Genomic DNA, 288358 nt, shown 5'->3' with positions numbered 1-288358 from the left:
AACGGGGTAAAATCTGATATTTGTGTATCATCGATATTAATCAGCGATTTGTGCATCGCAGACTGAATTCTTTTGATTAATCTGTATTCGGACGACAGCGTGTATCGGCCTTCTTGTTTGTTCTGAATCAATGTTTCAAAATCCATTGTAATTTTGTCGGCGTATAAATCATCCGATAAAGGAATTTCTTTGATTCGAAGTACCTCAATAGATTTGATTATTTCATTAATATTTTCTTGGTTCATATTTATATTAGCTTAATTCTAAATGTGCGAAAAAAAATAATTATTTCAGATAATATAAATATCTTTATTCGTCTGAATCAAATACATACGATCTTTATTCAGAATCTAATATCAGAGGAAAATAACTGAATTTGATCCAATATCCAAATTTATACGAGAACGTTGATTTGTCTCTCCCTGTTGCGACGTGCTGTACTGATGAGGGTTGAATACCAAAATACCTACCAGCGGAGGCCATTGATTTAAAATATAATTACTCGCCGGTCTCCACGTTGATTGATTTGACCGCCCTGGCAATTTTATTGTATTTACCTGTATTACCTTTCAGTAACTTTTCACGTTGTGTTATCGCCTGAAGGTTTTCTATGGTATTGTTGAGCTTATTTCCGTCGATATGGTCAATTACCAGACCATGTTTGATTGGTCTGTGAAACATTCATACACAAATCGATGATTAGAATAATTATCTTTTTTACCATCGCATTGCGGAGTAAATATAAGATAACCAGCCTTACTAACGTTACCAACCGGTTTTTTCAATCTGCAATTTCTGACTGTTCCATCGCGTGATGCCTCATACTTATCATAGATTGGATGCTTCCTGAATATGGGATTCATTGTACAATATTCATTTGTCTAAATCAAAGTTTGTCTGAAAACCTATTTAGATAATCTTCCTCGCGCGTGATGGCGAGATCACTATCGGAAGAATTTTTATCATAATATCGCTTGAGCTCTCTGTATTTTTTCCCGCCACAGCCTGAACAAATACGCGTTCCTCCTCGAATTCCAACGTTACATCTGATACATCTTGTTGGACCAACTCCACCTCGCTTCATATAAGCTAAATGTATTCCGCAGTATTCTTTTCTACATGACCTGTTGCAGTAATTTAACGAACCAACCATTAGCCATTTGCATTGATACATTTTATTTATTAAACATTTGTCTAAAATATAATGATGAAAATATTCGACCAAGATGATACTGAATATGTTGTTCCTGAGGTAGATCTCGCCAAGAAAGAATTTTACGATGATGGAGCGCCTCGTGTATGGTCCACATGGAGAACAAACCACATAGACAATACAATGAACGATACACGAGCTAAAAAATTAATTGATTTACTCGGTGATGACAAATACATACTCAGAATCAAATTCATTGTATATAACGATAATGACGTATGGATTACTCGAGACAAGCGCGATCCCGTAATTAGCGGGAAAAAATCTGTAACGGTGAGTAAAAAATCTAAACCAGGATTATTGACCGGCATAGACAAACCGTATTATGTGCGAGCTTATCCTGTCACAGCGGTTGTTTATGGCGTATATAAATTAAATAAACCCACCGTCGAGAATCTTGCTAAGATGAAGATATCCACGAAGATAAATTGCGTAGCTGAGCGAATAATAGAGCATTGTACAAATGCAAAACGCGGGAATGGGTTAACAGATCTGCGGCGAGAAAAAATTAATACTTGGTCAGAATCTGTTGCTGAAGGTGCATCAATTGACGATGTTGCTGTGTTATCGGCAAAATTAAAATTTCCCATCACGGTAAAAACAATATCAGGCGAGATTTTATACTCATCTGCGTATAAATCAAGAGGAGAACCCATAGAAATAATTGATCGAAATTCACATGCATGGAGCAGCGCGGTAACAATTTTTCCTCGAGAGCGCATTGTTAAATTTTACAGCGGATATATTTTTGATTTTATTCATGAAATAAGTAAATCTGACCCTGTATCCGTGTGGTTATTCTCTAGTGATCAGAAATACGATCAGTTCGTACGACCTAACGGAGAATTATATCGAAGTGAATCTTTGCATGATTCGATGACAGCAATGGCAAAAAGATATTCTGCAGATGAAAATTTGTTGGTTAATTGTTTCACGATTCCATCTATTGTTGCTCACGCAGCGAGAGAGAAAAATTCATGGAAGCCAACTTGACGTGAGTTTCTTGAAGATATTCAGCAGAGCTGTATCGAATACGGTCATGGTGGATTATGGAATACTGAGTATAATCCTATGAATATGATTTCATTTGACATGATAGCGTGTTATCCTGGTAGTTTTCTCGGAATGGGTGAGTGCAGAAAATATTTTACTCAATTTGGCCATCCCCGCGATGAGATGACCAGAATATCTATTAATGGATCATTGCCAGATTTTCCCCTGACAGGATTTGCTCGTGTTGTATCGTTTAAATTTAATGATGGTTTGCAGAAAATCTGTTACGTTTGGTTTGGTAAACATTTTTCAGAACAAAAATGGGTTCCAATTGTTTTATTGAGATATATGCTAGATTCTGCGATGTTGACATCGTTGACGGTCAGCGAGGCTATTGTATCATACAAAAAACAAAATGACGTTTGGCTACCAACTGAACATGACGACGCGAAAGATTTAGGCAGAAAAATAATCGGAAAATTTACTCAGGGTGGTTCGTGTGATCATCAGCGACATAATTGTAGATTGATTATGGATGAAGCTGAATTAGATTTTATAATCGCTGATACTGCTGAGAGAGGTATATTTTGCAACAGAGAGAGTGTTTATTTATCAAACGGAACAAAATTAGGTACTGTAGTTAGCTATCTCGAGGGAGAGTCACCGCAGTATACTCATTTAAGATCGTCAATGTTGGCGTACGCGAGTATAAATTTATTATCGATGATAAATAAATTCCCTAATGACGCTGTTAGGGTAGCTACTGATTCATTTTATATCGATAAAAAATACCTGCTAGAGCTGAAAAAATTTACCCGCGATGGATCATGTGGTACATGGCGAGTAAAAGACGAACATATTTTATGGTACTGCGAAAACGCCGATGTACCTGTTGAGGATAATTATTATTCTGATAGTGTATCAGAAATTTCGACAGCACCATCTGTGTATGATCCCGCATCAAGATATAAGACAGTCTACGTGAATGGACCGGGTGGATCAGGTAAAACGACCAGAATCATAGAATTATTTAAGAATTCTGATGTAATCGTGTTGACGCCGACACATAGATTAGCGCGAGAAATGAGACAGCGCGGCCTCAACTCATGTACGTATCATAGTTTTTTCAAGTATAATGGTGGTACATGGAATCCTTCGCGAATGGGAGAGAAATACGTGAACAGAGTAATTATATGGGATGAAATTTGTACTATATTCGTTAAAACGTTAAAAATGTTTTTGGATTGGTTGCAAACAAAAAATACTGCTATAATCATGTGCGGATATCACGGTCAACCTAATCCTATTGGTGGAGAATCACCTCATGAATGGCTAAAGAATTTTGTTGATTATTATGAGGAGGTCAACACCGACTACAGATCTATTGATGGTCGGTTGAGCGAATTTAAGAGATTAATTCGATTACAACCAAATAAAATTCAATGCAGTGTGATGCGAGAAATAATTCCAAAAACATCCATGGAAGATTTCTTATCAACATGGACTCCAAATGATTTGATTGTGGCTAGCAGAAAAATAACACGCGACGTGCTTCAGCAGAGATTATTTAAATTACATGAAGAAAAATTTCTGCTGATGGCAGTACCGTTATGTTACAGACCAGCCGATACCAGATTGCAGAATATTGACGTTGATATACCAGGACAAGGAAAGCAGAATCTTGTATTGAATGATATTGTCACTGTTGATATTGATTTTGTCAATGATATGTTGAGTGCAGAAAAATCTCCGTGGACGTTAGGATATGTTATGACAATTCATTCTTCGCAGGGATTAACCATAACCGATATTCGAGTTTGGATTGTTGACGATCACATAGAATGGTCTAATTTGGTGTATTTAGCCGTATCTAGAGTCAGAAAAATAAATCAATTAGGACGGATTGTTTTAGATAGAATAAATATTAACGATGAAACTGACGAGTATGTGATTAAAAAAAATTGATCAGCTATAAACAACCCGATAAAAAAATAATCGTGAATTCCATTTAGATGTCGAATTTATTTTATCGCTGAAAGAGAAACAAAAAAATCATTGTGCCGGTTGTAATTGCATAATGACGTGGAGTTATCAAAAAAATGATTCCAGACAATTTACCGTAGACAGAAAAAAAAATAATTTAGGTCACAATCGCGATAATGTTATTCTGACGTGTTTAGAGTGTAATCGGCGTGGAGTTGATTATCTAAGTGACTGAGGTGGTAATTGAGTATCAGCTGGTATTACTTGTAATTGCTTGCGAGTAAATCCTCGTTGAGGCGCTAACGAATCGAGCATGTATATTGCTGGTCTACCTGATGATCTCGTCACTGAAACTATATTGTGTGTTGTCGTGCTCCAGATTGGATCTGTTGCTCTTTTTCTGCCACCCTCAGCCTCACCTGGTTTGTATAAATATCTAACGATGACATCACCGAGAACGGGTCGAGCTGAAAAATCGCGTCGCTTATATAGCTCTCGTTGTCTCATTATTTATCGCAGAAATGACACCGGGTAGCCTAACAACCCAATCATTAGATCGTTTATCCTGAATAAATTCCATCGCGTATTGATAACCAAATAACCGCTCAGCTAATGTTTTGTTGAATCTCTCCACAATTGCCTGGTCATTGTGAATATTAACCTTGCCTCGTCTTATCTTTGTATTTTTTTGTTTCATTAATGAGGTCACCGCGCCGAGGAATTCCCGTCCAGGATCAACTTGAAGCAAAATCGGATATGTTAGTGGTCCTCGCTGATATATTTTTCCAAATGCATCAGCTACCTCAGCGGATGTTTTCTTGGTTAATGGCTCAGCTTCTTTGTATCTTCTAGCGATATCTACTACGGTTAGGACGTATTTGTAGATTTTACCGTCAACAGTATCGTGTGGCAGAAACCTTATATCAGCCTGATGAACCTCATTTGGCACACTAACATCAAAATGCGCATGTTCGATTCGTTTTGGTGCTAGTAGATAAATTTGCAATATAGCCTGTTTAGGTAACCAAGCAGCAGCCGTTGACGGTTTTACTCGAGCAGCCTTTGCAAGTTTCTTGATAGCTGGTTTACCCCGCCAAAATCCAGCAGGAGAATAATAAATCGCTTCCATATTAATTACTGGCACCAAAAACTAATTTGCCCTTCATCGCGTTTTTAATTAACCATGAATCTAATCTCTCCCTGATAGATTTATTTTTTTATAGAATTTATTGCGTGAATTAAATTTATATCAGCAAGATGTCGTTGTTGAATATTTTTATTTCGATATGCTATGTCATGAACTAAACATTCTTGATCAATCGCATTAATCGGTTCTCACCTGAATTAGGTTGATCCTGATTATTTAATCTGATGTCGAGTCGGGTGCCTGGTCCGCATTAGCTGTATCCTGGTAGGTGTTTTTCTCCTGAGTATTTAGCCCAAGGGAATCCTGGTAACGATGATAACTTTGAGGTGATGTCACCTCGGTGGAATCATTTTTTTTGTTGATGAGGTAAATCTAAACTTTTTTGTGCCGCATTTTTCACATTTACCGGTGACTGCTGATCTCTTGTTGCGAGTAACAACCGTAGTTAGCTCTACCGTTGGTGTGCGTGTTTTACATCTGACACAATATAAATCCATAATATTTATTATACCATGAATGTAATTGATTTTTCAGCTACAAAAAAATCCATTCCTGTCAAGCATCATGCTGCATTGCCCAATTCAATTAGAATGATAATAATAGGTCCATCTGGTAGTGGAAAAACTCAATTATTGTTGAATCTGATAATGAGATGGCTAAAATGGGATAAATTGTATTTGGTTGCACCATCTGTGGATGATCAACGTTGCTATCAGGTATTGAAAGAATGTAATGACAACGCAGCGTTGCTAAATGACGGTAACGGTATTATTGATTTTATAACAGATATTGAAGAAGCTCCTTCAGTTGATGATCTGGATGGATCGATTAATAATTTAGTTGTCTACGACGACGTGATGTTGGATAAACAAACTAATCCAGCCAGAATATTTCCCGTGGTAGACACAAAAATACAGATGTCATTTATGTAACTCAGAGATATACTCAGATACCTAAAGTGATCAGAGATAATTGTAATGTTTTGGTTATTTTTAACGGCGTTGATGCTCATACATAGAAATATTCATCAGACTTGGTGCGGTGGCGACATGGATATAAATAAATTCAAAAATTTCTTCTCACGAGCTCAAGCTACACCTCATGGATTTGTGACGGTAAATCTATGTGATCCCAGGTCAAGATATCGGATAGGTTTAGATAAAATCTTTTAGCGCTGATTGGTATAATTCTATGCAATTAGACAATAGCAGCAGGGAGGGCTCTACCTATGGTCGGTCGTATGGCAATAAACAAAAAAAATTAAAATTAACGTAGAATACTTTATTTTCAGCTAAATTCTTCAGACTAAGGTTTTATTGATGGAACAGGGTTCAATAACGAATAAAATTCTGCAGGAAGCCTTTATTCGGTAAATAAAACCTTTCTACGAGAGAGTTTTCTGTGAAAGGTTTATTCTTTGTCGGGAACCCTAGGTCTGTCTGCCCTCCCTGCTGCTGATATAAATATATCTTAGGATCAAAGCTTTAAAGTATTTTTTATTCACTACGATTGTGATTGTGATGTCAATGGGTGATAAAATTGTTGATAATATATCATTGTGCGAATGTTTTCAGGTAGTTACTGGCAAAGATAAGATGAACGCCCCATTATCAGTGATATGCAAACATCACATCTTTGGATATGATTCAATTCCACTGATGCGTATTAGATGGACTGATACGCATCCTGCATTGTTTGCATGGTAATTGCATATAACATATTATGATCATGTTTAAATTAACCGGCTTAACCTTATTCATAAATGACATTTTCCCTATAAACGCAGCTTTTGTATAAACATGATTCTTGAAGGATTTTATAAAATATCCTGTTTTGTAATAAAGGCCACCTGTACTGAGATTGTATAAAAGCAAATCCATTCGTTCTTATTTGGTGAATCACATCTTTAGCATTTGTACAACAAATGTATTTTCGATGGACCTTAGGTCATGATATCGTATTACTAGTTTCTGCATCAGTTCCTTCCAGATAAGTATCTAAAGCAAACGGTGAAGGATCTAAGTCGCAAATATTTGATAAACATCTACTGTATACACTCGCTTACAATTCGAATCAACAGCAAACATAAAATGACCCTGATCTACAAACGCATAATATTGCTGCAGTTCATGTCCATGTTGTTTGCTGTACTGATTACCTCTAACAAACTAAAGAGACCCAGCTCTACAAGGGCACATTATCTTTGTCAATGCAGTTTACATTTGAGCTCGACTCATCGGTGAGTATGTACAGTTGGTTGGATCTTGATATATCGATTAGGGTAAATGTGGCTGGGTTGCCAAGGCACTCTCTGGACGTGTTTTTTGACTAAGGTGGCGCTATACAGTTTCGCATTTTGCATAGGTTAGGATTTTAAAGAAAAAGAATGTCCCCGGCTTTCCTCACTGGTTATACTGGCTATTTAAAAAAAGACCTTGTATATCTTAGGTATAATGCAAAGAACCTTTAATTCCCTTTATTTTGGTGTATGATTGATGGGTGTGCTATGGATTATAGAGTATACAGCTTGGCCTTACTTCAAATGCGCACCTTTCAAAAAAGTGCTAGCTCTACTTGGTCATTTTCACTTCCTGAACTTCAGAGGTAAATTGTATAAAAAAGAGCCGATAACTTTTTTTACATTTTATATATTTGGTAATTCATTCATTGCACTTTCAGAAGCTGGTATTGTCTGGTCTGGCAAAATTCATTTTCCCTATTTTAATAGCTGCTATGTATAGTGTACTTTAGACTAATTCAGACTGATTTTTTAACACAAGGGAGCAGTCATTTTAGTTAGCAGTGTGCTTAAATCATGTAAAATTTCCAAAAGTACAATATCCAAAAGAAATATCATCCACATTACATTAATGTATCATAGAGGTATGCAAACATTCTCTCCACTGTGCATGTTTTAAATGCGAACTACTTCACCTTACATACGTCACTCTCTCAAAAGTACATTTTATCTGGTGAGCGCCACCTAAATATGAGATTAAATCTGTACTTGAGTTGCATAAGAGAAAAACCATTTGCACAAACAAGAAGCAGAGAATTTACACCAGCATCGAGCAGCGAGTTTATACAAATATCAAGCATAACATTTGCACCAGCAGTAAACAAGATATCAATTTGCAAACACTAAAGGAAAATATGCCTTTGCAACACAAATCTACATATAAATGTAAAATTTACAACAAGGTTACTGACGATATTCAACACAGGTTGACATAGACGACAAAGCTACATGTTCAAAGCAAGTGAACATATACGACAATGATACTGTCGATATTCGGTACCCGTGAACATAGATAATACGGTTACTGACATTATTCAGCACAAGTTGACATAAACAACAGGTATACTGTCAATATTCAGCAAACGTGAACATAGACAACACGATTACTGGCGATATGTAGCTCACGTTGACATGGACGACACGATTACTGACAATATTCAGCACAAGTAGACATAGACAACAGGTTTACTGTCAATATTCAGCAAATGTGAACACAGACAACACAGTTACTGGCGATATGTAACACACGTCGACATGGACGACACGATTACTGACAATATTCAGCACAAGTAGACATAGACAACAATGTTACATTACTCTTTTTCAGAGTATTTCAGGACCCACCCAAATAGACATCTAAAAATATATATAAATATAAGCAATTGTCGTACAAGATTAATTTGGTCTAATATCAAATCGGTCATAGAGATACCCAACAATGCATCTTGGTTTATATGTGTATGCAATATGATGCGTATAAAAAAAAATAAAAGCAGAAATATATATGACTACTGTCATCTTCTCATTTTAATAAAGCGTGGCAATCACGGTTCTAAAGAAACTAAGTTTGGGAGGATGTTGAAATTAAATCCATAAACAAGATACTATATGTATATTGAAGACTTTATGTCTTTATTTCGAAATAAAAAGGTATGCGTGTGTGTGTGTGTGTTGGCCACACATTTTCTTTATAAGACGCTCACATTAATACGCATCCGTGATCCATTTTTATCATATCACTATTAACAGGCCTAGAATAAAGTGGATACATACGCGGGATGATTCCGCATTCTGAATCCATTAGGTAAAGATTATGTGTGATTATGTGTGTGTAAATTTACATACATACTGATAAATACTCTAATTGAAAACAACAAAATCACACTCAGTTTTAATGACACAGTATGCAACACTTTGGGAAATGCTATCCTAATGTGAAAATTGTGATCCACGGGGTCGACTTTTCTATTGACACTAGTGCTTACTGAATGATTATTGTTATTAAAATTCTGGACGAAAACTGGGGTCGGAAGTCTGTATGATAAATATTGCTGTGACCTTTCAGTAGCATGCCTATAATTTAAATGTTCATGTCGTATAGAGAGAGCATTGAAAGTTAGGGTTTTGCATAGACTTTAAATAAATTATGCTTTAAAACATTGTGTACGGCAGGTAGGTTGCACACTAATACAAATGTACAGGGCAAACAACGAAGTCTACTTTTTTTTTTTTTTTTTTGCTTAGGCATGTCGAAACAAATATCCAATAGAGATGAGGTCATCTATTCAACTTTGATCTAGAATATTGATTTATTATTCTTAACTAACCCAGAAAATATGAATTTGAAAACGTAACGATTACAACAACGGCTTTTTCGACTCAAAATGTGCCCACGAATGATATGCATGTATCGAGGTCGTTAAACAAGCGTAATTTCATATGAATGATCTGTATTGTTAACGGATGTTGTTTCAATCGATTGAAAAGACGCTTGTTGAAGAATAATTCTATATACTTATTCATCTTAAAAGCATTTCTTCGTTGGATCCGACCACAAATATCTACATTGATACATATTAGCGACATATGTTTTCTGTAGATATTTTTCATAGTTCTATATTAAACATCGCGCCCAACGTCAGTGTTAAATGAGAACCATATTCGTGAAAAAGTAGTAAAATGTCTTCAAAAACAGCTTGACTCAGCTGGCAATATTATACTTTGTATTGGATGGTAAGTATCCTTTGATATAAAGTTCGATAAATATTGGAATTTAGATCTGTTAATAAATCTATGAAAATGTCATGGAAGTTGTTCGATTAGCAAAAGGGAATAGCTGTCTTGTGTAAATGTCTCTAATTTAAACCTTTGATACATGTATCCCTTTCAGGTCAAGGCCATCGTGGAAAACCCAATAGTGAAAACTTAGCAGTAAAGTGATTTCACATTAATCAATTAATTTTGTTTGCCACAGCCACAAACACTTCTTTCGCAAAAGGTCAATAGTTTAAAGCAATGGTTTGTTCGCTACATGTGCCTAAAATTCGATGCGAAACGAAGATGTTCGATGACCCTTCATCACCGTAAAACTGATTATTGTTTTTGATGTGTTTCTGTCATTCTAAAGTCCAGGCCATGTCAAGGCTGATACTGTCTGAAGAGATTACTCCAAGGAGCAGCATGATACAGTTGCTACAATTTTAAATTAACTTCAATTATACTTATAAGGAATATAACACTTTATTTTAAGACCAAAGCAGTATTGTGACTCCTAACAATTCTTGTTTTAACTCTCACTGTACATGACAATACCTGTGCAAAAACAAGAAGACTGTTTTACTCAGCGGAAAAACATTGATTTTTAAGTAATATTACTTTTTTCCAAGACTACGATCATTCCTTTCAATCCAAGTTATTATAAGCAGGGAATAAGTAACTCTGAGCTCTGATGCAGAATTACAAAAAGATAACAATATACTTTTCCACGTTTCTTTTATTCATTCTTATACCAGATAGTCTTTAAACTCTATCTAACCGAACTCGGATCCCCTCTGTTCAATATGTCGCTAGTGCGGATTTGATACCAAAGCCACACTAGATTGAAGAATCTCGATATAAACCATACACAAGGATTTATTCCTATATCAAACAAGAGAAAACATGTTAACATGAAATAGCTACATAGAAATATTCATTATATACATGAAATATGTCAGACAGTGTCTCCAAATGGGAACATAACTTAGAACACAAGTCACACGTTATGAACTCATCTCTCTCTCTCTCTCTCTCTTTAATGTGATAAATCTGAGACTGGTGTAAATATGACGAGTTCATATTACTGGTGACACGGTGAGTCACTTTCCATAATGTGCACCAAACCTTCCTATTCTTGAGAATACTTGCTGACGTTCTGGTAAATAATATATAATAACTGATAATGTATGCACGTAATCTTCACCGCCCCAGTGGTACAGTTGTTAAATTCAATTCGCTAGAGGACCGTAAATATTTCATTTGAAGTTGTCAGGTCGACCAGACAGTCTAGGTGTTGTGTGTAAATTAAATTTTATCTATTACCTCAAAAAAGCGGATGTATTCTTAGATTAAAGATGTGGCTCTGTTAACTGGGTATATCCAGAACCGTGTTTGCCTTTGAAAAAATGGGTCATATGGACTTTACCACTCATTCAAAGACGGTCCTTATGTGAGGGATCCAATCAAGTTTCTCTGTTTAAATTACCTATTGTACATATGTTCCTCCTTAAAAAGGCTATATCACGAAAAGATAATTGTCGCATATCTTTTCGATTGCTGTCATCCATGACAATCTTCAGACGCACATTAAAATCCCTTTATTTCGGTGCAGATAATAATTGCGTACTTTGATCAAAACTAGATAACGTAAGGTAAAAGGTAAAATTTCAAATAACATCTGTGTAGCGAAATGTTAAATAACCCAACGTCTTTACAAAAGTAGAATATATAAGAGCCTTAGTGAAACGGGCCATTAAACGCCAGGCTTCATAAATTAGTCTTATCAGGACACATCACACCAGATCATTTACACCTAAAAAATTTAAGTTCACCTTTCATAGGTGAATGTTGGTACTCAGTCACTTTCTGAGCTTTTAAACACATATTTAACATCGTATATAATATTAAAGTATAAATTTTTAATATCAACAAACGTTACTTCGCGCTTACTCTTAAAATGTATTTTATACTCAAAATACTACACTAAGCACCTTCGCTATGCTGATATTGAAGAAATTTATTGGAATTTCTGGGCAATTATTAGGAATAGAGAACCACTTGTTGTTTTTCACGTATGTTCCGTCTTCTCGTGAATATAAAAGTTAAAGTTGAATAAATTAAATCGTTGCTTGTTTCATTCTGTCTTGCCATAAGGTTAAACCTCCCGTACCAAATGATATAACTCAATATCACTGGTTGCTAATTCTCTACACGTAATTTGTACTTGTATATTTTGCTCACGCATCAGAATCAAGAGTTCATGGAAGATATAAGAACCCATCGACACTGAGGTTATATCATGTTCTGTGTTGACACGTCACCTTCTAAGGGGTCATATCGTCTCACTTGTTTAAGCAGGTCAGATTGGTTCAGAAATAGATCAGGTTCTTGCGAAGCCTGATCTAATGACAAGCCTGTAATTATTTTTCATTAAACATGCCGGTTGCGTGTCAGGAAGATGATTCTGACCATATTATTTAAGGAATGTTAACTATGTAACAGTGATGACGACTGAAACAGATCATGAAAGTGACCATCCTCTGCATATGCCCACAGTCAACAGAGATACACGTATAACACATGATAAGAGAGGGACAGATATACAGACAGACAGACAAGCAGACAAAAATAGAAACAGAGACAGATACACAGACAGGGAGACATGGGGCAGACAGAGAGAGACACATACAGGGAGATTGTGAGGAGCGATTGAGCTATCAATAAAACTACTTTTGTCTCTATTTTCTGTAGTTCTGGTTAGCTGATTTTCTTTCTATTTATTTTTCCTGCATTCATTGTTCTTTAAGGTTGATACTTTTATTTCTCTTCTTTTCTATTGTTTTATATGTTTATTAATTTAAAATGGAGACTCCATGAAATAGCTTATCACGTTGACATTACTGTATATTACCACTCATTTAAAATATAAATTACATTAAAATGACAAACCAAGACAGATGTTTACTGTCTATTTTTAAAAAAAAATATCAGCATGTAATGTATTACATACGACATGCACTTTTGAAGATACTACTACTACTACTACTAACACAAATAATAATAATAATAAAGGTAATCTGCGTCTTAAAATGAAGTTTATAAAAGATTCGATGAAGTACGGTCTTGTGTAGTGTTATATCTGAACACGTTTTGGTCCGATTTCACAGCTATGCGAATTGATCTAAAATGGATTCTGTTGAAATTAAACTAAACCTGCCTCCATCATAGTACAATCTCATTGCTTGTTACAGGAAAAAAGAAAACATCAACTTTTTCGATTTATATATTTTATTTTCGTAACATTTCATATGCTTTAATTCCTATTCCCAGATTCATCAACCTTACATGTGTAGCAAAATTAACAACTAATGTGAGAGTTGTCCTTGAAGATTAGCGTCCGAAAAAAAGTTTTTTTTTTTTTTTTTTTTCGCAAACAAAACGCATAAAATGAGCCAAACGCAAAATGACTTTTAGATTGATAGCTTTTATATATTTTCTGTGAACCTTTATCGGTCAATCCTCAAAATCCAGACTTCTCGTTAGTGGGTATACTTAAATGTTTTCCGCTTAATGATATGCATCATTGGGTACGAACTATAATATATTTAAACAAATATCTTCAGCAGAAACGAGTACGTCAAGAAAGAATATCTTTAGAGGCTTTGAAATATCTCCATTTTGGGAACGTTATTGGACAGGGTAAAGCCAGGCTATATGAATGTCATCATTAAAACTACATTAAGCGTACGATGATGAAAATGTGAAAATATAAGAGCAACTTGGTATGTGTCAGTAATTAACAGTTAGTTGTATCCCGCGCAATACTCTAATGCCCCATTCACTGGCTGGGCTGATTCAAAATACTTTAAAATTGACGGTCAAGTCAAAGGTTTATGTTTTTGCGGACCATGTGTCAGACGGATTCAGTAGATTTGTGGAATATTCAAGAAATGGAAGACCTGGTTTATTTAGTAGATGGTATTGTCTACGCATGCTTAATAACATAATGTGAATGGTTGAAAATTAGCTCTTAAAGGTCCGTCAGATAATTATTAGCAAATGCCTAACAGTAATCACAACAGAATTGATATGAGCTATCGAATTGAGATAATTTAACCAAAAGTAACATTAAGTTGTATAAACAAAGAAAAATAAAGTTAATAATTAATAAATCTGGCCAGGATCAACACTGTCAAACAGTTATCCATATAAAATGATCCAACGTATTTAATGATTTCTCATGCAAAGCAAAACTTTCTTCGCATTATGTTTTCAAAAATAGTGTTTACTTATTGATGACTGTTTTAGTCATCAATAAGTAAGCACTATTTTTGAAAATATAATGCGAAGAAAGTTTAATTTGCATGAGAAATCATTAAATACGTTGGATCAATTTATATTAACATACAATACTTTAAACAAATTTATTAAACTATAGTTCATCTTATGAGGTCCACACAATTAAGAGAATATAGACCCATGATATTAACACGTGATATTGCATGCAACCAAATCATAACTTTAACACGACCCCACCTTTCATGTCATAATATACATGTTTTATTTTCTGAATTAGTATATAGTAAATACACAGAATAATGATAAATTCTACATAAATTTAATAATGGCATTGACACATCCAGATCAGTATATGTACAATAATAACATTATAACAAAAACATTAATATGGCACAAACATGCACGCACACACACTCACACTCACACGCACACACACTCACACGCACACACTGCTTGAAAGTAAGATTCGTAAAAGATATTTTATCTTTATGCAAAGGTAAACACCAACAGTTTTTTTAAGTAATCATTTACTTTATTTTGCTTATTACTAGGTCCATAAGGTTGTTAGAATCTAAATGTATGATTTTTTATTAAATTAAATTATAAAATTGTCAGGACACAAGTTTCATATTTATATATATATATATATATATATATATATATATATATATATATATATATATATATATATATGTGTGTGTGTGTGTGTGTGTGTGTGTGTGTGTTATTTAGTAAGTATGGTTCATAGTGCAAAATACAGAATAAAGTTGAATTCTAAATAACATAGGTATTGCCATAATCAGACTTACATATAAAGATAAGCAAATGTTACTGCATGAGACCCAACTTCATGACTGTTGCCAGTGTCAGTAATTGTTTTTTTGCTTCTCAACAAAATAAACTATTTAAATTTTGAACAAAATTAAATGAGCAGCTACAAAAATATTTCAATACTAAATTGCCGATGCAAGATTAAAAATGTCTTACGTCATTTCATTTCATTACATATAATAAGTCGTGAATGATGCTTACAATAGGGCTTTTGTTTCCTTAAATGCTTATTAGAACTGGTCAACGTACCTGGGAAATAATGAAAAATATCATATTTTGAAAAAATATAAATGAGTAGTTAAGGAGTGAGGGTTTTGCTTTATTTTATTTTTTTGGTGTCCCATTTTGGGCCCTGCCTTCTCTCATAGCCTCTACACTTCATAACTTCATTCGCCTATAAACTACAAGTGCATACTTAGCAATTGTAACTTTCGACACACGTGATCCAGTTATGGGGGTAGTATGTTCGATTCATATCAGTGCCCCAAGGGATTTCAAAAAAAAGGGCAAAACACCAGTTTGATGCTACTCCAGAATGTGGTGTTACTCGGTGTTACTTTTTCTGGTCACGTGAGTGGAAATTAAAATCGATGGGTCGCTTATAGGCTCAGTAAATCATGGAGTAATGGGGAAAAGCTATAACGGGTGTCAGGAACACAAAGGGGACAAAAAAGGCAAACCACCCAATTTCATAATACTTAATGTTTAATTAAATCTCGAATGAAACATAATGTTTCATATGGTCAATCTTTAATAAAATTAATGTAGCATAATTTGAGAAAAGCACAACCCTTTGCGATAGGAAACAACCAAGAACGCTCGAGTTCTCGCCAGTGGATGGTGCTCTTGAAATGTTCATGATTTAAACATACCTATAACTCTGTAAATCATCTGTCTTATGATTGAACTAACTATTTATTCAATGTTGTTCAATACATAATCAAAATAGAATATGTATTACGCATTTTAATTTAATGCCTCGCACAACCCACACCCGATCTACGTTTGTCAGATCGTTAACGTGTCTCTGAAAGGCAAGCATAAGTGAAATAAATTTTCATCCAACTCTAAATTATTTTTAACAATAGCACCAAATGTTTTTTACTTAATCTAAACTTGATAAACCTGATAAATCATCATTATGTCATTGTGAAGAGCACTTGAAATTTCATCATAATATTTACATTAGTGTACACAATATAGATCAATGACGGTACAGTTGATATTACTAAAAACAATGAATATACTGTATACATTCAATTTGATGCTTGTCTGCTTAGAATAAACATTATTTTGTTTCGAATTAAATCCTCTGTGTTTTTATTTAAATACACCACATTAGTATGCATATACCGTTATTTATATGACGATTTATATTCACATAATAAAGTGTGGCAAAACATTTTGCGATATTAGGTAGAGATTTCAGGTTAAACGTGTTTTTGTGAGTCCTTAATGTAAACCCTTTTGCATGCATCATATAAATATTTCCTAAGATTCCGATTCGTGAATGTTCTAACAAATTGTTGCCCTAATACAGCTCTTGTAGAAGAGTGAAACGCTTTGTCATTGCATTAGGAATTCGTTTGTCCTAACTGGCAGCATAATTAGCAAATAAGTATGGCTACAAGCACACTTGGTTTATCAAACAAATCCAACTTCCTACTTTGTAGATAATCTCAGATATACCTATTTGAATGAGTGGATACGATATTTCACAAGACGATTCAACTTTGTCTGCTTCTCAAATAATTATAGGGATGGCAGCAATCTTTGTATATAAAACATGTCGGGCAGTGCAGTCACATGACTGACGTCTGTTATTTGACTTTGAAGGAATGTTCAGTAATGTACATGATGATCTAATAAAGCGGTATTGCTCTGAAAAGACAATTGATTTTATCTGCATGTTGAGCAGCTAACTGGTCTGTCCTCTAGAAGTGGACAATATATCAATATGGTGGCATAAGTGATCAACTAAGGACGAATCGAAAATTCAGATTTTTTTTAGAGGTAAACTGATTTTCGCATGACACGCATTCTGCATCCATTGTGACAGTACCACTGGTCTGGTGGCAGGAGAACTAACAATAACATGGCAAACGGATTCAAATGCACATTCTGCTTACCGTCACTATTAAGCGGAACCGACGGTAACATCTCCGAAACAAAACGTAGCGACATAGATTAATATGAAAGAAAAATGTCCAGATACCTATGTTTCGTTCAAGATACTTATCGTCCTTTTAACCGATTTCGACGTTCCATGCTTGCATTGCAGTCAACTGAAACATATGCCAATTGAAATTGAAAGCACGTCCATTTGCTGGTGTGAGAATTTTAGTTTACGTGAAGAAAAAAAAAACGATAGAGTAAGTAAGGTCTGACTAAAATAGTATAACTAATTTGTAGAAAAGCTACCATATGGGCTGCCCAGTGTTTGAGATATTTCTGAAAATTTGACTATCAGGCAGTGTCGTACTAAAGGAAACTGGCGCCCGGGGCGACGATGAAGTACAAAAGGTGTTTTGGCGCCTCAAAACACCTAGCGCACTGGCCAACTGCCCTTTTTATGCCCCCCCCCCCCCCCAGTTTGTACACTACTAACATCAGGTTCGATGTCCTACATTGTAGGACTAAAACCAATGTATGTAGTCACACAATATTAGCCATAGCTTCAAATTCCGATTAGTTTACCCATAATTAAAATATATCTAATTAAAATATATCAAGTTGATAAAATAGCAAATGTTTCAGATTTATTTAACAAAACAGGATTAAATTAAACTTCGTCTTGTGGGGCAAATGTATACGAATTTATTCTGAGTTGGGAATTCTTAATTTCCTGGTGTCGCTAATTAACGCTCATCTTTAAGTCCTTTCGTTCATAGGAGTCTCAATTTATTCATTTTGAACAAAGTTATCATATACGTGCAGATTGTATTATTTTTGTATGGAAACTTTTTTCAGTATGAATAAACAGACTCCTAATGATCTTTTGCGCCTTGGAAAACATATAATGACATCTTCAGTTCGCGCCTAATGTGTTTGGTATAACAGTTTGCCACAGCGACATAATTTGGTGTAAATATATAATACTAGACGCAAGATTACAGACGGATACCCGTCAGTATTATTTTTAGAATGGTTGCTTTAACTGCCAATGGGTGTGTACGTATGTATGAAGTGCATATAGCCTAATGAAGGACTCACGGTACTAATTCCACTCCAATGGTAAACATATGGAAACACTGTCATATTCAAAACTCAATAACTTAAAATTTATGGGTGCTGATAATGACACCTACAATTTTTCGTGCACATCTAACCTTGGTGCAAGCTTATGTGTGGAGAACACCATATGACCCGCGGCAATTTGTTTACATACGTGTGCATGAAACACGTGTTATTGATTCTGCACCAAATGAATCAGGTGCTACTTTCAGTATTGAGTACTCCTGAGTCAAGCCTGTAAAAATGCTAAAATTGCATCAGTAGAAATTTGTCAATATTTTTTTTACATTACATATAGGATAAGCTCTCAAAAGATATTTTTCCTAAAATTTTAATTTTCATTATTAACCAATTATGGACCACCAAACCTGTAAATACTCTATTATTTCTTCACCCATTTCTAGACTGGTTCACAGTTCTTCAGTATAATTAGTACCGTGTGTCCTGAAGACTGCGGATCAATGCTTTTCACACTATGATGCTAACTGAAGTAGACAATACAAATGTGAACTGAATTGCAAAACATGTTTCATATGTTCTGAGATGGAAAACCAGATGATGCACGTTAGTGACAGACCATTCAAATGTGAACTTTGTGGGAAATTATTTCGACAGCAACATAACTTGTCTATACACTTGAGGGTACACACTGGAGACAAGCCATACAAATGTGAAATATGTGGGACATTATTTACCCAGAATTCTCACTTGTACATTCATAGGAGGATACACACAAAGGACAAGCCGTACAAATGTGAATTTTGTGGGAAATTATTTGCACAGAAATCTCACTTGGCCGCACACTTGAAGATACACACTAGTGACAAACGAAACAAACCATACAAATGTAACGTATGTGATAAACGGTTTACAGAGAAATCAGGAGTAAACAGTCACATGAAAATACATACTGGTGACACACCATTCGAGTGTAAAATTTGTGGTAAATCGTTTACCATGAACTCCTCTCTGACCATACATACTAGGATACATACCGATGATAAACCATACTCCTGTAAAGTATGTGGCAAAATGTTTCGCCAGAGCTCTGCCTTGTCTACACATATGTTGGTGCACACCGGTGACAAACCATACAAGTGTAAAATGTGCAGTAAATCATTTAGATTCAATACAAGATTGCAAAATCACATGAGGATGCATACTGGTGACAAACCATTCAAGTGTGAAATTTGTGGTAAATTGTTTGGCGTGAGATCCTATTTGACGTTACACACTAGGATACATACTAATAACAAATCACATGTTTGTAAAGTATGTGGCAGATCGTATAGCCAGGCCTCTTCTTTGTCAAATCATGTGATGAGACACAAAGGTGACAAACCGCACATATGTAAAATTTGTGGTAAAGCGTTTGCCATGGACAATATGTTACAGGACCACATGAATTTGCATTCTGGTGACAAACCATATATATGTGGAATATGTGGAAAAGCGTTTAGCCAGAGCTTTTATTTGTCATGTCACTTGAAGATACACACAGGTGACAAAATGATATAAATATGAATTTTATGGCCAGTTGTTTAACACCAGCTCAGTGTTGAAAAATCATGAATATACATACTGATGACAAACCATTCAAATGTGAACTGTATGTTTGTGTGTGATTTTGATTTTTAACGTAGCTTTAACAATTTTTCAGTCATATCACAAGAATATCTGCAGTGTAGCAGTTTATAGTGTCTAGCATTGGGTCGTCATGCCACAGACTTGTAGCATGATGTCCCACCCAGTGACATTATCCTGACACCAGGCCGACCAGTCCTAACACTAACCTCTTAATGCTGAGTGTCTAGCAAGGCAGCAGTTAGTGCCATTTTTGTAAGTCTTTGGTATGACTTGGCTGGGGTTTGAACCTATGACCTCCCACATTTGAGGCAGGCATTTCTAACGACTAGGCCACTCAAGCAGTCTATGAACTATATGGAAAATTGTTCCTAGCTCTAACATGAGAAGACACTACATAACAAGTATAGGTGAGAACTGGAAAGATACCATTTTTTTATTCATGTGTTATTTTTTTGAATAAATGTTTGGAAGGAAGTTGTTTTAGGGATTAGAAACTTTATGACACATTCTGGTGATAGTTACCATTAAATATATGAAATATGTAGCAACTGTTTACCAAGAACACAAATTTTGTTAAACATATGAAGATACATATCAATACAAGCATGAAATATGGTATTAAATAGTTTACCATAAACAGGGAGTTGACAGTGCACAGTGCACATGAAATATGCATGTAGGTTTAACCGTTACATGCCATGAAAATTGGTAATAAATGGGAAATTGTACAAAGAAGTGGAATGCTTCATTTGGTACAGTGAATAACTCAACATTATTTGCCTGGCAACTTCATGTATACTGATTACATTAAATACAAGGCATTTAACACTTCAGGACATTTTTAAAGGATACTGTACAACTCTATATTCAGCAGTTCAAGATATGGTCCTAAAATTGACTGACATTCAGAATGTGTTCAGTTTTTACCTCAGGTTAAGGAGGTATCACCCCCAACGCCCTGGATGATACAACTGTCATATATTAGCCATAAAACTAAGTCAGATAATATACCATATGTGGATCGTATTTCAAACACAGGTTTTGGCAGGCACTTAAGGGAAGGACATATGCAGTAAGTTCTATACTTGTTAGGGTTTGTTTTTTATGTGATAAGTCCATATACAATAAGTAATACTGGTACCTTTTAATAGGCTCTCAGAGTTCCATTGATCTACCGGTATATCCAGTCAAAAAATGAGAGGTGGTGAACCAGACTGTGTATGGCAGGCCAGGTGTACTTCATTGTGACATCATGCTTAATATTAAGATTGCTGCCATGTGCTATCAGTGTAAAGTATGTGGAAAATTATTTGGCATGTCACATTTTCACTGTGACGTCCCCCACCCATCCCATTTCATAATTTTGTTGTTGTTGTTGTTGTAGGGATTAACGCCATTTTTCAGCACACGATAGGCTATACATGGCGGCCAGTATTAATGGTGGAGGAAGAACCCGAGAATACCCCGGAAAGAACCACCGACCCTCGAGAAGTCATAATTTTGTAGCAACATGCCAAACTTACATAAAGAAAATGGGAGTAATAACAGTTAATCCTTGTGCTATAATAATCATAATAAAACTGTTTTTGGAGTATATGTGATTTTTATAGGACACCACAGTATCAGTAGAAACTTTATGAAATAGCCCAGAAAAGTATATTTTATAAATGAGTCTGCAGAATCTATTTCCCCTTTTTTTGAAAATGGACTTCTGATGTAAATGACACTGATGCCAACAAAAGTAAACATTAATAGGTAAAAATTCCATTTGACTGTTGAATGTACCATGATTAATTCGTCTTTTCTATACAGCCTACATTGTATTCCACCTTTCCTTATCGACAACTCGTAAGGTATTTAGCACTGTTTAGTAATTAACATTTGTATTTGGTTAGTTGCTTGCAATCAGTGGTCCATCACTGCAACTACTGGTAATTCTGGACATTTACTCCTGTATACCAGGCAAAATCTTAACATTCTCCACTAAAGCTAAGTAAATTATAGGTGTTACTTACAACTTTAGACGTGCAGTTTTTGTTTTTACTACCTTTCATGCCTACTCAGAAGATAAATGAAATTAAGAAATCCAATTTGATGTGTGGTAAATAATACAATCGACTTTACTGAAAACACGTTTCTGAGTAGAACTGTGTAACTTTCTATACTATGCCCAGAGAGATTTCAGCACAAAAGATCTATGTTAAGTTTTTAACTTCCAGAATGTTACAGCTCAATATTTCTAAGGGGGGAGGTAGCTTATCGGCTAGAGATACTTTTTGGGGTGATTTGCATGATTCTGTTGGTATTTATTCATTTATATTTATGATTTCCAAGTATTGCAATCTATCAGGTAGAGGTTATATGGAAAGAAAAGATGGCAAAAAATGTAGAATTCTCTAACAGTTCTGTATTAGGAGTCATTTGAGTTCCAAGTTGCAAGTTCATGAATATTGTTCAGATTTTTATGTCACTGATGAGGGTTGATAATTATTATTATTATTATTACTATTATTATTGTGTCAGTGTATTGAGTCAGAGTAATACAGTACCTTATTTCCTAGGGTAGAAGAATACACAACTGCCAATGATGTCAACTCACATGTGTTGGCGTATTCTTTGATGCTGAAGGTCTGTGCAGTTGAATTCAAATCGACCTAATAATAAAACAGGACAGATCCTGAAATTCATTAGTTTATATTTGTCACTGCTGAGGGTTGATACATATTATTTTTATTATTATTGTTTTCAATATTGTGTCAGAGTAATGCTGTACCTTTTTTCTCAGGGTATTAGAATACACAACCGTCAATGATGTTAACTTGCATCCATCAGCATATTCTTCATTAATGCAGGTCTGTGCAGTAGAATTTGAATTGTACCAATAATACAACAGGAGAGATCCTTGAATGCATTATTGATCAGCTTAGTAGTATGAATAGATTATATCCATGAAGTACAGTATTAAAGTATGAAGTTATAAATATGACTTTCTCCATTATTTTTGAGAGGGTTATGGCAGTTGGCTGAGGGTTGGGTATCTGAAAATATCACTAATACACAGTGGGCGATTGGTATACATGTATATGAATGAATATCAATGGAGCATGGGAAATAAACTGTCAGTGTGATGAACAGTAAAGTATAGAAAGTCTTAAAACTCTTGCCGCTGACATTTCCTTTGGTTTGATTTCTGCATCATTACCATGCATAATGAGATCATATCCTGCCTCCTTGCTAAATCTGCATAATTATGCAATGTTTTGTAAGTGTAAGTGGGAGGTCCATATTGTAAATAGATTTGTTTTAAATAGTCAAGATGAAACATGAGCAAGTTGACAAACTACAATGTATTTATTGAACTGCATTCATAACTAATATACATTACACTATTCATTGGAATTTGGACTGCATACATATCTTCTGCACATTACACTGTATTTATTGGACTGCATGCATACTGTCTACACATTACATTGTATTTATTGGACTGCATGCATACTGTCTACACATTACACTGTATTTATTGGACTGCATACATATCTTCTGCACATTACACTGTATTTATTGGACTGCATGCGTACTGTCTACACATTACACTGTATTTATTGGACTGCATGCATACTGTCTACACATTACACTATTTATTGGACTGCATGCATACTGTCTACACATTACACTATTGGACTGCATGCATACTGTCTGCACATTACATGGATTTTATTGGACTGCATGCATACTGTCTACACATTACACTGTATTTATTGCACTGAATGCATACTGTCTACACATTACACTGTATTTATTGGACTGCATGCATACTGTCTACACATTACACTATTTATTGGACTGCATGCATACTGTCTGCACATTACATGGATTTTATTGGACTGCATGCATACTGTCTACACATTACACTGTATTTATTGCACTGAATGCATACTGTCTACACATTACACTGTATTTATTGGACTGCATGCATACTGTCTACACATTACACTGTATTTATTGGACTGCATGCATACTGTCTACACATTACATGGATTTTATTGGACTGCATATGTTCGTTGCTAAAGACTGGCAGGTAGATGTTTCCGATATTAGGATTAGACAATCAGATATTTCAGGTGCTAAGGCCTGGCAGGTAAACTTGTCTTGTTCTAGATTCTGGTAAGAAGGTACTTCATATGGCTTTAATTTTTAGATTGTAAGGACTAACGAGCTTATGGCATGGTCCTGGGTCACGTTTTTGCCATGCATCAATATTTGTTATTTTGAACTTCTCAAAAACAGCTGTACCTAATGAAGCAAATTTCCTGGCAAGAATACCAATTAAGCTAACATCAATAGTGTCAATATGCCATGTAATATGACAACTGTTAAATTAGTAAAATCACCTATATAGTTTGGATTTTACATGACTGTTTATCAGTTGTTATGCATTTAGTGATGTTCTGGTTATAACCACTCAGTTCAGCTGTCTGATTTCCTTCGGGACCAATTTGCTGATTTACTTCTTGCTGTGCATGAACTTTTGGTTAAGGCGGTACTCTTAATTAACTACTCTAGCTTGTACCTTCAAGTGGAACAACAGTTCGGAGAGTTGTTGTTGTTGTTGTTGTTGTGGGGTTTAACGCCATTTTTCAGCACGCGATAGGCTATACATGGCGGCCAGTATTAATGGTGGAGGAAGAACCCGGGAAAACGCCGGAAAGAACCACCGACCCACGAGAAGCTACTGGCAAGCTTTCTCACATACCCACATTGGCTGAATCCTAGACTCGAACCGCCGCAGACAGAGGTGAGATGGCAGTGATCCGTAACGAAGAGCGCTTTAGACCACTCGGCCACTCGGGGCCCCCAGTTCGGAGAGTAGTTATTATTAAATTTTAAGAAACTTTTATTTTTTATGCCCGGAAACTCTATTTATAAACTTATTCAAATAAATCAGAGAGCTTGGTAACTAAATTGAAAGAGGTTTCTGATTTATTTGAAGACTTATTTAATTTATTTTTAGATTTCTGATCCAGTCCCAAAGGAGTGATTATCTATTTCGATTATATAACTCTTGAATTTTAATGCATGATCTCTTGTAGCAGCAGGGGGGGGGGGCGAATCCGACATTTTGTCCAATCGTTATTTTGCTTAATTAATACTTTCTGCACTCAGCGGATCCGGTGTCATCAGCGCCCGGTAAAAAAAAAACGACGACGGTCCATCCTACACAACGGTGACGTCATCTGGTTTAATACACTTTCTGCGCGTCGATCCCAGCGTCGTCAGCGTCCGGTAAACACAGCGACGACCGCGTCGATGTCATTTCCCCCCCCCCCCCCGCTGCTAAGAAGTTATTTACAATGATCTTACAAACAGAGTGATCACTAACTCCTCCTCTTGTAGATCAATTAGGTTATTTGACTGATCGGTAAGTCTAAAATTAATTCTCGTTAAAAACCGATTATGGCATCGCATATAGACCGGATTAATTGGGCTCTCAACGATTAAGAATCCGGGAGGGGCTGTTGGTGAAAATGAATAAAGGATATACCCCTGTTGAGCTTGATTTGATTGCTTGGTATCTACCTAGTAACTCCCTTCGATAACATCACACACTAGATTGATTGCTATCACCGATGCGATATTTACGTTGTATGGAGCAATATGCCTACCACCATCTCCGTTATCGTGTCTGAGAATAGTTGATGGACCGAGAAAATCATTAAGAGACTTTCTTAGTTCTGGCGCGTTGTATCCTGGAAACTTGAAATCGGGTAAATCGGCTTCTGTGATATTATACTCGGTTAGGAATTTTTGTTTATTATCATCGCTGTTAGCGGATATTTTAACGATTCGTTCATTGATATATTCCATGTCTGATATGAGTTGATTTAACACCTCAACGTGTTTTCGTGCTTTTGTTTTCCGTAGTTGTTCTAGTTGAAATTGGTAATCATGATTAATCTCGATAAAAGCACTAGCGATATCATTTAAATTAATTGTTAATATGGCGTGCGATTCAGGAGTTTCCTTATACTGAAAATACCACTGCATGGCATTCCTGTCTTGAAATATAAACCAACTGGGTAATAACGTGCTTTTTATAATAGACAAATCATCTTGATAACTGGTAATAATTTCATGATACGATTGCTCATTTGTGTGCAAGTCCGCGGGGATTTCATGAGGTGGATTCTCAGGCCAACCTAGTATGGTTCTTATTGAACTGTTATAAATATCAACCATATACCCCGGTGTGCTTATTTCAATCGTCGACGATAACGTCGGTTCATGGACCGTAATAGCGATTTTTGATTCTTTTCCTGTGATCGATTTTATCCAGCGTTGAAATTCTTTATTGATTTGTTCTACTTGGTATGACCCAGTTGGTATTGTAACCTCATTCCAGTCTGGGGTCCCATCGGGTTTATTTGTCCATGCAAAAACCAGCGAGTTATTGGGTTGTTGTCCGTTAAATGCTTCCGCTCGGATATTAGGCCAACTGTGATATATTCGCAATTTTGCCAGCGCTATTTCCTTCACTGGAATCGGAGAAGGGAAGTTTATACTGAATTCTGGCTTCGTTGATGTTATCGATATCATACTTGTTTGTACCGGAGTGGTGTTCTCCGCGATCCGTTGAAGTAATTGCAACCCTTCGGGGTTCAGCGACATTATTATTATTCGTCGTTTCTAGTGTTTAATTTCAACACCGAATATTAACAACCTGCTTGTTTTCAGGAGGATGTTTTAAGCCCATTGAAGTGGTTTCAGCGACGTGGTTTCCAGCTTCCAGTTGAAAATCCTCGATTTTTGACATCGCGGAGTCATACAACTGGACCATCGTGGAGAATTCAACATCGGATATAAACGAATTATCTATCGCCAACGAGATCAACCCGGATAATTTCGAGTACGCGTCGGATACTATTTGATGTTTTACTGTATACTCGTTGAGTTTTTTCTGAGAACACGATGATATCTTTCTAGTGATTGCGTTGGCGACTCCAGCAATTGTTGTCGCCGCGCAGATAGCGATTGGAACAGCGATCGGGGCCATCATGGTCACCGTGGATAAAATAACACCGGTACCGGCTACTATACCTGACACCGAGTACACGACCGCGTCGATGGTGGTTATTTTTCGACGGTATTTTTTTATTTTTACACGGTATTGTTCGGAAAGCGTTTTCAAATTCGTGGAGAATTCTTTTACGGTATTGAATCGATATTGATGTGACGTCGGTGATACCTCTGATTCAATTACCTTGGTGGTCATTTTTATTTTAAAAGAGCTAGTGTTTTTAATTACTTAGATCCGCTACAAATTCCACATACCATGTAATGTCTGCCCTGGTTAAAGTTCTATCAACGGCTTTAATTGTAAACGGTTCAGTTGCGTCCTTGTCTATAATTGTTGATATTGTATTGTTAAACCCGGATGAACTTGACGATGATATATTAAACTGCATCATTGAAACCAGTGTAAATCGATAAATACCCTTAACAGTTGCGGTGATATTTATTATATTCTGTGTAGGAGTCCAAGTTAATATTCCATGCCGAGTCGTGTATACTGTGTTGATGGTGTTCTCATGAGGGATTTTTATTTTTGTCACATCCAATAGTCTGTTGTTAATCGCTGCAACATCAGTTTTGATTGTTCCTATTTCCTGTATATGCACGTATAACCCCGCTTTGATCGTTTCAACATCAGTTTTGATTTTTTCTGTTTCCTGTCCATATGTCTATACATTCCCTTTGATCGATTCAACGTTAATTTTGATTGTTTCTATTTCCCATTTATGCGTGTCTATACTCATTTCGTTCGTTACAACATCAGTTTTGATTATTTCTATTTCCCGTTTATGCGCGTCTACACCCCTTTTGTTCGCTTCAACATTAGTTTTGATTATTTCTATTTCCCGTTTATGCGCGTCTACACCCCTTTTGTTCGCTTCAACATTAGTTTTGATTATTTCTATTTCCTGTGTCGCGTCTACACCCCTTTTGTTCGCTTCAACATCAGTTTTGATTATTTCTATTTCCCGTTTATGCGCGTCTACACTCCTTTTGTTCGCTTCAACATCAGTTTTGATTGTTTCTATTTCCTGTCTATACGCAGTGATATCATTTATAGTTATTGTAATTTCATCCGGTTTGGTATTTTTTTTACCAAAGAATTTATCAATGGTGTTATCAGCCCTGTTAAAATTTTTTCGTAACGTGTAAAATTGGCCCGACAGCGTTGTAAACTCCGAAATAGTACTTTTTATCCCCACAAGATTCGGTTCGGTTACCGTCGGGGTTCCAAAAAAACTAGCAGTAGTGAGTTGTATATCGGTGACAGACTTTTGTATCCCCTCGAACTGATTTGCTTGCGCGTCAAATTTATCATACAAATTTTTTAACGAATCCGACACGGATATATAATTGTCGCCCAGTTTATTTATTTTTCCATTTATCGTCAAGATGGATTCACCTGATTTAAGTCGTCCGTCATCGGTATACAACGCGATATTGTTCTCGGCGGCATCAGGCTGTCGTATTAAAACGTCATTCAGCGACACATTACTGGATTTCAGTTTACCCTGGCGGTCTTGAAATACAACTATTTCGCCCGGGTCAACACTGGTTAAATTTAACGTATCAGCGATTTCATCCTCGATTAGTTTTTTTATGTCATCGGTGGCGAGCGTTTACGTGGATTCTTTCAGCGCCGAAACCGGTCGTCCCCAGATATCAATCATTATTATTGTAAAAAAAAACTGTGTTTTTAATTAACCCGCCGGGCCTCTACGACCCCACTAGTGTATTCGTTTACAACCACATGAGGTGGTTTCCGCGATGATGAAATCGCCGCGAGTACGTTCAATACCTCACGGCCGCATATCGGTGGGTCACTTAATTGTTGTGTTGGCAGCGTGGAATAAAAAACCGGGGCTGAACACGCCCGGATATACCGCATGAACTCGTTTGGCGGGGCTAACCCGTATGAATCAAAATAGACGATCGCACGCGGTTCAATTGCGTATGCAACCCAATGAGTCCCCGCTCCGGAGGATTTATCGAGGTTAATTATACCGGTTTCAATATTCCTTGGTTTTGTCGGTAATTGATCCCTCATAAAAACACCTCTGAAGTTTTTTATCGCTAACGCGTTTGCGGCATCTATTAAATCAAAATTAGACATAGGAGTCATTAAACGGTTCCCGGTAGTCTTAGACCCTTCCCCGAGTACCATGAATACGGGGTTCCCGGTAGTCTTAGACCCTTTCCGGCTACGGGTCGTTTTTTTTTATAGCCTTTCCCGGTTGCCTTCTTCAATGCCATTCCCGCCGCGGTACCAACGGCTCCTAACGCCGCCGCCTTCGTCACTTCTGGGGCCGCCGCGGCAATCAACGCTAGAATCGCAGCTAACAACGGAAATATCCCACCGGTCTTTTCCATGTTTTTAATCGCTGCGGCTGAAAAATCTATTTGAACACCCTTTTTATTCTTCATCGCATCATTGAAATGTTTTATTTAACGCGCCGTCAACGATATCTTATGATTACCACCTGCCATCTGTGACGGCTTTAACGTTATTGTGGTTCCACATTGTTTAGCCGACTTTGATCGTAATTTCTTGACTTGACCATCGGTCAACTCTACACCGACAACATTATACGACATTTTTATTGTAAACGCGTTTATGTTTTCAATTACATGTTTTCCACTGGTGCATCAACGATTCTCATTCGTTCACCAACACCTTCCAACAGCATTGATTTATCGCTGAGAATGACAGCAACCGCTCTATAATTAACACCACCCGGGGCTATACGAGCTCGGAAGTGTATATCAACGACGGACTATCTCGTTAAATCAAGATGTTCCAACGAAAAGTAATAAATCGGATACAGGTTTTTAAAATCAAGTTGTGATATTTGCAAACCGGTGTCAACGTTTTGATCACGACCCATATATGACAGCAATCGATGGTACACACGTGCGACATGGTTGTCGCCGTAATTAAGCTGTATATCCTCGGATGGTTCCTGTTGTCCGTTTATTCTCAGCGAAACCTCCCTGACTCCTAATTGATCAAATATCATATGACTGCGTTCTTGATTACCCAATCGTTCCCTATTCTGTAGCGCTATAAATATATGACGCGGGGCTGAAACACCCTGTTTGGATGCCAGGTGCCATGTAAATGTATCGCCGACATTATCCTCTTTAGCATCAGTTGTTACCGCTAGCCAACTCAACAACGATTTCCCCCCCGTTCCATAAATGATAACAATCGTGCTTCCGTGGTAACTGATGGAGTTAACACCGGCATCCACAATGCTATTTTAGTTAAAACAACTTTACCGGCAGCGACACCAGCAGCACGCCATATTGCATTGTTATCATCACCCCTTCGCGTTAGAGCAATTGTATGTTTAGCCCCATAGATAACTTTTCTGACATTTCTGCAGAATCCGAATATGTGATGAAGTGGAATCGCGCATGAAAACTGTCGGCGTTGTCCTTGTAATGTTGCTACTCGTGTTGCAAACCCGAGATTAAAATCATCGTTAGTACTTTTTATAACAGTGAAATTAGCGAGTGGTTTTACTCTGCGGTCTGGGTTAGCTGCTTCAGCTTGATTATCAACTGCGGTATCTCCCACCGTCAGCACATTAATGTACTGAATATGATCAGCGTTATTAGTGGTATCCTTCGCGAACATCATAGATGGACCCGCCGATCTTGTATAATCATCTGAGTATCTCGCTAGCCCGATTATCGTTGTTGCAACATCACCCTCGCGTTCTATTGATTCAATTTCTCGTCCGTCAATAAGATATCTGGCACTCTCAAATAACGCCATGATACCGTTGTTGACAAAACCAACTCGAACACGAGGGTCATTTGCGTATGGTGCATCATCGGCAACATTTGTTACAAGTTCTCCCTCAATTTCGATAAACGCTTCACACGGCAAAAAGTATTTACTGGTATCTTGGACTTGAAGTTCAATTCGCGATCGTAGGTCGGCTTGTGGTGGTTGATAGGAATAAAATTGATAATCACGGACAGAATCATCCCTGCGCACTGGGGCGTCCATATCAAACGCGGGATCAGCGGTTTGCGCAAACATTTTATTATTTATCATGTTGATGTTTAATTCATCAACGTCGTTTTCGTCGTAGGCCACTTCCCGCTATCGCGTTCATGAGCGCATTGGTTGTTGCATCGGTGGATGGCTTTGCCAGAGCCGCCAACGACTCTAGTTTTTCTTCCACGGCGTTATTTATTACTTTACTGACATTTGCAGGCATCACTGTCGTTGATGGCATCACCGGTGGTTTCTGTTTTCTTTTTCTCACCAACGACATTAGTTTATCTCGTGCGGCAGAAAATGCCTTTCCGGCAACATCTCCAATAGCACTAATTCCCCTATCACGAATAACATCAATAGCCTTCATTCCTAATTGTTTAGCTAACGGCGCCACTTTTGGAGCCATTCTTGTAAATAACCCCGCAATGGTGCTACCGAGACCGTCTCCGTACCACTCGCGGTGTACAGGCAATCGTGAGTTTACCACGTAGACGCTGACTGGTTTATCATGGTTGTAGTGTATAATCATCTTTATTATAAAAAACACCAGTGTTTTCCAATTAGTGATTGATCACCAGTGATTGATCACCAGTGATTGATCAATCGCTGTAATGACCGTGGTCCACGAGTTCGTCTATGAGCGTTCGATATACATTTATGTCCATGATACCACCGGCAAATAACCGCCTGCAAATATCAGCGGCCTCATTGATTATTTCCGGAGAGTTATTTCCGGCTCGTTTTCCTCCGATTAGTACTTCCAGCCGTGATATATCACTGAGAACACTACCAGGACAAGTAACGTCTTTACCAACAGAGTATCCTTTTCCGTGCTTTGGTCTTTCACTTTTTACTTTATTGTGGAATATTATATAATTATTATCACGCGGTGGTAATTCATTTTTATATTTATTTGCCAAATACACTATTCTTGTCCAGTCCTTTAACGACCTTATATTTTTCTCGTAGCCGCTATTGATATGCTCATCACGTGCGCCCTTAGCAAAATTTGTAACAGTAAAATCAACTAATTCTTCGTAGCCGAGATTTCTAATTTTATCTATTGTGCTCTTTTTAAGTACATTACGGGGTATATTCCCCTCTTTCTCTATTTCTTCCGGTATTTCTTCCGGTATTTCTTCTTCTGGTTCTCTTGCGGTGGCGCCTAGTTCTTCTTCATCGGCTATTGTAACATAAGGTTCTTGTGGGTCCGTTATAGCGAGTGGTGGCGGCCTCTCCCTCCGTTGGTGTGTTGTAGCAACCGCTATTTTCGCAGGAAGTGTTTTTAGAGACTCTTTTGTTTGCTCGGTCTGAGCCGCTATCTTTTCAAGCGCACCGAGGACGGGCACAGTTGCACTCTTTATCGGAGCAAAGAGCTGTTCACTTCCAACAGCAAAATCAGTTTGTAGTTGTTGCCGCGTTTGAAGTTGTTTTCAGACCCTGTCTCGTAACGGTATGAACTTTTTAAGCGCCGCTAGCCGCTCTCTGGCTAGCCGAGTAGTAAGTGATTCGCCTACCATTATTGCAATTGCTCCGTAATTTCTAATTTCCCGCCGAGTATGGCGGGGGGGTATGTCCCATCGGGGGCTCCACGGAGTTTTCGTCTATAATCCTTCTAATGTTTTTGATCTTACTAGAAATCTCCCGGCGTCGTTCAAAAGCCTGTCCGAGTTTTTTTCGTACTGTCTCAACGGCAGTAAATAGTCCAATAAATGCATTTACGTCATTGCCATACAAGTTTTCATTTATCGTATATTGTAATCGCTTTATAAAAGAATACTCGCGTGGCAAGGTATATCGACCTTTCTTTGATTGCTCGTTAATAATTTCATAATCGGACAATATTTTTTGGTTATCAAGCTTATCAGATAATACAATTCCTTGATTTTTTAATATTAAAATCTCGGTTAATATATTATTGATGTCTTCGATATTCATATTCTTATAAAACATCTTATTTCTAAATAAAAAAAAATTATTTTACAAAATGAACCCTGCGTATCAATCCCGAGGTGTGTTATCTAGTATGAAGTATTTCGTCATGGCGACTTCGTCACGGTGACAAGGATTTATTTATATACGAAAATCGAATTCTGTGACCCGTCTTTTTTGAGATCGCTGTTTTAGTTATATTCTCTGCAACAAATCGAACTGATTTACTACAAATATCGAAGTATCTACCAGCCGCATTCATAGAGTGAAATATTTTTTCTTCGTGCGTTATTGTATCAAACGATTTGACACCCCTTGCTTTTTTTGCGTGTTTACCAGTTCCGCCTTTTTTTACTATTTTCACTCTGAGAGATAGCTTGCAAGTTTATAAGAGAATTATTTTGAGGACATCCATCAATATGATCAATAACGAGACCGTCCTCGATTGGCCCCTTAAACGTTTCATATACCACCCTGTGAACAAGATAAATTTTCTTTCCGGCACTAAACATCAAATACCCCCGATTATTTACGGTACCAACCGGCTTCTTCAGTCTACAATTTCTAACAACGCCGTCGCGAGATGCCTCGTAATTAACGAGCACAGGATGCGGCTGAAATTCTTGGTCCATTTGTATAATAATACTACTTGTCTAATTCATTATTTGGTTTAATTATAAACCTTTCAATGTAGTCCTGAGGAGTTTTAATGATTTTGTCCTTGACTGAGTCGGCGGTGGGGTCAATGACGGCGTTTTTAATTCGCTTGTCGTAATAACGTTCTAACTCCCTGTATCGCTTTCCGCCACAATTGATACACAACTGCGATTTTCCTCTTACACCAACGTGACAAACCAAGCACGGGAGGGGGCCAAGAGAACCATTACGAACGCTTTGTAAATGATACCCGCAGAATTCACCTCTACATGATTTATTGCACGGGGTTGTCGACCCAATCATCAACCATTTGCAGTGATTCATTATACTATATTCTTTCATTTAAATACTTGTTTTAATTATATGGAGGAGTTCGAGAGATTAGCAGCAATTAAGCCCTGGAAAAATATTAAGTTTAATCTCGATAGAGTCCTCAAGGACGCACCAAAAGCGTTAATAAACGATAGAACCCTGTTGAATAAAATACGCGATTGTATCAATGAATTCAAGCGTGATGGTGCATCTCATAGTTGGTCAACATTTCGAATTGATGGTGTTGTTGATGCTACCATGAACGACAACCGCGCAGCAACGATAATATCACACCTTGACGGTAAAAAGTATTTCTTCAGAGTAAAATTCATTGTCCGGGTGGAATCAGGTAATTGGATCATACGTGATAAATTTGAACCGGTTCTCAGCGACAAGAAAACAGTTATTGTTAGCCGCGACTCCAAGCCAGGGCTGTTAACCGGAATTGACAGACCATACTATGAACGAGCGTATCCTGAAACAGCAGTTGTCTATGGAATATACCCGTTAAATAAGAAACCTGATATCGGAAAACTAGCGCCGATGAAACAGTCAACGGGGATAAATTGTGTAGCAGAACGAGTAATAGAGCATTTTACAAATGCGTGTCGAGGAAATAAACTGACCGATTTACGACGTAGCAAAATAAACCAATGGGAGGAGACAGTGCGCGAGCGAGGAGCAACCATCAGCGACATAGCGAAATTAGAAACGTCGCTGAGATTTCCAATAACCGTTACAACGATAACCGGTGAAGTATTATATGAATCAAAGTATAAATCAAATGGAGCCCCAATCAAAATTATTGATCATAACGAACACGCGTGGACGCCCGCGGTCACAATATTTCCACGGGATAGAACAGTAAAGTATATCCCGGGGGAATTCCTGGGAGAGGATGGTTTTCTCGCGGAGAGGAAACTATTTGATGCTATTGCTTGTTTGTGTAAAAACGACCCTGTGTCAGTGTGGTTACTTCGCAGCACTGAAAACGACATGGATACCTTTGATCAGTTTGTAAGACCAAACGGTGAATTATATCGCACTGAAGCGTTTCACAACAAGATGAAAAAAACCGCCATGGAATTTGAAGAGCATGATGAACAACTGCTAACAAATTGTTTTACGATTCCATCGGTTGAGGCTCATGTTGCAGCAAGGAAAAATGCGTGGAGACCAACGCGCAAGGAATTTCTACCGGATGTACAATCCAGTTGTTTGGAATACTATCACGGTGGACTATGGAACACTGAATACAACCGCGACGCCATGATTTCCGTTGATATGGTTGCCTGTTATCCAGCGAGTTTTCTTGGGTATGGACCCGCCGCTGGGTACTTTAAACGATTTGGACACCCCAGACATGAAATGACTCGTGTTGCTATTAATGGACCACTGCCTGATTTTGATTTAACCGGATTCGCTCGCATAGTATCATTTGAATTCGCAGCAGGACTTCATCGCTGTTGTTATATTTGGATCGGTAGACACATGGCTGAAAAGAGATGGCTTCCAATAGCGCTGCTACGGTATATGATTGATTGTAGCATGCTAGTTTCGTTAATTGTCAGTGACGCGATTATATCATACCGGGCGCAGACTGAAGTCTGGTTACCAGAACCGGAACGTCTTGATAGTATAATTGACGAATCCAGAGCACAGATTGATGCCGACGAGGAATATATCATCGAATGGTCCAAAAAGATATTCAACCAACGAAACCGCGAGGGAAAAGATCTCGGTAGAAGAATAATTGGTAAGTTCACACAAGGTGGAAAAAACTGCGACTACAAACGATATTGCTCACGGCTGATTATAGATGACGCAGAATATGATTTCGTAATCAAGGACGCAGTGGCAAAAAATAGATACGTGAACTGCAAAACAGCTTTCTTGTCCAATGGAACAAGGTTGGGTACAGTTGTTACCTACAGCGATGGAGACAGCCCGGCATATCCACATTTGAGGGCGTCTATGCTGGGTTACGCCGCTATCAATTTATTCTCGATGATAAATAGATTCCCCGACACCGCGGTTAGAGTAGCCGTTGATTCATTTTATATAGACGTAAAGTACAAGGGAAACTTAGCCGAGTTTACTAGTCCGGACGAGAGTTGGGGTATATGGAGAATTAAAAATGAAATACGACGCGATTATTCCCCGTCAGCAGATGTCACCGTTGAAAATAGTTACTTACGCGGTGATAAATTGTCAGAATGGTCTAATGCACCACCGTGTTCTGATCCAATTTGTAGATATAAAAGTTTATTTAAGCGGCTGTGGCGGGTCAGGAAAGACGACTCGGGCAATTGAATTATTTCGAACGCGGGCAAGTATAATCGTGCTTACACCGACCCATAGACTAGCGCGAGAGATAAAACAACGAAATGTTGACGCCGTTACTTATCACAGCTTTTTTCGATACAGCGGCGGTGAGTGGACTCCTGATCGAATGGGGGAAAAATTTATTCCTGAGGTTATCATCTGGGATGAGATATGTACTGTTTCGTTAGATACTTTACAAATATTTCTTGAGTGGTTGCTGCGCGCGAATACAGCGGTAATCATGTGTGGCGACCATGGCCAACCACCACCATTTGTCGGCGAGGGTCCACATGATTGGTTAAGGGGTTTTGTGGACTATTATGAAGAAACCGATACTGATTACCGAACACTTGATGAACAACTGCGCGAGGTTAAAAAATTAATCAGATTACAGCCGGATAGAGTTCAATGTGAAATAATCCGCGAGGTGATTCCGGAAACGCCGTTAAATGAATTCTGGGAAACATGGAGACCAAACGATTTGATTGTAGCGAGTAGAAAGATAGTCAGAGACACACTTCAGCGGAAGTTGTTTGCGTTGCATAAGGAAAAGTTTCCAACGCGTCCAGTGCCGTTGTGTTATAGACCCGCGGACACACGGCGGCAGAACATTGAAGCTGAAATCCCGGGCCCGACAGCGTCAGGGACAAAAAAACAAATTCTCGTGCTGAATGATATTGTGCTCGTTGATATCAGCGTCGTCGAGGACGCGCTACGTGCTGATAAATCCCCGTGGACGCTAGGATACGCAACGACAATACATTCCTCGCAAGGATTGACTATGACGGATACAATTGTTTGGATAGTTGATAATCGCATCGAATGGTCAAATCTAGTCTATCTTGCAGTGTCCAGAGTACGGAGAATGAATCAGCTTCGAAGAATTGTTATTGACGAAGCCAGTGACAAAGTCACCGACAACGATGACATTATTGATGCTAGCGTCATTGATAGAAAACTCTCGGGTTACCGCCAACAGGACAAAAAAAAAAACAGCGGCGTTTTGATATTGATGCCGAATTAATAATTGCGTTACGACAACAACAGAATAATCACTGCGCGAGTTGCAATTGTGTAATGCGCTGGCGTTATTCGGATAAAGACGCTCGCCAATTTACCGTGGACAGGATCGATAACAGTCTCGGTCATGTCAAAAACAATGTGAGGTTAACTTGTCTTGAGTGCAATAGACGCAACGGCGCTAGTTAAGGCCACGTGGGGACAATTGAGTATCGTCAGGTATCACTTGTAGTTACTCGCGAGTAAACCCCCGCTGTGGGGCAGTTGAATCCAGTCTATAGATCGGTGGTCTACCAGTTGATCGTGTTATCGTTGATATGTTATGTGTGGTAACACTCCAAATAGGATCAGTAGCTCTTTTTTTACCGCCTTCAAGCTCTCCTGGTTCATACAGATATCTAACAGTGACATCGCCGAGAATCGGCTTGGAAACGCTATCTATTTTTGATCTTCCGGGTATATACTTTTTTTTTAATCGCGTCGCTGGGCTTCATGTTGATTGCTCGGGTAATCTCGTTATTTAACGCTGAAATTACGCCTGGCAACCTTTTGACCCATTCACGAGATCGTTTTTCTTGGATGAATTCCTTCGCGTATTGATACCCAAATAACCGTTCAGCAAGAGTCCGATTGAATCGTTCAACAATTGCCTGATCACGATGTAGCGCAGTATGACCTCGTCGTATCGCGACGCTATGATGTTTCAGCGTTGATAAAACAGCGCCGCGAAATTCACTACCAAGATCAACTTGTAATAGATTTGGCCAGCGCAGAGGACCCCTTCGGTAAATCCGCTCAAACGCATCGGTTACTTCAGTTACTGACTTTGTTTTTAACGGCTCCGCTTGTTTGTATCGACTCGCAACATCAACTACGGTTAGCGCGTATTTGTAACCGTTGTCATGCGGCAGAAATAGTATATCAGCCTGATGAACTTCATTGGGTACGCTGACATCAAAGTGTGAGAAGTTGATTTGTTTAGGTGGTGGTAGATAGATTTGCCATATAGCCTGTTTGGATAACCAATTAGCCGCAACGGCCTTTGTTACCTTTGCAGCGCTTGCGAGTTTACCAATTGCGGCCTTCCCCTTCCAGTATCCTCTCGGAGAATAATAGATGGATTCCATGTTGTTATTATAAACGCTAGCGTTTTCAATTACCAGCGCGAGAAGCTCCGCTTCCAATCATTAATTTACCTTTCATAGCCGATTTTACCAACCATGAAGCCAATTTTTCTTTGAATGATTTATCAGGAATAGCATTTAACGCGTGAATTAATTTTACATCCGCGATATGACGCTGTTGCAGATCGCTACTTTTGTAGTAAGCAACATCATGAGCATGACACGCCTTATCGATAGCGTTTATTGGATACTCACCGGGTTTGGGCTGATTTTGATCATCGAGTCTGATATCTAATCGTGTTCCGGGGCCACAGTAGCTATATCCTGGGAGGTGCTTTTCTCCTGGATACTTTGCCCACGGTGTTCCGGGGAGTTTTGATAACTTGGCTGCAATATCACCTCCTCGCTTTTTTTTAAAACATCCCCGGGTCTAGCAGAAATAAATCTAAATTTCTTTGTACCGCATTGTACACACTTACCAGTAAGTGCCGATCTGTTATTTCTTGTTGTAACGGTTGTCATATCATTTGTGCCAGTACGCACTCTACACTTCACACAATATAGATCCATAATTTATGTATAGAGATATGAATATAATTGATTTTTCGACGACTAAAACGAGAGAACCAGTTAAGCATGTTGCAGCGTTACCAAACTCGATCCGGATGATTATCATCGGACCATCTGGATCCGGCAAGACGCAATTGTTACTCAATTTAATAATGAGATGGATGAAGTGGGATAAGTTGTATTTAATCGCCCCTAGCGTAGATGATCAACGATGCTACGAGGTGTTGAAAGATTTTAACGAGAATGCATCAGCGATCGCTGAAAAAAATGTTATTGAGTTTATTACAGATATCAGTGATGCACCAGGCATTGATGATATTGATGGCGACGTTAACAATCTAGTCGTGTACGATGATGTTATGTTAGACAATCAAAAAAACCCAGCTAGGATATTTTCCAGAGGCAGACATAAAAACACCGACGTGATATATGTCACTCAACGATACACTCAGATTCCAAAAGTAATCAGAGACAACTGTAATATTCTTGCTGTATTCAACGGCGTTGATACACACACGCTACGAAATATTTGGCAGACATGGTGCGGCGGTGACATGGACTTTAATGGTTTTCGAAACTTTTTTAGTCATGCTCAGTCGACCCCACATGGATTTGTAACGATAAATTTACATGATCCTCGGACACGATATCGTATCGGACTTGACCAAATATTCGGTTAGTTGTAAATAATTTTCATTGTAAATAGCCCCTTAGCAGCGGGGGGGGGGGGGGGTAATGACATCGACATCGACGCGGTCGTCGCTGTGTTTACCGGACGCTGACAAAACTGGGATCGGCGCGCAGAAAGTGTATTAAACCAGATGACGTCACCGTCGTGTAGGATGGACCGTCGTCGTTTTTTTTTTTACCGGCGCTGACGATACCGGATCCGCTGAGTGCAGAAAGTATTAATTAAGCAAAATAACGATTGGACAAAATGTCGGATTCGCCCCCCCCCCCCTGCTCTTGTTCATTTTAGTGGTCTCCAATTGAATTAGAGGTCAGCAATTCTTGTTAATCAACAAATAGTAATTGAGGTTTATAATTGATTTATAGACTTCTTTAACTGATCTGCATTGATCTTTGAAACTAGAGAGCTTTGAATTTAATAGCCTTTATGTAAATACATCTACCCGTATATGAAATAAATATTTTCATGATAAAAAAATAACAATGAGAATAAATTTAAAAAGGATATATATATATATATATATATATATATATATATATATATATATATATATATATATATATATATATATATATAGTATGAAAGGGGCCCCGAGTTGTCTAAAGCGCTCACCGTTACTGATCACTGCCATCTCACCTCTGGCTGCGTGAGTTCGAGTCTCGGATTCGGCAAATGAGGTTATGCGAGAAAGCTTGCCAGTAGCTTCTTGTGGGTCGGTGGTTCTTTCCGGGGGTTTCTCGGGTTCTTCCTCCACCATTTATACTGGCCGCCATGTATAGCCTATCTTGTACTGAAAAATGGCGTTAAACCCTACAACAACAATAACAACATAGTATGAAAAGAATTTATATCTGGAAAAGGGGATAAAATAATGTTTTACACTTATACGTAAATTCTCACAATTTCTTTTGTCCTTTAGACAAGTATATTGAGATCATATAATCTGCTTTGTATTGATGTTTATTTATTGCACAAATAATTCTTACTCTTTCTCGCAGTGGTGAGTCTTTAGACTGGCTGTCCCCTTATTTTCCCCAGTGAAAATAATACAATTTCAAGGGATAATGAGCATAAAATTTCCCGTATTCAAAATAAAATCAAAGTCTTACGAAGATTCTGTCTAGTTGCTTTCTTACCATCTCACTTAGAAGTAGATATTTACAATATATATTTTTTATATGTAAATCGCTTTGGCTTCTTTTCCCCAACATATATCATTTCAGCAACTTATGATTTGTCATGACGTTCAAGCAAGTGCCTTGCTATTGTAAACCGGTGCATTCTAAACTCACCACTTACTTATATTTAACTGTATATTATTATCACTAGTACAATTAACTATTATTAACTACACCATGGTTGATCAATTCTTCAACTGAAAGAGATGTGAAAATCAGAAAATCAAAACTGTAGAAATCAGTCTCAATAGTTTATGTACGACACAATCCACAGTTAACCAAATTACATTACTATGAATACAACGATATATGAATGTAAGACTGGTCTTATATTAACTATATCGGAATGTAGAATCACATTACTATGAATAAAACGATCTCGCGTAAAGCATGTGACTAGTTTCATGTACTTCTGGAATTCTATATCCGTTATTTATAATTGGCGTATGGAATGTCTACTTTAAAATAAATAATTTCTTTTGAAAAGTAACATTGAATTGTTTGCGTCAACCTTCATTATAATTGATATACATCAAACTTTTATTAGTTAACACTGGTCAATCTACTGATCAACGATCAGAGTACTTAATAATATGGTCTAACGTATGTCATCCATCCGTCTGTATGCCATTGCTACTCCTCAAAACTACTTGGGAAGGATTGTCTTTTTTGGAGTCAACATCTTCTGTATTTGTATGACTTTAACAAAGAGACACTTAGGCCTAGACAATACTTAACGTGGCTAGTTTACAACTTTATAACATGTAGACCCCAACAGCTCCGGTGACTTAGTGGTTAGAGCGTCCGCCTCTGATGCGGAAGGTCGCGGGTTCGAATCCCGATCGAGTCATACCAAAGACTTATAAAAATGATACTAATAGCTGCCTCGCTAGGTACTCAGCATTAAGAGGTTAGTGTTATGTCTGGTCGGCCTGGTGTCAGGACAATGTGAATGGGTGGGACATGATGTTTCATGTCTGCGGCATGATTCCTCAGTGCTAGACATCACTATGAACTGCCACACTGTATATACATCGGAGTGATATGACTGCGATTTTTTTTTAAAGCTACGTTAAAAATCCAAATCACACACACTTAAATGATATGTATAATGTCCAACGAAGGGAACATATGGCGGTTTTAAGAGTGAGTGGCCCTTAATTATGCATAATGTGAACACGAGTTGAAATCTTGAACTAGTTCTTTATTTATACACACTTTGTATTAATACTGAAGTGCGTTCTAGGGTATGATGGACTCTGTATAAAACCTCGAATATGACCTATTGCATGGACTGATACAGATGTGATAATGACGAGTCAGTTTATTTTAAGGTGATACATTTGGTTTTTGCTTTAATAATATGGAATAGGTGAAATGTGATTGCCCAGTAATTTTTTTTTGGGTACAGTTGCAGCTGTGGAATTAAGTCATTATTTTTTAACCGCTCCGGTAGCCTTGTGGTTAGAGCGTCCGCCTCGAATGCGACAGGTCATGGGTTCGATCCCTGGCCGAGTCATACCAAAGAGCTGGTACTAACAGCTGCCTCGCTTGGCGCTCAGAACTAAAGAGCTTAGTGTTAGGACTGGTCGGTCTGTTGTCAGGATAATGTGACTGGGTGGGACATCATGCTACATGTCTGTGGCATGATTCCCCAGTGCTAGACATCACTATAAACTGCCACACTGCAGACATTGTAGCGATATGACTGAAAAATTATTAAAGCTACGTTAAAAATCCAAATCACACACACACTCTCTTTTTTAAATTGTTGCTAATAGTTTCTATATTTGTATCAGTATGAAGCGACGTGCACACAATAACCTTCGTAATATTAGAAGAAATTTCCTGGGGAGAGAGACAGGGACAGAAACAGAGAGAGGGCTAAGATTCTGCAATATATTAAAATTCTACAATAAACGAAATTTATAATGTGCTCTCTTGCATTTTAATTATTCATATTTTAGAATTAAATATTTACTATAGTGAGAAACGTTACAGTTTTCATGAGCAAAGTATGATCAGGTTTTAGTTTATATCAATATAGAATTTGTTTTTAAAATATCATTGTCTTTTAATAATGATGCATGCCAAAAGATAAAGGCCATGTATAGTTAACTAAAGAGAACAAGTGTTTCATATCACTGCACTATGGGAACATCACTCTTTCCAAAACAGAGTTCAAAAGACACTACAAGAATCAAATTTGTTATAGTATACTGACACTAAATATCATAGGAACAATTTGTAAAAGTAAATCATTGTATAGATATGAATTTGAACCAATACATTTTAAGTGCATGGAATATGTAACGCTTGGCTCATGAGACAGATATGCGTATTAAACAATGGTAAGTAGGCGGTATTTTTCACATCTTGTTGCAATTCACAGATGCTATACGGAATATTTCTTTTTAAACGGACTTTTCCAAAATGACTAAAAAATAAGGGTAAACATACCCCAAACAATGTGTCATCAACAATTATACAAAACACTAATCAACGTCAAGTGATTATAAGGGTGGTGGTGGTGGTAATAATACTAAGAAGAGTATTTTAATTTTTAAAGAACTTTTTTTTTTATAAATGATAATAATAAAGAGAGAATGCACTAAACAGCCTTACTAAGAATTATACAATTTCAAGCATCAGAGAATTCCACAAAATCATAAACAAGGTTAGGCACTGAAGTGGAAGAGCTTTGTCAATTATGATGTTCACGAATGACCATCGTCTTACAATGCAGTCTACAATCATGACAAAAGACATCTATGAAAACATTCCTACCACTACTATCAATCAAGGGCAAAATCAAGCACACAATTTAAATTAAATATACATTACACCTTTATAGATTTATTCATTGATAATACAATGGCATCATATTTCTGCAACCAGTGATTCACTTTAACATTGATTACAACAAAACTTTGTATAAATTATAATCGTTCAAAACTATGCAAGATTATTATATTCCTGCATATCTTTTTTTTCTCATTACTTTCTTACCTTACCTGTAGGTCCTGTTTTCTATACGTGGTCAGATTGCAGTTGATAGTTTGCATTAGCTTAACCTTGTATATGACTACAATGATGTGTTATTCTCTTTAAATTTATAGTTTGGAGCTACAGTTTTAATGACTTTTTTAAATTTGACTAATCTCATAAAATTATTTAATAATATATATATATATATATATATATATATATATATATATATATATATATATATATATATATATATATATATATATATACGGTCAGTTTTCATTTTTTGTATTGAGATGTTAATATTTTTATTAGTGTATTAATTTGTATTGAAAATGTCAAGCAAATCATTTGATGGAATAAACATTCTTCCCTATACTTTGTTATTTTTATCTTCATAAGGTATACTATTCCATGGACGTTATAGAATGCCTGTCCAAAAACACACAATATATCAAGGTCATGACAATTAACACTCATAAGGAAAACGCTTCCATAAACATCATAGAACATTTGTTCAGAAACACACAATTAATCTATCAAGGTCATGAAAATTGACACACATAAGAATAAATAAATTCTTATCATCGCACTATTATATATTGATATTATCAGACTGTTTGATATTGAAGCTATCACACTATTATATATTGATATTATCAGACTGTTTGATATTGAAGCTATCACACTATTATATATTGATATTATCAGACTGTTTGATATTGAAGCTATCACACTATTTGATACTGATATTATGACACTAATTATATTGATATTATCACACTATTTAGGTTTGGAACTTTTACATGGTATCAGTACTGGCGCCACAACTAGTCAACTAGTCATGTGGTTTTCTGCCGGATAGCCACGCAAATTTGTAATATTATGGTTATGATAATAATAATAAAAAAATATTTGCAGATTACTTTGCTCTCAAAGATTTCGTATGTCTTATTTCATAGTTTAGTTTGACTTTTGATACTGTGAATCACATTCTTTTGAAAGCAACACGTCTTGCAGTTTGAGATAGATTGGAGTGAAACTTGGTTATAATATGGTCATAGCATGAAAATATCGAGAATCTTTTATGAGTGCCCGTCATCAATTACCGTTAAAGAAAAGGGTTGGATAATTTCTCTCTCTTGCGAGCATGGTCGAAATAAGCACAAATATGATCCAATTTGTCGTGAAACAGTCCAGTCTGTATTTGACCATACTAATTAATAGTGAATTGAAATGACTGAAACAATCGGATACACTGTTCGTTCCGCCTTTCTTTTCCATGATGGTATAGTTTGTTACATACAGGAATAATGATGTGGGTAAACAACACACCAGTCAACTTATCGACAACATTTATTAATCTAACATAGATAACAATTATTTTAATAAGATCTGTCGTTGTCATTGTGTCAGTTCGATTTTACGATTCCACAGAAAGACACACATAGGCAAAGAAAAATATGTGTGGATTCACTCAGAACAGTAAAGATTTCAAAAATTCAACTTAGAATAATGTTTTCCACATTTGAAGTGTTCACGATTTGTAACATGGGATACAGCTCATATTCACATGCAATGGAGCTGTGTGAAATGCACCAGTGAAGCTGTAAACGACTAAAATGTGAAAAACTCAAATATTCGCATAAAACAACGTTTTTTAAAATAAAATTTCGTAACTTTTCACCCATAATGCATTTGGCGCAAGAATATCACTGACAATAAAGAATGAAAGACATCTGAGAAAGTTAATTTGTTTTGTGTCATTTGGATAGGGACGCCATCCACTCACCCATGTCTTAATATGGGTTGGTTTAGTTTTGCCTTTGTGGTATCTAACTCCAATTTGCAGCTGATGATGGGCTGTACATGACGGTCAGCATTTTTGGTGCAGGAAAAGCACGGAAAGAAACACTGACCCTCTGGAAGCTACTGTCAAGCTTTCCCACATACACTAATTGGCTGAGCATAAACTAGAAATCATACAGAGGTGAGATGTGTCATGTATATGGGTGGGACATCGTGTTACATGTCTGTAGCATGACGCCCCAGAGACAGACATGACTATAAACTGCCACACTGCAGATATCGTAGCAGTATGACTGAAAACATGTTAAAAGCTGTATTCAAAATCCAACACACACACACACACTTAATAAGGCTAGATATTTCAGCCAGGTAGCATTTCGCTTGTCGCCGACTTGACAATTTGGCAGACGAAACTAGAACCTTTAAAAATATTATATTTCTGCATTGTCACCAGGGCCTGCATTCTATATTTTCTCTCACGTGATTCTATGTAATTTTTTTTCCCCAGAGGATAATTAGGATACTGGTCGACGAAGAGTGGAATACTCGTCCTGGGAGAACTCGCCTCATGGAGAATTCGCCCTGGAAGAACTCGCCCCATGGAGATCTCGCCCTGGAAGACCTCATCCCAGGTGTCAGGAGAAGTCGCCCCATGGTGGTCGGAGAAGTCGCCCAAATGCGCCTTGAGAAGTTGCCCAAGGATCATAGGTAATAAATCTGAGATGTCGCCACATGGTGGTTGCCGCATTATTTATTGCTGTTTCTCTTCAACCTAATAACTTATTAAATCTATAAAATGTACAGCTTTTCAACTTTTCCATTTGATCAACTCCGCTTCTGTACTTAACGAAATAAAAGTATCTGCCGCTTTTTGTTCTGCTCTTCAAATCATTAGATGCATCTTATTTAGAAAAAATAGAGCGGATGTAAGCATGATGTGACGTTTGAAGTTTTATATAAGAAAGGGTTCCAACCTAATAACCAAAGCAATCCTGAGATGACTTTATTCCATGGACCTCTATAACCCGAAATCGACTGAATTGGTGCTGACCGGAAGCCAATAAGCCAAAGGGTTATAGCACCATCACTATAATTGAGCAAATTAATCTGATATTTCATGGAGATTTGCCTTTTTGAGGTGGGGGGATCTCCCTGTCTGATCTTTTCAGACCATCGAAGTGAGTAAACCCCCCCCCACTGTAATATTACCCGAAGGCTCAGTACGTTTGCTGTACCAAAGGTGCTAGTGTATGCTGTATTCTTTGCGACTTATGATTTTTGTATTATTTAATGATTTAATTACAATATTTATATTTTGTATATTTGTGTGGATGTGTAATTGATTGGTATAAAGTTTGTCCTTGCGGATTTTTTTTTATAGTTTGTCCTTGCGGATCTTTTTTTTCCTCCTAATTATTTTCATTTTATTACAATTTCAGATAAAAGGTCCAACTCTCGACTGTCGTATTCTGTTTTTTTTTTTTTTTCTTTCTTTCTAATACCTCGTCGTACGTAAGATTATAGTAATCTTTCTTCCTTTTCCTTTCACTTTTTTCTTCAGATGTTTTTGATTGATCTTCTTTTTGATTTTCATGATTTAAGGACCTTCTTGCCTTTTGTTCATTTTCTTTGTTGTTGTTGTTGTTCCTTTCCCTGTTCTACAGCCCATGTCGTTGAAGCTTTTTAAGTATTTTGTATTGCATTTGCTGTGTTTCCTACTTGTGTTGTTTTCCTCATCTCGCTGGATTTTGTGATGTCAGCTCTTCTTTTTTTTATTTTATTTTTTTTCCCGTGTGTTTGGGGCTCTTCACTATTGTAATGCTGGGTTTGTTCCGATTTTTGCTGTTGACTTGTTTCGTGACTGTGTTGTTTTTCTTGTTGTCGGTTCTGCTTCTGTTTTCCCGTGTTTTGTTAGTCGCCGGTCGGCTTATTTTACTTGTGGTTGTTTATTAGCTGTCTGTTTGTGATAAATTGTTAATCTGCTTATGTGGGTTGCCCCTTCTGCTCTTAGTTGTAATGTTGGGCATTTCTTTTGTGAGTGTCCCGCTTTCCCACCGTTTTTTTTTACACTTCCTATGGTAGATGCAACCTTTACGACGAATCCATGTAAGAAAAAGACTTTCCTCAAACTGGGAAATCCGGGGTGGGTGTCCAGTCTTGCCTTCTCGACCTTGATTTGAAAATTCCTTTTGAATATTTCCGCTATTGTTTCTAGAGGAATTTCTAGGAGTATGTCTCTTATATGTAGTTCCCTTGTTCTTTTATTATTTTTTTTTTACATTTTCGCAGAATTCGTGATGGTTATTTAATATTGACAATCTGCCCTCCTGTTTCCATATTCCCATAGGGTACTATCGATGAGTTCCCATTTGGTCTTAGAATGTAGGCCCTATCTTTCTATTGAGCGCTTTGGCTTGTTTATTGAAATCTGGGTTACTTATTCCTCAAGCAACCAAAACCGTTGTCATTGATGGTCTCTTTTCTACAGGGTATCCTTTATGTCAATTTTTGTTTTCCTTTTTGTAACAATGATTTTTTAAATGCTCCATCTTCTGTCTCAATTCTCTTTGTGTCTAAATATTTCTCCAATTCCGAGAGTTCTCTGATATGTGCCATTCCTGATTTTCTCGTGCAGCATGTGAGTATAGTTCACATTTTTCCATGTTCTTGTAGACTTATAATTTTTGATTCTATATTTATGAGTAATTTTATATTCGTTAATCACAGTATTTGCACAAAGTTAAAACAAACTTGTAATTTGTTATTCCAGTCCTGTGTTAAAATCCTGTGAACTTTCGGGCTGTTTGTTTCGTGTGTACCATTGCAGATGACTTTACTTTTCAAAACTGAGTATCAGACATGTTATGGAGATTTGCTAACCACTGACGAATGTTAACTGAACTCAGTAAAAAGCATCACTGACGCCTACTCAGGAAATACGGTCGCTACTCAGATAAACATCATGTCTTATGCGCAGAATTCGGACGGTTTCTGAAAGCTCGGTTGTACTACTCCCGTCATTAATTTTATTTGTGCTTGTTTGTCAATGTTCGTAATTTAATTATTTCTCAATAAAATAAAATGTTTAAAGTTTGCACAAAGTTGAACGAGAAGTTTGAAAAAAAGTAGTTTTACTAAATTTCACATGCAAAATAAACATGATTACGTTATTTCATTATATATAACAACCGCATTATCACGCGTACTAACGAGACTTTGTTGCCTTTAATGCATATTTGAACTGCTCGACGTACTTGGGACATAATGAGAAAACATCTCTAAAAACAAATTTAAATCTCACATTTAAATCCTGGACTAAACTGAATAATATTTCACACGGTCCGAATCAGCTTGAACGTTGTGCCGAATCAGTCAGTAATTTGTACAGGATCAGCCTGGTCCGAGTTTGAGAGTAAATACCACATTAATGAATAATGTTTATTAAAATAGATATATCAAACAAGAAAGTTAATAGTAACTTGTGTTTAAAAGCTTTTCTCGTGGTTTTCCGGTATGTGTTGTTATAAGAAATATAACCCGTTTATGCGACCACACAGACTTTTAATTATAAGTGATATGTTTTTGTGTTATCGACATTACACTAACGTATGAATGCCAAATGGGAAGGAATGGTTTACTATACAGCGAGTGGAAATCAGTCTTAAACATAAGTGTGGACGAAAACTGCATATTCATCCGATGGAGTTGCATACAAAATCAAAGGTGCACAATAAATTGATGTTGGATACATTGAATAACATAGCGTAAATATATATTTATTGTTGTTTCATTTAGTAGATAAATTTTACTTATTAAAGTTGGAGAAAAAGAATTTTAAAAATGAGGATTTTTCCAGTACCCATGTTGATATAATGGTAGAATATAAATATCACAGTTAAACAACGATATAAAGTAAGGATTTCAAAACGAATACTTTTTTGCTACGAATATTGAAACAGTTTTGCCATATAACTGTCAGATATGAGCAACGATGGAAAACAACGGCAGTAGTTCCCATATTGTTTAGCACCAAGCGTAGGATCGTCTAAGAGAATGGAGAAGAAAAAAAAAACAACTTATTGGGATATGCGGTTAACAGCTTCAATCAAGGAAAATGTATTCAACGATCTATTTGACAATCTGAATCATCTACTTACTCAAAAATTACCGTGACCCTATATAGTACGTTTGATAAAATAATTACATTCAGGGTCGTAGAGAGCGATCACGAGCCCTGGGGTAAGAAACACCCGGCCTCTCCTAGTTCTTGTACAAGCTAAGTTTGTCTTTTATAAAATTAAAAAGAGTTGTACGGCCCAGGCCCCCTTATGGGCTGTTATAATATATCCCCCGTTGCCCCACCCCCGTTGTAGGTCCTGATTACATTTATTTGAACATTGATGAATTTAAATCAGTTGCGCACGGGACTTAGATTTTGTCAAAATTGGTGAAGAACAAAACTGTTATATCAGATGCAAAACAACGATGACTCAGGCTTTTTTTATGCAATCAAATCAATTCTAAATAATGCCGTAGGCCTAATTGAACCCCTGATACCAACAATCTTAATTTTGAAACAAGTGCTCATGTTCTTTTCGTAGAAGTCCGATGAAACAATAAAATAATCTGTTATATGATGTAACAGACAGTGAGGATCCGTTGCTGAATCGATTGAAATTTGTTTAATATCATACCTCACTAGAAGGCGTATCCATTGCTGTGCAATGCACAAACGAATATGTAACTGTTGATCACCATACAAATATGAATTGAATTGTACAACATTTTCGCGTACGCTGAAATGGAACCCCAGATGATACGCATTAGTGACAGGCCATTCAAATGTGAACTTTGTGGGAAATTGTTTAGAAAGCGGCCTAACTTAACCAAACACTTGAGGATACACACTGGTCAAAAACCATACAAATGTAACGTATGTGATAAACGGTTTACAGAGAAATCGGGGGTGAACAGTCACATGAAAATACATACTGGTGACAAACCATTCGAGTGTGAATTATGTGGCAAATCGTTTGGCATGAACTCTTCTTTGACTATACACATTAGAACACATACTGATGACAAACCATACACATGTAAAGTATGTGGCAAAATGTTTCGCCATAGTTCTGCCTTGTCTACACATTTATGGATACACTCTGGTGACAAGCCATACAAATGCGAAGTGTGTGGTAAAACGTTTAGCGTCAACTTGAGATTGAAAAATCACATGCGGATGCATACTGGTGACAAACCATTCAAGTGTGAAATCTGTGGTAAATCGTTTGGCGTCAATTCCTATTTGACTCGACACTCTAAGACACATACTGGTAATAAGCCATACACATGTAAAATTTGTGGCAAAGCTTATACACAGAACGCTAATTTGTCTAAGCATTCGAAGAAACACCCCGGCGATAAAACAACACAAATATAGCATTTGGGGTAAATCATTTAACAAGAACTATATATTGCAGAATCTCACGAATGAAAATGCTGGTGACAAGCCGTATATATCTGGAATATGTGGAAATTTCTTTAGCCACAGCATGGATATGCCAAGGTTATTGATGATACACACCTGTGACAAAAACATAAAGATGTGAAATGTGTGGTTATCTTTTTTTACATCAACACATTATTGACAAATTATATGAAAATATAACAGTATACAAACCGTTCAATTGCGAACTATATAGAAAATAGTTGAGGACTGGCAATAAACCATTCGAATTTGATTTTTATGGATAGCTGTTTGGCAACAACTATAAATTATTGATAATCCACTTTAAGATAAATTATTGTGATAGTTACTATTAAAAATGGGGAATATATAAAAGCCTGTTTAGCCTGAACCTAAAGTTTGTGACTAAACATGTGGATATACATATTGATACAAACATAGAATTCAAAGCAAATAGTTATTCATTGTTGTTGTTGTTGTTATGGGGTTTAACGCCATTTCTCAGCACATGATAGGCTATACATGGCGGCCAGTATTAATGGTGGAGGAAGAACCCGGGAAAACCCCAGAAAGAACCACCGACCCACGAAAAGCTACTGGCAAGCTTTCTCACATACCCACATTGGCTGAATCCGAGACTCGAACCCACGCAGACAGAGGTGTGATGGCAGTGATCCGTAACGGAGAGCGCTTTAGAGCCACTCGCGGCCCCAATAGTTATTCATAAACTGAAAGTTAAAAATACACAAAAATATGTATGCAGATTACAAACCATGTAAATGAAAAATAAATGGGAAATTGCATAAGCATGTGGAATGCTTCATTTTTGGTACAGTGAATGAATGTATTATTCACTGTACACATTTTAATCATTCAGATTACATTAAATACAATCTTTTAATATGTCAGTACATGTTTAAACGATGAAATACAATTATTCATGCAAGATATGACAATATATTTGACATAAAGAATGTAGACAGTTTTCACCTCAATTGAAGGAGGTGTCACCCCCCAAAGTCCTGGATGATAAAACTATCATATGTTGGCCATAAGACGTAAAATCAGGTAATATGCCATAATCTGATATTTCAAACACAGCTTTTGGGGGTAAAAAATGGACGCCATCGAAGGAAGGACATCTGTTACAAGGATACAAATCTTTAATTGTTATGGTTTGTTTTTGAATTCTGAGTTTATTTACTATGGTACAATATATATTTTTGCTGACTTTGAATATGATGGATATACAAAATTCACAATAGTCTTGTGTATACTGCCCTTCAGAAGTTGTCTTTAAGTCTAGCTTTTCGTTTATATAAACTTTTCATTATTTAAATCCAAGTTATGGCAGTCCGTTTTAACAAATCAGAATACTAATATATTCCTTAATTTAAGAGAGTCATGGTAAAGAAATAATCCTTTCAGACAGAATAAAATATCTAGTGAAGTCATTAAAATGCTTTGAAAGAGATAATCCATAATCCATCTTTAATTAAATTTAGAAAGTTACAGCTCTGAAGAAATTTATGGTACATGTATAGCATTCCAAATATAAATATATAGAGGGGTGCCATGCCGTGTCCTAAAATGCCTGCCACTCTGTCCTCATCTGAATGTCTGTTTCTTCATTTTTTCATGAAAATTCAAAACATGCATCAGCTTCTTTAAAACACCATAAAGTTGTGTTCCATATGACACACTGCTTAACAAAGATTTCATTTATATTTTTTTATAACTTGGATCACTTAGTTTTAATGGAAACCACATTTGCATTTATTAGCGCAAGTGGCAGTGCCGCTCTCACTCGAGTTCAAATCAGTTTAGCATCTATCTTATTTAAGTTCACTAATTCTAAATACATTACACTTCTTTTGGAAATATTAAATAGTATGCATCAGAGCTAAAATATTTTCAAGCATATTTAAGATTTTTCATGAAAACTCAAATTCAACTTCAAACCATATCATAGCAAAATGATAGTTCAAGAAACGAATGCTTATCTCACTTAGAAAGTCAAAGTTGCAAATAATTACCTTTACACTTAGCTTCTTTTAGCTAAAAGAGGTTTTCATTATTTAAGTTGTTATGTATATTTAATTTGTATTTTTCTTGGCTTTTTTGAATGATTATATGTTTTGTATATCTGTAGTTTGTACTTGACCTTTGTCCAAAAACATTTTAATATAGTATCTGATCAGTGACATTTACTTTGTAAACAAAATAATACATAGGTGATATATTTTCATGATTGTGGATTAAATATTCAGATCATTATTAAATGTAAACATGTTTTTACTTGCATTTTGGTCGAAAATACAGTCTTAGATCAGTCCAGAATGGAAACTTTCCATTATGTTGATTAGAGTATTTCCAGAAAATGGTAAATGTGACCATGGTCAACTACAGTTGTATATAATCTTGTTTACCAGAGAATTTTCCATTCATGATGTAACATCCAAATCATAGTCTTATTGTTGTGGTCAGTTTTCCATTTGGATTGGTTTATTTATTTAGGTTAGTGCAAACTGGAATTACAAAATGCTCAATGATATTCTTGGATTATAATGTTAATTTGGAACTAAAGTTAATTCAGACGAATACATTTTGGATTATAGTGATACATCAAAATACTTAACAGGTTACCATTTTCCAGGCCATTGACATAGTAGCAAATTGGAGACTGCAGGATAATCAACACATTCAGTGTTCAAAATTATTTAGAACAGTACTGGAATTCAATTGGAACTTCATACATTTTGGATTTGTGATGGAAATTTAGGACTATTTGGGATTTAGTTCGCAATATTGTACATTTAAATACACAATTTTATGTTTATATTCTTGGGAAATAAATTGCTTGTTGAATGTTTACAAAACTTGTTGGTTTTAGATCTTTTATTTTATTTAGTTTAAAACAATGCAATCATAACAGAAGATCAGGCTTTTCAGGATATGAATTTCTCCAAAATATTCTAGAAAAAGTTTTTGTTTTTGAGATTTAAATTCACTTTGTTTTTTATATTTTTTCAAGTCCCAGGTTTAATTTCACATATTTGAGAAATCTAAAGTGAAATAAATAAGCTTTCACAATGTCATCTAAAGTGGAGAACTTTTAAATCTTACATAGGAAGGCTTAGTGTCCTGGAAAAAAATGAATTGGTCCAGCTTGCCAGACAATATGGTCTTCTTGAGGTGAAGGCTTCTTTAACGAAGGAAGACTGCAAAACATATTGGTCCAGTATTCGGTTTAAAAGAATTATCTGAATAAAAGTGCTTTCAAAATGCAATTGCAGAAGAAGAACGAGAAATGCAATTACACATAAACGTAAGAGAACTGCAGTGGCAGGAAGAAGAAAGAGAGGTAAATACAGATTCCAGTGAAATAAGAAGAGATGGACATGCCATGTACACTAAAAAAGATTAGAAATGCCAAGTGGAAAGCACCCCCTCACTTTACGGCAAGTTCGGGTTTTGATATTATTAGAAATATTAGCTCAGTAGCCCCTTTTAAATAAACAAGACAAGTATTTTCCTTATTCTGAGAAAACCACTGCTGACATTTTGAAATGGCCAAGAGAACTATGTTATTACAAAGTGTACTTATTGGTAAAGATCGGGAAGTATACACTGCACTGTCTGTACAAGACAGTGCCGCTTATGATGTGGTTACGGAATTTATATTGAATGGTTATGAAATGTTACCTGAGGCAAATCGACAGAGGTTTAGGCACTGTAAAAAAGGAAACTGGGCACACCCATGTCAAATTTGCAAGAGAAAAAGAAAAATTATTTGATTGGTGGTTCTCAGCCAAGAAGGTTGGTCATGAATACAATATCTTCAGCCAGCTCATTAGCTGAGAAGTTCAAACATGGCGTCTATAGTAACGTTAAGACCTATCTTCATGAGCACAAGGTGGAAACTTTAGAAAGTTCTGCTTGATTATTACCTGACTCAAAAAGTTTCTCTTGTCAATAAGTCTTCATCTCAACAGGTTTTCTTCATACGAACACTCAAAAATCTCAGTCCAGACCAACGTTTAGAATCAAGTTCTTGATAAAACTGATGAGAAATGCATATCTCTTCCTATGTGCACATATTGCTAAAAGAGAGGGCACCTCACTTCTGATTGCTACATAATGAAATATAGCAAAAGAATGAAGACGGTTATTCGAAATGCTCTTATGTCTAAAAGGTCATGGGCATGGGCATGTATTGAATAGAATTCATTCGTTGGTTCACACAAACCCCAGTCAGATTTTATCATGGAGAGTTATGAACCATTCTTGTCAAAAGATTATATATCAAATATTGGTGAATCTGCCAAGTCTATCACTATTAAAGTTGTAAGGGACACATGAGCTTCTCTGAGTTTTTTTTTATTTGGTAATTTGACATTTCATCAGAAGTCTTCTATTGAAAAATTTCTTATTCAGGGAGCAGAATGCGACTTTGTTGATGGTCCCGTACATTGTGAAAATTTGTTATCAGACTTAGTCTCAGGGCACATGACTGTTGGAATAGAACGTCTTGTTCCATCGAGGGTTTTCATTTATTACTAGACAGTGAATTAGCTGTATGGTTGTGGTTAATCCAATTGTAACTGACATGACTTACTTCGATCAGAAAGTGGATTTGATTGAAAAATAAATCCCGGACTTATATTCAGCGTGTGCAGTTACAATAGCTAGGTGAAAACGACCTCGTGAGAATGACGTTGATCAGAAAATTATTCCTTTATCTGTCACATTTATTGGTCATGATTTTGCGCCTCGTATTAATCATTCAGGAGGCATTAATCACAGTAATCGTACTTGTTACTACTAATAGTAGGTTGACAAAAGACAAATCACTCATTGCGATCAGGAACAAGATCCTGGTATCTCTTTTTGTTTCAGAGGGAATTTAGTAAAACTGAAGACATACAACTACCTATATGTTATGTTGTTAAAAATGGAGACCTTATGAGAACACATAGATCGCATGGGGTACCTGCTGATGATAGGTGGTCAGTAAGGTTCAAAGTGTCTTTAAATCGTGTGTGTGGTTTAGATTTTTATCATAGCTTTTAACACTTTTTCAGTCATATCGCTACGATGTCTGCAGTTTGACAGTTTATAATGATGTCTACGACTGGGGCATCATGCCGCAGGCATGTAGCATGATGTCCCAACCAGTCACATTATCCTGACACTAGGCCGAACAGTCATAATACTAACCTATTAATGCTGAGTGCCAGGCGAGGAAGTTGTTAGGATAATTTTTTGAAGTCTGGTATGACTCGCCCGGGTTTTCGTACCCGCGACGTCCCGCATCCGAGGCGGACGCTCTAACCACTAAACCACCGGAGCGGTCCCATAAATCTTATAGACAGGAAATGATTAATCTAGCCCATGAAACTTCTTTGGTTGGTCTGTTAGGGGTCAGTCAGACTTATCACATAATCTTGAATCATTTTTATTAGCCAAATATTTAAAGTGATGCTTGTAGTTATTGTTGAGCTTGTCAATTTTTTAAAAATGGTTTGAAAACCCAATCAGAAGACAAACAAAGCTCAACGGCAACTTATTCCTATACTTGACCAATCACCTAGTCTCAGGACCCGTGACTGTGCTAATTCTGCTCACAGAAAAGACCGAAGAAATTTCAGTATTCGTAACCACAAATGGACTTTATCAATATAGGGTGATGCCGTTTGTCATGAAAGGCTCGTTTTAGTATTTCCTTTGTTTAACGAACATGGGTACTTTATGTCTAGATAATTAAGACTCTTACATCGATGTCATTTGCAGTGAAGTTTGAAAAAAATCGCTTGGAAATCATTCATAAATTATTTGATAGACTCAGTGATGCAAATTTGACAATTTTTTTCAAAAATAAGTTTTGTCGTGCTTGTGTTACATTTTAGAACATATCTAGGGACACGGTCGATTAAATTAAAGAAGTTACGGTCAAAGCTATTCTCTGAATTATCTGTGCCTATTTGTAAAAAGGAATTGAAGCGAATTTTAGGTTTGGCTGTATATTATCGGCAGTTTTGCTCCAATCTTTCCCTAAGTGATATTGGGCTTGGAGTATTGATCAAAAATAATAATAATAAATGGTGTAGGTCATCCAATTTGATATTTTCCTAAAATATTAAGCAAGCACCAGATAAATTATTCCACAATCAAAAAAGAATGTCTGGCTTTGATTTTGGCTTCGTAACAGTTCGAATTGTGTATTATTTCACTCCTCTCCGATGATTTCATTTAGTGGCTACAACCCCGTTGATTAGTAAGATGAATACAAAGGCAAAGATTATTAGGATGGAGTTGTACGTTGCTGGAATACAATATTGATATCAGGCACATGAATGGACAAGATAATATTATTACAAATTAATTTTCACGTGTATAGAATTATTACAATGCTTCATTTTGTCATTCATAATGCGTCATCTTAATATAATTTGTAATCAAATATATTTAATTAATTGAAAGAAAGCTAACTCTATAAATCTATCTTTCTCTTTATGAGACGAGGTTTGGTTATATTTAATTTGCGTTGTTTGTTGGCTTTTTCAATGATTGAGTCATTTATATGTTTTTTTGCACTTGAACTTTGTCAGAAAGAAAATTAATGGTATACCTGACCAGTGATATTTATTTTGTAAACAACATAGCTTTTATCTCCAATATCGTGGATACATATTCAGATCCTGATTACTTCAATTTGAGTTAAAGATTCAGTCTTGATTCGGACCTTATAAACTTTCAGAATGAAAATTTTGCAATAATTTGACATTATTTCCAGAAGATGTAATTGCTATAAAGATCAAGTAGAGGGGTCTATAATCTTGTTTAGACAGTTAGTTAGTTAGTTAGTTAAGACCGCAAGCAGAGCTCGCCACCGTGGTCTGCCTAATGCACGTCTATCCAGATGTTCTCAGGTCCACTTTTGTTCCTTCATTCCTTCTCTATTGCCCTTCTCCAGGTCTCTTTGTGTCTGTCTCACTTTCGTCGGCCGGCTGAGTCCAGCTGAGGGAGACTATGTCGGGATATGGGAGGAATTCGGCGCACCTCCATCTGCACATGTGGACTTCTTGGGCAATGGGTTTGCTTTCATTTCGTATATCCAGTTAGGTGCTTGAGATGGTGTGGGGCCAAAAGATGTTAAGAATCCTACACATACATCTTTTCTGGAACACTTATAACTCGTGGCTTATGGCTTTGGGAATTTTACAAGATTCCGCTCCATATAGTAGGGTTCTCAGACAATTCCTTTTGAAAATCTTGATCTAAGTTTTCGTGTGGATACTCCTGGCTTTCCAAGTACTCCCGAGTGCTGCAAATCCTTTGCTGGTCAGGGAAATGTATGCACGTTTTTCTTTTTCTGCATCTCCTCTGGTTGTCATTGTGGAGCCTAAATACCTGAAGTTTACTACCTTTTCAACCTCCTCTTCATTCAGCCTGAGGTGCTCTATTATTTTGTTATTCATCCTTGTGTGCCTGGTCTTCCTGGAGCTGATATGCAGTCCAAGTATGCTTGCTACGTGTGACAAGTCTGCGTTCTTGATTTGCCTGTTCTGGTGTCTTTGTGAGAACAGCACAATGTCATCAGCAAAGTCCAGATCCTCCAGGAGGCGGGTAAGGGTTGAATGAATGTTTCTTTGCTCCTGACGGACCACATCCTTTATGGTCCAATAGATCTCAAGTATGAGCAAACGGGAGACATGATGCATACTTGTTTCACTCTGTCGCCACCTCAAAGACCTCAGTTTATTATTGCAGAGTACTTGTCATGAGAACTCGCTTTTTTGTTTACAATTTTCCGTGGAACTCATTGATGTTGTAATATTTTCCACAAGGATTTCTGAAATAGGATGTTCAAAGATTTTTCCAAGTCAATAAAATTGGCATCTAAAGGTGCATTCCATTACTGGTTTTATTCTAAGATCTGTCTCCTGTCTCAGTACAGATATATGGTATGAGCATGAGTGTCCAGGTCGAAAGTCAACCTGTTCTTGCCAGATGTACTTGTCCAGTGCGTCTGGCATTCTTCTGTGGCTGATCTTGTTGAAGACCTTCCTGGTGGGAGAACGCCGAGTGATGTCTCACCAGTCTGTTTTTAGTTCGACAAATCTTCATTATTGGGTAGTTAAATAACAAGCCCAGTTTTCAGTGCGCTTGAGCTGGTTCATTCTCCCGTATGTCCTTGAACATTTTTGTCAGCAATCGAGGTTGTTCTTTCTCATCGGCTATTAGCATTTATGCGGTCACCTCATCGAAACCTGGTGACTTGCTACTCTGCATTGCTTGGACTGCTGTTTTGACTTCTTCTGGTGTTGGTGGCCCTGCAGAGATATCAAAGTCTTCTCATGCTGGTATCTCTGCTACACCAGAGTGTTCTGATCTATTTAGGTTCATCTGAAAATGTTCTTTCCATTGTGCTATCTAGACACTTAATTAGATATGATGTTTCCCTCCTTGACTTTCATGGGCACAACACAGTTGCTGAACCAACCATTGAGCATCTTAATGATTATGTACAATGTCATCATGTCTTGTCTACCACGTGGATGTTATGCCTCTTTTGCTAGTCTTTCTATATAGGCATTACTGTCTGTTTTTGTCACCTCTCTGTTCAGTTTGTTTTTTGGTATCCTCCTTCCAGTTGATGGCTGAGTGGTCTAAAGCGTTCTCCGTTGTGGATCACTGTCATCTCACCTCTGTCCGCATGGGGTCAAGTGTCCGATTCGGCTAATGTGGGTATGTGAGAAAGCTTGCCAGTAGCTTCTTGTGGGTCGGTGGTTCTTTCCGGGATTTCCCCGGGTTCTTCCACCACCATTAATACTGGCCGCCATGTATAGCCTATCGTGTGCTGAAAAATGGCGTTAAACCCTATGACAACTACAACAACCTTCCAGTTGATCTTCGATTCTCTGTGACCTGGTTATGCTGGTATTCGGTTTAATCTCTTTCCTTTCAGGTATATTCTGTCGTAATCCACTCTTTTTTCTTCTCTTTATTCTAAATATAAGAACTGTCCCACCAGCTTCTCGTAAGGTCTGATTGCTTTTGTCACTGTATATCTACTGCTCTTCACCAACTGTCTGGAAGCGGGTACAGAGTTCTTGCCTGAAGGACAGACTCATTGCTTCGTCTTTTTATCTAGTAGGGTTGGTCTGTGTTCCCTTCTCCTGATCTTATACAGTTTCAGGTTGATGCATCTTATCAACATGTTATGATTACTTTCTTCATCAGCGCCTCTGTATACACTGACATTCTATAGATTGTTTCGCCGTAATCATGTTCACCATATAATTATTCATTCTTGCCGTAACATCCGTAAAAGAGTCAGTGCTATTATTCTGTTCTATTTTTAATTTAGGTTGATTTTTATTCTCAAAGTAATGTTCACGGGAATTACAAAGTGCTCAATAATATTCATGTACTAAAACAGTAATATTCTTGTAGCCAATTAATCAATTCAGAAAAGGACATTATGGATTATATTATTGAGATGCATAAAAAGACTGTTAGTACACATCACTACATTCCATGGCATTGGCAAAACTACAGGTACATCAACATATTCAGTGTTTGAATTTATTAGGTACACCACTGGAATTTCAAACATTTAGACTTGTGGTGGAACTTTTAGGATTCTTTGGGATTTAGTTAACAATACTCTTAAGATCTATTAAACCTTTCGCTCTGAATTATAGGGAAATAAATTATTTGTTGAAGTTTAAAAAACTTGGTGGGTTTCGATTTTGTCTGTTACCTAGTTTAAACCCATAGAGTCGTAACTGTTATTTTCATTATTGTAACAGTGTTTCCCTGTACACATATATGAGCGTCACAGATGCACGCCTCTATAAATGTCATGCACACTTTTGTTGTAATGTGTATTTTTGATGCAAAGGATTCACAGACTGTGATGTGTTCAATCTCCAATGCAGAGGACAATGGGTGACATTGTGTCTGCTTCGAGTGTGGGTATTGTTATGACTGTGTAGCTTATCCTAATCTCGTGTTTCAAGTTTAGGCCTTGTTATGATGTGGTAGATTCCCCTAATCTCACTAGATTTTACTCGATTCCTCCAGGCTTAGCAAGATGTCGTCCAGACAAACGACCTCGATACTTTTCTATTAGGGTGATTTAGTCTTGAAAGTTTGAAGGAAAATGAAGTCAAGAATTTAAATGAACGTGCTCGAATACAAAATAAGATAAACACTGCTTAAAGTACAAAATTCACGAACTTAGATAAGCATAAACATACGGATAAGTCTGTGATCTTGTCTGTCAATTAACGTTTTGATTGCTGAATCATTTTAATAAGGAAATCATCTTGGTGCCACTTGCAATTTACCTAGCAAGCAAACAAAACAACAAAAAACAAAGGAAAGAAACCTGCTGCAAAATGTGATTTTCAAAGTTGGTTGCCCACAGACAATCATGAATTTTCAAATTTGTTCTGTTACCTAACAAAATATATGTTGAACTAGTAACTAGCATAAATACTACAATTAATGTTTAAAAGTGAAGAGCCTATTTATATTTTTTCACTTGGTATCTGCAGCCTTGGTACCATTCACTACACACAATATAAATTTATGTCATGTACTATCCTTGGTGCTAAATTGTTAGAGATGAAGTTATTATTGGCATTACAGTTTGACATAGCAAGTGAATGTTTCTCCAGTTATCTTCACATGTGAATATACATCATGTGTATAGTACCGACACAATATCATCTTTCATGATGTGCAGAAGGCATTTCAATATCTACACTGTAATGTGTAGAAGGTATGTATGTAGGTCAATAAATACACAGTAATGTGTACAAGGTATCTATGCAGGTCAATAAATACACTGTAATGTGTAGAAAGTATGTATGTAGGTCAATAAATACACAGTAATGTGTACAAGATATGTATGCAGGTCAATAAATACACTGCAATGTGTAGAAAGTATGTATGTTAGTCAATAAATACACTGTAATGTGTAGCAAGTATGTATGTAGGTCAATAAATACAATGTAATGTGTAGAAGGTATGTATGTTGGTCAATAAATACACTGCAATGTGTAGAAAGTATGTATGCAGGTCAATAAATACACTGCAATGTGTAGAAAGTATGTTTGCAGGTCAATAAATACACTGCAATGTGTAGAAAGTATGTATGTAGGTCAATAAATACAATGTAATGTGTAGAAGGTATGTATGTAGGTCAATACATACACAGTAATGTGTACAAGGTATCTATGCAGGTCAATAAATACACTGTAATGTGTAGAAAGTATGTATGTAGGTCAATAAATACACAGTAATGTGTACAAGATATGTATGCAGGTCAATAAATACACTGCAATGTGTAGAAAGTATGTATGTTAGTTAATAAATACACTGTAATGTGTAGCAAGTATGTATGTAGGTCAATAAATACAATGTAATGTGTAGAAGGTATGTATGTTGGTCAATAAATACACTGCAATGTGTAGAAAGTATGTATGCAGGTCAATAAATACACTGCAATGTGTAGAAAGTATGTTTGCAGGTCAATAAATACACTGCAATGTGTAGAAAGTATGTATGTAGGTCAATAAATACAATGTAATGTGTACAACGTATGTATGTAGGTCAATACATACACAGCAATGTGTACAAGGTATGTATGCAGGTCAATAAATACACTGCAGTGTGTAGAAAGTATGTATGTAGGTCAATAAATACACTGTAATGTGTACAAGATATGTATGCAGGTCAATAAATACACTGCAATGTGTAGAAAGTATGTATGTTAGTCAATAAATACAGTATAATATGTAGAAGGTATGTATGTAGGTCACAAAATACACTTTAATGTGTAGAAGGTATGTATGCAGTGCAGAAAATACAATGTAATGTGTATAAGGTATGTATGTAGGTCAATAAATACACTGTAATGTGTAGAAGGTATGTATCCAGTGCATTAAATATGCTGTATTGTGTGGAAGGTATGTATGCAGGTCAGTAAATACAATGTAATGTGTATAAGACATGTATGCATGGCAATAAATACACTGTAATGTGTAGAAGATATGTATGCAGGTCAATAAATACACCGTAATGTGTAGAAGACTTGTATGCAGGGCAATAAATACACTGTAATGTGTACAAGGTATGTATGCAGTGCAATAAATATGCTGTAATGTGTAGAAGACATGTATGCAGGTCAATAAATACACCGTAATGTGTAGAAGACATGTATGCAGGTCACTACATACACTGAAATGTGTACAAGGTACGCATGCAGTGCAATAAATATGATGTAATGTGTAGAAGGTATGTATGCAGGTCAATAAATAGAATGTAATGTGTAGAATGCATGTAGGTCAATAAATACATGGCAATGTGTACAAGGTATGTATGCAGTGCAATACATATGCTGTAATGTGTAGAAGGTATGTATGCAGGTCAATAAATACACTAATGTGTAGAAGACATGTATGCAGGTCAATACATACACTGAAATGTGTAGAGTGTATGCATGCAGTGCAATAAACAAAGAAAATATATTCACATTACAGATCTGTCACTTACAAAAAATACTGTATAAATTATGCATACTTGACAAAGTTTATGAAGAATCTGCTCTCATTTTTGTCCAATATATTGATGCAGAAGTGCAATCAATGTAAGTGTGTCAATAAAAAGGTTTTCAAATTTTTCTAAACTTAGCAGCTCATCAAATGGATTCATGTTTACTTCCATATTTTTTTAATGATATCCTTCAAGATGTGTATTAATCAATCACTTTCTGTTGGCAACATTTTCAGCTACCAAATTCCACTTTGTGACTCATTCATTTGCCATATTTATTTGGAACAATATTTTAGAAAATTGTAATAATACATTTCCTGGTGTTACAACTCTTTGATCGTAAACTATATAACAAAAGGAAGCAAGACCAACAAGTTATGTTAAATTTAAAAAATAATCTATCAAAGGTATAAATGAAAATGGGAGAGGAACTTGAAATATTATGAAGTGAATCCAAAATAATCATAAAATGTTCTATTCAAGTCGAGAAGACATGAACGTTCCAAATTAATTTCAACTCCTCGAATGAAGGTAACACAATGGAATTGTCCAGAACTCATGTGAATAACTCACAATAGTTCCAGAATAATGCTCTAATACAATGAGTGCCTTGTGATTCCAATGAATAATCCTAACAAATGTCTCCTCTGAAATTATCTCAACATTAAATACAACTTTAGACTGAACATATGAAAAAAGAATCCCAGAAAGGAATGAATTTTAATAGTAATAAATCTGATTGCTAGGTTCTCTCCTTATATACATCTTCAAGAGTCAATTGCAATCACACACACACACACACACACACACACACACATATATATATATATATATATATATATATATATATATATATATATATATATATATACCGTACATGACAGATCTCACTACTCTAGCTGATACTTCGAAATACCTATTCATGTGACCTACCCCATCCAATGAGAAATAACTCAATTCATCTAAGAATCTACATTACCTAAGCCTTCCAGTGGGAAATGACCCCACACTAGTAAACATGACTTTATTGATATTATTACTAACGGTCGTAAAAACACCTATGTCAATAACCTTTTTTATATCCTATGCAATCTATCCCATAATATCTTAAGAAAGGAGTGTATATGTTACTAGGCAAGCTCAAAGTCAAATGCGCAGACCAGTGGCAACACATAATACGCCAACAAATGCGAGTTGAAATTCTTGGCAGTTGTGTATTCTATGCCCCTGGGAATAAGGTACTGTAAACCGTTTACCAAACAGTTCACATTTTTACAGCTTAAGCTGTGTGTATCCTCCAGTGTATGTACAAGTAAGCACACTGTCTAAATGATTGGCCACATAGCTCACATTTGAATGATCTGATATTATGTGTATCATATGCTTTTCCATTTTAGAGTGTTACAAGACTATGCTCTTAAAATAAGTAATAGAAACGAGTGAAGACAGCAAGCTTTGTAAAATTGAAGAAATAATTTATTTCCCCAGAATACTGAGTAAAAAATGAGAGAAAGGAACTTATGGTATTGCGAATTGAATCCAAAAATAATCCAAGAATTAAAGACACAAGTCCTAGTAAAAAAAAGTCCTGAATGAAACTCAGTTTAAGTCCCGAAGAGATCCAAAATTGAAGGTAATGATGTTTCTGTTATATCCTATGAAGTACTGATGTGTCAACAATCTTTTGTTGAATCATAGAAATATTATTCTAGGTTTCAATTCAGTATAAATTCCAATGAATGTCTTTATCCAAGACTTTTATCAGAACACTTTTGTATTTCCAGAGAAAATAATCACTTGAGTTCAATAATTTGAAGAAAATAAAATTTAATATAATACATAACACAACTTGAAAGGTTAGATGTAAATCCTCAAAGTCACAAGATAATATAGTTATCGGCTTGACCTCTGGGTCGCAATTAGCATTGTCTAAAAACAACCATTACTTAATGGAAAATAACCTTCTAGGATGATCTAATAAGCCTTGTTTATTTACAATACCACAGCCTAAAAAACTCACTTAGGAATCTACAAACCCTGATCTTGATCAACATATTTACTCCTTTGTTTACCTGAATAAAAATCATGATAATAAGCTCATACACATACAGAATAATGAAGATATTATTAGTTATTTACATAAATGAAATTAAAAAAAGTCAATCAGATCAAGCAGAAATGAACTCAAGTTTGGAAAAGGCCAAGTCCAGCATGCAATGTTACATTACAATAACATGTAATAAAATAATAATTTTTTTTTTAAACTAACAAACAAAGAATTAAATTAAACAGACATAACAAGAGCAAGTAAAAAACTGTAAAATTCAGTTCACTTCTGTATGTTACAGTTCATGAATGCTGTGTGAAAACCAATGATAAGGAGTCTTCACCGAGTGCATTGCACAGCTATAGACCATTCTTAGAATGTATTCATATATTCATGTGACCCTGGGTCAGCGAATCCGAAACGAGGCTAATATAGGCACCAGTTTCATTTTACCTCGCAACCATGGCTGCTACAGTTGATACCGGCAACAGAAAAAATCGTGACAATTATTGTTGTGTTCCGTTGTGCAATGGGAATGCTAGAATTCACATAGATTTAAGCTTCCACCATATCCCATCAGTGAAGAAGATGGAGATTCGTAGAAAATGGATTGTTGCAATACGTCGTGATGAGAGGCTGAATTTTAAGGTAAGAAACTGGATGATTGTTGGTGTGTTTATATTTTCTTGGAACTGAATGATGTAAGAATAAGAATTCCAAACGCAAAATAGATTCTGTCGATGAAGTAAATGATTGTATGTATGTGTGTTTTATAATGACAGGTTTCTAAAAATGTTACCCCTAGTCCCATTCCACATAACGGGGTCATCGAAAACTGGGCGTACCTCCAAGCAGCGCATTTTTATAAGAAATTATGAATTTTGCGTAGGAGTAGTAAGTACAGAAAAGGTAAAGTTATTACCTCGTTAAAAAAACAAGTAGAATGTAAATGACCACGATAGAGAAGAGAGATAGCACCAGTACAATGAAAATGATGAGAGTACAAGTTGAATGAAATTACGAGAGAGAGAGAGAGAGTGGATAAGAATTAATGAAGCTGTTGATAAAACATCACTGCATAATTTCTCTTATTTACTCTGAAAAGACCTGATTTATGTGGGGCTTATTTTGCTTACTGTTCTCCTCCAGATGGCACTGATATTTAATCAAACCATAGTTATGTAACTTTTGTTTTACACTTTTATTTCATAGTGTGTGCATGGTGTGTGTGTGCATGACACAGTGTGTTTATGTGTATGAGAGAGAGAGAGAGAGAGAGAGAGAGAGAGAGCAGACAATCAGTGGAAAGCAGCCTCTGTTAAAACTCTTGTATAATTTTAAATTATAGTGAAGCTGGTAACTTTGCTAGTTATATTTTTTTGTCTCCATTATAGTTAACAAATGTTGATGAAAAGCTACATTATTATTTTACCTTCTTCAGATCCTGCGAGTTGCATATAGCATGCAAAAGTAAAATTACAGAGCTGGAGAAGAGACTGAGGAAAGCAGTAACAGAATTGGAAGAGAAGGAAAGGCAACTGCAAGATTTGAATAAAAAAATAAACATGGAGAAGCTTGGGTTGAACAGATTTACAGATGATGATGAAATGATAGAATTTTACACTGGTTTTCCCACATATGAGGTTTTTATAACCTTCTTCAATAGCATCAAACCGACTGCAATTAGAATGAAGAGCTTATAATACAGCACAGGGAATGACATCAACATCAGGGGACGGCAAAAGGCAATGGACCCAGTGGATGAACTTTTCATGTTTTTGTGTAGATTGAGATGTGGATTTCCGATTGAAGATATGTCTGTTCGATTTAATATTCACAGGTATTCTGTAAGTCGGATAATAATCATGTGGACAAATTATTTGTATTTTTTACCAAGTCGTGAGCAGGTTCAAGCAAATATGCCTCTCGATTTTCAACTGTCCTACCCAGGAACTAGAATTATTATTGACTGCACAGAAATATTTACAGAAAGACCCTCATCTCTAGTGCTTGCATCAAAGACTTATTCAAACTACAAAACTCACAACACCTGAAAAGGTTTGGTAGGGATAGCCCCACACGGTGCAATCACGTGTGTCTTCCTTGTACTCGGGATGCATGAGTGATGTGGAGATCACAAAGCTGTCAGGGCTTATAGATTTGTTAGAACCAGGGGACCAAATCATGGCAGATAAAGGTTTTGTTTTACATAAAGTTTTAGAAGGTACTGGTGTTTCCATTGCAACACCACACTTTCGGTGTAGTGATGGGCAGTTCACAGCTTCCCAGGTGGAAACCAATCAAAAAATTGCAAGCCTGAGGATACATGTGTAAAGATACATGAAGAGGGTGAAAGAATACAAAGTTATTACAGTCTGTGGTGCCTTTGACAATTTCTGGATCAATAAATCAGTTGTGGACAGTAGCAAATGTACTGACTTTGTTCAAATGACCACTAATTAAACAAAAGAAATAGCATTTTGTGACATGGAAGTATCATGTAGAACTTGTGAATGAAAACAAAGATACTGAGACATTATGAAAGTACCACATAAGGTTCATTTTATTGACATTTCAGTAGTTTATTTTTAGACCTTAAAATCATGCCACATTTCATTGGCATCTTGTCATGCAAATACCTTTTAGATGTGTGAATCTTGTTCATTTTATGAACATTTCAGTAATATACAAGTTTTTTTAAAACACCTTTAGTAACATCGTGTAATATTTCAATGACATCTTGAATTTCATGCAAATACCTTTGGTAAGATGTGTGTATGTCGATATATATATATATATATATATATATATATATATATATATATATATATATATATATACACAATTACTCAAAGGGTTCATGTGAAAATGATACACAGTTCTACAATGCATCTATGTGTGACTGTTCCGGCCTATATACATATATAGTAAGAAAAACCAGCTACGCTGAATTTAAAATTGACAATTTATGTAAGTAGATTTTAAAAGCAGTGCAACAAAGTCCACATTGGCAACTGACTTGCAGCCATTTTGCTTGGAGTTGTCAGAATGATTTAACAATGTAAAGGCATAGAAAATTCATTTTAATATATCTTACAAAACATTCATATGCATATATACAAACAGGAGAACGTACTAGTTGAGGTAGAATCTATAACAGAAGAGATCAAGCTTGTCCTTGACAGCTTGGCAAAATTCCCTGTCAAACAGAATAGTCTCAACATGAAAGTCATTTTCCAACCACACACAAAAATCACACCATTCCAGTCCTGTAACTGCCAAATGCATTTGAACTTGGTAGTAGTAGTTGTGGTTTGTCTTCAATTTCAAGGCATCATTAGAGACCGCAAGGTACTTCAGAGATAGTAAAGTGTCTGCAACTGGACATTTAATCTCCAACAAACCATAAGGGGGGGGGGGGGGGGTCCTGTTGGGGTTGTAGACTTTACGATCAGGAGTTGCAGCAAGCCAATGACAAAATGGGCTCACAATTATGCCACTTGGGTACAGATTGACATTGTCATTCATTCTCTAGAAGAAAAAAGTTATTTTTTTTATATAAAAACAAACCAAAATCATAAATTGCAATAATTTAAAAGGTGGTTTTGTTTCTTATTCAAATAAAATGTTCCTGCACACTGGGGTGTCATTTATCCAATACAAATTATTTTCCTTGATTTCTTAAGCAGGTTTTACAAATTTTTGTTGTTGAAATTTCTTTTAAAAAGGATACAAATCGGATAATTTTCTTTTCTTCTTTTCTTTACAGCATACTCAATTTGTATTCCAAAAGCAATCCTAATTTAGGAAAATAGACAGCCCTGGAAAGTTTATTTGAAGAAATATGATATGGCCAAACTGTATCGTAGACAGCATTTATGCAAGATCTGAATTTCAATAATATTTTAAGTGTTGAAATATTAAAAATATTTGTGCATGTTGAATATAATTTTAATAATTTATAATATAAATATGAATGAAAATGACCTCAACAACATGTGGTGACTCGTTCTTCTTTTGTGATCTAAAACACCGTCCCTTGACAAGGCATTCATTTCCATCTCTATAAACTGAAAATAAAAGAGAAACTCAGTTTAATAAACAGATTAACATAATATCCCATACATAAAATGACAAATGTTATATTGTTTAGACACGATTATTCCCTATTATGTTTACTTGATCTAATGTGTGCAGTTACATACTGGGTGTTAAAATTCATCCATCTACCAACACCACAAAACTAATAATAATTATGATCAATGAACAATGAAGAAGTTCACATAAATAAGGGACCAATTTGTGTGTTTGGGGGCAGGGTGCTCTTTGATAATATATATATATATATATATATATATATATATATATATATATATATATATATATATATATATATATATGAATGGATATAAAACAGCTTTGAACAAATAATCCTGCTGTTTTGTGGGTAAATATACAAATGTCAGGTTGTGTACTTTTGATACATATTAAAATGCAAGGTATGTACCCAAAACTATTTAAAGCGCACCACAAAGTCTCTACTGGTGAGGAAGGGGGCGTGGTTGGTTAAAAGGGCAGTTTGTGTCACTATGCACGTTTTGTAAATGTTTTATTTTGACCGCGTGTTTTGACCACAGTACTGACTGACAGCTGTACATTTAAATCAGACCTACTCAGAAAAACAAATTATGCTTTAAATAGTTTCATTTCTATATCGTTAACTTGTGTTTTGTGTGCAGTAGAGAAAAAGTACACTCAAGATAGGACGTAAATCAACTAACCTTTAAGAGAATGGACATATCCGTCACTGTAATACTTGAATCCTTTTGTCATCTGTTCATTCCCTGAACTGCTGGAGACACCCGTGATGAAATTCTCAACGAATGTAAAAGAAATATCTGGCAAACAGCTCAGATCGTTACTCGATGTACAGTAAGACGCCATATTTTTTTCTCAGTCTGCCTACCGTAGCCTCGTTTTCGCGATACATTAATATTCATGAGGATCTCGTTAAGAATGGTCTATAGACACCCCCCTTGCTTGATGAAACAAACCATGCAGAAAATAATATTAATTGATAACCTTCAGTGTAAGGTATTAAATATAAACCAAATAATGTCACAGTAGCAAACGTTTATTCGAAAAACATTAAGCGTGTATTGAACATGCACTTTTATTTTTAAAGATGACATAAAAATTATACAGGAGTCTCGATTTGTTCATATGTAACAAAGGTACTATATAAAGCTAATACAATCTACATAACATTTCTGTATGAACAACAATTAGGGCATCAGGATTCCCAACTCAATATATATTCATATAAACTTGGTGTACAATGGGTAATTTGACTGAAAGACCCAATGCCAAAGTTATGTGCAAAAAACTGTATATGCCAAATCATCTAATAATACTGAATCTTGAGAGATATTGGTCCTAAACACTGTCCTAAACATTGATAGGTTCCATTAAAATGAGACAATAACTACATTTCATCACAATATGAGCTTCGTAATTTTCCCCTTGAACCGAGAGACCCACCCATTTTTCACACATGTACAAATACATCCGAAGTTGATCGGCTACATCAGTGGGTCAGTTGATTTCAACCGAAAGCTGGAAAACAAGATTTGATGATGTCACTTTTGTATGTTTGAGATGAAGAAGAACCAGAAAAAAACCTGGTAAGAACCTCTGACCAGAGTAAGCAACCGGCAGCTTTCTCACATACCCACACTGGCCAAGCCTGATACTGGAATCTATGCAGACAAGGGGAAGATGGCAGTGATCTATTAGATGTGAGCAGTTTAGACCACCTGGGGCTCCATTCCACACAAGCAATCATAGAATCGCTCATATATATATATATATATATATATATATATATATATATATATATATATATATATATATATATATATATATATATATATTCCTAAGTCAAATGACAACCTTTGGCCTACAACAATCTCCTGAAAAGCATATCCCATCAATATTTGTTGGAGAAAAAAACAATAATATGAATACTGAAATTTGAAAAAATATTAAAAAATTACCAAGTATAGAACAAGGATGGAGAATCCCTTAACCTTGTGTATGGCTGTATTTGTTTTCTTCTTCTATAGGAAGTACCAGTCCAGAAATGGCACTATATTTTATTGTTGCTTTATCTCCACCAAAAATACATTATTTTCTGATCTTGTATACACTTAAGTAAGTGGAGGATGAAAATTGTAATTAATTTTAAAGAAATACAAAAAAGACCCTGTTGTCGGATATTCATCTCCTGATACATAGATGATTAAACATGTATTTACCTGTTTGTATCAAAACATATCACTGATCGAAATTCCATCTCTTTAACAGAATAGAACTTTTAAATGAAGAGGGAGATGACACATGATACAGGCTACTTTTAAATAAATTAAGTGGGGAGATAACACACAAAGATACTGGCTACTTTCTGTGAGACTGCTAAGAAAATGGCAAAACCAGAGTTTGATAAAGGAAAAATAATTCTCAACAAAGTTACTTCTAAGCTTAGACAAAAAATATACCAAAGGTAGTTAAGCATATCTCTAAATGACAAAAAAGTGAACTTATTTCACTGAAAATGAAACAAGAAAATGGCTTCATGATTTACCAGGGCTAATTGAGGAATACATACATACTCATTGTAGATCAATGTACATGACTCCATTTGATGCAAGCAAGGAAGACAACTGATAAAGAGCAGGAATAAATCTGAAAGCTGGCACATTTGAACACTTACATTTTAAATCAGTGCAACCATTAGAGCTTTGAAAAACAAAACATCATTTGCAATAGACTGTATCCATAATATCACAAAGTAAACATTTAAAATAAGGCGTGCAATTTTTAGATGACCCTACTCTAGATAGCAAATGAGAAGAGCTGAAAGAAGAGGACACAGAATGCATGTTTCTAGAAAGTAGAACAGGAATTATCTAAATACAAATACAAATTATACAAAATTGTTGTTGTTGTTGTTGTAGAGTTTAACACCATTTTTCAGCACAAGATAGACTATACATGGGGGTCAATATAATTGGTGGAGGAAAAACCCTGGGAAGAACCACCAACCCATGAGGAGCTACTGGCAGCCTTTCTCACATACCCACATCAGCCGAGCCTGTGACTCGAACTCACTCAGAGGTGAGATGGCAGTGATCCATAACGGTGACCGCTTTAGACCACTCAGCCACTCAGGGCCCCTACAAAATTGTAAAGACCTTGAAAAGAAAATGAAAAGTAAAAACCACTTTTGTGCCTAAATCTATAGTTCTTGAAGAAACAGTTTCTCGGAAGTTTCATTTGAAATCTTGCAATAATTAAAATTTAACCACTGAAAAAAAACATGACTCTGGAGTAGAGAGCTTCCAAAGGTACAATAAGCATAGTTATAAGATGTTACAAATGTAACGGAGAAAAATTAATACAGCAAACTGAAAAATGAAATATAAAATACCAGAGGTCAAAAGTTAATCTAGAGAAAAGGAAGATTAGACAATCAAGACAGAATTTGATGTTAATGTGGAAAAAGTATGCACAATAGATGTATTTGCATAAGTAATCCCAATTTCACCCATGAAGTTTATGTAAACACTGCTAAACTTCATACCTTCTTTATTAAAATAATAGATCAGCAGTAGAATTTACTGTAGCAGGGATCGTCCTGGGCTTCGCCAATGTCGCAAATTGCGATTTTTTTCCTTATTGGTGACAAAAATATCCCATCTGGCGATTTTTTTGGCGATAGACTTTTAGGTTATTTAATTTGTACATACAATTATGGATTTGGACTGGATAAATTAAAAGGAAGAACAAAAGGAAGCCACACACTTGACTAAGCAATGCATTGGAATCAATCTGTTACTCAAACGATCCTTAATCATCCTTTGTTCGTATTGACAACCCCATCTTTACAGTGCATTGTTACATCATAATCTGCTTATGCTGACATCTGGGCTGAGTACTGTATGCTGTGATACAGTCAATCATGCTACCGAATTATACCTACAACTGACCGACTTCTGAAGACGTGAATAGAACAGATAGAATTAATTGAATGGCTAATCCTTCTGGGTTTTTTTACATATACCAATACAGTAGTTTTGCTGAACCTTCATAGAAAACTGATAACCTCTGAAGTACAGACTACTGTGTATAAATACAAAGCAAATGGAAAAAATCTCAATCACAATTATATCTGTCGCCAGTGCAGCATTTTACTCATTGATCTTTTCCTTTTGCCATCAATCCGTGTTATGGCTGCAGAGACTTAAACTCCACAACAAGAAACAGCAAAAAAAGACCAGTTTTGCATAACGAATAATAATTATTTATTTCTCAAAATACAGGAGTGAAACAATCCCTAAATTAGGTGTGAATTTATGCTTATATATACGGTCCAATATTGCCAGGTGTTGACTCGTGTAAGTTTCATTCGTGGGAATGGAGATCCTATTTTGCTTATCGAGAAAATTTATACAGCATTCAGTGATCATTCTTGGTATTTAGGAAGCAATTCACTACAAGCTTTATGAAGCTAGCCATAAAGGGGGGGGGGGGGGCTGCTGAGAGACTGGTGTCACCTTTCAGCACTGTAGACTGTGAACGTGGATTCAGTAACATGAACCTCATAAAAACTGACATCAGAAATAAACTCTGCATCTCATCTCTCGAGAATTTAATGAGAATCAGCATGTACAGATGTGAAAAATTAGACTTTGAAACTGCATTCAAAAAGGAGGCAGCCCTAAAATCACGATGGATCTTCATGTAACACTTTGTAAAATTTTGTTAATGCTTGTTGTAATTAAAGTATTAACTAACCCATCTTTTGTAATTTTCATTGCCTGTTACATTAATAGACTAAATTAACACTTGGAAAAATGTACACTACTTGTTCTGGCGACACTTTTTGAAAATTGGCAACAAGATATTGAGGTTGGCGATTATTTTGGCGACAGCTTTTTAAAAGCCAGGACCATCCCTGCTGTAGCCAAAGAGACTTAACATTATTCTTGTAGCAAGCATCCTTCCTTCAAGGGTCTCCAGTTTTTATCCAAAATCTGTTATAAATATAATGAAGTCTTTTTTTATTACCTAACCATAGCTGCCAACCTTCCAGGCTCACAATTAGTGAAAATAGGGATAAAAAGTCGTGAATTTGGACACAAATTCGTGAAAAAATACCATGACAATAACTCCATCCACTCTGACTACTCCGACCATCAATACTACGCTATATCAAGTTCGCAAAATAAAAATAAAACACTACATATATGCAGAAATATTTATTTATTAAGACATGATACTGTGGCAGACTTTAACTTCCTCAACTGCTTGATCGTAAATTTGTTTTCTAAACAGTTCCGACTTCTTGCCTGCTGGTAGATCTTGGGGACTAAAATTGTTGACAAATGTTCTGCTGCTAAGGAGGTCCTAAAGTCTGTCTTGTTTTTTTCCTCACTAAAGAAAATAATCTTTCGCTATCACTGTTGCTGTGAGGAATGCACAGGAGCTGCAGCATTTTTGGTTCTTCCACAGGAAAATTTGGAAGCGATTTTCGAGTCCGGGAACATATGTCAGAACAAATGTTTAGCATGGTCTCCAGCTGATAAAGGTAGATTGTGTTCGACACAAGAAAACTCACAAATAATGCTTAAGCGTTGGTAGCCTGCGGGTCTTCCGCCAATGGTTTAAAATATTCCAGAGATGAAATCTGCGAATTCTTAATTTCCCCAACTTCTACGTGTTTTTTGCAACCGACATTCTTCCTCACATCGTCTCTGCGATGGCACACTGAGTGCAAAAAGCATGAATGAATATCAATGTTTAATGGCAGAATGCACGGCCAATTTTTGATATATTCCAAATTAAACTTCACTTTTTGAGTGATACATTTCTTTTTCCATGGTGGTGAAGACATTTTCAAAATCTTACATGCGATGCTAACGGTAACTCGAATCAGTGTTTTGACGCATGCGCGGAGCGAATTTCCGGTTAGGCCCTAGTTTCTCTCAAAAGCACTTGTAAAACTACTCTTATACATACAGATTAAAATAGGCTAAAATTCTTGCGACCTGGCCAACTGTACTAATCGGCTGTAGATCTACTAATATCGTGACCAGCGGTACCGGACCGTTTCGGCAACTGCGAATATCACGACTAGCGCTTAACGGAAAATCGGTTATTTTATTAAAGATTTAAAATAATTGAGGATCGGAAAATTCGTGAATTTTTGTCTTACGGCGTGAATCCGTGAATCGCTAAAAAAGTCGTGAAATTCACACCAAATTCGTGAGGGTTGGCAGCTATGCCTTTCTCTTAGTCTTATATATGACAGTTTTAGTCAAATTTTAGTCTTCGTTAAACATGTTACTATGGGTAGTTGACATCATGATCGAACATATTCGTGGTATGCTGGCAGATTTACTGTTTAGTTTATTTGGTGTGTGGAAGTTGAAATAAATTCACTGAATCTCAAGATACTGTTACATAACATACATAAACAAAATGCAAATCAGGCTTTCTGTTAGTATCTATATTTGTAAGTTATAATTTAATTTTCCTTCATTGTGCCTTGTTGAAAATGGCTAAATTTGGTGGTTGTATACAGGAGAAACTACCAGGTTGCACATCATCCAGGTAAAATGGGCAGAATATCATCTGCTAGCGATGTATCAGGAAGGATCTAATTATTACACATTTTGAAAGAAATTGCTCACCAGAATGTGTCCTAAAAAAAGCATATTAGTAGTAAACAAATTTGATAGCCCGACATCCTAGGCCCCTCTAATTTAAGTTACGGCATGTTCTTTACTCTAAGTGAGCTGCCCCACCAGCTTATCAAAATTTCTTTTAATTTGCCTGAGGAAACTTTGATCGAACTGATGAAATGTTTAACTGTATTTTCAAGATGTTGACATAGCTGCCATAACATGGCACAATCTAAATCAGATCACCAGTGTCCTATGTGAAATTGAGATATGATTTTAATCCAGGTGAAGCATGGCATGTCATGCTAAAAAATACAATTTTGTAACCGACAACCCCGTGACATGGTTGTGTTTATAGAAAATACAAATTTCGGTAATCTTTCCCCCAAAAAACCAAAAGTAAAAAACACCACCACTTTCAGTATATCTCCATCACATGTAGCATGTATAAATGGTTAACTAATTGGAGCGAATGTAAAACTCTCCCCTGGGCAGTTTAAATAGCAGTAATTAAAGATAATGAGGTCAGGTATAATCAACCATTTCACATATTTCTTAACTGGCTGACAACAGCTAGTGACATGTGTTTTAATGCTGCAGTGGGTGAGCCCATTGTGCTAATTTGCATAGGTAGGGAAAGAAAGTGAAACAACCCTTTATAAGTAACAAAAGTGATGCTAGATGTGTGTGCATGAACAAAATTTATTACATTGCCTTGAATGAGAATGTTTAGGCTATACGTATTTAATTTTGACAAGTATGTGAACATCAACAATATTTCTCTGAAGTCAGATTTTACTGCATACATGTATGCAGAATGGAAAGCAAGAGCAGTTCTGTTGTCGGAAGAGTGTTCAAGTGTAATTCATTTCTGAAGCCGATTTAGGGTGCAATTAGCTATCAGCAAAGACAAAAAAAAATAATTCATAACTCTTGGTTGATAAGAGTTTACTTTTTGAACACGCAAGTGGAAAAAGAAAAGAAAAGATATTGGGGGGCTATTAATTCTTTGCACATACTGCAAACAACACATCAACAGATATAAACTCAGTTCTGACCAGAATTCACTCAAAGAGTCCGGCATAAAAGTTTGAACGCTGAGGACCATACAGTCCCTAGTGAGGGTAGTGATGAACATGAATTACACTTGGATTACCTTCAAACCTCTTTGAACTTATTTCTGCATGGTAACCATTGCAATGCTGTGTGACAATACTGAAAAAGGGGAACTTTTAGGTGCGTGGAAATTGTAGTCTAGGCATGAGGAATTTCAATCAGGGCTTGTGAATTTATTTAAGTCACCAGCCCTGGGCATGCGACAAACATAAATTTTCTTTGAGCACTGCATTTAATCAATAACTGACTGTTATTGCCATACTATTGTCTACATAACTCACATTTCAATGCCTTTTCCCTGTTCCTTCATTCTGTACCTTATATGCTTCCTTAACAAGCAAATAACATATATTTAATAGTTTAAGACTGAATCAATAATATGAAGTTTATTCTCTAGTTATTGCTAGCTAGAAATAATTTTTCACATAGTTTTGCATGGTTTGTCACCAGTATTTACAATCATGAATTTTGATAACGATTTACATATGACCATGGGGGCCCAGAGTGGCAGAGTGGTCTAAAGTGCTCTTTGTTACAGATCACTGCCATCTCACCTCTGTCTGTGTGGGTTCGAGTCTCGGATTTGGCTAATGTGGATATGTGAGAAAGCTTGCCAGTAGCTTCTCGTGGGTCGGAGGTTCCTTCCAGGATTTTCACAGGTTCTTCCTCCACCATTAATATTGGCTGCCATGTATAGCCTATCATGTACTGAAAAATGGTATTAAACCCTACAACAACAACAACATATGACCATAATTATCACATTTGTATGGTTTTGTCACAACCGTGTCTCTTCATGTGCTTGGACAAATAAACCATCTGGCTAAACAATTTTCCACATATTCCACATATATATGGTTGGTCACCGCTGTGTACATTCGTGTGATCCTGCAATATGTATTCCATTTCAAACGATTTGCCACAAATTTTGCATTTGCATGGTTTGTCACTGGTGTGTCTCTTTAAATGCCTTGACAACGAAGCATTTTGGGTATACGATTTACCACATATTCCACATTCGTACGGTTTGTTTTCAGTATGTATCCTTGTGTGTCTCGTCAAATAGGCTTTCACCCCAAATGGTTTACCACAGATTTCACACTCAAATGGTCTCTCACCAGTATGCATCCACATGTGATTTTTCAATCTCGGGCTAACGCTAAACGATTTACCACACAGTTCACATTTGTATGGTTTGCAACCAGTATGTGTCCTAGTGTGTCTCTTCAAGGAAGAGTTCATACCAAACGATTTACCACAGATTTCGCACTCGAATGGTTTGTCACCGGTGTGTGTCTTCATGTGACTTTTGATTCCAGATTTATCTCTAAACCGTTTTCCACACACGTTACATTTGTTTGGCTTGTCACCAGTGTGTATCCTCCAATGTACGAATAAGCTGGAACTCTGGCTAAATAATTTCCCACAAACTTCACACTTGTATGGCTTTTCCTTCGTGTGTACTCTCAGGTGTTTCGACCAGTCATTACGCTGTCTAAATGATTTCCCACATAGTTCACAGTTGAATGGTCTGACATTAATGTGGATCACCTGGTTTTCCATTTCAGAAATGTTTGCAGTTCTTTTGTACCGTATTCGTTGTATGAAAAGCGTTAATCACTGCTCTTCGTGTCCTGCATTGAACACATACCTATACGCCCTTTGGATAAAAATCCATGATGAAGATAATTAATTGACGCACATGCGTCAGTGAACAAGCGGCAAGTATAAATTTTATACCAAATTATGTCGCGGAAGCAAACTTTTATTCCCCCCAAAATTAAGCGTGAATTCGAAAAGAAATTTAAATTTTAGGGTTTTCAAAGATGACATAAAAATGGTAGAAGTCTACATTTTTATTTAACAAAGTTGCCATACAAAAATAATACAGAAAAAGAAAGATTTAAATGTGTTTTTTTTTTTTTTTATAAAAAAAAAAAAAAAAAACAATTTTTATAGATGAGCAACAAATTGACACAACATGACCTCCCTCGATATAGAAGACACACTTGCATCTATCTACACATTCATTCCGGATTCCTATGCAACACCAACTGAGTATCATCATTTTCTGGTGACGTGTGCTTAGTCGTGATGGAATACGGGCCGGTGTGTGCAGGGAAGGCGATGGGTGCCATTTACCAGCGGAACCGGTTCCAATCTCCGTAGAGTACGAATTTAACATTCTCTAACCTGTATGATAGTATTATTTGTATTAAATAATAATTCTGCCTACTGTTATCAAGCATTTTCCCATATAATCCAGGGATAGCACTTTTCGTTCTGCATGGTGCATATTTATAATTATCTATCTCCCTCTCTCTCTCATATATATATATATATATATATATATATATATATATATATATACCTCTCAGTTCGTTTGTACCCTCTTCCGATTTCAATCACGGAAACCGTTAATGTGATAAAATGTGCACATAACTTAGTCTATTCACCCATTATAATTTCTAACTTGACTGTGACCAGAGTGTCTCTAACACACACATCATCTGCACCTTTCATGCTTAATGGACTTTCAATACTAACACTGTGCGATATTGCGTACACTATGGCCAAGTCTATTTTTCTCAAACAATAAAGCGACATCGTTCACCCTATTCAGTAACTACCGGATAATTCCATAAATTACCGCAATGTTAAGAGTTAGATTTATATTCCTTTGCACACATGCTCATAGGAATTACACAGACTGTTAAATCCACGTGAAAGGCAAAGTTGCGGTTGTCATTCATTTTGCTTGCTTGATTCGACATTGTAAATATCGGAAGCAGACGGCGTAGTCTTTTCCTTCTATGTACATTTTTGTTGTTGAGTTTAATTATAGTAGCGTTCGCACAATTGTGCATGTGCCACTTTTTTCTGACTGCACTGCAGCCTGCTAGTTGTTCCTGGGGAAGGGGATGGTGCCACCTCCCCCAGGCTTTTATGGATTCAAGGAACCCTGATAGTTTGGCCTCAATCTGTGGGTCCATAAAGGTCCCTACAGTTGAATGGTTGGCTGTCATTAGTGGGAAGGAGAGCTCGGGAACGGTCTTGTTTGCTTTACATCGCTGGTTTCTTGTTGCATTTGCCTGGTATTTTTTTTTTTTTTTTTTTTTGGGAAATTTTTTTTTTCTTTTTTTTTCTTCAAAATGTTCTAAAAGGATGGGGGATGTTCTATGCTGTTTATAGAGGTTCTTAGTAGATATCATGTATGAAGAGAGATTTTCAAGGTTATTATAGGATTACTAGTCGAGGTGTTTAGCGTGTGTTTCCTACGTTATGTTATTTATAAGTTTTTAGATATTACCTCTTTAAGTTATTTATTAATTGATGTTTTTAGAGATTGAATGTTATTTATACTTTATTTAGCAAGAGACCGGAGTCCTAGCCGATTACACGGTTCGTTAAGGACATCTAGGACATCCGATTTTGCGGTTTCCTTAGTTTTTTATAGGTGCTTCGTAAGTGAATTATTTATTAATACTTTTATAAAATTTAATGATATGTTATGGTTTTTATGTGGTTCCGTCTAAATTTATTTAGCTAGTTACTGGGTCTTTTGGTTTTGTGGGGATAGTAATTATATTTTGTTCCTAAGTCCTGCTGAGTCTATGAATTGATTTATATTTTTATGTGCTGATTGTTTATTTTTATTAGAGTCCATAAGTAACTCTGGGTATGTGTGTGGTGATCCAATCTATTTTTGGTTTTTGATAAATATTTTCCGAGCGGGTTGATATTTTGGGCATATATTGAATACGGGGTGTAGATCTTCGGTGGTGTGGCAGTTAAAGCAGTTAATGGTTGCTGGTTTGGGTCCTATAAACCTTCCAAAACTGCTTGCTAGTTTAGTTTTTCCAGTTATTATCCTGTTTATGGTTTTCTGTTCTAAATAGGTACCCTTAGGTAGCTGTATGTTCCTATCTACGTTTTTTGGGGTTTCATGGTGCTTTTTACCTTTTGTGGAGGAGTTCCAAAAATCTTGCCATGTCTGGTCTATATATGTTTGTGCGAAGCTTATTGCTTCTGTAGAGCTATAGTTAAGCTTGATAGAGTTTTGATCTCCTAGTTTGGTTTTTGCAACTTTGTCTGCTGTTTCGTTGCCAGAGATTCCAATGTGCGACGGTATCCACATGAGCTCGACTAATTGATGTGCTGTGGTGATATCGTCGATTAATTGGCATGCTCTGTCGAGGAATTGTTCCCTAGAGTGTGTATTGCGATTTTGGATCGATTTGATAACGCTTAGGGAATCGCTTATAATGACTGCTTTAGGTATTTGGTTGTCTTTGATCGATTGTAGTGATTCAAGTATAGCCCAGAATTCAGTGGTGTAAATGGAGCAATTGTCAAGTAATCTGGATCCCGTTTGTATATTGAATTCAGGGATGACTATTGCTGCTGTTCTTGGTGGGTTGCTTGTTTTTGATCCATCGGTATATATTTTAACATAGTCCGGGTATTTTTGGTTGATTTCGTTTGCCAGTACAGGTTTTAGTAAGTTTTTTTGTCCTTCTTTATTGCCTAATTTGGTAGCTTCAATGTTAATCCTTGGTGGTTTTTGTAACCATGGTGATTTGTTCTGGTCCGTATTGTTTGTTACCTGTTTTTTTTAGTAGAGGTATCTTTTCTCTTAGTTCAAAGATTACTTTGCCACTTGGTGTGATAGGTATGATTTTGGGTTTGAAGACAACTTTACACTTATTTATAGCTATTTTGGTGGGATGGTTGTCTGGGTGGGTATCTAATCGAATGGAGTATCGGAGGAGCAGTTCTTGCCTACGTAATTTTAAGGGTAGTTCTCCTGTTAGTGTTTGTAGTTCTTCTAATGATGTTGAGGGGAGTGTTCCTGTGCATAATAGCAAGGCTTTTCTCTGGATAGTGTCAAGTTTTTGTAGTACAGGCTGCTTAGCCGAGTTATATGCTTGGCAACCGTAATCCAGTTTTGATCTAATTAGGCTTTTATATATCGTGAGGAGGGTTTCCTGGTTGGATTCTATGTACATACTTATGCAATAGTGCATTTCTTCGTCAAAACTGGACATGTTCACCACCTGGAAATTACTGGCGAACAGGGTCGTATTTTACATTTTACTTCTGTTTCGAATGAAACGCGCAGACGATAACGGAGTTAAGGCTCTCCCGGGAATAATCAGGTTTGAACGTTTAAATCAATAAATGGACTAAGTTATGTGCATCTTTTGCCTCATTTCTGCTTTTCACTTTTTATTTCGGTAGGTGGGGGTACAAACAAACGGGGATTCAGACCACACGCATGCATACCTGTACCACGGTACCACCGACACTACACTGTCTGGTGATGTGCCAAGGTCGTGATGGTATATGAGTCGGTGCTTACAGGCAAGACGATGGATGCCTCTAACCCGTGAACCTGGGTTCGAATCTTCTTGGAGTACGAGTTACAATTTATATAGCCTGCATGATAACGCTCTTTGTATCGTATTTATCAGAACTCTTTTAGTATTATCAATTTTTTGTGTGCAGAATCCAGACATTAATTCCAAAAAAATACAGACCTTACTACTACATTATTTTTACTTAAATTTGATAACATTGAAATTTACATCTTCAGGACAATCCAGGAAAAACGTATACTATAAAAGTGTATACACAGACAAAACAATCTGCTTCGTTTTAAAATGCTAATGCGTTTTGCATTGGTCATATACGAATTTACCTGATATTGTTGCTGTTATTGTTATTATTATTATTATACGCCTTTCAATATCAAATTTATGGTGTATGCTGAGTATGCATACAAATATAGTCTATAATACACATAATCTTACACATTTCGTTATGACATTATGAGTTATAATATGTAACAGAAAAGAAGTGAAACAAACATTGATTAAAATCAGCATCATACATATCCTATCACAATTACAATAATACAAAAGGTTCCAAATCAATTCCAAGTTGTGAATGTCCTGATATACAAATATACTAATAGTCTTGAACGTTTCTATATGCCAATAACGTCCCTATTTGTCAATAACGTCCCTATATGCCCAAAACGTCCCTATATGCCAAATTCGTAATCCAAAATAATGTGTTCACCCCTAAGTCAATGAGCACTTTAGTAATTCCATTGAATATGTCAAACAAACAGTTTATGTCGATTTGTATCTGATTAAAACAAGACAACTGTAAACTCTTATCAATAAATGGATTCCTAGAGACTGGAGGAAAGGTACAATAAATTATTTTTTATCAACTCCATATTTATACCAATTTTTAGTTGGCCTACGACGTAACATGAAGTTCAACATTCAAACGGAGAAACCTAATCAAGCTGTAAACAATAATGGCCTTAGCTAAACTGCTAGCAAAAACTCTTGCTTACAACTTACAATCATAGGAAAAGGTTAGCTATATAAACACTCAATTTATAAATTAGAATCATTGACGAAACATTAAGCACAAAATATAAATTATATCTATATTACACCCATCCTCATTAAAGAAAATGAAAGATATATAAAATAAAGTTTTCTTTGGATATTGGTCAAATTCGCATAGTATGCCCTAATGATAAGAATTCTTTGGGAGATGTTTTACGAATGACAAAAAATATACACAAAATAAAGCAATACTTTACTCTACACGTGATAATGTATCTGCAATCACATTATATTTTCCCTGATCCGTCTAGTATCTACGTTGCACTATCCCAACATATCGTTTGAGTTCTACAAGGAGTGACACCCTGATAAGAAGAGAGAGAGAGAAGGAATAGTATAAAGAGGATCACTGTAATCAATGCATATGATTAATCAATACCAGAAGCAAAGGTGACCTCATCAAAGACTGCGCAATTTATGTGTCAGCTAAATAACTAATTCCCTGATATACATCATTGTGAACTTATTGATTCAAATTAGGCTTTTCAGTTATAGTGAGTTAAGAAGGACCTTATTTTTAGCAAAGTTATTGCTTGGTTGTAAATCATTACTTTCTATTGTTAAGAAAGCACTGTCCCATCAGTCACGGGTCCAGAAACTCATTCTGACCCCAAATTAACACAATGGAGAGGAACATTGAAAAAGCTGCACTCTACTCCTTGAATAAAAACACTTTCACTAGAAGAGGACCTCACAGACAAAAGCAAAGTATCTGATAACAAGAGACAATGTCAAGCTCCTGTGTCTATTAATATTTTAACAGGGATCTGTTTGGCAGTGTAAGGAATAAGTGATGTAAAACCTTCGGATATAATTGGTTCGAATATCTCGAAAACAGAATCAGACTTGTTTATCACGTTGCTCACATGGTGCTCAAAATGTTCGGCAACTTTGATTACTCCTGATCATTACAACCGCATGTCTGTAGTTGTCTATAACATTTACCCAACATATAATGCACCCACGACAGTGTTGTTTGTAAACGCGGCTGAAATTAGCCATCGTATCGCGACTATTGAACCATCATGCACAATCATCTCCCACATTTTGTTCAACAAATTCCTGTATCATTGCCATATTCTCGTGAGTTGGAAATTTCATATTCTTTTCAGCAGTGAATAGTTTAGATACCATTGCCACATTTGCCCATGTTCAGTAAAGTAAGCAATGACAGCAGTTTGAACAGCCAGTTATCTACATTCATTCTGTAAACAGTGATTGCATTATAAACATACTTGGCTATCCAGTCATCTTGTATGCAGAGACGGCGTATGAAGGACCATATGTCTCCACAATCATTCTGTCAGCAGTTAATTTGGTTCGAACAGTCATAGTTACAGAGATTTTGTAAGGAGTGACGGTATTATGCACATTCATAACTGTTACCATTTATTATGTAAGCAGTAGAAACATCCATAGATCTCCACATTCATTCTGTGCGTAGTGACGGCAGTATGAACAGCCAGCTAAAGAAAAAAAAAACTATTTAAGATAGGAAAGCGCAGGTTGAGAGTTAAAATTAAACATATGTCTTATAGCTGTTAAGAAAAAGGACATTCCTCTTCAGAGTGTGCAAAGAAAATGGATAAAGATATAAATGGGGAGTACTCAGAAGGCATATGAAGCAGGAGGAAAAATACTCAAATCTAGCAAATAAATACAAAGCAAAAAACGCAGAACAAAATAGGTGAATCACCCATTTTAATAAACTAATTATGAAAGGACAATGCAATGATGTGATTATACTATTTGATTTAATTTATATATAATTTGATTGTTTGTTTGTTCGATTTTTAAAAAAAAACAATCTTCAGTTATATGCTATTGTTATGTTATTTTATTTACTGGATTTGACATTTCCCAGAAATTCGGATTGTCATAACTTTTTTCTTTTATAAACACCTAATAATAGAAACTTCGTATATAATGCTGACCTAGTTCCTGCCCTTGATTCAGAAAGTAGTATAGAGTTCTTGTAAAAAAAGAATGTTTTTATTTTTTTTAAATTCTTTCCCAGAGTAAAAATCATTGGTTTTAGTCAAGGCCATACTAGGACTACGTGATGTTGGGCATGTCAAAAGCTTCTATACTATTCTAGAAAATGATCACGTGACCCTCATACGTCCTAAATTAGCGTATATCTGTTTCATACAGAGACTTTGGGCAGTCTGGCTTTAAATCATTGACACATAAAGTTGTTTTGTTGTGACCAGTTTAAGTTGAACTTTTTAAAAAAAATCCTCAAATTGTTTGGATTCTTAGAGATTTGTTTCACTGGAAATGATTGTGTTCTAAATGAATTCTTGGACAAAGACAGTTATCGAAATTTACAGATAATTCAAACAATGAAGTAGTATTTTATGTGATTCAACAAAGAACTGTTTACACACCAGGACGACGCTGACCACAACATACATCATCGCCTTCCATTTTGGATTTCATCGAAATTCGAACTCAGTTTCCTTAGGACCTCTAATGTTTTTAATTCTTGGATTATTCAGGATTCTTTTAGGATTTGATTCGTAAACCGTAAGTTTTTTCTTCTTTTTTATCTTGGTTTTCTGGGGAAAAGATTATTGTTAAATTTTACAAAGCTTGTTCTCTTCACATTTTTCTTGTTATTGTTTAACAGACCCTTAAAACGTAACAATACGCTTATAAATTTAGTTGTGATTTTTATTATGAGGATATGTCCAAACACAGAGTGAACCCATTTGTTTTGGTACCGGTAAAATATTTACCCAAACACAGTTTTGTGATGGAATTGTTTCCTTTGTATTGGCAATAGATTGTAGCATCATTCTCCAAAGAGATCTGGTTGGCGTGAAAAGAAAGACTGGGTTTTTAGTTTTGAATAAAATCTTATTGGAGTTTATAACACCAGTTATAATTGACTCTTCCGTGTCCTGTTGTTTCATGGAATGGAGTCCGTGCCTGCTGTCGCTGCTGGCATTTCGGTGGTGGTTGTTGATGTACTTTTTAAAGAGTTATAAGTCTTGGATTGTGAAAGTCTCTGTATAGTAGGCTTTATTTCCTCAAACTGTAACAACCATAATTTTGTCAGCACGTCCTTCTTCGTCTGTTCACTTCTGGAAGGTTTCATCTCATCTTCGCATTCTCTTTTCCTCGTCATTTTAGTTTTGAACAAGTGTCTTCCCTTGAAAATATTCTCGAACTCTTCATTCTGTTTCTTCTGAAATTCATAATACGTTGGTTGTGACTGAAAAGGATGGGAGTGGTACTGGCATAGATTCTTAGGAGGACAAGAAACTGTAAAATTCATGACATTTTCCTCTGGAATAACTGGCGTGACTGTCACACTAGTCATATTATCACCTCATCAATAAGAATCGTATACAGCAGGCAGATCCCCAAAACGCGTGTACATTACACATTACAGCCATGCTATACTGTAGTGGCACTACTATGCACTTGTAAGTGTAGAATCGCTCATGTCATGGACACACACACACACACACACACATGAAAATCTAATTGTCACGATAATGATTTGGTGAACAGGTTATCATATGAATTAGAAAACTGGCACTGGTTCTTCAAACAATAGAAAAGTTACCAATCCAGTCATATAAACGAATACGATATATTTATTCCTTTCCCAGATTTAGACAAAACTTGACTAACAATGGCTTATAGTTGCCTGCAAATTTATGGGGACACAGTTGATTGCAATTAATATGTTTATTTGAACAACCTTATGCAGAAATCCATGTCATGTCGATAAATGTTGAAGAAAACAATGTTAAGAATATAAATATTGAAAAACACATGCATACATGAGTAGGTCTATAAGGAGCTGATAGCTGCTTAACCTAGGTCGTTCTTATACGACTTTCTTGTTGAACAGTCCCGAGATTACATTACTTTGTTGGATTAACCTAGGTCGTTCTTATACGACTTTCTTGTTGAACAGTCCCGAGATTACACTACTTTGTTGGATTAACCTAGGTCGTTCTTATACGACTTTCTTGTTGAACAGTCCCGAGATTACACTACTTTGTTGGATTAACCTAGGTCGTTCTTATACGACTTTCTTGTTGAACAGTCCCGAGATTACACTACTTTGTTGGATTATCCTCAATATGAAGCACTATCGCTCCGATCTTAAGAAAAGTGAGTAACTCTTTACTATCAATCATTTAGATGATGGATACAGACCTGCCACCCCTAATCGGACTTTCTCAGCAAGGCAGTCGTTTGTTTATCTGTAAGTTGTACCACTTTTTTTTATATAAAATATAAACAAAATATGCATTGCTAATGTGAAACTGGAAAACATGCAAACGTCATGAAATGAGATCAAGACTGTTACAGCATACTTTGTGTTCAACAAGAAAATTTGTATATTTTACTTCAACCGTAACTACCTATTGAAGTTTCACTGACTGAAGTTGCAAATCACACGTAGCTCAATGACTTCTTGATACCCCTCAACTTGGCGTAATCCTTTAAAACAATAAAATTTTACTAGGGCCGTGCTGATGGTAATTATACCGCCATTTCATACAGAAATAAACATATGATGCCCACGAAACGCAATTGTTGCCCTTCCTCCTAATTCCACCAAAGATCTGAATATACCCTTTTTAATTCTTCTCTACTGTTCAAACTGTGTCGATGTTTCCTCTTGATCTGTCATAATTGGAATCTATTTGGAATCAGGTCACAATTAGTACTTCCAGTTCAGTACCACGAATGTAGTTCTAGTCTATTTTCAAAACATTTTTTTTTCTCTCTTATTTTCGAGGTGATAGAAGAGGTATTTTTATGCATTTTTGGTAGGGATTTAAAGATAATTGTTTATTCTTGAGAATATGAGCTCAGGGTTTGGTTGGTCATGGATATTTCGGCGACAGTGCACAGTGAGTATGTCATGTCATGTTATGTTATTTTAGTTTAGGATTTTTGTTTCATTTATTTTGCTTTATAATTTTTTTATTTGTCACCTCATATTCAGAGAAAACTGTTTCGACCTCTCCATAGGTCTGATCGGTGGTAGTAAGTAAAACAGCTGCACATAACATGCGACGTGTTACCTACGGATTTCCCCACTACAGTTTTTCCTTTTGTACCATGTGTTCTTCTGGGTGTCTTTGAGCACTGTCATTTAGCACACGGAATTAAGATAATCTTTTCTATCTGCAGTGTCCATTGGCTCCTGCTAAACCTGTGCATAGGAGTGATCGCCCTTGGTGTCTAGGAGTCCTTTACAGTAGTCAGACTTCTAACTGCCTTGCTGAGTCATGTACCTCAGATGGGCCTGTATCGTATTTCTTCATCTTGCTAGAACACGTTGCCTGGTTTGTGGATGCTTTTGATACAACTGATAGCAAGTGCAGTCTTTACCCATTGTCTCCAGTGATCTCAGAGTTGTTGTTGAACGTTTACCTCCTAAGTGTGTCACGTTTGTTTTCAGTGATGATACCAGGCTGTTATTGAGTCTGTGTATTGTTGAATGCACTCTTGCCTCAACGTTTCTGGAATAGTTCACACTTTTAGGTAATGGAACACTGATTGATCTGTTCACATCCTCACATTTCTGTATGTTTGCATTCAGTCACAGTCTTTCTACAACATCACAAGACAGTTTCATTTTCAGAACTTCTAGAAGGATAATTTTATCATCTTCTGTCATGTAAGATGAGTCACTTGATGAGGGCCCAGGTATGCTGATCGCATCCACCAGCCATTAGTACTTCCTACCCCACTGACCTTTGAATAATGCTGGCATTCTGATCAGTCCCCTGAGTAACAGCGCAGAGTGGCATCCAGTACTTGGAGAAGTTGACATTTAATTTTTGTAACATCATCACTATTGTCCTGCATGAGTAGCTTGAAGATAAAACCGCAGCGTGCTTTAATGTTCTCTTTGAGCCTTTTTCCTTCTCATGTTCGTATTCCTGGAAACATGTTGTCACTAAATATTGCAGAATTACACCGTTTGAACTGTAAACGACCCAAATGGACGGAGTCTGACAGTCTTTCTACTTCCGATATTGGATACGGAGTGTTATAAGCATCTTGGAAGAAAGCAGCAGCCAATGCATCTCCATCTGTTGTTGCATGTCTAATGAGAATCTCTTGCAGCATAAATGTTTTTCCCATTTCTCTTGCCATTTCATACTCTGAATGTGGTGCAAATGGTGACATATTTGCTCTGCAGTCAATATGTCCTCCTGAATATTGCACATCAAAACCGTTCCCCTTCAGCCATGTTTCAGTCCAACACAGCTTGTTTTCTACTGTAGTCCACACAATGTATTGCTTTTCTGTAACATTTTCGTTGGTAATTCCAACAGCTTGCGATGAACTTTGACCAGGTTTCTCTTCGTGTCCATAGCTAATGGCATATATCTTGCATCACAATCAACATTTATTTGCTCAGAATGCTGGACACCACACGTGACATTAACGTGTCTGACTAGTTTCAGCTTGTCTGTCCTATCCATTTCATTGAGCTCCACAGTTGCTTTGCCTACTACGTTGGAGGCCCTTTGCATAGATGTTCTGCTAGGTGGCGGAATGTCAGTGGCAAGTATCTAGCCTTGGTGTTGCCTATTGGTGTATCTTGTATTCCAGCTTGAAACATATTTACAGAAGCAGGATTTGGCCCAGGTTTATTTGTTTTTATCTATTCGTACAACTTGTACTCTGCTGATTTAAAGCTGCAATTTTACACATAATAGCATGCGTCCAAGTAAGTCCCTATTTTCTTTAATTAGCAAGTTGGAACTCTGGTCTGCCACATGTTGACTTGATTACCATGGCGATGAATGATATCATTCCACATCTCAACATTTATTCATACAGATCACACGTGTCCCATTATGTTTATCCAATTATGTCTCTTTCAGGTCCAGTTTTGCTTTTATGCAGACCCAGGTGTGCCATTAGTCTAGTGCCTAAATTGACTGGACACCCCCCCCCCCCATTTGTCAGCTTTGTCACTGCTATCAGAGAAAACACGTCTGCATCCATTCTTTTGGTCACTGAAACAGATGCAGCACTGGAACTTGATAGAGTATCATCAGTCTGATATCTGACTCCTTTCTTACGTGGAATATTTCCAGGTTTAAAAATGTTGTCTTCCTCTTCTTGTACCCTGTCATGGTTTCAGTTGCAATAACTGCATGTAAAGTATAAGAAGTATCCTTTCTCTTACCTATATAACTAGGAAAAGGCATGCTAGCATGGTTACAGAGAACGACACAAACTATTCAATACTATTGGAAGCCTAACATCTGAGGACTCCTCCCATTCGTGGGTAGAAATTATGTTGTGTACTTGGCCAGTGCCACTAGCTAGTGTATTTAGATGCTTGTTGTTGTTGTAGGGTTTAACGCCATTTTTCAGCACACGATAGGTTATACATGGCGGTCAATATTAATGGTGGACGAAAACCCTGGGATATCCCAGAATAGAACCACAGAACCTCGAGAAGCTACTGACAAGCGTTCTCACATACCCACATTGGCCGAATCCGAGACTCGGACCTACGCAGACGGGGGTGAGATGGCAGTGATCAGTAACGGAGAGCGCTTTAGATCACTGGGCCACTCGGGGCCCCGTATTTAGATGCTACCAGATTTCATGTGGTACCTTTGATTGACAGGATCAGGTTTAATTGTTTCACACCTGATAAGGAAAACCAGTGATGTTCAGGTTTTAAATTTTCATTAAAAATTAAGTTAAACTGGAATTTTCATATAAAAATATGTATCATTTTTAAAAATTGAATTTTCTAGGAAAGTTGAACAGTCAAGTTTAATTTCTAGTATTTTCCAGATTGGTGATGGGACTAAAAACTAATCAGTTTATTTGAAGTGTTTATCTTGATTTGGAAAATCACAATTAAACTTTAAGTTTGTGCATTTTTGACATTCGGCCATTTGGAATTGGCTTGTGCTGGTGTTAAACTGGTGTCAGCTAACACTCTGTAACTGTCCTATTCATTGATGAAATTCCTAAAAACTTTGCAGCAGTATTTAAGAGACATTGATTTGATCATTAATGGAACATTTTTTCCTGTCTTAATTTGGTGGTGATAGAAGAGTTATGTTTATGCATTTGTGGTAGGGATTTAAAGGTAATTGTTTATTCTTGAGAATATGAGCTCAGGGTGTGGTTGTCCATGTGTATTTTGGCAACAGTGCACAGTAAGTAATAAGGCCTTGGTGATGAGCTGGAAGTGAAATCTGTGTTCTGTTTACATGCTGCTCTGTTTACAGTCCAGCATCTCAAAGAAATGCAGATCAGCCTTAGACAAGAACTTCACCATGAAGTCCATGACGGTATTTTAGATCAACATATGATTTGTATTGATTGTCACACAGTGGAAAGGCCAGTATTGAAAAACAAATGTAGAGAACATTAGTAAAATTAATTGTGTTCTATGTCCATTTAAGAAACAATGATCACTATCTTGATCATTCAGACGTTTCGCATCATGAAATACGTGCAGTTTAAAATAATTGGCTAAATGGGCAAAATTCATGTGGATTCGAACCAGAATACAAATGATGACAAATTGTTTATATTCAATGTTCACTTTATCTAGTCTACAATACATCTAATTGTCATAGCCCACGTCATCTGTCATAGACCACATGTCATCTAATTGTCATAGTCCACAAATTCTGCAGTGAGCTCAATCAGTGGGCTGCATAACATCAATTTTTCATTCCAAATTTGTAAAAAGGTGTTGATTTGTTGTTTCCCTGTTCGAACATGTTTTGAAGTTTAAAAAGACTCACCAACTCAAAGAAATTTTATCCACATGTCAAACAATAAAAATATGCTTTATTGTACATCTGGCAAGTACAGACTGGACTGCTAACTAACTTCTCTATCAATATAATGAATCTGCGAGGCAAACTTTAAAGTTAAATAAATCAGTCTGTTTTCTCGGAAATGGGTCATGTACAGTTGCTATAGATAGAAAGTAGGAAAGTACATGTAGGTCTATAATGGGCAAAGTAACACTTGCGCTATGCATACTCAGGAGTCTTTCTTTTCAGAATATCCTTAAAGAGATGATAATGAAAATGATGAATGCAACGTCTCATCATTTTGTCTGCATTTTACTTTTTAATGTACTGGAAAAGCCTAATCCCTCTACAGGTGAGCAGCCACAGTGTATGGTAATGAAAGGCATTATAAATGAATGAAACTTATTCTAAGTTAAATGGTTCATTGAAACATCTTACAGACTGTTTACATTATCAAAATATCTCCACCACAGGCAAAACTTACAATAACTTAAATTGAAAAAATTCATTCACTTTTATTTAAAGACATTAATTTTTAAATTGAAATTCCTGTCCAAATTTTCCTGATGAATGCATTTTTCTCTGTCAGATGTTATTGTTAGTTGGTAACAGGTTAACTAGGAAAAATTATGTGAAAATGCTACCATTTTATTTACAAACATTACCAAGATATTTTATTCACTCTTATTTAATCTTGAATCCAACTTTAAAATGCCATTTTTAAGTTCAATAGCAGGTCTGTGTGACCTTTCAAGGAAACTTCTGATCTGTAGTATAAATCCATTATGAAGACTGGAGACAGGTTTTCGTTCATGGACTGTGTTCAATATTTATTCTTTAGCTAAGTCATATATATCTGGCAAAAGTGGCTGGGATAATCAATTCTTTGTAAATGAAGCATAAGGCTAGAATAGCTTAGAATATCTGTATTACCAGAACTGCTTCCATAATGTAAAAAAGAGGACCAATTATTACACCATACATAAGTATTTTAAAAAAAGTACTATGATAAAGTTTTAAAAGTGGCAGTAAGTTGTATAATTTTCACTCATAATCAAAACAATTGTTATTACTTTTTTGTTTACTGTATGAAAAAAAGAAACTAGCTAGCTAGCTAGATAGATATTAGTTGTTATTTTCATGGCATGATACATACATTAATAGTCAAAATTTATTGTAACTCACATTTTATAATCCTTATATTTTTAACTGAACCATCTCCTTCAAAAAGTTATAATAATGAAATAACAAATGATTTGAATGGGAAAACTAAATTTGATATATTAACTGTGATTTGAATGATTATGAAGAGTGATTGTCTCTACAATTTCACAAAAGGTAATCATGTTTAAAATATATAAATAAATGGGAAAATTGATTCAGACTGTTGTCATAGAAACTATATTGAGGACATTTACTGATCACTATGGCATTAAACTGCTGGTTTTTAAGCATTTGATTACAATTATCATGAAATATTCAAGATGGCACCAATACCATATGTTTCGCAAAGTTGAACGGCTCAAGAGTTTCTTACATTTAGAGCAAATTCTGGCACACTAAAGTTTCTTGGCAACTGACATTTTAAATTAAAAATGAAATTAAAGATGAGAATATGCAGGCTCGAATGGTATGTGAAAAATATTTATAAACTATGAGGATCACGTACAATTGATACTTGAATTTGCTTCAAAATATCATCAGCATGGGTCGTGATGTTTTAATTCTTCAAATTCCACATTAATCATCATTCCATTTTCTTTTAACCCAGTCAAATAATTTTCCCAATGGACCACACATTTCACACTAGTCACTGAAAAACTGATTTTCTACATGAATTGTACATTACCAATAATTCACTTTTCAACCTGCAATAAAGTGTAAATCCAAATAAATAACACTAACAAGTAATACATATCTAGAAAGACAATTTATTCACTTTTATTTCATAAGTACTTTATGGCAATCATTAATAAAGAAAGTTAGCAACACATGGAACAAGTACAGTGGCTATGTAAAACTGGGACCATTCCAAAAACCAGAAAAAGAACCACTTTAAACATCAAATAAAAACAATAATATGGTGACTATAGTTCAATTATCTAGGTAAATCAGAATCCAGCCAAAGAAATGTACATGACATCATTGAAAACTATGGAGGTAATTTTTACTATGTTTCAAAATAGCTGAAAGAGAAAGACAATGTACATGACTACACAATACTTAATAAACAAAGCATTATTCTGAACAAAATATTTTACCATGACATCGGTTGAATTTGGCAAATTTACACCATCTGGATGAAGAAGTAACAGCTTGAGCATACTGGTATATATCTTGAAAAAATAGTTGTCAGAGATGTTTCATTTCAAATCTCGCAGTAGTTGAAATTTAATACTGAACTAAATGGTTGTTGTTGTTGTTGTGGGGTTTAACGCCATTTTTCAGCACATGATAGGCTATATATGGTGGCCAGTATTAATGGTGGAGGAAGAACAGTTGACTTTGGAGTTGACAAATTCCATGGAAACAATAACCATATTTATAAAATGTTGGAAATGAAACAAATTCAGCAAATAAAAAAATGAGACATAGAATGTCCTGAACTAATGTCAACTGCACCAAACAACTCCTTATATATGTAAAGTTTCCGATTTACTTCCCATCTGCATGGTTTGTAATCTACATGCATATGTGGTTACATTGTAAAATTTCCAGCTGATGGTAATGCATCTACTTACCTTGAATTTCATTTCTGTTCCAGTAGGTGACTTCAAGTGTTTAGTTGTTGTTGTTGTTGTGGTTGTTGGGTTTAACGCCATTTTTCAGCACATGATAGTCTTTACATGGCGGCCAGTATTAATGGTGGAGGAAGAACCCGGGAAAACCCTGGAAAGAACCACTGACCCTCTAGAAGCTACTGGCATGCTTCCTCACATACCCACATTGGCTGAATCCGAGACTGAAACCCAAGCAGAAGTGAGATGGCAATGATCCGTAACGGAGAGCGCTTTAGACCACTCGGCCACCCACCCAAGTGTGTAGTTAAATTTAAATAGGCAACTACATATTTCACAGTTTTAATGGTAACTATCATGGTCTATAATTATCAAACTACAGTTCTTGCCAAACAGTCACTAAAATTTAAATGGTTTGTTCCCAGTTCTCACATTATGTTCTTTGTCAACTACAAAAGTATTTTCAGTAACCAGTGTTCTGCTCAAACTTCTGAGAGCAAGGCAATCAGGCTCTCTCTAATTTCAGATCAGGCCCATCCTGTAATCTAAGATAGATGCCTGTCAGGCATGTCGAAATAAAATAGTTTAATTTGCCAAAGAAAACTTTGATCAAACTGATGAAATGTGGAAATTTTCAAGATGTTGACATACCTGTCAAAACAAAGCAAAATCTGACTAAAATCTGTATCAGCACTGTCCTACATGAAAGGCAGATATGACTTTAATCAAATTGTAGCAAGACGTGTCAAGTTAAGCATACAATTTTGCATTCCCAAAACAACTGACACAGTCATGTTTTGAGAAAAAACAATTTTCAGTAATTTTTTGCAGCAGAAAAAAAACACCACTTTCAGCATATGCCCGTTACATGTAGCGCATTTAGCTGGTAAACAGATATGATTGGAGCTGATGGGAAGCTATCAGTTGGACAGTTTAAACAGTGGCAATTAAAGGCAAAATGGTCAGGTATAATCCTCTTTTTCACTTATTATTTAATTGGCTGACAACAGGAAGAGAGATAAATTTGAAGACTGCAGTGGGTGAGCTCATTGTGACAATTTTCATAGGTATGATCAGGATGTGGAAAAACTCAACCCAGGTAAATGCAGATTCAGCTAATGTGGGTATGTGAGAAAGCTTGCCAGCAGCTTCTCATGGATCGGTGGTTCTTTCCGGGGGTTTTCCGGGTCCTTCCTCCACCATTTTTTGCCTATCATGTGCTGAAAAATGGCGTTAAACCCAACAACAATTTAGGTAAATAAAAGAGATGCTAGATTTGTGTATGAGAATACTAGTTATTACATATCATTCCTATGAATAAGAATGTTTAAGCCATATTTAATATAGATCTTTGAATCGTTTGTGAACGTCAACATTTGTCTGTAGTTGGATTTTACTGCATATATAAAATGCAAATCATGATCATTTTATCTGTTAGAACAGTGTTCAAGTGTGATTCATTTTGAAGCTGATTTAGGCAGCAATTAGCTATCAGCAAAGCCCAACAAAATAGGTTACAGTACCTTGCGAAGCCTGAAAGCAAAAAAAAGGGGTGGGTGGGGTTAATTTTGTGAAAATACTGCAAAGCAATCAACATATGTCAACTTGATTCTGACCATGATTCACTCTAACAATCCAGCATAGATGTTTGAACACCAGTACCATCAAGTCTATAGTGAGGTCAAGTATGAACACTATTGAATTTATATTTAAACTGTAGCAGCTGCAATGTTGTGTGACAAATAGTATTAAAAATGGGGAAAGTTTTGGGCCTATGGAAACTGAAGTCCAGGCTTGTGGGAATTTCAGTCAAGGCTTGTAATTTTTTTTAAGACTCCAGGCAGGGCCTGTGTCTAAAAATATTTGTATTTGAGCATTGATGTAGATAATATTTGATTTGTAAACACGCAGTGTGTGTATCAAGATTTTCTCATGTTTGAGTTAGCTCCAAATAATTTTCAGATGTCCTGAATAGTTTGTATATTCATGATTTCTTTTTTAATGGAGCTTCTAATAAACTATTGAAATTTCACGTTTGCATGGTTTTGTTAACAATGTGTATTTTCAAGTGCTTTGATAAACAGATGCTCTGGCTAAACAATTTTCCACATATTCCACATATAAATTCCTCCTCACCAGTATGTACATTCATGTGATTCTGCAATATACAATCCATGTCAAATGATTCACCACATACTTCACATTTGCATGGTTTATCCCCAGTGTGTTTCTTCAAATGCTTTGTCAAATTAGCATTCTGTGTATACGATTTGCCACATATTTCACACTCATATGGTTTATCACCAGTATGTGTCTTAGCGTGTCGGGTTAAATAGGACTTCACGCCAAACGATTTTCCACAGATTTCACACTTGAATGGTTTGTCACCATTATGCATCCGCATGTGATTTTTCAATCTCGAGTTGACGCTAAACGTTTTACCACACACTTCACATTTGCATGGTTCGTTATCAGTGTGTGTCCAAGTGTGTCTCTTCAAGGAGTTCTTCATGCTAAACGATTTACCACAGATTTCGCACTCGAATGGTTTGTCACCAGTATGTATTTTCATATGACTTTTGATCCCAGATTTGTCTGTAAACCGTTTACCACATACGTTACAATCGTATGGTTTGTCACCAGTGTGTGTTTTCATGTGACTTTTGATTCCAGATTTATCTGTAAACCGTTTACCACATATGTTACAACCGTATGGTTTGTCACCTGTGTGCATCCTCATGTGTGCAGCTAGCCTGGCAGCGTTGCCAAATAATTTCCCACATAGTTCACATCTGAAGGGATTGTCATTAATGCGAATCATCTGGTTTTCCATTTTAGAGCTTGCGAAAAATCTTATACAATTCACATCGGTACGTATATTTCAAAAAATATCGCAGTGTGAAAAGTGATGATCAGCGGTCTTCATTTTGTACTACACACGTACGGACACGCCCTCTGGCACACATAACCAAATGCGCTAAAATAATATTGACGGATATCCGTCAGTGAATGCAGTATAAAAATTATACCAAACTATGTAGCGGGAGCAAACGCTTATTCCGGAAATAGTTAGCGTGAATTGAATATTTAAGAACTATAGGAGTCTCAATTTATTCAAATTGAACAAAGTCACCATACAAACATAATACAAGCTACTAAAGATTTATAGATGAGCAAATATTGACCTTACGCGAGATAAATAGATCGCTCCGAATACCAAACAACGTGACATGACGACCTATTAACTTCCAACAAACAGTAAATATTTGGCAAATAAACTTGTTTCAGTTTAAGTGATATTTAAAAAAAATTTTTGGCATTATTCCTGAAAATGTAAATTTGTGTAAGTGGCACACATTTTACTGCAGCATTTAATATGTATTTTAGCAGTTCAATTTCGTGTAGTAATTATCTACGTTGTAAACGATACAAATCAAGTTTCAACATACATTCACCAAAGTCAAAAATGGAAGGCAGTTTTCTAAACAGTTTCCGAAGTTTCGTACTGTTATCATTTTGCGGGCTGTTAGAATTTAGTCGAATACAAATAAACTGGTAGTAAAAACAATTAAAAAATATTGTAAATGTTTTAAAAAGGTTTTAAATCACACCAGATTGTTGTTGTAGGGTTTAACGCCATTTTCAGCACACGATAGGCTATACAAGGCGGCCAGTATTAATGGTGGAGGAAGAACCCGGGAAAACCCCAGAAAGAACCACCGACCCACGAGAAGCTACTGACAAGCTTTCTCACATACCCACACTGGCTGAATCCGAGACTCGAACCCACGCAGCAGAGGTGAGATGGCAGTGATCCGTAATGGAGAGCGCGTTAGACCACCCGGCCACTCGGGGCCCCAAATCACACCAGAATTGAAATAATTAATCCAAGACATTTCATTGCTTGTTTCTCAGATTCGTAGAAATTATATGTCTTTTTAATCTGAACGCAAACTAGTGAATTATTACAAGAAATATAACTGCCATTGCTAAATAATTTTAAACTTATTTTAACTGACCATTGGTCAATAGCATAGTAAAGTACTACACGTTTATCTATATATCCTTGCGCCGAGGTAATATTGTTTACACAAGTGGTTTTCAAGATGGGTTTGATATATGGTGTGGCTAAAAAATCACATGCACGTGAAATATGTATGTAATAGTTTGATCTTTTGTCAGAGTGTAGTATTTATACTGCGAGAAAATAAACAATGGAGAATGTTATAATATTAAGACCGCCCCCCCCCCCCTCCTTTTTGAAATACAATCGTAAATTGACAAATTAACTCTGTGTTACTTTTGTGTAATACAATATCCATACTATGTCAAGTAACATACATGTTTATGAAAAATCCATGAATATAGGTCTCATGTTAGAATATTCATGCATCTGTCACATCCTTTAAAACATATATATATATATATATATATATATATATATATATATATATATATATATATATATATATATATATATTAGTCCTCGCCTGATCTATATCCCATTGTCAACAAACACGTATAAATAAACAGTTCACTATAGCATTCGTTGTCGCCATTAGTATATGGCTTTCCAACTGTTGTTTACATGCTTCATGTACTTAAATTTTGGTCTGGCTGATGCAACAAAGGTAATAATCTTCCTAAGGTAACCAGTGGGATGACCTGGGTATGTAAAAGGTAAATCGCTCCAAAATATGATCATGTATTAAGTATACGTTCTTTTTATTTTAACTGACTTTTGTTTATTCTGCTTTTTAAGTAACGGAAATAAAATATAAAACAAAATCGTAGTCGTTAATGTTTAGAGGAATGCTGATGTACATAATAACTGTAAAGCTCTGCCATGTTAATGAGATGGCATTTTGATTAGTGTTAAATGTTGATGTAAGCAGGAATCCACATGTTTAATATATCGGAAAATAAACATCTGAAACAATTGTTTTTCATTTTGTTAGTATGAGTTACAATTTTGTTTCTCTACCTCTCCTTTAGGTGAAGGACAGAAAATAGTTACGCTGTGTCTCAAAGACTGCGACGATGCTGCATTACTTTTGAGACAAACACACGTTGAATTGTAAATTTTGAATTTAAAATGAGGTAATATAGGGTTCCATCCCAGTTAGAGAAGAAAAAACTCAACAAAACGAAAGTTAAGGGATTTCAACTCAGATTCTAGACACGATCATGTTTACAAATAGTTTTAATTTCTATTTTTCTTCAAGTCAAGGACATGCTATTGAACATACATTTGTGCAAACATATCACGTGGTAATAGCCACCAATTGTGCCCATGCTCAGCACCGTGAGTGATTCTGCTTACTATCACAAGCCCTTATTCTTCCATGTTTCGTCTAGGCATTGCGAATGGAATAGATCCAACTCTTCTATTTAAACGATCTGAATACGGTCTCTAAGAATTACAATTGACTCGATGTCAATATATATCGATCGAAAAAATGAGGAACTATTGCAAACCTTATAAATATTTATCATAATTCACTATTGCGACAATCAGCTGCTCGATGGAAAACGGCAGACGTAAGAGACGCCACGAGGTCTGTGTAATGTACGTTCGCTGATTCATCTATCGCTCCACTTGACTGACTAGTGGCGATAGGTCAATTAGCGGCAGCAGAAAATTCAGAATCTCGAAATCAAGATATTGATATACATTTTTGCCGCCAGATAAATTTTAATTTCAGACTATTTTGATATATAAATCTAAAAAATCTTGATATTTGATCATTTTATGTATTTTCGTCATGGGCAAACATGTGAACAAAACGAAGTTTGAGGCTACAGCTAATATTGTTTAGTAACATAAATGTATTTAGGATTCACATATTCATTTGCTTCATCAGAAACAAGACAGTATCTATATCTCAAACTGACGTAAACATGTTTGCCATTAATAATTTCTTTTAAAATGCATATCCCACAATTATAGACAAATAATATTTATACTATGTTGTTTATAAAATAAATGCCAATACTCAGATAAATCTATTAGCTATACATGAGGTGTAAGCAGATTATTCGTTCTCCAACACACATGATCACTTGCAGACGGTTCGAAATATATTTCTTCTAGGTCAATAATTTGAGTGGGAAGAATTATTGTACGATGGGAGGTAACTCAAATTATTATGTTAATTGAATTCAGTGCAGAAGAACTCTTATGTACATTGTAAAAAGCAGTCATTGTGTTGGAGATAACCGTGTGTCGAAGAATTAAGATCAGGCAGAATATATATATATATATATATATATATATATATATATATATATATATATATATATATATATATATATATAATCAATGCTATGTTCGTAGCATTCCACTTCCTTTATTTAAACAAATTTTCATGTTTAAACTGTAAGCATATCCTTAATTTTTTTAGTAAGAATAATTGAAGTTACAAAAGTGAAGAAAAAAAAAACAATTTTGCAAAGGATTGGGAAAAACTATAATAGCAGAAAAACTGTGTATTTTAGCAGGAGGGTTGGGAAGAATTCACTACCTCTTTGTCAGTACGAATTTTCCTATAGTCAATCTTTACTCTGTTAGAAACGAAAATATGTGCATTTAAATGGGTACAAATAAAATATATGTATAATATTAAATGCGTATGAATAAAATATATGTGCAATATTAAATGCGTATAAATAGAATAGATGTATAGTATTAAATGCGTATAGATGAAATAGATGCATAATATTAAATGAGTATAAATAAAATATATGTGTAATATTAAATGCGTATAAATAAAATAGATGTATAGTATTAAATGCGTATAGATGAAATAGATGCATAATATTAAATGAGTATAAATAAAATATATGTATAATATTAAATGCGTATAAATGAAATAGCTGTATAGTATTAAATTCGTATAAATAAAATAGATGTATAGTATTAAATGAGTGTCAATAAAATAGATGTATATAAATGCGTATAAATAAAATAGATGTATAGTATTAAATGCGTATAAATAAAACAGATGCATAGTATTAAATGCTTATCAATAAAATAGGTGTATAATATTAAATTCGTATACATAAAATAGATGTATAGTATTAAATTCGTATAAATAAAATCGTTGTATAGTATTAAATGCGTACACATAAAATAGATGTATAGTATTAAATGCGCATAAGTAAAATATATGTATAGTATTAAATTCGTATGAATAAATAGATGTATATAAATGCGCATAAATAAAATAGATGTATAGTATTAAATTCAGATAAATAAAATAGATGTATAATATTAAATGCGCATAAATAAAATAGATGTATAGTATTAAATGCGTATAAATAAAATAGATGTATGGTATTAAATGCGTGTACATAAAATAGATGTATAATATTAAATGCGTATAAATAAAATAGATGCATAGTATTAAATATATAAATAAAATATATGTATAATATTAAATGCGTATAAATAAATAGATGTATAATATTAAATGCGTATAAATAAATTGATGTATAATATTAAATTCGTATACATAAAATAGATGTAAAGTATTAAATTCGTATAAATAAAATAGCTGTATAGTATTAAATGCGTATACATAAAATAGATGTATGGTATTAAATACGTATAAATAAAATATATGTGTAGTATTAAATTCGTATAAATAAATAAATATATGTATATAAATGCGTATAAATAAAATAGATGTATAGTATTAAATGCGTATACATAAAATAGATGTATAGTATTAAATTCGTATAAATAAAATAGATGTATAATATTAAATACGTATAAATAAAATAGATGTATAGTATTAAATGCGTATAAATAAAATAGATGTATGGTATTAAATGCGTGTACATAAAATAGATGTATAATATTAAATGCGTATAAATAAAATATATGTATAGTATTAAATGCGTATACATAAAATAGATGTATAGTATTAAATATATAAATAAAATATATGTATTATATTAAATGCGTATAAATAAATAGATGTATAGTATTAAATGCGTATAAATAAAAAGATGTATGGTATTAAATGCGTATAAATAAAATGGATGTATAGTATTGAATGCGTATAAATAAAATAGATGTATAGTATTAAATGCGGATAAATAAAATATATGTGTAGTGTGTATGATGCACTTGGCAAGTCTCTATTTCTGGTTTAAAAAATGTGTACATCTCTATGTATGTATGTATGTATGTATGCATGTACGTACGTATGTACGTATGCACGTATGCAACCAATTGACAACTAACGGAGAAAAAGTCTGTTTTTAGATATTTCGACGCTCACCGAATTGAAGTTATTTCAAAATATACGGGTGGGTAATATCTTTATTTGAAAACAAGTTGGAAGTTCTGCAATCGAGAAGAAAGAAATATAGAATCTATGTTTGGTTTTGGACCGAGACAAGGAAATCCCAGTCAAGGGGTTGCATCATTTGTCTCATCACAAGGCTTGCCGAGGGGGAGACATATAACTTAACCCCGCGACTGGGATTTCCGTGTTCCGTTCCAAAACCCAACGTAGATTCTTTTTCTCACCCAATCATTTCGTTTAAAGTAGAACTTCTCACATGTGCAATATATTTAACGCGCAAATGTTTATATGCGGTACATTAATACACATATGTTAATGAGGGCTGTGGCGTGACCGTATCATCCGAAGTACACAGTTGTTATGCGTGAGCCCCAAAAATAGCAACATAAAACTTTGCATAGTATTGAGGTATTATCACATTTAATATATGGATGTTATATGAAATTAAAAATAAATAGCTAAAATTTATTACAGGAAAACATTTCATTTTGATCAGTTCCAATTTAGAAAATTAAATTGTAAATAATGGAACGATACTGTGCCACACCTCTGCTGTAGTGTATAGGCTATTATTATAACGAAAAGTTACATGTAACATGAGTGTCTTTGCTTGGGTTATTCACGGGTAATTAGTGATCTGTATCACTATCGTATATAACTGTCATTTCCTTGGAGGAGGTGAAACTGTTTGTGACGTACTTGTGTTGTTCTTAACATTGATTGTAAAATTACCCCAATGCATGAAAGACCCTCCAAATACAGACCCTAACGGATAACGATGTGCGAAACTTTCAAGTTCACGGATTCTTTGAAAGCTTTTTTTTCAGTCTTGGAAATATGGCAAGTGCTACAGTGAAATTTGCTCATGGATTAATGTGTTGACTGATAAGTGATTCCTTCCGTCTGGTAAGTGTATTATTTGTCATTAAATATTGTAGGTATATATTTGATTCAACTGGTGCATAATGGATATGTTTAACAAAATTAGAATAAAGCATGTTTGACATAACACATTTCTGGTTGTTTCAAAGTTTTCCGTAGTTGTTAAGAGAGTTGGTAGGCTATGAAGTGCACAGGTCTATAGTTTGTGGGCATGGATCAGTGTTTCCTGTCATAGATCATTTCACACTGCATTGATAATTTTATTATATCTGTTTTAGTACAGTCTATTTTCAGGTCATCGTCATTGGATGTAGCGACAGTATATATCTTGTTTCACACGAAGTATGTAATACTAGTTAGGTAGCTTTAAGCACATTTAATGGCGCTGACCTGAAAATGTACTGACCTAGGCCTGCACATATGATAAAATTGACCACGCTGTGTAAAACGAACTAGCTTAATACAAAAAAGCTTGGCATCGTTTGCGTGTAAGTCATTGTCTCATTCAACATGTTTTTGGATTGACCTTAAGTTACTATGTTTTGTTATATGTTTGTTTTTGTTGTTGTTTGAATTTAGAACAACTACGTCAGGCACAGCAGAAGACAACAAGTTTTTTTATTTTAAAATGTAGTCCTGAGTGCGTGGACACCTTGACAGAGACGACTGGTCTGAGATGAATATACTGAGATAAGAAAAGTAAGGTTGGCAAAACATCTAGATTTTTATGTCGCATGCGTGAGAAAAAGAATTATTGCCACATTATAAAATTCAAACGGGTTAAACATCCAGATCATCTTACTGAATTAAAGCTCCGCCCTCCCTGTTCGAATAAACCAGTAACAACCCATGACGTTCAAATATATTAGTCAGTTTGCATTTGCAGGCTACATTCTATAAACGACCTATTACACATTCCATCTTGACCTAGTAGAACAATCTTAAATATGATATTACTGAACGCATGTCTTATGGTGGTTCGAAAAAGTGTTCAGATCCAATTATTGAGTCTACTTAAATGTAAAATGTCTTGCTTGAGTCACGAAGACTTAAAGATTATATATACGTTAAAAGCTGATATTCGTCAACTTGTTGTCACTTCTTTTGTTCCCGTAGCAGCATAGGAACCACCGTGTATGTCTTCATGTTTTGCCCTATGCATAGTCCGCAACGATCTAAGGTGCCGTGAAATGTTCTTCCAGTACTGGACCCAACTGTTGGTTTCGACTTACTTCATCGGAAAAATGGCGATGCGAATGAGACATATATGTTGTTCATAAAGAAAAACATATTGATCTCTCTCAGTCTATCTGGCCATGTGGTCTAACACTATAGTCTTTACCGATCACTGCAGTCTCATATTTGTCCGCGTGGCTTTAATTCTCGAGATTGGAAAATAAGTGTATGTGAGAAAGCTGCCAATAGCTTACCGTGGGTAGATGGTTCTTACTGGGGTTTTACCAGGTTCTTACTCCATCATTTATACTGGCCGCCATATATATAGCCTTTCTTGCGCTGAGAAATGGCATTAAACTACAGACAACGGAAGGAGCAGCAACAACAACAATATAAAGTCTGGTAGACTATTCTTGCCTTGCAATATGATGAGTTAATTTTATCATATAGGGAGAGGAGTAATTAAGTCGTCAGAACACGCGCCAGATCACATTGCATCATATTGTCACAACCAGTTAATAGTATTAAATATTAATATGTTGTACAGACTGGCCCAGGTGACTAAAACTTCTACGACGGACTTTATAGATCCGTTGAATAAGAACGAAAAGAACGAGGGTTGTTGAAAGGGATATAACTCAACACATTGTTGATTGACTCTACACGAGTAACCTCCCTTTACACCCTTGGTTCTGAATATATTTGGGTATCTTAGTAACAACGAAGAACAGCATGAATTTAAACTGGTCACAGTGACATTTGTGCAAGAAGGGGGCACCGTCAGTGACAATCTGTATTTTATTTTCTGAGACGAATAAGTCTATACATTTGCTGTTATATACGTACGGTAGGTACGTAACATTTCAACGTTATCCCTAACATTGCCATATTAGCAAATAGTGACAGACAGTTACAATCACAGCGTAACATTTTAGCAGACAGCACACACTGTTTAAGCATTATTTTCTTTCCTTGTGCATTATTGATTTTACTTAATTGTTTGCGTCTTTACTGAACCAATGCGTCATTAGGCTAAATTGATTATTAAGTTGTAAAATGACGATATATGCATGTTTTGCACCATGTCATATGGACAAAACGTTTGTGCAATTATTGTGACGTCCATTTTTTGTTGTTGTTATTACCCCTTGATATAATTATTGTATCAGCCAGACATTCAGTTCGAGTTTTTTAGATGACTACCAAAGTGAAGCTAATCTTACTTTTTTCATCATTACCACAGCAGGCAGTAGATTCCTATATTTGGTTTTAGTTTCTTAATGGTCCACGCCAGATGGACTATAAACGACTCGTTTGAAGGAAGGACCTTGATGAGTAAAAATATCTTGTTTATTATTTGATTTGTGTTATCAATGGAAATGAGGACGATGCACGCTATATGCTGACTCTCCTGTTCTACTTTTACAGTGAAGCCAAAATGTTTTCATAAATCTAAATTGTGTTATCATTTTTTTACTTGCGACTTTATAATAAAAGAAATATAAGTGATCGATATCTTTTTTTATTATTAGTATGCATTTGATAACTATTGAAGTAATCGAAACATAAATAGTGATAATTTCGTTCCAGGGTTTAAGTGTGTGTGTGTGTGTGTGTGTGCGTGTGTGTGTGTGTGTGTGTTCTGGATATTTAACGTAGCTTTAACAAGTGTTCATTCATTATCGCTACGATGTCTGCAGTGTGACAGTTTATAGTGATGTGTATAGCAGTGGGACATCATTCCGCATACATGTAGCATGTTGTCCCAATGTTATGTATATTTGATTTTATTTATATGTCGTTTAATTGTTTGTAAGTTTTAAATTCTTTTTAATTGTTTAATTTCATTATATGTCAAAATAATATAGTTTCATTTGCTAGGAACTCGATACTTCTTTTCCAGAAAATAGTTTGAACTTGACAGTTCATTATTGTAAACACATAAGGCTGACCTGGTTCCCGACAATAAATCAAAATTAGTAACAGTTACAAGAACAATTTTTAAATATTTTAAAATAAATTAAATATTTTTAAATAAAGTTGAGATCGAGGCTGTTTTGGTTGCTTGAACCTTGACTTGTAAGTAGGTTTTAGTGAACTAAGCAACTTTTGTTTCTCAGAGCAAAATGGTTTTTATCAAGGTGATATTGGGGCTACGTGATTTTCTATGTAAGCATGATCACGTGATCCTCTATTTCGCAAATAGGCATTTCCAAAATTAAACATTACTTAGTTTTAATAGTGATGCTCAGAGAGAGATTTCTTAGTCGGGCTACTAAACACTGCGATGTAAAGGTGTTTCTTTTGTTCATTCAAATTATGTTGATTCTAAAAGATTAATTAATTTCCCTGTTTTTGTTTCTTGTGTTTCTGTAAGGAACTGTATACTTCAACGCAGTACAGTATACTGCATACGTCATCGCCATCATCTTGGATTCTTCGTCGGGACTCAAACTTGAATTCATTAGAACATTTAAATATTAGGACTTCTTAAATTTTATTCTTGGATCATTCTTGGATTATTTTTGGATTTGATTCTTCAAGGTTCTTATTTTTTCGTTTTCCAGTATTTTTTCCAGGGAAATAAATATTTTGTTAAATTTTTCAAAGCTTGCTATTTTCAACCTTTCTTGTGTTACTGTCTATTCAAGCCTAAACACGTAATATAAGAATTAGGGACTCGTCCGGGATTTTGAATTTTCGCTTGTATATTTAGAAAACTTGTTTTTTTTTTAAATTTGAATTCCCTATGTTTTTAAATCTTTAGCGAAGTCTTTACGATTTTCCTAAAATGTCATCAACAGTGGAAATCTTCCTATCAAATACTACCCAGGAACAATTAGATCTTTTCAAAGATGATGAATTGATTCAACTTGCCAGTAAATGCGATCTTTTTTAGGTCAAGGCTTCCTTAATAAAACAAGAAATACGTGATATTTTTGTTGAATATTTGGTACAAAAGAATGTTTTGGATAAAAGTGCTTTGGTCTCAACAAGGTTTCCAGAGGCTATTCCTTTGAGAAATATTAAAACTTTGATAAAGTATTTTTTATTCAATTCTTCCTAATCGGGTCAATGGTCAATTTTAGGTCTAAAACTTTCGAGCCTATTATTATGGTTTGGCAGAACTACAATGGATATAACTGGTGAGTTTTGTAATAATGGAGATCTGTCTCTCTTGCTTATTCTTCAAATTTTTCTTCAGATTAGATATTACTGCCTTTACAAAGTTAAGAAGAAAATGAATGAGTTAAATATTAATAGTGTTCCTGGGATCTAAATAAATTACTGGATTAACAGTACATTGAAAGAGATAGCCAGGTCAAACATGCAATTAATTTAGTTGTACCTGTCCCACTCAGTGAAGATTTGAGTGGAGGAATATCATCGGATTCTACTGATATTGGAGTGACAAATCTTCGGAATGCAGAAATTATGGGGGCCCCGAGTGGCCGAGTGGTCTAAAGCGCTCTCCGTTATGGATCACTGCCATCTCACCTCTGTCTGCGCGGGTTCGAGGCTCGGATTCGGCTAATGTGGGTATGTGAGAAAGCTTGTCAGTAGCTTCTCGTGTGTCGGTGGTTCTTTCCGGAGTTTTACCGGTTATTCCTCCACCATTAATACTGGCCGCCATATATGGCCTGTCGTGTGCTGAAAAAAAAAAATTCAGTATTTGCTGGAGAATAATTTTATAGATCCCAGTAAAAGTGACTGAAGTTCACCATGCATTCTTATTCCTAAACCAGATAAAACTTTCTGTATGTGTGCCGATTATAGGAAGTTGAATAGTGTGAAAACAAAATTTAATCTTCTGAAAGGTATTTGGCAAACTCCACTAACGAAAATTGTAAACGAAATCTCAGCATTCTTGACTCTTGATGGACTTTACCAATAAAAGGTAATGCTGTTTGGGATGAAAGGGTCGCCAAGTATATTTCAACGTTTTATAAATATGATTACCTCTGGTCTTGACAATTGTGATGTTTATATCGATGATGTCACCATCTACAACAATCCTAAAAAGAACATTTAGCAACAATTCTGAAATTCATTGATGTAAGTTAGACAATTAATTTATCCAAAACTGAGTTCTGCCATGCTATTGTAACTTTTCTAGGACACATCGTAGGACATGGACAAGTTAAACCAATCGATGCTAAGTTCATGGATATCTCTGAATTTCCTGTGCCTGTAAATAAAAAGCAACCGAGGAGAATTTTAGGTACGGCCAGATACAATCAAACATTTTGTTTCAATTTTTCAATAATTGCTGAAACCATAACAAATTTTTTGTGTTAGAAAAACAGGTTCCTTTGGACTGAAGATTGTCAGGAGGCTTTTGACAAGTTAAAAGCCATACTTAAAAGGGCGCCAGTTCTTACGGATCCATATTTCAGCCAATCATTTAATGGTCTGTTGATGCAAGTGATGTTGGGGTTGGAGCAGTTTTAATACAAGAAGATGACAATGGTATTGATCATCCAGTGTGATATTTTTCTAAGACATTAAATAAGCACCAAAGAAAGTATTGAATAATCAAGAAAGAATGTTTGGATTTAATATTGGCATTACAACATTTTGAAGTTTACCTTAGTTCAGCTCCTTCTTCGATTATTGTGTTTAGTGACCACAACCCCCTTACTTTCATCGGCAGGATGAAAAGTAAAAATCAGAAGACTACTAAGGTGGAGTGTGTTGTTACATAGGTTTGATATTAATGTCAGGCACATCAAGGGAAAAGATAATTTAATAGCAGACGCACATTTCCGTGCATAACAGTGTATTATTTCATGTACACTGTGTATAATTTATATGAGTTCTTTTTAACCTCAAGTATTAATAACCTGTGGTACAAATAAAGCTTTATCATATAAATCTTTCTTTTTCTGTATGGGGGAAGTGTTATGCATATTTGATTTAATTCATTTCTCATTTAATTGTTTGTAAGTTTTAAAGTCTTTTTAGTTTTCAATTTCATTATAAGTGAAAATAATGTAGTTTCGTTTTCTAGGAACTATATACCTTTTCCAGAAAATAGTTTTACCTTGACTGTTCATGTCTTGTAAACACATAAGGCTAACCTGCTTCCCGAGATTAATTCATTATTAGCAACAGTCACGCGAATAAGTTTTTTTTTAAAAAAAGTTAATTTATTTTGTTGTTGGGAATAATTAGGTTGAGATCTAGGCTGTTTTGGTTACGTGACCATTGACTTGTAAATAGCTTTTAGTGAAGTAAACCATTTTGTTCCTCGGATTGGTTTGTATCAAGGTCATAATGGGGCTACGTGATTTTTATATCTAAGCATGATCACGTGATCCTCTATTTCGCAAAAAGGCATTTCCAAAATTGTGCATTACTTAGTGTTTATAATGGTGCTTAGAGAGATATATCTTAGTCGGGTTTCTAATCACTGAGACGTAAAGATGTTTCGAACCCGCAACATCCCGTATCAGAGGCGGACGATCTAACCACTCGGCCACCGGAGCAGTCTCCAGGGTTTACATTATTGAGTGAAATGTATCTGAAATGAAGAGGGTGGTCGGGGGTATGATGGAAAAATAAAGGAAGAAAGACGTGTGGACTGCCAAAAGCATATAAACAATTTATTTAAAAAGAATATTGTACGATAGGCAGATGTAGTTTCCTATTATGGTAAAACAAATGCATCTAAACAACAACCAATATTCGAACCTCGATTTATTCAAGATATTCGTTTTGGATCATGATGCACCGCTGCTCGAAATACAGCAGTGAGTGATAAATGCCTGAGAGAGATAACACACTCGCTCCGTTACACTGTTTACGCGTAATCTGAAAACGAATGTGGACATAAAAGAACGTTTAACGATTGCTGGCATTATTGTTTATCTAACCGAATTAAATTACAAAATCCTTCGCAATGTTTGTCCCACATATCTGATATACAGCAACCCACCGAAATGCCCCCCCCCCCCCCCATTAACCCACCAACACAACACTCACACATATATAGAGAGATACAACATGGTCCATGGAGATCAACACGAAAATGTGTGCGTTGATTACGAAAATACTACTACTACTACAACTATTGCTACTACTTAATTTGATCAAAGATAAACTGGTGTTTGGCTTGTCGAAGGATGGTAATTTTGAAGATATTGCTGACCACATTTATTTACTTTTTACTTTAATTATGGATATGAAAGTATTGTTGCCACTCTATGGTCATAACCTATGTAACAGAACGAAATAAAACCATCTAGTTTAGTAAAATCCACAAAAATATGAATACATAAAAAAAATTATAGGAAACGTACGGTATTGTGAACTGAACTCCCAATTATTCCAAAATGCGCTTTTACTAGTCCAGAAGTATATAATGTTCCGAATGCATTGAAATAGACTTTCAAAGTCTTGATTTAATACAATGATATAGCACATGCCTTTGAGTGAGATCTCAATAGTCTCAAACGTTTATTTAGTTCAATTAACGCCCTTCAATGCAAAACACGACCCAAACACTCAAATACAAATAATTATTCCTGTCTGAAATTATTTAACTAGTCGTAACTATTTAGTGAAGAGGATCAAAGAAAAACACGACAAAAAGGAATAACACGACAAATCAAACTGCTATACACATTCAAGAACAAAGGGAAATGCGTCATTATTTCTATAGCTATAAAGAAAATTCCAAAACCAAACTATATCGGAGCAAATAAAACTATTAAATCAATTGTTTTGTTTTTGCACTTATGTAGTCATCGTCCACAAAATGTTGTCAGCAAGGTTAAATATAAATCACTCAGCATAGACAAATAAACTTTGGCATGCATTTTTGTATTCATCTAAAGATGAGAAGATTTTCACGCCATCAGAGAATGTTTTAATTTTCAAACATTATGGGTTTTCAGGATTTATTATGTTTGGCCTTCAAACAATGTATCTATTCATGTTATTTTAAAAGCATATACTTACTTACATCTTCAATGAGCTTTACTTTTGCAGAAAGAAAGCAAATTCAAGCATCTGAGCAGCAGAATGATCGGAACAATACAGCATAAAAGGATATACATTAAATTATTCATTTTTCCTAACAGGACCAGAAAATCATGCAGAAAGTGGATGCTAATTTGAATGAAATTGGGTAATATGCAGAAAGAAAATAAGTCGCGAGAAGTATGGCTATTGCCCATTTTATTCGATCAGATTTAACTTTATAAGCCGGGATTTGCACATTTTTCTTAAGCAGAAAAGCAACTCTGAATATTACATCAATGATAAAAGACAGCTGCCTGGTAGATTTTAATAGAAATGGGTAATATATTGAACTGAGCATAAATAAATGATTACAATCGGAAATTTGTTATTCATTTTTTTCGAATAGTTTCCTTCAAAAAATAAAAGGCTGCGCCCGGCTAAGGCAAATGTGTTGACAACTAAAAACAATTAGCCGTCAATAGAAAATGTGAACTTTAACAAAAATCATTTGATGAAACTCAATTTTGAAATGAAATTGCCTCTTATGGAGCTTTGACCATCATGTAACATTTTGTTTGTTAAACCCTGAATTATGTTCGTTTTCAGACGGTATGTTTTGGGTAATGTTAATTACCTAACTTTGTATAGAGTTTGCTTTGTCGAACAACTAATATGAAACTCAAATATTAAACAGATCTGATCTGGTTGGCAGACATTGATATGCTAAATGACATGGACTTTGATGCATTTTCAATCATTAAATCTCATTGTTTGTAATCTATACCTTTTAGTAGCTTATTTCACTAACACCTTTCAATTCTTATTTCATGTTTAGATAAGGAAAACGCTAAGAATGGAGCAAATATTGTCCAAACTCAACTATCTCCGCATTCCGAAAGACTTCCTGAGAAATAATCAATTAAACATTTAATGTTCTCGTGTAGTTTGAGAGCATGCCTTACAAGTTACAAATTGAAAATGGAGTGCAATCAGGCTCCAATGTAACCTAACGTGATTAAAATCGTTACATCATTGCATGGTTATGTTTCATTGACCTTTCCATTCATCAATCAAATTGAAGCTTAGAAGATCGATCATTTAAATCCATTTTTCACATCTGCTTCTAAACGCAACGATAACAACGTAGCTCTTCTTCAATTAGAATTTCGCACAATTAACAAATTCATAAACACTGTAATAAATTAACGGGATCTTCTAAACGTCTTTGATGAAATTCCTTAAAAACTCTTGTGCATCCGATACGTCACAATCTTGTAAAAGACAAGATCTATTTTATTCAACACATTTTACGCGTTCGTTGAGTAGCATTACCGATGCAAAATAACGATACCAAAGCAATATAAACAATTAAAAGGCAAAATAATAACACAGATTTGTCGGCAAAGTCATAAAAATGGTCATTTTGAAATATGTAGATGTCCAAATGTGCGAAAATAATTTTATTTCAAATATCAATCGGGATTTCCTCCAGACTACTTATCTGTGTACCAACTTATAGATATGTATCATGATATCTATGAATCACTCGATAGTGGAGAAGGCATGTCTACTATTTTGTGATGCATCAATGGCATTTGACCATATCTGACAGTAAGGTCTCGTCCATGAACTGAAAGCCACAGAATATAATTAAATTTGATTGTTTGGTTCACGAATTATCTGTCCGATAGAATACAAATTGATGTTGTGAAAACCATAGAATACACAATTTAGTATGCATGTTTGATCAGGCTGTTACTTTGGTTCTGGGACTATTTTTGTCTTATGTATATATGAATGATATTGTTGTTCACTTTTGCCATGCTTGCTATGCCAATAACAGTTCTTTCCTACTCATCTAGAAGCATACAAAGTAGTGAATTTATAGTCAGTATTGACTTAGAAATTCATACATGATTGGTCAAATGACTACTAAACTCTATCACATCAAGTGGCGCTTTCTTAGCAAACTTGATAACACACTCCTTCACAAACTGAAGTTCCAAATGAATCACTTGCATTTGTTGGCAATCAGAAACATTTGGGTCCTTCACTTAACAACACACTTCAACGTATTAAGACCAAGAAAGAAATTATGATTACTGTTGCTAAATATTGAACGATTCTTTAAATACAATCCGTAGACATATATGTCTTATTACGTGTTAAGTCCATAATAAAATAAGCGACTTTCGCTTGGGATGGATCTTTAAACGCATATTCGGGCATATTAGAGAGATTAGATTGAGAGAAATATAATTATAGATTTACATAGTGATCTAACCATCTCTTGATTGAATGAATGACTTGAAATGTTTAAAAATCTTTACTTATCTCTTCGATTATTAATAGGAATACGGTAAATGAAAATGTCAAATCGGAGAGCTTTTATTTTTAAAATTTAGAAAGTATATGAGCCGATGCAGCAATAGCGTTCCTTCTTATTTTGTCTGGTGTTCACAAATACTCTTTGAGTCATAGAAGTATCAGAAGCGAATGATTCGATGTTATACAGCATCAGAAAGATACTCACCTAATAGGTGTGCCCTTATAAGGCTGTGGGATATAAACGGAATGTGCATATCATTATTTTTAATTTGCATCTGCTTCATAGTTAACAGGCAAACTCTAATACTTAGCCTTAGCCATATGATTGTTTCTTCCCTCTAAACACTATTATGTTTTGCTCATCATAAATCGAAAATATAATTACGTTTTATCTTCTATCGTATATAAAGTATAAAATGCGTTTAAGCTAACGATTATTCTTTAGATTCTAAATATTTAAGGATTTTTTAAAAATTAATTTCGTTTTCTCAGATAACATACACCCCATTTAATATTTTATGTTGGTGTATTTTGTACTCAACGTTTCTTTCCGAAGTTTGGTAACCGTTATCCTCTAAATTTAAATAATTTGTTGCAGGATTAATTGCCATGTTTAATATACCACTATTTTTCTATGGGAAATGCGTATGTAATATTGCGAGAACTTGTATCGCCACTCCACTTGCTTTTTTTAGTCAAAAATTATGTTTACACGGGAAATAGCTTTTTCATCCATAAAAGTGAAGCTTTCATTGGAAACATATTATTTCTAAAGATACAGTAAATCTCCCCCACATTAAACGCAGCAATATATATGTTTATCAGACGTATTCATTAGAAGGTATCTTTATTTTAGTTAGATTACACTTTATCCTGTCCAGTAAGCATAGACAAAGATCAGATTAAATTGGATAGTGCGCGTATCATGTGCTCTGTTTGTCTCATTCCCTTTTCTTTATATCACATTCAGTTTTCTTTATATCACATTCAGTTTTCTTCATATCACATTCAGTTTTCTTTATATCACATTCAGTTTTCTTTATATCACATTCAGTTTTCTTCATATCACATTCAGTTTTCTTTATATCACATTCAGTTTTCTCATTATACAACTTTGAATGTCCTATAAATCCCCATTTTCCTTATGTCAAGAAATTTCAGAATACTATCCACTATACCAATCAGACAGCAATTTCTCATAAGATATGAGCTGCTGATGCTGATCTTGCCGTGGAAAAAAATACACTTGCACCGTGTCTGATAACTGGGGTAGGAATGTATCTAAGCTGTAATTTAACCGCCAAAACATTGAACTTGGATTTTGCTGAGTTTAGGCTGCGCCTAATAATGTATTATCCATTCAGTGACCTAAATGAGTGAAAAGCAATTGTGGCAACCAATTATAGAGCTAAATGTATTGACATCGTTTTGAAACATGCAATTTTCACCTTTTAAGCCAATATGTTGCCATAACATAATATCCTGGCTTCTTTTGTAAATCGTCAAAGCACTAAATATTCTGTTTTCGTTGACGGATGTTGTTGTCCCGGAGAGATTCGAATTACATCAGTTTATGTGAGTAATACAATTAACTGGTAATCATGCTTAGATGGCTGTCTGCTACCGAACAGCCCTATGCAAACGAAAAGTTTTTGTTATGATCAATCGTGAAAAATTCGGTTTTGAAAAAGGTTTTGAGGACAACATTATCCTGGTATAGATCCGAACTTACAATGTTTGGTTGGACACATTACCCAAAGATCCTTTCTAATACAAGAATTCACGTCTAATAAGTTGCAAAACGTTTGTACTGATCATGTTATTGCACATGCTGCACTAATTATGTACTATAAACATGTTTTTATACCTATCCTCCTTAAAACCTGAAACTTGAAATAGATCCAAACTCTATTGCACATAAAGCTTTCCTTCAATGATTGCATTTGGTAGTGAAGATTGTTTTTAATTTAAATGCAATTTATGCTTGAGTCTTTCCCGCTTAGGTTTGATAATAAATTGCACATTCGATATGCCTGTGGCATTATGGTAATGAACCGAGAATTTAGTTTAGTGAATTTTTTGTATTGTTTGGGTTTCTTTTTTATGCTTCTTTCTTTAAAGTTTCATATTGTTCATGCATTATGTGACCTAATGGATGAACGAATGGTACTTCCGGAAAACATATTAGTGTAAGCATTTGATTGCTTATATCTTTTTGTGAATAAAACGTCACACATGTAACGCACTGAAAGCTGGTCTGTGACTTGCACATCCATACCCATAACTCATATTTTGGAAGATACGTGCATCAATGTACCAATTGTTTGTTTTCTACCCTACTTTCCCTTAAGAGGTCATAATAGACACCAGACATTCCCACCATCTCTCAACGCAAGACAGTCTTTATATGGCGGCTAGTATAAATGTACGAAGCCAGGAAAGCATAGAAATGAACCACCGACAACTTGTAAATTTTTCCCGAACCTACATAGGCAAAGCACAAGACTCAAACCCATGCGGACAGGACGAAGTGGTAGCGATCAATAAAGGAGAGCACTTAAGATTACTCGGCCACCCGGAAAAACAAAGTAACTTTTATAAATAAATAAGGAATATCAACTAATTTTCTTTCGCGCGCTTATAAAATTTATATAAAAACTTTATTTACACGTAACATGAAGTTCAATTCGAATTACTTGATTACTAGGTGACTTCTGTAATTTGTGCCTGATGGCTCTAAACATCAGTATGGCCTAGTATGTTATTATTTCTTTTGCAAGTCTGTTTAGTACAATCATGAGAACAATTTGATTATTGGAATACAATTTGACTTATGTGACCAATCTCCTAAGTTTGCAACCTCTAGTTCACCTTGCTCTCTAGCATTAAGTTTAACATTTTGTACATGGTAGTTTCAGGTTGTTTTAAAAAGCGTATACATTAGTTTTCTTTTTGTTTTTAATTTTTTAAAATGGTGTTGTTTAGTTTTATAAAATACTTTGAAAATGGTATTGAATTACATGTGTTTATAGATGTGAACATGATACAGTAGTAAGCATATCATTCAATTTGTTATAAAATATGCTCTAAACTCCAATAATCAAATTGAAAGGAAATTTACTACCAAGGGTGTAACACTGCATCCAAGATTCAGACACTCGCTCAGAGTTCCAGATATAGTCTTTGCATACGTCCCAAGAAGAAGACTTACAATATCCATTTGTTTACATGAAACTTAAAATTAAAATTCAGAGGAAGACAAGGAAAAATAATAAAGGAAATTTATTGAGAAAGATAAAATATGACATGTGCAATTAGGAAAAAATAATCATTATTTTATATTTGTTACATTATTACGTGCAATAAATCGATGCTTAATATTCATATTTAATACAGAAAAAAAATATTGTCAAGTACGGTACACATAAAATAGTCTATGTGATCAAAACGTTAATAATTAAAGACAAAACCGATAAATCGACTGAGTGGAAATTCTTCGAAGAAGCATTTTATCTGTAAATCTATGGCATCAAAAACATGATCGGAAATAGTCTTTGGGTTGTTGTTTACGTCAAACTAATATAAAGTTTTTTCAACATTAAGGTGTAATTGACCAATATTGCATCATGCATATAAATATTCAGACGTGTTAGGCTAGAACTTTCCGCTAGTCTTGTATAGCATTACTAATGATGCAGCTTAGTACAATATTCGTAACCCTAGCTTTCTGTTCTGTATTAAGCTAGTACTTATTCTTACAAACACTAGTATCTTCAAATAATAAAAAAAAACATACGGAGAACGTTGGTAGGAATTCGATGAACCATTCTAAAGGAAGATCACTTCTAAAAATAATTAATATTCATATATTGTTCACATTTCAAACATAGATATCATGCATGCGAATATGTTAAACGGAAGGCAGTAGAGGTGGTTTGTCTACATAGTTAATATAAACACCATTCTAAGTTTACACGGCTATTGATCTTAAGAGGTTATCCACATTTGATACAGTTATCACATCCTAAATATTTCATGTTTTCAATTTATAGCTAAACAGAACACTCGTTGAATAAGGTGGCTAGATATAGGATACTATTTTAAAAGAATCAAACTTACTTTAGAATTACAAAGTTAACACTTTAATGATGATAACGACCCTGAAATAATAATTCATTTAGTTTTAAAACTTGCTGATGGCGGTACAATGGTCCATCAATTATAAGAAAGAACAATACTCATATGGAATGGTTCCTTTTTCAAGAGTTGCTTAGAGAGTTTCTGTAAATAGGTTCCACTTCTACTTAAACTTTTGTTGTATTTTGTCTCTTTAAATTCGTCCTTTCGAATCGAAAATGAGAAAGATGGGGAAAAACATAATTTTGCAAGTATATTGTTTCCATGATTATCTTTATAAAGTGATATGCTTGAGTAAAGAAACAGTCGTTAGTTTTCAGCCTTTATTCTAGACAAAATACTACCTTTATATTTGTATTGTCTATGTGAACATCCTTGAGTTTGAATTTTACTCACTTAAAATATTAAATTTTCCTATGGAACATTAGGATGTAGCACCACCTTTAAAGCGTGAAATAAAACGATAATTGTGACAATTGTCTCTGGTATTATGAAAATATAAAATAGTTGAAAAACGCTGTCCTGAATATTGAGTTAGATATTTCCCCAAACATGACACACTGTAACCCGGCTTTTTATGCTAGAAAGTCTTTTATACTTGTAATCAATTCACTTTATTCATGCCAATAAGTTAGGGATTATTGCATGATAAAAACACATTAATTCAATTCTGCCTTGATAATTAAGCACGTTAAACAACCACGTCTCTCACAAAGCCATTTCTTCTAACCCACCTAAATCTGATTATTGGTAAGTATAACCTCTTAAACACAATCACGTTAAGTCGCCGCTTATATATGCTTCACGCAGTTAAATGTTTTATGGAATTATGAATTTCGTACATTAGGTTTGTCGGGCAATATTACATCAAGAAGTGAAAGTCGGTCATTTTAAATTATTGTGTTGTAAATAGATACTGTACATATATCTTATATCTCAGCTTTAGACTATTTTGTACATGTATAAGTCTCCTTATATATTGCGTAATACTAATTATGCGTCTTAACGGAAACTCTTTCGTATAACTAACTCATCAACCCATACAAAAAGACCTAGGTTGGATTGTGGCTGCAGCCAAGGTGTTAAAGATAAATAGGGTACTATACAGAAAGGCTATTGCATTGCATATGATTGACAATTCCGAAAAGTTAAAACGAGATATGTGTGATTTATGTAAATGAAATTCATATATTCAATGAACGTGACAAGAGATTATGTCAGATAAAATTAGATTCCCCCCTCCCAGCCGTACAAAGGTCTTTTTGTTGCATCATAGACATCCATGACTGATGTTTCCATTCACAGCAAGTTACAGTATAAAACTGATGGTTCCATAGATGACAACTGGTGTAAAAGGAGTGACTTAAATGCCACACACATAAACACCACCTACTCCCACCCACATTTCTGCGTTACATCCGCCTCCATTTACTCAGATACACCGATATTTAATTATAAACACTTTAAAACAGCTATGTACTCAAAAAAGCATTTTAAAACCATACAAAAAGTCAATTGAAAAGTGGCATCGATGTGTGAAATGATGGCTTTGGCATGTATATGTCATAACCAAATAAGTTAAATATTTTTCTCTCATCCACGAAGTGGATGGAGCACAAATGGGTAAGTCTGCCATACAGTTATTAAGATAGTATGCCGAAACAAATATAGGTGTGAATTAAGTATACTTGCCTCAATCTGTATTAGCAAATTTTGTTTTTAAACAAAATGCAAAATCAAAACAAAGATTGTATTAAAACCTATGCACACACTTCAGTCCCTGTTATTTGTTTTGTATCTCGGCCTTAGACTAGACTTATAACTGTGGGTTGGAACCATGGATGCAAAAGTTCAAATCTAACTTTGAATATTAAAGACAAAACTCCATAAAAGTCCCGTTATATACTATTGAAACGGTTTGCTCTGTTTACCCTATATGTATGAACTGGTACTTTACATAGAGAAAAAATGTTTTATATTCAACATATGCAATGTAAGATTAAAACAATTACAGATAGTTTTATCTTGATGATAATGTTCTCAAAAAATAAACTAGATTAATTAATAAATTATCGGTCATGAAAGTAAATCATAAATTAACTTAACCGAATGTTTGCAAAATCACAATGAAACAATATGTTTATAAAATCTTAACAGCTTACATTATCTTAAGAAAAAAGTATAAATGGAATGTAATTATATCGCACAACAATATAAACACATCTATACAATGTGTTGATTCACAATGTAGACAATTGATAAGGACTTTGTACATACCTCAGTCCCAAAGTTAAATTACGTTTTATATTCTTTTTTTTGCATTTGCTTTTCTCTGTTTTGCACAATTTTACTTTTGAGGAACCAAACAAATTAACATTTGGCATGCAGTTTTGTAACGTTTTAAGCTTTATTAAATAAAATACAATTTTATATTTGCTTTTATTTCATCCATAAACACAATGTTTACCATTTAATGTTTTAGACGCATTACAATCAGGCTTGATTTCATCACGAATTACCAAGTATATATATAAACTGACGAAACACAAATATGTTGAATATTAATGAAAAATTTCTTCTTTACACAATTACATATGCTCTATTCTTTTCTCCATTGTCTTCAAAGTGTAAGACATTTATGTTTGGCCTTAGTCTTCTTTAAACATCTTCCTAAAATGGTTGACGAATACACTCGTGTGCAAAAGATTTTGTACCCTTCGAAAGTCATCATTTGGTTGGTCCGGTTTTACGTCGCCTTCTCTCTCTCTCAGGGTGTCGAACGGTGAAAATATGTTTATTCGTATGTCCTGAAAAATACAGCACTTTAAATGTTGCAATTCTGTGATGGACTGAGCTTCCTTTGGATTCTTCAAAACTAAACGTGTCTGTTTAAAGTTCAAACGATCAACAAAGAATACAAGAGAGCCAAAACATGTACACTCGTGTACTATAAAAATGTTTTAAAAATATGCGGTCATATGGCACAAATGTCCATAAATGTCTGGAATTCAAGTTTCCGCAAATTAATGAGTTGATATTTTTTTGACCTTTACTGCCTACAGTCATATTCATTCGTCCACTGGTGTTCTTTGGGGGTAGACAGTTAGGAAGCGAGATTCATTATCTCAAAAACAAACATATATGAGGCATCCGGAGACACGTGGAAACATATCTCCCTGGAATGTTAATATAACTTCAGCTCGATAAGTCAAAGTTTTGCAAGGCTTGTATCAAATCTGAAAAGACATAATAAATCAAATTATGTGTACGATCAACACTTTCTAGTATCATTTCTGCAGGTGCAGTGCATCATTCGTTGAAAGAGAATGTCTATTTTGGAACAATTGACTCTACAAATGAACGCTTGAGAATATTTGACCTGAGAAAACATTTAAGATATTAGCGAAAGAGCTTCCAGTATTTCCTTCGTCAAAACATTCTATGTTAATTAGAGGAGATACATTTTAATGACAGTACAAACACAACATTTACATATTGTCTCATTGTGGTTAGAGTTATCACATAAATATATAATTTATAGATTAAAATGATTTTGGTACCATATTCTGTCTGTCAACGAGGATATACCTTCACATTTCAAAGCAAATACCAGAACATTCCTAATTTATTGCGATCCTAAAACTTTGAAAAATAACTAAATGAATATATCGAAGAGTTTTAACTGAATTAAAGGCAAGATTCAATGCTATAAAACTATTCCATTTTAGACTACTTCCCTCCATGGAATATTACAATAAAAATGTACGTGTGTTGCACAAATAACAATGTCTGACGAAACAAAGACTGCAAAAATGACTACTTTCAAAACGTTTGCTTTGCACTGAAAGCACTAATATACTGGAATTTACTGTAGTTTATTCACCTAAGAATATTGCAGATACCTTTGCATTCTATAAAAGCAACACCATCTTTCTTCATAAACCCTAGAAATTCTTCAACCTCTTCATCCGTCATTTTTTCACCCATGTTAGTCATAAAGTATTTGAACTTTTTCACAGACATTTTGCCTGTTTCACATTGTCCTAGCATTTGGAATGCCTCTGATATGTCTTCCTCCTCTTTGGATCCATTGTATATACCCCCTCTCTGTGCCACATACCTTTCTACCTCCGAGAAAGACATAGATCCTCTGGCTGAAAAGAGACCACATAAATATAAGCTAGACTCCATCATTATACATGAAAAGTGGCAACCTTTGACATAGACACATCCTTAACAGATGGAATTTAGGAGAAGACAATTTCAAAATTAAGAACAATTTAAAAGGCTATTGATTATAACATTTTTTTAGAATGTACATTTGACAATAGTTACATCAACTTTGATTAAATGATTGTGGTTTATTGCGAGGCAATTTCATTTTGGCCCTTCGTAGAAAGCATATTCGTATTTATATGTATCAAAAATTAATTTATAAAGAAACAGACTGTTGGTGGTTTCTCTAAAACAAATTCTCCTATTATGAATATGCTGTTTTAATTTTATGTAAATGTGATGAGACATTGCACGTCTATATTAAAGGACTCAACTCAAGTTTGATAATTACTGATTGCTAGAGAGAAACAATTTCGAGTATCATAGAATCGCTTTGAAGTTTTATTTCTAAAGAAAGGACCTAAACCACATGTCGTTTATTTTGACGTAGAAAGTAAGAAGTAAATCGAACATAGTGGAATCTCTCATATTAGAAACGACCTCTGCATGCCAGATGATAAATGACTAATCTTGAAAATTGTCGATAATTATATTTCAATCATGTTTGATTCTTTTATCATTCATTTAAAACTTGGAATTAAGTGTTTCTTAAATATACCGGTAATACAAATTGATGACTTGAATAAATCACAAATTTATATATTTTTCAATCAATCCTATTTCTAATTCGTCTGTTATTGTCCGTATTTGTTTCTAATTACAATACGTTTGCAAAATCAATCCTAATAGTCATTATACGCCGTTAATGCGTGCATAATGGTAATGATACTAAGCATTTAATATCACTAATAGTTGGACTCTTTCTTGGACAGTCATTTTAGTCGTATCTGTTTCAGTCAAAGAACAAATTGAATCATCTGCACGAATCGACAAAGATTCTCACGAGGTCTCAAAAACCTTTGAAATGCTGCCCGAGTTGTCTTACCACTTATATCCAATTCGTGTCTAGCTTCTTCTAATTCTCTTTCAGAGGGGTTCCATCCGAGACAGCGTAGTAACGAACCCAGATTCCGGGCAGGCATTTTTCCTTTTCCGGATTTTTCGAACATTTGGAATGCTTTTTTTAATTCTGAAATATGAAGATTATTATTATTATTATTATTATTATTATTATTATTATTAGTTGTAGCAGTAGTATTAGTGGCGAATATAGTGACAGTAGTGGTATATGCAATACTACTAACAATAATATAAATAATAGCTTCTTACACATTCTCCGGTTATGGTGGTTCAGAAGAATTGCTTGTGTTTGTTTCACTTATGAAGACATAAAATAGCGTGATAAAATAGTTGTCTCTTTAGCATTTAAAGCATTTCATTTTGATCTTAGACGAATCAATTTTGGAATGGCCTAAAGACCTCTATAGAAAATGACTTTATTGATAAAAAGTAAATGCAGCAAAAAATAGTTATTTGATCATATTCTACTGAAGCGTTCCTGGAAATATTCGTCGGTAAATTTCTTATAAACTCACTTAGAAATGATGGAATTACAAGTCTTTTACCTTATGAACGGTATTTGTATAGATCTATTGATAATAGAAACTTATGAGGATCTTGTCCTGTATTGGAAGTATTGGAAGTTCGGAAGTGGGAACGTACCTATGACCACTTAAGAACCGTCGCAGTGACAAGGTTAGAATCAGCGTTGCGAATTAAGTGGGACAAATTGTTATCAACATTTAATATAGGAATTATATATGGTCTCCCACTAGAACTCAGATTGCATTAATAATCTCTACGATCCCAGTATTCAAATGATTCAGATACCTTAAAGCAGTGTGTGCTCTCTCAACGTACGTTTAAAGTGAAAGGCAAAGTTAAATAACATTAATGGGTGTACATAAAAATGGATGAAGGTCTCATGACAGACTTTCTCAGACATGAATATAATTGCTACAATTATTTTGCAATGCAAATGCGCAAGAACATAGCCGCATTTGTGTATTCATGATAGACTGGTTATTTTATCATCAGTGTTGATATCTTGGAATATACTGAAAGACCGCCTTTCAAAGATTACGGCATTTAGGCGATCGCATTAGCGTTTATTATAAAGTGGTTGAATCTCCTTACCTCCTCTCTGCTCGTCCGTTAATTCGCCATCTTCAAAACTGAATGAACTGGATGGCTGGAAATAATGCAAAAATACTGTTAAATCTTTCTGATAAATATGTGATGAATCCATATTAGATTTTCATGATTGTAAAGTATAAAAAAATACACTCCCCAACCCATAATTTAACATGTTAGATGATATTATGCATGCAGTAATAATCAAATCACGATTAAAAGCGCAAGAATTGAAAGTGTTTGTATAGTTGCATTTAAAAGGATTCTACAAAAGCAGCGGGGTAGTAACCCTAGACCTAAACCGTCAATTTTCTATTAAACCATGTCCGTAATATTGTTATTAACCTTTATAAGTCTTTCGAACAGTTCTAAGACTTTTATTAAGGAAGTGGTGTTGACAATTACGAGAGACAATGGATTCATTTAGTTTTGGCTGACGTATTTAACCTATGTCATCTATAATTAAAACTATTATAAAAACAAACTGCTAAAGCAAATACTTAAACCCGCTTAGTCGGGGAATGCTAGTAAGAAACACTGTTGGATAATTTACATTTGTTGATACATATAAAATTGATCAAGGAGTACCAATCTGATCTGGAGCAATGCAACTGACTGGTAATAGACCATTCATATATATATATATATATATATATATATATATATATATATATATATATATATATATATATATATATTCTTTTAGAAAGTATGCAGTTGCTTGTGTAGTAGATAAACAATTAACTCCAAGTCTTAGTCGCACGTTTAATATCCGCAACCAGAAATACATTTGAAAGTCTTGGAAAAACTCATAATGGATTCAATTCAGATAGGTTTTCTCGTGACGTGAGCTTAAAAATTAGAATTCATCATTTATTGTGACTGGTGACATGTCAACCTAACGATAATATTCAATTGTGGATCGTTGCTTCTCAAATTTCACGACATAACAAGAAAATGTAATAGTTCAATGCGTCCATTATTTTCCTTTTTATTCTTTCTGGCAACTACTTTTCTGAATGCTTTTTGCGGGAGAACGTAAATGTCATCAGCAAATCCGACTACACGCAGAAGTTTGGGACGTGGAACGTTAATTACCTTTTGAATATGTGAACACGGATCGTTTTCTTGGTTAATTTGTTACGGAAAGGTTTCGTCAGACTGTGGCGATTGAAAATTTCCGTCTTTATTATTTTTGATATGTCTATATTACAATTAGTCCTTTATAAATGAGAATTAAAATATAACTAATTTATCGTCGTGCATCTACATTTCAGTGATCATATTCTCATTTGCCCTGCATTTAATAAATAGCCTTGCGTTAGGATTGGTACGTACATTTTCCTCTTGCTTTCCAATCACAAAACACTCTTTTATGCCGTTATATCGATCGTGTTTTATAACACATTCAAAAATAGAAGAAAAAAATTATTTCCCCCGTATTAGAAACATTTGCTAATGTAGTTATGGTAGTTTAATGCTATCTTATTATCTCTCTAAAGAATAGAGAAAATATTCTATCTTATTATCTCTCTAAAGAATAGAGAAAATATTCTATCTTATTATCTCTCTAAAGAACAGAGAAAATATTCTATCTTATTATCTCTAAAGAATAGAGAAAATATTCTATCTTACTATCTCTCTAAAGAATAGAGAAAATATTCATTTGCATGCTTTTCTGCTTTTTGACAACACTTCAGTAATTATTTAGAACTACTTAACATCTATTGCCACCAAAAATATACCAATATACAGAGGGTAAAATACAAATAATTACTGACAGATATCTGAAGAAAGCGACATATAAAGTCAACTTTTCAACGTTGTAATTGTCCCAAACCAGCATGAAAGTTGTATCGACTAACACAAGAACGTACTAAATAGATATGCCACACGTAAATACTGGCCAAACTATGTAGAATGAAGCTTATATCATGCATACTACGTGCACAATGTGCACTCTGTTGAATATTTTGTTAAAGTAAATAGTCGTTTTGACCAATGTGATGTGATGTGATTTGGATTTTTAACGCAACTTTAACAATTTTTAAGTCATATCGCTACGATGTCTGCAATGTTGCAGTTTATAGTGATGTCTAGCACTGGAGCATTATGCCGCAGACATGTAGCATGATGTCCCACACAGTCACATTATCCTGACACCAGGCCGACCAGTCGTAACACTAACCTCTTAATGCTGAGCGCCAAGCGAGGCAGCTGTTAGAACCATTTTTGTAAGTCTTTGGTATGACTCGGCCGGGGATTGAACCCACGACCTCCCACATCCGAGGCGGACGCTCTAACCAATAGGCCACCGGAGCGGTCCGTTTTGAGCAAAGATGATGAAAGAACCTAAATCTCTTGATGTATGTAATGCTGATATATCTTGTCTTATGAGATTATTTAATGGTAATATTTTATTTGCATACAATACAAAATAAATATAATTTGTCTTTAATATCTATCTCGAGCCTCACAGACTTTTAGCATAGTTAATTGCTAACTTGGCTAAAAACACAGATAAGATTCTTTTCTTCTCCCAGAGAGACACACCGGTTTCCAAACGGCATGCTTGACAATGAAAAGCATATTGTTTCAGACCGTGTTATATACACTTAGCTTGATTTTATTAAGTGATTTGTAATGGCCGTAACACATATCACTATTTCTTGGAGTGTACTTTATATGGCACGCGGCGTGGGAGGTTAAAATCGAACATCAATCACTTTCTCAAACCCCTAACAATAAATTACGACTTTATTTTCTCTTTACCTGCCGTTTTCAAAGTGTTCCAATATACAGGTAATTTCATCAAAGAAACAGACTGATTTCATCTTGTAGATACTGTTAACCTCTTCTGTTGCCACGCATAACACTTATATATTCCCATCTTCTCTCTCTCTCTCTCTCTCTCTGACTACAAATTTATAACACCGTTGCAAGGGATCAGTTGTTGCTGAATGTTTTGTATCGTTTCACAACAACCAATTGTTTTATTTTGACAATACAAATCTCAAAGAAGAACTTACTTGTCATTTATTTTAGAAAATTAAGCGCATGATAACCGCATAATTTTCAGACGTTGTCGTAATGTTTTTAAATAAATACATATAAAGTGCATCGAGCATAACTTTATTTTTGTACTTTTATGGATACAATTGGTGGCTAGGGCTAAGTTGTCTTTGTTTTTTTTCTTCTTCAAAACACTCTAATTTGATGTAGAAATAGAAAGCAAGCGCAATCGTCACCAAATACCTGGATATTGGAAGGTTATCAAATCTAAATAAGAAGGATTTTACAATAAAATAAATGCTTTATATACACAGCGACTTCAGGGACATTATTGTAACATTTTCTTACATAATGATCTAGCAGGACATTCTTCATGAGTTTTTGAATAACCCAACGATATATAGATATTACCAGCTATTTTGTCTCTACTGTTTATCGAAATCTTTACTCTGTTCGATATTAATGATAATGAGGTGTAACACAACGCATTTTGTCGTATACGGCATAACTTTAGAGGCAAATGTTCGTTAAGATTGAATTAAATAGATATTGCTTTGCTAAACTTAGTCAATGTGATTACTTTACTTGGAAAGGATTCAATGACTTGTTTCTCTATATATATTAAAATTATTGCTTAAAAGATTTACAAGTCATGTATTTAAAAAAAGAAATCCAAAAAGTATTAAATTGATCACATGGGTGTGGATTCAATTAAAACAGTTTGTTGACCTTTTAAAAAGATTCTGTAGCATACAGAAAGTGGAAGTATTTTCATTTACACTAAAAAGTAACCATTATTAAAATTCTGGCCTAGGCCTAATCTCTCAAGATTATATCATTCAAGAAGCTCTCGACGATTTCTCTATATATACAACTAAATACGTCTAAAGAAAAGCAACATAATATAAATATTCACACTTCGCTATAGACAATTTTTGTAATGGCTTTAGAAAGCAGTCTTTAATTCAAGTTTCTATACATCGTTATTGATCAATACCAGCGGCGGAGCAATCAGTAACCTAGATGCCTGAATACTTGAAGTTTTAATGAAAATAAATAAGCTAGGTCGTGCCAAATCCTCAAGCTATTTGTTCAATAGACTTTAAATTATCCTTAATGCATAAAAGAAATGAAAGTTGCGGAAAAATATGAACTTAAATTAGACAGTTTCTAATTTGTTCATTGGGCAGGGTAGGAGCGTATTAGACCTCTTTGTACCTATGCGTATGCATTATTTTACAGATCGTTTTATCATATCGTTCATTTGTTTGTCAGGTTTTGCATTTGTCATAATATAAATGCTACAGAAAAAATAACATTTAATTCCTAAATTCTAATATATTTTGTTCACCATATTGTGTGCACATCAAAGGAGCGATTTATTTATGCAATAAAAGATGAAATTTTTGTTAATATCGGAAAAATACAGTTTGAGTCAGTCACAGTGAGATTTAAAAATGTACGGTTGTAAGCATGATCTACTATTGTAAAAATATGTGGTGCTGTAAGTATCAAAGTTCTTTCAACGTGATGACGAAAGAAATGAAGGAGTAGAAAAGTATTTAAGTAATCTGATTAAAATCTGAAGTCCACTGTCCTACGTGTAAATCCGACAGTGACCACTCAAAGGGCATGTTCTGGTGATTCTTTGTATCACCATAATAGCTAATGTTATCAGCCATTCTTGTTTGGGAGACTTAGCAGTATGGCCGATTTGCATCAATTAATACGGAACGATTGCGTTCACTTTCAGATTCAATTTCAGATTCTTGTGATTGTGAAACATAAGCTATGACATTTGTTCTCTTTGTGGCATAAAGTTTGAAAACCTTTCCGTAGATTAGGCATACCAGCTATAGTCATGCAGTTTATGTGCTGGAATTACTTATAGCCTAATTAGAACTACATCAGATTATCAACAAATTTAAAGGCATGTTCTCTGAAGATTCATTTTCCAAATTTGACACTTGTTTTACTTATCCCAGACCTAAGGTATTAGAAAAACCACGAATTATTAGAAACATATGAACGAATTCCGTACTTCTTCGCAAAAACCGCTTTGGAGCAAACATTACGGCACGAAAATGATGTGGATACCATTTATCCTTCTTAAAATCTACATAACAAAATCAAGAATTCTAACAAATTATATAGCAATGTTTTGTTGCGTAAGAGAGAGAGAGAGAGAGAGAGAGAGAGAGAAAAGAGAGAGGAAATCTATGCAAGTTAATCGCACAATATTTAATAGAGCATATCATATTCAAGGTAGAAATCAATCTAAAACTGCACGGATTTTATTTTATATTTTTAGTGATCACGTTTCATGAATACTACTGTTAGGTTGTATATAAACATCTAAATTGTAACACGAAGAATAAAGAAGAAAAATCTTATAAAATAAAATGTATGTCTCTGACACGTTAAATGTTATGCTCTTTTGGATGTAAATGCAATGCTGATAATGTCGTAGATGTGTATAAGGTAGGCGAAATAAAAATATGCTGTCTTTCTGAAGAATGGATACGAAGCGAAAGGTAATAAAATATCAACATAAGTAATAGCAATAAAACGTAAGTAATGATGTCATTCCACCGCAGTTAAGTATTAAGAAACCAGAAAAAGGCTTATTTTCTACAATAGGTAAACCTATTAGTCGGCAAATGATGTTGTCATCAGTAGCCATTATGTTGCATACGGATGTCTAAGACGAGACTCTTCTGCTATAAAAATACAGATTGTGTTATAGCATTAGTACCATTAATCAAAGTAATTGCTTTATATCAGCAGCGAATCTAAAGTGATTATCTCTGAAAGCCTGTATTGTACCATTGTCTTATGTTACTATCTCTACCATACAAATGTATTATGTGTGAGTCAAGCGTCTTGGAAAGAAGCAACTGGCTACAACAAACCCAAATAGTACGCCTTTTAAAACAATAATGATTTTGCTAAGTGTAAAGCCGAATCTTAATGACGTGGATGTGATTCAGTTCCAGTAATGAAACCCATGAACTATTTATGTTGGCATGCCTAATTTCGTGGGCAGCTGTATATTGTATGTCAATAGCCTATGATATGATGACGTCTTTTATGACATGTCAATATACGAGGATCCTCATTCCTCTTGTGACTGTTATATATAATTGTCATCAATGGCATCGTCTAAATGATATGTGAATGGAATGAATCTGGATGGGCTGGACAGCTAACATCATTGTTGTGGATCAACAAAATAGCCATGTTATGCTGAATTTAATAAACACATCGCGTGAGCTATTTGTGTTAATGTCTACGTTTATACGTTTTTAGATTTTATGGATATCTGTTAGCTAATTTCTGAAAACGTAGTAATATACCAAGAGACTTTACGAGACTCCATGACACAATGGGCCCTATCTATTCTCTTAACAAAGAAAATTATCTGGTTATTTGTGTTCGATGTTTTGGTTGCATTGTGTACTGCAAGACGCGAGTTAATAACATTTGACATGGAAACGTTTACTGTAGAATCATACAAACGTGAAAATAGAAACAACATTTAAGTGTGAAATTAGACTTGTTATGTGCGGTCATTATATTGTCAAAGAAAACGTGCAGATAGTATAACCATTCAGTCGAGAACGACTCGGGTAACAACACATTTGACATATGATACACATATCTTACTTTGTGTTTATCTTTATTTGTCTATTATTCACTATGCATAAAATATTTTACAGGGCTGATGTTTATGATGTCTAATTTCATTTATTTGAGTCATTGATTAAGTTTTCTCGTCTTGTATCAAGAAATGTAGGACCAATCGGCTATAAACATCTACATGTTGCTGGGCCGGTGGGCTTAAATGAGATTTTCGTTAGTTATACTAACTGAAAATGTTGTAAGCGAGTTGTGCTTGTGGAAATCCTTAGTCAGTTTCGTATATAACTTTTACTCAACGTTACATAATATCAAATCAGCGTTTTAGTTATTGTCTGATGCTTTATTTACTTTAACTATTTTACACCCATGCGACAGAAAAATCTAGCTGTTTTGCTAACCTTACTTTTCTTATCTCAGTCTAGTCATCTCAGACCAGTCGTCTCAGTCAAGGTGTCCACGCGCTCCGAACTACTTTCAAAAAAAGAAGTTGTCTTCTGCTGTGCCTGACGTACTTGTTCTAAAATCAAACAACCACAACAAAAATACAACAAAAACAAAGTAACTTAAGGTCAATCCATATTTATGACTAGTTCGAGAGAGACAAAAACACACACGCAAAAGATTTTGAGCTTTTTGGTATTTTGCTAATTTGTTCCACACAACCAGGTCAGTTTTATCCTATATGCAGGCCTAGCTCAGTACATTTGCAGGTCAGCTTCATTAAATGTATCTAAAGCTACATAACTAGTTTCAAATAATTCCTGTGAAAAATATAATATACTGTTAACTGCATTTAAAGACACTGACCTGAAAATTGACTGTGCTACAGATAGGATAAAATGCCCAATGATCTGTGAAGTGAACTGAACTATGACAGAAAACACTGATCCATGCACACAGACTATAGACATATGCACTTCATAGCCTTCCAACTCTCTTAACAATTATGGAAAACTTAGTAACATCCAGAAAGCTTTATGTTTAACATTCTTTATTTTAATTTTGTTAAGCATATTCGTTAAGCCCCAGTTGAATCAAATATATGCCTATGCTATTTAATGACAAATAATGCACTTACCAGACAAATGGAATCATTTAACTCTCAACACATTAATCCATAAGCGAATTTCACCTTACGTCTTGCTATATTTCCAAGACAGAAAAACAAGTTTTCAAAGAATCAGTGAACGTGAAAGTTTCGCAGATGGTTATCCGACAGGGTCCGTATTTGGAGGGTCTTTCATACACGAGGGTAATTTAACAATCAATATTAAGGACAACACAATTATGTCACAAACATTTTCACCTCCTCAAAAGGAAAGGAGAGTTACACACGATAGTGACACAGATCACTAATTACCCGTGAATAACCCAAGCAAGGACACTGATGCTACATGTAACTTTTCGTTATAATAATAACCTATATACTAAAACACAAGTGTGGGCCCAGTATCGCTCCATTATTTACAATTTAATTTTCTAGTTCGGAACTGATGAAAATGAAACATGTTCTTGTAATAAATATTAGCTATTTGTTGTTAATTGCATGTTACATCGATATATTACATGTGATAATACCTCAGTACTATGCAGTGTTTTATGTTGTACTTCGGATGACACAGAAACGCCACAGTCCTTAGTAACATATGTGTTATTACTGCACCGAATGTAAACATATGCGCGTGAATTATATTGCACAAGAAAGTTCTTTTTTTATTTTAAAATGACTTAGTGGTGAGAAATATAATCTACGTTGGGTTTTGGACCGAGACAAGGAAATCCCAGTCGTTGGGTTATATTATATGTCTGCCCCCTTGGTAAGCCAAATAATGTAACCCCTTGACTGGGATTTCTTTGTCTCGGTCCAAAACCCAATCTAGATTATATATACACATTACGTTATCTGATTTGATCTATTAACGCAATTACAGTTCCTTGTTGAGAATGAACTATTCAGTATAATCTCGAATCACCTGCATCAGTATCCGGATAATTCCATTTTATATTTTGTCTGTTTCAATGCTGGCACCAACTAGGATCCATTTCATTCCGTTTAAAATCCACAATCTTTGGACGTCATAATACGAGAACAATACAAAACAACGTATATTGATGCGTAGATTGTAAAATCCAACATCGATAACTTATAACAGATTCTACTATTCCTCTAGGGATTTAAAATACTTTACAAATGAGATTTGTAGATCTATGACTATGGTCCTTGTGGCGACAAACTAATTTACAGAAGCTATCTTATTTCTCTTAGTGTGAGATCAAATTTACTTTTTATCAATTGCAAAAATGAGGTTCACGGCATCTTGACGCACATGGTTAATTCTTGAATCAAATTAGAGTATCTCCTGTAAACGACCTTGGCAGCTAATTTTATGTTTTTTAAGCGGTGATATGGAATCCAATAACATTTAGCTGTTTATAGGTTTAATTCTAGAATTAAAGACATAGGTGTTTACGTCTAGCATGCCTTCTTGCTGACCAAAGCGTGGTTGGAAGCTGTGCTGGTATGTTATTTCGTTGTGTAAAGCTATACTCGTTAAATTAAAAAGAATAGTGTCTTTTGACTTTACCGTTTATGACTGGCGTAAGTGCTACTGCAAATAATATGCTGATATGGAATAAAATTGGCTTTAGCTTTGCGTAGCTTAAAATCTTGAATTAAAGGGGTATACGAATTCTAGGCCTAGACGTTGACTAATATATGTTATAAAATCAAATAGGCCGCTGACATTATTATGTGCTAAAGAATGTCTAAATATCAGAGACAACAGTCTGTTTCTGTTTGAGATAATTCTGTTAATGCGCTAATATCTTTTCTAACATCAAGCATCGTATGATCTATAATCCTTCGTTAATACAATATATTTTACGTGTCTAAGAATAAACATAAATTAACAAATGAGAACATGCCTCACATTCAGGTTAACACGAAAGTATTAACATAATACCACTTTTTCTTTGTTATGTTTAAACTGCTTATTATCCTAATTTGAAGTCTTTGGTATAATTATTTTTGGACGGTTTCTCTAAACAAATCAGTGCTATATTAATGTAAAGTATCATTTATAATACATTTAGTTGTGTCTCTTGCGTGTGCCTCTCACATTTTGTTTCAATTACTTTTGTCATCTGGTATTTTATTTGCTCACTCCTCCAGTGCAAAAAACTATAGATATCATGAAATCTTCTTTAATGCCTTTATTTTCGATGGCGAGTGTACCTTGTAAAGCAATACAATTGTCTACAGCCACGCATGATTAATATGCAGATAAACCACTTCTACAAGGTTTCATAAATTTACATGTATCAAGGATTCTTTAAACGGATGGCTGCAAGTCATGGATTTTCATCATTCGTAAAACTCTTTGCAATATTTGATAAGTTTTTGTGAATAATCTTTACACCGTATACCATCTGGCTTACTAACAAGCAGGTTAACTTGTCTTAATGGAAATTCAGAATATTCCGCTAGTAATTGCTGAAGCGCACTAACGTATTTCGAAATCATATTCATATTAATTAAATGAAATAACTGTCTTTGGACAATTTGCAAACCTGCGACAATAGATTAATAACTACTTGATTCGTATACATATCCCGAAAATATGTTTTCATTAAGTCCTTTGGATTGGTAATATCTGCGTAATAACTTATTTTGTTAGTCTTATAATTACTATAATGCGATATATTTATGATGCGAATGATATGAATGTCTAGTGGTGTTGCTGTTGGTTTCAGAAACACGACTGCAAAAGGTAATGATGAGTGAACAAGTAAAATTCTTTCCTCTATTCCAGAGATTAATTTAAGACTAGCATCCCTAAATAATTCGAAAAAGAAATACAGATCCACTTCTATGCTGGTAATATAATGTCAGGAGATACATAGGACCAGTCCCCTTGGCGATTCTTTCAGGTATATATTCCAACAGAACTGTGTGCAGTTAGCCAAGTTGTATGGTTGAAGACAGTACTGTGGATAGACAAGTTCTAAGCTTGTACATTAGTTGCATTGATTCAAGTAGATTGCAAGAGAGGTTGTATAGAGTTTTGACGTGTGATACCACATATTACGTCTTGTAAATAAGTCCGTCTCGGCCGATCGATCATTCTATAAACTTTGTACAAAAACTGTTGTAATTATATACTGCCAACATTGTGTACAAGACACTTTTAAGGGAACGTTAAAATAATGATTTATTCACTTTGTACATGGTGAAGATGTGATTAATTCACACGTTTTATCCCCGTCTGTAATACAGGAAAAGGAAATCATGTCGATAGGCATTACTGAGCTTGAAATTACAGATTAAGAACAACGCTCCGTTGAGCTGTAGACTGATCAATATACCTAACCTATTTCTGTGTGTCAAAAATGCAATTAAAAAGTGAAAGATAATAAACGGCAAACGTAAGTATTAACGTAATGATATATTTCATAACGAATAATTTAAATACACCTTGTGAGAAACATATCATTTTTGCTGTTATCATTTTGGAAAATATTTTTTATATTTCTACCATTGCACTACCCAATGATATTTGAAATATGTTTAACATAAAAGGTAACTTAATTTTTTATAAACAAAAATAAAATAAAAACGTACTTTTTATCAATAGCCGTAAGTAAATATTTTGTGATGAAGTGAACAGTTTGCAATATCACTCGAGAAATATTTCCGTCTATCTACTCAAACAATGTAAAAATGCTTTTTTTTTTGCTTCCTTTGTAATGCATTAGCCCATGAATGGGCAGCAAATTAGTTATATAAATTGAGTGACCATTACGTTTGAATGCATATATTGAAGATGATACATATATGCCAGGAATACACACTCATATGATGAAATTACTAGCATGATGGCTATAGCGCAAATCGATATATATATATATATATATATATATATATATATATATATATATATATATATATATATATATATATATATCTGTAGGCTTATCATTTTCAACTGACATTTGATTACTTGAGCCAAAGATAAGCTGTACAATGCCAACGAGCCCAATATTTTTAACAAACATATAAGAGTTCCTATTTTGGCAACTAAAATGAGTTCTATCAATATTTAGTGATTGATAGATTGTACTTTTATGGACACCAGCACTAAAACGCTATTTAGCAGCACATAAAATGTTATATGACTGATTATTTATGGTTGATAAATGATTTATTATCGACCACCAAAAAAAATAATCAAAGAGTTAAAATCAAAAAGATGAGATGGTAAGGGTAATATATAAAGCTTCCCGATCAACGGGCAATGTAAACGGTGTGTGTCAATACAAATTTAAATGAAAGGCTTCTTTGTATTCACGAAGGTATATACACTACATGCAAACTGAAAAGTGATAGCATAAAACATATATCAGAATAAATGTTTATTTCTTTCAGGCATTTTAAAATGCACGAGACTTTTTGTATCAAAATGTTCCTTTATGTGACAAACATTGTAACAATGATCGCGCGCAGGCTGGATACCAAAGCAATCTATCATAAAGTGCTCAACAGTGAATGATTTATTGCAAGAAACGCGCTTTTTATGGTTTTTCGCCTTTTAGCATATAGGAGGGAGATATATTAGTATGAACAATTCTAATTCGCACAACGAGTACCTCGTTCCTGCAGTTGCTTCTGTCGGAGGGAGCATGTTCTCCTAGTGCTGACTTCATTGTATGGTGCTTGTTATTTACTGCATCATTCCGTGATGAGTGCCATTTGCGGCATAAAAACTAGGTTTTAAATCAAAGTATGGTCTTTTAAAATCATATGGTTTTAGTGATAGAACCATTTTAGCAGAGCTCTCTACTTTTTCATTACTGTTGATGCCAAAATAGTTGGGTATCCAGCAGTATACTATATTGTGGGAGGTAAACAGCTCGCTATGTTTGATGATAACATCATTCACGAGCCTTCCATTAGGACGTCAGATCAAGACAGACTAACTATTATGTGTAGGTTTCAATTACATTAAGACCTATTGAGTTTGCATCACTTTAATTAAATCGCTGTACCATATATTAAGCCAGTCCGTCTCTAATAAACCTCTTATGTTATCTCATAGTTTCATTCACATTCACTGCTGAAATGTTCTTCAGTACATTCCTATAAAAAAATGGAAATTTTAATTTCGTATCTGGTTTTCTTAAATACTGTGCTGATCAATTTTCAGCTACTTTTGTCTATATTCAGACACAGTATATCATCGTGCGTTTTTAATGATGTACACAAAATGTTGTAATGAAAGACGGTAGAATAATCAAAAAATGTGTTACAATGGAATGAGAAGAGATTAAGTTCATAAGGAGAGTCTTCTGGGCTTTACAAGCCGTTCAGATGTAAAAACAAATCACTTTCTATAGTATATAGACAAAATGATTGTGTTCATATTTGGTTTTTATCTCATGATGTAATGTGACAATGTGCATAATTATATCAGATCAGGTATGTTACTTATAGTCAATGTGTAATGTCAGGAACGCTATTTTTATTCAGCTTTTATTGTTTGCCTTGAGACCTATTAAGTATAGCCAGCGCGTACTGTGTGCTATGATGACTGTCACGAAAAAATCAAATGCAATAAAATGCTGTCGTACTACATTTGTCATCATACAGTGAAGAATTCACTGAATAGTTGTCTGACTACTTTAAGTCATGAACATTAAGATAATATAGCATTAATGTTTTAAATAGGGCTTCACACTAATTCAACAATGAATATAATGTTATTCTCTCACAAAGCGTCTATCGCACACTTGATTCATGTATAGTTATGTAATTACAGTTCATTTTTAATGTACTTTGTATATTTGGCGTACCTGTCAACGCCGTTTAACAGCGTGTTTCTCTGCATCATTGTCCTTATTATTTCCGATACAGATGCACATGAGTAGATTAATGTTTACGATTACATTATATCAAGATAAGAAAAGAACCATAAACAAATAACAATGGATACTTGGATTGTTGAATGGAGAGGAATTAAATAAACAATGGAAAGCATTCACTAGGCCCGATAAAATTGATATGGTCGACGGAGTCCTATTGGTAAAAATAAAGATAGACGCATTGAAGTGGAAAATGAGATTTTAATACATTTGTGATGATCATTACTTTCTATAGTCGTGGATTAAAGCTACACATAATGTAAAAACAACCATAACATTATCGCTCTTAAAAACAGAGTCAAAATCTCTAATTTTAAATTTCAATATGAGATTATTTTGCAGCCAGAAGATTGTATGGACGAATAAACTTAGCAACCTTACACTCGATTTTTATGCTGTCTTACATAACACTAAATTAGCTTTAATTACCGCAACTGTTTGGGTTTGTGTCGCTTCGCCTTCACTCAACTTGGCGTCCTCTGCCATTTTCCTATCAGTTTCATTTCAGATCCATAATCATATATTTGCTTTTCAAGTGCATTGTACAGTTTACCATCATTCTTTTGTGCGTTCTTTCCATACAAGTCCAACAATGATCGTTTCATTCTTTGTTTGTTCATGCTTGCTCCAGTGCATACAGTTCACATTCGTTTGATATGATGATGTCAGTAAAATAACCAACCAAGGGCATTGATTTGTGGTTATAAGACACCAACGTTTCTATGTATCTCTGCGCTTTATTCTTTTCAAACGAGAACAGCATGCAAACTTAAATTTGTAAATCAATGACTACTTTAAAAATAACGAAAGAATTGTTAACATGGACAATCGTGTGTCTGTTAGAGAGTCCATGTATTGATAGAAAGTAATGATATAACATCACATCATGCAGCTTAATTCTTCAAATTCTTGGTGTAAATATCGTGTATTCCTGCTTCCTCTGTACGATTTGAGGCTCACATAGTGTTGATATGGAGTACAGTGCCTTTTACCTGTGGTGGAATATATAAGAAACAGAATGAAGCTGGTTCCCTTGATAAAATATAAGCATATCCATACTTGTTTGAAAGCAGCCTTTGAATTTCTGAGAATGAAAGACAGATGGTTTACTATACTTCATTAATAACATTTTTCCAGGTGTGTCAGGATAAACATCAACACTTTTATCAAAGAAACTATTTTCTTAAATGTATTATATCTCTGTATGAAAATAGCAAACTTTCGTTTAAGTTACTGTACATTGTTACAAAAAATAAAGTTTTAAATAATGTCACACATTTTGTGGGTGCAATAACAGGTCTTTTTTACGTTTGTAATATCCTCACTAATTCATAATAGATATGAAAGCAAATATAACGTACCGATTTATGGGACGTCCCAATGACTCCTATTCAAAATAAACGCGAACAGTCTGCTTAAATTCAAATTTTAATAAATCGTCATATATTGATTTCACCAGCAGTTAAGTTTTTAATTTTTAGCAGGTTAAAATAGTTGACTTTATTATTTACACATTTTAAAATTCTGGTCTAGTCTCTGTTAATTGATTCGCAATGAGTTTTAACTCTAATTTCAATTTTATCTAGTGATTACCATTGACAGTGTTCAAATATTTAATGAAATCCTTAAAAGTTTGTTAGAGTCTGTTTGTCTCAAATTTGTAATTAAATCTAAGAATTCCTTTCAGTAAATTTTCTGAAGCAAAAAAGCTCACTGAATCTTTTACAGTTTGACGTTCATTTTTGTCACTTACAATATAGTTATATTGTATTTATTGTACCCTAGGTTTTCAACTTTGCCCCCATATCCAATGTTTTCTTCTTCAAGTAATTGCTGGTTTAGAGTTGTGCATTCTCAGGCTGTTGTTGCTGTTGTTTACTCTCTCAAGTTTGTTTTATGGTTGTGGGAAACAGAAATGATAGGATGATATGTATTCATCTTGTTTGGTGCTCATAGACAGAAAATGACACGCATTTATTCTCAAGTGCATCATTGTGTACTATTGCCAAACCAAACTGAAAGCCACCTTGTTCATTCCCTCCTTAGTATCTGATCTAAAATCACAAACTCGGAATGGAAAAAGACATAGCTCAATAATATACCTTGTTATATAAACATTGTATACATTATGATTTTTGCGTTCATTCATTGTATTTTTTCTGTATCATATTTCTTGTTTTTCTATACCGAAGACATGTCACACTGAAATCTCGAATTATGCTATCGATCACGAAACATACATTTATAGTTTAATAAAGACTTCCAATTTTATATTTGTCTTTTTGACAGATACGTTTTAAACAAATCCTGGTAATATGCAGTAGAATCACAACTCAAGACCATAAGTGTCCATCAAAAGGAGCTATATTCCTCAACCATATCATATTACCTATCTTTATGTAAGTGGTGATCCACAAGTGCGATCTGTTTTAAATTTTCTGTGAAATCCAGAGATTAAATTGTAATCATAATGTTTCCGATTTGCTCAAAGACTAATACAACCTTGAAATTAACACAATCATTTTTTCATTTTTCAAACCATGCATGCCAACCATTCATAAAGGAAAAAGCCCATAGAACAAAGAGACTGAAGAATCAAAAATACAAAGTTTTGGTTATTTTAATTATATGGAAATATCACTATGGAGCAGTCGTACCAACAATATACGAAATTTTAGACAGTGTTAAGTCTATATTGTGAGAAATAAGCTATCGTTTGCAAGGCATGATTAGCGGTATTGCAAACATATCTTTTGAGTACAAGATGCGTGTAGAGATAGTAGAGTCTACAAAGGTATGGTAAACACATTTGCTGAATGTTAATGAATATTACTTAAATATATTTGATTCTTCTTTGTTATATGTATTTATCCGAAATCTGGTTATATTGTATGGATCACCATATATGTGGTTGTCATTGTTACCGTTATATGTGTTCACAAGATACTTAAAGTATGTATGTAACTGTCTATTTTCGGCCTCCGGCTTTAGTCTCAGTAGCAAATGAATGCTGAAATGGTGACTTTGTATACCGAATTGTGTTCATATTTACTACAGCTAATGTAAACTCCATAGTATTGCTTTCAATACTAACAATAATATACGTTACTTTTCGAAATCGTAAGTTAGTATCCAATATGTTCACTTTGCAAAACGATAATTCTTGTTGATGTGTATTTGGGCTACATATTTGTTTCAGCATGCGCAAATTTAAACGTTTGATATTTACTCTGTGCGAGTAAATCCCAAACACCATTAATGCAACACCGTTCAAATGTTGTTATTTAACAACATTAAAATTAAAAAAGGAAAAGATGTTGTGGTCACAAAAACATTTCATCTGCATCCACGGATTAGATTGACCTTATAGAGTTGTAAATCAAACAAAGATAACATCTAGCTTCCGAAATGACGAAACTAATATTAAAGTATTTTAGTCTTAGTGTAGTCCATGTCCTGTTATAACTCGATGCAAGTCGCCTAGGTGTTAACGAAAAGGATATTTCAATCCTTCACTATGTAAAATAGCACTCTATATGAAACTGATTTAACAAAATGTGACTCTTTGACTGCCTTTCCTTTTAAATTATCGTTACAGTCCAATACGTTTTAAGTTCTCAATGTAACATCATGATTAGCCGTTTGCGCATTACGTTTCTTCATTATCTGCTGCAATTCCTTCTCGTACTGATTGCTGCAGATACAATTAATCCATTGTCCATTTCCGCAAAGGTGCATTTTCATGTCTCTGTGAAAGTAGTCATATTGCAAATACAGTTTCATCAATCGGAACTCAAGGCTTAAATCGAATGAGAGGCTTAATCTGAATAACAGAGGAAGGCGTACATAAAAAAGCAAGTAAAAAATCATACGTACTTTTGACAGAGTTGATAATAGCTCTTGAAGTATTTTGTTTCTATTCATGTGCGAAATAAGTTAGAGGTAGATCCGTACCAACTGCAGTGCAATCCCGGAAGTATATGCTTGTCTATTCTTTGTTTAATACAGTGTAAAAGTGTTAATCAGGTCAATTCCCAAGATTATTATTTCAATACATTTTAAAATAGTCCACGTTGCGGTATCAGAAGAGGTGTCGGAGAAACATGTGGAGATAAGTAGGAAAGTTGTTTGTTTCTAAATTGGTTGATTTGCATGGTGTAAGTAGTGATGGATGTTTTGCACGGTATAGCGGTATCGTCCATCTTTCTTGGTAGCCTTACGTATCCACGACTACGCTGAACTTTTTGACATCTCGTATATTCGGCTATTTGCCTATTTACCCTATTTGAATAATGTATATAAAAATAATGGTTTTGAACCATGTTGTTCGTAGCAATTTTAGCAGACATCTGAACACGAACTTATTAAGGTCGGAACAGGTCCAGTTATAAATAACTCGTATTTTACTTCCGCATTTGTACATACAGAAAAAACAACCAAATCATATGTTTGTAATACTATGCATGCCAGTGATTGATAACAAAACGTTTCTGAGCTACAGACGGACATATATAGACATTTGGCTGTGAGTAATCATGGTGATTAGTTTCTTTTTTTTTTGGTTGATATAATTTATTGTTATGAATGAGAAGCATCTTTATTTTGTTATTATGATGTCGTGTACTATCTGTATTACATACAAAATGCAGCGCTAACGTTAGTAAAATTCCCACGTAAGTATCAGTGTTTTTCTGCTGTATAATGCATCAAATAAATGGGCTGAATAGTAAATATCTTCCGAAGGACATACCTAGGTTTATTTGGCAGATTTGGGTTAAGTGACCAAAATGTCTGAAAACATGTCGTATACACGACCTATGTTTCTTAAACATATTAGTGAACTTTTGTCTTTTAACCAAAATCTTACTACCTGTATTCTTTTAGCAGGCAACCTAATTTGCCGGCAATCTAATTAGCTGGTCTCAGAATGTTTCTCATATACCTTGGATACATTTTGCCTTGTCTCAAATATAATGTCCTGGACCTTTCAATACGTCCACAAATTCTTTAATATAATTGAATGTTTTTATAAGTATATTTAAAATTAACTCAGAACAAAAATATATCTTAACCGTTGCAAACTGCCGATCTAGCATAAGGGTAACCACATAATCAAATAATTATACTTCTAAATGACGATATGCTGGTGATATGGAGCACTTTGGCTTTTAGCTTAGGTGGAATGTGAAAGTTAAATATTTGAATAATATATTTAGTAAAACTATCGTTTGTTCTAAGGCATAAGTAATTAAAAATATTCTCACTTATCTGGATCAACGCCAATAAATTGTTAAATTATTCTTACAAATGTTAAGTTTTCAAATAAAAAAAAGATTTCATTTGGCTCAGTTGTTTAAGTTCCTTATTCAGAGGGCATTAAAACAAGTGATATTTGAATCATATAGCTAGACTGCATATAGGGGGGATAACAGTTGGAGAATCAAAAAATGTTTGATTTTGAAATTCTGGACAAAGATTTAAATATTGACGTACATTATAAGAGCTATGGCTTATAAGCAAATTTTATTACGAATGCCATCACGAACCATTAAAAGATAAATTTAACTATACTTATAATTGAACAAAAAACCCAGACGTACACTGCTGTTCAATTAATAGGCATATTATATCTAAGTATTCGACAAGTTACTAGACTAGTCAGCCCATCACTATATGCAGTGTGTGAGAAATACTTTTCTTCATTGCAGCTGATTATAATATTAGAACCATCTATTTAAACATACCTACACCATCGCCATAATATGAGGTACGGGAGATCATATATATATAATCAGGGGGAATCTAAAATGCATGCCTGTTCATATTAAAGTAGGCACATGATCATATCCAATATTTCATGACGCTATATATGTGTGTGTATATATATATATATATATATATATATATATATATATATATATATATATATATATATATATATACTTTCCAGACAAGGTTTTCAGTTTGTTTCTGTTATAACTTGCCTCTTTCGATTGCTGGTGTGACGGACATCTTCTTGCTTTATCTGGGTACACCAATCTCTATAACATCTTGACCAGGCAAACACCACCGACTATTATTGCAAAGACTTTGCAAACCTTTATTTGGTGATGTGTGCAAAGTGACGGGTGCAGTATCCCACAGGCAAGCGTTCGAATCTCCCTAGACAACGAATGTGTATTCGCTAACCTTTATGATAATATTATTAACATAAATTTACATAAGAAGTAGTCTACAATATAATCTAGATACTTATAACTTTAAAAGAGATTACGAATTATTCAGTTTTCTCGTATATAATGCAGACAGCCTTTCTAAAGTTTACATAGAACTGGCTGTCTTTTTGAAGTGTTAATAATGCTGGCAGTCTTTTATTAATTGCAGTCCTAAAAATTATAATGATAGGCTTTGACACTGATATGGACACAATTGGTTTATACCATTAAACGTTTTATTATGCATTACGTAAAATATTTCGAATCCTTTTAATTGTTCAGAACATAAAGCGGGAGCCTTAAATTAACCAATTAGGAATACACCGATGCATTTCAGAGACATCTAAAAGTTTTGTACATATATTTGATATACATCAAAATGTGCATCCAAAATAATATTAATGTAAGGAAATTAGACTCTGGCTTCTGGGTATCAGTTATGTTATTGATAATTTATACTAAATGAAAACAGTCTACGCTTAAGCTGGATATAAATCTGACATTTATATAAATTTGTGAAACGTCGCAGTTATTGTTTTAAGCTCCTTATGTCTGAGAGCATAACTAATTTCTTTGAAAACTGAACATTGGTTTTTATAATTTGTTTGAATGACAAGTACCCACCCGCCGAAATTAACCCCTTCAGATATGCGTGCCGAAGAAGTTGCAGAAAAATGTTGATGTTGGGTCAATATGAATGTTTGGTAATAGTTTCTTATAACAATGAAATATATATATATATATATATATATATATATATATATATATATATATATATATATATATTCCTCACTCAGAGGTTAAATTGGACAGATATGGAATATGATATTCAACCGATTCGTGTACTGTATAATGAACCTTAATTTCTTATTCCATGCGTACAATCATATCAGTTTTGTAGGTACACTTAATTCTCGCTTACTAGCTTAACTCCTCAAGTTTTTCAATGATTTATTTAAGTACAAAGCCTCCGTCTACATGCCGTAGATTTGATAAAATATTAAATTAATATTCTCTCAATTTTTTTTCCAGTGCGATAAAAATGGTGCGTGCATTAATTATGTGTCCACGATTCCATAAAATAAATTGAGACTCGAATGAATTGGGCTAAGTTGCTCGCGGAATATAGTTCTAAATACAGGAGTCTAGATTGTAAATGAAAGCAACAAAAATAGTTAATGTGTGCCCTAGAAACGTTTGTGAATGACATTCATTTTCTAGATTGTAGTTTGTTGTCTTTGAGCAAACACGGCGGAAATTAGTCAGACCCAATTGGCCAGAAAAGTCACACCTAGAAGATTGAATGTCTGTAGTTTGGTTCAGTGGGAATAAAATTGTTATTGACAAGGTTTCAAGTTTTTTTCTTTTTCATTGACGTTTCCAAATATTAAATGGTTTCGCACAAACCGTGAATCAACTTGTCATTTCCACACGCTCGAGGACAAGTCAATGCAAACGCATGACCGACGAAAATACTTTAGTAAGCTGAGTGAAATTCTGGTACGATGATGTCACACAAGAAAACAATATATAACAGATATAACTGATAGATCAGTGACGACGTTTCGTGTCTTTAAATGCACATTAATAGGATTGAAAAATACATACAAAACAAGATATGCATATACATTACTTAAACGAACGGGAAAGCAAATGAATGAATGAATGAATGAATGAATGAATGAATGAATGAATGAAATTAAACGAAGTAGATAGATACATAGGCAGATTAAAGGTTGTTGATGCATCTATAACAAGTATGGATTTGGAGCACTATGGAATGTACAAAAGTACGAAGGGACTTCTCTAAATGCAACGTTCAGAAGACAATCGCCCAGAGAAGAATCTGAACTGAAAAACAACTAATAGATATTTTCTTGACTCGTGTGAACTGCAGTTAAACTGTACGTAACTGATGAGAACTGTATCCAGGAAAGGAAGTATCATAAACGATTCACTGGAACGAAAACAGTACTGCTGACGAATAACGAAAGGCGCATGATGAACTGTAATCAGTAATATTTCCAACTGAGATCATCTCAGCTGCTGTCGTCCCTTATGTCCGGTTTGCATTTAATATATTATGAAAATAATTATTACAGTAATTGTATTTTCTCACCGCAACATTTTCATGTATATCTGTTAAAACTGCTACAAATATGAGATGTTGTGCTTTCGACTTGCTCATGTTTTGTTTATATCAAATATGAGGTGAAAAAGGTGGCACTTCTACATTTTGCAATGTTTAAGAACGCATCTAATTAATGTAGAGCCAATACAGATTTTTTCATATGTTAATGCATAAAAGTGAGATTTAAACATGACAAAGTTTACATTTGATATTAAAGGAAATGAATCTTTGAATGTTCATTATAAGATAAGTTATGATTTACAAGATCAGATCAGGAAATCAACGACAACCTACAACATATAAATTGATCGAAGATTTGTTTTCTGAATTATTGATCTTGTGACCAAGGGAAGGGACAAAATTGCTTCGTTTTTGGTGTTAAAAATATCAACGTTAGATTTACTCATTATGGTTATTAGTTTGAAACAAAGTGTCGTACTTAGATCACACCGAACAGATATCTTGTGCAATAATACAAAATCCAAAACTGTAAAGGCACGGACAATGTTTCATTCTGTCTTCTTGAGACGTTTGTCTAGGAGGCAGATACACTGTTCTACGTAAACAGATCATGCTGTAGTTACTCAAATAAAAGATCAATAACGGAAATACATCGATGGATTCATAGAGAGTGAAACGGGAAAAGTCGCCAAATAATGACGGAGAACTCCATCATGCGATAATGTATGTAGTTTATAAAGAACCACCACCCAAAAAGTGAGTTTCACTTGGATTCTGCAGTGATATGCGTAAGCATTCATTAGAGATACGAAACTTTGCTTTGTCGCTACTTCCTTGTAAGAGTTAAATGACGTAAATGTTCAAACTAGAAAATCTTAAGTACGTTGACCAAGCCTAAAATGAAGCAGGTCGTGTTTTATTTAGGTAAGATTTCAAAGCAGGTTAGTCTAATCTATTTAAATCTACCTTTGTGAACACAGGCCTTCTTTTCTGGATCCTTGATATATTACAACTGTATTATCTATTCAAACATTATTTGATCAGCAGTTATGTTCAAAGTAGGTTTTATACAAACTCCACCTCACACTGCGAATCAAACGTGTGAGTAACGTTTCTTTTATCGGTGCATACAAATCCTTATTGCTGTACACGAGGGTATACTAGTTTCGATTCCCAGACCAGACCTACCCGATTGCTGTATTGTTCCCTTAAGCTAGACACCTTAGCCAAAATTAACTTAAAGCCACGAAGTAGAATATTTTGCGATAATCCAGACAAGCAAGAAATATTACTTTGCATCTCCGCTGCAGATATATAACTTTGTGTACTGTTGATATTTAAAATGATGTTGTAAATATTATATGTTTATTGAAGACAATTCGTTTTGGTTTGCCGTAATAAACCCATTTGAAATGTATATGTAGAGAAGATTGTTGGCCAGATCACCAGTATTACAACCAATGGTTTACAGACACTACTAACTAATTGAAGGTCAGAGGTGCAGATATTCTATGCGTCCTTCCTTGCGAAACATTTCGTCAGACATACGGTTATACCGATATAGCGAAATTACACTAAAAGTGTTGAGAACGGTTGTTTAAACTGTTCTCAAACATGTTTACTTATATAAAGGTAAAGAGATTAAGCTCTATTTTTGTTACTCAGGTAGTAATAAATCCAGCTTGTGTGCTAAAGTGAGTTAAAGTTACCGCTGATGTAATTTGCATTCATCAACTCTTGACAAATCTAGTGACCTGGAATGTTTTCTTCTGATTTCATTAATTAGATTCACTGCACACAGGGCTAAGAAAGTTGATGTTCGGTTGCCAAACGTTCCTAAATAGACTATAAAGTGACAGACCATCTATTTCACTGCTTGTGCAATTGCTTTCAATGTTTCCTACGTCGTTTTTGAGAGATGTATAATATGTTGTTTCAGTATGGAACCGAAAGAATAATAGTCTGATGAGAATATTCAAAGTCTTACTTCTTTTGTGCCTCATTAATTGGTTTTAATAATTTTTTTATGTTTACGATAATTAAATATGGTCTGTTAGGTATCACGGGAACTCATAAGCCGAAAGCATTTATGTGTATGCATGTCGTAATTTATAATCACCGTTTTTCTTTTACTTCAACGTTTACTGCTTGCGTTGTATAAATATATGTAATGCCGTGGTCGGTCATAAAGTATTCCTGTAATTATTTTAAGGTCATTTGTTACTTTATCGGCTTATAAGTCTATCAGTAGAAATATATGGACTAATCTTGTATTCGTTATACATGGACCTTGAAAAATGTAATTGTCGCTGACTTAAAAACATTTTACACTCAATCAATACTCCAAACGACATCGAGATAAAGAAATACAGATTATGAATCATTATTATTTTTTTTAAACATCCCTTTGCATTTTCAGCGAAAACTAAATTCCAGTTTTGTCCGCTTTGAATCCAACTCTGCTATAGTCACCATGGTAACTAGGCTATTATCCATTAAAATAAATGGATCATCTTTGTGATCAATAAGAAATTATATTCTACAAAGTGTGCCTCCTTCTGAACTGGGAAAGAGTTGATCCGTTACATCAAGTTCGGTCTTAGCTTCTGGCCTAATAAACATAATAAAATAAATGAGCGGACAAATTTGCTCACGTACTATTGAAAGTAGTTTGGAAAGGTAATATAATGGTTATCACTAAAGGCTAATATGAGCTTCTTTCATTATTACGGCTAGGTCAAGAACTTCATCTGTATCAAAGCGATATGTCAGCATTTTGCTAATTTGTCTGACTATAATAGAGATAAATGGGTCATATAGAAGCATAACTTTTTTTTATAATTTCTCTGCTTTGAAGAGAGGTTATCTTTGAAATAAGCTTTGATTTTAACTTGTGAAAAGTACCATCGGTATTGCTAGTACTGAAAATTGTCTTTAGATTAATAATAACGCAAAGCAACAATCCTGCGTGACACATTAAACAAGGAATACATATTAAAAAGGGAAATAAACCCTTAATAAACCTTTCATATATGTATATATAGTTTTCATTAAAAGAAACGACAAAAATATATCGTGATAAAACATTCTTAAATAGATAAAGAACATTTTCAAAACATGTTCAGCGACCGATGTTTGCACGCGAACTGGTAAAATAAAAGTTCAAAACCCCGTCGTTCATTTGTTTCTATTTCTTTCCCGCACAATATCAATAAACAGTAAGATAAGGTGCAGACTTGCAGGATTTCCGTTTCATTTTACTGAACGGTTCGGTCCACTGGGAAGAATCAAGAAATCAATTTGCCGGGGGACGATTCCCATACAGGATTCTTGCAGTCATGGTCTAGACAGAGAATGAGACATTATTTAAGAGAAAAAGTTGTGTTCATAACGTTAAACGGAACACTAACATATTAAGTATTTGCAACATACAATATCAATGGACTGCGTGCACGAAATTGGAAACAGCCTCTCTTATACCATCTTATAGTTGATAATCTATTACGATCCATGGCAATAGCAATGTTGGATGCCTTACTTAAAATCATGCAAATCATCCGACTACAACACAAATATAAGCAATTTCATTCACATCACGCTTTAATCACTTTTCCTATAGTTCTGCAATAAAGGTTGTTCACATTTGTCGCATGTGCTTTGATACCACAAACGCATTTTAGAACCAAGGCATAAGCTGAAGGTTATACACAACTGATAGTTTTGCCAAATTAATTTGGTTACTCTTTGATTTGGTTTATTAAAGTTCATTTATCTTTCTATTTACTTCTGTTTAGTGCTTTTTCTTTGTTTTCTAGAGTTGTTTTTGCTATCGATGCTTTTCCAATTCGTTTGCAAGGTAATGGTTTGGTGTGCGTTGCTTTGATTTTATACATTTTCATCTTTATCTAATGTTGATATGGTTAACATATGATATGATATTAGCAAATTATCTGTTATAAAAGTAGTATATACATGCCATATCTATTTCATTTTAAGAGGAATTAAAATTACCATTATGATAGAATTTTGATTATGATACATAAGCATCTAGCTTAAAAACATCTTAATATAAATTGCTGTATGTTCTGTGCAAGAACCTTAAAGGCGTTCAGTATAATTTGATTTATTTTGTTGTCTGTGAAATAAAAAGGCAGACGGAAAGATATTGTGCGACCACAAAAGGAACAATTACATATTCCAGAGAAGATATGATTCTGGCAGATTTATGTTTGGAGGTGAGGAAATATAAGTCAGATAGCCTTGATGACTTATTATGCAAATTTAAAATATTAGTGGAGCAATAATAGAACGAGAAAAGGGATACCAAAGACTTTGAATTTAAGTCTGAAACATAGGAAATTAAATTCTTGATCACCTTGCGTTTCCTTACATGTCTCCTTTTTATTTTCGTGGGCAATGCATAAAATGTGCCTAATGTGCAGTTCAGACAGCTCGCGGACAAAGCGAAAGCGGAGTGACGTATTGATCCAAACTTTATCTTGTTCATTAGTCACATCATGTTCTTCATGATTGAAAAGTGTCATTATAACCCAACATTCCAGTTTTCAGAAGACCAGTTAAACCTGTCTTACGTAAGTTTCAATTCAGACGGCAGTTTGAAATAATGGTAAGACTTTTAATCATTGACATCAGATAGCCATCATTTAAAGTACAGGCAGCTCTCAGAAGGAAGTTTAAATCAGTCAACTTTATAATCATAAGAGGAGGAGAAAAATGATTGTATGATGCATAAGAACATATAATTTCATTTCGCTTCGATTAACAGTGTTGTTATGGGTATATATATATATATATATATATATATATATATATATATATATATATATATATATATATATATATATATGTAAGCTCAAGACGATCGCAAGTTTGCGCTGGATGAAACGACGAGCCGGGCGACCGTAAACTATACCAACTCCCACGTGGAAAAATATTGCAATCTCCGAGAAAGGCCGCTCCCCATCCACACTCACACAGACGCACACATACATATACACACACACGCATACACACACACTAAGACTGGAGACCCAGACGGTTTCCTTTATCACCCGAACAGTCCTGTGTCAACTGACACACGTGTCAGGGATGTAATTACGCATCTAAGGCCATTTAAATGGAATATCATTTGCATTGATCTGCTACGTCATCGAGCCACTTATGAAAACACTTTCACCGTAGTGTATAATCAATGCGTCACATTTGTCGCGTTTCTCTGATTGGACAAGGTGTTAAATAATCTGTCCTTCTTCCTTGGGGAATTCCACTTCACGTTCAATTAATAAACAACAGAACAAACTATAATCAAGCAAATACTGGAATATAGTTAGTGACAACTCTTTCATTTTTGTCAGATTTATTATAACATTAAATCTTAAAATATATTGCGATCCCCCCCCCCCCCGCCCTCCGCCACTGGAACGTATATGCCAATACAATTTCTGTCTGGCAGTTGACTCGAATAATGCTGTTGTGGTTTAGGGAAGAAAGCCTTAGATTTTGTTCTTAACTTAATATATTTTGTACAGATATTGAAATATTACAAACAAACGCGTTTTCATCTTTTAGCTGATATGTGTAAAAATGCATTCCAAATTTATACAGTAAAAGCTAAATGAAGATGGAAATGTGTTTGAATTTTATTTTTGATCATGGCTGAGCAAGAAAGATGGTGGTAAATTCAAGCACAGTGTCCACCATTGTAACACCTGTTGTAATTGTTAAACAATGAAATTTAATACTTTTGCTATAGAGTGTCATTGACAAGTCAATGTTCGGCCAGTGTATTGACAAGTCAGTGTTATGCCAGTGCGGCATCTGATACAGTGTCAGTGGCAAACAAAGGCTATTCCAGCGACATATTATTCTTTGTCATTGACAAGTCACTGTTATGACAGTTAGCCATCTGATCAAAATATTTATAAATTATAGTACTGTCGAATTAGAGACATGGTGGTTTGTATCTGCTATATCTCCTTTCACTATGACTCTTCGAATGTTACATGCTACAGTCGCCAGTTGGATCAACCAAATGGATTCAAGGAAACAAATGTCTTATGATGATAAAATAAGAGGAATTGAAATAACTTGGACTCTCTTTAGAGAAAAAAATGAAACAAAAAGGTTTGAACGAGTTTTAAAAACAAACTGTTAGAATATTATACTTCGCAAATTACTGGCACGGAGACAGCATGGATAAAAATCTCTTGCATCAGCAAAAAATCCTTCCATCACCACTACATACCACACTGATTAGTTTAGAAAAACGGTAAAAAATTTAAAAGCACTAGTTATCATTATCTTTGAACTCTGTCGTCCAAAACTGGATACACGAGGCTTTCGTTATCTATTCGTACACATTAATCAACATTGACACAGATGACACAGTCACAGACCATCAAAAACACTTGGTACCTGTCCACATTATGAAAAACAGCTTAGCATGTTTTGATCCGTATAGATCACCTCCGATTAATGACGATATCACCGACTTAATGATAAGATATACTATGCCGACCAATTTCTGTCCTGAAATTACAAGGATTAGATTCGATACCGATACTGTTTGGACGATATTATGAAGCCTTGTAATCTAACTGTCTGAGACTACGTTGAAAAAATAAGAATGTATCGTTCAAGTTGATAATTTGTAGCGTTATTGGCATTTTACATTTGAAGAAGTTAATCATGACATGATTATTAATACAATTGCAATGGCCTTGACTGCTGCTGAAATGATAACGAGTTTATGCACACATATACGATAATCAGAAACTGGGGATACTCACTTTCTTTATAATTGTTTTGTTGCCAGAATATATCAGTCAAACGATTGGTTTTCATTAAATTATAATAGTGCAATCTCTGTGATATATTGATATAGATTTTCGTGCCTGTCGGTGATGGTAATATTGAAGATTATAAAGAATTGAAAGAAACATATAATTATTGCCGTGACAGCGTTAATGGTCATGGGATTACTGATGTTTGTATGAAGCCTGTAACTAACAAGTATTAAAAGCAGTACATTTTGTGCACGCGAGTTTGACGCGGATACCTACTGGGTATATTATTACCAAGCTGCGAAGAAAGAAAACAAACACGTTTGCAATATTACTAAGTACATCAGCCAGGGTTTTCGAATATTCGCAAGGATATCCTCGTGTCTCAACTTGGCACTAATTTGATTTCATACAAAGCGGAATAATCTAGAGATTTAATCTCTCACGTAATAAGTCATTGTGGGATTCATTACACTCGTTAGTATGGACTTATTTCACAAGTCTTATTAAACCCTCTAATTCCAGAAGAATCGAAGTGTCATTGATTCTCTGGATTCTGTAAAATATGTGAACAATTCCACTAAAAGGATGCGTTATCATACATTGTTCTACCAGTATTTGATTATTGTGGTGATATCCTTTCTTAGTCAGAGATGTCCCTTAAAATGTTAGTTGTGGGAAACGTTGCTTCCTGAATACGATACTAAGTTTCAAAGGTGATATCTAATTAAATCGTTATAAATGGAAATATAATATATATTTATTTATCCTGGCGACGCAGTGCTGCCGTTATTCTTACATTTACTATGCGTTTTTTTATATATCTAACCTGACTATCTTTTACACTGCCTCATCAAATACTTTTTGTTTGAAGTACAATGTCATACGTCCACTGAAGGATGGTTCAAAGACGATCACAGCATTTATTTTGAATGATAAAGTTTTCTAAGGACATGAGGTCTTTAGAATGAATCACAATTTTCCTTTATTTCATATATTCAAATAACATAATGAAGTATACACATGACTTGCTAAGATGGCTTGTTCCTCATATCTGTAGGTTATATACAGTTATTGCTTCTTTGAACATATTGTGACAGTTAACTCTCGTCTTTCCTAAAGTAAATTATATAAAGTAATATAATAAAATTAGGTAATGTGCTATCACTTCATGGAATGTATGTAATCCTATATACTTATTTCATGCTTCGTTTATTTCTGTTTGTTAGCCAGTGTTCACAGTTAATTTATTTAATTAGGTATATGGACTCTAATTCACAAGTGTAAATCATTTATATTAGCTTTTTGACAACACAATGCTTACTAAACTGTATGTCTTATTGCTGAGGAATGTTGAATTTTATTATGCGAAGCGATTACATACAAATTACTTTTTATATTGCCATAATATTACAACGTTATAAAACAACTTGTTATTAATCTGATGACATTTATTTTTCAAATTAGCCTTCGAAGTCTTCACATAGCAATGTTATATATTATACGTGTGTAGAGTTGTCAGATAGAGTTGATGCAATATTTTTGAAGCTATTTAACAACAAAATTTTAAATTGTATGATCATTGTTTGCTTATGTTTTGTGTTCAATGTGTGATTAATTGAAGCTGTTTCCCTGTCTTTCATATAGTTTGGACATGGGGATACCTTTCTCGCTGAACTAAGTCTTATTGGCTGAACTATATAATTATCTAGGAGCAGCAAAAACACAATTTACAATCATGCTTCAGGTATTTCTATAATATTTAATCATGAAAGTTTATTAAACATTCAATCCATTGCACTAATTAGCAATATACTATAGTATGTAATAAAATCATGCAATTTTATTAAACATCCAATCCATTGCACTGATTAGCAATAAAATGTAGTATATAATATAATCATGCAATTTTATTAAACATTCGTTTCACCGGTTAGTAATATATTGCCCTTATATCAATGGTACATATGCTGAAATAAATGTACGCACGCAAAATACTTATTATATACATTGTTAGACTAACATAAGTGACGTGGAACGGAGGAGACAAAATCAAGCATAGATGAGGTAGATGTCATTTTGTTTAAAACTACTACCTTGTACTAAATAAGTGTCAATGTCTAACTGAGATACTATGGGCCAAATCTATGTAATGACATTATCTTGACAGTCAGATATGCATATAAATTGTGCCCAATATCTCCACAGGTAAATATGTTTAAAACTAAAGTGTTCACTTTTATTTTACTGAAAGAGAATGAGATTTATATATTACAAAGACATTTGTGAATATTCATGCGTGATGTTGGAAATAGAAAGTCTGATCTCATCTAATATTCATCAGAAAAAAATTACATTAAATAGTGGATTACGGCCCTTCGTAAATTTTGTTTCAAATCGAAATTTCAAGCTAGGCATAGAGAAATAAAGATATATTATAATACAAGGACACAAATTATAACCGCTCGGTGTATATATTGGAATTTCGCTGAATATAAGTAACGTATGCGCTTTTTCTTTAAGTCCGACTCGTATTATTTCAGACCTTTGCACTTAATGTTCTGAAGCTTAACCCATTTTCAACTCAGATGAAATTCCGTAAATTTAGAAGTGACAAAAGTATATATGGAAATTAAACCGAAATACGGATTCCGTGAACAAAACATATTGCACCATTAAACAAATATTGGGAACTATTTTCCTTGACAGTGTTTCTTATGAACTGTGATTAATCTCCGAGCTTTAGCAAATAATCGCTACAGAAACCGTTTCTTTTAAATATTCGGTCTTTTCCAGTTATGTTCTCTTGGAAGTTTACAGACATTCAAGCAACTTATTTGCAATACTTATCATTAGGACACTAATTTAAGATGATTGTGTTGCACGTCGGAATAGAAATAGTAATACCAACTGAATATATGATGACTTCAGAACTGTCGTAGTAACTAACCCTGTTTAAAATATAGATCGGTGTGCCTGCGTGTTATAATTAACGCCTGGCCCGTTTGTATTGAAATGACCTAGAATCTCCGTGGATCAATAACATGTGGAAAAGGCAATCAGAGCGAATGTAGCACAACACTTTCTAGCTAATCTCAAGTTGTTATCTTATTTTCTCATACATCATTTGGATATTTCAGTCAAAGTCAGAATTTAGCTGAATGCGTGCTCTTTTTTACAGCAAGGTTATATAATATAGGAAGGAATTAGACGGTAGCGTAGTAGGCTTCTCACATGAACTCAGTAGCATTTACTTGGCTAAGCAGCCTAAAAAGAGCACACAGTTACTATAATGTCATGGTTAAAACATCAGTTACTTCTAATATTAGTTGCTGGCGATGTTCTCGTCGGTGACATGCTGTACTGTTCGTGTGTGCGCTTACAATATTAAATATATAATAATAATGCTTGTTTGCCTTTCCTCATTTTACTATAATCAACTGATTAAATCTTGCAGTATTTGCATTGTCAATATGTTCACAATGGTAGAAACTAATATTCCTTTGTACCCTGTTGGCATAACACGAATGTGTATAACAGGAACTGTCTGCAATATAATAGTCAATATTTTCATGTTTGGAATGGCCATACAAGTTTTGATAGCTTTAGGTATTCGAGAAAATAAAGAATTTTAAACCTTGAGCGTTCGGTACGATAAAGTGTTTAAGTATATAACATTGTTTGCACAAATCTGACATGTAAACAAATTGTTAACAGACTTAATGCAGTTTAACTGTTACAAAAAGTTAAATAAACAAGCGCAAACGGTTAAATTTTAGCTTAAAATGAGAACTTAATATTACCTAAAAATTGTGACCGAATAATCTAGACTTCTCAGATCGTTGTCTCGCATAATAATTATGTTACTATGGGTCAGGCAGAATAGCTGTGCATACCATTAGTGAGCACACCAAGGGAGATGGACAAGTACAAATACTTCTAGACGATACACAACTAATATATTGATAGTTCTGATGATATCACTATATATCTCTGCTGCTAAATACAAAGGTTTTGTCTTCGTTACACCATGTCGGCGGAGCCTGCAACTAATCCTTCATTGTAGTAACATATGTGAGTGTTGTGCCTAGAAATATAGGAAAAAGGCGTGAAGAAGCCATGGATATAATGACACTTCACTCTCGACAATTGTGGCAATAGTTAATGATAATAGTAGTTTAGCCTTGTGCAAAAATAGTTAGACTTTGATCGATATCCTGACTTGGATGTATCCCAGATGTAAGGTCCTGAATATTCTCTATTAATCGAATAGATTCTTTAAAAAATATGCCCGAGTTAGACGCTATGCCTTTAGATAGTAATTTGGTGGAAAGACGATAATATAAGTATAAAAGTTTGAAGATTTTATTTTATTTGCGTTGTTCATGGGGATTCCAAGATGGGTTATGTAGAGTGTTAACGTATTATGTTATGCCACTTATACAAGTTATACTTCTTTTTATATATTCATGCATATGCGTCCATCTGTTCTTCTTATTATGTTCTGTATATTCGTCCGTCTCGTACGACTGATAATTCTTTAAATGCTATGTATAAAATATGTTTAATTGTTACAGTGGAGAGGGAAAGGAAATTCAGTCCATAGCCTTTACTAAACTCGAAAATACAGATTACTAACAATGCATTGCGGTGCTGTAGACGGATAAATATGATCTATTCTATTTCTGTTTGACATGCAATTGCAATGTGAGAGCAAATACAATTCAGAAATAAATATCAATTTATTATATATTTTATAGTGATGTATTTGAATACATCAATGAGAGAAAATATGATATCAATTTTGTCGCCACTGTACTGTTTCAGTTTTGGAAACAAATTTATACAGTCATTGATTTGGCAAACTATTCAATTTCAAACATTATTTGCAGATGGCTAGTTTGTGAAATATCACTATTTTAAATGTATTGCAAATTTCACAACCTATGTTGTCGATATAGCAATGCAGCCGTTATTTGAGTTTACACAGAATGGGGATACAATCCATACAAAGCTACATCGTTTAATTTTAAAAATATACAACTCAAAAGACTGTTTTCTCTATATATAAGAAAGCTTTTCACTTGTGAAGTGGAAACATTTATTTTACTGTCACTAGATTTGCTCTATGTATGTCCGTTGGAATGAAGTACAAAATGAGTGGGCAAAAATTTTGTTATGTTATAAAATATAGGATTCATTATTGTGTGCAGTCTTAAGTTCAGTGACATTACATTTGAATACGTATTATGATGAAAAAAATATGCAACAAACATACAGTCATATGTAGTAATTAATAAAGAAGTGCAAAAGAATGGTAACTGAAAACATGTTTTCCACTGACACCTGTTAACGTGAACCAATGGTAATGTCCTATAATTATATCACTCCGAATAAATCTTTAATAAACATAAACTATTGCCCAGTGTCTCACTTGAAATGTGCCTGAACAAAACACTATATTATGAGTAAGATTCATTTAAATTGAGACCCAACACCCTTGATCCATATGTCTGAGTCGCTTTTTTTAAAAATATTCAGCCACACGGTCTCCAGCATGTGAGCTTATTTTATTTCATAATGTTATTCACATTCATGGTTGAACAAATCTTCAGTAGTTTCAGAAAAAAGAAATGATTTTCCCTTTGGTTAGTCAGATCTTATCAAAAACGTTGCTGATAATTTTTCGCCTACTTTTGTTTTTAATAAGCCATGTTTGTTCTAAATATGTAAGCAAAACATTATAAGGAAAGGTAATTGAATGATCAAGCTGCTTCATGAAAATGTATGTTTTGACTTATACTGTTATAGTCATGTGTTGTCTTGTAGACCAACTATCTAATCATAACAGTTTTGCCAGTAATCATCTATCTCTTCCGATTTCATGTTGATATAGATTGTTTTATATTGCCTTATTTTAATATCCCATATTATTATACATAAAGGTTTCTGCAAATAGAATCATTGTACGGAACGACTTTAGCATTGCTCTCTTTTGATATGTTATCTTAGCTTACATGACCTTATACTAGTTTTGACTATGGCTATGTCATGTGCTTTATGATGTCGCGGTCACACAAAGATACGTCTCCTTTATTTTGCCATCATTTTTATATTAAAACTTAAATTAAATATATGTTTCTCAGGAAAGTTTCGGTGTTTATAATGAACGTTTTGGTGTATATCTTCATAAAGCCCGTACAATGTTCATCTGACTATTTGGCCACCAAACGCTCTTATGATTGGAAGCAAATTCGGTATTGATATGGAGTCTAAAAGTTTTTAACTGTGGTAGTGTTTATTAGGACCTTGCATCTTTATAACGGTCAGCTACTTAATACAACTGTACTGACGCTTCTGCTAAAATGATTGCATACAATATATTTCACATACACGAAAATGGCAATGTGTCCACTGTAATAGATACACATATTGCAAAGTAAAACACTGAAACAAACATTTAATTGTATATGTTCGTCAAAAGCCGCAACAATCGCCATATTTCTGAATCTTTAAAAGTCACCACAATTTACCAGCTCATTTGAGAACATTTTACTTTTTGTATACGGAACACACGTTCTTAAATCCATCTATTACATATGCAAACTTTGATTGTGCTCGTCCTTAACGAAAAGAGAAATAAGACAACCGTGGTACTAGCTCACTAGATTATGCTCCTCGTCATATAGTCAATACAATTCAAGAACAATGTACCACAAAGTGCCATATTCTCCTGCTTGTTTTTTAAGTGACATTCAAAAGTCGCCTGTCGTTGTATTATCCCATTCCTTTTTCTTTTCTTTCGGACATTCTGAAAATCGAGATGAGGGTAAGTTCAATATAGAAGAGGCGCATGTAAAGACATGTATAACATATATTTTTTAAAGTGCAAAAAGAATTGTAAAGGTAAAATTGCTTTTAACCAAAAGGACCTCACACGACATCACGCTACCAAGCACGTTTGTTTAATAATTAGCCTGCTATTATGTTAAGGAAGCAAAGTGCTGTAGTGGTAAAATGCATATATATTTTCAGCAATCATTAAGTCAAACGTTAGTAGTTCGAGCATGCATGGCGCCAAACATCTCTTTAGATGTAGATATATGTATAAATACGTTTTCTTTTGTTTTCCTTCAGTAAGTTAAGTTTGTTCCTCGTCCACTACTATTTTTGACTGTCTTTCCTTCAACTAGCATATATAAAAAATTGAATTATCTTAAAAGTAACACTGAAAGCAACTTTGTTAAGTACTGCTATTTTAACTTGTTCCTTATATGTGTCTTTATCAGGTTCATTATGGTTTACAGTTCATAATGGCATTATTTACTGATGATGATTGGTACCAATTGTTTGATTGTGTGTGTTTGTGTGTGTCTGTGTGTGTGTGTGCAAGAGAGAGAGTACACGCGCGCGCGCGAGAGAGAGAGAGAGCGAGAGAGGGGGGGGGAGGGGGCCAGAGAAAGAATCAATAAATTTGGACATATCAGAGAAAAAGAAAATGGTGGGTACAATTGAGCTTTTTCGGTCTATCTTTGCATCTCTGCCGGCGTTCAGTTGCTGGATTCCGATTGTTACGTACGTGTCTTCTTTTATCTTAAAATGTATATGCGTGTTGCATAATGTGATTGTGGGACGTCAAATTCAGGCAAGACGGTCTAACACAGCTTCATCATTTTTTTCAAATCAAATTAGTTCGATGCAGTTCTTACCTTTGGCAGAAACGTTTACTTATCCTAGAGGGAACAGCCTCTTTTAAAATGTCTTTATACCTCTGGACTCTGTGTGAGTACGTGTTTGTGAGCGCGTACAGCCGTACTCCGTATTGATGCACATATGAAACATTTTGAATATTTCTTCACACCAGCATCGATGTTGCATTTTTGTTTAGTTGTTAATGCTAACATCACTAAAATGTGGTGTAAGTCTTTTCAAGATTTAGTTATATGTGTACTTGATTACAAGAATACAAATATTACCATGGCAACTTGAAAGTCAATGCCATATAATCCAGTGTTTTGAATAAAAAGTGTTCTGGAAAACAAGCTTCATAAAGATGAAATGCTGTGGTATATAACTGTATAAAATTATTTATAATGCACCATCCTTAATTTCCAAGTCACTTATAACAACATCGAAACTTTTCGTGAAAAAAGATGCAATAATATGGCACGGATTTCAGCAACAATATAAACAAGATCCGTGTCCTTATATGTTAAGCACTAAACATGAAGGAGTGTAAAGGATAAATACCATGTATTAAAATGACGAGATAATATTCAGTCCTAATTGCGTACGCCACAGTAATGATGACAACGATACGATAATTGGTGTGGTAGCATTGAGCACTGGAACAAATACATTTATAACAATCTCTCTTACTCTATTTTTGGTGCTTTGATACCATCTATTCGGGAGACCAATTTGGTATATAATATGAGACAAGTGCTAGTTCACTCATCGTCTTGACAACAAGTGTATCAAACTGATATATAATTTGAACGAGTGCCATATACACTGTATAGTTTATTGCGTTTGTACTCTATCTGTTATAAAATCGACATGAATAAATTGAAATTTAAGATCAATCATCATCATCTTTGTTGAAATGTCCGTTTGTATTTATTGAAGCACTTTATTAATGATTGTATTGATTGTGCTTCTCTGATCGAACATAAATAAAAATTAGTAGCTGCCTATGTACATGGCTTAAGATATGTAGCGCAGTTAAGACGAAGCAATAAAGTAGATTAGTAAGTATTATTTTCTTCATGAAACAAAATACATTCGTGTTGGTGTGTATATTTGTGTAGATCCTCCACAGAAAACGAGAGAGGGGAGAGAAAGAGATATCGAGCGAGGGGTGTCTTAAAGAGGATGCTTCATTGGTCCACCGAAAACGGTTGGTACTGTTTTGAAGTATATACCGACTGATTTTCCTTGCTATCATTTACCGACAGAATATATACAGATTTATACCCATTCTATATGGTCTATCCTACCGTCAGAAAGGCACAGTAAGTGCCAAAATGGCAAGAGAAGTATTTTTAAATTGTTGTTCTAAAGAAACTTCCAAACCCGTCTAAGCCTTCCCCCCCCATCCGCCAACTAACACTGTGTAAGAAAAGACACCTAATATTATTCTGCTATATTTTCAGGTAATACAGACAAGTACCAATGATATTAATACTGAAGATGCATTTGCGTGCTTATTGTGACCAATTCTGATATAAAGATAATGATACACATAGGAACTGTTGAAACCTTATGTAATAATCATTATCATTAAAATCTTAAAATGATTGACATATTGAATATAAATTTATAATAATCTAATAGGAATAATAACTATATCACGTTTGATAAATATATATTCGGAAAGATGAACGTTATACTCTCATACATCTATTTATGCACTTAAGTACACGAGCAAAATACGTTGGTTACAACGATGATGCATATCACTTGATTGTTTCTACTGTATTATAATCAGCGTCATTTTTCATTTAAACACATTCAAAGACTAATATAAAGTTCAAAAGCAAAATAGTCTTATTATGAAACAAATACATATTAAAAATCGTACGTAGTGCCGATTATAGTGAATGGGGAACGTAATTGTTTAGGGATCGCTATCTTACAACACATACACTATAATCAGAGGTGTTATCATGGATAATTATTCCTGTATGCTTGAGTAGAAAAGATAACCTTTAATTTCAAAGACAATGAATTTTGTTCAATGTAAATTAATTTAATGAAATTACAATTGATCGGTCTTATACATAGAAACATACATTGCTAAACGTAGAAACATACATTGTCAAACATATAAAAACATACTCTGGTAAACATAGAAACATGCATTATTAAACATAGAACCATACATCGTTAAACATAGAACCATACATCGTTAAACATAGAAACATACATCGTTAAACATAGAACCATACATCGTTAAACATAGAAACATACATCGTTAAACATAGAAATATACATCGTTAAACATAGAACCATACATCGTTAAACATAGAACCATACATCGATAAACATAGAAACATACATCGTTAAACATAGAAAAGGATATGTTGATAAACATAGAAACAAACACTAATAAAGATTGTTATGACTAACGCTACAATTTTGACTATGCGAAGACACTTATAATTATAATTCATATATTCAGAGAATTCGTAATAAGCATAACTCTTTTATATTCCTATGAAGTTCCATTGTTTTTCTAACTATGTTATTCATTTAAACAGATTATTATCAAAGTCGTTAGTGGTTTCTTGTCTCAATTTATAATCTAAGAATTCCCATAACCAATTTGTTTTTCAAAACGACAATTGACACTGTGAATATTCTTCCATTATATTTTAATATTTCTAAATTACATTGTTCTGAGTATTGCAATATAATTTTTTCAGATTCGTTCGCCTCAGCTCTATAGCCATTTTCACTGGTGTCGCTGGATAGCCACTCAAATACTCAGGTAACTGAACAGGTTCCATCTGACTCTGTTGGCAAAATACGATACTATTGTTTGAACGCATGGTTCGGTATCTTCGTTTGTTCCTTCTACAGTTTCCTATGGAAAATCACAATGTGGTAGCGGAAACAACGTAGCTGTGTGATATGGATGTTTCCGTACTTTATATTAATTGCCTTTGTTAGATGTATCGTAATTATAAACTTCCATATATTTGTGTTTCAGCATCTAAGCTATGCCACACTTATATGACCGCTAATTCCACTATCGCTCATTGATATAATAATTACAGTTATGAAGGCTTAAATTTCTAGTAATGTGTAGTAAATTAAACCAATTAGCTACATTTCTACCAAAAATAAATAATATAACATTAACTAATATATCGCTGTGTAGTAGTCGAATAGCTCCACAGGTGCTGTTAGATAAAATTTTCCAAGAAATCTTTTGAGATACTCATTTTCGTCATTTGGTATATCTAATTTGTAATTGAGTTCTATTAGCATTATTCCCTTTTTATCCAATCGGAAAAGCACATAATGCGACAATAGTGGCAAAAACCGATGCCAAAGAAAATGAAGTAACTAAAGAATCAAAATATAATTTTGTCATTTGTTCAAATTAGACTGAAATATCACTCACGGAAACCAGAAAATACAAATTATAAACAGGATTGCTTTAATATTGTTATAAATGAATCAAAGCTTAGATAGCATGTTTCACGGCACAGTAACAACAACACTCGAGGACAAGAAGCATGAAGGGATGGAAAATTACATAGATGTTGAAGATATGATGCAAAACGTATCCCACACATTGTGATTGGAGATATATATATATATATATATATATATATATATATATATATATATATATATATATATATATACTTGCTGTATTCTTTATTAATTCCATGGACTGGAGTATACAATAAAAAAACAAATATACCTTACAAACGATATGGTAAACAAATCTTACTGTCAATACAATAATATTTCAATTTTTCTCAGCTTATCGTCTATTCCTTGACAATCTATACATATTTCAATGCCCATTATTTCAATGGATATCATTGAACGTGTTTGTGAGGTACATTGCTCATTTTCCTTATCTGAGGAATTAATATTTTCTTTTCTCTTGTCTACGACTCTGAAGAATTTAAATACCTTAATGGCGATTTTGTATACCGAATTTAGTTCACAACTGAGATACACGTGTTTTTGGAAACTCCGTTATTTTACAAATCCTTCAAAATCTTTTTTCCCTTCCGAGTTTTTCAAAACGTACAATACTAATACTAATGCTAACTTATAAGGCTGTCTGACGCCATTGACAGTACTGTTTGAGGTGGTGGAATTTGTAAATAATAATAATAATAATAATAATAATAATAATAATAATGACAATAATAATTGCTGTGTGAAGGCGGGGATGTTCACGTTAAGCTAGATTCCTTCTCATATGAAATAATTATTTAAACATAGCTTATTTACTGCAATAACCAGCCTACAAAGTATAAGTATTTTCATTTAAGTGGTTAGTATTGTCAATACTAGTTCATCAGTCACCACTCGAGGGATTGGCTAGACTGATATGTGTCCTGGAAGCATAAGACTATACTCATACTTCAAGCTAGACAATTTTAACAATAGCTGTTGCAAACGATTTTTGTCTAGTCTTGTGCTAACTTCAGAGAAAGCCTGGACGTAGATACCTGAACACTCTTTGTTTAATGTCAATTAAAGGATTTAATTAGGTTCATTTCCCTGGAAATTCTTTCAGTAGATATTTAAAATCCATTTTGTGATTTCAGATGCGTGTACTGGGGAAAGATATTGCTATAAGTAGGAAGGTTGCTGGTTTCTATATTGCTTGGTTTGCATGTTGCTGTTCGCGAGAGGATTTATCCTGTTCCGCCTTATCTTAGCCTTAGGTATAATTCCTTCCGTGTTTTTATTCGGGAAAAAGGAAATCCAGTTATTAGCCTGTAGCAAAATTGATTCCAGCCATTAATGACAATGCGCTGTCGAGCTATACACGGATATGTAGAACTTTTTACCTGTGTCTAAAACATGGTGTTAAGTTTCTTTTCTTGACTGATATATTTTTTGTTATGAGAAAGACGCATCACATATATTGATTAAGGTCAGACACGTACATTTCCATTACGATGTCTAGCACTGTTTACATACAATTGCAATGCAAAATTAAATAAAATCAGGACGTAACTAACATGGTTCTTCAAAAACACTGATGCGTCAGTTTAGCGGGTTGAAGGTTAATTATTTTCTGGGAGAAATCAATCTTTTACTATTGCTGATATGAGATAAGTGGCCTTAATTTATGTCGTTAACATATAGGCCACAAACATACGGATAAAGTAGCCATAAATATATGGACAACATATTAACCGTAATAATAATGTATTAACCATATCGTTTAAGCATGAAATCTAAACAGTTGGTTCTGGAAACCTCTACTGTATTCTTGATACTTGAGATATCTGCTCAAAGATAAGGTCTTTGATCATATTGTACCTCCAATAATTATTTAGTACAATTTTATGATGTCTTAAAGTGACCTGACGATTCCATCAGAACAAAGATTTGGAAAGGTATTGCAGTAATGTTTCTTGGTCTTTTCTTTGACACACCATGAGGCGATAACGAAAGTATCAAAGAAATCGATAGCCCTGTCATCTGACGAGTGTAATATAGTAGAGTTTACTGGTTTTCCTGAATATGGTTGCAAAGAAGAGGCTAATGCGCAGCTGACATGCTTATCACGTACCTCCCTGATAATTAGTTATTGCCACTTTCCATCTGCAGTGAATGTAACGTTTAATTTTGATCGTTTTTGCAGGTAAATACATCTTTGGTTTGCTTGATTCCTGGCATTCTAATTGTTAATATTCCACTGTGCATGTGTTAAACAAACATTATTATGATTATTGACTAAATGTTTTATACGTACTTCAGAAACTCTTCTGTGATCTGTGTCTCGGCTTTAAACAAAAATCTTTAATATTAAATACGTATATGCAATTATGCAATTTGTCAAATACATCTCTGTTATTAAAAGCGGTTTACATATTTGGTCGGTTATTTGTACATATGTAAATATAGTGTTGGTAGAATACATCTGCTTTATCAGAATCGTAGCAGTCGTCTGTTGTAGCATTGTCAAACTTGTCTTATGTTGTGTCAGCTATAACTGGTCAAGCAAGTTTCATGTTCGGTAAATAATTTGTCTGTTAGATTTGTTTCTTAATTGTTTGATCGTTTGTTGGTAAAACAGCTGGTCAAACGTTAATGTTTTGTGTAACCGTCGGTAGACATATTTTCATGTATCGACCGTAATACATAAGGCTACAGGATAAAATCATGTCTGCAATTTTATTCAAATGAGGTGTTTAATTGATGCTCTAAGAACAACATCTAGAAAAAACAAAAATCACATGTACGAGACTCAGTGAGAAAGCAATAACCAAGTACAGTCTAAGTGTACTTAATATTACTTAATACTGTCTAAATATACAAGACAAATGAATTACTTTATATTAGATGACTATTTATTTAATAAGTTTGTATTGAAAAGAGAAGCATGTAATATAAACGAATATGGAACCAATATATAAGGAAGCAGTCGACGGAAGGCGTGTATATCGACATGTCAATTTACTATGTCAGTCAATTCAAATGTTGACATAAAATGATTATTCTGGAACGACAACAATACATTGTTAAAATAGAAAAAGGGTACTTTTCAGATATACATTTTTTCTGCAACTCGCTGAAGAACAAAAAGTCATATTTCGGCCCAGCTGTTTGATTTCCTTAGACGCAAGATAATACAGTTCGCTATGTTATTTGCTGTCCAATAGCTAGACTTCAGTGTACACGAAAACGTTACATATGCAAGAACCACTGGCCGTTTGTAAAGACTCAAAGATTGCTTGATTTTGAAACCCTGGTCGCCACTTAATTAATAAGACAATTAAACCAAAAAGTGATCTAAACTATAAACATATTAAAAGAATGAATGTAACTCAATAATTTATTTACCTAACTATAGCACGACTTCAGACGCCTAAAAATCGGTTCGTACAATACAGTACTGGAATTTGAGAAGACTCATTTCAATATTTGACATTTGTCATACACTCAGGATTATCGAACGATCGAATCGTATTTAAGAATTGATCACGCACGAAGGATAACACAATAAACAGGGTTCAAATGGACAATGTCTTTCAAGGATAACATAATTAATCTGGATAAAATGGATAATGCCACTGATCGTATAAACCGAGTTTCTATACTAATCTCAGATGCTTCTTCGTAATCAAATCATTAAGACCTAATATGAGCACAAAAATTAAGAAAAAAACACTATGCTTTAAAGTGACAACAGAGCTATGCTATGAAGTTGCTAAAGATAACTAGGTTTGAAAACGTATTAAATAAATTGAAACACTTTGATATCAAACGTTTCGAAATGCAAATAGCACCAATTAAAAAAGTGAAATTGCGTAGCACTTTCAAGACAGATATATATATATATATATATATATATATATATATATATTAGGAGGACATAAACTATGACAGCTTTAAACATAGAGTTATTAATTAATTAATTAATTATATATACCTTGATTTCGTTATAGGAATCCGGAATGATTTTGTATATAGATGAGAACTATTTACTAAGTAGTCGTGCGAATGTGCTACACACGAGTGCATATAACTCCGATAGAGGAGCATCATTTATTGGTGATGTGTGCTTATTAGAGAGGAAATACGGGCTCAGGTGTGTAGGCAAGGCGATGGGTGCCGTTTACACGAGGACCTGGGTTCGAATCTCCGTAGAGTACGAATTATAATTTTATAACCTGTATGATAGTATTATTTGTATTAAATATTAATTCTGCCTACTATTATCAAGCATTCTTGTACAGAATCCAGGGGTGACACTTTCCGTTCTGTCTGTTGTATATTTTTTCTCTCTCTCTCTCTCTCTCTCTCTCTCTCTCTCTCTCTCTCTCTCTCTCTATATATATATATATATATATATATATATATATATAAATTGTGCTGTTTTTGATCTTGCACATAGGTATTGGTGATAAAACTAGTACGGTCTATATTTGGCTAACAAGTAGTTCATATTTTCAGCATGCATTTCCTCCACGAATGTCCGGTAAAGAATTCGTGTAAGTGGTACACTGTATGACCTCTATTCAAGAAATAACTTTTGATTACACAATATTTTTAAGATAATTTTGCTTTTGTATTTCATTTCTTACAGCAACTTCACTATATCTAGTTGCAAAGCAGCATCGATGATAAGAACAAAACAAATGTTTCCTATGATTTATCGTCCGTAAATAAACGTAGTGTTGATTGTTACAGATACGCTGTATATCCAGTTATTGGACTTTAGTATGTGCCAGATGTCATGACAATGAATAACGTTTCATGCATTTAAATCACGAGCAGGTAACTACAACTTCCACTTCAATCCCCAGCCTACAACAGTAGAATAAATGTGTGTAAAGATTAATACGCTACCGGTACCGATGTACATACAGCTGCTTTTGAAAGACATCGGTATAATACCAACGACAAGTATTACTTGTCATTTAAGCTAACAACGTAAAAAGTGCTTTAGTCAGTACCGTAATAGGCAAATAGTCAAATCAATAATGAAAGGAATAATACGCTTGAAAATTGATAAATGCATATCAATCATTTTTATTATAACTATATCAATCTATTAAAACACGATAATGTCAGTTCAAACAGGAAGGTATAGATCATAAATGCTTTCAATACATGCAGTCTTTGAAATGTATCTGATAGAGGCATTCTTTCAGTCCTTTCAAAGTGTAATATTTCATATTATAATGATAGGTTTTAACTTGAATGTGAACAATACAGACCTATGTCATAATACGTTTGGATGTGCTTTCTGATAGATGAGTCGTAAAATATTTCGAATCCTTTGTACCTCTCAGAACATAAAATGGGAGTATTAGATTCTCTATATGGAAATAAAATAATACTTTTCTTATACATATAGATGTTTTATGCACCCAAACTCATTGATGTATATATGCGGAAAAATTGGAGTTTTAAAAAATTAAGTTGCTGATAATACTTTTCTTTTTTTACTTAATAAAACCACTGTATAGAAAATAGACCCGTATTAACTATTTCACTAAATAGATTTTATATTAAAAATAAATATCATTCGAAATTTAAATAAAATAAAACTGCAAATTGCACAATCTTAGATGTTGTATAGTGTTGTGATAAGATTCTTCTTCCTATGGCCACAACCGCTCCGGTGGTCTAGTGGTTAGAGCGTCCTCCACGAAGCGGGAGGTCGTGGGTTCGAACCCAGGCCGAGTCATACCAAAGACTTACAACTATGGTACCAACAGCTGCCTCGATTGGCGCTGAGCATTAAGAGTTTAGACCCCCAGTGCTAGACATCACTATAAACTGACACACTGTAGACATCTTAGCGATATGACTGAAAACTTGTTAAAGCTACGTTAAAAGCCCTAATCACACACACAGGTGATTACATTGCTATAATTCTATCTAGGTATACATGATAAGTAAAGGTTTAATTACAGGTTGAAGAACTGCTTTGTTAATTAATTAAAATGCACAGCTCCCACCTTTCCTTCGAATGTGTTCTTCTGAAGGCTTTAATGATACTTTGTATATTCGTATATATATCATTGTTATTATGTTTATAATAATACTCAAATGTTAGCTCCTTTGCCAAACTGTATACTCAGCGCCTATCGTTTGTCCTGAAAGCCCCATGAAGTTCGTTTCACTTCTCGGGGCTCAAATCTCCCCCACGATGTTTTGGATTAAATCACAATTAATATTTCCTCAGACTCATATAATATTCGTTGTAAATGCGAACATAACATATGTGTCCCAATCTAATTGTAAGAACGATTTATTTGATTTAGACTCGAGTGTTTGGGCCTATCTGATTACGGAGTGTTTTATTCTAAATATAGAATGTCAGCTTGCAAAAGAAAGCAGCAAGATTGATTAGGCAGTGCCCTAGAAAGTTTGTGAATGACAATCGTTTTATACGTTGTACTTATCTTCGTTTGGGGAAACACAGTGAAAATTAATCAGCCCTAATTGGACAGCGAATTCAAACATATAAGCATGGTTATCTGTAAACTGGTTCAATGCCAACAGAATTGTTATTGACGATGTTTTGACTTTTAATATTGAAGTTTCTGAATAGTAACAGGTTTTATAAAACAGTGGTTACGTTGCTAAGAAGGAACATTACCATAGAAGGTAGATCATTTGGTCGATAAGAAAACTAAAAGAGAAAGCTATAATTAATCCATACCAACGCCATATACAGCTCAAAGTCAGCGACTTATTCAGTCATTCATTTATTATATCTTGATGTTTATACAACTTTTGAGTGACCTGAATATATTTACTAAACTGAAAGGACTTGTGGAACAGCGATGACACAAACGTAAACTGTTTACTAAATTCATTATCTTCATGACAACGCAAAATTTAGTACTTGTCTCTGTATGAACATTAATGTGATCTCAGAATTGAATGTATATCAAGATGAAATATACAGCAAAATCTACGAAACATATGCTATATAGATATATAGGTCTTCAAATAAAATAAAAGAAGGAACCAGCAATTGAACGAATAAGACGATGAAAATAACAAAAGTAAAGAAGTAGGTAAAAAGACTGACATTACATGTATTGATACATTGATAGGAGATATGCTAATGTTCCCTAGGCATGATACAAAAGTTATAAAAGACAGAGTGTTTTGATTGTTAGAAGAACGAACGTTAATACTCAAGTTTAAACTGCCAAACAACTAATAGGTAGACATTTTGCACACAGGTGCTAAAATGAAAATGCACAGATATTTTTAGAGGGGCAGAAATTTTATGTAGGTTAGCTTGTTTTGAAACGATTGATTGAAAAAAGGAGCTGCTGACGAATAATTATAAATATTTCATGAATTTTAATCAGTGATATTTTCAATTTAGGTCATTTCAACTGTTAAAGTCTCTGAAGCTGATGGTCCTTACAAATAAAGGTTTTATCTAGGTATGTCATGCTAAGAAAATTTAAGGTAGGTACTTTGTTATAATATTCCGTATTATCTAGTGATACATAGATCACTAGATGTCTCTAAAATGAACTGGATGTATGTTATATAACTGGAGTATTTTACGTTCTTGCGGTCAAATTCAGTTTATCCGAGAAAGCAAAACGTCCTATCATTTATTGGAAGAGATAATATTTCCTCTAAAATCCAGACTATGCACAACTGAAAAAAATTCATTATAGTTTAAGTGAAACAATGAGCAGACTACATGAAATAGATAAAACTGATACACTAAAATTTCGAAGACAAACTCAAAATTAATTACTTTAATAGCAAAAGGATGTAGGGAAAACAGATATTAACCTGCGCACCGAGAACTACATACCATCCCTGTCCGGCATGAAGATAATTGCTTAAAGCATCCTCCGCTCTGCGTAAAGAGAATTATATATGATGACCAAGCATTATAATAAAAATTGTTCAGCAAACATTTGTAGCAAAATTACATCATTTGTCTATTACATCTATCACGACTTCGATATGTCATACCATCGATTTTGTGAATGTTCTTTGGATACCAAAATTATAGTCGCAAACGTGGTATCTTATATCTGAAAAGGACAAGAACACGTTTGTTTAATGTAACTGAGAGCAAGCCTATAAAAGTGTGTCCTTACGCAGTAGCATCGATGAAAGTTAAGGTTTAAAATTACATTGTTTGATCTTTGATTTTGGAGGAATAGTCCCCGCTTCTAACATTCGATACACAGTAAGAGGCGAATAGCGAGATCAGGTCAGGAAACTAACTTAATCAATAACTAGTTTGCAGATTCGATCTTGTGAGTAACGGAGGGGAGCAGATATGATTCCTAACTGTAAAATCATAAATGGCAGAACTCGATAAGGTTAATAATTCACTCCTATTAAACCTATTGGAAGTCTGTCTAGCCGGCAGATACCCGTTATTTTACAATCAGAACACCCTGTAGCTTTTCAACAAAAGCAAATACATACCGGAAATATTTCGATGTATTGTTAAACGTAAAAAAGGAATATTCACCAACCTATGTCGGAGAATTTAGACAAACTAAATTTCATAAGACAAAATAGAGCCATACCACAGACAATCTTACACCTTCCAGGACGTATTTGCACAAACTGACCTATTTGTCCAGCCAAGCTGGAAATCTTGTTTTGCGACTCCGATGCAGATCGACAACTTTGTATAATGTTGACTTCTTAAATGCTAAGACACATATCGCAAATTTAATGAAGATAATTCCTTTTTGAGAAGATCACATCGGCAGGAGAAAAAGACAAGATTGTTAGCTTGGTCACAGTTTCCATATTTCATTACTGAAAGCGAAACATTATCATACTGACTATTAGATGACTAGTTGTGCAGATGTTTTAGATGTTTTCAGTGCAAGACAAACACAGATAAATATATATATATATATATATATATATATATATATATATATATATATATATATATATATATATGAAAGAGGTAAATTAAAGTAAATTAAATTAAAGATAATTAAATTAAATTTCTTTAAATCAAATTAAATTGAATTAAATTAAGCGCACTGTTTATCAAAATGTCTTGTTAAAAGTTATCTTATGAGGAGAAAATAAGGTCTTATATTGTTAATGCCGTACAATGTGATGCAAGCCAGTCAATAGAAACGGCACTAAATTCGGGGAAATGCGTATGAAACTGCAAAATCTGCATTTTCTTTAGCTTGCTTGTTCCACATGTACAGCTGAAACGGAGACTTCTGGGTTTTGTCTTTAGACAAAGTTTATGAAAATCTAAGAAGTTATTTTGCTAATTAGCTGCCGTATTTTAAATCCAAACACAATCTGGATAATATTTTATTCCCCTAAACACTGTGTTTCGTGTCCACTAGCGGGCAACATAAGCGTGAGGCTAACTATTTTAAAACGAACTACAGGTTTTTATTCCCATCTTCAACTGACCTCATTTATGATTAGATAAAGAAGCAAGGGCAATATGTTCCACTCCACTTTATTTCGTATGATCTTCTGCGGAAGATAATCATATGAATAGTACTATTTAGTCAATCACGAGTCACGTGGGGGAAGCTAAAACGCCCGTTTTAACGCATTACAGCAATGATTGCAAAGAAAGTAAAACAAATTTTATAATATTTTATCCTAAACTGGAAACGATTTTAATTCAGTATCGGAAAAAGCAAATACCATTCGCAATTAACCAACTCCAATTGAATGACAATCACAATTGTATTTCTTTTAATCATAAGTTAACCATTCTCATTAAACCATGGAACTATTATTTGTACCTTCGTTATGTCAATTTCGTGGGCAATTGTCATGCTTAAATTAGATTGCAACATAAGAACATACTGAAATGTAGACAGTAATTTATGCAAGTTCAGTTCGGTGGGTCTAAGAATGTCGATTCGCGACCTTCAAGGAAAAACACCTAAATTGTTCCAATATCGGTGATTGATGCAGAACATACGTATTGTCGTATTAAATATCTATATCTGACACCTTACCAGCAAGGGAAGATTAAATGAGACTAAACAATGACAAGAAGGAAGGACGATTGCTTTCTAACAATCCGGATGAATCTTTAACTGACATATAAAAGTCAATTTCGTCTCCGATTTAATATTGTAAATACTATCCATCTGATAGCAACAATAATAATTGTAATAATTGTAACAGTGGCACATTAGAAATTATAAAATGTATCTTTACTTAATCGAACATAAAAGAAGAAGAAATTAAATTAGACGAAACCATCTTAACTTCATAGCGAATATGAATATGATGATTCATACATTTTCGGTAAATTATATATATATATATATATATATATATATATATATATATATATATATATATATATATATATATGTGTGTGTGTGTGTGTGTGTGTGTCTCTTGTTGAAAATTGCCTCTAGTGATTCTAACATGTAGAAATCCCTAGTTACTCGTATATTTTGTGTTAAGTGTTTGCTTTATGAATTTACAAACTATATAACAAAAAACCTAGCATGACTATTTAAGCAGTTCCCATTTGGGCTTATGAACCAATAATTGAAAATGAGTGCAGCTCATAACGCAATTTTAGCTAATCAAAATCGTGCAATATAGGATCAGGAAGGATTTTAAATTGTTTAATCTATAGTAACATGTAAACAGCCCTATTTTATAATAATCAGGTACCTTTTAAAGTAATTCGATTACGGTATTCCTTTAACTTTCTTAGGCTTCATTGAGTGGTGATATATTACATTCAGAAGTTTCCGTTTCTTAGTAATAGGCTCAAAAGATAATCACATCAGCCTAGAATGACGTCAACTAAAGTTTCATAGCAGCGGATAAATGTTGTTACTAGCAGACATTATGTCTGAGGTCAATGCTTTATTGGGCTCAATTTAGAAAAGAAAATACTTCAATCCTTTGGCATGAACGGGAACGAAATTACACAAAAATATCAGAGAGACATTTTATTCAAAACTCACTCTTGACAAAGTTGAACAATGTTACTGATGTCTAATTCATGAGATTAACGTTTCTGAGTTTCTTTGCAGGTATAAAGTGCCGAGTAATACAATCTTAGGTGACACAAAGTCGACATAGTAAATTACAGTTGGATATATAAAACAAAATTATGGTTCTGTGGAACACAACAACACCACAGTGAAAGTGTAAACGTGTAGACTGTTTGATTTGAACATTTTTATTAAACATAGTGACATAGTGTAAGGTATAATCGAAACTAACAAAAGAGTTATCGCCGGATATGTAATTAATATGTATCTATTTCAACTAACTCATTGTTATTGACGGACGTATTTCAAGTTAAGTCACTTAATTTGTTTATTTATTATCCAAGATTTCATAATTTTTATAATTTCTTTTATGCAGCAGCCCATAACCCTCTTTTGTGTATGCTTTGCTATGACTTGCAGGATATTCTGAGAGAAATAACATTGACAATTAAATGGAATGAAATAAGATAAATAATTTTGCACTGGCCGTCTATTCACCGCCTACATCAATCAAAACAAATGTATGCTATTCTTAGACGCTTAGGTGTACCTTGTGTTAAGTATTGCGGCCTCACATTCTACATCCAACATGGTGCAAAGGATCTTCCCTTTCCTCGATTACTTAATGATACTCGTTTATCTTAAATTCATAAGGAGAAAGAATACAAATATAGTGTATGCCACCATACTCAAAACACAGCAGAACATATACTTAAAATATCTTATATCACGCTGGATCCAATGCGAACTCGTTTGCTTCAATTCATCCGTTATCAATTAAGTTCAAGCAAATAATTCTCTTCTCTCTCTCTCTCTCTCTCTCTCTCTCTCTCTCTCTCTCTCTCTCTCTCATATACATACACTTCGCTTAATGCAAGGAAAACCGTCACAAATTTTCAAGCTATTATGTTCAAAGTTCATAGTGATTGCCAATGTAAAGTAATCGACATTTTAGTTTACAAATATTCTATAAATGAAGAATCAGAACATTGCGTGATTAAAATGGTACAGAAATAACTGGAATATAATCAGAAGGAATATGAAACTACCTCATGATAAAATTTATTTTGTGTACCTGAGTAAGTAATAAAAATACTATACATTACTTCCAGAGTATGGTCTTTTCAAGTACATCCTCATATGCAACAAAGTACTCATTTTACGCAAACAAATATATTGCTGCGTTATTCACTGCAAGTCGTAAGGGTCAATTCTTTATAATATATATAGATGTAAATATATGTGTTTGCTGCTTGCCATGAAACTATGACTGAGAAAGAAGTATTTGCAAAAGCACTGATGTTATGTAATTGAAATTAGCCTAATTAAGTTATTATATATACTAGCATCTCAGCAACACTGCGACGTGCCTTGCCATATATTCAATGTGTTTGAATAATGAAATCAGAAACAAAGTTCCAGTTATCAGATTTCATCACGGGCACGTTAATTTGTATAGTAGTTCACAATCCAACAACAAATGTCAACTTACGCAAAGGAACAAATCCAGATAGAACGTTTGCTAAGCACCTCGAAGACGGAATAGAGCTTGAAAGTTTGCTGTTACGTAAATCGGAAGAAGCTACATTCACACTCATATCCCACTTGCAAGCTCTGATTCGACTAACCAATTTAACTGGAATTCATTATATCCAGAGATATTAAGAGATTGGTAAGCAGATGATATCTATGAAGGATTATGTTATCCATAAAGTCTACGTTTAATGAGCAAATAACGGTTTTGAATGAGCTTTATTAATTCTCAGCCAGTGATTGGACATGTGACTATATGAAGTTTTCAAAGAAACCATGAATGTACAGTTGATGTTTGCAGCGGTTTATGGTGACTGCAAGCTGTTGCTTAGTTAGACGCTCTCCTTGCAATGACGCTTTCAGGTGGTATCCTGTCATTCCTGTATATTTCTGTAGTTATTATAATGGCATTGCAGCCTTTCGCGTATTAATATAGTAACACCGATATCCAGCAAAGAAACGACTATCTGGCAAAATAAAATTGTCAGCTTTACCCATTGGAATTATTACCATAATGAAGCCATATGTTGACAAACACAAACTGGTGGCTCTAAAGAACGAAACAAATGAAGCCTGAAATGATTTACCCAGAGACAAAGACATACTCTCGCTTCATTCCTGACATCTGTCTCCAGAAAATTCGATATAAAAGTGAACAACAAGGCTTCACAAATTAGGAAACCATATTGCGGGGTAAAATAAACGGAATCAGCTGTATATTTATATGTATCGCAAGAAGAATATTGAAAACTATATTATAATTAAACACATATAAATACTATAGAAGCCTTATAAAGCTATTTATGCTTAGTGGGAGCAGGCGATCGGGTAAAATAAGAGATTCAGAATCCATTCTTCCAATGTATTTATTTATTGAAAACACCAATAAACAAAGACATCAGGTGCGATCTGCGATCTTGCAGACATTCCGTTTCTTCCTACCGTGCCATATGGTCCACTGGGAAAACTCAAGGAATCAATATCCGGTTAGACGATTTTTATTTTTACCAGAGATTCTATTTCAACCGTAATATACACACAAAATGAGACAGAATTAAGTGAAACAGTCAGAATTATTCATACTAATAAAGGGAACATAAAAAATGGTATTTTGCTAAATATTGCCAGTCAAATGAATGAAAGACAACCTATTTCATACCACAACACTATAATAGGTTTTAGTGACAAAACTCTCAATAAATATTCCTGACTCATTATGTTGACTATGCAGATACACAGTGAATCACATGTGATACATACGGGTTTTACGCCGACACGTGTATTAATATTCATAATTTTCAATACAGCACACTTGAACTCAAATGACATTATCTTAACCTATGTAACAAACATATTAAATATAGATCATAACTGTTTCTTTTTTTAAATCTGAATAACTCTAGCATTACCAATAAGACATAATTTCTTTTAATTATCTTTTATTGCATAAGACACAGCTATTTTTTTAATAATCATGATAAAATTTGTGGTACTTTTGTATTTGCTATACATATTTTTTGCAGTAGCCTATAATTGTTTAAGGCACATACAAACATATCCGATTATCCGTAAATTCAGTGGACAATTTACTGAAAATAAGTACACGCTTATATTGGTCCTATTCATACGTACAGTTCTTTCTATATAGGAAAACGTGAAATGAAAATGGGCCGCAATCAGGAGCACTCCTAACAACAAACGACATTTATACCCTAAAAAGATATTATATAAAGGTGCTAGGTTAAGTGCTAACGTCTGGTACGACTCAAATGTAACATGTGTTATGAACGTTGTTTTTGCCTCCATTGAACAGTTTAAAGCCTTTAAGTTTAATATGACCAATACGATCAGCGATTCCATGAAATGAATGATATAGTTTGCAAGGTCCTCTGTATTTATATCCTAGAATACTTCGTTAAAGAAACACATATTTGTTTACAAACGTATGTGATGATCAAGATATTAAATTTCGATAAACGAACTGTGGTATTGAAATTGAACTGTAACAATAAGGAATCTTTAAATCATTTAGTTCACAATTTATTGTAATTGTAAGTAGTGTTATCCTATGAACGGCTACAAGTGTATTCTGTATATTTACATCATCTTGTTCACAAATGTACTTAATTGTCAAGATGTTTAATTTTGATACACGAACTGTGGTATCTATAAAAAATATAACTGTAAACCATAACCACACTTTGTAAGGTTCACATCAAAATTTTTAGTCATTGTAAGTAATAGTATTCTATGAACGGTTACCAATTTATTCTTTATATTAACTTTATAAACCATTATGTTGGTAAGCACAAACTGAAAGCTCTAAGGAACGAATTCAATGAAGAAGGAAATAATTACCCAGAGAAAATGGCATAATCTTGTTCCGTTCATGAAAGCTGTCTCCATTCAATTATATATTAATGTGAAAAACACGAGTTAGGAAACCATTATTACGGGGTAAAAATAAATTCTAACGGAATAAGATGCATATTTTTATATATCACAAGGAAAATATCGAAAACTATATTACAAGCAAACATATATAAATACTATAGAAGCCTTATAAAGCTATTTGTGCCTAGCGAGTACAGGCGATCTGGTAAAATAAGGGAGTCAGAATCCATTCTTTCAATGTATTTATTTATTGAAAACACCAATGAACAACTAGATCAGGTGCAATCTTACAGAATTTCCGTTTCTTCCTACTGGACCATCTGGTAAACTTGGAAAACTCAAAGAATCAATATTCAGTTAGACAATTTCTTTTGCAAGAGTCTATTGCAACCATAATATACACACGAAATGAGACAGATTGTAGGAAAAACAGCTAATAGTTTTCATAATAATAAATGGAATACAACGATAAGAGTTTCTTTGCTAAATAACGTCAAGAAAATCAATGAAGAACGGCCTATATTATAACAAGAAAACGTAAATTTAAGAGGGTTTAATGAACGAAAACTGCCAATAAATATTCCTGACTCACTAAGTTGACTGTATATACACAGTGAAACATACATGATACATACGAGTAGTGCGCCGACACAAATGTACGTGACGGTCAAGATGTTTAATTTGGATACACGAACTGTGGTATCTGTAAAAATAAAACTGTAACCCATAACCACTCTTTAAATGGCTTACTTCTGAATTTTTAATCATTGTAAGTAATGGCATTCTATGAACGGTTACAATTGTATTCTTTATGTTAAGTTTATAACACATTTATAATATAATGTTTGGCAAAGTAACCCATTTGAAAAAATGTATAGTTCCACTTACAAGTTCATATGTTTGCATATGCATCCTAAAATTCCATGTTTTGTCATTGGTTCAAAATGCAAATCCTGATTAGATGTTGTCACAAAATTCCTTATATGGCTTGGCTAGACCATCATAGATTCCAGTACTATGAAGGTGACGTGTTTGGCGCGGAATAGTATGTTAGTAATTGTACGTTTTTAATGCATCGCGTGACGCTTGCACGGCACGCGCGTAATACTAGATGTAGCTAGAGGCCGCTGTAGTCAGGAGAGATGAAAGACCACCAGAAGAGGTGCCAATGTTTGCTCCTATGGAAAACCTGGGTGGTTAAAGTGACCGAGCCGGGAAAGCGGGTCAAGAGAATCATGTGAAATGTCAAGTAAACATCGACCATATTTATGAGAAATATCAGTATAGTGTTTGACTATAAAGATGAATATTAGTAGAGTGTTTGACTATAAAAAGAAAGGTCATTATAATGATTGATTATACAGAGAGATGTATGTATAGTGGTTCACTAGAGAGACAAGAGGCACGATAGTATTTACTATGTACTCTTGAATTTATTTAAGTGTCCTATTTCATTATTTTATAATCATTATTCAGGAGGGATACTACATTTGTTTTTCATTGTCAGTCACATACATGTTTGTTATTTCTTAAATCCATTTAGTCTCAAAGGGTGATAGGTCGATTAGGTTACAGATGTTTACGTCAGTAATGGTTTCAATGGATGAAATTGACAGGTTAATATGAGTGGCTACTGCTACTAATACTACTATTACTACTACTACTACTACTATTAATACTACTAATAATAATTAAAGAGGCATCAAAAACAGGAACGTTGGTAGTAGAATTGAACACAGTATTCATGATTGCAACACCTGCTATAATTGCCGAGACGTGAAAGGATAATGAAAAAGGCAATATCAACATACAGTGTCAGTGACAAGTCAATGTTATGCTTGTGAGGTGTCTTATACAGTGTCAATAACAAGTCAGCAACACACCGTTGATGAAGCACCGAAAAGTCGGTGTTATGTCCGTTACGTATTTGATCAAAATATGTATGAGGTACACGAATTATACCCTAAGTCTAAACAGTACGTTTTGTGTTTGGTACGTTTTCTGTTATTAGGACTCGTAGAATTAACAATGCTTTGGATGCCAAAAGTGATGACCCCAATCTAGATAAACGAGAGAATTTGTCAAGAAGAAAAGTTCGAATATTATCTGGAGGTAACTGGGATCCTCTTCAGAGGAAAAGCGCAAAATAAATAAACAACACCCTTTTAACGAAGTGCATAAAGACGTGTTACAGGATAATAAGCCACAAAAGGCGTGCATTGAGCCGGGACGCATCGAAACCCTGTTGCATCAGTAAGTATTTTTCCATCATCACTGAGCAATTTAGAAACAAATGCCAAGTTTGAAATCACTACCGAGCATTACACGTGAACTATGCTGTCCACAAATGAAATAACGAGGACTTAATTATCTCCTCATGCGCTCTATGTACTAGTCACCATGTTATCCATTTAACTGCACAAATTACTAACTACCTCATCGAAAGCCTAACATGAGTTGCGTCTTTCCTAATCAACACAAATTAAAGTTATCAACCGTCAGAGCATTTAGTAGCTGTCCAAATTCCGAATGTCGCGTAATATTTTATTCGTATGGATTATCAATGAGCGATGACAATATCACACACTTAAATCCGACCAACTTCAATAATAACAAATTACAAGGATTATATTTGGTAGTATGCTGAAAATATTATGTGCCTTGTCGTCATCGGCGAAACCTTGGATTCCATCTAGCGTTTTTCCATCATGTATCGGACACAGGTTCCCTATCAATAACGAAATTGTAGTCGTCTTGATATTAACCTTGACTCCTTAACGTTCCTTAGGTCGATAGCAAAGCGAAACTGTGATGGAACCTCGTAGCAAATTTATCACTATGAGTTGTTCCAATCCTTGAAAATATATTGACCTCTACATGTGCTTATTTTGCATTCTATCTAAATCTATGTTCTCACTTCAAAGGAGAATGAACCGTCCTTAACCTTAGTCTACATAATTAATTAGTGAAATAGTGAGGTACTGGGTTGGTTCAGAGGGATACATTAAGGCCGAACTTTGAAGAGACAAATATAATCTTCCCGTTTGTAATTATTATTTTTCAGTTCACTCTCTCCCTCTCCCTCTCGCATTCTCTCTCTCCCTCTCTCCAGATATTTATAAATTCTGCGAATGTATACCTTAAAACGTTGATTTAACAAAGTCTATTAATGTGTGAATGTCGAATAGTAATACATTTCAGTATGGTTCCTGTCTGTTATTAGGACAATATTTATCTCTCCTCCCATCATGTTCCTATTGTCATAAAGAACTATAGTAATGTTAAATCCTCGAACTTCTCACCTTATTTGGCCAAACTCTCTGCCCTATACCAGTTCACTTTACTACTAAGATATGTAGCACCACACAAAGTTTTCTACACAAAATGGCATCTTATCTTTAAAATGTAGACGAACACCTCTGAGTGTCTTACAATTTGGGATAGTATTTACTACAATTTAAAGAACAATATAACAACATTGCGGGAATCAATGATACGATCAAATTTGTACAATATTTTGCAAGTAGGGTGGCTCTTACGCATTGTACGGTTTATTCGGCACACTTAGTCTGTGCTGAGATACGTACGGCATAACAGAAAAATCCTCTGTTGAAATCAATATCGAATAAAGGGATTTACGGCTTGATTACGCTTATTCTATGTCTGGTGTTTGGGTTCAAAACGAACTATATGCTATTATAGACAATGGAATTTTTCTTGAGTTTTTTTTTTCTTCTTTAGTTCTGGATCACTTTTTGTGCTGAATTTATCGGTTGTTTGGGTTGTTCTTGTTTTATGTAGCATTATTTGTTTTTGTTCTAATATATTTAAAGATATAATGATCAGCTGCATCAGACCGTCATAACATGACGAGTACTCTTCACAGCAACGAAATTCATCAATTTCATGCCACGCATCATACTTGACATGGCATTTCAGATGAGTAGCACGGAATTATCTTTCACTAGAACAAATCTATTTAAAACAAAGTGAATACACCTTCCCTGGGACGAAAAATAAATTTAGAGTTGACAAATACTTAATAGAGTATCTTAAAGTTTGCTTTATTCAGTATGATTTGAAGTTCAATTTTGAGGATGTAGCAAATATCATAATTAATAACAGAACATAGAAAATCCCGAAAACGACGTGTGTTATTGTCATTATTATGATTTGATGCACATTGATGCGGATAGTAGAGGAAGGAATAATCTCCTTCTTGAGAGTAACATTCTGGCTTAATCTATCAATAACGCAAATGGATTTAATGTCAGAATAGCACGGTTTCTGTGACCTCATTGACTTGTGTTATCTTGACTTTTGGTGATGGTAAAAGAGTTACATATAGAAAACATCATTTATTTACCGGATACAGCAGCAATGGGCATTGAACTACTATTGTGAACATGAAGACTGCAAAAAACAAATATAAAAGCATCATGTTTATAAGCACCTGGGCAAGTGGAAAAACGATATGTTCTACACGTGGGTCTGGCGCACACATTTACATGAGCCCATTACCACCAAGATGAGACAAAGAGAAATAAGAAAGCTTATTTAAAATATTACTGAATATATTTGCCAGACTTTTGCAAATATTACCAGTTTTATTCTGCATATTTTCATTTTGTTCCCTCCACAGCTTAACCTGAGACATGTCTGATCTCGTACATAGCTAAACGCTCTGGAGATGTGATCTCAAATGTTATGGGATTGAACACATACAATAACATGCTTTCATTTCTCATGCCTTATTGAAAAATCGAATTCCTAGAAGTAAGAAAAAAGAATAATCATGTTTTCTCATAGTCTATGTGGCCGCACAGCAAATATGTGGACAATTCAATAAAATATTCACCCAATGTCATATCTTGTTATGCCATTATGTGCATTATTGTCGAGATTTCTTTTCTTGTCATGTCCTGTTTTCGAGACAACGCATGGATACACATGTTTTGGCTAACAGTGTTCAGGCCTTCTGATCATGACAATAAATATCGTAAGTGATGTCTTAGTAGATCATAACAAACTGAAACAGAATATATGTTTAATGTATGTTCATTTACCTAACTTGACGGCACTAGTACTTATACAGGTAATATCTTTATTTTATATTAGGTGTTTAATGCTATACATTCCCTGATGGATTGTTCACAGAATACACCTGTATTTAAGTTTAGTTATGTAGTTTTGTAAAGCGTTAAATCTATGTAAAATTTGTCACGATATTTAGTTTCTTCAATTATTGCACTGAACTGAATGCATTTTATGTTTTTGACTAACTTTGTACGGTTAACGAACAATTTAATAGTATTGGCCGAGATACAGTTTTCACTCTAGCAATCGACGGTCGCTCCTTAACATGGTTTTATTATATAAGTAAGGAAGGTAACTACATATGGTCGATTGATACACATCGCATGGCACTCATGATGCTCTTATAGACCACATATATTAAATGCTTAGTTTATCCTCATCTTTTTTCTATCTTAACGAATTATTTGCTTTGTATGTTATGTATTCAATATGATCAATGAAGAACAACTGGATAAATGAGAATATCTTAATCCAAAATAGGACATAGATGCGAATAACTGAATAAATTAAGCTATATTTACTTTGTCTCAAATACCTTTAGAATAAAGGGTCTTCTTTCTCGCTTAATTTTGTATAATTGCGCCAAATACTTAATTCTGTGTAGCAAAATACACAGTACACATTCAAGCGTTCTATATATTCCTGCGATAATAGAATCACACAATGTTTTTGCATTAATTACATATCAGTCTTTTATCTATTATTTTGACAGAGTAAGGTGGTTCCACCAGGGCAACACACCACAAAAAGAGTAGCTGTGGCATTGTAAGAGTAAGATCAATGATGACAATCACAAGACACCCAACGGAACATTTGCCCACAAATGACACGATGCAGGAGATTATTTCAAATAAATCAAATCTCATAAACTATTCATCAATCACTAAAATAAACAGTGGACTAAGATAATGAGTACCTTTTGTTCTTGAAAATGGTATTACAACTCCTACTTTAACAGATAAAATTTCGAAAGAGGTAAATATTATTAAGGTAAATCTTGGATAATACTTATAGGTTACTGCATTTCTATGGGAAAATTTGAACGAATTTTTCGAATGGAAATACTGCACGACCTTGGGAGCGCAGTATATCCATCTAACAAAACGAGTTCATATTTTCCCATACAAATGCAGTAACCTTTTTTTATGTGCTAATGATTTTAATTCTACCTAATGCTTAATTATATTAACAAAATACACTACACGAAATAAATTAACCGACGGTATGCCGCATTTCAAACGTAAATACACAAGCGCATATTCATCATTACACAACAATAATATTATTACTGCGTACATAACTCCGCCCAGATAAATTTGAACTTAGTCAGGCGCTCGACATAACTTTCGAAAGAAAATGGCGTGTCTAGTTAAAATTGAAATTTTGAGTCATACTGTGAATGAATGTGCACTGCAACAACGTTTCCATTTGATCTGGAATAAATAGAGTTTGGTATTTTTTTTTTTCGATTCTAAGCAATTTCGTGATTATGTGCTGGATTTGTATGTGACAATTCCACATGAAATACATGGGATTGAAGAAGCTAGGGAGAAACGTGTTGACATTTGCAAATGTGTTTTTGTTTCTGTCATTGAATGCTTGCAATAATAATGTGGGAAAAATATGAAGTATTTCAATTGCAATTCTCAAAAAGACGCTATGGAATTTAATGCTTATTTCATTTTGAGTGCAGTAAGGAGGATGTAATTCCACTTATCATCGAAATTACAGTACAATTTCGAAATGTGTAATCAAAATTGAGAACCTATGACATGGCTCATGTAATTCGGATATGCAGAACTAAGAAACTACATTTAGAGGAAATTCAGGATGTAAAACTGCAAGTATATTTTTTTGCCATTCTTATCATCAGCTAAAGAAGACAGTATATGACTTGTCACTTGCATGTTATTTGTAAGGACCCTTTCTTGCGTCTGTTGTATACTGTAGCTAGCCTAAATCCGAAACATTGTATGCAAGCGGAATGTGTGTTTTAGTTCATTCAGAAACAAATTTAAACAACGACAACGTAAAGCGCCTCTTACGCGAGTGTACATGATTTGTTTACAAATCAAAAGTGCTGGCGTCTGCGTCCATTGCTTGTTTCCAATAAAAAGTAGTTCCTTTATGCAAGTGAATGCCTTATGTGTATTGGCGCGCGGGTTCATATCGGGTAATATTGCACGATTCTGACAATGTAAAGGTAAAGGGAAAACAAATGAGCATATAATAAATCTAAATCTGCGCAGCAGACTATTTGTTGTGTATCAGCATTCTTGGTTATTGTTTTGTTGTGTTTACTTCGGATTAATTTATGTAGAGTGAATGTCATTTAATTTATATTTTGGATACTATAACATGCTCGAGCATTTTCCTAAAATCTACTAAATATTGATTTTCTTTCAAGTCGTGTGTACGATAGAGTGAGCGGACGTGTAATTGGACTCTAAAAAGCGTGAAAAATGAACTTACAGATGGTACATCAGAAGATCCGGTTTGTTTCAGTGATATTAGCGAAGGTTTTCTAGAAGACAAACTGGGTGAATTTAATGTTGATGTTGATGATTTACATCTGGCAGTTTTGACTTTTATCCTTGGAATGCAAAAGCCATCTTGGCTGTATGAATGTTTCGAAGTCTTCTTATGACGTCTGTGTGTAGGGTCTACGTCTACACTGCCTGTTTTTGATAGTTTGTTAGTTGTATCTGGAAGACTACACTCTACACTACAATGTTTTGATAATTTCCGAGTTGGCTCAGATAACAAACCGTAGTCAACAGTCGAATATCTTGAACACTTCCTTGCGTGTTTCATTTTTCCAAAGAATCGTTGTAAATTTCTGACTTTTGAACAGAACTCAAGTTGTGAGCAGCTCAATACATAATATAGCTACGACAAAAATAGGTCAATATATCACCTGTTTTCATGCGATGTCTCCACGGATCAAAAATAGAAATGTTTGCAAGTGAAAATGGACTGGAAAGATCAATCCAAATGTGTGTCAACTGGATTGAGGCTAAAGCATTTAAAAACCCTCAACTAAAACTTCAGATGTGAATAAATTCATTTCAGTCGCACTCGGTACAGATTAGTGTTAAAGAATATACATGCGCAACGTTTGCATTTGTTCTTTATGTCCAAAACACATATATTCCGAACATGACACTCCACGACGAATTCCCGCTGAATATTTCAAATTCAGCTTTTGTCTCTTCTGCTGCCTAAGCAGATGCCAACCTTATATACAGACATCACTACCCAATGAAGGTTCTTTACAAAAACATGTCTCACCATTATACAAATATAATTAGCCATTCTCCAAACATGTTCCTTGAAAATGTTGCAGATGAACTTTTGATTATCACAGTGTTTTAAATAGTTCGATTCCTTTCAATATTTTGACCTTCAACATTTAGATTCGATTGGGACTGTATAAGAATTCTAGCTATTATGTATTAGATCCTATCATTAGAACTATTATCTAAGATGATTCTCTTGCACGTGCACGTCAGACAAGATTTACTGATACTGACTGAGTCTACAGTAACTTCGGAAGGAACTGTCGGAGTGGCGAGCTCTGCTTAACGAATGCCTATGTGTGCCTGCCTTTTATAATTAACGCCTGATCAAATTATATTGAATTGCCTTTGAAGCTCCACGGATCGATATTCTGTGGAAAAGCCAATCCTTCAGCAAAGCAACGATAGCACGCGTACCGAAACACATTCAAATATATCTCAAGTTTCCATCTTCATTGCTGTTAGGTCGTGTTGATTCCATTCTATTTCACGCCATTATTCAACCTGAGTGTTTAATCTTATCTAACTGGATTTGATAATTTATAAACGAATTAGACGACAACTCAGTACACTGACAAGAAGGAACCTAGTATCACAACTTAAATTCAGCAGTCCAAAGACGGTACTTTGCTATTAATATTCTGAGTAAAACGTCCGTTGCTCATAACGTTTATAGATTTTGATGATTCCCATCTCTAACTGGTCATGTATTCAAAACTTGCATGAGTATATTTTATGGTATCCTATGTAGCACAAACATGCATATTGTCATATACATTTAGAACTACGAAAGCCGATCAAACCAGTATTTGTGCTGCTAAAGGTTTCGTCATGATCGAAACGCATTTGTACAATTTAGCTAGTTTTCATTCCATGACACTGATTTGTGCAACGGGTTCTATCTGAAACGTAAAGGTGAATAATTTCCTTTTCCAATTGGCAATGTAAGCGATAGTAGCTGTCCTTATTCCCGAGAAACGAAGTTTAGATTTGAGACGTCTGGATCGGTCCATATTTTAGTCATTTTTCGGTTACTATGCAAACTTCCCTAAACATACAGTAATCAAACCTTTACGCCTTTGATGCAGTTTTGATGCTGATATAAGTATGGACAACAAAACTTAAATTGATAGTTATAAATTGAAACAAAAACAAAATTTAGTTTACAAGAGTGGTAGAGAAACCCTGGGCTCTATTACAATTACCTGATTATATAATGATGAGAATAACAACAAAGCATCACGTACCTTTGATTGTACACCATGAATAAATATTATGAGTTATCTAGCATCAAGATGCGCCCACTCCTGGAGATAATGGTTTCCTTTTACTTCAACACAACTAATAATTATTTAACACGTGGAATTTTCGAATGGTGTTCTAGGACATCTTCACGATATGTCACAGTCTACACATGTTGAGTCTTCGAATCATGTTCTTGGCCTTGTACGCGATATTTTACAGTCCAAACATGAGTGATATTGTCATGCTTTAGTGCTACTACACTATACACTACATACCAAACAAACTGACTTGTCTAGAGATGTTCTGGTACTTCTATACGATACATTACAGTCTAATCATGTTGAGTTTTCTAGTGATGTTTTAATATTTCTACATATTGCGTTTCCTGGTCATGTTCTAGTAATCCTACATGACACATTACAATATAACCAAATTGATTTTCCCACTAGTGTTTTAATACTTCTTCACGATCCTTAAAACTGAACATATTGACTTCTTTAGTGATATTCTAGTTCTACTGCACAATAAATTACTGTATAAACATATTGAGTATTCAAAGGGTTATTTCAATAAGAATATACCGCCAGGAGAATACCTATCGTAATTGAGTTAAACGTTCTACTTCTTGAAGACAGTTCGAGTAAAGGAAAATACATTCTAAGTTACTTTCGTTATTATTCAAGGAAATGCAGTTTAAAATAAATATGATGGCCAAAGTGTCAGAGATTCGATTAACATTAACAAACCTTGTGGTTGAAGATGATTTAAAGGTAGATGAGATACCTAGATTATAAAGTATATTAGGTGCAACATAATGTCCAGAAATTTTAAGAAAGTAACTGAGAATAAAATCTAAGAATTGTTTTCGCAACATATTAGATGAGATGCGAAAATGTAAATCCAATAATGCAGTAACTAGATCTACTGGAATACTAGAGATCAAGTAATATAAATCAGTCATTTTCACAGACAAATAAGCTAAATGCAGTTATTAGGATAATGGTAAACTGACATATGGTAAAATATTTCATCTACTTTAACTATTAGAATATTGACAGATGAAGTAAAATATTTTACCTAAACTATTAGAATATTGACAGATGAAGTACAATATATCACCTACTTAACTATTGGAATATTGACAGCTGAATCAAAATAATGATATCACTTTAAATATGGGAACATCGGCAGATGAACTGAAAGAAATGCAGTCGTGGGAACAATTAGAATATAGACAAATAGAGTAAAAGAAATCCAGTTGCGGTAACTATATGAATATTGACAGATGAAGTGACCAAATGCAATAGCGGTAATTATTGGAATAATGACAGGTGAAATATAAAAATTCAATAACGGTAACCATTGGAATCAATAAATGAAGTTTATTTTATTTTCACATACACCAACACACATCATGACTATCATTCAAAAACAGTATATGATAGCAGCAACAAAGGTGATAGATAATCATCTTACTTGCTATGAAGACATTGCAATTGATTGTACTGCGTATATGCATGAACATATCAATAATGACAAATTTATCAATATCTGTATCTGGAATAACTTTTTCATAAATTAAAACATTGAAACTTGATTATCATCGTATGAAACATTAAACTTCTGAAAATATAATACGGATAATACATAATTTTAATTCGAGAACTCAGGTGAAAATATATTTGACAAAGATATCACTTGTCATTACTTGATTTCCAACAGCATATGCTGCACCTACCGTTTCATTTGTGACTTTACTTATACCAGATTAGTCACAGACATGATTCATCAATATGCTACCTCTTTTTGAATTGTTTTATATGCTGATCAAAACACAAATCATGACGCTTTCCAAGAATACGAATCTGTTAGCCACTCAGGTATAAAGTTATATATAAAAAACATCAAATATTCCATCATATTTCTGCATAAATACAGCGGTCATTTTATATATGATATTTATATATGATATTCTGTCATTTTATATATGATATTCTGCAACAAGTATTGCTTCCAAGTATGTGTAAAGCCTAAACTAAAGAAATATCATATATATTCAATCAAACAACGGAGCAACTGCGGAACAATCACAGTTCTATTTTGCTAGTAAAAATTTACAAGAACACAGATCCAGGCATGCATTTATCTGCGAATGATATCACGTACTGAGTTAACTAAACGAAGCATTGCAAGCAACACATCGCTATCTTCCTGCTAGATTATATCTGAACCACTTCGTTTCTCCTCATTATATATAGATGATGCGTGAAAGTCTTCTGTAAGTACTATTAACCGTATCTCCTTTCTTTACTCTGTCTGCTTTGCATTTACGTGCAATGATGTACATTATTTTCCTAGGTACAAGTCATTCTTTCTGAATATCAATGTACATATTCTGACCCCTCATAAAGATATTGCACAGATCAAATTGCAGCCTAGTTAGTAAATATAGAAGACGACAGGAATAAAGTAATGATGGAGATATCGAACTTACCTTTGAAAATAAGCTTTCAAAATTCCCAGGCACCTTCAGTGTGTATTATATGTCTACAGATCATTATCTTGGTATATTATGTTTTATTACTCAACTCAGATTTCTGTAATTATTTCTTTGTGAGCAATATATTGTATGAAATGTACTCTTTATTTATACATTGCCTTGCAAATGTAGCACAAAGAAAGCAATATATCCAGTAGTTACACTAGTGTATAAAACTAAATCAATATTAGTTAGCAATGATAACAAACACAATAGAATTTCCTTCTTTTCACAGGAAACCTAATTTCATATCTCGAAAATGTTAAATGTAGATTCATAATTATATACTTTATTATAGTTTCACGGATTGATACATATTGCTCAGTTTCGAACAATAGTTACCCCAGAAACAGAGGAAATAGCTAAGCAAAGACAATATGCCACACAATAAATAACATTGGGCACAAGTGCTGAGAGGGAAATCAAATCTTGTTCCAAAACACTATCCATATCACCAGTTGTAAAGTTTAATGACGGATATAATGCATATACTCAATTTTCACACTGACCTAACATTCTTATGACTAAAGACGGGGTTCAATCATGTTATATAACACCAGGAAGTACATTTGAAAAGGAAATGAGTGTATTGCAATTATTATGTGCCGTATGCCCTGCGTTTGCATGATAAGTGCGTTGTTTATTTATCATAAATTCTCCCCATTTAGGAACTTATTAAGGTTTGGTTCATCAAACATTAGTGTTCAATAATGGTAATTCTGTATATTTTATAACAATCCAGTAGTCTGCATGATGTGTTAAATGTAGCAAGCTTACTTAAATAAATGTATTTCAGGTTATAAAGGTAGGGAGACATTTAGAAGAAACAAAATCTCCTCAGATTTAGATAGTGGTTAAACTGATTAATTCTCAATAACATCAGAAACAATTGCGCAATGGATTCATTCGAACTATTTGCTATGGGTTTGTATTGGTTGATACAAGTGTGGGGATCGTTTGAAGTTTTCTTTAATTTTGTAGTTACCAGGAACAATACTTATTAACACGAATTTTATATAGTATTTTGCAATATATAACTTATCTGATTTGTCTTATTTACCTACCATTCATATATTTTGGAGATTATCAATTATCGTAGTTTTCCCCAAAACTTTTAATATCCTCAGATATGTCTCTGCTGGGGGAATTAATGGATGAGACTCTCTGGTAGAGATCCATCGGACGGAGATCTTTCCGATATATATGCATCTAACGAGTTACCTCTAATGGACATGGAATTGACTGAGATCCGTCTGAGTGATGTGCCTCTCAGATCTATGTGATTGAAGTTGATCTGGCGGAGGTGCATCTGAGTGAGTTCCCTCTCATTGAGATGCCTCTACTCGATCTTCCACTGGTAGAGATCGAAAGCGTCGTGATATATTTGAGTCAGTTCCATACACCAGGGACAGTGACGGGATTAAAAGCTGTAAATCATTTGCAAATAGCACGCGTCTTGCGCAGATGATTCTGCGTATAAATGAGTTCAATAATATTCAGAAATGTCACTTCAATTGAATTTGGTGTGGACTTTAATTTCACTTCAATTGAATTTGGTGTGGACTTCAATTTTGGTCCACTCGAGCCGTCTGTGGCTAGTGTGGACTGGTCCAAGGTACGTGTTAGTGAAGGAGTCAGCAGACATTACCAAGTAAGCAATATTTGGTAGGTTTCTAAAGTTTTGAAGGTGATTTTGATTTGTGTTCAAACATATTTAGTAACCATTTATGCTATTCACAATAATAAGCATCTCAATAATGACAGAACAATATAAGATGCAATTCTTTGTTATGTACCACAAAATTCTCGACAGCATTGTTTGTTTATAAGTACATAGTTCCTTTATCATTTGCGATTTCATTGGTTTAATTCGACCAAATGCATTCATTTAAATTAAATCAATGCCATTTCCCACTGTGCTGTCTATATAGATAACCTGACAACTCGATATTAAGTACAACCATTTAGTCTCTATACAAATTTCCAAAAGCTATTTATGAGCATGGTGTGATGTGGTGCATGCTGCCTATCCCCAACACAATCCACCTTTCAAGTCATCACGACTGCATCATGATAGATAGGAACAATCTTTGTGGCAGGTAAAGTAAGAAACGCTAAAAAACGGACTAATAAAAACAGTTCAAGATAAATGTGGGAAGGTAGCCAGAAATTTCGTTTAGTATATGTTATAGTGAATCGAAGCAAGTAGTCGATTGTGCCATGGGACGGAACCTCCGACGGGGGAACGTACGGGCAAAGCTTCCAGAAGATCTTGAATTTTAAGCGATTCGAGGAATAATAATAACAATGTAAACTAATCAAGGAAACATTCAAGCTCATTTGGTTTTTTGGGGGTGTATTAAATTATAGTGTGTGCGCATAAGCTTTCTAACCATATGCTAATGTGTACTCCATGTATTTCCCTCGTGCCTGATTTTGTTTACACAAAGTTGATCTTTTTATGTACAATTAATGTACGCTAACACCTTCCTTTGACATGGATTATATGGTTGGTAGGATTGTAAAGAAAGAGTACAAAATATACTCGAAGTCTTCGTCCTGCTTATTCGTTATTTTTTTGCACTTAGCCTTTGATGAGATGTGCATTATTTGCAAATTTCAGATTTCTTTTTATCCTTTGCACTCCTTTGGAATATCTTAGCCAATTGCTGTGACGCAAGAACGCTTCTCACAGTTCGCACTGATTCAACACAACTTTGTCTAATATCCAGTGTCTTTAATGGCGGTGCATTTTGCCCATGGGAGATAATAACATAATAATTGTACCATAGGAACAAATATACTGTAACATTAATGATCTATATATTGATATTGTATCAATTAGCCAAGAGGAGAGTGGACGTAACTTAGGTCAACGAAAGTCACGTTTCCTACTTGCGACAACTGTGACATCATCACAGTAAAGTTTACCGTGGCGAATGTCTCATTATCTATAATAATTAAACATAGAGTGTTCATTTATGATGTATTGCTGAATATCAAACGCCTTTCTACAAGAGATTTTTCTCGTTTTAAGGATAAGAATTTAGATAAAACATAAACGTTTAATAATTTATTTCGCTTACATTTCAGCATCCAGATGGAAAATATATATGCCATTATCATAATGTAATTTATATCAGCAGATATCGTAGATGCATTTCCAGGAAAGACAAGAGTAACTGTAGTTATTTCATAAACTTAAATAGATTTTTAATGATCCAATGCGAAAACAATAAACGTTAAACATGTGTACCACTAGTTATTGACAAAGCTTAGAAACAAAGAAAACTTACCGTTCCTATAACTTTTCTTTTTTCTAGTTTTTGTATGCATTTGCAAAACTATAAATTTAACTACAATGGAAAATACTTTGACACAGACATAACTGGTCATGGATTTTTGCATCAAGTGCACATGCAAAAAATGAAAAATCAAGAGCAAAGTAAATGTAAAACGAGGCGAACTAGAAAATCCATTATATTCAGGAATGCAAATTATAACTAGCAAGGCGGAAAAAACAACAATATAGGGCTTGATGACTTTTTATTTTGTAGTTTCCACTCCTTGATAATACAACAGGAAACTAAAATGACACAGCACACGTTTTGCGCAGGTAGATCTATTAAAATTTCTTCAAGGGTCTTTTATTTTGATTGGTGCTGAATTTTGCCAATGTTGGCAGTTTCATATGAGAGGTACCAAGGGGAATAGTCTACAGCAATAAAAATGTGCTAAAATTTGCCGATGCGTCATTTAGCCAAAAGCTTAATGGACGTGGCTTAGGGAAAAAAAGTCAACTTCACTGACTGCATCAATAATGGCATCATGATTGTAAAGAACGCTGCGGGGAAAATCTCTTATTATTTGTAATGATTATGATGCTAAAAGTATAATTCGTGTGTACTCTATTGTTAATCTTGAAAGGTTTTCTCGCAATATTGTCCAAGTCATTATTTAACTGCATACTATAAAATATGTTACTGTAACAGTTTAATCACGGTATGGTTCTCTTTCTTGTGCATTACTTGCTAGTGCGAATGCAAGGCTGATTGTGTGATAAGATATAACTATTGTCTTACACTGTTGTTATCCATTGTTAATTTCCTCATTTATATTTGATACAGGCACCATATATTATACGAAAATATAAAATATGAAGATGTCAACCAAAATACCGAGATATTCAAATGGAGACATATACCCTAAATGAAGACCTTTGAAGCGGTATCCAGACGGAGACCTAGATGCCATGATCCTGATAGAGCCTTAGATACCTATATCCACATGGAGGCCTAGATGCCAATATCAGGATGGTGACCCAGATTCCGATAGCCAAATGGAGATTTAAATGACTATACTCCGATGGAAATGTATATCTCTACATCCAGATGTAGATCTGGGCTCCAATATCCTCATCTAATCCATACTAAGTCATTTCAGGTTCACTTTATAGAATGAATAATGTGAATATTAAATATCTTGTCTTACAGGCTAATGTTTAACATACTTGTTAATCAATCCAGAGGGTAAAAGGCATTAAACATTGGTGTCGCCATAAGGTCACAGTTTATTATTTTAAACATTAGAGCGTAGCAAATCCGTAGCAAATCTGCCTTTTTAAGGTTGTACTCATTAGTAATATTAATACTTGTGTGACTATTTACTTACTATGAAGAAATGGCAGGGCATAAAACATTTTGTCAACTATCTTGTTGCAAGGAATGACAATAATACAATCAAACCGATATCATGATCAAATTTTTCGTATGGACAGGATGAAGAATGACTATGGAGTTAATGAGAAAGGGATAGAGTACATTGTTGTGTTTCGTAGGCAAGGTGGTCGTATGAAGATTCTATCGGCCACATAAATGGTATGATATTCTTATCCGCTTGTCAAGTTATACATTTTGGCTTGTATTGTGTTCTGCTAGATTCAAATCATTGAATTAAAAACGTGCTTTAATTTTAGAACTATACGACAATTCGTTTGGTTTTTTGGAGCAATTCCACTTTTGGTTCGTTAAATAATTTTGCTTTCTAAATAGAAATGGACACGTTCCTTTTTGTTTTGAAATACATCGTAAAACAATGTCATAACTCACTACCTGGTGTGTCTTCTCACAAAGACCATAAATAAAGTATAATCTTATTACTAGGATAGTTGAACGTTGAAGATAATCGTAAGTCATTAGTGACGTGTTGACACTAACTCCTCAGTGATTTCTCATTTCGTGTCCATTAGTTGGTGATATTCCCACCGGGCGCACATGCAGGCGCTAAAATAATTAAACCAGTCATAACATATTAAGCAAGATACCGCTGAAAAATGTGTTGAGATAATTATGAATTATTAAATCTGTCAGACAATAATAGTCTCAAAATTAAATTATGCGGCTTACTTGCAGCTTTCAGACTTTATGATGATTCTTTCTACTTCAGTCCCACGAAAATTAGGATAGTTGAATAAAATATTCATGACGAATATAATTTAAAAAAAAAACATATCTGCTGAATTAATATGTTATACAATAATTTGCAACCGCTGTGTTTGCAGGTATTGATCATTCTTTGTTCTTTTTTCCTGGATATATTTTGCAATACATTCCCTAATTTATGTGAGATATCTTGTATGTCTTCTACAAATGCTGTTTAATGCAAATAGTCTTTAAATTGTTTAAGACGGAAGCAGGAACTGCACCTAAGGATTCAGGATAGAGAGTGATTTGTCCAAGAAGATCGATACAAATAAGTACATACGCATACAGTACGACTGAAAGTATGATAGCATAATATTAATACTTATTTCACTAGTGCTTAACTACCATACAGACACTTGATTTGGTGTGACAAAACATACAATTTTTATGTGTTGATTTATATTTGCTGTGTTGGCAGTTTTTGTTCTTTGGGGAGGCTGCTCGGGGATGATGGTTGTTTAAATCGAGTTTCCTCTTCCTACAATTAAACAGATTAATAGCCGTAAAGGTGACAGTGTAAATCTGTCATAATGGGGTACCATAATGTCGTTTTGATTTATCAGTGAAATGTAATCACATAGGTATCATTCACTCTTTCTCTCGTTCTCTCTCTCCCTAACTCTGTCTTTCCCTAGCTCTCGTTATTTTTCTCTCTCACGTACACACACATACACGTTTTCAAACTAGGAAATGATGCATATTATCTACGTTTGACATAGCACATGTTAAGTTGCCTAGTTTCCAGAAAGGCAACTAAGGCCACTGTCTCAGTTATCCTGATGATTCATACTAGTGTTATACAAAACAAAAAGAGTTGATCGGGTGCAGTATCCGTTGCAATTGCCGTAGAGCGCATTACACTACACTTATATATATATATATATATATATATATATATATATATATATATATATATATATATATATATATATATATATATATATACAGTCGCAAAGAAAGGTATGTTGAATGAGCTGATCAGACAATAGAGGAAAAAGGATAAATGAACATTAAGGCTTTCAGTAAGTTATTGTTCCTTTAACACAAGCAAAAACGAAATACATCAAGAAACAACGCCCCACATCGAACGCTAAATAATAATAAAGAATAGTCTGGGTTGACTGAAAACATTTTGAGAAGAATATGGCTTTTGAGGAATTAAAACGAGCACAAACTTAAATCTGCTTTTAGTTGAGTCTTCCGGAAAATAATGATTATCCGAGCATAACTGATAATTGCACTTGATTTAAAACGTGCGTAACTTTTCTTTGATGTAAGGAGCAAACAAAAAATATACTATAACTAGTCTGACGATGCAAGACGGCTGCCTCTTATTTGTTTCTCAAATTTAATCTTGCTCTCCCAACACCATTGAACATTGTAACAGAGATTTGTAATTTAGTTGGCATTTATCCTCACGGTTCATACAAACATTTTCATACGGTCATATATTGGATTTTATTTTTGATGTCTAATAGCAATCACTGTGAATAATTACGTAATTGTAATACATGCAAATGAATCAGAAACTCTTTCGAGAGAAGAATAGGAATAGAAAACAATTTATTGAACAAAAACGCTTTTTGTATTGTAGATGAAAATTAAATCACATTTCTTCCTCTACTTTTTCCTAATAATTAATCACAGTCTTGTTTGGTTTCGATTTTCTTGTATTATAAAATCCTTGTTGGTGTAATTAACATGCATTTCTATCATTATCAATGACTTGTATAGGGATAAAATATGATAGACTTTGGTAGACTCATCTGCTTTGATTTGAAGCTACACTTGCGCAATATACCTGATTCCCTTAGAGGTTCATTATATCTCATTAAACAAAATCCTGTCATCTCGCGCCTTTACATTTAAAGGTTTTTTTAAATGTTTTTAGGGATTAAAATCTTCTGATATGTAGGTTTAATTAGTGCATCTTAAAATAGTTAGTCATATGGTAGCACATGATAATTACGTCAGCAATCGGCAAGCACCTACCCCACTTCTCATAGCAATCTACTATAAATATTTTAATTCGTCAACCGAAGTGACTTTTAACGATTGCAACAAAACGGCATTTTCTTGCTTTTGATGCCCAGTATGAACGTAGATAAGGAAATGGATATTTATGATACGGTAAAGCATACGTGTGCAATATAAAGCCCACGGATAGCAAATTGCTCACCATCTACTCTATCCAATTACATTAACATCACACTGTGTGGTTTGAAACATCGCTATCTGGCCATTGCCATATAGAAGCGTTCACTTGCCAGTGATCAGTAATCAAAATAATAATTAGAGACATACTATATAACTGGACACTTGGTCAACATCAGCTATGTTTACTTAAGAATTAACTTAATTTTTACGGGGATTAGAGCTGAGGCATTGACGATGTATAGTTTGTAATCGATTCGGAAGGTTGGTCATGTCATGGATCGTTTAAAATATGAAGTTCATATGTTATAATGAATACAACAGTTTTTTTAATAAAATATCTAATCTCAAGAAATAAACAGCATTACTGTGCTGTAGCCATTGCTTACAGATATTGTCAATACACACATGAAGGGACCACAAATACCTAAACATAACCTTTGTTGAATTGTTCGAAACACATTTTATTTTTCTGCGACATATGATATGATATAACCAATAAACATGGTAACAACCACAGGATATGACGTCTGTGGAACTTTAAGAACAATGCTCATTTATGTGCGCTTTTTAACGCACGTGAAAAATGTTAGCAGATTATAGTGATAGAGGATTCCTACACAGATAAGAGCTACCCTCCGTATCATTTTATTGTCTTCACCTTTGTTTTGGAAGGCATTATAAACTAAATCTTACCAAATAATTTTATATTGAGTAGGTTAAAAAATCGTATAGTATTCCTAACAATGTTGGACAGCAGTACAATCTATTACAATGACTTTTATTTGTCCATTTTGATAAGTCTATGTTAGAGGCTACATATCAGCTGAACAAATATACTTCCTAGTACCTATCTATCTATCTATCTGTATATCTATATATGTATTTATCTATCAATGTATCTCTCTATCTATCTATTTATCTATCTATCTGCCTACCTACCTACTCAACTATCCATCTATCTATCTATCTGTCTATCTATATATCTATCTATCTATCTATCTATCTATCTATCTATCTATCTATCTATCTATCTACCTACCTACCTACTCACCTATCTATCTATCTATCATCTAAGTATGACGTCTGAAAGAGGATAATAGAGCTTTGATGGATTACAGGTATCAAAACTTTACATCCCTTGTAGGTCGTATAGTGGTTAGAGCTTTCGCCTTAGATGCTGGATGTCGTGGGTTCGAACCCCGTCCGAGTGATCTCAAAAGCTTACAAAAATGGTACTAACAGCTACATCGATTGGCGTCCAGAATTAAGTGGTTTGTGTTAGGACTGGTCAGCCAGTTTTCACGATAATGTGACAGTGTTTGTCATCACGCTACATGTCTGCGGCATGATGCCCCAGTGCTAAACGTCGCTATAAACCGTCACACTGCAGACATCGTAGCGATATGACTGAAAACATGTCTGCGGCATGATGCCCCAGTGCTAAACGTCGCTATAAACTGTCACGCTGCAGACATCGTAGCGATATGACTGAAACATTGTTAAAGCTAAGTTAAAAATCAAAATCACACACACACACACACATCCCTCGCTGCTTTGAAGGAGAAACATATCTCTCCTGTGTTGTCTTTTAAATTTATGATGAAACAAGATTCACGTACATCATCTCCGTGCAAAATAAGTTAGATAGGGAAATTATTGAAAACTTGAAAAGTGTACTACATTCAAAGGAGTTTGTAAATTAAAAGTACGATTGCGAAATAATTACTATGTTTTCCTTACACAGGTTAAATTTGCATCCAGGCTGTATTACCATACCAACTGAACAAATAGCTAAATGCAACAGTAAAATCTCTAGCAATCCACTTTTCGTTAAAGGAAATTTTGCAAGAAGCAATAATGTTCCTAAAATAAATATTTAATCCAAAATGTGGAATTCTTATCCATAAAACAATCAAAGTATTGGCGTCGGATGGTGTTAGTTTTCTGACAATTGCCAGATAAAATATATCCTATATAACAAAGAGAATTACATTCGGTTCAGGCACATTCAAACATGTCAAGATGAGTTCTCATCGGAGTGATTTAAAACCCCAATACCAGCTAGATTTGTGCGGTCAAATTCGAAAACGAAGCACAACTGTGAGAAACTTAATTAATAAGTTCTTTTTGTCAGCTAAACACAATTTGTGGAAACGTCAGTCATAAAATAAATCGAAGGATAATTTTTATGAATACTCGTATATTATTTCAAAGGAGAAGTTAGATAACCGCTTGTACCGATGTAAGTGTTTGCTGAAATAATGAGAGCAATTCCTTTTAAGATCGCGTGAATTAAATTTCAACGTTTGCGAACATGTTGCTGTTGATGTTGTTTCTCTCACAAATCCTAGTCATAAAGGATTTATTCTAATACATTCTTAATCTCTTATTCGAATAATTTCAACGAAGTTTAAAAATGATATAAGAAAGAAATGTTTACCGTTTATGTACATTGTAGATCATCGCGAATCTAGCATCATGATCAAGCTATTGCAACAGTGCGAAAGGAACGCCAAATCAAAATGTTTAACATATAAGAATTTTGTCATTTAAGATTGTTCATAGGAAGAGACATGTAGAAGTTGTGTTGTTGGATTTTGGGCCGAGGTTTTCTTCTTAAGATTCCTTTGAATCCAAATTTATCTTTATTGTCGAGTGTGATGAGAAGGCATAAACTGAGAAGAAATAAGAACCGAGAAAATACATGGCAACGAATTTAAATATATCATATGAAGGGCCTTACACATGAAAAATTTTACAATTACATACACGGTAATCAATAGTTAGTTGTAAATTACAGAAAACTTGAAGAAGCCATATGCTAAAGGGCTCATGCTAAGTAGGACAATTTCTAAATGAAAGATGTTTCAGAATGATAATAGTAATTGAAAATGTTTGTTGACATTATGTTAACAATTCTCACACGTAAAATGGCTACACACTTAATCAGCCATTGTGGATTTCATGCCCTATAAGGCATATTGACCGTAGAAATATTGTTTTCCTTTCGCTTCTTCTGTTACAGTTATATAGTTGTGGTTTTAGTACTAATTGCGTTTGTAATGACAGTGGTCGTTCTGTGGTAATTTAACAGTAGTTTAATGTTGTAACCAAGCTTTCAGTACTGACCTTTGCTAAAGTGGCAGTCCTAACTGACCAACTACCGAGTCGATATTTCGGCAGAAACCATTCAAGTGATGACAAAGATAAGATAAGAAGATAGGAAGATAAGAATTCTTTATTTCAGACTACAAAATCCATACTCTAAATTAAAATATAATTATAGAGTAAGATCATTATAAACATAAAAGAACATATATATCATACATACTAGTACAACAATTAACTGTGCCATGTATTGTTAAGAATGAAATTAAATGGCACATTGAAATAGTAATATGTTCCATCCACTAATAATGTGAGAATTTAAATGAATGGCATAGTTCCAAAGAGATTTCAATATACAGTTCTTACTATTAGATGTTCTTGTCATCATTGAGAATACATAATAGCTTATTACTTCATCAAAACGGAAGACATTATAGTTTACAAACATGTTGGAGGCACTGTTCCACCTAGGAAGACCTAATAGAAAACGAAGACTATTATTATAACCCATAACTAGTTTTCTTTTCATACATTCACTAAAGTTTGTCGACAGAGGAGCACAATACATAGTGCAGCAATAATATTTGAATAATCTAACTTTGATTTTCAATGAACAGTTCTTAAATTTACGTAGAAGAATGTTTGTTCGAGCATACATAAATCGGTAATATCTCATCATATTTTCATTATCCGACCGACTAGATTTCAAAATAGGACCCAAATAGGTATAACTATTGGCATATGTAAGAGTATTGCCGTTAAGATGTACAGGGGGAGGAGATGGTAATTTGAAAGAAGAACCTGTGATGAAATACTTATCAATGCCATACCATCAGCAAAACGAAATTCGTTTAGAAACAACGCATTTGGTGGCAGACGTAACCCCACGTAGCACTGACGGTGCTTACGATTTAACTCTTATATATATATATATATATATATATATATATATATATATATATATATATATATATATATATATATATATTAAATAACAAAGGGGAAAGAATGCCCCATTGCCTCACCCCATTGAATACATGGAAAGCGCTGGATATTACACTTCCCCATCGCACACAATAAAACTGTTTGCCATACCAGTTAACTAAAGTATGAACTATGTAGACAGGTATTTTAATATCAATCAACTTTTTAAAGAATGTCCAGTGATTGACCCTATCAAATGCCTTGCTAGCGTCTTAAAAGCATGCAAACACTGGAATGCCATGTTCTACATAATAGCTAACAGTTTCCTTAAATGCATATATGCATAAATCTGTTGAATGATGCTTTTTAAAAACAAACTGATTATCGGAGATTGTGACTTCACATCTTTGCAGTATGATGATTTCAAATATTTTTGAAATAATAGTCGTAAGAGCTATAGGTCTGTAGTTAATTTTGTCCGCCAGGTTACCAATTTTGCTCTTTAGTAGCGGTATAATTGTAACTTTTGTGAAATCGTCTAGTACAAAGTGATGAACAAACATAAAATTAAACAAAATCATTAATAGCGCATGAAGTCTAGTATCTGAAAATTTAAAATGTCCCACATATAAAATAGATGATCCTGGACATTTACCACATATTTGTCTTGTAATTGCACTTTGGATCTCAGATAATGTGATTACCTCAATACGAGTAGAAGTGGTATTCAATGCTGAAAGCACATGCTTCTTATTCGATTCATTTTTGACACTAATGAGTAAGTCTTCAAAATGATTTTTTCCACATGTTGCATATATTATTCTGACCATGGTTCCCATCAATGCAAATTGGTAGTTTATTGGAAGTTATCGTAGTATTTTGTTTAACTTGCTTCCAGAATTCACGTTGGTCAACATTTTCAAATTTTTGTGCTACCGAGTCTGCTCTATGTTTTACTTCCTCCTTCATACATAATCTAAGAGCATAGTTAAATTGTGCTCTTGTTTGGCGCATTTGGTTACTGAGATGGCCGTGACGAGGCTTATCGTTATCAGGTTACATAAGCTAAGCATTTCGTGCAAATTCATGTAGTTCTTTGACACAGTCATTCCAGCCTGGTATAACCGGGTGACCGCGTTTGGATTTACTAGCCAAGCTATTAACAGAGTTCGACAAAGCTTTAACTATATCAGTGTATAATCCATTTATTTGTTTCATATGCACCTGGTCAGTGCAGCTGTGGTCATTACAGATGGCAACACAATGTGGGATCTCAATCTTGCTTAATAAGAATACAGATGTCTGAGTATAATTCAGTTTTTCGTCAGAAGTAAGGTCTCACCAATTGATGTTGTATTTCAAATATAAGAGTTCATTGTGGGCAAGAATCAAATCTGAGAAGCAAATCAGTCTTGATAGACATTAAAGTAGGACGATGATCGGACACTACTAGGGTGTGAAGTATTCTCATATTACTTATAGCGGAATGAGTAGACTGTGTAGAGACACAATGATCCAACCAATACACTATATTGTATGAATCACTGACGTAAGTAAAATTTGTTGTGTGGTCTACTATTAGTTTTAAATCCGATATGATATAACCATATTCTCCAAAGAGAGTGGATTTGAGCGTATTAGCATTCCAATCTCCTACTACATGAGCATTTACAGTATCATAATTTTCTACAATAGAATTAATTTTGCCCAAATAATCTACAAATTCCCCAAAATTTTCCGCAAGATCACAAGGTAAATAGATATTGACAAAAAGCAAAAAGGAATCCCCGGTATGGATAGTAATACCTATTAATCTGGGATCATCGAGGTGTTGTACTTCTACAATTGTTGCGAGAGATTTACGGTATAGTACCCCAACACATCCGTAAGGTCTATCTATATGAATATCGCTAGAAGATTCAATCGACGATTTCCGGATGAGAGACATTCTAACTCACTGTCGAGAAGCCACAATTCTTGTAAGAAACAAATAACGGAAATATCCAATAAATTTCTTACATTTTGTATATTTCTTGTTAATGAACGACAGTTATAAAAAGAAATGCGTGAAGTATCCGTTATGTATATTTAAGTCCAATTTGTGGATATGATTGTTCAATTCCAACTTTGATAGTAATCTCTAACTAACGCGTTTCTTGGCCACGCAACCACGTTCATCATAGCATTGTGCGTGGGGCTATCACATGTGATTTTGAAGCTGGCGTAGGTATTAAATTTCGTTTGTAGTTTTTCCATCTGGGTGGGCTTAACTCCAGATTAATGCTCAAAATGCGAGGAAATATCGGATTCCTGGGATTCGGGGACAAGTCGTGTCACGAATATGCATCGCTTTCCCATTGGACGCACTGTACGCAAATTTGAAGACGCTGTCTTTCCTCTCATAACACTTCCAAGCCTTCTTGGAAGCTGGTGTGTGGATTGGGCATTCGTAAACTGAATAAGCCGTCGTTGATGGAGATTTGTGCGCGATGTTTTACGTGGAAATGCTGCCATACAGAGGTCGTTGTTCTTAAGAGAACTTGCGACTTAAGCAAAAGTTTTATCGTTTTCCAAATCCTCGTCTTGGGCACTGATGTCTTCTGAACATGCGACCATTTTTAACGCAGTTGTGCTGTGGTTTATTTCATAGTCATCTGATGTATTATTATAATGGATTTCTCCTATTGTATCCCATAAAGCAGAGCAGGTGTTGTTTGCGCTAATCCGAGTCTCGTTGCTTTTTGAGTCCGTGCATTGCATACCTTCGCGTGTGCTACTAGTAACGGTTATTTCTTTTGGACGACTGGGTTCATGGGTATTCCTCGTTGACCTACACGGTTGACTTTTCAGCTCATGATTTACTGTACTGTAGCCTCGGTTTGCAGTTAAATGTCAGACTGAACTGTGTTCGAATTGTCAACATGGGGAGACAAGTTACTTTTGACTGTCGAACAATGATGGGTTTGTTCAAATAAATGTTGCATTGCACATAAAGTCTCTGCCTGGACTGACTTAAGTTTGTCCACTGAATGTTTCACATTTTCCATGTCCTTCAGTAAAATTGACATGTCCACATAATTGTAAGATACAGGTGGCAACTTTGATAGATCCAATGCACAAAAACTTGGCATGTCATTTGGGTCTGTGGACAGAAATAGATTCAAAATATCTTTCATATTATTTTTTATAGATTTATCCGTACACTTCCTCTTTATCATTCTCTCAACTGTTTGTACCACTGAGAACAGGGTCCGTTTTGCACCCTCAATGTCACTGTTACAATATGTGTCTACACACAGCTTCACAATATAATCAAATGGCAAAGTGTTCATTTTGTTTTGTACAGAACAAAGCAGTTCATTCACCATTATTGAAGAGCTATCAGCGAACCGCTTCGTTGGTAATCTGCCGCCATATTTACAGGGCTTCTCGTCACCCTAGGAAATCTTTTCAGCTCACATTTCTTACAAAGAAATACATTTCCCTGACACAAATGACCAGTAGAGGTTCCACAAGCTTCACACTACATTTCTAAGTTAAAATTTCAATGGATAGGTTAAAATAACAACTAAGAATATTTAAATCATTATCAACGCTATTCGACAAGAGTGTTATAGCGCCGCCATCTTGAAGTTTTGTGGACCCAAGATTTGACTTGTAAACATTAAACTTCAAGCCTATGCATTCCATAAAGCATTGAGTAAATGGAAGTTTGATCGGCAAGACCAATTACGTCTAATCAATTTTATGTCAGGATTAATCGAAATATATCCAGGAATGCATTTATATTTTGACATCATGGAATGCACTGATTACTTATTACTGTGAGTTAAGAAAACAACCAAATTCAAGAAGACAGTAAGTAATGCGTCCTTGCTTATCTCTTCATGTTTCTTTTATTTTTCGCATAATTTGATTATCATCACATTTTCCTCAAGTCAAAAGCATATCATATTTCACACGGTATATGAAGGATCACTCCTGCTAGCACCATACTGGATTTTAACACACCGTTAAAATACACCCACTCTTTGATACATAAGGCCTGTAACACATTGTATAAAATTGTCGTTTATATGCAAGATAATGTTTACGATGATAGTATGAAGTAAATAATTAAATAAGTGTCGGACATCTTTCTGTGAAAAAGATAAATAAAATCACATATTTGCTTCATCCTTCACTGATAAGATAGTATAAGATCCAAACTGAGTGTATAAAACTAGGCTTTCTTTCAAGGTTAAAGCCACAAAATTACACTCTTTGTCGAAATTAAAAACCACTCTCAGTTTTGTCCACATTTCCTGCCAGATTTAAAACATGCAAATACATCTTGCGCATCAAATCTTTGAACTGTTAGTGGAACGAATGGTTCGGAGAATGTGACAGCCTTAGCAGATGGACGTGTCCCTTACATATTTTTGATAAATATTGACGTCAAAAGTCATAATAATTGTGACAATGTCGATATCCAGAGCTTAATACCTTTTATGACAACCTCACGGAATAAAATGCAGAAAATAATAACCACCAAGATTAATGAGTTTATTTACAAATAAAATTGCACAATATTATTGTCCTTGCATTGAAACAAATTCGTGACACATAATGAACAGAAACTGTATTTTAATGATTTTTACATCTGAGGAAAATAACACAATCAGATATCCTGACCCATGGATTCCATATAATATAGAAAACGTATTAAAGAATATGTAAACACTTTTATTTTCATGTCATGCAGAAATTTGTTTGCATTGTTAGTCTATGATTTGTATATTTTAACACACCAAAGAAGCAATAATATATGCACATACTACAAAAAGTACACTATGGCTTAAAAGGGCCCTATTTCATTTGCATTTGGTGTGCATGAGTGATACCAATATTATATCAAATGGATCAAGTGTACTTAATCGCAGGGTAAAACCTCATTCTATTCCCAAAATCTTTTTGTGAACTTGTGGCAAACGGTCGATAACTCGTGTATATTTGACCGATACAAATTACAAATGTAGCTAAGTCGATCTTATTTATTAATAAAACGAGTAAGCTACGGTGTTAGTTGATAAGTTTGTCTTCCCCGTTATCACTAAAAGGAAAACGCTCGAAAATTAATTGATATTCGAGAACAAAATTTTCATTTTATAGCCAAAGCAATCACTAACCATAGGTGAATAACTTTTTTTAAATGTGACCTCAAAATATATTACTTTTGTTCATTCATGCAGTATTTAATAATATAATGTGTTGCCACATCAGATGCATTCTCATTATGCATCACTGTTTGATGCGTCTGCCAGCTTAAACATACATTCTGATGACTGAATTACACTTTATGCTCTTGAATAACTTAAATTTACACAGGCGCAATAAAGAGGAAACAACAAATTTTGTAATCTACTGAAACAACAGCAACATCAGCAACAACAACAAAACAAATAATAATAATAATAATAATAATAATAATAATAATAATAATATAATAATAATAATAATAATAATAATAATAAAATAAAAAATAATAAGCCGTTTTCTCCAATTAGATACATGTGGCTTGAATGTGCCTTTTAGAAATATTTCAAGTCGTTTATTTTATTTTATTTTAGACATTATCAATATCATTCAATAAAAACCGATTAATCGTCATTAGTGTCATTTTTCCAAAATAGTTTGTGTGAACGAGAATGTTTTAGAAATTTTATCTGACATTAAATTCGTATATATATATATATATATATATATATATATATATATATATATATATATATGGAGAGAGAGAGAGAGAGGGTTTAAATATTATGAGTTATGATTTATATAATGCGATGATAGTGACATTTCAGTGGATTTAAGTGGCATTGGGAAAATATAATATAGTAACGGTGGATCATGAGCCTCGAGTGAGAACAAAAAGATCATTCTAGCTTATATATCATTACAGTAATGGGATCATCGCTGATATATTAAGTCGAGTTTCTCAGTATCAGAAAATCCAGAATGTTACGAGAGGCTAAAATCATACCATACACAAATCTCATTGCATCCAAGCACTGATGTCATATGTCAAACACTAAACATATATTCATCAAATATAGGGTTGCATGGGTACTTCTAAAACAGTTTAATCGCTATATTAATTTGAACACAATTAATGAAATGTAAGCCTAGAGATACTTTGTACTGTCTTCGAATATAATTTTTGAACTAAGTCTAGATTCTTCAAAATAAATTTTCAGTTTCACATCAGCAAGGAGGAACAATGGTAGTATTTACTTTGCATAATACATTTGACCAAAAATAATAAACTTAATGACGCCTTTGGATGAATGTCTCATTGGCTGAAATGGTTTTGACGTTTATAGAAGAATGCATTAACAACCCATTCGTTTGGCTTGGTCACATAAATAGGCTGATTCGACGCAAATTGAGCAGCTATATCTCTCATGTGGGGTATATCGTAAAACCTGGTATAAAGGGAAGAATAATATGTCTGCAGATGTGTTTCATGTTGCACGTATATACTGTTAGAGAGGGAAAACAGTTGTTTAATGTGTTCAGAGGAAATAGAAAGTGCTCATTATTTGGAATATAATATTATTTTGAAACTGTTGTGAATAGTTCAAAGTTCTGCTCGACGCCATCGCAAAACGCCATGATTCTTGGTGGACCATTACATTTCCGGTTTTGAAACTGTTACGCAACTTTAAAATGTTTTATACATTCATAAAAAGTGGTTAGTATTATATCAGATTCATATCATAATACCGTACGTTACTTACACATTACCATTTGTAACGTTATAAAAAAATGAACTTTGTTACGTTTTACTAACCTGGATGGTGTCACTCGTTCTGTTACTTAGTTTATGGCCATAATGTTGTGACAACATAACCGAAAAAGTGTAAACATAAACAACCTATGTAGTATATAAATATATATATATATATATATATATATATATATATATATATATATATATATATATATATATATATATATATATATATATATATATATATATAGTTTTCTAATAGAACATTCAAAGTCTAAACTAGAGTAATAAAACCATGATGTGGTCTTAACGAAACCGTGCCTTCCTCAAATTAAACTTTCAGGATATCTTAAAATTTAAGATATAAAACTTTTCGCTCTTTCAACACGATTGTTTAAAAGTGTGAAATTTTGAAAAATCTAAATTTTTAAACTTTGTCATATAACTGTATTTTGAAGAAGAGACAGTAAAATTTCAATTTGTTAATACATGTTTAGAATTTACAAATTATTATCATGCATCATATAAATGCTGACAAAATATATAGGCGCCCATTGCAGAGCATTAAAAGTTCATTTTTGTCTTCTCTGGATGATCTGCAATTTTGACAGTGGTCTCTTCTTCAGATGATTTATCTGTCAAATAATCATCGCAATTATTTAATTCCAGTTATGCTTTATTCCCATGGCATAACTGCAGGCATATCCAAATATTTTCTACCTGTCACGACATATTCTTGAAAGAGACGATTTTAAAATATGAGACAGTAATTGTAAAAGAAGCAAACATATTCTGAATTGATTGACGCTTTGAAACAGAAAGGATCAACGTGAGTAGAATGGCTTCATTCATCTTTACGTAGATAGGCCACTGACTTGTTTTTATCGAGAAATCAGACAGAAATGGATTTCAGTCATTTGCTTGTTTCCATGAATATAATAATTATGTAATATACGACATTAATATGTAATAACGTTTGCGTTTTTCTCGCCAGTTTCAGGTAAGCACCATCACCCTTAGTTCAATATGTCTAGGACATGAATTATCAAGGAAATAGCCTCATGGAGAGAAGAGGGTGCAATCATGACGTCCAAACAAGAAATAAAGTGTGACATTAGGAGTGTCTGACATTATCATCATTCCACAAATAACATTAATAGCATTACTTTCGTAATCGAAAGTTTTGTTCACATTCTCAAGACTTTGTCATGAATTTATTCGTAACTGTCACGGAAAGAATATGACAGAGATTGATTTAATTGAACGAAATGCATTGAAAACCAATTTTGACTAAACAATCCGTTCCATAGAATTTTTAAATGATTTTCTACGTTTTCTCGTGCCTTATGTTACTCTTCACTATTTTTGCAAAGACGTTTAAAAATTCATTGAATGTTCCGGCCAGTGAATCAAATAACCGAACCAATTACGCTGTAGCAATCAAATGTATGAGACGTGTAATAGAGGAACACAAAACTAATTTAACACGAGGATTATTATCAATTTTCAATCCCAAATTGATGCTTGATCCGATTGCAACAATCTGATCCAGAAAGCTAGAGGTATATTCACTATCCTAGGCAGGACCCAATATTGATTTTATAATACGAATTGCACGTTATGCGATATCTTAGATCAGACAGTCGATACCATTTAATCCAGTGATGATTGAATCAGTTTCTCTTAACACACTGGCCTAATATTTTATCTCCAGCATCTCCGATGAAACCTATATTGAAAGAAATAATTTAAATTGAACAGAACCAATCGTTTAATGAAAATAATAAAAACTAGTTTCAATCTTTATTTCAATTCCTTATATAGCTTCGTTATGATAAATATAAGATAGAGATAGTAGTGTATTAATTCGTAAGATCAAGAAATGTAGTTCGCTAAATGTTGACTCAACTTTGCAGATAGAAAACTGACTTGTTGTTACTATATTTGATTGCTTCCAGTCAGAAATGTAATTTAGTTTTTATTCTTCATCCCTGGATATAAGTAAAGTCGATGATCTACGTCTGCAAAACGATTTAAAGAAAATAAGAAATAATGTAATGATACTAATACACATTCGTGACAGAAATCCAAAGTTCTGCTCCTTTCACCATTCTTTCTTTCCATACTCTAAACGTTTCGTGCAAGCAACAAGTGTCAAAAATATTGAAATCAAAAGGTCACGATCACTGTTGCATTTGTCTGTCAGTAAAAAATAAAATATATCTTAACCTTCCTAAATTCACCATCAGCCAGTTTAGTAAGCAACCAACATCCCATTGTTACATGAAACGATAAATTATTTAACATATATTTTCTTTAAAATATTAGTATTGTGTCAAAACGTGTATCTTTAAATACTGTTTTTATACCTTAGATAGACGCAACCTGTAATTTCGTTAAGAGACGATGTCATCATCAACAAGTGAACTGTAGTTTTGCCGTTCATGGTCGCCTGGCATATCCATTATGTAATCGGTTCGAAAATGTTATATTATAGTCTTTTACGATCTAAAATGGATTTATGTTTGGTTTGAAGGAAGCTGAATCATTGGAAAATTCTCAAACGATCAACAATCAATAATTCATGTCGTAAATTTTATTTTGAAAGCCGAAGAGCCGACATAGCTTCGATCATGAAATTTGCAGGAAAAGACAAGCGCGAAAAGAAACGTTTTTGTTTTGGTTCGATATTTCTTGCTTCTAACTTCTGAACATTCCCATAGCTAAATATTGTCATGAATCGCTTATTTAGTCAGGATAAATTTATGGTAAATATTTAGAAAGTGGTTCTAGATTCAATAACAGCACATTCATTGAAGGAAAACAATCCAGTCATTAACCTTACAGGTCGAAAATTGTATCGGCTCAGTCATACGTAACACCTATTAGTATGTTCAAGTGGAGAAACAATGTTTTCAAATTATCCATAAAGTCCTATCTCATAAAAGGGGAACAAACTTTTATCTTCTCATAAATGTGAAACAAATAATATTCGTATCAGTGCTTTGCAATTGTGGGTGTTAATCTTACTTATATACTAACCACGGCCATTTCCCTATGGCGTTGTTTCCAAGATGAAATATATCACCTCAGACATATGACCCTGGTGCGCGCTTTGTCGTGAGTGGGCGCACGAATGTGTGAGTGATTTAGCATTAAATGCACGAAGCGCAATGAAGGGGACGAAAACGTCGAGCACTCGTCCTATCGGCTCGGGACGAACAGCATCTTTTTCATTTTGTTTAGGCCCACGAAGGCGATCACAGTTCGAAAGAATTGTAACATTTTAATATTCAGGGTCTTCATGTTTGGTAGGTTGTCATGTATGTGTTATCGCGTTGATATTTTGAGATACTGGCGTGCGGTTTGTGTATCGTTTTGTATTGTATTTGTCCCGTCTGTAATAATGTATACTTAAGTAATTGTTCTGTTCTGCTTTAGCATTGTATATTTAAGTGTTCGTTCTGTTCCGTTCATGGTTTTTTTATATTTTACCTCGTATGTTTTCCTGACGGATAATAAATCACACGAGCTGCAAGTGTTGAGGTTGCCTCTGTTTATTCAACGCCCGGCTCACACATATAATGATATATTCCAATGATACCTAAGTTTCTAAAAACGTCTTCTAAGGATGACAAATCTGACTTTACTACATTTTATCCTGCTTACATAATCTGGATTAGTAAATGGGAGGTAGCCAATGGCTAATAACTGGGAAAATTGTTAGATCCCGACCCTAAAGCCATACATTAGGTCAATGGAGACGAAATAAAATATAAAACCATACTGGTCATACATCCAGTGTAGGACGAGAATTAAACGTTGTCATGCATAAACTAGTTATATGCATTGAATCTCTCTTGATAAACAGTTGCAAGAAAATATTCGATTCAGATATTCAGCAATAGTTAATTATTAGTAGTATTACTTGTAGAATTAGACCACTCAACACTTTCGTTAAAATATGATAGATAAACCTAACGCTGAAGCTGATTTCTTGTTAGCATAATGTCAGTTGTGTTTTCGCAAGTTTAAAGACTATTCAAAACAATACGATTGTTAGCATCTATCATGCTGAGATGCCCACAATTTATCATAATCAATAAAATATTCATCGTTTTCTTCGCACTTCTCCTCCTCTTCCACCTGCTCCTCCAGTCCCCCATTATCTTTTACTTCACTTTTAATATCATTGATAGTATTTATTGCGAAAGTTGGAGGGGGTGGAGTTACTCCTGCCATAAGGGTAAAAGAAGGAGGTGTCACTCCAATGATAAATTTAGAATATGTATTTTTGGGCTGCATTTTCAAAATGCAATACAAATGCCCACTATTCTGACAGGGAATAAAATTAATAAATATTAGATAAATTCAATTACATTGACATCTATCATCGTCAGAAGACTGTTGGCCCAAGGCAAGTTATAGTTGCTAGTATCAGCCATCACAAAATAATAAAGTACAACATTAACTACAAGATGGAAGTGCTCAAATAAATCAATAATATTTCATCCCAAATTAGTTTGCTCATCCTTGTGCACAATCTATTTAGAAATGCTAACACTAACTGCAATTAGTATCATCTGAAATTTGCATGCAAATCATGCTAATTTACACCGCATGTGCCTCATTCATGGAAAAACGTGGAGTTGAGGTAATGAAATAACGTGCGTGTAATGGTTAGTTTTCTGAACAGTTTCTGAACATTTTTAATTTTCGTCTTTTTCTTAAAGAAAAATGAATGTTCTGCCGCTGCAAACTGCAAAAGAAACTTTATATAGAATGTCGTGATTACTGTATTAAACACCAAATCCCGAGAATTCTATTACATTGTACGGGATATTTTACAGCCAACAAGTTATGCTTTAGTTATCATTTCATCTAATATTACGCATTCCTCGGACTATAAAAATGACTTTAAAGCCCACTGTTGCTAGAAACACTAATTGTGTAAAGAAAATTGTCCATTTAGCATCGTGTAAATTTTAAACAATACATATGCGTAATTGTGTACTGTAATATTGTTGTCATATTGATTACCGCATCAGTTTGTACATATGATACCTTTTCACATTTTACAACTGCATTAGTATGTGCATATCATTGTTTTGGTTTTCCTTATAAGCATATCATACGTTGTCATATATAATACATTATAATATTATACATGTCATACTTTGTCATATTTAATACAGTATAACATTATACATGTCATACTTTGTCATATTTAATACAGTATAATATTATGCATGTCATATTTTGTCAAATATAAATAAGATTTTTTTTATTTTCGAAAGGCTCTATTATTGCTCTTCATCATGATTATATTGATAATCGATAAAATAGCACATTAGTATGGTGTCAACAGATAGTCTGCTTTATCTAATGCTTTTATTATCGGTTATTCCGTCTATATGAGTTTCCAAAACAATCAACTAGTGTACAAGATCGTGCATTTGTTTTGCAACGATTGACAATACTTCTTAATGTCATTGTCATGAAACCTTTTGAAGTCTATTGCAGCAGTACACATATATCTTGAACATACATGAAAAAGCTGTCATACATTTGTACCCAATATCAATGTTTCTGTTGTTGAGGAACCATTGGGTCCTAGTTACTGCCTTTCCCCCAGACATGGTGTGTAACTGTTTGTGCCTCATAGCTGCAATTGCCCCAATCATGAAGTGTAATATTTGGGTACTCGTAGCTACTGTTCACTTAGTTATGATGTGTGACCATTGGTTTTTAATAGATGTCTGTCTACTACTCATGACTATATGTTACTCGTATATTCCTAATCCATAATGTCACTATGTTATACATTATAATATATTATTGTCTAAGATATGAAGATGTATCCACAATAGTATAATAGTTGTTGCCACGGTTTGTCAGTTTTTTTTTGTGTGTATTCATCCTTAACAATCCCTGACCAAAATGAGAAATGTCAACATTCAAACCAACAGTAAATAAGCCATTGCGTCAAAAAAGACACAAGACACGAGAGAGATAAAAAAATATACTGGACTCGCTTACCAATCTTGGATGCTTACTATACTGTATATCTAAGAGAGAACCAGAGATCAGGCGTTGAATAGAAATTGGTGGTGGCTGGGTGATAACCACGCATGAGCAGGCTCTCTTCAAAGATCTGTCTTGTCACAAAGATACAGCTGAATAACTCCTAAATACTACCAGTACTGATGTATGTTACGAACACAGTGGCAACGAAACAAAACCTCATTGTAAATCATTAGTGGATATCCTGCGACATTCTTTGCTCTAACTTACCCAGCACATCCCGAATACAGATATCGGAGACAGAACGAAGTAACCGACAATCACATATACCATCAGGATTCGACGCTCACAGTTTTTGGGATTAATACACTGCTGTGTTGTAGATTATAAATGTTTCCTTAAGCCCAATTTCGAAATTTTGCGATAGGATGAAGCGTCCAACGGGAATATCGACAAGCGCCTGGATCCAAATTGTGAAGCAGGACCTCATAAATTTCACACCAGAGGGAGAAGGCACACACTCGTATCTACCGGCGCCTACTTGTATCTGCAGCAACGCCACTTCTGTAGGCACGCTATCTTCTACGGTGATTGTCCACTATATATATATATATATATATATATATATATATATATATATATATATATATATATATATATATATATGCATTCAAGTTACAACATCTGCCATATTTTGTGTGCGTTTTTTAATTAATAGTTTATGACCAGGCACTTCCAGCGAAATTGTACAAAATATGCATGTTACAAAATGCACCTACCACGTTGCACTCTTATAGTTAGAAAATGTGTACCACTGACTTTTATGTTCTCTTATTTCAAACTGTTTGCTCATTAGCAAAGCAATATAAAACGAAACCAGTCCTGATATTAAAGAAACACGTCACGCAATCAAGCCACAAAACGCGTGTCATGGGCACGATCAATTCTTTCAAAGCGTTTGTTTTCATATCAAGACGCTTTTGGTCATATACTCATGTTGTGATCACGTGCTTCCATTAATATTAAATAGCCTATCTTTTTTAAACTGATATTTCATTATTTTGTAATAACTTTTCTTCTAGTGTAATGGTATGATGCGATATTTGTAAACAAAAATACACACGACATGCTTTTCTTGCATGGGCGACAACAGTTGTTTGTGCGAACAAGGAACAAAATATATATTTTTATCTTCATTGTTAAACTCGTTTTCAATTCTTACATACAATGATAAAAGATGATTTGTCAATTTTAGTAATTTGGTAAATGCCAAGGTAGATGTAATTCTTTTTCGGTTTCTAGAGACTCTTGGTGTTCAGTTTTTTTTTGACAGGTTTTCACAGCCAAGGATAAAATCAAAATATAATTGTCTTATATGGCCAGTTATACTCGATTCTTGTATGCAGATTAAATGGTTTGCAGGTAAGGATAACCCAATAGCAAACGTTTAAACATGTGCAAGATCAAAACTAGTAACATTATGCATTGCAGATTGACTGATTCAAATATTCAGTCAGATGAGCAATAGACATTTCATCTTTACTGACTGACATATTTAATCAGAAGAGCAATAGGAATTGTATATCGACTGATTGAAAGATTAAGCTTGCAAGACTACTGAGCGTGTATTTCTATAATTAGGCACCTTTAGCAAATATATTTTCTTTTAAAAGTGAAACTCGATGACCTTTGTTTCTCAAATAAACTCTAATTCAAGCAGAACAAACATAGACAAAGATCTGACGTCATACATCAGACAATCAGTTCTTTCATCATTGCAGACCGATATCATTAACCTTGAACTTCGGGCAAATTAAACAAATGCACATGTTTGGTCCAGTCATTTCACGGTGTTATGCGTATTACCGGCATATCCTGGGCTCTTTTATTTGATTGTTTATTGTGTTCAACTCGATTCAAGTTTACACGTATTGTTTATTGTGTTCAACTCGATTCAAGTTTACACGTATTTGGTCTATTACATTATGACGACATCACTGCATTTTATATATTGATAGAATAGTGATCGAATACAAGTTATTAACATCTCCATTGCCAATATTGTGCTGATCTTAGAAACGCATTCCCTGTCCGATTAATGTGTCTTTATACTCATAACATTTTTGTTCAAACGTTTAGCATTATCTTTCAAAGCGCAGCATTTTTGCTTAGTACTTTTCCAGAATATGTTTGGTTTCTCAAGTGAAATTATCACACTTTGTAGGCAGATTGTTATTTTACCTATACGTTCACCTGAATCCCGCTAAAAAAAAGTAGCAAATTTATGGAAGGCCACGTGATTTCTAGAAATGCTATTCAGACATCGATTATATCTACCTAATTGCTACATCGATAATACAATTGTAACATAGTACATATAAATAATGCCTCCATATATCCTCTGGCCGATCTGTGGAGCGTCAAATTTCATTTTTAGGTGAAAGGTAAATTGTCTACGCTCCAAACATGGGACAACGTTATGACTGCGATTTGTTTTTATTATTATTTTGCAATTACGTCAGTGTACAAAATTCTCACCTTATGTTTAATCATGCATAACATAGGGAGTTACTAAGTGCATGATTCATATAAACGTCTTGCCTGAAAATCAGTGTCATTGTAAGCTGGAGCTGATATAAAGTTGACATTTTCGAAATTAAGGAATCTGGTATAGCAAAGACATTACTCCATATGAGTAAAGAACATAGGTTCCAGAGAATTGGAATTAATACTAGTCACGAACCTGCTGCCGTCTGTCAATCCAATCGACTTTAATTTTCTCATAGTCTGGAGAAGATTACCAGACGCACCATGCAGTGAACCTATTTTTACAATTATATTGGTCCCATTATTTATAAGAAAGAGTCTTAGAATTACGGGTTCCCGAGATAATTTCCTTTTCCAAATTACTGCAAATTATCTAAGAGTATCTTGACGAAATATCTCTCCTTTGTCTATGATTAAATTTTTTGAAATATCTAGTGCCTTAAACGAAATGCAAACATCGATTTCCTGGAACTAATTTTACTTCAGTAAGATTCAATGTAGTTTGAAAGTATGTACTTCGAACGTTGCACATTTTGCAATTTTAATGTGACCAGAAAATGTTTGCTTTTCTTTCCTATAATCTGTTGAATGAATGTTAGTGACCGGTAATTGATTTCAAATGAGCACAAGCCATCATAGCATCCGAGTAGCGATTTAAGCAGAACAATATTTCTGGGACCAGGTATCATAGTTAGTTTTCACGATACGTTTGTCGCGAACCATTTGTTTGTTACTTAGGCAAATGTTATGTGAAGTTGTAATGATATATATATATATATATATATATATATATATATATATATATATATATATATATATATATATATATTAAAATGGACACGAAAGAGGAAGGTGCCATACTGATGTTCATTATTATTTGTAAATACGCTATGACCGTTTAAGATCATTTTATATGTTGCAAGTTTATATTGCGTTCGTATTATATGTTAAAAAGTCTATAAATGTGGGATTCTAAAGATACTGGAAAAATTTAAACACAATGTCGCAAATATTTAGAATATCTTGAATACGCTACAAATTAGCACTGGTCTAGCAACTTTGAAGGGCACGTTTTCTCAGTAATTCGATATGTTTACTGATTCATTTGGTGAAGCCATAATAACCGATAAGTGCCATTAAAAGTGCAAACAGGTATAGAAACAGGTATGCAAAGAATAACATGTACTATTAATCTGAATCGGCATATATAAGAAACATCAGTTCATATTACTTTACTTTCTATCAGATCAGCAATATATGTGTGTGTGTGTGTGTGTGTGTGTGTGTGTGTGTGTGTGTTACGAACGTAAGTCATATGGCAAAAAACAGTCCTTTTAATTGTATTATATCTGGCAAGGTATCACGTGTGTTATGGATGGATTAAGATAGATGCAATAAACTGCCAACTAACAGTGCAAAACTAGTTTCTAAATAGCATGAGCGCTTTCAACTCTTAGAGGTTACAACATGTCACAGGACTATTTCTACAGGAGCAACTAGTTGGCTTCCACTTGATATTGATGCTGACAAATATTTTATATTGACTCAGAAATCGACGAGCAATTTCGACATCTTTTTTATGTAAATTTCTATAACCGCAAATAATTTCCGAAGATTTCTTTGAATTTGTAGTAATCATAGGTTATTGAATGATGAATAAGCAAATTAAAATAATTATTTAACTGAAAATATGAGGGCTGCTAAAAAGATATTTTAATTTGTGTGGCTGTCTTTAAGTAGTGTTCTTGGTTTTTTTTTTTTTAAAGCGCTTGATCTACCGGAGACCAAACAAAATCTCAAAAACATCCTAGCTAGGCGAAGCTAGCGCCAATCACGAACCAGGACCACCCTAGTAAATCTGGCCCCTGTCACGATAAAAGGTGCAGAACCAGTCAACATGTTATAGAGATCCGCACATCTTCTACGACAACGACTATATAAATACCTTACATAAATGGTCCAAACAGAACATGCAAAACTGAGAATGTAATTTATCTTTTCGCATGTAAGACCTGTATCTTTCACTATGTCGGAGAAACTGAACAGCTACACAAACGTATCAGTCTTCAAAGATCTGATTGGATGACAAAGAAGCTGTATAGAGATCCAGTTATAGAACACTTTTCATTCCTTGGCCACAAATACAGTGACGTAACACTTACTGCAATTCCTAATGACCCCAAATGAAGTTCCGAAACCAGAAAAAATGACTTTTAATGGATACGCCGCTTTAGAGCATTGAAACCATGCGCAATGACATATCCAGGATTTACTTTGTGGTTACGCACAATTGCATGTATAAAGTAGAAGACAATGTGGCTCATGGACTTGTGGGTAAATATAAAAAATTTTTTCAGCATCAGCATCAGGTTGAAGCCCGCTAGTTGATTTTATTGCTTGTTTCCACTGTTTTGTATTTGTCTTTGAAGAAGAGTCCTTTCGAGTCGAACGCGCTTAGGTATTTAGAGACTAGTTTTGCGCTGTTCGTTTTCCGATTATTCAACTATCCAGGTTCTCTATTATTTTATTCCATATGCCGTAATTTACTTATATAACTGTTGAAGTATTACATGGTTGGACTGACAATCACAGTGGATATGTGCAGTAGTAACTGTACTTTAGTGTCAAGACGACGTTTCTGAAGAAAATAAGCGGAACAATCGAATTATCTGGTAGATAGTTACAGCAAATGAAACTTTATTACAGAAAGTATTTTGCATGCATTTTTGCCAAAGGTGTTTGCAGTTAAATTAATCCCAATACATATTCTTCAGCAACTGATGCCGTAAGGAAAATGGAAGAAACCTTTACATTCGTCTCGCACTGGGACGAAATTATAATGCCAGCAAAATGGTGTAATATCTTATTAATACGTGTTACATAGTTTCAGACCTAGAGGGTAGTACGATTTAACGTCAATTTTAATATCGCAGGAATAAAGGAAATAAAAGTCATATAAAGTATCGGCTCCTAATCCAGTTAAATTCAACTTTTTCAACCATGATTATGTTTACTTTACATAGCAATATTTGCCAAATACATTGTCTAGTAAGCTTTCAATCGTCCATCCTAATCGAAGCTTGCAAGGGTATAATTCAGAATTGTCTCATTTTGTAGGCAGCGATATCAAATTATTCATAAGGGATTTTCGATTACTGCTTTAGAAATAGTAAGTATTACATAGAGTTATCTCAGAACGGTGATATCTCTTGAAACAAAATGATGACCAGGCTATCTCGCTCTACCAAATTATATAAATACGCTATCAGTACTCTTTGAGAATCACTGTATTAAGTTTCAAGCCTCATTAGTGAGTTGGTCAGCCATAAAGTGTACTTGCAAAATCTTTGAAGCTCAATTCAAAGTTGATTTCAATATTAAACATAACTGATCAAATTGCCAGCTAAAGCGACTGTTTAAATTTTACTGTTTAGGCGAGACTTCGGTTTCTAACAATCATTGCTACTGCGAGACAAATGGGAGAAGAACTGGCAGATATTGATTAATCGGCCTGGGTATGTAAGATCCTAAAACCATTGTAGAACGTCATAAACAAACAACATATACTATTATGAATAGAATATATGTATGTTACTTGAATTAGTACATGCTGAAACCTGCATGCACAATAATTGACAACATTTTGACTTATTAAGATTCGAATTTTGCGTAGAATATTTTTCCAGTCAATGTGTGTGTGTGTGTGTGTGTGTTGGATTTTAACGTAGCTTTAAAAAAAAATTCATTCATAGTGCTACGATGTCTGCAGTGTGACATTTGATAATGATGTCTAGCACTGGGACATCATGCCGCATACATGTAGCATGATATCCCACCCAGTCACATTATCCTGACACCAGGCTGACTAGTACTAACACTAACCTCTTAATGCTGAGCGCCAAGCGAGGGAGCTGCTAATATCATTTTTGTAAGTCTTTTGTATGATTCGGCCGCGGATCAAACTCACGACCTCCCACATACGAACCGGATGCTCTAGCCACCAGACCGCCGTAGCGGTCCTTTGAGAGTCAGACAGGAGACTAATAATAGGACAGAATGTCTGACAAACTGCTAGTACGCGTGACAATCTAGTGATGTTCAGAACCTTTGGCACAGAAAGTGCTGGTCGCGGATACATTTTATTTGCACGTGTATTGGTTTGGGATAATATACGATGACACTGTAATTGAAGGAAGGAAGTAATAATGCAGCTCCTCACGTTAGCTCGAAATAAAGCCAATAAATTGTTTAACTTAGGGCACCATATGACGTGATAGCTTGTTAATAATGCTCCTTATCAGGCTGAATCTGACTATTCTTGCAAATGTCGCAACATTGATATTACTCATTGCAGTTGGATACATAATGAATAATTGTGGAATAATGAGTCTAGCCTTTATCGCGTTGCTAACAAACATGTCGGTTCTCATCAAAGGTATTATATAATAGCTAACGGTGCCACAGTCAATGATGACAATGCTACCACGTTTCAATTTAAACACCAGCTTTAGTGTGAAGTTGAATTCTTGTATTGAAAAATTGACTCTTTGTTGCCCGTACCGACCAAATAACTATGAACTCCAAAGGTATCATATCTAAGCGATAACATTTTTAATATATATATATAATATATATATAGAGAGAGAGAGAGAGAGAGAGAGAGAGAGACAGAGACAGAGAGACAGAGCGAGAGAGAGGGTGAGTGTTGCATTTGAGTACATTCATGATTTCGTAGATAGCTTGCGCATTATATTTCTTTGATAACCTTAGTCTACCGCAGTCTCAAAATTGCCCCTAATGACTCTATACTATCCTTCTCAAATGAGAATACAGCCTGCAGTAATTAACACTTCCCTTCATCTCGAAAACTGAATAAACAACAATTTACTTCAACTCTCGTTACATCAAAATATTATGCCGACTTTCATGGAACGTCTTAACACGCGAACATTCTTTGTCCTGTATTTTATTATGGTCTTTAAACGCATTGCATATATGCTGGCCTTATGTCTGTTTAAATATTAGATGACTAAGCAAAAGACCAATTAATGAAAGACAAATTTACTTTCTAATTTTCTATGTTTCTCATTTGGCAGACCTTTTAAATGGCAACTTCATTAGTCTAAAATAAGTCTATAGTATAAAAAGCAATGGGCCTATACTAGCTTCAGTCACATATTCAAATACGTGTTCAGCATCATCTTTCTCATAATCGAAGCCTGATAAGGAAACCTTCAACATACAGTGATTTAATGTAACAATGGCATATCATTGTAAGCCATTCCTTAGTTTTAGAAAGAAAAATCTCTACTGTAAAGGTTTCGCAAAAACTTCCTGCACGTTTCTCTTCCTCGTGTGGACACTCCTGCACTATATACCGTATTTGCTGCACATGCGGCGTCGTTAATACATATTTTCACCACACAATAACTATCCTTAGTAGAAAATGCATTTTTACAGTGCAACCTCCCGTCTTAGTGCAGGACATGCATTGTACAATTTTGATATTCATCAAAGGTTTGTCCAAACATGATCTAAGCAAATATACGTAACAGTAAGTATAATATAATTATCGCACGTACTGTAACGTTTTTGCGGCCTCCTAATGCATTTGTAAGTGCGACAAGTTCGACAGGGAAGAAAAGAAACAACCTTGTTTACAATATTATCATTGTTGGAATGGGGCAACTCTCGCATGCGTGACAAAAAAGCTGCACTTGCCTTGATTTGATATGATTTGATTATGTTCTTTGTTAGTCTTTCAAAGGATGTGATTTAGGTATTGATCACTCTCTGCAGCTCTAGTCGCATATGTATTCCGTTGAATTTCTTGCGTACGTCAAATCTTGTAAATTCTGCTATATCGAGTTATTGCAATTATCTGAACAAGGAAGCTCTTCACAGAATGACACTTTTTTGAATTTTTCAAAGTGATTGATGCTAAAGCTGTGTAACAAGCCCAGTCTTTAATTTTTTTAAAGTTTGATTCATTACGTAAATCGTTTGTTATGCAGTGGAGAATTAGTGCACAGTAAGGCCAGACTTTATTCCTTGAAAAGCATCCTGGAGCTTTATGCATGAGACCGATTTTATTGTCCTCTAGATTTATTTATTATGTTTTTTGTTTGCTTTCAGAAGACATTATACATCATAATTACTAGACAAGTACAAAGTTTTAATGCCAAATTCAGTGCAGCTTTAGGTGAAATACGTTTCAGAATAAAGCGATAAATTAAAAATCAATACTAAACTCTTAAGAAAAATGTTAAGTTCTAACGGCAGAATGCATTTTGCATGCGGTATCAAAACTCATTAACAGAAACCTTTGCACGATTTGAACTATAATGTACAGTAATGGAATAGGGAACTTAAAACAATTATTATATTTATCAATATAATATATTATCATGTCAAATTGGAAACATAATGACCTTAGTTTTGACCTGGTGTATTGACTTACATACCGAATACAATAATTAAATAACCGTTTTATTGATGGTCAAAGAACGTCAAGTCTAATAATAACAGCAATAATAATAAAATACATGTTGTTCTCGCTAAGTATCCTTGTTACATTCGAGTTCAGAGGACACAAACACCAAGTAAGGGTAATCCAACTTTATGTAAAGCTAACATCGTCACACACACAAAAAGCCCAGTGTTGCTTATAAAACCAAGCCCAGGTCAAATAGAATATAATGTGCATCAACACGACTATGTGAAAAACGAATCAAGTAAAACAGAATGTCATTTACATAGAACACAATCATGAGACAGAAGAAACAGTTAAAATAGAATATCCTAATATAAATTCCAAGTCGCAGCCTTACGACAAAAGAAAACAAATAAAATTGCATATCCTATACATCGAAAAAGAGTTTATGACGTTATAGATTGCAGCAAATATGACTCGAAATAAAGTTATGACTCGAAATAAAGTTATGACTCGAAATATGATATGTGCCTGGGAATTAAGTTCAGAATCACAAAGCATCGATCACATACCACGAGTCCACCAAATTGGATGACAGAATAATATTGGAATTCGATGTCAAATAATCTGGATGGTTAGTAATCATGATTAAACGTATTGACCGTATTCTAATTTGTATGGCATAATAATCCCATGCAAACAAATGCATCTAGCCTTAATCACTAGAGTTCACGTGAATTTCGATCTCACAAATATCACACATTCCGCCCATCATCTGGACTATTCCTGAACTCTTGCGTGTAATCTTGCATGCGATGATCTCAGAAAAGCTAATTAGAAAATCGCGAACGTAATGTCCAGATACAGTTGCATCATCTATAATCTGTGACACGCTAGCTGAGAAAAAAAGTAACTAAATAAATGAAATTGAATTCTCACACCTATCTATTAAAGGGTAGGTGAAAAATGATTCGCCTTTTGTCCATCTATGGTAGAAGTTGCAAAACATAAAGTGGGTACATTATAGTCTACTCTCAGCAATGTCATCATGTTCGTCTATTTCTAGTATAACCATTTGTTATGTAAACAGATGAAAAGTATAAGTTTGGTTTGTGAAGAAGGCAACAGCATGAAAACACGAGATAGATTTAAAGTGCACGTATAAAATGATATATTTTTAGAATTTATAAAAAACTGATTTCGCCTACTTCAGGACACCAATCTGCTGTTCATATATCATATGTCGGACTCGTGGCAATACTTTTATCATATTTCGGACTAGTGATGCTACTTAAAGGTTAAAGGTTATTTGGCCTGATCGTTTCAAAGAGGTGTTGGTACATGAATACCGCTAAGCAAAGAAGATAACAGAATGTGCATTCCATTAATTCAGATGAAAATGATGTAGTTAGGTAGTGACACCTGTTATAGGAGGTTCGTTGTAGCCTTCAAGTTGCCTAATTTAGATACATTCACAACAAAACAGAAGGTCACCATGAGCATACAATTAAAGCATCTTTTTTTTACTTTGGATCTACATATTTGATTGAATCATTTTTGGTGTCACAGTGACCATTATTTCTTTAAAACTGTCGGAGGGTTTTACCAGGTGTATGTTTGTTACTATTCAATTTACCAAGCATGCTTTTTTTAAACGTTTTCCAATATTTTAAAAGAATATGTTTTGTATCGATTATCTCTATAGTTCTGTTATTTGCCATGGTCGAAATATAACGACAATGGTTCCGTTGTCATCGCACAAGAATGCCCTGTACAGCTGGAATGTTTTAAGAATCATTCTGCAGAATAGCGAGATAGAAACATAATGATAGTGAATTTGTATTTCCGAAATATATTTATGCATTGTACTGCTAGATCGTTTTAAAGGACCTGAATTAGCAAATGCATTTTACCATGTAGATGTTTGTAGATGTAAATGTAGATGATGGTCGAATTGCTAAATCATTGCCTCTAAAGCTCACCTCTGTATTGTTTTGTGTCCAGTTCCCCCGAAATAAATGCTCTTTAAAATATGACCTAAGACGATGTCAAATTATGAAATAATCCCTCAGTTTAGTTTCAATACTTGCATATAAACATCTAGATTTTTCCTTATGCATGTGTATCACGGCTGCTAAACAAGAGGTTGCGAGTTCGAAACTCGCGGCGGCATCACAATATTTATAAAATTACTTTTTATACCCTTTGTATTGTGATCTTCAAACTTTCATTGAATCTCGCTCATCTAAATTATTCTGTTTTTTATACCTTTCTATAATTTTTATTTTGAAACTTTCGACTGGCACACAAGAGTCGTGAGTTAGAAACTTGCTAGAGCATCCCAATATTTTATATTTGTTTCATTTTTCTTTTCTTTTTTGTATGTTCAACGTTTGTACAAACTATTTCTTACCAATTGTTTTAAAAATATAATGTTTGATTTTATATTATTTTATGTGTCCCGTCTGCTAAATAAATTGTCGCGAGTTCGAAACTTGAGGCGTAATCCTGATTTGTGTTAATTCTTTTCTTTATTTTTAATTTAAACTTTCTATCGAATCCGCTCATCCCAATTTAATTTATTTAATGTTTTTGTAATCATTTTCGTATTTTTATGCAAAACTTTCATTGTTGTGATTTATTTCATAAATGGTGACGACAAAAGCTCATGCAGACAAACTAGGTTCTTATAGCAGAACAAAATGTATTAATTGTAATGAAAATTTAAAATTCACATGTATATTATCCAGCTTATGTTGTATAAACAATAGTGGGATATCTTTATGCCGACATTCGAAATTAGAAACATTTAACGTTCGGTTTTATAAAATTTACTGTGAACAGGTTACTTACGACATTAATCAACACGAAAACTCACTTGAAATACATCGTCGGTTGGAACGTAAAGAAAATAGAGGCGTATACCAAGTCGTATGGTCAGACATTTTAACACGTTGGTACTTACTTGAAAGTGCCCGTGTTCTTTCATGGACAGTTTTACGTGGCAATATTGCGATCCAAACTCATGACAATATCCAGGTGTACATCTAAGAATACTCTTTAAAATGTCAACCGAGAGAAAAGTATCTATGGTTTACATCTAATGATGCATTCAAAGAAATTTTCCAACACCAATAAATAGGAAATCAAGTTTTGGTTGTTTTATTTTATTTTAAAATAATAGTTCTCATTACGGTTTGATGAGCAGATGTATTGTATTATAACTTATCCTCGGACGGACAACTCAGCAAGTTTATGATATTGTGCATATAATATATTCCATAATCCCTATGAGGAGAGAGGTTGTTTGTGTATAACACTATATTACATTTACCTCTGTAAGGTTCATAATAAAGGGAGTTGCTTCTCGCAATGATATGCGTGTAACGGCCATAGTTAGAAATATTGACCCTCAACAAACATTACAAATAAAAAATTTCAAAAGCACGGTTTATAGTAATTACGTATTTCCCTAGAACTTATACCCCTTCCAAGATCTGGGACAGATTGTGTTCCTAGAAGAAAGTCTTGTAGGAATGAATTATGTAGCCTCGCAAGCAAAATTAATGTTCAAAGGAAGTCACCTTGTCATATAAAATAGCGTTAAAGGGAAGTTACCTTGTCTTATGAAGTAGTGGTAAAGGGAGGTCACCTTATTTTATCAAATAGTGGTAATGGGAGGTCACCTTGTTTTATGGAACAGTGGTAAAGGGAGGTCACCTTGTCTTACGAAGTAATGGTAAAGGGAGGTCACCTTGTTTAATGAAGTAGTGGTAAAGAGAAATCACATTGTCTTACAAAATAGTGTTAAATGGAAGTAACGTTCCCACATTAATTAGCGTGAATGGGAAATTACCTTGCATCATTACCTATTTCAGTAGTAATTCTCCACATTATGAATTGTAGATTGTGGTTATTGCATACTGATAGGCTAACTATTTAAACCTATTTTTATATAAAAAATTTGATTTCCGACAGAAAATCTCTAGCACCTGCTGATTTCTATATGAAGCGCTGGAAGGCATATCAATGGAAAAGTACTACAAAGATGTCGTTGCTTAACAAATTACGTCATCTAACACAAATATTTTCTCATCGTACCTGTGAGCGTTTGCTTCGAAGAAAATATTGAATCTAAGTCGATTTATTTGAAAATATTATCTTATCTTTGATCCGTGATAAAAATAGCATCATTGCAATTGTGACATATAGTATGTTAGAATCATAACAGATGAGGACATTATAAAAAATCACAACACGGGGTAGTCATTCTTGTCTTCGGCGTTTGAGAACGTTGGTTAAATCCAATTTATTTTTGTCACGTAAGAATTACCTTCTTGAAATATGTTCTTTCGATATCTACTTGAAACAAAGATGTCATCTTCTGAGTCATTGTCTTATAATGTCATTTCCGCGGTGCATTCATTCTATCACTCTGTGTCAATGCATGTCTTAGCCATCCCAACATTTAATTCATCGAGACTATAGAAATGCTACTAGAGTCCTCCAATCTCTAAAATTTAGTAAACAAGAAAACAATTCATTTCAAGCCATGTTATCAACTGAACTATATGCCGTAGCTACGATTACGCCTTTAGTTTTAGATGATATATGAGTTCGAAGCTTTGTATTTCGTTGCAAAAATTAAATATACCATTGAACATATGTGTTCATTTGCATTTTGTATACCCACAGGCATATTCCGTTGTAATGAATATCATTATAATAAGGGTGGAATGCGACGAGGTCATGACGGTATTGTTGCTGAGCATTTACTGTTTGTGGACCCTCCAAGCAGTGTACAATTACTTGAAATTATATTCACAAAAGTGTACTAGGCCGAGAAGTACAGGTGCCACTTTAAAAAAGGTTTGGTAATACCAATATTCAAAGGAGGTGGAAAGGACAAATAAGATATAAATAATTACCGTGATATAACTATAATTCCAGTGCTTCAGAAAGTTCTAGAACAACTTATATATAGTAGACTACTTATATTTTCTAAGCAGATTTCTTTTCCAAATCCATTGCAACAGGGGTGAAGAAATAATTGCGGTAGTATCACTGCAGCGTTCTGTATTAAAGAATATATATGTTACTATATGGATAAAGATAATCCTGTCTATGCTACGTATCTTAATAATACTAAAGCTTTCGACACAGTTTGGTACAACGGGTTATTCTGCAAGTTGTACAGACTTCGCATCAAAGGGAAGACCTGGCGCATCACGAAGGACTCGTTTGAGAGAGTAACAAGCTCTGTTTTATTTGCGGGAAAGCTGTCCAAGCACTTCCATATTAGGCAGGGTGTAGGACAGGGCCGTATCTTGTCTGCCCGATTCTTTCTTGTAATGATAAATGATTTGATCACGGAATTAGATCACAATTCGCGAGGTCTAAAACTTTTTGATTTCCACCAGCCTTGTGTCTTATTAGCAAATGACACAACTGTAAATGTCTAACGCGCATCATTCAATGCAACAGCTGCTTGATACAAGTTCCAACTATGCGAAAAGGTGGAGATTAAAATATAACGCAGATACAAGTTGCACCATCTTGTTTACTAACAAAAGAGCTACTGGTATCCCTTCTTTTCTGTTCGACAAATTTCCAATTCCAGCAGTCAAAAGTAAGAAGTATACAGGCATACCTCTAAAATACAACTTAAAATCAAACGACGCGATAAAAGAAGCATGCGATAAAGGCAAACACTTGTCAAACTCTTCTTATTTTATTGGTATCAGAGATGGAGGAATGAACTCTTTAACAAGTCTGAAGATTTGGAAAAGAATTATTCTACCTTCGTTCCTATATGGATGTGAACACTATGGTCAGGTATCACAAACTCCAATAGAAGATCTTGAGTTATGCCAGAGATATGCAGCGCGACGTATGCATGCTTTCGATAAATATTCGCCTACGGAGGCAACGAGTAGTACCTTAGGACTCTGGTAAATGGAAGCATATATAGATAGGATGAAATTGTTCTTTTTCCACCGACTGTGTAAGGGCGATTGGACTTTTATCTGGAAAAGATTTTCTTATGCGCTTTTGTCAGTATCTGACCAACCCGCTAAAACAGACGGGATTTATACTAGATATTGACAGAATAAAACGAAATATGACAGGGGAAGTGTTCTTTTAGAGTATGCAGTAAGAGTACAAACAGAAGAAAAAAATTGTTTGGAATCGACATATTACTGATATTATTCAAAACCATGAAGACACTACCTGGAGAGCAAATATGGAACTAAGGGGTGATTTAATTCACTTCCGAAACATTCATTTGGACTTAAAATCAAGTAGTATATGGTTTCTTGGGCGTAAATTTCCATCCATGTTATGGCCTCTCTCTGAAGTAATGAAACTGTATGTCATGCCTGTTGGTAAAGTTATGATATGCAAACTCTGTGGAAAAGAGACTGACGACAGAGCGAAACATCTTATGTTAGGTTGCGAAATGCTACTTGAGGAACGAAACGTTTTCTTTGAGAGAGTTATTGACTCTTTAGAAGTGAGAGACGGGGTTAACTTATTCAATCAAGAAGACGAAATATAGTTGGAGACACTTTTTGGAAGCAGGGTTGAATGCATGTCGACTATTGACGATGACGTATCAGATAGACTCATGTTGGTGACCGCAAACAGTACAGCTTCATTCTACAATAAAATGTATGCCCTACTATCAACTAATATGTTCAAACTTTGTATAAAAAGTAAGTAGTAAATTAACATTAAAAATAAAAATTAAAAGCCTACGTCGTGCAAATTTTGTTGTATGACAGCTGTATTCAGTGTATATGTTTATGTATATATATATGTATGTGTATATATATATATATATATATATATATATATATATATATATATATATATATATATATATATATATATATATGTACGTATGGGTGTATATATGAGTACGTATATATATATATATATATATATATATATATATATATATATATATATATATATTTGTGTGTGTATTTATGTATTTGTTTATGTATATTTCCTAGAGATTTCTTTACAGTTTTTTTTTGTATCTATATATCTCATTTTCTAAATGCATTAGTTGACGATGTATTTATCATGCTTGCATTCTCGTCTATGCTGTGTCTCATAATCTTACGATACGTATAATATGTATCTTAGTAACCTGACATAATCTTTGTTGAAGAGATAGTTAAGTCATTTAAACAGTCAGTTATAGATAAATGCATGCACGCACGCATACCCGCAAACAAGTATATAAGTAAGTATATAAGTAATATATATATATATATATATATATATATATATATATATATATATATATATATAAGTACATGTGTGATATAAAAAGAACTACATATAGAATTACACTGTTATAAGATTTCCATTTCCTTTTCGATGCTATTTCGAAGTTAATGTTAAGCACATATCAATATAGACGTATTAACCTTTCGAAATATTATCATCATCAAGCAAATGTCAAAAGATCAGTGCCTTGCTCCGCCAAATGATTACAGATTTGCATAATTGCAGGTATTGAGATATTTCGTTTTGTCAATACGGCAGGTGACACAGTATAACTATTGTATTTTTGTCACTTTTCTGATCTATTTTATGATCTTGTATTATCCTGAATTTGATTAATCTGATGTAATCTCTGTTGAAGAGGAAATAAAGTCAGTCAGTCAGTCAATCAGTCAGTCAGTCAGTCATACATACATACATGTATGCATGCATGCATGCATACCTACCTACCTACATACCTACATACAAGTATGCATGCATGTATACATACATACATACATACATACATACATACATACATAGTATTTGACACATTACATGCTGCATCCTGTCAAGGAGTTAAAATACCTTTCACAAGAACTCTTCGATTATCCAACTCGTGCTGGTCTGGTATGGTGTGTTATCCATTACCGTTTAATTAAGTCACATGCTCCTTCGACTGAGCTACAGTGGTGACCTAATCATGGCTTTCCTGATAAGCTAAATATCTATTTCTCGAGCAAAAGTACATTAGCGGAGATAATCGTACATGGAATTTGTGTAACAGAACGATCATTAAGCCGTATTCTTTTGTTATCAGTCATGAAATTATATTTGGTCTGCAGATATAAAACTTACCGAAATTGAAGAGCTGTGCAGTGATTTAATTAAATTCGGTTTGCAGCTAGAAAATTTGCTAAAATTGTATGCTTGTGACGAGGAACGGAAATAATAAAAGGGATTTAGCTGAAGTTCTTCATTATTTTATCGATCTAATACGACATAAAACAAACTGTAATCACAGTGAAGTCATTTGTTATATTATTTCGTCACGTGATATACTTACACTTTTATCCATATATGTTATACTCGTGTACCTCGGTCCATTTACTTTATCGCTGGAGCATCCAACTGAACAAGCTACGGGAAAGGAATTATAAAGATACTGATTGATGATTGATGATTGCAACTTTTTGTTCATGTTTAACAGCACCATATTGCTTATGAGTATATAAAAGTGGTCATTAGAGATTGAAACTTCCTTCGGGTTTCCTTTTCTTGCTTCATAATACAGCAAATTCGTTTCCTCAACTACTTCTGGAAGCTAAACTCGTGTTAATGAGTAATTGATGCTCGCATGATTTGATTTGTGAACGGTGACTTAATCAATTTACTTCACAATCATCACCTAGTCCCAATGAAATCACGCATCAAAATATTTGACAGATTACTTATGAGATTAGGTGGACTAATTTTCGTTAATTTAATTATTTGTCAAGCCGTGTTTGCGCATCGGTCACCTGTTCATTACATCATAAACATTAGATCTTAAACACAAAGTGTTGGTCTTATATTTTGTGCTCGCTGATCATGCTTGGAATGAAATCCTGGTCGCTAATCATTACACGCGAGTGCTTTGTTCGTCCAAGTACATCCCTCATTGGGATTTCCCAAGTTATTGACAATTAATGCCTTTCCATACTGAAGTCGGCAATGTGCTTTAAAACAATCTTCAGACTCTAGCAGCTAACAAACTGCCGCATTCTAAGCTAGGGGACTGAAAATTGGTTAATCCTGGATACGTAAAAATACTAAAATTAAACTGTAACTTACAAGTTAGAGTATCATTATGCTTTCCTTAGTTATCAAAACTGGCTTCAATTAGTAAATATTCACAGTATTACGCATGCGCGAGAAACTGCTTGTGACCCTGTCATTGACCATAAAATGGAAATATGTTATATGGCATTGCAATCGGAAAATCAACACTCATTTTCCGTTAACAATTGATTTGTCAACTTGAGCTTGCTCTAGACAAATAAGAGCTTATCACCGGAGTCGGGCAATTTCGATGTATATATATATATATATATATATATATATATATATATATATATATATATATCTTTTTGAAACTGTTTTTGTTTTCATTTATACTACAGAAAGTGAAATGTAATGTACTTTACATTTCTGCTTCAAAAATACAGAAGCTCTCTTTCGCTTATACAAAAGCATTGCAAAACACATATTTAACTGAATTCAGAGATAGATAGATAGATAGATAGATAGATAGATAGATAGATAGATAGATAGAGTGGAATACAAAATATACTGTTTGTAGATTATATTGATTAAATTGAACTTTAATCTTTATAGAAAATGATGTTTATTTTTCCGACTGATCGCGGTTGTTTCCTACTCTTATTTGTTTGTTTTACGCATTTAAAAGTGGTGTATTAAAAGATGTTATACATCGTAGCTGTGACGAGGAATGTTTGCCGACAGACACGACACGAATAATTTATATAGTGTTCTTCGTGATGTTTTTGACCCCAGTAACGTTAGGTACAACCCCACTTTTGAGTTCCGATGGCAGCTCTCTCATAATCGAGAAGTGAGAAGATACTGGCTCGCTGGGCTGAACACTTTGACGGTATCCTCAACAGACCCTCTTCCATCAACGATGAAGCGACTAACCGTCTACCCAGGTGGAGATCAATGATAGGTTGGCTGACCCTCCAACAGTGCTGGAAACTCATAAGGCCATTGGGAAAGCACCAGGAGCAGACTCCATCCCAGCTGACATCTACAAGTCTGGTGGGCCTAAACTGGTGAGAAGACAAACAAATATTCTGTGGGATGTGGAATATGAAACGCATATCCCAGGAATTCAAACATTAATCCGTCACCCACATTTAGAAAAGCAAAGGCAATCGCCAATCCTGCGCAACCATAAAGAAATCCATCCACTCTGCATCGCCAGGCTACTGCTGAATAGACTCACATAACACCTTGATGATGGCCTACTGCCAGAAAGGCAGAACATCCCACAGAATATTTGTTTGTCTTCCCACTAGTTTAACACCTCGCGTCTTAACACCTTGATGATGGCCTACTGCCAGAAAGGCAGTGTGGCTTCCGAAAGGAGAGAGGCACCATCGACATGATATTTGCTGCCAGGCAGATGCAAGAAAAGTGTCTTGAACAAAATGTCCAGCTATACACTACCTTCGTGGACCTGACTAGGGCATTTGTCTGACGTGAAGGCCTTTGGAATATCATGGCCAAATTCGGATGTCCAGAAGTCTTCATTGAAATGGTAATTCCAGAGTCTAGGTCCAGAGTAAATATTATAAACCCTTTGCATTTACGAATGGTGTGAAACAAGGATGCGTCTTAGCCCCCACTCTCTTCAGCCACATGTTCTCCGCAATGTTGATGGATGCTTTCAAGAACACCGATGTTCGAGTAGGTATCCCATACCGTCTGGATGGGAAGTTGTTCAACCGGAGGAGGCCTCAAGCCAAAACCAAAGTCCAAGTTGTGAACATTCGCGACCTGCTGTTTGCAGATGAACTCCAGCATGGAGGCAGGCATGCAACAGACCAATGACCTTTTCTCAAAAGCGTGCACTAACGTCGGACTCACGCTCTCTACCAGCAAGACCGAGGTTCTGCATCAGTCAGCTCCTGAAGAATATTATCTGGTACCATTCGTCACTGTTAATGGATAAACGCTCCAAAATGTAGACAGGTTTACATACCTAGGCAGCACCGTCTCACAAGCAGTCCACATAGACGATGTGGTCAACATCAGAATTGCCAAAGCCAGCATAGCACTTGGCAGACTCCTCTAAAATGGCTGGGATAGGAGAGGCATCAAGCTTGACACCAAACTCAAAGTCTACGCAGCGTTTGTTCTCTCCATCCTCCTCTATGCTTGCCGCCATATTAAAAAACTGAACCACTTCAATAATAGCTCCCTGAGAACACTACTGCAAAACAGATGACATGACAATGTGCCGAACACAGAGGTGCTTACTAAGGCCGGCATGACAAGTATCCACACTATGTTGTGCAAGGTACAACTCCGATGGGCTGGCCATGTTGTCCGCATGCCGGTAGAACTCGTACCTAAGAAGGTCTTATATGGAGAGCTACACGAGGGCAAGAGATCTCACGGTGGTCAGAAAACGCGGTAAAATGAAACCCTCAAGGCTCCGCTGAAGAACATATGCATTGATCTGGACAGCTGTGAGATTCTAAACTATCTGCTTGGCGCAGTAAAGTCAATGCTGGTGCAGCAGCCTTTGAGCAGAAAAGACTTGCGGACGCAGCTGACAAACGTGATCTGCGCAAATCCTGGAACATCAGTTCCACAACTCCCTGTCAGCGACCTGTACATCCATGTTCCCACCTCAACAGACTATTCCGGACCCGGATCGGACTGGTTATCCATCTCCGGACCCACCCCCAGTGAATCAATGACATGAAATGGTCCTCATCGACACCGATAGACGAACATCATCATCATCATCATCATCATCACCGAGGAATGTCAATAAACTTATTCGATGTCAACCCGATTAACCCCATAGTTCACCAATCAATTCATAACTTTCAAGCTGGAATATGTAGATTAGACTTTAATAAAATTGGTTCTAAGCGATCATATGTGTCCTCGTATGCTCTTCATTTTGTTTCCGTAATACACCATATGTCCGTCTACGTTTTTAACATGACTCATAAACTGTCAGCCTTGGATAGAATAAATGTAATGTGCCTTTTAAAAACTAAATGCAGGCCATTCTATGACAAAATACGCATTGAAACAGCTTTCCTAATAAACGATATGTTGTGTTACTTTGCAGACATCACATTCATAACAACTAAAGCGAAATCAAATAATTCACAAATTATATATACAGAGAGATAGAGAGAGAGAGAGAGAAGTCATGTTGAAGTGTCTGGTTCCCAAAATCTGACATCAGTAATGTAACTTTACTTAAGATCTTATCTCCAGCCCAAATAGACAACCAGTGTCAGTTATTTCAAATTTCATATGCTAAGTAAAGATGGTCGACATATGGTAAATGTCTATTCTGTTGAATGTTGAATCCCTCATTTCCCAAATAATGCATAGCAGAAAGCGAATCGAAACACCTTTATGAATATATATAGACTATGCATAACTTCTAATACGGTGAATACAAATCAACTGCTTCTTCAACGCTAAATTTAATTATAATTTGGGCACGATGTAAGGCAAAGTCCATGGGGGATTTGTATGATCTCTGTATCGAACGAAACCAAGCTTAATTTAAATCATCCATGTTTCAAGGTCACAGGCGCTTCATACTGATGATGAGGACAGTGTGTCGGTTTAAATGAAAATATTTGAAAAGAGAAATTGATATTGATATGCACGTCTCCCCCAGAGCCCTTAAGATGAATGCGATAATGTCAATACATCACGGACATTGGACTGTTGGTCGTTGATAGTTTGGTCTCATCAATTAACTCTGTACAATATTATTACCTTTATAATCACTAACATCTCCTATTTATATCAGTAGATTGTAGAAAAAAGAAAAAAAACAAGTAACGAATGCAAGATAGGGTTTAATCCCCCTCCACAATATTAACGTATGTCTTAATTCAATAAGTACCCAAATCCCACATGGAATCAGTCAGATATTCACAATTAGAGTCATCATCTAATATGTCTGGAAGCCGTAGTTTTCCCAAATGTCTGGAAGCCGTAGTTTTCCAGAAAAGTAAAATAGTTGTGACTTATTTAATCTAGAGACTTATGCTAGTCTTAGGAATGGCTGGTTTTATTTTCGACGAAAAACATCGTAGATAAGTTATGTTGTAAATGTTATTTAGGAGATGGAAGACTAAATGGCAAAAACATTCCAAATAGGACGTTGCTAATTTATATCGCCTGTACGCCAGTTTTTTTCAAAACTCACAAATCTTAGGAATTTAGTTACGGTGTACGCATTGCATTTCCGCAGCTTTTATTGTCGGTTTGTTTCGCTTAAATATTTAAGTACGTTAGTTGCTGAGTGACGTTACATTTATGAAGCTTACATGCCAGTTTATTTCACTATATCATTCTAGTATTTTTTGTTGCCTTTTAAACATTGCATTTGGTTAACTTGCATGAGTGTGTTTTCTATGAAGTATATTAGTATTTTAGGTGTGTCGTATACATTATATATATTTCCTCATTTTCCGACAACAAACTTGAATCTACAAGCTATGACATACTGAAGCGCCAAACTTAATTTTCAACATGTGGCATATTACTAATGAGAACTTTTGCAAACGCTAATTTTAAATGTCGTCGATATGGTAGTAGTCTTTTTTAAGATAAAACGTTGAGAGAGTCTCGTTTTAAACGAATATGTGAGTGTCTTAGACCCTGCTCCTCCTCCCCCCCCCCACATTACTCCAATCAGTGCTCTACTAATTCGCAAGACACACATGAATCATCATAAAAAGGAAATGTGTCAAAAGAAATATCGCGATTGTTGTAGCGATGTTACATTAGACATAGCAGGATTAATTGTTGGAAAAAGATGAAAGAAAGAAAGTAGCTAAATCAAGTAGCTCTTAATCCATTCCAAGCTCTAAATACCAGACTAATAGTGCACACACGACAAGGTCAGTTCAAATAGACGGTAGTGTTAACATTTAGCCAAACTGCTTTCATTTCGGGGATGAGAGCAGAACGATACGCTCATATATATATATATATATATATATATATATATATATATGTTGTATGCAATACTTTCTAAACAACCAAAATGATGTGCTTCGAGGCTCGTTTCGTGGAAAACATTTTTCCAAGTTCCTAGTACAAAGATCTAATTCAATGAGATCCCTCGTGTAAATCTATAGTACGAGTGTGGAGTGAGCGATACGATTAAATGTGTTAGGTTGAATCTACTATTGCAATTAAACATACTAATGGATTCCGGTAATTATATTCATCCAATTTTCTTCCTTCATTCTTTCATTAGGATAGTTTAGTAGATAGTCAAATCATAGGTTGTCTATGATCCAGTAGCTTAAAGTTATAAATAGTAGAATTGTTGTTTATATTAAATTAAAAAGGGGGTAAGTAACATATTATCATTTCAGTATATGTAATATTTTCATTAGAGTTCACTATACGTTTGATTTATTGTACTTCGTTCCTTTCTGATATTCAACTGGGTCCAGTAATGATTATCAACGTCGGACATTTTGGCAAACTCTAAGTGTAATTGGTCACATCTGCTCTTCTAGTGACGTTTGATGTTAGCAAATTATAGCCAGTGATTTATATTTGTAATTTATGACCATTAATGCGGCATGCTAATATCCAAACTACTGTTGACTTCATTAAGACGTTCATTTAAAATGTCGAAAGGTCATATACACTATGACAGTTTGAGCGTGACAACATTAATATTGTACATGTACTAATATTGTTGAGAAAATAGACGGTAGCGCGCAGTCCAGGGTGCCCTAAAAGCATTCACTATCAAATCGAACTTTGAAGATAAGCGCGTGCAATTTTAATAGAGGTCAGTTTTAATAGAGGTCAGTTTACAGTGTTAGGCCGAGTATGTGGAGACAACCTCTCTGTTTTGAATCGGTCTTCATATAGCATAGTGGTATAAATCAAAATTATTCCTTTCACCGAAAGTTGATCAAGTTTTAAGCCAGTGTCGTCATTGAATTGAATCAGCTATGTTACAAACAATACAAATAAATACAATAATCAGTAACATGTTTTTAGCCTGTCTTTTGCTCATTTTTATTTCTTGGTTTGGTTCCACAAACTGAATAAAAGAATTTTCACTTGTCAGCGATACCGCCTTCATTATATATTACGACTTTCTCCATATATTTAGAACACAAGTCTAAATTTTCCGCAGGTCAGGTAAGTAGAGTATGACTGTTATAGCACACGATAACAGCTCTTATCGAGTCTAGCAAGTAAACGTTAAATATGATAACACAAAATAAAAGCTTTCAACAACTCTGGCAAGGAAAGTTGAACTTTTAGAACACAAACATTCAATAGATCTGGCGAGCAAAATATAACATTTATAACACAGGATCGCATATAGCAACATGTCTGGCAAGATTAATATAACTTATAGAACGCAGGATAACAGACGTCAACAGGTCTGGTAAGAACACAAAACGACAGCTAACAATAGGTCCTGAAGGTACAATATAACTTTCATAACACATGAGAACAAGTATCAAGAGATCTGCCAAATCCAATATAATTTAATCAAACTTCTTGATAGAATGTAAATTACTTGCCAATTAATGAAGGCATTGGCTAATTGAAATAGACAGAAGGTTAGAGATGTTCCTTTGATATCCAGCAGAGATCTCTTGCCAAGGGTTTAGTTTGCGCTTTTGTTATGACCACACGTAACCTAGATAGGTACTAATTAAGGATAACTAACTGGTTCATCTATAACATGCATGATTGAAAGGGATCAGGTATAGGAGTTTACGTTTCTATATTTCTGTCTTGAAGTGAATATATGTGTTTCACAGTGGATGCACATAAGTACTTTTCCCCAATATATTTTGTGGGGATAAACTGATTTCCGTATGTAAATGGCATAATATGAAGACTATCTTCATATAAACGTGTTATCTGTATGGAGATTGCATAATGTCAGTTACATGTCTAAACGTGTTATCTGTATGGAAATTGCATGATGTCAGCTACATGTCTAAACGTGTTATCTGTATGGAGATTGAATAATGTCAGTTACATGTCTAAACGTGTTATCTGTATGGAAATTGCATGATGTCAGTTACATGTCTAAAAGTGTATCTGTATGGAGAAATCATGATGTCAGTTACATGTATAAACATATATGTATGGATATTGCATGATTTCAGTTACATGTCTAAAGGTGTTATCTGTATGGATAATGCATGATGTCAGTTACATGTCTAAACGTGTTATCTGCATGGAGATTGCATGATGCCAGTTACAAGTATAAATGTATTATCTTTGTGGAGATTGCACGATGTCAGTTACATGTCTAATGTGCTTCCTGTATGGAGATTGCATGATGTCAGTTACATTTCTGAGTGTGCTTTCTGTATGGAAATTGCATGATGTCATTTACATTTCTAAATGTGCTTTCAGTATGGAAATGGCACGATACAAAGTATATCAATATGTAAAGGTACTATCTCACAATATGAGCTTGAATGTAAAATTTAGTATTTAACCTATCTAATAGTATCGTTTGAAAGACAATAATAGCTGCTTGAAGATACAAACAATCCATTATCACTGAAAATATTGAGATGCTGCATATTGAATTCGTTATGTTGAAAATCTCATGGCCAGTTTACAGCAAAGGATTTACAACATACTTACATAGGCTGAGACCTTGTATTTTTTATTTATTGTTTTGCATATGATAGAAATGCATTCACGATCTGTTTGAATGTATTGTGTTGTATTTAGATAATCACCATGGTAACCTGCAATTTATTTGGATCCTCCCATCATTTGAGGTTTGTTCAGTCTAGATAGAATAAAGGAAAACCACCAATCAACCGATTTGGTACTATTTCCTATATTGCTAGGAGGAAAACCGTTATTCCATTCTTTTCGGGATGGAAATAATAATAATAATAATAATAATAATAATAATAACAATATTATTATTATTATTATTATTATTATTATTATTATTATTTGTAATATGTATATATGTATGTATGTATGTATGTATGTAATAATAATAATATTTGTAACAATAGGTAGTAGTAGTAGTCATGTTAATAGCAGTTGCAACAGTAGAAGCAGTAATATTGGCGGTAGTGGTACAAGCAGTAAACAAAACCAATTAAGCTTGTACAAACACCTGCACGTCAATGTAGACATAACAGTACAAAGGTAGGTGTCTTATGCATAGTGACCTAATTACTCAATCTAGTAGACCGACAAAAATTAGCTCAGAAGAGAAACGCCAAAATCCCATCAAAGCAGACTAAATGGTGCTGTATAAGAGGTCATATATAGCACTGATTGACAAGAATAGAACCGGAAATGCGTCAAAAGCATTGATGTGCTTAGGAACGAACGTCACGCACACAAAACACAACATTAGTCAGTACAATGACCAGCCCAGAGATTATGTATAAGTCTGAGCAAACTCATGCAGGGTATCCCCCAAATCGCCTGAATGAATACTTATTCACTCAGATTAAGTGTAACATCTTGTCGGATGGTGGCTCGTTTCCATCCCTCAAGTTTACATACACGGTCAAATGGCCGCACATGTCAATCATTTAAGATCATCATCATTATCAGGCAGGGTTTCTTCTAATTCGTTTTAATTAGGAACTCGTGAATGATTAAAAATTATGTGGAAGGCTATAAATATTAAATCTCCTCGATGGAGCCTTTGTTCCCACATAGAGAGTCAGGAGACGGAAATAAACGCATAGAATGACGTCAAGTGGAAACAGGTCTTACGTAATGGTATTTGGTCTAACTTGTGTTTGAGTCAATTATGCAGTAACAGGAAAACATTCAGCAAAGACTCAAATGCTATCACGTACTCATTAAAAGGCAGCGGTTTAATCTACTATAAGTTCAAAGAAGTGATATGAAGTAATGTTACTGTAAGTCTTATAATGGGTTTTGGAATGGATCAGATGAAATTAATTTGGTTCAAGCATGAAATGTCAAAGTGATTTAAGTGTAACAGCATGGTTTTCTTTTATAATTATGGTTGAAATCCACAAACGTAAATATTCGCTTGCCCAGGCTTGCGTGTTTTAAAAAGAATGAAAGAGAAAATTATCAAAAGTTGTTTATAGCATGGAGACATTCCGGTATAAAATGCAATTTCACAGATAAGAAACGTTGTATATATGTACCATAACACCCTCACACTTCATTATATTGTTCGTTTAATAGTTGCATGCACTATGTATGTATGTATGCATGTATGGTATGTATGTATGTATGTATGTATGTATGTATGTATGTGTGTGTGTGTGCGTGCGTGCGTGCGGACGTATGTATGTATGTATGCATGTATGTATGTATGTATGTATGTATGTATATATGTATGTATGCATGTATGAATGCCTTCCCATTGATATAAATTAAGCGAATTATAGAAAACATTAACCAAATATTGAGTAAAACACGTCAGGTTCGTCTAGGCATATCGACTAAGGAATTAACCGATATTACTTTCATGATTCTTTTGCAAATATTACGTTCAAATAGAGATCAACAAATCTAAATAGCAATGGTATGATTGTCTAATTTGCAGCAGATTAATCGTCACTTTCATCCGTCTGTCCGTCAAGTGCAAATTTCTTGTGAATATGATAATCCTAGTATATAGCTTATATAGTTTCTTCATAATTCCTTGAGAGTATGTCTACATTCTGAAAAGGTTTGTGACGTCTTGTAGGTTTGAACTTGAACTTTAAATGATTTACAAAATGAAATGCTAATGTGTCGAGAGTGCTAACGCAACTTATACAGATGATTAATTAGTCAGATGTGTGTGTGTGTGTGTGTGTGTGTGTGTGTGTGGATACAGTTAGGACAATTATTTTTAATTTACCAAAATTCATTTCACATCCATTATTGTTTTAACATTGTTCCGTCGCCTGTCTCATAACTTTTGTATTTATCGAAAGTCATTAATCACAACCAATGGTTGTATGTTGTTTAAAGGATTCTACCGCAAAAAGTCTTACAAATGTGATATTCTTTTTTTTTCTTTAAAAAGCAGTTGAATAACGAAAGTTTAAATAAATAACTGTGTTTGTACATATACCACGTAAATAGGTTATATTCCAGTTGGTAGACACGGTATATAACAACAAACCTGAATAACACAACCCATCTAATTCCTAATAACTAACATTGCCTTGAAATCACATAGCGTGATTTATACTGGCTCAGTCGCTACAATGAACATTTTAATAATACAAAGAAACAAGGAAATTGAATAAGGAATGATAGAAACAAATTTTGGGAGAGGTGATGATATTAATCTCGAACATACAACAAGATTTATCTTTCCCACTTTTAAATGATTGAGTAAGACGACAGTAGAAGATATTTGCTGTACTAAATTATTTAAGGATATCTAGAGGAGAACGAAAGTTATATATGTTAGCTCCCATAGAAAAGAATGTGATTAACAGCTCGCTGTGTGTGAAGCGGGATCACGGTGTATGTTTCTGAAATAATTATATGTGAAATACATTTTTGGAATTTACAATGATATAAATGTGGATACGTGGTCAATATTCATCCTCTATATTGATACCTTTGTACGAGTAACCAGGCGAATCTAATAATTAAACTATTCCATTTTATACCACATCTATGTGCATCACATACCAAAGTTATTTGCAAAGATTAACGCATTAAGCTACATAAAGCAACCACCATTTACTACAATGTTCTTTTATCACAACATCAAAAGACCCAATTTGAAAACCTCTAAATGCAGTCTTAGTCTCCAAGACAGAATTCGAAAACCGTTAACTGTGGTCTTTGTCTCCAGGACAGAGTTCGAAAACATCTATATGTGGTCTTTGTCTCCAGGACATAATTCGAAAAAAACTGAATGTTGTAATTGTCTCAAAGACCGAATTTTAAACCGCTAAATGTGGTCTTTGTCTAAAGACAGTATTCGAAAATCGCTAAATGTGGTCTTTGTCTCCGACAACGAATCCAAATAGAGCTAAAAGTGGTCTTTGTCTCCACGACCGAATTTGAAAACTGCTAAATGTGATTTATGTCTCAAGGACCGAATTCGAAAACCGCTAAATATGGTCTATGTATCCAAGATCCAATATACCGCTAAGTGAAGTCAATGTCTTGTCTTCATTTGTTGTTTAATTTTATTCATACGTAGACTGCATAAAAAGGATATATGTCCATCGAATGAGAATGCAAAGCCCCATGATTTTCAAGCCAGTGTATTTTCATTTTTTTTGGCATGATATCTTGTCAAAATGTGGGAAAGCTAAATTTCGCGATTTGATCCTGAAAAAGGACTGCAAATTATTCAAAATCGTTTGATTGATCATTTTTAAGAAAAACAACAACCATATTAACTCATTGGATCTAAGCAATGGATAAATATATTAGTATTTAACAAGCGTAAGTCCCCATGGTTGTTCTTTCCAAAGTGCTCATATACGTTTTTGCTATTAGTATTCTTGTGTTTCATAGTTTGAACTGATATATTGATTACTGTACAAAGAACTTGCTTCTACTTCCGTGTCCCGTGGTCATGATTATTTACCGTATCTATCGGTATTTACTTATTAAAATGAGCTCCCCACTTAGGCTAACAAAGATCCACATCTGAATCCCTTTATTCAGCTGAGACTACCACATATCCATATTTCAAATCCACGCAATCAGCTGAGCTTCATGCATCCATATATTCAATCCACTTATTCAACTTCAGATCAGCCGATGATATTACTTTAAAATGTAGTGTTTGCTCATTCTTTTATGACAGACCCGGGTCTATGATGTTCATGACTTATTATGCTATATACGCAAGGGAAAAAACGGTTAACTACAGAATTTACTTCCCATACATCCTGTATCTTTATTATTGTCTGCTTTGTCCCATCACATCTTTATGTTATGTTCAGTCGGCTGAGCCTGCTAGTTTTGAAGACCAAGGTTTGCGTTCCTTCGAGGAGGCTGACTGGTATGAAAATGAAGTGCAATCTCGGAGCCGTAATGTTCGAGCGTTAGCGTCAATGACACTAGCCCCACACATCACTCGTATCGCTGCAGGATACTTTAATTGAATATCCCCGTCTGCGACTGGTCGTGGGTTCGATCCCCCGGCCGAGTCATACCAAACACTTACAAAAATAGTACTAACAACTGCTTTGCATTAAGAGGATAGTGTTAGGACTTTGTCGGCCTGGTGTCAGGATAATGTGAATGGGTGGGACATCAACATCAATTGTTAATTTTATCAACAGTCAGAATATCGATGGATGTCGTTTTTCTGACAGAAACATTGCTAAAAACATTAGGCGATGACCCCAAGTGCGCGGATCTAATACCCAACGGTTACTCCATCAAATCGAACCCCCACCACTCTCACGGAGGTGGAATTGCTGTCATCACAAAGAACTCCATGATCAAAAGCTTTAACTACACCACAACTTTCAATTTCTACCACACATCGTTTGAACTAGTCCAAACCACACTTACACTGGAACAAAAGTCAGTCCATGTTTCTGCCAAAACGCCCACCTCCTAGTAGAAAAAACAAGCTGACCGAATCTCTCTTTTTGGAGCAGTTTACGAAACCCCTGGAGTATGGAAATTTGATTGGTGGCAACCTGATTATTCTTGGGGATTTCAACTTTCACTTTGACTGTCCCGGACACAAACACATCAGAAATCCTAGACTCCATTAATGTTTTCAACCTCAAGCAGTCCGTTATCTAACCCATTCATAAACATGGTCACATTTTAGACTGGATTCTTCATAGACCTGATGATAATATTCTACGCTCCTCCCTGGTATCCCACGAACTTGCATCAGATTACCTCTGCATTATATGGCATCTTGGCATATTAGTTCATAACCCTCTTCAGAATTTCAGCGGCAACCATTAGCAGCATTTGAACCTGTATATATGTATTTAGTACGTACAATCATGAAGAAGAGTGCGCCAAAGTCATGTGAACTTGATTCAGGTCCAACATCTCTGCTGCTTGAGTGATTAGAGCTAGTATTTCCTTCACTAACTGATGTTACTAATACCTCTCTCTCATCCTGGGAATTCCCATCATTTTTCAAAACCGCCATTGTAAATCCTTTGCTGAAGAAACAAACACTCGACCATAACGATATAAAGAACTACCGCCCAGTGTCTAATCTCCCATTCGTATAAAAAGTCTTAGAAAAGGTTCTTCTATCGCGACTTTTATCTCATACGAATTCAAACTGTTTGTTTAGCATTGTACCATCTGCATATCGTCCTTGCGACAGTACTGAAACTACTCTTATGAAAGTAGTTAATGACATTATCTTTGCTTTGGATAGCGGACAGATGACAGTCCTCACCCTCCTTGATTTGTTTGCAGCATTTGACACAATATACCATGATATTAATTCACCGTATCCAGCATGTACTTGGCATTCGTGATACAGCCTTAATGTGGTTCAAGTTCTACTTGGTCAACGGGACACAAATTGTGTGTGCAAATGAAATATACTCCAGCCCAGTTAATCTATGTTTTGGTGTTCCACAGGGGTCTGTTCTTGTACCTGTTCTATGCATATATACGCTCAGCGGCTCTCACGTGTCATATATCATCATCCAGTGCCTCACCAATTGTACGCTGACGACACTCAAATATACAAATCTATGAAGGTGATGTTACTCTCCAAGGTGTAGATAGGTGCATTTCTGATGTGAAATCATTGATGGCATGAACAAGCTACAGATGAATGATGATAAAATTGAGAACATTCTGATCACAACACAAAGACATTCTCATTCACATCCTTTACCTCAAACAATAAATATCAGTAACACCAACATTAAATTCACAGAGTTAGTACGAAACCTAGGTGTCCCTCTGAACAGTACTCTCACGTTCCACTAATATGTCATGAACATATGCAAGGCTGTATATCTTGAACTAATGCGCATCATTTACATTCGCAAATATATTTCAGTTGACGCCAATGAAACACTTGTATGTTCATTAGTACTTCAAGACTTGACTATTGTAACTCAACTCTGTCTGGTTCATCTCAATATATATTTCCGAAACTTCATAATGTTCAAAACACAGCTGCTCGGATCATACTTAGAGTACCACGATCAGGCACACCTCCCCGCTGCTCTGTTCCCTACGCTATCTATCCATTTGATCCAGAATCAAACACAAAATGTGTTCTCTGTGCTACGTTTCACTGACGGATTCCAATCCAATATACCTATCTAACCTCACCTATTTTTACACACTAGCAAGATACTTACCCTCCTCTTTTGACAATCATATACTCATTATTCCCACCAGGAAAACTAAGTCATATGGACAACGTTCTTTTGTGTACTAGAACCCAGCAACGTGGAATGAATTGGCTACTGAACTTAGACACAACGACTCATTGATAACTTTCAAGAGTGCTCTTGAAACTCACTTATTTCAACTGCAAGAAAAAAACATAAAGATCTAATAATGTTCCCTACCTTAAATATTTACAGCATGTGCTTGTTTTCTAATTTCATGATGTTTGTTTTCTGTAATAATATCATTATATATGTGTTGTAAAGCGCTTAGAGCTTCTAAAGATTAGGCACTATACAAAGTCCTAATTATTATTATAATTATTATTACCAAGCTACATGTCTACGGCATGATGACCCAGTGCTAGACATCACTATAAACTCCCACAATGCATACATCATAGCGATATGACTGAACAATTGTTAAATCTACATTAAATATCCGAAACACACACAAACACACCATCCACGACTGAAAGTGAATGCCAAAGATTGACATCATTTTGTAGAGGGGTGGCACTCATTATTTGAATGAGGGACATGTTTCTCAAAAACACTTCCAGCTATCACCTTAAAAATGAAACATTTTCTTAAAACTAGAATTGTGATCGATTGATAAATATTATATGACATCTCTTGTGCCAATATTTGTGTATGTATGTTTCCCCTATGTCATTATGGCATATAAGGTTATGATTTTTGTGGTGGCCCTTGGTAGTCGAATGGTATAAGGACTCAGGTGGCTGAGTTATACATGGCCTCGGGTTGTGTGTGTGTGTGCGTGTGTGTGTGTGTGTGTGATTTGCTCCACAAAGTCTCAATATCCTGAGGCCTTTCCGACCCGTCCTAACTATAACTTCCTAAGGCCGAGCACCAAGCGAGGCAGCTGATAGTGCCATTTTCGTATGGCTTAGTATGATTCGGCCAGAAATCGAACCTACGAACTCCCGCATCCGAGGCGGACGTTGAAACACTAGGCCACCATCTCTTGCGCGAACCTTTGTATATGTGCCTTGGTATTATGTCACTAAGGCATATCAGGTTATCTTGTTTATGATGGCCCCGGGTAGTCTAATGGTCCTAGGCCTCGTATGGCTGAGTGGTCTATGGCCTCAGGTGGTTTAGTGGTCTAAGGCGTGGGGTGTCCGAGTGGTCGCCTTTACAAATCACTGCCAACTAATTATGTGCGTGAGTTCGATTCTCGGATTCAGTTAATGTTGGTATGTGACAAAGCTTACCAGCAGCTTCCGCAGGGTGGGTGGTCCATACCAGGTTTTTCCAGGTTTTTTCCGCCACTAGTATACTGGCCGTATAGTGTATCATGCGCTGAGAAATGACGTTAAGCCCAAAACAAGAACAACAACTACAACAATAATCTTCACTCTGCTGTCGAAATATTTAATTACTCCATGCTCAGTATTAATGAAAACATTGAAAGGCGAGTAATTCATTTCAAAACAGAAATAAAGCATAAAAAAATAATTCAGGTTTACTCTCTGTTTAATTTATGGTTTTAGTTACCATGGCTGTCATATGATTAGTAGTTTTAGCTGTTTCATCTGCAATACTGACTATAATCCTAGTCACTTTTTAATACGTGAAATCCACAATTTTCGTTACATTAATACAGTTATTAAATGACCAATGATAATAAAGAAGAAGATTTCGCTTGGACCTGCTGTGACGCTTGGAACAATCAACCTAATGAAAGTTTGGAAATCAGCCCATTTCATTTGGATCGAAACAACACACAAGTATCACAATCATTGGGATAATGGTATCTTACTAAAACAATTCATCTGAAATGACATTCGTCTAAAATTTAAGAAATGGACATACCGTAATTGCCGGCCTGTAAGAGGATACCTTAGACCAGAAGATCGTAGCTATATGGAGTATGTCTTCCGAATCGGTTATCGTATTTTTCGTAAGGAAAATATTTTTATCCAAGGGTACGAACAAAATGTGCAAAAGGTATTTCATATTGGGAATAGATCATCTATGAACAGATATATGATCTCACAGTGAGTATTTTAAACAATTACATGATCGTCAGTATTAACAATTAACATAGATCAGATGTAATTAAGTTAAAGCAGCATGCACCAGTAATGTACGTTTTCTGTAGTACACGCTGTTTAAATTTAATTACATATATGTGCATTAGAATTTGCAAGCTAGAACATGAATAACTATGACAAAAATATATTCAGTCAATTTACTTCTTACACCTAATGATCATATAATCTGCATGTCCCATTGAAAGAGACAGACAGGTATATATGTATTCACAATTATTGATCTGTATTATTCACTTACCAGATGACTGATTGTACTTGTGTACAAGTGCAGTACCATATTCCATTATCAATTAATACCACTAGCTACGTGATTCCTTCTCATTTGTGTTTCCACTTCAATTTTTTTTAAGACTCACATGGCTTTGTAGTGGTATTTACATGCTACATAAATATGCTATGGCTGTATTCAGTCAGTCCAAGGTTTAAGGTCAAGATTCAGCAGACCAGATCAGATTAGCGAGGTTTCCAATAGGGAAATGAGGCTACCCATGGGTATTATGAATATCGTACCATATAACGAAATGAATTGCAAGGTGGTTACTATTAACATTTCTCTGCCAGTGACATTTTTGAACTTGCCGACGGAACCGGTAGCAATTTAAAGTACATCCAGCATGAGCAAAAATTAAAAACAGTTGCCGCCTAAGTACAGGAAGAGTACATGCATTTTAGTCAAAATCGTAAATGTTGGGAATGGAGAGGTCCTGATATCTGTAAAGAAAATTAGACAGCATGCAAAATGGTCATTCTTGGGATTTAGCCTAATGGAGACTATATGGATAAAACTATTGTGAATATTTAAACCAGGAAGAAGTATGGTATGCATTTTCATAGTTTACATTTACTGTTTCATTTACTTATGTTTTCTTTCTTTGTCAGAAGCTTCAGCAACACGGGTGGCAATAAGAAAAAAAACGAACAAGAATATCCGCTAAAAACTGAACTTTCTCTCTCTCATATATTGACCATATTTGTCTTTGATTACAAAATGCAAACAATGCGATGGTTTACATCTGCATTCTTCTTTCAGTATTTCTCTTTCCCTCCCACCGAAAATGAATTTTAGTATTAGTGATGCAGTTTCCTTATTGGTGGTAATCTTAAATAGTATAAAGTGATACTTTTAATATTTATGAAACCCGAAGTTCTTATAACTTAATTCCACACACTATCGCAAGTTTTTCTATCTGTAACTCAATACATTTTCGGGTCAGCGTCGTTTTGAGTAGGCAAAAGTAAATAATTCGTTTAAACAAACTCCTTGTGAAACAAATGATGTACTTTTAGTTAACATTAGATCCTTACTGAAAGGGATATTAAGTTGCAGGTAGGAACAAATATCGCGATGCTGTTTGGAAAGAAGTGAAAAACATAATCCAAGGTATTAACCTGGATCCGTCTTATACTCAGCATCGACTTATATACGGATGAAGGATGGAAAATTTACCAAATTTGCTGATTCGTGTTATACTCCGCATGGACTTATAGGCCGGCATATACGGGTATAAGCGGACTGAGGAGAAGGAGAGAGACTGACATTTTTGCTGCTGGTATAGTTTTCATCTCTGTTTATCTATCCCAGTAAAGTATAAAAGCATTCAAACGGCTGTAATGTGGAAAGACAATTTCAAAAGTAATTATAGTTTCTAGACTATATCCTTAGACAATTAAACTAATCGAAACATTAATGATACATTCTGAAAGCTAGCAATATTTGTGATCGCCCTCTGGGGAGAATTTATTATTTTAATATTTTCTAATAACACTAACAATGATCTTACCCAGAAACAAAATTATTTGCATGAGGTTCAGTCTCCAGTTCGGTAATTACCTAAATGCGAACTAAAAGAATTGCTCATAAATTTCACTTATAATTTATCAAGTATGTATGCTGACATTAATTAACTGATACATTATGAAGACGTTTAATACGGATTCTTGCTCATAATCATTGTAACTATTGGAAAGCATGATCGTATGTCGATACATGAAAACCATCTCAAGAAAGATAGATTGAATTGCAAGAATCGATTGACAGCCTGAGCTGTCTGCTAGGCAAACATTAACAAATGCCTATTCCAATTATCCTTTGACCAATACCAGTGTTGGTGAGATGAACATCTTTAAGGAATACTGAATATGCTCAAGGTCTGACGGAGACGTCTAGTGTTCATCAAATTTCTACATCATGTCTTATCCAATCTTCTCGAAATGTTATACAATCGTTTCGAATAAATACTAGTATCTATTAAACAACATCGAGTTCTAATAGTGACATGTAGATATGCAGCTGTATGTATAGTCTGGTAATAGGTGTACTGTTACATTTCTCACCGGCTCTATTTAGACTGCCAAAGGCGTTCTGATCGAGGTATACAATTGATAATTGACTTGCAGTTTATAATTTGGCTCAGATTTGACGTACGCCAAAGAAAAGACAGACACAAAGGTGTTTGTGTTTTGTGTTTTTAATGTATCTATCATACTTTTCCAGTCATATCGCCACGATATCTGCACTGTAACAGTTTAAAATAATGTCCAGTACTGCGGCATCATTCCACATACATGCATCATCATGTCCCACCCAGTCACATTATCCTGACAACAGGCCGACCAGTCCTAAGAGTAACCTCTATACGGATGGCCTAGCGAGGCAGCTGCTAGTAACATTTTGATAAGTCTTATGTATGATTCAGCCGGGGTTCAATCCCGCTCTCTCCCGCATCTGAGGCGGATGTTCTAACCACTACAACACCGGAGAAAGAAAAATGACGAATAATTGCTTGGAGTGTTATAGCTGTGATACCGAAGGTAATGTTTCTTCTTGATATATTTTAATTGTAGAAATAAACACATAAAATGCAATCAATAACGTTACGTACCGATGAAATAAATTTGTCGACAAAGTGTATGTAATATTCAATTCGTTTTTTATGCGCCTAATTGAAGTTATATGTATAGCTTCTTCATAAGGTAGTTGCATAAACAGATACTTAACATTGACTCAAAAAAGCACGGATAGATCTACCCCAAAGTTGAATAGCTTGTTGTAAGTGCACACTACAACAATGAAGACACGGTCTGGAAAGAAGATTGGTCTCGGGTATTGCGGCATATTCGCAGGCGTCAAAACAATAGTAAAATAAAAATATAAATTGGCTCTTTCCATTCAGATATTATTCATGAGAGGATACGAAGTACTTAAGGATATGACCAGTTATTGTTTACCTACGTGTTTCACTATACGGGATATAATTACCTACTTACTTGTTGTACTATATGGAATACAATTACATACCTTCATGTCTACAATATGAGATGATTGTACGTTCCTACACGTCGTTAAAATGGAATGAAATTACGTGCCAGCATTGTGGACGATATCGGATACAATTACGTACATATACATCTTAAAGTATAGGATACAAGTAGGTACCAATATATCTCACAATATGGGATAAAATGTTGTGCCTACATGTCTTTCAATATGGTATACAATAATGTACCTATATGTCTTACAATATTTGATCGTATGGTTACTTATAACCTGGCTTAGAGGTATACTCTGACAAAAAGGCTATAGACAAAACATGCTAATTAGTTTGACCCTAAACATCCGATTCACTTATAACGTTGCATTGTACTCTGTCTCCCAGAAACGAAACGCAGTAGCAACAATATCATCCAAAATAATAGCAAGTAGTTAAAATTCACTAATAGCAGAAAGAGCAACATAAATCTCTTCATTCATTCTGATAAATTTGAAAAACGCTTTAGACATGTTCGCGCCGATCGATGACATTAAATGGATCCCTCCGATGATTTAAATATGGTTTCATTTTTCAAGCTCAGTTGTTAATTTAAGTAGTCAGTATGTTACACTAAATATTCATATTTTAGACAAAAAACAAAAGGTTTAGATATAATAAAATTCAACAGATAGAACAGTAAGTGACATAATTGTTACACGCAAGTGGTGTAACTGATATTTTCGACATGACATCATCCATGGCATTCAACCAATCAAACACCGGTTGTCTGACTCATTCGCGTAAGTGATTGTCTCAGTTTATACCTTTGTCTTTGATAGCAAAAAAAGTATACCTCAATATCCTAGCCTGCTATTTTTGGTTTTAAACTAAATACGTATAACCAAAACTATCTTGCATTATGTTGCTAAGATTTTACAAGTTTAATTTCAGAAAAATTACGAACGTATTCACTTGTATGGCAGGATGAAGGATAAGTCCTGTTTTCGCCTTACGGTACTGAGCGTCAAGCTTGTAGTAGCACGCATTCAAAATCACTCATACCAAGCGAATCAAGCATCTACGTGTGCGTGGCTTCCGAGTCCACGTTTTCGTTATTTCCAAAGACCTCACGACGATACTGGCTGTAACCTGAAATGTCCTATAATAAGAAAATAGGATTGTAATTTCCCACTGATGGCAACAAATCATGAAACTCTACTTTCAGAATTGCATGGTTTCTGTAGTTTTACATTTGTATGACTCACAAATAAACATTTTAAAGCCCAGGTGGGGTTAGGATGGATATATTGCTTGACGAAATCATTTTATTTTCAATAGTGATCCATATAGAAGAGTGACGTATATAAAGAGGTAATACCTTTGGTAGTGGAGATTTGGTTGTCAAATTAATTCAGTCGCAATGGTCCTGTGGGATACACAACAGAGCAACTGTTTCCTAGTCATGTCAGCTAACGAATGAAAATGTCCTTTTATCCGAAATAGCTGCTATAGTAATATCATTTATTCTGTCTAATTTGACAAATGTCAGAAAAAATCTCCATAGCTCATTAATTAAGACTATTTTCTAAATTACTGGTCTTTTAATAAGATGCTAATAGTTGGATTTTAACAATGTGATCCCGATAATATTCCGTATGGAGAATAATTTACACTTACTGAAAGCATGCTTTTGTTTTCCCCACTCCACTACCTGCTAATATCATCATTCACTCCTCTGTGTGTCACAACAGTTCATGACTTGCTTGGATTATTGATTATATAGACAAAATATTATTAGCCTACATGCTTTACAGCCTTTAGGACTTTTCGAAATCTGATTCATCTTCCTTGAGATGGAAGCTCTGAAGTACCGACAATCCTATGTCGTTGGTGGCATAATAAAAACTCAGGGGAGATAAATCACTTTGCCAAAAAGATAATCTGTGATTTATACCTAAATAATTGTTCGTAAGAATGCATCATTTATAAGCCAATAATGCACTGAAATCAAGGTTAGTGACTGTAAGCGAATAAACCTTACTGAAAATAAAATATATATTAGGTCTTAGTAATTGACTTATCTCTTGCTTATTATAATTACATGTCTGGAGAAGCAAATCTACGCCATTTAAACCTCTCAGAGATCATGGTTTTACAAAATCATGCGTAATAGTCTTTTTCTCTTATTTATTGTAATTACATGTCATTAAAAACAAAACTGTGATATTTTAGACGCTCATAGTTAATGCTTGATGATAATACAAGAACAGCATAGCATGTTAGGTTATAAATCATTTTGTTACAAGAGACGCATAGGTTATTAGGTCAAAGAGAATGATATCACAAGTATATCATCGATTATTAGGTTAAAGGTCAGAATACCACAATAAAATCAAAGGTTATTAGGTCAAAGATCATGACATCACAAGACGAGCATGAGTTATCATCCATTTTTCATTTTAGTTTTCTACGTATTTTTCTCATTTTTTGTGAGTACGGAATATTTGCCAGCTCTCATTAAATACAAGTTTTCACACCGGTAGGCCAACCAGAAGATCTTTTGAGTCAAGCTTTGATACCCAAACAATCGGAGACGTAACTACCAACACATATTTAGTATTTTGTTTACCTTCAATCAATGCTCACATTAGGGATCGGTAATTCATCTTGCAAGCATATATTTTATCTGAAACATCGCAAGAACATTAGAAAATTATGTCATCAGAAATATACAAAACAAAGAATTGACAAAAAATTTACTTGGTAGAGAATTATTAACCAGTATAACACGCGACAACCAAAGTTACAAAACATACCATTGGTAGAAAGTATAAATTTAACGCACTGACAGTTGGAAAAGTTAAATGCACAACAAACAAAGAAGTGACACCAAATACCTACAAATGCAAACACATATATGAAAATGTAGTCGCTTTGCTAGTATTAACCGGTACGATGGATAGAAAACACACAAGAGACAATAAATACCCTTGTAATGGAAACTATATTAATATTTTTTTTATTTTGCTCGTTGTACCAATTAACTTCACATCAGACAAACACGTGTCAAAAAATAACTCTGTAGAGCATGTATCTCTCTCTCTCTCTCTGTATATACTTTACTTAGTGTTTTTTGGAAGGCAAATACAAAAGATAGACAAGACAGAAAACAAATAAAGTAAAAATAAAGCTGTTTTATTTGTTTTGTTTGGTCCATTTTTTTTTGTATTTGCGTTTGAAAAAGACTCATTAAAGAGTCTAAAGTGCTCAGGCTAGCTAGACACTAGTTTCGTACTGTTCGTTGTCAGTTTATTGCAGATATCTTAATCGATTTTTGACACACGTGATCCCTTGCAGGATCACGTGCACTTGAAAGGATTGTTATTCACCATATGATTTGTATTCTATATATAGCTTAATTAAAGCGTGCCATTGCATAATCACGTCATGTACGTACACAAGTCACACATGCAAAGTAGCATAATAAAATGACACCGTTCGCAAATCACTTTAAGTTCAAATTTAAGTCACACTTGCCAAGTAACTTAATAAAATGACGCCATTCGCATAATCAGTTTACTCAAGTATGCAAATGCATATCAACTAAATTAATAAAACAACGCTATTCTCATTATCAATGCATGTGCATATACAAGAGCTGGTCAGGTAAATGAATTAAATAACTCCATTCGCATAATTGGTTCCATGTCATCGAGTCTCTTGAGAATAAATGTCCGACGGTACGTTAGCACTTAAGTAAAAACGGTTATTCTGATACGGCTGCTGGAAAGAATTATTTCATGACGACGTTATTTTATCGGGGAAAAATATCCATTCATTTGGTTCATGTGCATAAACGTCTCGGAAAGAAAACAACACATACCGCTTATGATTAATACTACTGGCTTCAGGCTGAAATTAATTACGAACCCACTCAGAACAAGCGGCTAATAATGTGTGTGCGGCCGATTTATGGATGAATAAATGTTTGAATAAAATCGATATTGCTGAAGATCTGATATCACTTTGGACAAGTTTCAATCATGCTGTCAAATAGACTGACAGTTTGAGGCCCGAAATCGTTTTGCTTCTCTTCTAAAAGCCCTCGATTTTATGTATACAGAAGAAAATTTAATATAAGTAGATAAGTCATTACGTATTGATCAATACCACTTCCACTTATGTGAATTTCGGATGGCGAATGCTTTATATGACAATGATAAAATACCTCACTAGAGCTAAACGTGGAAAGATTTAAATTTCCGAGATCAATATTTGAATATTCAAATTTTTATATGGAACAAACACTGGCATTTAACAGCAATTAAGACTCATACATACATACATACATACCAAAAATCCATCCATATATCCATACATACATCATACATACATACATACCATCCATCCATCCATCCATCCATACATACATGCATATACATACATACATACATACATACATACATACATTATATATGCATACATCCATACATACATCCAAGCATCCATCCATCCATCCACCCATCCATTCATCCATCCATCCATACATACATACATGCATACATACTTGCATGAATGCATGCATACATACATACATACCAACCATCCATCCATCCATCCATCCATACATACATACATACCAACCATCCCTCCATCCATCCTTCCATCCATCCATCTATCCATCCATCCATCCGTCCATGCATGCATGCACGCACGCACGCACACGCACACACACACAGACATGCATACATACATGCATACATACATACATACATACATCCATACATACATACATGTGTGTGTATGTGTGTGTATGGCATGCATGAAGGGCAATAGGGAACGTTCCCGTTGATAGCATGTTTCTGCTAATAAAGTTTCGTTTCCTTCTTATAGAGTGGAGGTGTCTCGTAGACTAGTAGTTGTTTAAATAATCTAGCAAGCCATTCACTTCCTTTGATTTCATCTCGAACAAGTCAACTGGAATTAGAGTATTCCCATGACATAAAGGTGATATACATGCTCGATTTGAAAATTTTGGAGATAACTATTATAATTTTATTAAACTTTACAAAAAAGTCTGAGAAATATTATATGGGTCTCAATGGTATCCATAAATGAATAAAGACAATAAATTATAAAGAAAAACAGCAAATCTTGGAAACCTTTACTTGCCTGAACAAATGAACAATGAAGAGAAACAAAAATAAAGGAGTCATAGTGATGAAAACTTGAAGTGTTATTGCCAAAATTTAAACACGTTGACTCTATATTACCTGAAGTGCTAGGGCTAAATTCAAAATGTGTAACGTGACGTTTGATTCTGCAATACTTAGATATGTTTTGTTTAAATTTTTAGAATGTCATTCGCAGACTATAGTGATGTGGACCATTAGCAGTACCGTATTCATGAAAAAGTCAAACAACATCTGTAAGAAATGTTAAAGAATATTTTGGAACACGATGAATCATGAACGAAATTGAAAGAACTGTGTATTGCAGGAGATGTTAACGATACTTGTATATAGCAGGAGGAACACAAACACAGTATGTACGTCTCTTAATACAAACTGCAGGAATAATATAATCGTCCAAGACTATAACATTACGGTCGATGTGATTAGAGTAACATGGCATATTTGACTGTAATACTAGGACGGTTGATATGACTGAAGTAATATGACATTCGAGGCTGTAAGAATATAATGGTCGGTGTGACTGAAGTAACAAGGCAACCGAGACTGTAATGACACGATGGTCAATGTGTTTGGATTAACATGGCATCCTAGACTGTAATAACATGACGGTCCATTTGATTGGAGTAACGTGACAAACAAATTCTAACATTATTCAGCTGTATTTGTTTCATGTGTTCTGAATATTTAATATCTGCAAAATCTACTCACTGTGATGCATTTATTTTCTCGTCTGTGCTATCGCGCACTTTACTTTTTCTTTACCGTGATTTATGCTGTAAATTAATTTTGGATATAATATATTTGTCAACGTTGGAATAATATATACATGTATACATAATGTTAAAAAGTACTGTACTTCAAACTCCATGTCAGATTCAACGTTATTGAAAAGGACAAACCACAATATTCAATTATATGATAATTCGCTGTGTAAGCTGCAGTACGTCTATTTCGCGACATAATGATTTAACAAAAAATACACATTATTTAGTGCCAGAGTTCAAGATAACGAATTTACAAATCAGAAGATGAAGAAACAAATTGTGATAGAGGACGCCTACATTGCCATCAACACAACGATAGGGTGATTAAGAGCTCACATGACAGTGAATACGGTAAGACAACCGCACAAGTTACTTATCAAAACCGACAGATGTAGAGCTGACGAGGTTCCAGATATGTCTGGAAATTTATACATAATTATAATCGTTCTTATTGGTATTTTCATTGCATCAGTCTCATGTTCGTTGTGTTGCAGTTTTCTTCTTATCAGCAAATGTGTCAATGAATTCTTTAAGCAAGTATGTGTGTTATGTTTGTTCGTGCGTGTGTGCGTTTGAAAGAATGTGTGGGAGAGAACGGGAGCGTGATGGTAGGGTAACAAATACATTTCCTTTGTCAATTAAATGATAGAAAAACGTGTGTTGCGGCAATAATAGAATGTACTGCTTTTGACAACTTTTGAGAAAATCTATGAAAAGTATGATGACTTACCCGAAAAAGTATATCTTACACTCAGCAATATAGATATTTAACATAGCAATTTATCAAACAACCTTTTTTCTTTCTTTGATTTGATACACGTTTAAAGTACCTTCATTGAATTTATCTTCTGCATATTCCAGTTAGTTTCCAAAGTTACACATTGTGGGGGAATTGTGTACGTTGAATTTATGTTACTTTCATATTATTTAAATTATATTTTCTGTGATATGTGTGTTTTGACCCAAACACAAAATGGTTGATAGAAAATATGTTTTTGTTCACAAAATCACAGTACAAGGAGGGTTTTATTTTTTGTTGCATAATGAATACTAACTTTATACAAATGTTTCATTTTTATGAAAGCAAAAGACCTGAGTTGAAATTTACAAAAACGATAGCATTATAAATTGTCTTGCAATAACCAGACATATTTTGGAAGCCAAACGTGGTTAATGTAGTCCAGAAAACAAATGTTTGGCAAGACAGACACTTTTAATATTGTCCGGAACAAACATGTGTGTGGTAGACAGACAAGTTTAATGTTGTCCGAAAACAAACTATGTTTGATAAGACAGACACTTTTAACGTTGTCCAGAAAACATATATATTTACTACGATAGTCGTGTAATAGCATTTATCCGCATGGAGTGAGTCTCACGAACCTGTGTTGAACTAAATAAATAATATTTTGAATAATTTATTGTCTTCTCCAAAATAAAATAAAAAACTGATTATACAATTACATTATTCAAACATTTTGTGTTTCAAGAATGATACCGAATTTAAAAATCAAGTGATGAAGAATGAGTACACTACAACAATATAATTGTTAGCGTGACTTTCAAGTATTTGTTTTCAAATTAGCAAGGGTCAACTAACAGCGGTGAGTGAAAACATAACCTTGATATGCCATTCTTGATATGCCAGTCTACTTCTGTCGTAATACACTATGGGATTTCTGGATTGCTTATCAAAGGAAACAATCATTCTAAACACCGCAACGATGAAGGCAAAATGGGAGATGAAACACCTTGTTAAAGAACTATTTCCTTTCAAAGTAATATTTGTTGGCACGTGATGAGATTACTTTTATATTACTATAAATACACAGTAGTAACCAATGAATGATTTCTATCGAAAGGCTATTAATATAGTATTAGTCTTGGCTTGCCTATGGATTGAGCTTTATTAAAGTTTTCATGATGATAAAAACCAATTACACAGCAGGTAGGAAGTCGTAATAATATTCAGTACGACAAGCCTACAGAAGCAGTCGGCAAACAGGCACCGACTTGTATGTATATCTCCATTGTATCATCTAAGATAGTATTTTACTGGAGTGTTTTGTTCATGAACACGCATAAAACGAGAGACTGATTGCATAGTTCCTAATTCGAACACACTGGGGGAAAATAAAGTTAAAGAATGAACATAATCAGCATGAGAACTTTATAGTTTTATTACAGTTAGAGTCATAAACAGACTGGAGAAATTATTTAAAATAAAAAAAAACAATTCCATATAAATTATATCGCCTTTATGGAGTGGGTTCCCAAGGAAGCAATTGCTGAACATGTGTGAAAATAATTTGTGCTTTATAATTATACGTCATGCCTATTATCTGTTGATGACTCAATTTACACACTTTAACACCATGTCAAGTAGTTTTATAAACTCCACAAGTAATTAGGACCAAATCCATACAAGTTTTCCAGACAGATGTTTAATTTACACTAAACCCCGAGTGGCCGAATGGTCTAAAGCGCTCACCGTTCCGGATCACTGCCATTTCACCTCTGTCTGCGTGGGTTCGAGTCCAAAGGTCGGCTACCGTGGGTACGTGGGAAAGCCTGCCAGTAGCTTCTCGTGGGTCGGTGGTTCTTCCCTGAGTTTTCCAGGGTTCTTCCTCCACCAGTTATACTGGCCGCCATGTATAGCCTATATTGTGCTGAAAAATGACGTTAAACCCTAGAACAACAAAAAGAACAAATTTACACTAATTTTTCTCGTTCCGTTAAAGCACTCTGCAAAATGATGAATTTATCTTTGGAAAATGAACTATATCTCAAGAGGCATTTCCTGCTGACGTAGAGGAAATCACTACAAATTTATTGCATTTTGTGTTTTTTAATTTGTTTTTGTATTTAAAATTTCTAGAAGGGAGTCTAATACACTCATTGATTCAACAATTAACACTCACAGACAGATCGACGAAACTAACTTTGAAAGTAAGTGTCTTACATTTTAAAAAAACTTCTTATAAAGGTTTTTTATCGCTGATCATCTTACATTTCGACTTAGTAGATAGATACGATTGATGACTCTTTTAAGAAAAAATATTTGTTTGATTTACATGGAGTTCCTAGGTTCAGATGCACATATTTAAGAAAATGTCACTAATACACACTGTGGAATCATCACAATTATATAACGTATTTGTTTCTATCATCTACGTACAGGGTTGACACTGGATTGGGGGAGAACTCTATCCCATGATCACCATACAATTAAACATTTTGGGGTCACTAAGGACAATAAATGTACTGCACAGAAAAAGTACAGAAAACAAGCACACACTCATGCATGCAAATGTGAATATAACACGCACTTCCTCTAGGGAAACAAATTTGACGCAAGTATACAGCATCTAGGTGATATAGCCTTTGGGATATTACAATATATTTTATATTTACTTTAAAGTCATATTAACGAATTGCACCAGTTACATGTTAATGGTTGAAACTCATTTTTTTTAAAAAGAAATAGTCCTCTTTTGTAATTACTTGGCTAAATATTTTTCAATGTTCATATGCGTTTCAACTATTTTGAATAAAACAAAATGAAATGAATTTGCATCTTGAATTTGTAAGTGTAAATAAAATATTCATCTAAACTAAACAAGAAATTGCACACCATTTCTAGTATTTTGTTTCCTAACAATATTAATTTCTTGTAAAATGTTCAACATTTGGACAAGAAGGTGCAAACGGTTTAGTAAAACGGTACCAATTCATTGAAGTAGTAATGCAATCATGGAACAGATATTCAATATTTTCTTTCCGATTGTTACAGAAAGTGCATTTGTCGTCGTCCAGTATGTTAATTCGTTTCCTAAAAATTATTAGTGACAATTATTCTATAAATAATGTTGAAAACTGAAAGAAAAAAGCGTTCGGTCCTAAGTACAATTTTTTTTTTTGGCCAGCTATACATCAAAGACCACTCCCATCTACTTAAATGTGAATTTAATACTAGCAGCCAAGTTTCATATTCAGCAGTAAATTGCCTATTTGCCCTTTTTTATAGGAAATCTTTGTAAAGAAACGTTTTCAGTGAATTTTAGTTTTGCGATTTCATTTTTGTTATCCTGCTTATCAGACGTAGTGTGAGCCAATTCATGATTAATTACATGTTTCATTGACCTTGGAATTGAGGATATTTAAAAAAAGAATTTAAAAACATCGTCGCATCCATTTATTGATTGTTTTATCATTTCAACATGTATTATGTTACAGTGATCATCGACTAAATCATTAGGAATTCCAACTGGCCTCCATGATTTTTGTTTATACAACATTCTAAGCGGAAGACTCGGTGATAAATACTCATTTGGACATTGCAGTTCCTTTTTCCAGTTTGAGACTGGCCAAATGACATCTCTACAAAGACTGTTTTAATTGGTTTGCCAAGTTCTTCAATAATGAATAATGTAACGCTGTTACTGACGCACAAAACCTATTTGACGTCTTCTGCATCATTATGCTAATGAAGTTCCTTATAGATTTAATTGATCTCTCCACATTTGTAAAGTCAGTCATGGGATTGGTTAGAACTTCAAATGCACCAAGACTATATTAATTATCATAAGCACTAACTTGGGCACAAGGTATAAAGTAAATCGGCATATGCTACATTGTTATATTTATATTACAAATTTAGTTACATTTTAATACGATGACTGGAAATGCTAGTGCAAGCGACCTTCCAGAACCGGCTGAAACCAATTTTTGTGTGCATAATACATATATCTGTATATGATTTGATGCTCCATTTTTATTGAATGCAAGTATTATTCTTCACTGTTTAGGATCAATTACAAAAAAAGATATTACCGTTTAGGGTAGTATTTCCTCTCATAATTTGCAGCAATTTAACATTAATTTCATTTTTACAACAAATAATAACATTCCGTGTGTCATTTTGTTGTCATGTTGCGATGGGTTTTCATAAATGAAACGAACTTTTATTTTGATATGATTATTGTAACTGGAATTAAAACGGAAATATGCTATACAGCGTAAAGTCTATCGGCGTATGGTTGAATAATGCACATTTAGTTTTATGTAATGCCAAGTCTACATCAGTGTACGATGTTTGTCTAATATAGTTTATTATCCGGATAAAACGGATGTCGTCCACCATTCCCTTTGAATGTTAGAAAAAAAGACATTGGAAGGAATTTGTGGCTATTTATTAACCAAACGGTGATGTTTTCCTTGGTGGACAGTCAAATAAAAGACATTACAGTATTTCATAGTGATGTTGTTTTATTATGTACGTTATTAGAAATTGGTGTCAGAAGAGAGAGAGAGAGAGAGAGAGAGAATTATATAAAAGCAGATAAATTACGAAAACCCGACGCTGAGGAATTTCAACAGCAAATACAAGTATTACATGCACTGATATCAACGATTCAGGCAGGTCTACAATACATGTACGCCGGGCTGTAATTAAATGTTGACATCAACCACGTGTACCACATTAGCTGTAGCAAGAGGAAAAATCTATATTAAAACAGCATAATGCGTGAGAAACAGCAATACTTCCTTGAACAACTCAGAGGTGGATGTAAAGACCTTTGTTCTAATTGGGGGTTTACAATACTGTGAAAAATCCAAGTCAATAACGTCACACGTCTGACTTGATTTGGTTTCGTCACGCATACATCATAGGCAAAGTGACATCGGAGACAAGTGAAGAAGATAAATCAGGGGTAAATTTATCAACTCCTAGATATCAACAGTTATAATTTCAAACAAAGACAGTTTAATTTTTAAAATATCTTATTAAAGTGTTTTCTTGGAACATGGACATAAAGTAACAGTATTCTATTTCGGGATCGCTTGATTCAGATGACATGTAATGACAACCGCTCTATTGTGCTCTTCTGCGCATCGCCCTATCGGCTAGAAACACGGCAAATTAATGAAAATGATGAGAAATGTAACTCACTTCCATTTGCGTGTATATTGCATGGATGTTTCGGAGGCCAATTGCATCTAATACCAACAGCATGCTTAAAAAAACAGAAGGAAACGAAATAGCTCTGTCAAAATGTCTATCAAAACCCATTTGGCCAGTGTCCTCGCGTTAAAATAGGTCAAATTCATTTCATGAAACATTTACATTGCTAAAAGGACGATCTAAACTTATAAAGTTTTTGATGTGGATTTAGCACAGAAATGAAACATATGGCCCTAGTTTTGCTACGATAGTTTTAAATGACAGACTTTGTTTATTTTGTCAACCTTGTACATTTACGTACCGTATATATATGTGGAACCTTTTCTAGACGTTAGGTTTAGTGTCTCTGAATGCTGACACCTTTCTATCAAATTATAACTCAAAATATTCTCGCCGACAAAGGTTTAGTGCAATACAAACAGCTGTGAACCGTGTTCAGTGAGAATATTGTTAAATATTCGACTAGCCATGAATGTCAGAATTTTGTCATGTTACATAGTCGTTTACACTGTCCCTTTCCAAAGGCGGGGTTCCCTATTATTCGAATAACACATCGCTCTTTACACCACGTTTTCTTTTGTCATAACTCGGCCAATAATGAAAATAACTGGACGTAATTTCGTTAAATGGCAGTCCATAACCTGCCATAACTATAAGCATTGTTTTGCGCTTGAAATTATGAATATAAGTAGACAGTCAGTCTACCATGAAAACAATATATTTATTTACATAGGCATTAAATATTTACCGTCCAAAACATGTACAACGTTTTCTAAATATGAACCTTTCCTAAGCAATGACATAGTTTAAAATCGTTACGTGTTTGAAATGTGTATGTTGTTTTAAATAATATGTGTATGGTTTAAAAATGAAAACTTCAAGTGATAATACTGGAAATTAAAATTCAACGAAGGTTAACTTTATTATTCATTGTATTAAATATTTGTTTTTTTGGTTTATGACGGTCTAAACTATATTCAAGTGCCCATATTTACACTGTTCTCTGTACAGTCTTCCAGATGTTTCTTACAGGAAGCTAGTTGTCAGTTGAATTGTAATGGTGGAGGAAGGGAGATGGAATGTATGTGGGGGAGATACTCATCGTGAATATTTGTTTTCTTCTATAAAACAATTGCATAGCTTCCATTTCCACCACAATAAATACCACCATTATCTTCTTATTTATATATATTAAACTCTATTTCAGCTAAAATGTTGTCAATACATTTAGGATACTAAATGGAAATCATTAAATGTTGTATTGAAGGAAGAGTTTGATAAGAAAAAATATTAAAAAAAAAAACGATCCCCGAAAGTTTTACTTACCTCCTTCCTGCCATATCTAATCCTGTTCTTTGCTGTCCTTGTGAATATTGTTACTACTCTTGCTTGTTTTTCTTCCAAGTTTGTTTGTCCTGCTGGACTGGGACTGGAGCTGAAATGATCTGATACTGTGTCATCTTTTGTCCTCAAAAGTTTCATTTCTGTTAAGACTTTCCACTTGTTTTGGCCATTTTCTGGGTTGCATTGTTCATTTGACTGTACTTGAATGGTTTTAGTTTCGTCACCTGATTCTGCAGGTGTTTTCATACCTACTTTTGTACTTTGTTTCTCGTTTAGAAGCCTTGTATGTATGTTTTTTGTCGACAGTCTTTGCAGCCGTAATGTGTTTGGTCTGTTTAGGCAAGATTTGTGTCTTTTTAAACCAAACCCTTGTAATATATCTTCAAAACTACCTGTAGTCGCAGCCGTAGATGACGACTCAAGTGATGAAGGCCTAGCACAAAATTCGCCTTCTGATTGGATAGAAATGGGACCGGAACATGGCGAATAATGACTTCTTTCGAACAACCATGTTGGACTAGAAATGACCTCGGTCATATGTGACCTTCTGGTCTCATACGTCTCGCAAAGACTTGGGTTTCGAGAGAAATGAACAAGTGACCCTAAATCCTTGTAATGTTCTCCGGGGTTGTCTCCGTTTGCTTTTTGACAATCGCTACTACACTGTTGCACCTCTGAAGTGGATATGTGGATTCGAGACCGGAGCTTTGAAAACAATTTATTTAGTCCCTTCAATTTTTTACCCTTTTGATCAGTTTCATTTTCAGGTTGACGTATGCTGGAACTTTTGCATTCTCTAGTTTTGGTGATAGGAATATTATGATAGCTTTGTTCTCTAATGTCCTTAAGAAATAGTTGCGGTTTGCAGAGTTCCGAAATTGTTTTCCACCTTATGTCTGACGTATCCATATCTTATTTTCAAAGCATGCTTTTTACAGTACCTTTTGAATTACATTTATGTATCAACTCCATCATGAAAGATATGTGTGAAGCTAATACATTGAAGAACTCGTTCAAAACATTTGTATGTGAATGAAACGAATTACACTTTATACTCCTTCAGAATTATTATGCTCCATTAAAACGTGTCCCAGAATAACACTAAATATATCATTATAGATCCCCACTCACACTTCATTCAGCCATAAATCATGCTTGCACTCAACGAATAAATCTTTCTCAAAAAGTTACTAAATCATACAGCAGAAAATTAAGAAATACAAATATTTTAGATATTCAGAGAGTATTAATGCAAAATGGAAAACATTATTGGCAAAATAACTGCCACAAACATAGCAAAACCTTCAGCAATAATACAATCCAATAATCCATCCGTACATAATAGATGTTGACACATTAAAGGACACTGAAAATAACACCTGAAATTATCCATAACTTCACTCATAACATCCTCAAATGTCAAATCACCAAATGCCAAGCATCATATAAATGTGTCCAAAGCAGGAAACATTCGGAATTACACAGTATTGCGGCTTATCAAAGGATTATGATCTATATTTCACATAAATTGATTCGAATAAATTTCGTGAATGTTCTCCCTGCATTGAAAAAGCTCTATAGAGATTTACACGTGAGAAATGATTCAAATAGATTCCAATCTGAAAGTGTCGGGATGTGGAACAATATTGAAAAGACTGGGAAAATTAACCAATCCTTTATCAATTAGTAGATGAAAAAGTACTGTAAGTAACTTCAGCCAATAATGAAGCATATGGTTTCAGACTCTTCGCACAAGTTTGGCTTTCTTTTGCTTTGCAATTGGCCATTAGGTTGAGTGAATTGATTAAGCAAAAAGCAGACGTGATCCAGATGGATCAATCTTAGCTTTACTCAAAATGTCTTTTTTGGATTTGATGTTTACTTCGTGCAAATTGTTTGGTTCTTTGGTTTTGGTGTCGGCTTAGAGAACACTTAAAAGATTTGTTGTTGTTGTTGTTGTTTGTGTTTTATTTTGTCTTGTTTTATATTCTGGAAATTCACTCAAAATACATAAAACGGCAGCTTGCATCAGCTTCAGTTGGTAACATTATTATTTATGAACAATTGGTTGTACATATTGCTTTAATATACATCTTCAGACAACATCCATCTAGAAGGCACAAGCAACTGTGTTTGATTATCACGATGCAAAGCACAAAGCCACCTGAAATGCAATATCCCGTTTTCAACAAAACGTCTGACCTGCTTCTTATCCAGCCTAAACAGGATTTCATTAGCAGAGCATCAAATATGTCTGAACGTTGGTCCCGACAACAGTAATTGCATTGGATTTAAATATGAGATATTTAAATTAAGTCTTAAGTCTTAATTTCACCTACAGAATACGTGAAATAGGTTGTCAAATTCATAACTTTTCCAACTTTAGGTCAAATACTCTCAAATGCAACAAAGACATACAAATTTTAAAAAAAGAATACATAATTATGGTTACTTCTGGCACCGTATTCCATCTGTGGAAATGAGGTCCTAAGTACATACAGAATAAGATGTTATTCTTTGGACAAACACATTTACTGAACTTTACTTACTTTACTCCAATGTAATACAATGAAATATGTTATTTAGTAAGGTAGTCATTTGCATATTTTGACAAGTATGTAATAAACGTTTACAGTTTTATCATAATATGTTTTTAAATCTATTTAATTCTCATTTCCTATTACAAAATGGAATTAAAAAGGAGGGAATAAGTTCATGTAGTTTATTTTCCCTAAACATACAAAATGGTCACAAGATGAGAAATTAGCTGTATATTACATATTTCCAGTGCATCCAAATCTCTTTCTTATTTTCCTTGTCCTTCGTTACTTTTTAGTCCCAACGTGTTTCAATGCAATCAAACGCCGAAGAGTAATCTATCTGAAGAAGGTAGTAACTCTTGCATCTACCATATGATAGTTTTCTGTTAAGAAATATTGTCTGAAAACGTTGACACGTGTCACAAACGCACTCTCCATTGAGTATTGTGAAGAACGTAGCCAGTGTCTACTTAGAGGTTTCATTTAGTCTGTGTATTTCAACTCTTTTCTTATAATCATGATCACCCAATTAGCATGCTACATATAGTTTAGTTATGTTCTAACTAATTAGAATCTTAAGAAATAGTTACTAGATAAATGCCATCCGTATATAACATAGCGAGTTCAGATTTAATTAAATCTTATTACATAAATTTAAAAGATATATAGGTTTCATTCAGGAAAATGAGATCATGCTGCAAACGGTTACATGAGATCTTTTTTTAGAGTGAATTCGAACGATACATCTTTGAATGCGATCGCATGATGCAGGCATGTCTTTTTCTTCTAATAACATATTTTAATTGGGCTATAAACCAAACCGGATGAACCAAAACCTCTTTCTTATTGAAATACACGTATACAAACTAAAGCCTTTTGTAATGTCCTAACAGAGAAATACTGTCAATCATCGGTTGCAGACAATGCGACAAATTATTAATGCGGTATTGTTTCAATGGTTAAGTGTTTTTAAATTAAATGGGTAATGGATCAATACAAAATTGTTTGTGGATTGTGGAAATGAAAAATAAATGGATGACTTTATTTAAACAGACATATAATAAATTGACTGGTAGAAAGTTACATACGCACATAAATACATTGACATAGGTAGATAGACGGACGGACGAAAGGGCAATAGATAGATAGACATATAATTCGATAGATAGATGGATGGATGGATGGATGGATAGATGGATGTAGAGATAGATCGATGGATGGATGTTTGTGTGAGGATTGGAAAAAGATTATACTAGATGTTACATTTTTAATGGCATTCAAAACTTTATTTCAGTCCCTAAATTCTAAATACATAACTTCTATTATTGGTTTTATGGTTTCCACTTTAGAATATGGTGTGCTCGAGGCCACAAACTGCCGAATATCGTTCCTATCGAAAGAGTTTATAGCTATAGTGTTTGGAACTGCATTTGCATTACAACGAAATTATGATTCTTTCTAAACCCTAATTTTAATTTTCACAATTCCATCAAGTGCTGTTTCATTCATTGAAAGATATATTCTATATAAATCGAATTTTTTGTGAACCGAAAACTGCTGCGAGATTTTTTCTATATTCAAAATTATCAACCTTCTGACCGAATTGGCGAATCATATGTTACTATCATTGAAACAAGAAAATGCTATTAATAGTTCTTTATTTCAGTCTCATTACAAGATAATCAAATAAGTTTGTTGCGATTCCGGTGATTCATAGCCAAAGCCTTCAGGGAACATAGCTAGGGCAGAATTAATAAAACCTTCTGACATGTTTTCCTGAAGTATGGAGTAGCTAAATATGGAAACGTTTTGTCTGTCTTCAATCAATGATGCTAACTCTTTCCCTGGTAATGCCAGTATGAATGTATTGCTCGTTCTTGCGCGCGTTAGTAAATCCAACACAAAATGCCACCAACAAATTCAACATATTTGTATAATGTGGACTAAGACTGCGAGATACGTAAACGGAGAACAAAGCAGAGGCATGGGTAGCATAGCGTATGAATGTAAAAAGAATAATTTGAATCGTTTCCTAATCTTAAAAAGTGATTATGGCGTGCACTGCGTTACACAGCGTACATATATATTGCAAGCCATAGTTCTGATACGGAATCTGGGCGAAGATTTGAGCATAATATAATATAACCACCGTCAGTCACAGGCGATAATGCCGATTTATTAACATGCGATATAGGTTAAGACAATATCGAAGAATAACATTCAAGGCTAAAGGTTGTTAATGTCGAGAGACTAAAAAAATAAATGAGTTTCAATACTTTATACTTTACAAAATAAAGTGGTTTCACGAGTTACTTTTAGCGATGATCACCTTAAAATAGATATCACCCTACACTTGCAATACAGAATTTCAGCAGCAACCGTTAGCAGCGTATTAATCTGTCTCTATGGATTTGATATGTACAATCGTGATGAAGAGTGCAACCACAAAAAAAAAATGTACATGACCCGATTCCGACATCACTGCTATCTGAGTGCTTAGATCCAAGATTGCATTCACTAACTGATGATATTAATACCACTCTCATATCTGGGGAATTCCCGTCATTTTTCAAAACTGCCATTGTAAAGCCTCTGCTGAAGTAACCAACACTCGACCATAACGATTTAAAGAACTTCCGCCCAGTTCTCTTCATCTCCCATTCATGTCAAAATTCTTAGAAAAAGCTGTTCTTTCCCAACCTGTATCTCGTCTGAATTCAAATAATCGTTTTAGCAATGTACATTCAGCATATCACCATTGCCACGGTACTGAAACTACTCTTCTGATAGAAGTTAAAGACATTCTCTCTGCTTTGGATAGCGGAAAGATTACATTCCTCAACTTCCTTGACCTGTATGAAGTATTTAACACAACTGACCAAGATATATTATTTCACTGTCTCCAGCATGCAACTGGCATTCAGATATAGCCTTACTATGGTTGAAGTCTTACTTGGTCAACAGGATACAAATTGTGTCCGCAAATAGAATGCACTCCAGTCCAGTCAGTGCGAAACCTAGGTGTTACTCTAGACAGCATTCTCGTATCGCACCAACATGTCATGAACATATGCAAGGATGCCTATCTTGAACTGAGATGCATCTGCTCCATTCGCAAATGTCTTTCAGTATATAGCCCCTAAAACAATTGTGCGTTCATTAGTACTTTCAGGATTGGACTAGACTACTGTATCTCAACTATGTCTGGTTTTTTCTTAATATCTACTCCTGACACTTCAAACAGTTCAAAGCCCACCTTCTCGGGTCATCCTTAGCGTACCAAGATCAGAACAGACACACACCTTGACCTTTACCCTACACTTGCTATCCCTTCGATTCAGAATCAAATACAAAATTTGTTCTCTGTGCTACCTTTCAATAACGGTCTCCAGTCCACCATACCTATCCGATCTCGCCCATGTGTATACACCAGCAAGATACTTACGCTCCTCTTCTGACACTCGTATTCTCATTATTCCCACTATGAAAATGAAATTATATGGACAACGTTCGTTTACATACCTGGGACCAGCAACGTGGAACGAATTGCTAACTAAACGTAGACACACGGACACATTGATATCATTTAATAGCGCTCTTAAAACGTACCTATATCAACTGCAAGAACAGACTTAAAGACCTGATAATATTTCCTTAGCATAAATATTGTCAATTTGTTTTCTGTTTTCTAATATCATGATGATTGTTTTTTGTAATCATGCAATTATATATGTTTTTAAATGTTCTCTACTGCTATAAAGCGCTTAGAGTTCTAATGATTAGGCGCTATATAATGTCCTCATTATTATCATTATTATAAAAACATGATGTTTGCAAACATACCGTTTGATATCAAGTAGTAACTGAAATATATGCAAATAAATACAACGAAAACTGTTGTTTTATACGAAATTAGGTCCGCCAAAAACTGACAAACTGTGATATAAATTAATTAAACAAAAGAAACGCACACTGCCAGATATGCAAAATGTGTGCCAAAGAAGCTAAATTAAAACCGTAATAATGTTTAAGAATGTAAACGTCGAGAGAGATAAAGAATTGCATGTGAGTGAGGAATCTGGCAAAGAGAAGCTTATTTTATTTACAGAAGAAACGCATAGCTTCTGCTGTTTGACGCTATTTGTGACACATAAATGTGTGTCAGTTATATGTGCGCTGTTCAATAAATGTATGATCTGCATGGAAACTGCGACTGTTTATTACATACGTAAGGGTTGTATCATGACACAAGAAGGAATATAAAGTTAAACGACTCTTTGGCGTGAAGGATTCAAACGTTTCCGTAGTTTGTCATTAGCGCAAGAAACAATAAACACATATTGTACACTTTCTTCAGATCCATATAAAAAAGAAGAGATTTATTTATAATTCTTTTGTAAATAATGGTTGAGTAAGTTCAATGTCGAACATGAATGATTTTGAAATCTCCTTTTAGGTCAATTACAGGGTCTGGAATTATGAGCATTTAATGCAGATTTCAAGCTGGTAATGAGATCAATTTGACGATAGATAATGCATTACATTCTTGTTTGGCTGAAGGAAGAAACAAGTTGAAATAAAGTTTAGTTCTGGCTTGCACTAAATATAAATTATGCATACTACGTAAGCCATACGGAGTAATTTCACCGACATACGGTAGAATCAGATATGTGAGATATACATGGCTTTTAGAAGTTGTAATTTTATACAAGAGTGCATGTTTCTTTTCTTCCAAGAATTATTCATCTAATTTCTCAGTCAAGAGCTTCCATAGATAATAATTGTGTCTTCTGGATTCAAAACGTTGCCATCTAATTTCTCAGTCAAGAGCTTTCATAGATAACAATTGCGTCTTCTGGATCCAAAGCGTTGCCATCTAATTTCTCAGTCAAGAGCTTCCATAGATTATAATTGTGTCTTCTGGATTCAAAACGTTGCCATATAATTTCTCAGTCAAGAGCTTCCATAGATAATGATTGTATCTTCTGGATTCAAAACGTTGCTATCTAATTTCTCATTCAAGAGCTTTCATACATAATAATTGTGTCTTCTGGATTCAAAGCATTGCCATCTAATTTCTCAGTCAAGAGCTTCCATAGATAATAATTGTGTCTTCTGGATTCAAAACGTTGCCATATAATTTCTCGGTGGAGCGCTTCAACAGATAATAAATTTGTCGTCTGGATTCAATTTGTTGACATGCTATTTCCCGGTGTAGTACTTCAATAAATAGTAATTGTGTCGCCTAGATTCCGGGAGTTGCCATCCTAGTATTAATTGTAATGCATATGTTGCAATCCATTCTTTCGGTTCGATATTAATAAACAGCTGCCCAAGCCACACGTTTTACTTGGTATAGAAGAAGTACGTTTACATTCTAAAGATTACCTATCTTGTTTGGAATTCACTTTACTAATATAATTAATTTCTTCTTAATATAACTCATTTGCGTACGCGATTAGAAATGCAAAGTGCCTGTGAGCGTCAAATTCTTAATTATTTACTACAGCATATATAACGTCCACTGGTAGATTAATTTTGTTCCAAGAATATTCTCAAAGACAGTTTTGTAAGTGTTGAAAGATACAAAGCCAATTATTTCCCCCTACGAAATGTTTCCAAGTATGAATTCAATTTTTGAGCGGTTACGACGGGATAATATATGAGGACACATACTTGCATATTCTGCAAATAGGTTTATGCTGGATTGTATGTTAATACGCAATATCATCTTTCTATACGATGAAAACTATGGAGCCTGAAACACTTTGTACAGATTTTCGACTCTCAAAGACTTCCACCACAGCACGCCTAGAATTATAACTCGTCTGATTTTTAATTAGCCTCAGAACCAATATATAACCCTTCCGGAATTACCAGTGACTTTCATTTTATGGAATAGTCCTTTATGCCCCACTCTGGTAAAAGCTTACTTTATACCAAATCAAAAGCAGAAATTGCGCAGCCAGTCTTTAAATTATGTAGTTCATGATTTCAGATTATGTGATACTCGAGTATGTATCTGTTTGGAGTATCAAATGATTCAGATTATCTTGTTCCGTGCAGAAGGAAATTTAGACTAGTGAGATAGTAGTTTACATTGCATGGCTTTTCGATGAGCTGACTTAAGTATCCGTAAGTACATATTGCTACTGAAGGAATTTAGATAATTCAGCAATTCTTTTAGGAATATATTGGCCACATATTATTAATATGTTGTTCAATAAAATATTGTTATATTTGTAAATATCTTTAAAATGTAGTCAATTCTAGTCTCTTGCGAATTATTACGCTTCAGAAATTTACACTGGCTTTCATCGTATATCCACATGTTCTAGACATGAAAGTTTGCTTTATTGTAGTTAAATATCCCATAAATAACATAACGATATAGTGATGTAACAAAAATATACAGCCCCATGAATAAAGCCTTTGCTATTCGTTATGTGTTACTGATGTATCAACTTTGTTCGTTAAGATCAGTTCTGACTTTGTTTTGAATACAATCGAAAGGAAAGGCCATACCTAAGAAGAGAAAGATTAAGCCAATTTTCAAGGACCGAGACACAATATCAAATGCATTTTATTCTGCATAGACTGTATTTAATTTAAATACAATATTTCAAATAGTATAGTGAATCCTGGAAAGGTGGTGCTCAAAATTCAAATAGAATGAGAAGAAATGGACACTCTAGAAGCGTTGCATGAAGAACTATTAAAGGTGGCTGAAGAATCTGGTCTCATATTGAGATGAATGTAACCTGTTGTTATTAGTAAGTTCAGCAACCAGTTGGTCCCAAAAGCGGATCATATGTTATTTAAATGAGAACTGTTTGCTAGTGTACGTCTAAATTTGCCTATGAATTTGATCATATCTGAAATCATGGCGCACTTGCATCACCGTATATGCGGATCATTAATATTATTAAACACGAAGCAGTAGTGTAATAAGACAATGCGATCTCGTGACATCATTAGCCATGCTTCCATGTAACTGACGTATATCTATAAAAAATAAAACAAGCGATGAGCTATAGGTCAGACCTAGTGATTATTATGGCTGTACCGGGTGAAGTTCATTGATTTCATTGCCACCAGGGCAAACGTATTGTTCTGAGCAGGAAGGGACGAAAACGTGGACTCGCTTTCTTTCACTTGCTTATCTTTTCTTTTGTTACTATAATAACTGGTTTACCTTCCTTCCTATGTTCTGGACCACGCACCACCCGTTGCTTAATAGTCATGTTTGAATTCGTAAACCGATTGATATATTATCAAATGGTTTCAAGAACGTAATCAAAACCAAAAATGGAATGCATCTTTGTTGCTGCAAAATTGTGTTACCACATGAATTGAGTTACCACATGATTTTTCTCAACATATACAGAATTATAGAATTAATTGTCTCTGATCAGCAGCAATATGGACCTAAGAATATATACACAATAAAAAGAATTATTAATCCCCAAAAAGTACAAATATTAACGTCATGTACATGACCTGATAAAATTACCCAAGACTAAACGTATTATTTACATTCCGTATAGCTTGAGGAGAAAACACCCGGCAATCTGACATTTTATTATGTATTTGAAACGATTGGTTTCCAAACGTGGGTGACAATTCATGGGACACAGTCTAAAGTATTTCATCCATACCTTTAAAAGTCAGATTATAATTCTTGCAAAATTCCGCTTTCAATGGGTTTTCCTAATCAATACAAAACTACTGCATTATTTAATGAAAATTTACATCTGCAGATCCAGATAGTGCATGCCATTGTTCAAGAGTTGCTATTCCTTTTATTAAAAGATTTAGTTTCTCAAAATATTTTCGAAATCGTGCGTTCATTTGATTTCGTCATCTTTATTCGTGTAATGTTACTGTCGTTTGCATATTTCAAAATCGTCATTTCTATATTTCCTTTGCTTGGTTTTAAACAGCAGAATTTCAATCGCTAGAGATATTGATAAAAGTTATAGGGATTACTATTGTTTATATAGAAAACTTAGTAAATCTAATATCCATGGAATTTCAAGAGGGCTAGAAATAAACGAACATAGCTGTTACAAATGGAACATACAAAAATGACATCAGTAATAATGACTGAAAACGAGTTGTAAACACGCATGAAAAAGAAACAAAATATACACATCGTTGCAGATGCAGGAGATTTATAAATATTCAAGCAATTATCAGATGCTTGTAACAGATGCTACACTGAGGAAACACTGGTCAGTAGATTACTTCAAAGTAAAAAATTTAAAAGGTTACGGATGAATTTGAAATTGATATCATATTAATTATTCTTGTTTAAAAATTAAATCAGTGAAAAAAGGAATGAAATATTGTACAAAAGATATTATGGATGTGCATATTTGCATTTGTTTTAACTGATTATTTTTGGAAGTACGGTATGAGAGCAGATACATTTTGTTTCAATCATGTGTCTACACGAATCTGTTTAATAACTGAAGTTACGTATCTGTGGTTTAAAACTAAGTAACAGAAAAACCGAAATTATCAAGTTTAATAACATTTACAGATAAGCTATTTCACTAGCTTACAATGTATACATTTAAGGAAGAATTGATAATTATGTGAATTAAATCCGAAATATCCACAAAATGTTCAGAACTACAAACGTATAGAGTGCTCCGAATATTGAATCTACTAGTAGTCTTTAAAATATTGATGTAAGAAGATTATCCAAGTATCACAATAATATAATCCAAAGTGACGTGAGTTAATTCACGATAATCCCAGAATATTGTTTTAGTTACAAACAGTCAATGAGTACTTTCAAATTATAATTGATATTTAAAACTTATGATTCCTTTCAAGATCTATCTGCACAAAACTAAAACCTTAGATCATATATTCCCAATTATAGATATTAAAACCAAAAATGAAGAATTTTATTTAGCTCACTCTTATATAGAAACTGGCACCTGACATATGACGCAATATTAGTTACTGAAGGACTCCACTGATCTTTACGCAATGGCAGGCATCAAGGACATTCTAAGTCCAAAAATCTAGATCTTAAACTCAAATATCAGTCAACTTACTTATTCATAAGTAACAAAGGTACGTTCTAAACTCTATCCTGAATCATGGAGATAAGTCAGTAACGGAATATATATTAAATATAAATAACGGTTTATTTCACACACTACCACACATACATTATGCATTCGCCTAAAAATGATATAAAGGTTTAAAACAAACGACCACTTTTATTCGTGTGACCTTAAGTTATTGATTTTGAGAGCATTTCTTTCATTATTCACTGTCTTTGTGGGGTTTTTTTCTGGTTATTTTGGGGTCTTCTCGGTGTGGATGGTTTGTTTTGTTATGTTTCGTTCCTGGGTTTGTTCTCATTTTGATGTTTAATGTTTTTCATAAGATACCAACCACTGCAATGCATTCAAGAGAGCTGAGAAACCAAAGGGAAGAAACGCATAATCTTGTCCTCGTGTAAATCCATAGATTTACTTCCCCTTGATAGTATCGACCACGTCTGCTTCCTCTGCGTTATTGACAATAAAACTACTCTTCCTTTCGATACATTTTTTTATATTTTAATTTAGTTCATTCACTTATTATAAATCATCGACATATTTCGTTTCCTTTACAGTAAGGCAGAGAGCTTTCAAAATATCAACAATGTAATTGATCGTCATCGGTTAGATAGATAGATAGATAGATAGATAGATATGTTTGTGTGTGTAAGTGTGTGCGCTTGGAAGTAAATGTGTCTTTGTGTGGCCTGAATGTAACATAATTATGTAAGTTGTTAAAGCCCCTCTAACCTGATTATATAAAGCCCACAATGTATTTTATACTATAATTAAAATCTCCGGAAAGAAATAGAGAAATGCTTGATATAACATTTTGCCTTAAAAATCTATTTGAGACCTTGTAAATTCCAACACACAGACAAGGTATATTTATTACATAACACCAGTTTCAACATTTATTGTATAGTGCCCCTGAGCTGCTCCCATCTTTCGTTAACATTGTTAGATACCTATGAATAAGATTATTTATTGCACATCAAATTAGGCTCTGTTTCTCAATCCCAATTTTTCCGGTTTCTTAAATTTTAAATTGTGTTCACAAAGTTCTTTATTTTCTAGGCATATATCAAGGTAAATATCACAAGCTTCCAAGCTAAATTCGGCATAAGGTTTGGTTCATGGGTTTTATTTCTGCTAGATTCTTTGTCAAAACCTGGCTGACAACTATTGGGCAGGATTGCTACAGTGGTTTGTCCTGTGTCAAAGTCTAGTTTTCACAGACTATGATGTTGATTGGTCCCTAGCATTGCCTTTGCCACTAACAATAAACCCATTAGCTATAATTGTATTTAAATAGGTGCAGTTCTAGTGTGTGAGACAGAAAATTCGTATTGATGTACAATTTCCGCTATGGTCGGATACTCACGGGTAAGTTTTCTATATTAATCAGTCTTATCTGTCATTTTATAGCCAGTTATTGTGATGCAGTGCTGTCCATCCCGCGGTCCGTGGGCTTATTTTAAAAGGCCCGCCAGAGCTCGAGCAGCTACATATAGTCGTTGCTTTTCAGTTTTCTGCTTCGGCCCTCGGCTTCAAGAAAAACATTTATCGGTGGCCCATGGTGTCAAAAAGGTTGGACAGCACTGTTATAGTGGGTATCTCTGCACGTACATTTTGATGGTCGTAAAGCAGGGTGATTCACGTGCTAAACATGTGTATATTGTTTTATTTGCTTTTTGTCATAATCACTCTCCGTGTGTGAATTACTCCTATTTCTCATTTATGACTTTTATATTATGGACAAACGTCAATGGGCGACAGTATTTCGGGATTCCGAAGACAGGCACATATGTGTGCACGCTAGTTTCATACCACATCATTTGCTGGTAAGAGATATAGAGAGCATACATGCGCAGGTACCAACATGCATATCAGAATAATGGGCCGGTTTGGTAGGGGATTACGCTTGAGTCATGGACAATGTTTTTCCAACCAAAACTGTTCTTTCTGTTTCCAACGAAATCTACCAATCATCCTCTAATCCGAATCGATCGTACAGTGGCAGTCACCAGAACGACGATCGTTGTCCAGTTCCACGAACCAAGGTTATACAGGCACTTTCACGTACCTGTCTAACCCGCATATTGCCGCTAGGGACTCCCTACGTAAGGTGCCCATCTTAAAATATTCAAGAGAAGTCGCTGAAGAAGCCTTTGCCGCACAAAGAGAGCCTGCACTTATGGATGTAATCATGTCTAACAAAGGATGTTCTGAGTGTTTAGAGAACCCACATCGTCGTTATTCTTCTCAAGCTAATTCGCAGGTTAGCATAAGACACGCATCCAATTTCACCGAACATTAATATCAGTCTTCAGAATGCCCCGCGTATTAAAAAGAGCTGCCCAGCATAATCTAGTTAATACGGTAAATCAAGATCAAATGGTTGCCCATAGGACACTAGCCAGAGATAAGCAGTCCTACCGTTTTAAACCTCATTTCTACGAAACAAATGTGGACACGAGGTAAAGAGGAAAGCTGTCGCTTTGCCGGAGTTTCTCTCCACGAGAAACTGCCTACCTTGACACATGACAGCATCACCACATCGCACTTATCACAGATCTCGATGTGTGGAAGGCTCAAATAATTCGCTGCCGAATTGAGCAAGATATGCCACGGAGACCATTTGACCCATCAAACGGTTTCTGAGTGACCCATTTGTGTAAGTTTTCCTTAAGCCACATACTCGACACTCTTCGCCCTGTCATCGACATATGCGCACTCATTCAGTTCATTTAAGCATCTTGCTTCATAATCGAAATACGACAGCAGCTCTAACACCGTCTAGGAGGAAGACTATGCAATAAGTGTACACTTGCAAGATAGACATCTTCTTGTCACCATTCCCATTGTTTCCATTATCCTTTTACGCTTTGCCTTTAAAGACAGTGTTTACTTGTTAAGGGCACTCTCGGTTGGACACAATGTCAATCTCTCGGGCTTATGTGAATCAGATACCAAATATTCCGAAACGTTATATCAAAGTTTATAATGAATAAAGTTCTAATGTCCAAGAATATATGTTAAATACACTTTGTACTTCTAGTAAATAATATTTTGAATATATAACTCCACCAAACATTCCAAAGGTGACACAGCAATCAAGAAAATTGGAGTGTTGCCTCAACATGATGGGAAGGTTTGTCGATCATCAACTTGATAATTCCACATCAGAAATCGCTAGCAAAATTGTGACATTTACAAAATCTTCGCAGGAAGCAAAGACGAAATGTGTTTCATCCCGCCAAACTAGCACATCTGGGTCATATTACAAAAACACTCAGGAACAACGAATTTATGCATCAATACCTCAAATAGCTAACTTCTACTCTGGCTCTTTGACTAGGAACATAAGACATCAGTTCCAACTAAAGGTTACGCGTTTCGTTCTTGTTTCGTTTATGTAACCGACTCCAGTGACTTTGTGCCTTTTAAAATGGAAATGGTAGATTCCTGAAGCCCTTGGGCTGGATTCAATGCATGTTTCCACTATTGATTGTCATCTGTAATGTGGTGGGTTAGAGGAAACAACAGAAAGATGTTACGAGTTAATGGTCTAAAGTAAGTAACAGAAATGAGTGAAAGACAACAAGCTTTGAAAAACAAATATAATTTATTTCCTTAGAAAACAAAATGAACATGAGAAAACAGAACTTAAGGTATTGCGAATTAAATCTCAAAATAATACAAGAAATATAAACACAAGTCCTAATAATTTAAAATCCTGATTAAAATTCAGTAAATGTCCCACATAAATCCAAACAGCTTTAGTCGATGACGTGTCTGGTAACTACTAAATTGTTGATGTGTCAACAAACCTTTGTTGAATAACTAAAATATAATTCCAAATCTGAATTCAGTATAAATTTCAGCAAATGTCTTTATCCAAGAATTTTATCAGAGCACTTTTCTATTTCCGGAGAAAAAAATCACTTGAATTCCATAATTTGAATACAAAAGATTCCAGCCCAAAACGAACAGTTACAACATAAAATATAGAACATGAAAGTGTTAGATGTTAATGCATGAATGACCAAGTACTCACAATTATAAGATTATATAGTTCTCTACTTTATCTCATGTCACTATTATAATTAAAAACAAAACAAAACACTACCTAATGGAAAATAACTTTCTAGAATGACCCTGATATTTACAAAATCAAACCCCAAACCTGTAAAATTCACTTAGAAAGGTCCAAAACACTGACCCAAATAGACATGTTTACTTCTTCTATTAATAAAGATCCTGAGGTAGCTCCGTATTTCTGTCTATATAGTTGCATTTGTTTGCATTTTACAGCATTCTAGGCCTGAAATAGACCCCCTAATTTGACTCATAGTATATATATATATATATATATATATATATATATATATATATATATACAAATGGCTCTTCGAAAAAAGAAAATATCAGTCATCAAACAACCTTTTCAAAGCTCTGATGAATGTAGCAATTTGTATCATTGCATTGTTCATAACACATTCACTGAGTAACAGACTTCAGCATTATTAACTCTGGCCATTATTCTTTATTTTTTGGACAAATCCAGTTTGAAAGCAACTAAACACATACTAATTACATTTGTGTCAACACTGATCCATTCATTATGAGAAACAATAACGAACGCCAAAAAGGTCAAAGAATGATTGCAACATCACTAAAAAGAGCCGATGATAAAACTGACTACATGTTGATGACCACGCAGAGACTTTTCATAAGTATTGTTTCCATCAAACACTAAGAACCATCAACGCCAATACTAAAATTCGCCAAATCATTAGGAAACCTACGTTCTGCTCTGGACAATACTCTCATTACCTCAACATGCCATGGGAAGATAATAATGTACATTACAGTTTTTTTTATTAATTTTGAAGTAATAAAGGAAGGAGGCATGGATTCTTTGGGGCAATATGTTTCTTTTCACTTTCGAACTTGTTTGCGTACATTAATGTGAGATGGTCGATAATTTTGTAAGTATTCTGCCAACATATGGTCTGTTCACAGCCGTTCATGTTACAGCTGTGACATCATCTATGTTTTCATCAAGCTACTATTAAAAGAATTGTTTTATATACTAATGGAAACTATGACATGAACGATGGTAACTCCGAATTCCGGGTTAGTTTTGTACAAACGAAGTTACTCTATAAGCGTAACAAAAGTATGTGACAATTTTCTCTAGCAGCATTTGACGTATGTTTATGAGAGAGAGAGAGAGAAAGAGAAAGAGCCATACATGTCGGTTTTTTTAAAAATAAATTTAGCTGTGAGAAAAAACAAATGCCATTTTTGCCAATAATCTGTGCGCAAATAAGAATATTGCGTGTTACTTGGTGGGAAGATTTATTAGATGTTTTCTCTTTTATTGTTTATTTGTTATTTTTACGACTATGCAAATTCAATGACTGAAGCAGTGATAGACCCCTTGATGTACGTACATGTTGCCATTAAAAGAGTACATATAAAATAACATGACTGTTTTTTTTTTGTTTTTAGGGTTTCGGTATAAACTAGTAAATTGTCCTTTTGGAATATATAGTATGGCAAATTGTTAATTACCCGGTATATTTTAATGAATGATATACCACCATGTCGGCTAATGCTGCGCATCGGGTAAAACTGCAATGATATGTCATTTTTTGTTCATGAGGCTGTATGCATAGGCCAAAGTCTTATCAGTTTAATTGATATAACTTGGGATGTGTTGATTCCTGTTGTTGCTACATTTAATCTTATTTTCTCTCCAAGTGGGCAGGTCTGACTTGCCTTGTTGTATATTAATTTTTAAATATTTGTGTGTTATATGAAACAAATGTATTTTGAAATATGTTCCAAAAATTGTCTTTGTGTAATAAACCCATTACTGCCACTATCCAGTATCCCATACTCTTCTTCCAACAGCAGAACAGGATTAAAAAACGATTAACAAAAGACGGAAATTATTTGACACACCAATCTCGCATGTTTCTTTGCATCTAGACCATTATCGAGCATAATTCATAATAGTTAGACTTAAACTATACAGCTGTTTCACCTGCTGTGTTGCGCAAATCTCACACTCACCGAAACTTAAGATAATAAAAAAATGTAATTATTAATAACCACAATATAATAATCAACTTAAGAAATCAAATTAATATGTGTTTATTATTAACAGTTGAAGCATTTAACAGTATAAATTGCAATACACGCTGTTAATATTAAATTTTGTTACGTTATGAACTGTCGCCAAAATGAACGGTTTCCAGCTTCTTTTTAGTTTAATGTTGCATCACTTGCAGAAAAGGAAGTACACATTAATTTATTACATAACTAATATTAAATGTCACAGATATGAATTATACATACACAACGAATATACACTATGGAATATATGATATAACTGAAGTGTGTTCCGGTGTTTCTGTGCAACCATCTCATGTATGTATCTTCATATGCCTTTTCAATGTACTACTCTGGGTAAACATTTGATCACAAATTCCACATTTAAATGGTTTATCTCCTGAATGCATCATCATGTGCTGCTTCCATGAGGTACTGTGGCCAAATATGTGATTACAAATTTCACATTTGAATGGTTTATCTCCAGTATGCACCCTTGTGTGCTGCTCCAAATTACCATTCTGCCTAAACATTTTCTGACAAATTACACATTTGAATGGTTTATCTCCAGTATGTATTTTCGTGTGCATCTTCAAACAACCACTTGTACTAAACATTTTATGACAAATTTCACATTTGAATGGTTTATATCCTGAATGTACAACCATATGTCTCTTCAAATGACTTCTCTGTGTAAATGTTTTATCACAATCTTCACATTTGAATGGTTTATCTCCAGTATGTATCAACATGTGCATCTTCAAATTTGCACTCTGCCTAAATATTTTATGACATTCTTCACATTTGAATGGTTTATTTCCAGTATGTATACTCTTGTGCATCCTCAAATTACTACTGTGCCTAAACATTGTATGACAAACTTCACATTGGAATGGTTTATCTCCAGTATGTAAACCCATGTGCTCCGTCAAATGATTTCTCCGTGTAAATGTTTTATCGCAAATTTCACATTTGAATGGTCTATCTCCAGTATGTATCAACATGTGCATCTTCAAGGTCACATTTTGCTTAAATATTTTAAGACAAACTTCGCATTTGAATGGTTTATCTCCAGTATGTAGAAACATGTGAATCTTGAAAGCATCACACTGCTTAAATATTCTATGACAAACTTCAAAATGAATGGCTTGTGTCCAGCAGGAACCCGTATGTGCTTCTTCAAAACACCATTGTATTTAAATATTTTATGACATGTGTCACGTCGGAACGTTCTTTAAATAATGAACGGTTCAGCAGCTCACAATCTTCTAGATAGAACCAAAGGATCATCTGCGTCTGGGACCTATGGCCATACCTAAAACATGCATCGAAGTAATATTAAGTCCGGTACGTATGACATTTGCCCGGATTGTACTTATTGTTATAATTATTATTATTATTATTATTAATGTTGTTGTTGTTGCTCATGACCACGCTGCTGATTAAGTTCAAAAAATGTTACCATTGCAAAAGTTTTGATAGAGCAAAACTATTTGGGTTATGTGTGTGTGTGTGTGTGTGTGTGTGTGTGTGTGTGCAGTGGCGTCACTAGGGTTGGTGTCGTCCAGTGCGATAATTCATTGTGTCACCACCATGGGCCTCCTTCCTTTACAAAAAGTAAAAAAAGTTTTATAAATAGTCGTGTATGGTAATTCATGTTGTCACCCCCATGGACTTCCTTCCTGCACAAAGATTCAAATATTTTATAGACAGTCATTATGGTGTCACCCCCTCTGATGGTGTCACCTGGTGCAGTCCGCACCTCCACCCCACCCACCCTAGTGACGCCACTGTGTGTGTGTGTGTGTGTGTGTGTGTGTTGGATTTTTAAAGTAGCTTTAACTGTTTTTCAGTCATATTCCTACGATGTATGTGGTGTGACAGCTTCTGGTGATATCTAGCACTGGGGCAACATGCCGCAGACATGTAGCATAATGCCCCACCCAGTCACATTATCTTGACATCAGGCCGACCAGTCCTATCACTAACCTTGCTGAGCACCTAGCGAGGCAGCTGTGAGTACCCTTTTTATAAGTCTTGGGAATGACTCAGCCGGGGTTCAAACCTGCGACTTCCGCATCAGAGGCGGACGCTTTAACCAATAAGCCACCGAAGCGGTCAATTTATTTTTGATGTAGGCCCTGTGTTCGTATTTAAGGATATCATATTTAACATTTAAGACGATAACC

At 34.6% G+C, this 288358-nt stretch overlaps 4 protein-coding genes and 1 long non-coding RNA gene across 5 annotated transcripts; 2 read left to right on the top strand and 3 right to left on the bottom strand.

Moving 5' to 3' along the window:
- Nucleotides 1-19206: 19206 nt before the first annotated feature.
- LOC149792836 (uncharacterized) lies at nt 19207-51301 on the top strand. Its single transcript, XM_089971297.1, has 3 exons — nt 19207-20750; nt 46544-46743; nt 48806-51301. The coding sequence occupies exon 1, from the start codon at nt 19300-19302 to the stop codon at nt 20272-20274; it is 975 nt and encodes a 324-aa protein (XP_089827423.1). The 5' UTR covers nt 19207-19299; the 3' UTR covers nt 20275-20750; nt 46544-46743; nt 48806-51301.
- A 15262-nt stretch (nt 51302-66563) lies between these two features.
- LOC149792835 (uncharacterized) lies at nt 66564-67811 on the top strand. The gene is made up of 2 exons (XR_016423593.1): nt 66564-66764; nt 67558-67811. It is a non-coding gene; the product is annotated as an uncharacterized LOC149792835 (long non-coding RNA).
- Nucleotides 67812-68273: 462 nt separating this feature from the next.
- Nucleotides 68274-78730, bottom strand: LOC149792834 (uncharacterized). The gene is made up of 3 exons (XM_089971299.1): nt 70898-78730; nt 70104-70186; nt 68274-69647 (listed from the first exon to the last, which is right to left on the bottom strand). Exons 1-3 carry the CDS (start codon nt 71058-71060, stop codon nt 69252-69254), a joined length of 642 nt encoding a protein of 213 aa, XP_089827425.1. The 5' UTR covers nt 71061-78730; the 3' UTR covers nt 68274-69251.
- Nucleotides 78731-95107: 16377 nt separating this feature from the next.
- LOC149792833 (uncharacterized) lies at nt 95108-98884 on the bottom strand. The gene has a single exon (XM_089971298.1). The coding sequence runs from the start codon at nt 98763-98765 to the stop codon at nt 97962-97964; it is 804 nt and encodes a 267-aa protein (XP_089827424.1). The 5' UTR covers nt 98766-98884; the 3' UTR covers nt 95108-97961.
- A 23937-nt stretch (nt 98885-122821) lies between these two features.
- LOC149792832 (uncharacterized) lies at nt 122822-237693 on the bottom strand. Its single transcript, XM_089969594.1, has 6 exons — nt 237527-237693; nt 127681-127687; nt 126049-126103; nt 124898-125041; nt 123639-123890; nt 122822-122972 (listed from the first exon to the last, which is right to left on the bottom strand). The coding sequence occupies exons 1-6, from the start codon at nt 237691-237693 to the stop codon at nt 122932-122934; spliced, it is 666 nt and encodes a 221-aa protein (XP_089825720.1). The 3' UTR covers nt 122822-122931.
- Between the last annotated feature and the right edge of the window lie 50665 nt (nt 237694-288358).

This window comes from Sinohyriopsis cumingii, chromosome 9, assembly GCF_028554795.1.
Source record: "Sinohyriopsis cumingii isolate HCF-2022 chromosome 9, ASM2855479v2, whole genome shotgun sequence".
NCBI lineage: Eukaryota > Metazoa > Mollusca > Bivalvia > Unionida > Unionidae > Sinohyriopsis > Sinohyriopsis cumingii.
The sequence above is the reverse complement of the archived record's forward strand: the minus strand, read 5'-3'. Positions and strand labels throughout refer to the sequence as shown.

Bases quoted from the DNA above. Each gene is read 5' to 3' on its own strand.
- LOC149792836 (XM_089971297.1), top strand. From the start codon at position 19,300: ATGGAAAACCAGATGATGCACGTTAGTGACAGACCATTCAAATGTGAA.
- LOC149792833 (XM_089971298.1), bottom strand. From the start codon at position 98,765: ATGGAAAACCAGATGATTCGCATTAATGACAATCCCTTCAGATGTGAA.
- LOC149792832 (XM_089969594.1), bottom strand. From the start codon at position 237,693: ATGGCGGCAAGCATAGAGGAGGATGGAGAGAACAAACGCTGCGTAGAC. The intron at 123,891-124,897 runs GTAAGACAACTC...GTCTCTTTTCAG, and splicing joins ACACGAATTGGATATAAGTG to CCAGAGGATCTATGTCTTTC. The intron at 122,973-123,638 runs GTATCTGCAATA...ATGTCTTTTCAG, and splicing joins TGCTTTTATAGAATGCAAAG to ATTTGATACAAGCCTTGCAA.
- LOC149792834 (XM_089971299.1), bottom strand. From the start codon at position 71,060: ATGGCGTCTTACTGTACATCGAGTAACGATCTGAGCTGTTTGCCAGAT. The intron at 70,187-70,897 runs GTTAGTTGATTT...TTTTATTTTCAG, and splicing joins ATATGTCCATTCTCTTAAAG to TTTATAGAGATGGAAATGAA. The intron at 69,648-70,103 runs GTCATTTTCATT...TTTTTCTTCTAG, and splicing joins AGTCACCACATGTTGTTGAG to AGAATGAATGACAATGTCAA.